Source organism: Pinus tabuliformis, chromosome 2_2 (assembly GCF_031772625.1).
Source record: "Pinus tabuliformis cultivar Carrire ecotype Pingquan chromosome 2_2, CPIR1, whole genome shotgun sequence".
Classification (NCBI taxonomy): Eukaryota; Viridiplantae; Streptophyta; class Pinopsida; order Pinales; family Pinaceae; genus Pinus; species Pinus tabuliformis.
This window is the reverse complement of record NC_142300.1, coordinates 817,178,934-817,443,234: the sequence shown is the minus strand read 5'-3', so window position 1 is coordinate 817,443,234 and position 264,301 is coordinate 817,178,934. Positions and strand designations below refer to the sequence as shown.

Below are 264,301 nucleotides of genomic sequence, written 5' to 3'. Positions count from 1 at the left end.
ATTTAGCATCCCAAGTAAGAAAAAATTTAAGTTTGGACCAAGTTTTCTTTAGCAAAGCATGGTTTTTCAAGTACGGGCATCAAATTTGGCATTTTTTTTGTATTTTTTTTCTTGTTTTTCTTTGGGTTTCTATTACCCATTTATTTTCAATGATTTTTGATTGGATTTGATTTTTTTTTTTTTTTTTTTGGTTGCATATAGTGGAGAGGGTTTATTTTGGTAAAAAATTCAAAAACTTGATTGTTAGATTTATTAATTTAATTTCTTCTTGTGCCATAGTTTTTTCCATCATTTTTGCTTGGGTTTGAATGTGTATTCTTTCCATTATTGTTGCATTGAGTTGAGGTTTTTGTTGTTGTTGTCCAAAATTCAATATTTTGTATGTAATTTTATTTATTTATTATTTATTTTTTAATTTAATTAATTAATTAATTAATTTATTCATTTTATTTTATTATTATTATTATTATTATTATTATTTTTCTCTAACTTGCAATTCTTCTTGTGCCTTAGGTTCAACTTTAAACTTCATCTTACATTAAAACTCAAGAGTTCAACAAAGTTACAAACATGCCCAGGGAATTGGACCCTCTGTGGGTATTTGGTGAACCTAATGGAGGGTTTCACAGATCAAACTTGACTTGCAAGTTATGTGGGCATCATATGACAATGGGGGTATATAGGTTGAAGTATCACCTTGCACAGATTCCTAGACATGAGGTAGGGCCTTGCACAAATACAAATCCAGAAATCATCCAGAGAGTCCTCAGATCATTGGAAGAAATAGAGCAAACCAAATTTTCCAAGTTAGCTCTAAAGAGTCAATTAGCAGGGACTGGGAGTAGAGTGTCAGGATTGAGAGATGAACATGAGAGTAGTACTGGTTCTACTTCAGCATCAGTATCTACAACCAACCCTATAGCTGCCTCATATTTTTTTGTCCCTAGAACCACACTTAGTTCACAACCATCTATCTCTTCAATTATTAAAAAAGGGAGAAAGAAGAAGCTGACAAGTTGTTGGGCAAGTTTCTTTGGAGTGATATTCCTTTCACCGTTGCAAGGAGCAATTCATTTTTCCAGCTCACGGTTGATGCTATTGTTGTTGTTGGCCCAGGGTACAAAGTCCTTATGATGACTTTAGAGGGCACATTCTTCGAAATGAGAAGGTTGACTGCACCAAGTGATTGGAGGAGTTTAGAGCATCATGGGCACACACAGGATGCGCTGTGATGACAGATGGTTGGACCGATCAAAATGGTAGAAGCCTTATAAACTGCTTGGTTAATTGTCCCAAGGGGACAATGTTTATGAAATCTGTTGATGCATCTGCACATATCAAAGATGCACAATTATTATATGATTTGTTGGATGTGTTCATTCTGGAGATGGGTCCAGAACATGTTGTCCAAGTCATAACAAACGATGTTGCAAATTATGCTGCTCTTGGAAAGATGCTTATGGAGAGGCATCCTACCTTATTTTGGACACCTTGTGGTGCACACTGCATTGATTTGATGTTGGAGGACATGAGATAAATTCCTTCTGTCAAGGATATTGTTGAGCCATCAAAAAGCATTACAAAATTTATACATAATCATGCATTTGTGCTTCATTTGATGAGAACATTCACCAACAACAAGGAGTTGGTGTGCCCTGCCATTATATGGTTTGCCACCAGTTTCGTATCTCTTCAATCCCTATTGAATTCTATGTGGGATGTAAAGAGAATGTTTCTTTCAGATGAGTGGCGTACTTTGGCATTTAACTGCAAACTAGAGGGAGGGGCCATATGCAGATTAGTTTCATACCAGGAAAGATTCTAGGCGGAATTGTAGGAGGTGTGCAACATTACTGAACCTTTGGTAAAGGTTTTTCGATTAGTTGATGGAGACAAGCCCGCAATGGGCTACTTGTATGAGGCCATGGATAGGGCCAAAGAATCCATTCAGACCTACTATGATGATAAGGGGGATGAGGGGTTTCAGAAACAACAACTCCTATGGGAAGTGATTGATGAGCGATGGAACAATACACTCCATCATCCCATTCATGTTGCAGGGATCTACTTGAACCCTGCATTTGCTTACTCCTATGGTTTCTTATTTGATGTTGAGGTCATGGATGGATTCTTCACTTGTGTTCAGAGGATGGTGCCATCTCTAGCAGAACGTGCAAAAATCTCCAAAGAAATGGAGATATACAGGATGGTAGGTGGCACATTTAGCTTTGACATGGCTGTGGTTGATAGGAAGACTAAAATGCCATGTATGTTTTAGTTTGTTTCAAATTTCATTGTCTCTTCAAGTTCATACTTTGCTTCAACTTTCAAATTTCATTTGTTTTCTTATGTTTATCTTATTTGTTGTAAATGCATGGTGGAGAAGCTATGGTGGCAGAGTACCCAATTTCTGAAGGCTTGCCATTCGAGTGCTCAGCGAAACATGTAGCTCTTTAGGATGTGAGTGCATCTGGAGTGTATTTGAAAAAATACACACCAAGAAGCGCAACATGTTAAAACTTAATATTCCAAATTTCCAATTAATTTTTTGAATTCATTAAATAATTTTTTTTATAATTATTATTTTATTATTTATAATTTATTAATTTATGACCCTTGTATAGGTTGGAGTCTCAACGACTTAATGACATGGTCTACGTCTACTACAATATTCGATTGTGCGTGAGGAAACTTGAGAGAACACTTGATGTGTAGGCCATCTCGTTGGATGGGATTGACACCAGTAATGCATGGAGGGTTGAGGCTGAGAGGCCTCTCATGGAGTCGACCGCTGATTGGTTAGAGCAGGAGGTAGAGGAGGAGGAGGAGGAGGTGACACCACCTACCTAGGCTACCCTTGTCACTAGTAGAGGATGTGGTCTACCTCTTATAACTCCTAGTTCTTCAACTTCTAGAGCACAACAGCCCACTGCCAACACCGCCATCTACATCTGGAGGGAAAGCTATTACATTTTTGTGCAGGAGGGGCAGAGGAAATCAATAGTCTTAGTGTTAAGTTTAGGTATGTTCTATGCTAGAGCAATTTATTTAAATTTTCACAGTTAGCAATCACATCAACATTACGATAAACTGCAGATAGAACATAAATATAATATGCAGAAGACAAGCCAAGACAAGAGGACACAAGATATGGCACAAGCCAGGGACAAACCCCACTATGTGTGGGGAAACCCTTTGATCAAATCTTCTTTTATCTTCAAAGTTCAGCAGAGAGAGAGATAGTACAAATACATAAATCTGATATTTATGACAGCAGTAGAAAACCCTTGACCAGAGAAGCTAATGCTGGTCAAACTAGACAAAATCTTCCATCTAGGTGGCATCAATAGGAAGCTCATCAAACTGAGTCGAACATAGTCAAACCTTGACTCAATATAATTTCCAGAACACTGTGATCTTCTTGCTGTACTAACTGACACTGCTTCAGCAGTTATCCTTCTCATCAATAATGAAGGCCTTCAAGTCTGCAGTAGGCCACGCAGTCCAAGACTGATAGAACAACCTATGCTGCTCGCTATGGCCTGCGGCCTAGCCCAGCAGCAAGATAGGCCTATGATCCTCAAACAGTCAGCAACTAATAACATATGCTGATTTGATGACAGTGACTTATCAACCTTGAAACAGTCCTAAGGAACAGCCCTTATCAATGTGCTGTCACCATGCTTCTTTTATCTATAGCAACCGAAACACTGTCCTTCCAGACCTCCTTATACTGTGAATGCGTATAGGGTCAACAGACTGCGGATTCAGGCCTTCTGAAGCTGCGGATTATGAGTCTCTTTCTTGAGCACTGCTGAGATCACCATCTTGCTGCTCCTCTAACATCATTGCATCACCAAGAACTTCATTGTTGTCGCAATATCATTTAGTGTATCATTGTTACGCTATGGTTGCCCTTAGGATCTCTGCACCATAAAGACCACGACAACACTTCACTGTACTGCTTCTTTCACTGTAATAATCATGTTACTACTTCTTGTGATCCTTGTCATTGTGACTGCTTCTGAGATCATATTCATGTCGAGATCACTAGATCCGAATACAATGGAGACTATTGATATGGTATATCTCCTTTTTCAGGGATGCCGAGAATCAATGTCATCACCGAAACATACTTCATTAATCTGGTTATGCTGAGACAGTAATATATATGAAATAGAGATAACATTCAACATGACCTTCGTTGATCCGAGAGAGTAGATCCATCACTGCTCCCTTTGAGTATACCGAGACTTTCAGTAATTCATTAATTCGAGTTCTCCTCACTGTGACTGCGTATGGAATGAGAGCACCGAGTTACATCTTTATATGCTGAGGCTGCTGTTCCTCAAGCACCTGAGCTGTGCAGTCAAACCCTTTACCATGCTGAGATGACTACAACTCCTTTTCATGACTGCGTTCTCCTGCGGCTATATGTCTTGTCATTGGTTCCTCGTTATACCTGCAGCTGGTGCGTATAAGAGTCGTCATGGCAGTGAGTGAGAGTCTCTATTGACTGCGTATAGACTGCGTCTTCATGACTGCGTGGAAAGTGTTTTCATGACAGCGAGTGAGGTGCTGTGCGTATATATATAATATATATATATATATATATATATATATATATATATGCGTATGTTTACAGCGTATCTCATTACAACGTATGAATGTCTGTGCGTATATATATTGCTGCATATGATTACAGCGTATCCCATTACATCGTATGAATTCCTTCTCTTACTGCGGCTAGGTGTCTCCATTACAGCGTATAAGCTAGAGCATCTGCGTATAAGCTAGGGCATCATCCACGTATAAGCTAGGGCATCATCCAACGTATCTTCTTGTGTGTCTCTCCTTCACCAAAAACCCAAGACGTGGTGAGGAGGAGACCACACATGAAGAGGATGTGTGTAAATGATATCAAATCCTCATCTATTTATACCACAACGAGGATGATGAATAGACACGTCGGCTGGGCTTCTAGAGCCTACATAAGAGCTGGTCGGCTTGACTATAATTACATAAACAAAATAAATTCATATCTCCATAAATACTTACCGGAATCGGATGATCTTTGGATCAATCCTACACCTCTCGACGAGAGGGATCCAATAAAAATATCAGCTGCCATAAATAAGCCGACCCACATGGAGTTTGGTCCTAGTTGCCAATTTAACACTCCCTCTCAACTAGGGAGAACTCCATCCGCTGATCCATATGTACGACTGTACTATCTCTGCCATTAGTGCCTTGCACTACTCTGCCTAGCTCTGCTGGCTTTGCTATGCTCTGCTCAGCGCTGCTGGCTCTGTTGTGCTCAGCTCAGCTCTGCTAGCTTTGCTCTGCTGTGCTCAGCTCAGCTCTGCTAGCTTTGCTCTGCTGGCTCTGCTCTGCTCTGCTCATCTTCGCTGAACTATGAAGAAGAAGAATTGATCGAGAATGTCTCATACCATTCTCCACTAACCCGAAGTCAGACTCAGAGTGCGTACCAGTGGTCCCAGACTAGTCTCAACTGACCCAAAGTCAGCGTCATAGTAGGTACCACTCCTATCACTGGTCCCAGACCAGTATTGCAGTCTCAGAGAGTGTACCACTGGTCCCAGACCAGTCTCAACCGACCCGAAGTCAGCGTCATAGTATGTACCACTCTCACTGGTCCCAGACCAGTACTGCACTAACACGAAGTCAGTCTCGGAGTATGTACCACTGGTCCCAGACCAGTCTCAGCCGACCTGAAGTCAGCGTCATAGCATGTACAACTCCTACCACTGGTCCCAGACCAGTATCATTGATCCCAGATCAATGGAGGACATCCTAGCGTAGGGAGTACGGTAGATACAACGATGCGTCCATCGGTACTACTATGGTCCCTAACTTCATTTCCCTGCTCATTGATCAGATGAGAGGTACTTCCCATGAGTCCCAGACTGCATGGGTAGGATGCCTCGACAGGAGAACTTAATCAATCCTGTCCTCACAGGAGAACACATCAATCCTGCTACAATCGCCATGGAGAACACATCAATCCAGGCTGCCATGGAGAACACATCAATCCAGGCCTCACAGGAGAACACATCAATCCTGCTACAATCGCCATGGAGAACACATCAATCCAGGCCTCACAGGAGAACACATCAATCCTGCTACAATTGCCATGGAGAACACATCAATCCAGGCCTCACAGGAGAACACATCAATCCTGCTACAATCGCCATGGAGAACACATCAATCTAGGCCTCACAGGAGAACACATCAATCCTGCTACAATCGCCATGGAGAACACATCAATCCAGGCCTCACAGGAGAACTAATCATCCTGCTACACAAGAGAGCGAATCATCTTGTCCCACAAGAGAGCGAATCATCTTGTTTCAGTGTGTACCACCAGGGGAGGGTGAGTCACCCTGTGGTCGTATGTTGCTCCAATAGAACTGCAAACCCCCCAAAGCTCCCAGAGCTCAATGTATGCAACCTGCAGGACGCTTTTACAAAGATCTCTCGATGACTCCAAGTCGTTCGGGAAAATCACAAATTTGATCTTTCCTCAGGGCTCTGTCCTGTACATCATCTCAGTGCGATGGAGCCTCCTTGATCATCGACTTACCATATCCCAGATAAGGCAGTATTTGATGTCTATCTGCTGGAGCAATACAGGATTCCTCGATAATCGAATCCCATCTCTGGTTGTCACAGAGATTCACAGTGGTATTCATCATGTGTACAAACAGCTCACTGAAGAGCTTCAACAACCAAACTGTCTCACAGAAGGCCATACTATCAGCAATGTATTCTGCCTTGGTGATGCTCAGAGTCACCAACTTCTGCTTCCTGCTCATCCAGGATATCAAGGCGGATTCCAAACAGCACTGAGAAGTGCTCTAGTGACCCTCCATACTTCCTGCCCACTCATCATTCGAATAATCATGTGGTTTCATATTTCCGGCAGTGTATCTCAATTCATGAGAGATTGTGCCCTGAAGATATCTTAGAAGATTCTTGGCACCAATCTAGTGAGGCTCAACCAAATATGAGCTCACCATGCTAACTGCAACATAGATGTCCGGACGGAGGTTCTCCAAGAACATCAACGCGAATGAGTTTATGAAACTCAGAGGCATTTCCCAAATCTGGTCCGACATCATTACCATATAACTTCTGAAAGTTAAGATCCTCGAGGCAGTCACAAGCTTGCAACTTATCTTCTCACATTCAGAATCCAACTCCCTCTGTCTTCTATAAATGAGAGGGTCTGCACCTGTCAGACATAGGTGCCGGTATGAGAGGTTTATCATCCACAACCTTCGAGTAATGGTTTGGATCGGTTTCACTCCTAGTGAATCTCAGCTGCATTAGACAGCTATCAATCCTCTCATACTATGCCCGAGGTGTTTTCCTTCAAGCCATAGAGGGCTTTCTTCCACCTGTATACATGAGATTCCCTTGATCATGATTCTCAAACTCCTCGGGTTGTTTCAAACCTGTGAACCTGCTGCATGAAGGGAATGGTCCCCTTATAATATTTTCCTTCAGTACTTTTCAGATATGTACCTTCATGCTTCTTTTTGAATTCAGGCATCCAAGTCACCATTTGACTCACAGACCCCCAGTGCTGAGTCAATGGACATGGTCCCCAGTGGACTTCCTGCAACTTGATACAACCCTGAAAAAAAACATCTTTAAAAGATCTATTTTCAAACACGTACCTTTCCATTGATAAGTGCCACCCTGCAACCTTTGACTTCCATTTCCGAGATAGACATCAGGTTCAATCAGGTACATAAAAGAGATTTTGGGGTTCCTTGCTTTCGTGGAAGAGTCGACCATTGTCTTTGATGACCCGCATCTCTGTCATTCGGGCACTCCTTCGCATAAGGGCCGAACTCATAACCAAGACATCTACCTTTCCTTCCTACCCTTAGATCTAAACTTCCCAATGAAGTGATGCCATCAGAAGTTTTGTTGCGCCATTCTAATAACATTCTCTGCTTCAACTTCACCCTAGGTGAATTATGAGGAACCCATTGATCCTTCTGTCTTGTCCCAACTGTCTTCGGTGATTGCTCTTTCACTCTTGCTTGGGCATTGTCTTCACCTCAACTTCGATACCATGTTAAGTTTAGGTATGTTCTATGCTAGAGCAATTTATTTAAATTTTCACAGTTAGCAATCACATCAGCATTACGATAAACTGCAGATAGAACATAAATATAATATGCAGAAGACAAGCCAAGACAAGAGGACACAAGATATGGCGCAAGCCAGGGACAAACCCCACAATGTGTGGGGAAACCCTTTGATCAAATCTTCTTTTATCTTCAAAGTTCAGCAGAGAGAGAGATAGTACAAATACATAAATCTGATATTTATGACAGCAGTAGAAAACCCTTGACCAGAGAAGCTAATGCTGGTCAAACTAGACAGAATCTTCCATCCAGGTGGCATCAATAGGAAGCTCATCAAACTGAGTCGAACATAGTCAAACCTTGACTCAATATAATTTCCAGAACACTGTGATCTTCTTGCTGTACTAACTGACACTGCTTCAACAATTATCCTTCTCATCAATAATGAAGGCCTTCAAGTCTGCAGTAGGCCACGCAGTCCAAGACTGATAGAACAACCTATGCTGCTCGCTATGGCCTGCGGCCTAGCCCAGCAGCAAGATAGGCTTATGATCCTCAAACAGTCAGCAACTAATAACATATGCTGATCTGATGACAGTGACTTATCAACCTTGAAACAGTCCTAAGGAACAGCCCTTATCAATGTGCTGTCACCATGCTTCTTTTATCTATAGCAACCGAAACACTGTCCTTCCAGACCTCCTTATACTATGAATGCGTATAGGGTCAACAGACTGCGGATTCAGGCCTTCTGAAGCTGCGGATTATGAGTCTCTTTCTTGAGCACTGCTGAGATCACCATCTTGCTGCTCCTCTAACATCATTGCATCACCAAGAACTTCATTGTTGTCGCAATATCATTTAGTGTATCATTGTTACGCTATGATTTCCCTTAGGATCTCTGCACCATAAAGACCACGACAACACTTCACTGTACTGCTTCTTTCATTGTAATAATTATGTTACTACTTCTAGTGATCCTTGTCATTGTGACTACTTCTGAGATCATATTCATGTCGAGATCACTAGATCCGAATACAATGGAGACTATTGATATGGTATATCTCCTTTTTCAGGGATGCCGAGAATCAATGTCATCATTGAAACATACTTCATTAATCTGGTTATGCTGAGACAGTAATATATATGAAATAGAGATAACATTCAACATGACCTTCGTTGATCCGAGAGAGTAGATCCATCACTGCTCCCTTTGAGTATACCGAGACTTTCAGTGATTTATGAATTCGAGTTCTCCTCACTGTGACTGCGTATGGAATGAGAGCACCGAGTTACATCTTTATATGCTGAGGCTGCTGTTCCTCAAGCACCTGAGCTGTGCAGTCAAACCCTTTACCATGCAGAGATGACTACGGCTCCTTTTCATGACTGCGTTCTCCTGCGGCTATATGTCTTGTCAGTGGTTCCTCGTTATACCTGCAGCTGGTGCGTATAAGAGTCGTCATGACAGTGAGTGAGAGTCTCTATTGACTGCGTATAGACTGCGTCTTCATGACTGCGTGGAAAGTGTTTTCATGACAGCGAGTGAGGTGCTGTGCTTATATATATATATATATGCGTATGTTTACAGCGTATCTCATTACAGCGTATGAATGTCTGTGCGTATATATATTGCTGCGTATGATTACAGCGTATCCCATTACATCGTATGAATTCCTTCTCTTACTGTGGCTAGGTGTCTCCATTACAGCGTATAAGCTAGAGCATCTGCGTATAAGCTAGGGCATCATCCACGTATAAGCTAGGGCATCATCCAACGTATCTTCTTGTGTGTCTCTCCTTCACCAAAAACCCAAGACGTGGTGAGGAGGAGACCACACATGAAGAGGATGTGTGTAAATGATATCAAATCCTCATCTATTTATACCATAACGAGGATGATGAATAGACACGTCGGCTGGGCTTCTAGAGCCTACATAAGAGCTGGTCGGCTTGACTATAATTACATAAACAAAATAAATTCATAGCTCCATAAATACTTATCGGAATCGGATGATCTTTGGATCAATCCTACACCTCTCGACGAGAGGGATCCAATAAAAATATCAGCTGCCATAAATAAGCCGACCCACATGGAGTTTGGCCCTAGTTGCCAATTTAACACTTAGTCAAAGGCAGAGGAAATCAATAGTATTAGTTAATTGGTTCATTTTATTGTAAATGACATTATGACTCATGATATGAGATACATTATTATATTTTTTGTTGATATTTTGAGGTTGAATTGGGACTCAGGTCTTAGTATTCAGGACATGATTGACTGTTATGTGTGATGTAGCACTAGAAATGATATTACACATCTATTATATTAGTTCTTTTATCATATTTATGTGTCAATGCATTTATTTTATGTTGTAGATGCTTTAGATATTAAAAAAATAGAAAAAAAATGAATATTTTTGTATTTGCCATTTTTTTTCTCGTTTTTTAATGATTTTTTTCCTAATTTTTCGAAATTTTTCTGATTTCGGACCCTCGCCGGTTTAATCCCGATCACAATGTTCGCAACATTGGTGGATAACCTCCCCTTCTAGAGTAGGGTGGTTCATTGCCCACCAGGGGTTGGGACAATCATGGGTTCCAATATGATGAAGGAGGTTCATAGAACCTGTGGGAACCAGGATGGTGGCCATGGCGTTAGAGTAGAGCTCATGTATTGGCTTTTTCCCACGTGCTAAATGTGCTTGTCTCGACCATATTTTGCATTTTATGGTACATTTTCCTATTGAATGTGGTCAATTATGCCTTTTCTTTTCTTTTTCGCTGCATCAACCTCCGGGGCATCATTCCAGCCCTGAGCCAAGGTGTGGGCAAGGGGAAAGTGAGAACTAGCCCTGTGTGGACCCAATGGAGGAATGTGGACCTAGGTGGGAGAAATGATGAATGGGGTGAAAATGAGCGGAAAGGGTGTAATATATGCTGATGGGGAAGTGGGACCACACAACCAAAATTAGGGTTTCCTGTGAAATACCATCCCTAAAGCCAAATGGTTAGTAAAAGAGGTCCCACGGGGCTAGAATCCAAGGTTAACATCCAAAAGGGGACTAGGGGACAAGAGCACAAACCTAGTTAATTCTTTCTGCCAAATAGCCATTAATCAATGCCCATAAGTGTTCATGATAAGCAAATTACAATACTCAATTACCAAATGACAAGGCATACCTTTAGGTTTGGGAGGCCCACCTTCAAACATACGATCATGACAGATGGGTGAGGGACCACACGGCTGGCTCCAATGTTGCATGACTCGTACTCGTATAAGACTCGTCAAAATACAAAAAAAACTTAAAATGTGGTAAATTTTAAGCACAAAAAATAAACTAATGACAATTCCAATCCTTATAAGTTATAAAAACCACAATATATGCAATAATTCATGACATCATCTCATATCTATAAAAGTACAACTTAACATATTCGATTTTTGTAAGCAAAACATTTAGATATTGAATAAGAAAAGGGCTCATGATTCCATAATTAATATAAAAAATATCAGCAAGTTCAAAATTCAAATACATGTCATAAATGATAAATGATTGTCTCATAACAATCTTGAGTCTCATCACTCATGGATGACCACACCTAAAATAAGATCTCTTGGAGCTAGTGTTAACATCGGAAGACTGAAGCAATTGAGGCAAGTGTATTTGGAGTCTCCATCTGAGATGGCAAACTAGATAGATCCTCAGTCTCTTCATCAAGCCAACTCAAATCAGGGACCTTCTCCTCTACAACCCAATCAGACTCTAAATCAATAGTGTCCAATAAAATTGGAGTTGTATCCTTTGGTTGCACTTGTTTTGTGAGCATTCAAAGGTTGTAGTGGATGAAAACCAACTTCTCCAACCTCTCATGCTCCAACCTGTTTCTCTTTTTGCTGTGGATGTGCTCAAACATTGACCAATTGCGCTCACAAGAAGAAGCACTGCAGGGTTGACTCAAAACTCTGATGGCGAATTCTTGTAATTGTGGTGCCTCAGTGCCACAATCTATCCACCAATGAGCTGTAAAAAAATAACAACAAAGATTATCAGTTTGCAATGCCAAACATATAAAAGAGAACTAGCAAAATTACAAGCTAAGTTCTAACAATTTGCACTTACAAGGCATTTTCTTGTCCTTGAGACGTTGGCTTGAGCTAAATCCAAACATGCCAGATGCTTCTTTGTACATATCTCGTTGTAAGTTGATTTTGTCCTGAATATCTAGATTTGGGAACATCTTCTCAATGCATATCATGACACCTCTCATTACCTCGGGATCTCTTTGAATGCTAGACCCCTCATTATAGAATAAGCTCGGATTGAGATATGCTCCCGCTGCATGCAATAGTGAATGTAGTTGCCTGTCCCACTTGGAATCAATAATTTACCTTATAGGGAGATATTTAGATTCATTTCCCTTATAGAAAGTCTTGATGGCCTCTTTGGCCCTGTCCATGCCCTCATAAATATATCCCATTGCAGGTTTCTCTCCATCCATCAATCTCAAGACTTTCACAAGGGGCTCAGTGAAGCTCACAATCTCAGTCATGTTGTCCCACAAACTATCAACAAAGATAGATGCTTTCACAGAGATTGCTTCTGATTTTGTGCTATCTTTTTGGAATACCCATTGTTGGCTACAAAACATTCTTCTCAAAGCTTGGTACTCATAGAAAAGGCTTTGGAGGAAAAAAAAGTTTGTAGCAAACCGTGTGACAGCTGGGCGACTAAGCTCACCCTGTGTGAATTCCCTCGTAAGGTTCAACACCCAAGCATGATTATAAATATACTTGGTAATATGCTTTAATTCTTGCACAACGTCTTGCACCCACTCAAACTTCCCAATGTCCTCTTGCATCAAGTCTATGCAATGGGTAGCGCATGGAGTCCAAAAAATGGTGGGATATTTGGCACAAAGCAACCTTCCAACTACCACATAATTTGTTGCATTGTCTGTGATTACTTGGACAACATTTGCAACCCCAACTTCCTCCACCACATCAGCGAACAATGAAAAGATCAAATGTGCATCTTTTACATTTGCAGATGCATCAATGGATTTTAGGAACATGGTTCCTTTAGGGCAAGCTACAACAAAATTTATTATTGTTCTACCCTTCTAATCTGTCCACCCATCAGACATAAGTGTACAACCTGTAAATTTCCATGAGCTTTTAATGTTCTCCAATTGTGCCTTGACACATTCAAGCTCCTCATCTAGCTCTTTCCCTCTAAGTGCATTATAAGATGGGGCTTTGTATCCAGGGCCAACACATGCAATGGCATCCACCATGGGCTGATAAAAATAAGACTTTGCATAGTTGAATGAAAGACTATTATGGTACCAAAACCTCCTCACTGCCATATCTACCTCCTTCCTCTCGTTATCATTGAAACTGTCCAAGGCTGGTTGAGATCCTGGAGTTGTACGAGGGCTGAAAAAAGAAGAGGTTATACTCCTGTTTGCCATAGCAGTTGAAGAGGAGTTACCAATACCTGGACTTTGAAATTGTGTTTCACTCTGAGACGAAGATCTACCTATCCCAACAATGCCATCCTTCCTTCTTGCCCTCTTAGAACTTGCTTCTTTAATGGATTCCAAAGCAGCTACCATTTCAGTAGTGACTTCATCAGGGAAACTTTGACAACATCCCACACCATGCCCAGGAATTTTGGCTAGGTGGTATTTCAGCCTATTTATGCCTGCATACATTGTGGCATTGCAATATTTGTACTTGATATTGTGGTCATTACCGGGAATGATTCGTTGACGACGTGCCCATGTTGGATCACGAGACTGTCTGAAACCCTTTGTTGGCATGGTGACAAAATCTGGAAGAAAAAGATTTTTTTTTTTTTTTTTTAATTTTAATTTTAATTTTTTATTTATTTTTGGTTGTGTGGCTGAGAATATCAGCCACCCGTGGCTGAGTTTCTTAGCCACACAACGACCATGTGTGGCTGAGAAACTCAGCCACAAACATTCCCAAACAAAAAAAATTTGCAAACATAAAAAAAAAAAATGAATACATGGAAAACATTCTAACTAGGTTCATGAAGCCTACCTGAAGCATAGTTTGATCCGATGAAGCCTCCTTTCGCCTCCTCCAACAACTCCTTCACGCTCCTTTAGCTTCACTCTCAAAGTTTCAACACTCACACAAATTAGCCAAACACTCAAATGACAAGTGAATGAGAAATGGAAGGGAGAGGGGTGCTTATAAAACCTTTTTTCCCTCCAATTTCCCTTTTCTTCCACCTCATTTCCAAAAAAGAAAAAAAATAAAAAAAAATTCGCTTTTTTGGACAAATTGTGGGTTTTGATACCCGGAGGGTCTTATAGGGGTCTAATGAGAGTTTAATGGGCTACCCGCAGGTTTGATGTGGGTAGTCGGGTCTTACAAAACCTGCAGGGTAAGGGTCTAGACCGCGGGTTCTATGCGGTTGACTTGTCTCGGCATGTGACCCGTTCTTACCCACGGGTTTCATAAGGGTCGTGCTTCACTGGCTGGCTTAGGTGGCGGAGAAGTGGCACAACGAGCTAGTTGGTGGCTGCAAGGGACTGCCGGCTGAGGACCATCTTGGAGATTTTTTATTTTTTTTAATCTTAGGGATATCTCCCACAAAAGGTGGGTAACATTTGGCTCCCACTGGGACATGATCTCTCAAAGAAGTGGGTGAAACTACTCGAATGGGAGGTCATGAGAACTCCAATAATATCTCGGTTACCGTAGCCCTGTTACCTGCACATATAGTAGATGAAAAAGACGAGGCAACATGATTTCGTGGCGTCTTATGATTGCACATTCTTAATGTTTGGACGTAAAATCAACAAAAAAGTAAAATATGAAAATTTTAATTTAGATGCACCTAATCTACCATGAGAAGGAAAATATGATGTTAGTTCTAATGAGAATGCATCCTACCCTAACATGCATATAGCAAGGCTAATACTAAGTGTAATCATAAAGCTAGTGCAACCAACAATATACATATGCCTGCTAGTATGATTACCCATGTAGCAACTCCCAAATCGAATGTGGACATAGTCACATGGCGAGTGAAGTGGGTGGGAGGCGGGAAAATATGATCTCCATTTGAGGTAGAGGGAAGTCCCATGAGAAAGAAAATAGGCCAATCTAGAGGTCTTAGGCTTTTCTTCTAGTTACACAATGGTGGAATGAATGATCACTCTCAAGAACTGTTTATCACAATCATTGTTTATAATATTATGCTTTGTAGATGCCACAAGGTTTTGATGAGAGGGAATGAAGGGTTAGGGAAAGAAGGAGTGCAACAAATGGGTTTCTCAAGGTGATGGTCACATTGGAGAGAGGAGTTCACGGAGTGATCAATACCCTGAGGGTATGTTCGAGGAGGTAAAGCATAATCAATGAGGGGCTCTTCCTTGACACTATACTTGGGCTCGTGGTTACTTGAGATCATAAGACAAGGGGTGAGGGGACCACTTGATGAAGACTCGAGATGATGAACAATAGAAAAGGACAAAGGGGAAGGTGAAGTCTCGATGGGATCCTTTTCTTGAAAATCCAAGCCTAGAGGCTCAAGTGATTTGAATATACTCCCATAATCATAAGGAAGGTAGGTATGAGCAAGGGCCTTATCAATCTTATCATTGCTGGTACCAAAGATAGGGTCTTCCCAAAAAGGAGAATCAATCATCCCCAATTGCTCCTTTTCATGCAAGGGAAAATGATAATTCTCCTTCCCAAAGGTATCGATGGATATGTCCTCATAAATAATGCCCAAGAGAAAGGGAGGATTGCTCTCAACCTCATCCTCCTTGTCGGTGTCATAAACGAGAGCACAATTGAATTGAGGACCAACAACTTCCCATTTCTATTTTTCAATATGGAAATAATCTTCAATTTCATCCTCTAAGGGGCTAATGGGACCACCTTCCTCATGATTCTCGAAAGGAGAATCATCGAGAGTACTATCCTTGAGAAGGGTAATGTTAGTCTCAACTTCACTTTCCATAGACTCATTTTTCTCAACACACATGTTCTCAAAGTCATTCGGTTCGTCATGTGGACTTGATGAAGATTGATCATCACCTAGATTACCAAAGCTTTCACCAACCCCCCTTTCCAAGGTCTTGTCACATGTAACGAGAGTAGGGTTCTCTTCAAGCATTAAAGGGGAACTTGAGGCATCTTCCACACCTTTACCAAGAATCTTTTCAATATTATTCCTTTCATCACGTAGCTTTGCCTCAGAGGGGTATCTACAAGCTATCCATTCTTCATGAGGCGTGCCACCCCATCTTTCTAAGAAGACATCTTCAAAATATTCATATTCAGTGGCAATCTCATGGGGGAGCCTATCATACCAATCTTTTGCTTGGCCTACAAATGATAAGGCCAACAATCTCATGATTGTGTCCTCATTTTCAATCCCTGTAAGGGCTAAAGCCCAAGAGAATTCGTCAATATGGACATTGGGATCTTGATTAGGACTTCCTTTGAATTTAAGCATCCAACCTCTCATCCATTTCTTGATTTCTGGCTGCTCTAGAGCTTCTTTAGGACTAAGGTCATCTTAGGGAAGAGGGAGCTTGAAATGGTCCATTTCTTAGTTTTTTACACATTAGAATTGAAAATGGAGTTGCCAGGGTGAATTTAAGTGCCTTCATAGATGCTTGCTTCACCCTACAAGCATTAACTTTGAAGTTGAATGAAGAACTAGGGCTTCGTTCTTCCAATGGAGTCGCCAATAATAATATGTCAATATGTTGTATGGGGAACAAAACACACGTTTCGTGTCCTTGACAACGGCGCCAAAATGTTACCGCTCAAACTAGTAGGTGTCATAAAAGGGATTCCTAAAGGGAAACTGCTAGATCAAAGGGAAACAATGGATGCTTAGCCCACTATCACCTCAGCTAGACGATGGATGCTTAGCCCACTGTCAACTCAACTAAGACTCCCTACTCTTTACAAACTTTCACCGATGGGAGGAAACTTGGTATATACAAAAGGCCACTTGACAAGGATAAATCGACCAATGGATATGAAGTGACCCGTATAACCCTTTTCTTAGAAGGGGTTTTAAGGATAGAGCTTTCTTGCTTGCCAAGCAAGGTACATAGATTTCTAGGAGGAGGTGAGGACCTGAGGGTTAGGTTTAGAGGAATATGCCTTACGAAGGAGTTTCCCAATCCAAAAATCCTTATTGAACTTGACTTCCCGAATGGTTCTTGAAAAATTGAGCTTTCAAAGGTATGGGACCACACGGGACCAAGTGGACCCAGCCTAGGTTAGGGGGGAAGAATCTAGCAACCAATGATGTTCTTAACCTAGACAAGGAAGGGGAAAGGATCAAAGCAAGAATTTTCACTTAAAGGTGTCAAATTGATCTTATGAGGCACTAGCCTTGGGAACACTAGGACAAAGTTTGGAGCTAGGGCTTAGGTTATCTCACAAATTCACTGTTGGAATGACTTCAAAATTGGAGGCATTGAGGATACACTAGCGCAATAGGGGCTAAGAGATTGAACTTTTTAGAGGGCTACTTCGTCGGGAAAGTGATGCCCTAGGTGACCCAACTTGGCTAGACCTAGAAGAAGGTGAAAAGGAATTGATTTTTGAGTGACCACCTCTTGGTAGATCAGTGCCTTAGTCTTGAGAGAATGGAGTCTAGGATAAATATGAATGAAGACCTTGTTTCTTTGTCAAGAAGGCCTTAAGACTACTTTGATTGTCTTTTAGGACAAGGGGAAGCAACCTTACAACTTTATACTGCGACTTGCAAAAGGTGATGGTTTATCAAGATGAATTCGTTGATAGAATTATCCCAAGGAAATTTCATTCAAAATTACATGGCCCATACATTGAGAGATGCTATATGGAGACAAAGTTCCAAAATTCAAGTAGTAAATGCATTCTACAATTAACCCTAAAAATAGCGAAATTCCCAATCCAATGTATATGACAAAGTAAAATAAGAATAGCATTAAAAGCATGTACTTACATGTAATAGAACATATCCAACCATCAACAATTTGAAATAGAGAAGCTCCAAGATAAGATAAACCAACTCCAAACATCAAAATTGATCCATAAAGCTCCAATTCATCCTCTAAGAAAGAGTGTGAAATTCTCAAGAAAGTGATGATGAGCAAATGAACTCATCTCATTTGTATTTATACACTAATGAGGAATTCGAATGAGTCTCCTAGGCCTACATAAGCCTCAAAAATAAAATAATGTGCTAATAACCTAACTTTTGGTGACAAGCCCACCAAACTAGATCACAAATGAAATAATTAGCCTCTTAAGATGTCAAATGATAAATAATACATGTCATAGGGCCTTCCAAGAGGCCTCATGAGGTCCATAGGTGCCATAATGAAGAATAGGACCCTCAAAAGTGATGGACAAGGGGTTGGCCCCTTGTTCTCCAGACAATAAACTTGTGGTGCTCTCAGTGGGTGTGGGGGCACAATAATAACCTCATGGGTTTCCAAATGAGTCGAAGATGCCTGTAGATCATCTGTAAGGGCTTTGATGATGGTGTAGGTGATGCCACATCATCCTACAAGTCCTGGGTCAGCTGCCAAGTGCATGGTTCATTTGTGGGGTTGGCTGGGCAAAGGTGAATTAGGTGCATCTTCCATGTCCAATAGGTGAATTGCGAGCAATCTTTGAACATCCTCGGGGATCCATGGAGTGTTGTCTATTGTTGTCGAGGCCCATGGCTCTCAACGCACACCCTACATCTGCCAATGTAGCCCTCTGGAGGGTTAGGACCCCGTATAGGGAGACCAAACCCAAGATGGAGACCATTTGCAATCTTGCATAAGATCCAATGTGTCCCCTAGCCTTCCATTACAACAAGTCATTAGAGAAATCGAGTAAAAGAGATTACCAACCATGGACCACAGGTGGGGACTTCATAATGGGCTTTGGCAGGTGCTAATGTCTTCAAGCTCCAAGTGGGGTTAGCAAGTATCCTATTAAGTGGTCTCTACTTCTAAAGGGGATAATACATTAAAGGTACATCTTTTAAAGGTGTTGGTGTGTGATAGAGAGGTGAATGACGTAGGGATGATAAGTGCATCCCTAGGCCACATGCTGTGGTACAAGGGTAGCTAATAAAAGGGAAGCCCATGCTTGGGTATATAATGTATAGGAGGGAGCAATCATGGTACATAAGGTGCCCCGACCTTGATTTTTCCACCCTTGTGGATATGCCTTTTGCCGTTTTATGACTTTTCTTTGATTAACTGCTCAGGGCTCAAGGGGTAAGAGCATGATGTGTGAGATATAACAATGGATACCCCCTTTTAAGTTAAGGCGGTTCATTGCCCACCAGGGGTTGGGACAATCATGGGTTGCTATATGATGAAGGAGGCTCATAGAACTTGTAGGAACCAGGGTGATGGCCATGATGATGGAGTAGAGCTCATGCATTGGATTTTGCCCACGTGCTAAATGTGTTTGTCCTGACCAACTTTTGCATTTTGTGGTATATTTTCTTGTTGAATGTGGCCAATTATGCTTTTTCTTTCTTTTTAGCTGCATCAACCTTCGGGGCATCATTCTAGGCCTGAGTTAAGGTGTGGGCAAGGGGAAGGGGAGAACTAGCCTTGTGTCAACCTAGGTGGGAGAAATGATGAATGGGGTAATAATGAGTGGAAAGGGGGTAATATATGCAGATGGGAAAACAGGACCACACAACCAAAATTGGGGTTTCCCGTGAAATATCATCGCTAAAGCCAAATGGTCAGTAAAAGAGATCCCAGAGGACTAGAATCCAAGGTTAACATCCAAAAGGGGACTAGGGGACAAGAGCACATACCTAGCCCATTCTTTTTGCCAAATTCCCCCATTAGTCCATGCCTAGAAGTGTTAATGATGTGTAAACTACAATACTCAATTACCAAATGACAAGGCACACCTTTAGGTTTGGGAGGCCCACCTTCAAACATATGATCATGACAGATGAGTGAGGGACCATATGGCTGGCTTAGGTGGCGGAGAGATGGCACAATGAGCTAGTTGTTGGGTGCAAGGGGCTTCTGGCTGCTGGCTGAGGACCATCTTGGAATTTTTTTTTTCCTAGGGATATCACCCACAAAATGGTGGGTAACAGGCACTTACTCCAAGTTGCATTGCTTAAACTTGCAAAAACAAGATTTGCAAGTTATTACCTCACCTTTAGGTGGCTAGTGAAGATGAGGCAAGATTTAACTAATATGGTGACCTTTGAATCATGGGATGACATTAACATTAATGGAGATGGTGCTAATGTAGCCAAGGACACTATTCTTGATAGTTACTTTTGGTTAGAGATTAAATATGTTTTGGAATTCACGAAGCCAATTTAATACATAATCAAGTTTGCAGATTCAGATTGGCCAATAATTGGGGAGGTGTATGAGCAAATGGATAGCATGTTGGGGCAGAGTAAATACATTGTTGAGCCTAGAGATATCACCTTGTACAATTATATTCGTGCAGATGTGGAAAAATGATGGGATATGCTAAACATTCCATTGCATGCCTTAGCATATGTTCTGACTCCTAAATACTATCATCCATCATGGATTTCAACACCAACACCTTGGGGGGGTGGGGGGAGTAGGAGAAAACCACACTTAGATCTAGAGGTTCTATTTGGTTATATGAAAGCATTAGATAAATTTGTCCCTGATGAGGATTCTTCCATGCTACGGAAACATTTGAGCAACTATACGCTTAGCATTGGTCCATTTGGGATCATGCATCCAATTAGAAATCGAGAGAATTTATCTTCTCTTGAGTGGTGGAACATGCATGGAAGTGCTACTCCACTTCTACAAACTTTGGCATTGCGGGTGCTATCACAGATGGTAAACACTTCTTCTACAGGGAGGTATTGGAGCTCTTATTCTTTCATTGATAGTGTTAAAAGGAACAATTTAAATTTAGACCGGGCAAAGAGCTTGGTTTATGTTCACTACAACTTGCGATTGTTGTCCCATTAGTGTGATGCAAAGACTAGTAAAGACCTTAAGGTTTGGGACAAAAATCTAGAGGAGCCCAATTTGGAGGATGGAGTGTTGCAATTAGAGAAACTGGAGGATGCTCTTATCCAAGATGATGATGATCAAGTTGAGATGCCACCCCCATTCGGTCCCTTGGTTCCCAAGTTCCATGCTTCAACACCAACAACAGGGGCTTCAATTTCATCAGTTCCACTGACACAACTTCCAGAGCCACCATCTTCTTCTTTGCCACCATGTAGAGGCTCACGTACTGTTCATGGTGGAAAGAGGAGAGATTAATAGATATATTCATAGTTTACTACTTTTGTCATAGATTAGACTTGTAGTCTTGTTGTGAATTTGAACTTTCTTGTCTTACGCTTCCTATTTCAATGTGTACTTGAGTCTTGGTGGTGGTCAAGTGACCTATTTTGTAAACATTATTATTTGAATTTTGGACATGACTCTTGTTGACAATTGCTCACTTGCTAGATAAGTTACTTGAATGTTTGATGATTTTATCTTCTCAACGTTTTATGTTTTATGATACGCTTAAAAATTTGATGTATGTTTGTAATTGCTAGAATCTAGATGGTTGATGCTCGAATAATTAATCATTGATGTACAATGGAATCATGGATGCCATATCTATCTTGATTTATGTAAAAATATGCATGTTTTCATGCTTTCTACAACTAATTTGGTATTTTGGATGTTTTTTTTGAATATAAATGCAAATATATATATATATATATATATATATATATATATATATATATATACACACTTCTAAGTCGCTTCGCTTCCTAGATTTTTGGGAAATGACACTTTCACGTCCCCGCTTCGTGCAACATTGTTTCTCACCAAATCTTGGTCGGTACTCTTGACACATGGTACATCATTAGCATCAACTTGTCACTATAATTCCAGTCTATTTAACACATGGTATACTGGCTAGTCTTGGTTCACCATCATTCTAGTCAATACCATTGACACATGGTGAATCTCCAAAGTTCACACTCTATATGAGTAATTTTGGGCTTGATGCTAAATGAGTTCACTCATCCTATGTGGAGTGTTTTGAGCTTGACGCTGGAAGGCACCCACTCAACTAAGTGATCTTGGGCCTCTTGGACTATTCATCATAATTCCGGTCAACCTACTTGACACAGGAATAATGATTGTCCTCTGTTGGACCATTCTCCCTAATTCCGATCAACACACTTGACACAGGGAGAATGTTTGTCCTTGATGTTATCAATACTCAGGACCATTTTCGCTAATCTTGGTCAACCTGACTTGGGGAGAATGGCTGTCCTTGATGCTGCAATTTCATCACTCTTGTTGAGAAAGAGATGCTCAATCACTCCAAGTTTATCCTCGAAGTATATAGAATTCATCTCGGGACAGAGGCTTTGTCATCAATCTGCTTGACTATATAATAGTACTAAATTCGCATTGCTTCCTTCTTTACCATGTCTCGGTACTAGATTTCACTATGCTTCAACCTGTCATCATGGTCGTCACCTGCATCTTATCAAGACAATCCTGCAAGTAGTCTCTGAAGAGGTACTGCTTCTCAACTTGCCAACCAAGCTACAATTTACTCGATCTCTGCAATACTGAGTGTGATAGATGTCTACTTTTGCTCATCCAAGAAATCGTAATAGAGCCTAAACTAAAGCAATATCCTGATGAACTCTTTCTGTGTTCTGCACTCTCTACCCAATTAGAATATGTGAATCTTTACAACTGTACTTCACTGTTTGAGACATATCTCAAACCATAAATGGTTGTGCCATGACCAATTGTACCATGCTGGTACTTCAACACATGTTCAACCACATGCCTTGGTTCAACCATAAACCAATCAACTTCCTTCATTGGGTTTATCATGGATACTTTATGGTTACCCCAATTGGGTGCTCTTTTTGAAACATATTCTACTGTGGCAATTGTGGCTACTCCCTTAGCTTGACAGTCCATCATTTTGAACTTAGAGGTCAACTCCCTCTGAAGCTAAAACAAGGCTCCCCGATTGCTCCCTTTGTTACGGAAGCAAATCTTTCTACCATAGCTGCTCCCTCTGACACATGAGTCCTTCAACTTCCATCAGAAACAAATCATATAATAACAAGATTAACCAAGACTCATCAGATATCCTTCAATCCAAGAATACCAAGCCCAACGTGTTTGCTTATGATTGTACAATGCCTTCTTCAATCATGAGACTGATTCTCATGTACCTCAGAGCCCTAAGGTTGCTCTATGTACTCTTCTTCCTCCTTAGTTACTTCATTGAGAAAAACGATCTTTGCATCCACTTGGTGCAATTTTCAAAGCAATGATAATAGTTATAATAGAAGTGTACCTCACAATTGGAGCAAATGTCTTGTCATGATCCTCTCCCTTTTTCTGGGAGAACCTTCTCAAATCTTGCTTCTATGCTGTCATCTGCTGCACACTAGATTTTGTAGATTTATTTGGAAGTCACCATAGACTTCTCTTCGGCATAATCAAGGTATACTTTAAACTTGTTGATTTGACCACTCCCTTTGAGCTTGGATCTCAGTATTACAATATCTCTCAATACACTGGGAGATTCCTCTTGTCCCATGCTTTGCTTTGTTCTTCTACTACTTCCATCCACTGACAGAGCCTTGGCAACCTTCACTATGTACTTGCAATCCTCACTAGGAGGTCATGGAAGAACAATTACTTCCTAGCAAAAGAAACAATGACAAGAGGCTAATAGTAAAACAGCAAAAATAATAATCAAAGAAGAGAGATATAAAGTACTTATCTTTTTGAGGATTATAGGGAAATGTTAGCTCCCTCTTGATCTTTGCCTTCTTGCATCCATCTTGTAAATTTATCAATGTCATTCTCATTATAAGTATAATGTCATTCCTTCCTTGCATGAGCTAGTGTTTCTTCTTTCAGTGGAAACATTATTATAGGTCCATCTCTAGGGTTTTATCCACAAACCCTAGGGCTTTCTTATCCAGGCCTTCTACTTGGTTAGGGTTTACAAACCCTAAGACTTCCAAATACCCTTTGTAACAAACTTTGTCATGTATTAAATTAATTTGTTGCTTTAAGGTGAAGAACCCTCTTTCCTCTGGCTCAATCATCAGGAACAAGCAATGGTACCCTAGTACCAGCAATATATCTCAGCCAATCATAACCTCAACAATACGATACTAGCAGTATGTGCAAGATATCTTCTGCATTCATGACAGGGTCCTCTGGCCAAGTAAATCATAAGGCTTTTGGCCACTGATTCTAGAAGGATAATCATCAATTCTGGAACTGACTTAGCCTTTCAAGTATCTTGTCGTCTTCAAAATTATTGCAACAACAGTAATACTTTGTCCTTGTCTTCAAGAAAATTTCGGTCTGCAAGACTGATGAAGAACTTGGCCTCCTTTGCACTGTGAATGTCCTTTTTCCCAAAACTGAATATTATCCCTTTCAATGTTTAATCTGACTTAACAAAGGATCTTCATGGCTGTGTTAAAAGGCAAACTTTTCAAGGTTGAATAATTTCTTTAAAAGATCATCATAGCAACAATTAGATTCAGACAGCTCTAAAATACTGCTTGCATATGTTCATTTTAATGTCCTTTCTATCTCCCTCTGGCTCAGAGAGGATCTTTCTCAGTGATAACCATATTTCTGCCATACAAGTAATGGCACCATAACTCTTACAGCATTAGAGATTGCAATTTCAAGGAAAAATTCTATTGAACATATGTCAAGGAAATGTACATCCCACATCAAAACTTCAGGAAGCCAAATATCCACAACATACTCGGTCCAATTCTCTTGTCATAATTGAAAGGCTTTCATTTCATTTTGACTGTCACATCTGAGGCTCAAAAACATATTTACACTGTGCTTGTATTGATAACTTGATATGCTACAAGGTCCTTTGAATACATCACAGAACTGTTGAATGTACTAATATCTATCTTTGCAGTATTACTTGAATAAATCTGTGATGAATTTGCTTACTGATTCTGAGAGGCATACTTTTGCAATTAGCTTTTGTTTGATTTCCACATTAAGAGCTTTCCAAAACATCCTCAAAACCTTCGACAGAAATCTCAACAAGGGGTCTTCCTTCAGAAACAAGAGTATCATCTCAGTAAACTCCATGTCCGTAAGAGAATTCGACAATCCTTATGATACTCATCATTATTCCTATAAGGTACAACCACGAATCTCACCACCATAGGATTCAAGCATATTTCCAAGTCAAATGCATCAATAACTTAGCATCATATCAACGATGATGTAGGTGATTAGTCTCTTCACAAATCTACAAGATCATATAAGTGATCAGTCTCTCCCCAAATTAAATCAATGCCGCTGGCTTTATTTGTAATATCGAAGTTCTTTGCCAAGCTAGCGAATTTGAATCGTTTTACATTCATGAATATTGAGACTCCAGTCTGTATTGTTTCCAAAGTCAAACTAAAATTTGCAGTCAAAAATACCCTAACCAATTGTCTCTTCATACAGTTCCAAGGAAAATTACCTTAGCATGGTTTGACCCCTTTTCAATGTTGACATAGTGACAGTATTGTTCAGGACTTCAAGAGTTTTACCATCTTGTTTCCTCAACTAGCATAACATCAAGGGTAGAAGTACAAGCAATAACAGACATATCTTTCTCTCAACTGTTTTGAGGACAAAGCATCTTCTAAGTGGGAGGGCATGTAATGTATATAAATCTACATTACATCATAGTAGTCATTATAATAATAAATAGTCAAAAAAGTTGCATCTCTCCAAAGCATAGACTAGTAAAATCCTTTATGGATTTTACTCTTTTTCCTATTTGGTTTGGTTATTTGAGTTCACTAAGTAATTAGATTGTAATGCATTATTTCTTTCATGTTGGGGAGTACAATATAAACAGTTCCCAGGTAGTAGCTTTGTAGAATATCCCTGTTTCAGGCACTCTAAATCTGTTTTTATCTGCCTTGGAATGTGAAAAGTCACTATATCACTGTGTTTCTTTGCATCAAAACCTGTGACAAATATTTTAGATATTTTGTGCTTTACTTGTAAAATGACTTGACAAAGGATAGAAGCATTTTATCCTTGAGACTAGAGAGACAAAGCAAGCATCACATTTTTGTAGCAGATAGGCTGGTATATAGCATAGCCCTGATATTGTTCTGATATATTATTCTCATTTTTTGTGGTCTGCAAACTTGAAACTTGCCTCAAGGGACTTTATAAATTTGTTGTCTGATGCTAATCTCCGTTCCAAATAATTTTAGTCCAGAAATTCCTTCCTAATAGCACAATGGAATTGGTAAAATGTTTCATTTATTGGGAAATAGAAATGCAATATAATTGTTTATTCATTTCTGGACAGTGGAATGGATTTAATGGTCTATTAGTACATAAAATTGCATTTCATAAAAACATTTTCCTAGATTTATTCAGCTTAGCATTTTAAAGAAGGCTTCACATTTGTTGATGCATGTTCTGTTTACCTCTAGATGTTATGAGACGCATAGCTACACTGAAAGAAGAGGTTTCCAGGGTGGCAGAGAACGTTACACTTACTCACAGTGAGAAAGTAAAGATAAATGCTGCTAAGTATTCTGCAATGATGGCACCAATTGCGGTGGCTTTGGAACGGCGTCTAGCTTCCACATCTCGGATGCCAGAAACTGCCCATGAGGCTTGGTTCCAGAAAGAATATGGTGAGCAACTGAAAGCAGCTATAACAAATTTCAGGACCCCTCCTTCAACTGCTGCTTCCCTTGCAGATATGTGGCGACCTTTTGATATAATTGCTGCATCTTTGGCAAACCATCAGAAGAAATCATCAGTCTACCTGAGTGACGTTGCTCCACGACTTGCACAGCTGGCTTCTTCTGATGCCCCAATGCCTGGCCTTGAGAAACAGATATCGATGTCTGAATCTGTAGGATTTTCTGCTAGTGATCTTCTAGGCCTAGTTACAATTTCTTCTTTTAGTGAACAGGTAACTATCCTTGCGACAAAGACAAAGCCAAAGAAGCTGGTTCTTTTGGGTTCAGATGGGCAAAGGTATACTTATCTTCTCAAGGGCCGGGAAGATTTGCGACTTGATGCAAGAATTATGCAGCTTTTGCAAGCTGTCAATGGAATGTTACATGCAAGCAAAAATACACAGGGTCGTTCACTAGCAGTTCGCTACTATTCTGTAACTCCTATAAGTGGGCGAGCAGGCCTGATCCAATGGGTGGACAATCTTATAAGCATGTATAGTATATTCAAAGCTTGGCAGCAGCGTGCACAGTATGCTCAGTTTACATCTACTACAAGTGGTACTGCAGCTGTAAACACTCCTATCCCACCTGTTCCACGTCCCAGTGATATGTTCTATGGGAAGATTATTCCAGCACTAAAAGAAAAAGGTTTGCGTAAAGTCATTTCACGACGCGATTGGCCACAAGAAGTAAAAAGAAAGGTTCTCTTGGACCTTATGAAAGAGACTCCTCGTCAACTACTTTATCGAGAAATTTGGTGTGCAAGTGAAGGATTCCAAACCTTTAGCTCAAAATTGCAGAGGTAGGATCATGATTTCTTTAGTTTTTGTTGATGTTTATTAAATTTTGCTATGTTTTATTTTACGAGTCATATATTTAGATTTATATGGACATGTCATTGAACTTATTGCATGCCACATTTATTAGAAAATGTTGTGTACACTTGGAAAGATTGTCAATTCTATATTAAACCAAGGCAAAACCAGTTCTGGATCTACCTTTTGCAGTGATCACAAGAGACAGAAAGGTGGTATGAAATGGTGGATGTTTTTGTGCCAGTTGACTGATCTAGCATTTGCTAATTTGAGGAAGGTACTCAAATAAACAGAGGTCTTATTTGTCATTTGTTAGTTTGCATCCAAACATGTACAGAATCAACATCATCTACTAACAAGAAGCACAAATTGCATAATCCACATTGCCATCTTAGAGCTTCCCAACTTCAATGTGTTCTCTTCGATCCTTCCTTGGCTGTGTTGAGGATTCAATCATCTCTTTGCCGCAAGATACGTTAGTGACCGAGTGGGTAAATCTCCATCGTGTAGAATACAAGATTTTTATGTAGTTACAAAACATCCAGAAAATATGTGCTGTTTCAAACTATTATCAAGGAAGTAATGGGTACCGTACCAGTGCTTGTGCCCCATGCTACACAACTACTTCAGGTCATTTCCCATGCAGCATGGACATGGTTTTCTATTTCAAATGTCTATAGCCTAATAGAGAGTTCCACCCATGGTTCAAGTACTTCACTTTTAGAAGAATTTCTGATCCCACTATTAGAAGATGTGTCACTCCACAACCAGACCTGAACTATATACTTTTTTGGAAAGGGAATGCCCATTAAGGGCAGTTTCCTCGAGGCATAAAGAAAATGATAAGACAGCCGCTTTTGGGGTTTTAGTCTTAAGCTTATCTATCATTATTATTTGCTGCCTATCATGAGTATATGTGACATTTATTATTCTCTCCAATTATATGTCTATTGTGGTGTTATTCATGCAGTCATATGGAATTCTAAAGGGCCTTATGGAACCTTCTTGACTGTCAGTTGAGGTTTTCCTCCACTTTTCACCCTTAAACTGATGTATAGATTGAGCTAGTCAATAGGAGCTTGACCATGCTCTTTACGTCTACCACATTAACCAAAAAAACAATGAGACAATTACTTGCATGTTTCGCAGCATAGCTATAACAAGGTGACTCATGTCTACACATAACACTCCTTTTGCAGTCTCTTATGGTTTTCATCCTTTTTCTCCTTATGAACTCTCAGTTGCACTTTCTTCTCCATACACATCCCACTAGAAAAGGGAGCAAGATTAGGCTTCTTCATTTCTGCATAACTTGGCCAAAGTCCATGCTAGAATCCATGATATACCCCAACAAACACAAGCCAAGCACAGGACACTCCATGGTCGATATCGAGTACCTCCACTTTCTTAGGCTGGTGGCAGAGTTTTGGCTTCTCTTGGACGGCCTTTTCGCAATCACAAGCTCAAACCAATCAGGAATAGGCCATATATCATCACACAAGTTGGTTCTTTCATGTTATTTCAGCATTCATGATGTGAATGCATGTCAGATCAACTTATATGAACCTTTCCAGTCAGAGGATGTTGAAATTTCTAAGTATTACCTGTTAGAAGTTTTATTTGTATTCTCTGATTTATTTTGCGTACTTGTTTAATTACTAACAAGCTATTTAACCATATAAACACTGAAATAAACATAGTACAATTTCAACCACCTACAGATCAGCAACTGAAAGAAATGAACAAACACAGAAGGGACACCGTTATTTTTGGACAAACGTCCCCGGAAAAACCCAACTTGAGAAAACCAGTGCAGTAGTTACGAGGGTTTTATTATTAAGCAACTCTTTTGTGAGTACATTGGGTGCCAAACTGACTCACCCGATAGAGATACAAAATCCGGCAGCAATACCTCTCTTTGGAAGCAGTTATTCTGAAAGTCTGCTCCACGAAATCCCTCTCCATTACAATCTGAAGCTCAGCGTTAGCCCTCCTGGCCTCAGCGTCAGCCCTCTTAGGTTCTCCGCAGCCTTTGTGGCTCTCTACGTTACTGCGTTACTCCTGCAGCCTCTGCGTGGATGACACAGGCCCTTCTGGTCTCTGCGCAGTCTCTGCTACCTCTGCATGGCTCCCTCTGGCTCTGCGTCTGCCTCTCTGCCTCTTGGTTGGTCTTCCGGCACTGTCTCTGCCTCTTTGCCTTGTATTCACTGCCCCTCGCTGCAAACTAATCACTGATTCGATTTCACTTAGCAAACCTTGCTCTAGAAAATCGAATGACTGATCACTGTGTTGTGTTCTCCAACTGACCCTCAAGCCTCCTCTTATACTTTTCCTGTTGGTCCTTCAACGACTGAGATTACATCTCTAATCAATGGCTAAGATTAGATTTGGCTTGATCCATGTCTTTAAATAATGAATCCATACAGGTGAGGATAGTTTTAGGTAGAAGAGGAATGACCTGTTGTAGAGTTTTATGAACCCAACGTTTCGGACTACCAAGTGAGTCCATCATCAGGGGAGAATGCGTCAATAGATATTCTTAAAATCATAATGATGTATCCAAGAGCAAAAATTAGGGTATATATATAAGTTATTAAACAAAAGAAATAAGAAAATAGGTCGGCTCTTATCTTTTTATTTAATCAATTAATTAAATTATTTATTATTATTATTATTATTATTATTATTTTTAATTAATTAATTAATTTATTCAAGGGGATAGCTTAATCGAATAATTTTATTATCTATAGAAATAATTATTATGTTTATTAATTCTATTTTAAATAATTGGTTCAATTGATTCATTAATTTGTTTAAATAATAAATTAATTTGTTTGATTAATCAAATTAATTAATTTAATTATGTATTCATTATTAATATGTTTATTCATTTATTTACATTATTAATTTGATTAATTAATTCATTAATTAATAAGTTTACAGGGATAGATTAATTACTTATTTTTCTATTTCTTGAATTAATTATTAGGTTTAATAAATTTATGAAAACCCATACAGAAAGAAAACCCATATAGAAAGAAAACCCATACAGAAAGATATCTTCATGCAAATTCCCATCACCACCCTAAACAGAAGATTGGCATCATTAGGACCTTAACTACTAGGGCAGCCAGAATATCTGATGCAGACCATCTAAATGATGAGCTTAACCATCTTCACAAGGTGTTTGAACTAAATGGCTACAATAGAAATACCATCAAGAAAGCTATGCACCTATCCCTAAACAAGATTAACAAAGATATTAAAAATCAAAATTTATCCACTCCTCAAGTCTCCCTTCCATACATAAAAGGCACCACTGATAAAATCTCTAAAATTCTTAATAAACATAACATTAATGTAGCATTCACCCCTGCTAATACTATCAGACAATTATTCAACTCTGTCAAGGATCCCATAAACCCTAAACATCAAAAAGGTGTTTATGTGATTCCTTGCTCATGCGGTAAAGAATACATAGGCGAAACGGGTAGGTCTCTTAATATTAGAATTAAAGAACACACTGCTAACCTAAGAAGAGAAAGGACCTCTAAATCAGCCTTAGCTGAACATGTTCACTCGTCCTCTCATTACATCTGCATAGAAGACGTTAAACTGGTTAGAAAAGAAGACCACTATCTCAAAAGGAAAATCAAGGAAGCCATTGAAATAGAAAAAAGGAAGAATAACCTAAACCGGGATGATGGATTAAAACTAAGCAACACCTGGAAACCGTTAATTGAAACCTTAAAAGCCAATAATTAACTATATTCCCTTAAAAAACTTTAAAAAGATAAAAATAAACAAATAATAAAATCATCAATTATGTAATATCCTCCTTAAACAATACATTTAATTAACAATCATAAACATAATTTAGTAATAGATTTCTTCACATATAATCATTTGATATCATAAAAAAAAAAACTAATAGAATGCATATAGGTGTAATTACTCAATTCTTAAAAAAAAAATAAAAAATAAAAATAAAAATAATAATAATAATAATAAATAAACTCTAGAAATTATAGATAAATAACTCACTAAAACCAAAAAAAAATAAAAAAAAAAATAAAAAAAATAAAAAAAATAAAAATAAAAATAAAAATAAAAATAAATAAATAAATAAATAAATAAATAAAGTAAGCAAATAAAACAAATTAATCAAATAAATAAATAATTAAACAAAGAAATAAGTACATTAAATTAAATTAATAAAATTATTAAATATATATATATATATATATATATATATATATATATATATATAATAATAATAAATAATAAAATTGTTAACTAATCTATTCGTTTAATTAACTATCAAAAATTAGTTAATTAGTAAAACATAGTAATAGAGTTTAGGCTTCTGTGATCCATATCAAGTTAGAGAGAGATTTCGGCGAAAACCACATGGAATCTCATTTGCCGATGCGTTTCTAACCAACTAGTGTGGTTCATCGTCAGGACAAGTTGAAGAAACAGATCTAGCTCATCATGCTAAATAGTTTGAGCGGAGCCTCCAACAGCTAACATCTCTAACGGCTAGTTTGACTTAAGGACAGGGGTCAAAATTATTATAATATTTTAATTCGTAAAAATAAATAAATTAAGGTAAATGGTACGAGACCTAATAATTAAAAACTATAAGTTAATTAATAATTAGTCAAAAAATGACCTTGAAAGGCCTAAAAATATAAATAATATTATTTAAAAGTATTAATAATTATAATTTAATTAATAATTAAAAGGAAAATTAGTTAATTAAATGACCTATATTCGGCATGAGACCTAAAAAATAATTTTTTTTATAAGTTAATTAATAATTTAAAAAGGAAAATGGTTAAATGAAGAAAATATAATCTTATTTAAAAGTATTATTAAAATTGTAAGTGAATAATAAAAGGTAATAAAGAGAATCAGGTTAATAAAAATTATAAGTTAGTTAATAATTTAAAAGGAAAATTATTAAATTAAATGACCTTGTAATAAAGGAAGGAGTAATATATAAATTGATTTTTATATAAAAGTATTATTAAAAATGTATGATAAATAATAAAATGTAATTAAGCTATAAAAAGGACCTTAAAAGGAAAATTAGTTAATCAAATGACCTTATAATAAAGGAAAAGTTAAATGTATAGAGTAATGTATAAACTAATTTTATTTAAAAATATTATAAAAATTGCGTGTTAATTAATAAAAGGTAATAAAGAAAATCAAAGGATGATATGATAGATTAGTTAAAAATATAAGCAGGAAAGAATTAGAAAGGAAAATTAGTTATATGGAGGCCCTTAAATAAAATAATCAATATAAAAATAATAGGAATTAAAATGGAAAAATAGGCATCAAGGACCTTGAAATATCAGAAGAAATAGGGTGCTATACACACGATTAAAAACTAATAAATAAATAACCAAAAAAATAAATAAAAATAAATAAATAAATAAATAAAAATAAAATAATAATAAAAATAATAAAATAAATAAATAAGTGAAAATAAAGATAAAAGACACCAAAAACCAAAGAGGACGAAAAAACGACTAGGAAGAGAGGGCTGGGACCCAACACCTACTGACTTTCCAACCATCCTCTCTATTGAGATTGCTTGGTCTCTTTTCGATCTCAAGCGCTTCCCTGAATTTTCGATGATGGAAATGCGAAACCTTAGCAATAACACTGGCTTAGCAATAAAACATAGTAATTAATCAATAAAAAATAAAATAAAAATAAAAAAATAAAATAAAATAAAAAATAAAAATTATTTTTTCATAAATTTATTAAACCTAATAATTAATTCAAGAAATAGAAAAATAAGTAATTAATCTATCCCTGTAAACTTATTAATTAATGAATTAATTAATCAAATTAATAATGTAAATAAATGAATAAACATATTAATAATGAATACATAATTAAATTAATTAATTTGATTAATCAAACAAATTAATTTATTATTTAAACAAATTAATGAATCAATTGAACCAATTATTTAAAATAGAATTAATAAACATAATAATTATTTCTATAGATAATAAAATTATTCGATTAAGCTATCCCCTTGAATAAATTAATTAATTAATTAAAAATAATAATAATAATAAATAATTTAATTAATTAATTAAATAAAAAGATAAGAGGCGACCTATTTTCTTATTTCTTTTGTTTAATAACTTATATATATACCCTAATTTTTGCTCTTGGATACATCATTATGATTTTAAGAATATCTATTGACGCATTCTCCCCTGATGATGGACTCACTTGGTAGTCCGAAACGTTGGGTTCATAAAACTCTACAATTGATCCATGTCCTTTAGAACCTTCTAACTCAGTTTTATATTAATACCCATTAATATTTTATTTTTCCTAAATTTAGTCTTAGGAACTCCATTAAAAATATTAATTATTTTAACATCTCCTAAACCGGGTAGAATCTACCCAAACCATTTTTGGTCTTGGAGATCTCATGTGCTTTAGCCTCTCCACCAATTTTCATGGCTAGAGCACATCTAATGCTACCCCAAATCAACAGAGGAGGTTCTAGTCATACATCCATAGGCCTCGATTCCATATTTTGTGTCTCCTTTGCTTGAAGATAGTGTCCATGCCAGATCTGCTAGAAATGCCAATTCATCACTTTTGTGGTTATTTGCAAAGGCACCTTACCTACACAAGCCAAGTGGCTGCCCCAGTGATTTGAGCAACAATTTTCTCCTCCATAACAAAAATTAGGGATGATTTCCCTAAGAAGGGAGGAAATGATGAGACTATGTCTAATGAACTTGGTCAAAATATGTGCCATATTTGTATTTTTATATTTCATGCCTCACCCATCTCATTGTAAAATATTAATGGTTGACTTGTTCAAAGATGATCACCCTCGATCAATTGTGTACTCATATATATCTAATGAACTATAGAGTGTACAACAGGTACACTTGTGGCAATCTACTTTGTACTTGCATTCTTCCTTTTGTTTATGTGATTATATGCATTGATGTCTAATTGTTTGCATATCAGAAGGGCGTAGCCTTCATTTAAAATTTATTGAGTGGAGAAAAAGATATTTTATAATACATTTTTGGATGATCTTACAATATTCCTTACACATAAAGAGGAACTGGAGCTTATTTAAAGGATTGCTTCTTCAATTCCAATCAATAGAAAACTTGAATGAATGAATTCATGAAGATTCATTCCAAACATGTATGGCGTAGGAACTCATTGCCACAGATTTCAATTATTTGATGGATTGATTCCATGGTGAGTTTTTATGCTACTTGATCATGATAGATGTTGACAGTCAAGCAGAAGCTCATTGCAGAAGTTATATTTGAGCTAGTGAGATTTTTTTGAGATTACTTTTGGTTCATACTTGATTTTGTTTTAGATAAATACATTATCGTCTCTGATGCTTTTGCTATTAAAATATTGATCAACATGATGGCAGGTTTTCTGGCAGTGTAGCAGTCATGAGCATGGTGGGGCATATTTTAGGTCTGGGTGATAGACATTTGGATAATATTCTTATGGATTTCAACACTGGGGATGTTGTCCATATAGATTACAATGTATGCTTTGACAAGGGACTGAGATTGAAGATCCCTGAGATAGTACCATTTCGTCTTACTCAGATTATGCAAGCAGCTTTAGGACTCATGGGAATAGAAGGCACATTCAGAGCAAACTGTGAATCTGTCATTGACACTTTACGGAAAAACAAAGACATAATCTTGATGCTTTTAGAAGTATTTGTATGGGATCCATTGATTGAATGGATGCGTGGAGATGGCCATGATGAAGCAACCATTGGTGGAGAGGAACGAAAAGGTATGGAGTTGGCAGTCAGTTTAAGCCTATTCGCTTCTAGAGTTCATGAAATACGAGTACCACTTCAGGTTATTACTTACCAGCTTCCCTTTTATTTATAATGTTGCTTATATAGATCATTTTGCACAAAGAAATCACATATAGGTGTACTAGAGTAGAAAATGATGCTTTGGGTTGGTTCCATCTCTGACTGAACCATTTCTTACTCCTTCAAACTGCCAATTCCATTGATCACTTTCAATTTATAATTCCTTCACAGAAGGGTAATTCTTCAATATGTGCTTCGTTAACATATCTCTAAGACTTAAATGTTGATTTATAAAACGTGTTTATGCACTCTTCTATATTGCTTTCTTTAAGAATTTATGCTGGGCATTGTATTGATCTTGTCATTATGGTTTTGTCATTTGCAAATGAAAGTAATGAATATTTCATATCGTTTTGTAATGCAGGAGCACCATGATCTGCTGTTAGTTACTCTTCCTGCAGCATCATCTGTACTTCAGGTAATGATCGTTTATGTTTTCCTGATTTTCAGTTTGATCTACAAAAGTTGTGTATTCTACTAAAGCATGTAAGATACTATCCAGAGTTTGGCAGATGCGCTTGATCGGTATGATAGAATATCCACTGCATTTGTCCATGCTGAGCAAGAAAAATCCAAGTCTGCTATTGCAGAGGCATCTGCAAAATCTATTGTGGCAGAGGCAGCAAACAATCTTGAAAATGTTCGGATAGCTTATGAAGTACAAGCTCGTGAATTTGCCCAGGCCAAGGCACTTGCCACTGAAGCTGCCCAGAAAGCTTCTGTGTGGGTTGAACAACACAGCAGGGTTATTGATGCATTACGCAGTGGTTCAGCTCCAGAGCTTCAGGCTATTGGGCAATTTCCTCGTACAACTGATGCTTTGTCTCTAACAACTGCTGTACTGGCCTCAGGAGTGCCCCTAACCATTGTCCCGGAGCCTACTCTGGCACATTGCCGAGATGTTGATAGGGAAGTTGCACACCTTACAAAAGAATGTCATGACGCTATTTTGCATGCAGCCAAGGCACTGCAGACTTACTCTATAGCCTTGCAACGGCTTCTTCCAGTAAATTACATTGGTACCAGTCAGGTGCATAATTGGGCCCAGGTTTTGCAATTGTCTGTGAGGAACCTCTCTTCAGATGCTCTTGCTATAGCTAGAAGACAAGCTTCTGATCTTGTTTCAAAAGGACAGGGTGAACATGCAGAGACTATACGCCAGAAGTATGAAGCATTGCGTGTGAAAATAGAGAGGCTTGTGAAAGAAATAAGAGAAGTTCAAGAAGACTGTTCTGAACTCGAAGCATCTATTGAATCAGAAAATGAGCAAAAAGCTAAGGATCGAGTGCTGGCCATTTTTACTAAACATCTGCAGCCTTCTAACTATCCTAGGAAGGATGAGGATGCTCTTAATAGGGATTCAGGTCAAAACAGACAGGATGAAACAAAGGAACATGATGTCGTTTCTTCAGACTATGTTGAGAGGAAGGTTAAGGTATTAACCGTTTTGTATCTTGCAGCAGCTGCTCTATATAGTGAGATCAAAGACAAGATATTTAATATCTGCAATTTTTTGACAGAGAGAATTACAGTAGGTCCAGGAGAAGATATAGGATACCAAAATTGGAAATGGTGTTTACCTGATTTGGAGGAGCAAGTTGCAAAATGTACACTTATTTCAGGAATTGTGAATGAAGTTCAGCAAATGAGTGGACAAAATTCATTCCAACGTGGATCCGGCTGGTGGGATACAATGGGTTCTGTTGATGAAGATTGGACTTTGAGCTTTCAAGGTTGTTTAACTGCAATTCGTAGACTAGTGGGTCACCTGGTTGGACGTGCAATTCCAGAATCAATAAGATCAGTTCTTTCCCACAGTCCTGCAATTATGGAGGCATTTGGTTCACTTTCACAAATAAGAGGAGCTGTTGATACGGCTTTGGAACAGTTGGCTGACATTGAAATGCAAAGGGCTTCTTTATTAGAACTTGAAAGAACCTACTATGCAAATGTTGAAGAAATCACTGAACGGAAAGTTTCGCTTGAAATGGCTATTGAAAAGGGTAGGGACCACCTTTCTTGGGAAGAAGCAGAAGAGCTTGCAAGTCAAGTGGAAGCCTGTCGAGCCCAGCTGGATAAACTGAACAATGCATGGGACCGGCGAGATGCTCAATCTTCTACACTTGTGAGGAAAGAGGCAAGTGCACGTGGTGCCTTAGTGGCAGCTGAACAACGGTTTGAGTCTCTTATAACTGTTGAACGAGATGGAGACATGCATCCTACAAGGGGAAAAGTTTTACTTGCAACATTTGCTAGGCCATTCTCTGAACTGGAATCCTATGATCGGAAGTTGCCTTTGTTTGGGTATGAATCCTCCTTGAGAAAGAGCTCAGTGGATCAGACAGAGATTGTCAATTCTGGCTTTTCTGGGTTCGAGTCAGTCTGGAGGGTCACTAATATTTTAAAGGACCATACATTCTTTGTGTGGAAAGTTGGTATTATTGATGCTTGTCTTGATTCATGTATCCGTAATGTTGCACCAGCTGTAGATCATACCTTAGGTTTTGACCAATCAATTAGCAGTCAGAAGAGGAAGCTTGAGATCCTAGTTGAGTATTCTTTGGATCAGTATCTCAAGGAACGACTTGATCCAGTTCTCCTTGAGTGCCTTGAGAAAGAGGGAGACTCACTGAAGCACGTTCTGGTGGAACATAGGGAATTGGAATCAAATCTGGCAAAGAAAGAGCTAGATGCTGTAAAGCGGGCTCAGGGTCTGCTTGTTGAATATAGTAATGCTCATGAAACTGCACGAGCTGCTAAATCAGCAGCTTCTGCAATGAAGATGCAAGTGGGAGAGCTCACACAGGATCTTCAAAAGGCAAACCTTGAAGCTGCTCAATTAGAGTGGCTACATGACTATATACTTTGTCATTTAGAGCAAAATACTATCCATGAACAGACCTGTGCAAATGAAGACAATTTTCCATCAAGCTTTATAAAGCTTAACAGAAGAAATTTGTTAGAAAACCTTCGATCTGCAATGTCTGCTATCACTAGAGCAACAGAAGGCTTACAAAATTGTGAGAGATCTGCTATTTCCACCGAAGAACAGCTTGAGAGGGCGATGGGTTGGGCTTGCGCAGGACCCAATACTGGTGGTGGCTCAAACTATTCGGGTAGAGGGATGGGAATTCCCCCAGAATTTCATGAGCATCTTCGTCATAGACGACAGTTGTTGTGGGCAGTCCAGGAACAGGCTGCTGGTATAGTGAAGCTTTGTGCTGCTGCTCTGGATTTTGAGGATTCTAGGGATGGTTTCCTAAGGTCTCCAGATGTATCTACTGGTGGAGCTCTAAGTGAGGGCAGAGCTTGGCAGCAAGCATACATGAATATCATTTCAAGATTGGACATTTCTTATCATTCATTTACTCGTGAGTTCATGAATTTGTGATATCAAAACCCTTTTATTTATGTTTCATTATGGCTATACATCATTTCAGATATTCATTAACCAAATCACTAAGCTCAGGAAAACATAAGGGTTGTCTTTCCATCTCGTTTTCTACTTTTTCTGTTTTCAAAAATAATTTAAAAAAGGTGTCCTTCAGCCTGTAGAAACCACAGATTCTTGTCGTACTACATTAGTTGGTACTCCTCTGACCTTTCTGACCTGTAGAAGTTTGTTGGAAAAACTGCTTTTCGAGTTTTAATTATGTGTCACCCTTTTAGAAGCTTGTGGACTGCCAAGAGAAAGTATTATGTTTTGTCAATCCCCTTTAGAAATGAAGAGTTTCTTTGAAGATAGTCTGTGTATCATGTTTGCTATGTCTCCTTTACCTGTAACTCTGCTGGTAAACCCTAGTGTGTGCTATTGACCCACCTTTATGAGTGGTTCCCATAATTTTTCTTGTTGACTGGAAGTGATCGATCAAGGGTCTTCTGGGTCTTTTTTGTGGTAGTTAAATGTTGATTGCCTCCTTTACCTGGAATTTTACTGGTTACAAATATCAAGATTTCTGACAGATTTTTTTATCCTGCTATTTTTTTGTTGAAGATGCTTTTTGCATTATTAGCTGAATTATCTGAGTCTCTTTTTGTCTGAAACATCTTAATCTTTGGTTGTACTTTTTGTAGTCTGTAATATCAGGAGCCTTTTGTTCATAATTCCAAATGCCGGATTGGTTAATGATAATGTGGAATAGAAGAGGGATTTATGCTGTAGAGACAAGTGATTACTTAGAGCTTAGGAGACGGCTTTACTTTCTGGTGTGGATAAACTGTTGAGACTACCAAAATTCATTTGGTTAACTTCTTGTTTTAAATTTGTACTTTTTAGGTGCGGACCATGAATGGCATTTAGCACAGAAAAACATGGAAGCAGCTGGTGCAAGTCTGTCTACTGCAACTAATGAGTTGTGCCTCGTATCCATGAAATCGAAATCCACGTCAGGTTATTGGCTTGCTTCTATTGAGGGTTGAGTTGGTTGTATAAAAGTACTTGATTGTTTGAAATTAGTATGTAGTTTTGGTGGTTCATTTGATCACGGGTATGGCTTTTTGCAAACACAGGTGAGCTTCAAGCTACACTGTCAAACATGAGGGATCTGACAGTTAAAGCGAACACTGATCTGTCTGCATTTTGCCGTGTGGCGAGGGGCAATTCTGCTTTAACAACTGAGAGTGGATCAATGCTTGAAGAGGTAAAAACTTCATTATTGTCTGTATTGGATTAGTTAAGCCCAATTTCTGGTTATAAGCTATATGTCAGGTTTTGCATCCAGCTAGCAGAACATTACCTGGATTGATATCTGACCAGATTGAATTATGCATATTAAAAGTCACTAGATGCTACATGTCCAAAACCATCTACTGATGGAAACTAATCCATAGAAATCAGATGAAGCTTATGAATGTTCTTGAACATCAACATATTCCTTTTTTTCATTTGACTGGTTTCTTTTGTTGTGGTCGTTCTCTTGCTATCTTTTCCATGAGATTGGGCAAGGCCCCATGCAATGTTGAAGTTGCTCTTAGTGAGATATATATGTGATGTAGAGGGTCAAACTTCAAATTTGGATGCTTTACTTGTTGACTTTGAGAAGGGTTTAGAATGGCAATAATGTTGAAATTGTGAGAAGAATAACAATGGTGGAGATCATTTGAGAAATGAAATAATGGATGATGGATCTTGAAATGAGTTTTGATCCTTGTATAGTCAAACAACACCAAGTAGGTGGAGAATGCACCTTATGTTAGCTTTTGGGTTTACTTTGAAAGTGTTTACACCTTGGGGGTGTTTCATAGGATTTGGGATGCATGGTATATGAATGACTCTTGGTTGTTCCTTCTTGGACATACACATGGGAGGTGGCTTGCTCTTTGATTGCTAGACCTTGTGGGTTTGCTTGTTTTTCATTCTTCCTTGGAGCATTGTATATGTTGGAGAGGTAAATCCCCTCTACGGATAGAGGCGATCCCTACTAGCCCAGCAAGGGTCTAGCAACAATCAAACAATGCTGCTATGCATGCTCCTAATTACAATTAAACAAGAGGTAAAGAGCACCTACTTGGATTCCAGCGCTGTTGTCTGACGAAGAGATGTTGCCTTCGCTCCTTCGCTTTGGCCGGTCACAATCCTCCGCGATCCCCGCAAATGGATACCTGCACACACGAAGAGGAAACAAACACAAGCGTGAAATCTAGTAAAAGCAACCATACATCGGTCAGAAAAGATGTAATTCACATTTAACCATTGCAAGTACAAATGGGAATGGAACAATAATAGCAGTCATCTATTATTAATCAGAATAGAGAAGAGTACAACCAAATGTTCTGACGTCGGTAACCTTCTCAGGAGGGGCCAGTCAGCATGTATCTCAAGCATTCACCTTTGAGGATGATTCTCCCAAGACAAACAACTCTCTCTCTCACACAAGCAACACAAAACAACCTTCCCTAAGCAATCAATCACTTCCACACCTAGCACACCAAATACCTATAGTAGCAGCAATCTGAGCACTATAAGCTCTATACAATCCAAGCTATGTCTAACTAGCTGCTCATGGTAATGGTGGAAGTATATGTAGGAGAAGGAGCCTCCTAAAAGGGTGGAAGGATGAGCTTATCTTTGAGGGAAACGGTTGCAAAGGGTCGAACAGTCATGCCATAGAAGGGAGTCGACATTCACAAAGCTAACAACCAAGCCTGGAGTCATCTGGAAGGCTGGTTGTTTGAACAAATTCGCCCAAACTGGATCAGCGCGGATTATGAGGATACTGCCGCGCTGTCGGCGCATCTCAATAACTGGGACAGTCATGTCAGCGCGGAAGCACACGGGAAAGGCGCGCTGTAGGCCATCGCGGAAAAGTGATGTTCTTCCGCGCTGGCAGCGCACAGCATACACTACAAGGCGCCTGTCATCGCGGTTATTTTAGGGACAGACGCGCTGATGAACAAAACTTTGGAAAAATGGGTTTTTAACCAGTTCAGGGAGCAAGAACTTAGTGATTGTGGAATCTGGGCACAGCAGGGTGACTGACAGGAAGGCAGTGAGAAATTACTGTGTAACAGATGCCCCCTAAAGCATGAAGACCGAGAGAGTGGGAGGGGTGAAATGCTTTACAACACACGCCGAACTGGAACACCACCAGGAAGGACCGAAATATCTCTGATAATCAAGTACATGCAGTCTAGGCATGGGCGCAGCCATCCACAAAGACATGCGAAAAGGTCTGTGGAATGGACGCAGCCACCCAGCTAAAGAGACCAGAGTAATGATAAGGTATGGTCGCAGCCATCCATGAAGACTCAGGTATGGGCGCAGCCATCCATCAATGAGTCATGTAATGATCATCCACAAAATCGCAACCTGGCCCTCAAAGATAGGGATCCAGGGTCTTGCGCTCCGTCCCGATCCGAACAAAGTACAAGTTCAAGCATGTGAATATATGAGTTGAAGTCGAACATGCATGAACATCGCCTGATTACCAGTCAATGATGAAAACTGTTAACAGACGCGAGAGGTACCACCAATAATGACAATGGTCCTCAAGGTACTATAGGTACAATCCGCGGCATGTGAATCAATGAGCTGGTGTCGAACACCCACGGAATCATTCGATCGGAGGCCAATGATGTAAACCTCGCGTCGAACACGAAGAACCTGCCATTGAGGCATGCAGGCTCTAAGGCACCTGAAGGGAGTCTCTAAGTCACCTTCCCGGATAATGAGCTGAAGTCGACAGGAAGGGACCTTGATCGAAGGTGGGCCATAATGTTTCCCACATCATCGACGCGAGACAGAGGAAAAATGATTTGTGTGAGATAGCAGACGAGGTTGTATTATTGCAGAGGTCAACTTCTCTTGAACATATCGGCGGCACTGCAGCGGGTTTGGCAGTATTTGACATCAAATGAGCAAAGGGTATAATGATGATGGCAATGGGTAGATGAGAGGTCGAACAGGATATCCCAAACCCACGGAGGCCAGTGAAAAACAAGATGCGATGATCCCACCCAGACACGAAGTAGAAGAGTGCCATGTTCAAGAGCGACATACTGCCGACACGACTATGATTACAGTTCCATTTCCCCACCATTTCTGGCAGGTACCCCGGTTATTTTTGGATGACAAGCTTGACGGGGATAGCATATGCTTGAAGAGTGTCATTTCGACAATGTCCGATGTCATCAAGTGTTTAACGAGCCTGACAAAGGAAAAACTCGGCGTCTTTTCTAGTTTAGAGAGTCTGAAAAGACAGCGGAAAAGGAGACTCCAGGGGGGTCCTTTTTCGTACAGTTGTGTCTCTCGAGCCCGAAAAAGTATAAAACTATGCTCGAAAGAACCGCCCGACCATTACGATCGAGGAGTACTTTTCGTAAATAGCGTTCTTGACCCGAAAAAGTAAAAAAGCGGTCGAAAACGCGTCGTTTTAGAACCAATAACGAGTACGAAACGACAAACACCCGGCAATCTTTTTAAGTTATACGGTCGGAAAAAGAGCTTAAAATGACCGCTTTTCCTTCCTTTTAACGAGCTAAAAAGAGGCTCGGCTATCTTCTCTTGTTTACCGTCGGAAAAGAGCTTAGAGACGACATATATGGGGATCGTGCGAACAGAGGATCATTACGACCAAGTTACTTCATCTGGACCTGCACAAGAGCACTACCCGCATAAATCCATTCGATATGTATAAAAACATATTAAAACATGCATTTAACAAATTCAGGGCTAAAGTTATGGTTAAAAATGGCAAAAACCCAAAAATATGGCAATTTATGAGTTTTTTACTATAAATAGGAGGGAGTAATAAGTCATTTTTACCATTTCACTATTTTGGAACGTGAAGGACGTGGAGGAGCCAGAAAGTTGACGGAGCGATTTCCAGCCCGTACAGACACCGTTTTCCGATCTGCTTCTTCCAGGTAGGTTCTCGTTCCCTTGCCCTGCATTTTGATTGTTTTCAGTAGGATTTTAACGGTTCATGCTGCCCAATTGGGCGATTTTTTAATGCATGGGTGCGCGCTCGGTCAGCGCGGATATCCCCCACGGGTCCGCGCTGACCGAATTGGAACACAACGCGGCCAACTTCGGGTCAGCGCGGAAAACCCGTGTTCTTCCGCGCTGACCTCGAAAAATATCGAAGGGCTGCCATGGTCAGCGCGTCTGTTTTTAAAACAGCCGCGCTGGCGCGGAAAAATTATTTTAGTTTAATTTGAACGTAAAAAATCCAACTCCAGCACGTCTAAATTCTTTTCATGGTTCCTGCAGGACATAATGGCTTTCCAATGGCAGGAAAGAGTGCACGATGTCGAAGATATTGCCGCTTGGGCAAATGTGGATTGCTGCAATGCCATGCGGGCTTGCGGGTTTATGAAATTTTTCCTCACACCTCGCCTACGAGCTCAGCATGATCTTCTCGAGCTACTGATCAGGGCATGGAACCCGGTGGATATGAAATTCACTATCCGGGGCCAGGATATCGAATTTGACCACATGGATATCTTCTTTTTGACCGGGCTGTCACGCCGAGGTGCGAGGCCCATCATAGGGGGGCAGCGACCTAGCGGCGGCACGCTAGATGATCTGATGGCTCGGGCATGTCCGGAGGCTGAGAAAGCGCGAAGTGGGAAAGTATCAATCCCCACAGTGGGAAACATAGTGCTTCGCACCATTCTATTCATGGTGACCCGGGCAGCGGGTAGTATGGCCAACCACGAGGCCTCAAAGACTCATCTCTTGTTGGCTCTCGAATGCCTTGAGCCTATAGTGTTTGATTGGTGCACAACAGTGACCAATAACATGAAGAGGCAGTTGAGCAACTGTCGTCGCGGGCAGACGAAACAGTTCGGCTACGGGTCCATCTTAGTCCCGCTCATTCTAGAGCGAGTGCCAGCCATGCGGCTGCAGACGATGGCCGTGGATGCTCCCAGGGATCCTCGAGAGACGAGGGCCTCACGATGGGCTCGAATCATGCCACGCGGAGGTGGCGGCCGGCCACATAGCTGGGGAGCATTTTTCCGAGACTGGCTGGATCAGCAGGAGATCTTTGTGGAGGACTGGCCATATGCGGGCATGGATTTCCGCAATGACCCTGATCTGGTACTGCCCCAAGGTGAACAGTGGGATGATGCAGGTATAACACTTTGACTTTTGAATTTTTTAAATGTTTTTTGGATTTATTCTATTTTTTTATGTACATGTCCTAACAAATGTCATGGTATGCAGATGTGGGGCCTACTAGACCGGTTGGCCTGGCTGCCACGGCACGGAGAGAAGGGCAGGGAGATGGGGTCCTGGCCTTAGCCCCTCCAGGGGTTGATACGTCAGAGGCTGTGGCTCGCAACCTTGAGGGGTTGCTGGAGGGGGTGCCTGACTACCAGGGGGTCGAGGAGGTCCCCATAGAGCATCAGATCCACACAGTGGGGGTGCAACCTAGGGTACACCGCCTTCTGAGGCGGGTGGCACGAGCAGCTGTGTACTACAGAGAGCATCATCCAGCCGAATAGTCGCCTAGGCTTTATTTCCACTGTTATTTTGAGACTCATGACTCAGACATACTGATTTTTGGACATATACACTTATTTTTGAGCGCCTTAGTGCGCCACACGATATATATATATATACATACCGGTTTTTGGATGGATCATTGTTACATGTGATGATGTTTTGTTTATGTTATACATTTATTCAATACAATTGTGATCTTATGTATGAATTTGCATGACACATGACCCATGGATTTTACATTTTTTGATGCAAGCTTAAAAGCATCTATATGCAAACTATGCTTGAAATGATTTATTTACATATGCTTGACTTTATTATGCTTTCTATGTCTTCTTGCATGATGTTTATCTGTTACGCAAATGTCTATCTAACACATGATTGGCCAATGCGTCAGTCAACGTATTTAATCGTCTCGGAATGTGTTGATAAGTAATGTAATCAAAGTTCCGTTCTAACAATCTTACACGTAGGTACAACCTTAATATGCGCTGGTCTCTGACGGAATATTGCCCGTTGAGTTGATGGACAACTAGCTGGGAGTCCAGGTTCACCACTAGTTCGCGGATGCCGAGGTCAACCGCTTCGGCAAGTAATTCAATTACAGCGCTGTATTCGGCAACGTTGTTAGTGGTACGACCTAGGCAGACCCCCTGAAGGTCTAACAATTCTCCGTGAGGATCGTAGATCACCCACGCCGCAGATGACAAATTGCAAGTACTACGGCAGGCGCCATCAGCGAAACCAACATAAGGTGCACTAGACATCTGCACAAGAAGAAGAAAACACAATAAGAGGAAAACACGCTTGCACACCAAGGCAAAATGAAAACATGCACAACACACAAAACACACGTATATACAAGGTGAGTGCGCGAAGTTATGCATAATATTTCTTCAGATACAGCCCGTTGCGGGGCTTGTCAAGAGGATTTCCTTCATAATCAATCAACTCATATGCGCCCTTTTGTAAAACTCTTTTCACAATGTAGGGACCTAACCACATAGATTCGAGTTTCCCTGCCCCCAGCTTATCCTTAGCTTGATCGTAGAGCAGTACTAAATCTCCCTCAACAAAGGAACGAGGATGAATATTCTGGTCGAAGTGAGCCTTGACTCTCTTTTTCTGTGCTTCGATAGCTAGAGAAGCCAAACGACGAGTCTCGTCTAACCGTTCTAGGTAAAGAAGCCGTTCCTCCACCGGAGTGGTGTTGGGGAGTAACTCGACAGCTAATTTTAATGAAGGAATCTCGCATTCGACGGGAAGGGTAGCCTCCAGTCCATAAACCAACTGGAAAGGAGTGAAACCGGTGGCATCCTTCACGGAAGTCCGGTAGGCCCACAAGGCTGGGAAAAGCATAAGGTGCCAGTTAGACTTGTGCGTATTGACGGTGCGCTGAAGCATGGTGATCAAAACTTTGTTCACGGCTTCAACTTGACCGTTAGATTGTGGATAGTACGGTGACGAACTATCTTGGCGCAAGCCTAGCTGGGACGTTAGCTCCGTCATCATATGATTTCGGAAATGCTTTCCATGATCTGTAACAATAGCCTGAGGGACTCCGAAACGAGTGATAATATGATTGAATAGAAACTGCGCCGCTGTGTGACCGTCTTCGTTCAATGTAGGCATCGCTTCGGCCCACTTGGTGAAATAATCCACAGCAACGATAATGTACCCATGCCCCCCGGCCGAACGAGGGTTACAGGATGTATAATCGATGCCCCATTTGGCAAATGGACCTACGGTTACAACAGGGTGCAGTGGTGCAATAGGTGCACGCATCTTCCGGTGGTCAACCTGGCATTCGTGACATGCACGTACAGCAAGGATGCAATCCTTGAAGATGGAAGGCCAGAAATAACCAGCCCGGAGGATCTTCTGAGCGGTAGCATATCCGGACATATGGCCGCCACAAGCGCCGGAGTGGCAGTCATTCAAGACTCGCTCAGCCTCCTCGAGAGTTAAGCATCGGCGAAGAACAGAATCGACGCCGAGGCGGTACAGGGTATCGCCCAAGATACGATATGGTTGAGCTTGGTGACGAATTCGTCGTCGAGCATCTTTCGATACGTTGGGACGGAACGAAGACGTCTGTAAATATACGATAATATCCCCGTACCACGGGTCGAGGGTGCTAATGAGAAACAAAGTTTCATCCGGAATGTGCTCCTCTGAGGGGGATGGTGCAGAGTTAGATGGTAAGGAACAGAGCAGTTCAGCAAAGACCAGAGATTTCTTAGACTTGGCTGCAGTGAATTCCAAGTCGAACTCTTGGAGGATTACAATCCACTTCGAGTATTTGCCCCCCAGCAGCTGACGTGACAAAATGTAGGTCATGGGGTTGCAATCAGAGATCACGGTCGTTGTGCGCAACAGGATATAATGCCGGAATCGTTGGACGGCACAGACAGCTGCCAATGCCAACTTTTCGACGTATGCGTAGCGAGTTTCTGTATCCAGAAGGTTGCGGCTGAGATAATAGATAACATGCTCGGTGCCAGCATCATCGTCCTGCACTAGAACCATACCGATGGTGGTGTCAGCGGCAGCCAAATAGAGAATATAGTCGCGGTGATAGTTCGGAGGTCTTAAGAGCGGAGCTGAGACGAGAAGGTCTTTAAGGCGCTCGAAAGACTCCTGGGCGATGGCATCCCAACGGAAGGGTGTGTCTCGCTTTAATAATCGCGTGAAGCCTTTAGCCACCTCGGCATAATTCGGGATAAATCGTCTGAGAAAATTAGCTTTCCCTTGCAAGCTCTGCAATTGCTGCAAAGAGGCAGGGGGAGGAAGATTCAGAATGGCCTCGACTTTCAGGGGATCCAGACGGATGCCTTCCCGGGAGACGATAAACCCGAGTAGTCGGCCAGCTTCCACGCAGAAGACACACTTGTGAGGATTAAGTCGAATACGGTAGTGTCGACAGCGGAGGAAGATTTCGCGTAAATGAGATGGATGGTCTTGACGTTTAGCTGAATGAGCTGGGAGGTCATCCAGGTAAGGCTGTACGATGTGTCGGATATCATGAAAAGCATACGACATCGCACGCTGGAAAGTGGCACCGGCATTTTTGAGACCGAAAGGGAGCTTTTTATAAGCAAAGGTACCCCAAGGACAGATGAAAGCTGTCTTGTGCTGGTCTGCGGGGGCTATGTTGATCTGGTTGTAACCAGAGAAGCCGTCCATAAAGGAATAAATCTCACTTCCTGCGCAGTCATCAATAAGCTGATCAATAAAAGGCGTAGGGAAGTTATCTTTTGGACAGGCGCGGTTGATATCGCGGTAGTCAACACAGACCCGAATAGTACCCTGCTTTTTATTCACAGGGACTATGTTAGATACCCATTCCGTGAGAGGAATGGCATAAATGAAACCAGCTCGAAGAAGCTTTTCAACCTCGGCCTTGATGGCTGCTGCCTTTCGAGGGTGCACAGGACGTAAACGCTGACGAACAGGTTTGGCGCCTGGATAAGTAGGAATTTCGTGCACCACAATACTAGGGTCGATGCCGGGCATTTCCTCGTAAGACCATGCAAAGACATCCCGGAATTCACGAAATAAAGCGGTATAAAGTTGAATTTCCTCTGGAGTACAGGTGACTCCAATATGAATATGCTCGACAATCCCTGGTTTGACAGAGATGTCGACTGGCTGGGTTTGCGTTATATTTCCCAAATTGCCCTCCGACGACACTTGATATAGCTGGATAGGTGTTTGGAGAGGCGGAGATGGGACACATGAAGCGAACCGCTCGAGACATGCGGCCATTTCCGGATGGGGAGGGAGAAACGAAGAGCGATGGTGGTGATCTGACCAAGGGAGCTCTTCTAGAGACATAGTCTCTATGATGGCCTCATCGGACGGGAAAATCTCTTTCAAAGGGTCCGAAGTAGGCTCATCTCCTAACCATGGGAAATGATCGTATGAATCGGGAACACTGCTTAGAGAAGCAGGTTCAGGGGGTGGAGCCGATGCAGCGACAATCTCGATGTAATTGAGCTCGGCGGGACTCAATGGCATCATATCGCCCCAAGAGTCTTCCTGATTCGGGGGAGGAAGAACCCATGGATCTGAGCGCACGGAGATCATATTGACAGAGGCGAAATTGGGAGGCGGGAGGGGAAAGACTCCCATCAAAGCAGGATCTTTGAAAAGTCCGGCTCCCACACTTTCTAAGGACTTGGAGGTATGCTCCACAAATGGCACATTACCTTCGGAGGAAGAGGCGAAGAAAGAGAGTTGGTCCACCGTGACAATCTTTCCTTGGTGAGGGAAACGAACGACACGGAATAAAGAGGACGCTACGGCCTGCATGGCATATGTCCAGCTGCGGCCGAGGAGGAGGTTGTACGTGAGATTTGCGTCAACGACCTCTACCTCTACTTCGACTGTCTTGCCTTCTAAGGAAATGGGTAAACGTTGGAGAATACCGTAAGGGCGAGATTCTCTTCCATCGAACGCTTCTAGGGTCGTAGGAGACTGACTCAGAGCGGGGGAACCAATAGCCTTCCAGCAAGCGACTGACATAATACAGGTTGAGGCACCTTCATCAATAACGGTACGATGAATCGTTTTGCTATTAATGATGACCTGGATAAGGAATGCTACTTGGTGAGGCAGTCTCTGGGAAAAACCCTCGAGATCAAAAGTAATCAAATCCGAATCTGCCGGGTCGATGCCACCAATGGCTGATAGCAGGGACTTCCTCTGTGAGGGGCAGCTCTGGAGGACTTCTAATGCGGACATAGCGGACGGAGCCTGAGCTAAGTCCTCGACAATGCTATAGTGCTGGGCGGCACGAGCATTGGGGTTATAGGATGACTTCCTGAGTACACCTTTAGGAGGGGGTCGGGGGATCGTCTCAGCGCTGGGCCGTTCGATGTGAAGGGGACCAGAACTGGACGGAGGAGCGCTGGAGGGAATCTCCGGCTCTTTCCCGGCTGAAGAAGGATAATCTTTTGCTCGAGTTGAAATATGGATGGGAATGGTGCCAGCCATGAACACTTGAGAACCGAACGAGGAAGAGGACTGAGAGGGGTCAGCCACCTGATGCGTCTGTTGGGAAGGGAAAGGTTCTTTCAACACGGCAGGAGGTCCAGGAGCGCCTTTCAATAACCGACTAACTTCGGACCGCCTAGGGCAGTCTTTGGTATAGTGATCCTCCTCACAGATGAGGCAAGGATACTTAGGTTTTCGCTTGGCTCCATCTTCAGATGAATTTTTAGAAGGTTCCTGCTTGGGTTGTTTATTCTCATTTTTCGGTTTGCCTTTCCCCTTCCCTTTCCCTTTCGAGGATTTGTCCGCCGCGGTGGACTGAACGGCGTTAACCTCTGAGGTACTAACAGGATTCGATGGGCCCTGAGAAGCATTTTCGTTGGAAGCATTTTGCTTTTGCTTTCCAGGGTTTGCGGAGGATTTCTTCGACGACGAATTGACAGAGCCAATGACTCCATCTACTGATGGTTTCGGCGGAGCCTTGGTCTGTCCAGGCCTCGGAGCATCTGGCAAATACTCATATAGAGTACCTGACTGAGAATAGACTAAGTCTAGGTACTGAGCTCGCGCGATCGCTTGCTCTTCAGTTACACACGCTCCCATGGCAATATCTTTTGCGATCTTGGGCACAAAGGAGGTTGTAAACCAGTCGGTTAGGAGTTGATCAGGAATCCAGAATTTGATCAAACGACGACGCCTTCTCCATTCATGTATATGATCAGAGATGTGCGTAGCCGTGTCCTGTTTCAAAGACGTGAGGAGATTAGTCCCAGTCTCGTACCGAATGGGCAACTGAAAATGGGTTAAAAATGCCATAGCTAACGAGTTGAAGTCTTGAAACATACCGCGATTCAGCTCAATATACCATTTCGCAGCTGCACCGGTGAGAGTCCTCTGAAAGAGGCGAAGCCGGATAGAGTCATCAAGCCATGAGTTGGATGAACACCAAAGATGATAAGTCATAACATGCGCTTGAGGGTCCTCTCCTGCTTTGCCGTCAAACTTTGGACAATCACCAGGTATTTTAGTTGGGACCGGCGGCCAATATGGATTATGCAAAATGGGATCATTTGTTAACTTAGACACGTCCGGAAGTTCCAACGTCGCTAGAAATGGCAGCTGAGGATTAAAGGACATCCGAGGCTGAGGGTTCGAAGCAGTATTAGGGTTCCAACCAGATTGCGGTTGCCCCCAGGGATCTTGTCCAGATGGACCTGGCCCGAAAGGGCCTGGAGCATAAGAACTCTGTCCCGACGAGCCTGGCCCAAAAGGGCCAGGCGCATAAGGACCTTGTCCCGACGGGCGAGGGGTTCTGTCCATACGGATTTTGTCCATACGCAGACGATTGACCCTGATACTGCCCCCCAGCACCCCATGTATTAGCAGCTTGGCCGACAGGTGCACCATATTGATAGTTTTGATAAGGAGTGGCCTGTGGTTGCTGATAATTTTGATAAGGAGCACACTGATTCTGCCCCTGGGGTTGCTGGTAGCCATATGGTTGCTGGGCCCCATACGGAGCCTGATAGGCAGGCTGTGTTTGGTAAGAAGGTTGATAACCTGTTTGAGTTTGAGGCCCAGGGTAATGTCCTTGAATCGGCTGAGGTTGAATCATCTGTCCCGAAGGTTGACTTGGTTGGATTTGAGATGGGCCTGGTTGGCCAGCAGGATAAACTTGCTGGGCGCCAGGCTGTCCATGCGCCACCAAGGGTGGTCTTTGCGGAACGGATGACTGAGCTGGCTGGATAGCTGGTTGACGCCGAGGTTGGCCAGCTTGTCCAGCTGGACGATTAGGGCGGACAGCGGGTTGGCCTTGCTGCATAGCAGGTTGGCCCGTTTGCCCCCCGGGGTGACCAAACTGAGCAGAGGGCTGGGCTTGCTGCATAGCAGGCTGCCCTCCTTGGTGCATAGGCTGAGCAGAGGGTTGGCCTTGCTGTATAGCAGGTTGCCCCCCTTGCCCAGAAGGATTCATGGATTGAGCAGTGGGTTGACCTTGTTGAACATAAGGTTGCCCACCTTGCCCAAGAGGGTATCCCTGCTGGATTGCTGGTTGATTTTGAGGATTATAAGCTGACCCAGTTTGTCCAGATGGGTACCCTTGCTGGAAACCGGGTGGGCCTTGCTGAACGTAAGGCTGCCCGGTTTGTCCAGTCGGGTAACCTTGCTGAGCACCAGGTTGCCCTGGATACCCAGTAGGTTGACCTTGATATGAATACGACGGACCTCCAATGGCTGAGGGTTGTCCCTGGTAGGGTTGTCCCTGTGGGCCCCCAGATTGCCCTGGGTCAGGCGGGCCATAAAGTGGTTGCCCCTGGGGGGTTTGCACGTAGAATGGCTGACCTTGATTGGGAGGTCCTATGGGCGGCCTGGAAGGATCCCGGTTCCCTTTGAACATATGAGTAGCGTAATCGTATGTGACATTCAAGGGTTCCTCGTTTTCTTCGAAAGGGCGATGAGGGAGGCCTGAGACGCTCTCAAGGAACTCACCGTTCTCATCATAGAAAAAGAAGGGACCTTCGTAATCCGGGTCCGTTATGGGTTCCCCATAAGCATCATACGGCCCTGATCCTGGAATTCCACCAACAAAGGAACCAGCTTGAGGGATTTCAGACGAGGAAACCGGTACAGCACTGACGACCGGAGTTGAACGTGCTACACAGACAGTAGGTTGAGTGGGAACTGAGGTGACGGGCGTGTTAAGCCCTGTCGTAAGGGGTGTACTAAGGGGCTGCGAAACAAAAGGCCCGGTGGAGGCAGCGAGACTCGGATCCCATATAGTTGTAGAAGTCGTTCTAGCGGCATACCTATCCCTCAGTGATTGATATCGAGGGGGGAGGGGAGAGGAAGCCGGGATCGGGGTCCCGATGTCTGTGACCACGGGTGTCTCACCGGTGCTGGAAGCTGTCTCATCCATAGGGGAAGTAGACATCGGAGACGACATACCGAGAGGAGTACGAGGGGTACGAGGGGTATAATCGGGCTCCCAGATAGGATTCCAATCTTCTATATAATCTTCGTCGCCTGGGGCACGTACGTTGATAGGCTGGATACTCGGAACAATGGGAAGAGTACCGCTTACAACTGGTACCTCTGGAGTAACAGAAGATGGAGAACCCTGATCAATTGGACCGGGAGTTGACGGGTCAGCCAGGATGACAAGACCCCTTAGAAAACCTAAAGCAAACTAACGATAAAAACCCTACTCAAAACTAACGCACACAAGATCTAACAGGAAATGTTATCGTAGCCGAAATTTTTTTTTAAGACATTGGAATTAGACTTGACCTTTTCATGTTTCAAGAGTCGAGAAAAGGACGAAAAGATGACTCCAGTCTCCTTCGAATATTTAATGAGCACGAAGTGACAAGACGCTCACTTACACCTTTTCATTTAGGGAGTCCGAAAAGGATCAAAAGTGACTGCTCTGGAGATTCTAGGTAAAAGGTGTGCCAGACTTTTCGCAAAACCACAGAATACTTTTTAGGGTACGGGTGGTCAATCTTCGTGAATGCTGTGTTCATTGCATTGCGAATCGTAAGGCGGCAGACTCGGCTTCCTATGGATCAAGGATAAAAGCCTAGTGGGGTCTCCCTATATACGCGACGGTACGTGGGAGCACAGTCCGTGTTAGACCACTATCGAGTCACAGAAGGAGGAATCACCCAACCGTAATGTGAAACAACAGTGACTATGTTTAAAGACGTCGGAACACGTCTCTAACCTAGACCTCTAGATATTTGCGTTTAGTTCCAATGCGTTTTTAGATTCATTCGGTTCATTTTATAGTTGATCTTGAGATTAAGTTTCGATTTCAGGTCCTATCGTATGTTCTCTCACAATTACCTAGATGCAAACTACATGTCAACGAGAATCATTTTGTTCGATGAATTCTAGCTATGGAAGGGTAAAGAGATTTCAATCAAACAAAACGAACACAATCAATCAAACAGCCTAATGCAGCTAAAAGCGAGGAAGGGAAACTTTTTCTTTTGAAAATGCAAATCAATGAAACATTCTTTTCCTTTTCAACCTTTTTTAAAAGCAAAGCTACTAGTTTGATTTTCTTTCAGTGACATAAAGCATCCAAAATAATTTGGAGGAACTAGAACACCAAGTAAACTACTTAATGAGAGCACACAAAGTTCCCGAAACACTCAACCAAAGTTTCCAAATCAAAAGAAACAAAGTAATGCACGAGCTATGTGATCTAAGCTCTGCAAAACAAGCAAAGATTGCAAGCAAGGAGGAAGCGAAAAGAGACCACTCGGAAACACAATCCAAAACACTCCAACAATCACTGGACAAATGCGAAAACAAGTCTAGAACCAGCTGGTCAAGCAAGCAAACAGAAATCCTACGGTAGGCTTGACACACACACGGCCTCTAGATGTCCTAGGGCTTAGAGTGCGAAATCAATAGAGAAAAGCAAACACCCGACGGACGAGAGTTACGACCAGTCAATTAGGGACTCAACACAATCCAGCAATTGCAAAAGTAAGGATGGCAACACGAACCAAGCAGCGAAAGCAAAAGAAGGGAAGGTATTTGCAAACTCAAGAACTGAGCAAAAACGAAACCCTATGAAGCCAGGCTCCGCAATCAAGCAGTTTAGAGTCCAGACAGTGAAAAGCAAGTCACAAAGCAGGTGGAGAGAAGAAGGGATAGTCAAAGCAAAAGGTTCAGGGGGCTAATTTGGTCAAAAATGAATTTTACAGGATCAGCGCGGGTAGCCTTCAGCAACTCGGCGCTGACAGGAGGAGCCCTTTAGCAACTTTGCGACGTCAGCGCGGAAGAACAGGAATAAAGCGCGCTGTCTCGGAAAAACGAGGTCAGCGCGGAAATAAAACAAACAGACGCGATGACGGGAAATACAAAGAAGCGGGGGCGCGATGTCAGCGCGGAAGGACACGAATAAAGCGCGCTGTCTCTGAAAACGAGGTCAGCGCGACTGTTAGACGTACAGGCGCGATGGAAAGAAAACCAAAGAACAGGGTCGCGATGTCAGCGCGACTGTTTGGAATTAAAACGCGCTGAAGATAAAAAACAAGCAAGGCCAAAGCAAAACTTCCCAAACCAAAAGCAAAAAGCCTTCTAACAATCAAGACACTTCCCAGATGTACCCAGAAAGTTTATAAGCAGAGAAACAATCCCGAAATCTCGGAAAAAAGACCAATCAAAGTCAAACACAAAAGTGGACTCAAGAGACAAAAAGGCTGTTCCCCAGCGGAGTCGCCAAATTGTTGGAGAGGTAAATCCCCTCTACGGATAGAGGCGATCCCTACTAGCCCAGCAAGGGTCTAGCAACAATCAAACAATGCTGCTATGCATGCTCCTAATTACAATTAAACAAGAGGTAAAGAGCACCTACTTGGATTCCAGCGCTGTTGTCTGACGAAGAGATGTTGCCTTCGCTCCTTCGCTTTGGCCGGTCACAATCCTCCGCGATCCCCGCAAATGGATACCTGCACACACGAAGAGGAAACAAACACAAGCGTGAAATCTAGTAAAAGCAACCATACATCGGTCAGAAAAGATGTAATTCACATTTAACCATTGCAAGTACAAATAGGAATGGAACAATAATAGCAGTCATCTATTATTAATCAGAATAGAGAAGAGTACAACCAAATGTTCTGACGTCGGTAACCTTCTCAGGAGGGGCCAGTCAGCATGTATCTCAAGCATTCACCTTTGAGGATGATTCTCCCAAGACAAACAACTCTCTCTCTCACACAAGCAACACAAAACAACCTTCCCTAAGCAATCAATCACTTCCACACCTAGCACACCAAATACCTATAGTAGCAGCAATCTGAGCACTATAAGCTCTATACAATCCAAGCTATGTCTAACTAGCTGCTCATGGTAATGGTGGAAGTATATGTAGGAGAAGGAGCCTCCTAAAAGGGTGGAAGGATGAGCTTATCTTTGAGGGAAACGGTTGCAAAGGGTCGAACAGTCATGCCATAGAAGGGAGTCGACATTCACAAAGCTAACAACCAAGCCTGGAGTCATCTGGAAGGCTGGTTGTTTGAACAAATTCGCCCAAACTAGATCAGCGCGGATTATGAGGATACTGCCGCGCTGTCGGCGCATCTCAATAACTGGGACAGTCATGTCAGCGCGGAAGCACACGGGAAAGGCGTGCTGTAGGCCATCGCGGAAAAGTGATGTTCTTCCGCGCTGGCAGCGCACAACATACACTACAAGGCGCCTGTCATCGCGGTTATTTTAGGGACAGACGCGCTGATGAACAAAACTTTGGAAAAATGGGTTTTGAACCAGTTCAGGGAGCAAGAACTTAGTGATTGTGGAATCTGGGCACAACAGGGTGACTGACAGGAAGGCAGTGAGAAATTACTGTGTAACAGTATACTTGGGCAATGTGATGACATTCTTCATGTTGTACACATGAAGAGTTGGTGGCTTGCTTGGAGGAATGTTGCCACCTGAATCCACACTTGGGATTATTGTGGAGAAAATCTTTAACGCTACTTGGTGTGGCCTTGGGAGAAAGTCTCGAGTTGAGTTGTTGTCACTCAAATCTCAGCTCCTCCGTCTAGCCTAACTGCTAGCGAAGCCAAGGGGGATGGACCCTATGGAAATAACTAAGGCTCAACAAATCTAAAGCTAGATAAGTTAAGTTTTAGGAGTTAAAATTAAATGATCAAAAATACATCCAAATTAAATCAATATATAAATTGCAGCAAATGAATTCAATGCATCATAATAGAAATAACCATCCAAATGTCAAAGTACTTGCAAAAGCAAATATTCCAAGTAAAGAGATGCCTTGATGAGACCCAGAGACCCAGGGCTGACGCAGTCAAGCAGAGGCTAACACAGAGGCTAACGCAGAGGGTTCGAGAGCCACGCAGAGGTCAGCTGGGCTGACGCTGGGATTGGGAGAAGTGCTGGAGAATTATTTCTCTCTGTGGGTAAGCCAGTTTGGCACCCTGTTGTACATTAGAATTGCTGAATAATAAAATCCTCCCTTGCTGCACCGGTTTTCCCACATTGGATTTTTCTGGGCACTGTTGTCCAAAATATCTGTGTCAATGCTTGTGCATATGTTTGTTTCTGTATTACGATGTGATATTTGCAGCAATATTTATTTTAATGTTTATTGAAGTAATTTCATAAATAACTTATTATGGAATAAGTAGGAAAAATAAATCAGTTGCTGCAGTGATAGAATTTTCATATGGTATCAGAGCAAGTAATCAAAGACAAAGGGAAAATCAGTTATGGGTCGAGACCACGATGCAGAGGCATCCACGTCAAGGGACTCACATAGATTTTCAGAAGATTGCACAAGAGAGAGATTTTGATTTCTCTATGTTGGTTTCCAGGTTGGAAGAAGAAGTGCCGTGTATGACTAGTGCTGCATCATCAGAGGTATGGTATATAGACAATGGAGCTTCGTGGCATATGGCGGGAATCAAGGAGTGTTTCTCAGAATATCAAGAAGAGAAGATGAACTTTTAGATCACCATGGGGAACAAGGCACAGTGTACTCCAGTAGGGAAGCGTACCATAGTTTTTCAAACAAAATCGGGAGAACGGTTCTATGCTACAAATGTACTGCATGTACCAGGATTGGGGATGAACTTACTTTCCGTGTCGCAACTACAAGGCAAGGGCTATGACATCTACTTCATCAAGGAGAATGTATACGTCAAACACTCGAGTTGGAAAAAGAAAGTGCAGATCGGGATCAAAAGTAATTGGTTGTATAGATTGCAACTAGAATCACCAATGGCACTAATAGGCAGTCATGGAGACAAGGACTTGAACAAACTATGGCACAGAAGAATGGGTCACACCATGGAGCTCTGAGAATTCTCAGGAGCACTATAACAGGACTTCCGAATGTGAGTATGGAACAAGATGATGTATGCAGGGGATGTGTTCTAGGAAAGTATGCCAAGGCAGTGTTTCCTAGGAGAAAACACAGGGCCAAGAGTGTACTAGGATTGATACACTCTGATATCTGCGGACCTATGTCTGTCAAAGCTCTCAGTGGTGCTGAGTATTTCCTTACCTTCATTGATGACCACTCAAGGAAAACTTGGATTTATTTTTTGAAAACCAAGGATGAGGTTTTCTGTCGATTCAAGGAGTTCAAGGCTTTAGTGGAGAATTTCACTGGGAAGAAAATAAAAGTTTTGCGCTTAGATAATGGTGGAGAATATGTCGATAAGGACTTCACTGATTTTTGCGCTAAGGAGGGCATCAAAAGAGAGTGGACAACTCCATATAATCCGGAGCAGAATGGGGTAGCAGAAAGAAAGAACAAGACTATTGTAGAAGCAGCTAGGGGCATGATGTATGATTAGGATATGCCAAAATTCCTGTGGGAAGAAACATACGACACAATAGTCTATGTTCAGAATAGTACTCCTCATCAGGCAGTGGGCAAGATTACTCCAGAGAAAGTCTTCACAAGGAAGACACTTGAAGTTAGTCATTTCAAGATAGTTGGGAGTCTAGCATATTGCCACATACTCGAAGAAAAGAGGAAGAAGCTAGATCAGACTGCAAAAAAGGGATATCTGGTAGGATATAGCGAGAACGCTAAGGCATACATAATCTATCTTCCAGGGAGTAGGAAGGTAGTAGTACGACGAGATGTAAAGTTCATGGAGGACAAGGCTTTCAGAAGATCTCGCGAGAAGCCTTCTGAGGAGCAGTGGAAAGAGGAGCTGTTGGTTAAGCCTCTTCAACCAACAGAGGTAAAGAATTCTTCCTCAGGACAGGAAGATTCTTAGGATGAGGAGGAGAGGCGAACAGAAGCACCTGTTGGCAGAGGAAGAACTAGCAGGGAACTTCGTCAGATTTTGTGAGATGCAGAGGACTTCATTAGTATGCCAAGAAACATAAGAGGGAGCGAAAACAACCATATAGATATCAGGCATTAGTAGCTTAGGATGGAGAGCCTGCTAGTTTCAAGGAGGCAACTCAACATCAGGTTTGGATAGACACGATGGTAGAGGAATACAACTCCATAATGGTAAATGATGTAGGGGAGGTGGTGCCAAGACCTTAAGACAGATCAGTTGTAGGTTCAAGATGGATCTACAAGATCAAATAAGTTGCAGACGACAGTGTTGAGAAATACAAGGCCAGGTTTGTGGCTAAGGGGTATGCTCAAAAGGAAGGGATTGACTATGAGGAGACCTTTGCCCCGGTAGCGAGGTATACATCTATTAGGACCGTGATATCTCTTGCAGCCCAGATGGGATGGGAGATCCATCAAATGGATGTCAAAACGACATTTTTGAACATGGTAATAGAAGAGGAGGTATACATTAAACAACTAGAGGGCTTTGAAACTCATGAGAAGAAGTCTCATGTATGCAGATTGAAGAAAGCCTTGTATGGGTTGAAACAGGCACCGAGAGCATGGTACGGTCGGGATAGATGCTTACTTGCAAAAAATGGGGTTTGTCAAGAGTGACATGGATCCGAATCTCTACTATCTGGTTGTAGAGAACGAGCCACTAATCTTAGTATTGTATGTTGATGATCTCTTTCTGACAGGATCATCCAGACTCATTGGGGATTGCAAGAAGAATCTAGACACAGAATTCGATATAAATGATTTGGGATGAATGCACTACTTCCTAGGGTTGGAAGTTTGGTAGCAGAAGGGAGAAATCTTCCTTGTGCAAGGGAGGTATGCTATAGAAAAGCTGAAAAGATTCGGGATGGAGGACTGTAGACCTATGGCTACGCCAATGATCACCAACTAGAAGAAGATTGATGCATCAGAAGGCAAGGATGTCGATCCCACATAACTTTTTGTGAAGCCTATTCTTTGCAGGTATGCATCCATTCTAGCATACCGTGCCCTTGGTGCATGCTTGAGGCCATATGATGCTTTCTTCAATCTGAAAACATATGCCTTCCTATCTTTAACTTTGAATCCCAAGGGTTGCTCTATATAGGGTTGTTTATCTATTGTGCCATTCAGAAAAGCAGTCTTGACATCCATTTGGTGGATGTTCCATCCCATCGATGCTGCCAGAGAGACTAATGAACGAATTGTTGTATATCTTGCTGTTGGAGCAAATGTCTCTTCGTAGTCGATGCCTTCTAGTTGAGAGAAGCCCCTAGCCACAAATCTTGCCTTATATTTATCTATACTTCCATCTTCCACATGTTTGATCTTATAGATCCACTTGGAAGTTACCACAGATTTGTCTTCAGGCCTAGGTACGATCTCCTAGACTCCATTCTTCATTATAGATTGATACTCTTCATTCATGGCATCTTTCCATTCCTGATTATTTACAGCCTCTTCAAAAGTGGATGGTTCTGCTTCTATTAGTTTTGTCATGTATGCAACATACCCAGAATAATTCTTGGGTTTCTTGCTTTCTCTAAATGAGCTTTTTGCTAGCCCATGACCTTCTGCATCAAGTAGTGTAGATTTCAACCAATTAGGTCCTTTTTGTTTCAGGGATGACCATAGATTGAACAGGCTCGCTAGGACCTTCTTCTTCATGGCGTGATTCTTCTTCTCGCTTGTCAACTTCTTCCTCAAATATTGGAAGTTCTTCATCGTCAGAGTCTATGGAAAGTTCATTTGATTTTTTGAATGCTATGCTTTCACCAAATATGACATCTCGATTGACTTCTATGTGATGTCCTTTTTTGTAGATCCTATAGGCTTTCAATGAGTTTCTGTACCCAACAAATGTTCCCTTCATGCCTGATGGATCCGACTTCTTTCTTTTGTCCTTTGGTATATGGATATATACAAAACACCCAAAGTACAGATGGCTTGTTTCTAGTGAACACTTCCTCCGGAGTTTTGTTATCTAGGGACCTGTGGGGACTTCGATTCTGAATGTAAACAACTGTCTTCGTGGTTTCTCCCCACAGAAACTTGGGTAGATCTTGATCTTGATCTTGATCTATTCTTCCGTTTTGCAACTCCATTTTGCTCGAGATTATATGGGACTATCCTCTCCCTCTTAATCCCAAACTCCATACAGAATGCTATAATCTCTTTGGATGTATATTCTCCTCCATTATCAGATCTTAGTATCTTTATTCTTCTTTCTATAAGGTTCTCCACTTCAACTTTGAATTCTTGAAATTTAGTAAATACTTCGTCCTTGGTTTTCGTTAAGTGAACCCGGGTCTTTCTTGAATGATCATCTATAAATGTGGCATAATATAGATGACCTCCAAGTGATTTAGGAGTCATAGGGCTACCTACATCGCAGTGAATGAGATCCAAGATTTCTTTTGATCGTGAAGCACTGCTTCCAAATGGTCTCTTGGTATTCTTACCCAAAGCACATCCCTTACATACTCCTTCATGATCTTCCTTTAGTTCAAGTATTCCATCTACTATGGAACTTAGATTTGGAAGGATCTTGAAATGTAGATGACCAAATCATCTATGCCAGAGTTCACATGGGCTAATTTCAATGTGAACTAGGGCTACGGCCAAAGGAGATATCAGTCTGTAAAGTCTTCCTTCTCGAATGTTATCTTCTTGATGAACTTCTTCACTGTAGAGGAGATCTTTATGATGCCCTTAGCTAACCTTAGCTCTGATACCATGTTGAGAAATTCAATAGGGCAATGAATATGTTAATTCTTTTTAACTTGATAACTGTTTGTGTTACTGTTACCTTTTTCCTGATTAGCTTTGTTCCGTGTGAGATACATCAAACAACTACCAAAACAATAAGAATAATGACATAGTATATAGGCTACAAGCCAGGGCCAAAACCCCTCCTCTTGAGGGGAAAACGCTTAAATCTCTTCTCTTGTTATAGATCCTTCAATTGACGAATACCAAGACCTTGTGACTTAGACAAATACCCTCCAAGATCAAGATCAACCACCAAATCGACCTCCTGCTACAAGAACTTAGACCTCCTACTCAAATCCAAATGTTTGTCTGCCTGACAACTGCTGCAATTGTTGCTGCCACACTTGAAGACTTCAATCTTCTTCTTAGAGTCGCTTCTTCGCTTCACTTTCCTTGTGTCTTAGTGCTAGATAGATACCCTAAGTGACCTTCACTTGCCTTCTATCCTCTCTTCCTTCCAAGATTGAACTAGAAGCAACCCTTATGTAGAAACCCTAGCTTCGCCTAGCACGTGGGAGAGAGAACTAGCCCAAACACTTCGACTTTCTTCGAACTCTTCTTTGTCCTCTTCTTCGTATAGAATGAGAGATGAGTGAGTGATCCTTTGGAGGACGAGTTTCTCTCTTTATATAGGCCTCTTCAAGGGCTAGACGTGGCTCTTCAATTAGTTCGACTTGATGGCTTCTAGGCTGACTTGATCTGGGAGGGCATTTCGACACTTTAAAGACAAAAGTATTTTTTCTTTACAAGATACAATGTGCCCATTGGGGTCTTCAATATATGACAATGACTCTTAGACCTAGGACAAACCACCCTAGAAGCACTCAATGGGTGCTTGACCTATAAAATAAAAGAACTTGAGCATGAAACCCATGGTCCAATAATAATAATTTCTTTTCATTTTATAATTTACAAGAATACATTTCATACTTATGAAGACCGAACCTAGTTACACTTTTTTCAACAGTATGAATGCATGAATATCGATTGAATTTTTGTTGGAAACCCTAGATGGAATAAGAAACCCTAGGAAGAAAATTACCCTAGGTCACTATAGAGGAGGGTGTGGATCCCGATATGGCATAGGGACACGTGGTTGCTTGCATGGAGGATTGTACTTGATGTTGTGATGAGGGAGTGATCATATAGGAGGGCTAGACCTAGAGTAGCATGTAGCTGAGCATTGGAGCCTTTGATGCTAATGGAGGTGGAGTGTTGAGCCTTCTTGAGGAGCATTCATGCTTTGGAGCCTTGGTTGTTGACGGTTGGATATCTTCACCTTGGCCCTTGATATGTGGGCCTATCTTGTGGATAGGTTTCTTGTAGTGGACTAGGTCGATTGTTGTATTGTTGACCTACCTTACTTCTCATATAAATAGAGGGCAGAGAGAATCATTTGTTCATACTTGATCTTGTGGATTCATTCATCACTCACTTGTATTAGGGATGTAATGTGTGTAGTGTACTAATGTCTCTCTCTCTCCTTGTACTTTTCGTTGTATTGCAATTTGTTTTGGAGAAGCTCAAGGGTAATTCTAGGGTTAAGGCTTCACACTATGGAGGCAAGGAAGTTAGGTTTTGTGAAAAACGCTAGAGGGTGAAAGAAGCATTGTTCTTGTAGCTCTTGCGAGAGAAGAAGACTAGGGCTTAGGAAATCATAGTGTTATATCTTATGCTTGTTGAAGAGGAGAAGATGAGACTTGCACACTTGTGGAATGCAATTGTATGAGCCAAAGGAGGGTCTTTGTTGAGGAAACTGGCTTTCTTTAGGAGAAATTACTTGTTAGGAGGAACTGGTGACTACGGTTTTGATGGTTTCCCTAGCCAAGGTTTGGAGAGTTAGAATTTTTAGTGATAAGCTGTGAGCATGTACATGTACTTCATCTCTTATATATTATTATGTACTTGCAGATTTGATTTTCAGCTTATGTTGTTTTCTTGATTGGATAATTTCAAGCACTTCTTGTTCCTGTTGATTTGGCATAACATAGGGCTGAAATTGTTAAAAGATTTAACATATATCTTGATGATAAAAGGGGCATATTTTTAAGTTTTGCAGTAATAAGGTTATTTTAGATCTGTTATATGCATGAAAAAGTGTGTTCCAAGGGCTGTAACTTGTGGACATTGAAGCACACTTGTTTGCTATAATTTCTCTTGAGCTGCCTAGTGATTGTTAATATTCTAAATACCAGATCTGGCTTATATCCCAAGTAATTTTTATAACCCAAAAATTTATTTAACCAAGTAATCTTTATTTTTTTGAAATTACTGAATAATGTACGTTGGTACTTTTAACAGCAAAATTTGACAGCAGAAGTACAAGTAGGAGACGCAGCAGAAAATATAAACTGTCCAATTTATCCTTTACTTTTATTTCTCAAAATAAATAATGTCAGGCCAGGGTAACTCCAGAATGAATGAGCGGAAGAAAAACTGATTGATTTATTCATTAGCTAACTATCAGTTATATACACAAATATGATGGATCAGTTCATCTTCTTGATGACTGTCCAGTTCACCCATCCGTTGAGGATTAGGTGTCAACATTCCCCCCCTTAATCTGAAGGGATGTTGGTGAGTCCAAGCATCGTTCTGAATCTTTCAAGCTTTTCTCTTCCAAGTGCTGTGGTGAAGATGTCTGCAATTTGCTTGTTTGTGGAACAATGACGGAGATGGATTGTTTTGGCCTCAACATGATGTCGGATCAGATGATATTTAGTATTGATGTGCTTAGTACGATCATGGAACTTTGGGTTCTTGGCCAACTTTATTGCAGAGGTGTTATCAATCATGAGTGGAGTTGATTGTATTTGTTTTACCTGCAAATCTTCAAGAATTTTCCTGAGCCACACAATTTCTTTCGTTGCTTCAGCTGCTGCCACATATTCTGCTTCTGTTGTGGAATCTGCTAGTACTGATTGTTTGCGTGATCTCCAGGAGACAGCTCCTGATCCAAGACTCATATCATATCCTGAAGTAGATACCCCAGTTTCTTTGTCTCCATCGAAGTCTGAATCAGAGTATCCAATCAAGTTGAAGTCGTCCACCTGTGTATACTTGATTCCAAGGTCTTGAGTTCCCTTCAAGTACCTTAGAACTCTTTTTGCAGCAGACCAATGTCCCTCACAAGGCTTTTGCATAAACCTGGAGAGGATTCCAACAGCAAATGAAATGTCTGGTCTGGTAGTAGTGAGGTAGATGAGACTTCCTACAAGCTGTCTATACTTTGTTGCATCCTCAAATTCCTTTCCTTCAATAGATGTGAGCTTCAAGTTTTGTTCCATTGGAGTAGAAAGAGGATTACACTCTGTCATGCCAAATCGATTTAACAAATCTCCAATGTATTTCTTTTGAGAAAGAAATATGGACTTTGGATGTTGGGTTACTTCAATGCCAAGATAGTAATGAACATAGCCCAAATCAGTCATTTCAAAATTTTTTCCTAATTCTTTCTTTATGGATGCAATATAGCTTTCATTGTTCCCTGTCATTAAAAGATCATCTACATATACCACAAGATATACAACTGTTTTGCCAACTTTCTTGACAAATAAAGTTGCATCATCAAGATCAAAATGATTGAAGTTGAGTTTCAGAAGATGCTCAGTTAGTTTTTCATACCAGGCTCGTGGTGCTTGTTTGAGGCCATACAAGGACTTCACAAGTTTGCATACTTTATGTTCATGTCCTTTCACAGCAAATCCTTCAGGCTGGGACATAAAAACATTCTCTTTTAGATCTCCATTCAAGAATGCAGTTTTTACATCCATTTGATGGACTTTCCAACCGTTCTGAGCAGCTAGTGCAAAGAGTGTCCGGATGGTGGCCCATTTTGCTGTGGGGGCAAAAGTTTCCTCATAATCGACCCCTTCCTTCTGTGCAAAACCTTTTGCCACAAGCCTAGCTTTGTGCTTGTCAAGTGAGCCATCAGCTTTGTACTTGTTCTTGTAGACCCACTTGCAGCCAATTGGTTTGGTTCCAAATGGAGGATCAACCAGCTTCCAAGTGCCATTCTTTATGAGGGCATCATACTCCTTCTGCATCGCTTCTTTCCATTCATCATGAGAAGCAACTTCTTTGAAGGAAGTTGGTTCAAAATCTGTAGACAAGTGCAATTCACAATCATAAGTAACATCCATATCAACAGGTGAATTAGAGTTATCTACATCACCTCCATCTTGTCGGTTTGTATTTCTGGTTCCTGTTTTTCCATTTTCATCAGGATGAACACTTTCAAGTGTCTTTGTCAGCCACTTTGGGGGACCTTTCTGAGATGGTCCAGGCTACTCTGTTGATTGAGTTGGGTCTGAATCAAGATTGAGTCTCCCAATTCTATCAATTACATCACTTAAAGCATCATCCGTTGTTGGAGTGTCATGCAGGGGAGATTGTTCTTCAGAAGAAGATTCCACATTTTGATCTAGTATAGGAATCCCCCCTTCAAGATGTGGAATCTGATTATCAAACTCTTGAAATGATTTCGGTTTTGTGAATCTATCCAAGCGATCAAGTTGCCGCTCAACAACACTGTCAGATTTGGATGATTCAAGAAAAATGACATCTCTAGATAAAACAAACTTTTTATTTACTTCATCATAGAGGCGGTATGCTTTAGATGTGTTTGAATACCCCAGGAAGATACACTTACGACTTCTAGCACCAAGTTTGTTTCTATGTACCTTTGGTATTAAAGCATAACAGGTGGAACCAAAAATCCTGAGATATTTTACCGAAGGAACATGTCCATACCACAATTCATAAGGAGTCTTGTTTCTTATAGCACTAGATGGACATCTATTCTTTATATATGCAGCACATAGAACAGCATCAGCCCAAAACATTGTCTTTACATTTTTGAAGAAAAGCATGGATCGTACCATATTCAAAATTGTTCTGTTCATTCTTTCAGCTACACCATTCTGTTGGGGATTATAAGGTACAGTTGTTTGATGTTTAATCCCATGTTGGCGAAGATAGTGTTCAAATTCATTTGATGTATATTCTTTTCCATTATCAGTGCGAATAGACCCAATATGAGATTGTGCATCATTTTCAATCCACTTATGAAAATTCTTGAATGTTTGAAAAGCATCAGATTTGTTCTTCAATAAATAAACCCAACACATTCTGGTGTAATCATCAATAAATGTCATGATATATTTATTTCCATTTGCAGAAGAAACAGGCATTGGACCACATAAATCTGAATGAATGAGTTCAAGCTTCCTATGTGCTCTTGAATATGAATCATGAAAACACTGTTTGCTATGCTTTCCTAGAATGCAAGCATCACATTGCTTATGTTTTAGGAATTGTAGGCAAACCAGCAACACCATTTTTCTTCAACAAGCGGAGACTATCATAGTTTAAATGTCCAAATCTAGCATGCCATAATAAACTTGACGGAAGTGTATTTTCTTCATGATGAGAAATATATGAGAAATGTTGTGCATGAGCAGAAGTTCCTTGCAGTTTAAGAAGTCTTTCTTCTTCTATACCCCTCATGACAAGTGAGTGGTCAGATGCCTTTCTTACCTTAAGCTTGCCATCAAACATATGAATGGAGTGACCTTGCTGGCGGATGTGGACCAGGGACAGCAAGTTTCTCTTGAGCTGTGGGAGATATAGAACATGATCCAGAAGAAAGTCTGGAAGACCAGGCAGTTTAAGCCTGATTGTGCCAAGCCCTGATGGCTTGATTTTTGACTAATCTGCAAAGTATACTGCTCCATCAACATTGTCAGTGAAATCTTCAAAAAAATCTTTCCTATGAGTCATATGACAGGTTGCTCCTGAATCAAGCAACCAGTCATTTTTCGAAGAAGCAAGTGAAGCATTAAACAAATCTTCATTTACTCCAATGTTACATTGTGCCTCAATATAGTGAGCGGATTCAGGTGCTTTACCTTTGTCTGTGTCATCAGTTTTACCTTTCTGCTGGTTTCTTCTCTGCTCAATTTTGTCCCATGGTAGCTTGCATGTAGAAGCATCATGTGATCCATTTCGTTTGCAGCGAATGCAATGCAGATCTGCCTTTTCTGCTTGAGAATGTCTGCCCCCCTGCCTCTGAAGTATCTTCCTCTTCCTCTTCGTCCACCTCTTCCTCTTGTAGAATCTTGAGCAGGATGCTTTTCTTTATGAGCAAGGCAAACAGTCTCTTCAGAAGATTCAGGGACTGTTTTCTTTCCAAAGGCTTTCTCTCTTTCAGCAAACTTTTTCACAAGAGACTCAAAGGTTATGTCTTTAAGATTTCCATTTGCTTGTAAAGACTCTAGATAATTGGAGTAGGTAGGATAGAGTGCTTTGAGAAAGGCAATAAGAGAGATATCCAGCTCAACTTTAGTGGATTTAATATCATGCATTATAGACTTTATTTCAGATGCAAGAGCAAGGGGATCATTATTTTTCAGTTCAAGAGTGAAGAGTTTAATCATGAGCTGAACAACTTCAAGTGCAGAATGTGTATCATAGAGTTCTTTCAGCTTTTGTAAAGCTTCAAAGGCAGTGGAATAGGATGAAATATGACGACTTACTTCTTCATTTACAGATGCTGCGATCAATGCATAGGCTTTGCTGTTCTTGTTTTCCCAAATGACAAGTTCTTTATCTGATGTAGGCTGCACAGGGTCTTTGTCTTCTTCTCCGACACACACTCCTTTCCACAACTCATTGTAGATGAGGGTGTGTTTTACCATCCGAGACCATTCAGAATAGTTCTCTTTGCCAGTGAGAACTATTCCGACTATAGAGATGATTGAATGCATTCTGTAAAAAAAAAACTTCTGCTGATAGAAAAAATACTTCTGCTAAAAAACTTCTGCTGATAAGAAATTTTTTGCTGATAAAAAAAAACTTCTACTGATGTACAGTGAAATTGTACTCAAAAGGGCAACAGATTCTTTATGCACTAAGTTTTCTTCAAATGTCTCCAAAATTTTATAAAATATCCTCCACAAAATATTCAAACAGTGTCCAAAAAACCATTCAAAACTTATTTAAATGGCGTCCATAACTCAAACCCTGGTCAATGTAACCACAGCGTTAGTGCACATATACATATTCAGCACCGCCCAGCGTATATGAAATCAATTCTCCATAATACTTTTCATACCAGGACCTACTACGATGTACTCACAGCTACCCCATCGTATTACACATTAAATGAATGGTATGGGATTTAAATGAATATATGCTGCTACATAAACACAACACTTCATCGTTTCGAGTCAAAACCGGAAATTTACGCCTATAAAAATAGCTCACACAGAACCTGGTATGGGATTTATGGCTGCATATCCCCAAACGGTAATTTCAAACTGGTGAACAGTTGGAGTTGAACACGGCAATGTCGTTGAACCAGTGTTATCAAATACTACCACCACCACTGTAATATGGAGTCAGTCAACAGGATTGAATTGGAAAACGAAATGGGGGAATGTTTTGTGTATGGGAAGTTTCAGCGGCGTATGGGAGCCGACAGAGAGGAGTTTAAAACTCATGAGCCAGAATGGGAGTGCAATACATAAGGGCGGTGCCAAGCCAACGTTCCACAAGTCGACAATTCGAACTCAGATTTCACAATAATGGTTGATGAATAGTCAATTTACCAACACAAACACTGTCACTCCAGCATACATGCCATTCAATCAACTATCAATCTTCTTCAATGCTATGAGCTTCTTAATGGATTCTGATCATTTAAATCACTTACCAAATGCCTTCAATATTCGAACACAATTGACGCAAAAGGCACACTGCATTATCACTGTTCAACACAGCACGTCCAAGTTTCGACCAAGCTCACTGCACATGTTCCATCAATTGAATATGGAAAGCAGCGCAAGCGGAATTGCAATCAATTCAAGTGCAGAATCATGGAGAGCGGTAAGTTTTGAAAACTATGTAGTAATGCCAAATCAGAAGGCTTATGCTAAATGAGCGGAAGCGGAATTGCAAAATCCGATTCAGTTTGGTGCATTCAGGCAAACGTTACATGCATCTCTAGGCAGCGACAGAGGCAGAGAACGTTTCAGGCAGATGCGTTGGCATAAATGAATGCGCAGAGAGACAGAGGACAACAGCAGAAATGAAGGAGTTACGGCTATTTTAAGAACCTGGGACCTGTGCTCTGATACCATGTTAGGCCAGGGTAACTCCAGAATGAATGAGCGGAAGAAAAAACTGATTGATTTATTCATTGGCTAACTATCAGTTATATACACAAATATGATGGATCAGTTCATCTTCTTGATGACTGTCTAGTTCACCCATCCGTTGAGGATTAGGTGTCAACAAATAAGAGGGAAAATAGCCCATAAAGAAATAGGAATTGAGCTTGAGAATTTAGCTCCCTGGAAATTCTGATAAGCACCTCGAGACTGTTGTACAACCACTCTAGTAACTGTCTGGTATTCGATACTCTTCGAGGATGAGGTAGGGCATCCAAGATAAGAGTAGTTGTGGACTGATATTCTTTGAGGACTAGCGATCCAAGACAAGAATAGTCCAAAGAAGGTCATACTTGGTGAACACTTGGGTGGAGTATGCACCTTGAGAGACAATGATGATGGTGTCTATAAATCATTGGTCTTGCCAGCATTGTGCTCTGATCTTGTGGAGAGATAGAGCTGTTAGTCAAGGCCTTGCTATGTGACAATGCTGGTTGATATGATGCTAGACAGATGGGTTACCAATCCGACTCTTCTTATGAGATCTCTTTAGATTAAGAATGTCCATGTACCATGTATGAATATCTCCCTAGTTAAGAGGGAGTGTTGAAAAATGTGTAACTAGGTTCAATCTTCATATGGATGAAATGTACTTTTGATTCTTGTAAAGTGTAAAAAGATTATTATTATTTGAGCATGGGTTTCATGCTCAAGGTCTTTTATTTTATAGGTCAAGCACCCATTGAGTGCTTCTAGGGTTTTTCCTAGGTCAAGAAGTTAAAAGAGTCATTGTCATAAGTTGAAGACCCCATTAGACACATTGTAATTTGTAAAGAATTTTTTTTTGTCTTATTGTATTAACCTTACTACATGGATTTTTAACCAGTGCAGTGACCGTATATGCTTGAATCTCCTCGAGAGGATCCATGGAAGGCTAACCCAATCGTCAAAGATTATCTTTGTTGGATTCCAAAGGATAGGCAGACCTCCCGCGCTTCCTCTAGAATCTAAGGTCATAACCTCATAATGAGGCTTTATTCCTCGAACAATTGGTTTCAACCGATCCTCAAATACGTTAGTTTCCTTAAGCATCATAATGCTTTGTCTTTCTTGTTTTATTCTTTCCTTAAGATATCTTTTCTTGCCTCGACTATTGAGGTCTCTCACATTCCAGGAAATGATTACCATTGTGGAAATTTATTAATTTGGTGGAATACCATCGAGAGCGGTACCACCCTTTTTGAATTTACCAACATATCCCCAACCATCTGGATCGATTCCTACAAATTCTTCCGACCTCGTTTCTTTCCCCCTTTCCCTTGTGTGCCTTGATTTGGGCCATTACCTGGTTGGGATCCAAGGTGCTTTGGTTGATCCATGGAAATATGGCTTTGCTTGTCTTGATATTACTGAAAAGTGTCTCTATAATTTTTTTTTTGATCTTCTGGAATAAATCTTTCGTCCATATTTTGCCATTCATTCAAAAGCCTCTTAAGAACTGGTTCTTCTGTGTTTAACTCCTCTCTCGTTCCATCGATCTCCATGCTTTCCTAGTCGTTGGGTCTTTCATTGTCCTCCTGATCCAAGGGCTCTTCCTGAGCTTTCCTTTTAGGTAACTAGGTTCAGTCTTCATAATTACATGTGTAATTGTGATTTTATGTAATTGATGCAAAGATGAAAATAAAATTATTTTTGTAATACTTGGATCATGGGTTTCATGAACAAGGAATTTTATTTAATTAAGGTTCCCATTGTGAGCCTTTAGGTTTTGTCATCAAGTCATAAAAGTCAAATTGAGTCAATGTCATGTATGAAGGACCCTTCTTGGGCATGTTACATTTGTATATGAGTCATTGAAAGAGTCAAAGAGACCCTCCAAGACCAAGCTCAAGCACCTCCATCAAGTCGGCCTTAAATGAAATAATGAAGCTACACCAAATGGCATGTCGGCCTATGGGCAAGGAGAAGTCGACTTATTTACATGAGGAAACCACTATAAATAGGGCAGCTCGACCTCCATTTGATATCAAGCAATTCAGCAAGCAAGTTTGCAATAAGAAGTGCGAAAACATCAAGGAAGAAGGCTAATCATCAAGCGAAGGAGGAAGGAAGATAACTGAGTTCTTTTGGATATGTTTTTGGGCTAAACTCTTCCACACTTGCGAGATTTCAGACCTGTCCATTGTAGAAAAAAGGCTGAGGTACTATAGTCATAGTAAGGAGGAAGTTTTGGGAGAAAAACAAAGTGTTTTTCAAGCTGAGTTGAAGGAGAGAAGGACTCCATCTAAAAGCGAAGGGAAACAATGTGTGTCTCTCTCTCACATACCTTAGCTAGGGTTTTTGAATTAGGGTTGAAAGTTGCAGACCTGAATCAAGGGGCCGAAACTCTGAAGGATAGCTGAAAAGGAGGAAGAAGCAAGGGGTTTGACTATCATTGACTCTGTTAGGGTCCTATAATATAGGAATCCCAGTCACTTTTGTCTTACTATTTCATTTGAGGTCATTTTTGTAAATATTAGTCCTAGTTTCATGAGTGTCATGGTCTAAAGGGGTTTTTGTTCAAAGAGGTCAAATTTGTCGAAGTGTCATTGTAAATATTTTGAGTAAAAAAAAGAGTCTTTTTGCCATAATTTGAATTGTAAGGAATCATGAGAGAATTGGTCAATCATAAGTTTGTTATGTTGATGTCATGTTAGACATGAAAGTTAGTTTGAGAGTTAGTTATTGGTTAAGTGTGTCATGTCAAGCTCTTCATTGCAAAAGATGCCCCTCTCATCACATCTTTCACATCATCAAGTGGCCCATTATCATTCCAAAAGGAGGTTTCGGTGGCATGGAGTGTTTGAATTTGTTTGAAAGTCTCTCATTCTCCCTCATTTGAAGCTAGCATTGATTTGAGAGCAGTTCGAAGGTCGAAGAAGAAGGTTGCAGGCTCAAAGGAGGATTTGCTGGGAAAGTTGCACACCTACTATGAAATTAAACTAGTTGCTGTGCAAATGAGAAAATGCTCTCACATCTCCGAGTAAGGACCTTTTTCACCTCTTGTTGGATTTTGTATGATGTAGGGGACCTGTGTTGCATATCCCAACTAGTTTGAAAGCTTGGGGAAACCCCGAGTTATACAAACCCACGATTGCACAAGCAGTTGCTACGCATTTGCTGCGAAAGTCAGTTTGTCATGCCCTTTGAGCTTGCCTCCACCATATCTCTTAAGCCTTGTACCCATTGCCTTGAAATTTTTTTACAGTAGATGCATGGGGGTGAGATGAATAAGCCCAGTTAATTTCAACTCAAAATGCTTCACGGTTTTCGAGAAACAAGCTACCGTCACCTATAACCATTTTTGGATTTTCTCGAGATCCATGAGTCAAATTTGGCTCAAATTTTTTTGGAGAAGCGTCATGATGATAGTAACTTGCTGTTAAAATTTCAGCTCAATAGGATTCACCGTTTGGGAGATATTCACAAAATACACGCTGTTGCTCAACTTGCTACAAAAGTGACAATTTTGCTACGAAAGTGGGGGTTACTCAATGAGGAGGTCTGCAAGCACAATGAAGCCTATCTCAGAAGTTCAGTACCATCACAAACATATTTCAAGAATACCCATTTGCTCCATTTTGTCAGAGGAGGGCTGAAACCATATAGAAGATGAAGGGCTACTTCGACTCGCTGCGAAACTGGACAGTCAACACCATTTCACTTGATATTTTGAATTTTTGGTTTCTAGAAGTAGTTTGGATCATGTGAATAGGTGGCGTATAGTCTTAGGAGGTGTAGTTAATGATTATTTGCAAATATTCCAAGTTGGTGATGTTTTAGGCATAGATTGGTAGTAAGTAAAACCACCCCTATTTTTAAGCATATGGACTAAAATTCGATGTATCTAGTTATAATTTTGTTTCTTTCAATAATTTTGACCACCTAGAGTGGGAAATCAAACCTCATGATGTATATAAAGATGTAAAACATAGTAAATGGGTTCTATTGGTTAGATTGGAGAGAGAGACACCTTGAGTGCATTGTATTTTCTAAATATTTTTGCCAGTGAATGAAAGACAAAAGGTGATTTGCAGGGATTCATGTGTCAGATCTTGATGGTGTTGTGCTTCTTTCTAATTGTAAGTTTGTCTTATGTTTCTACATCTCTTGAATGTATGTCTTCATGCTTGGAAGAACCAGATGTTTAATTTAGAATTCATCTTAATGGTGCTTTGATTTAGTTTTCCCAAGTAATCTGTGTTTTCCTCTTAAAGCAATATTTAGAATTCATCTACAGTTTTGATGCTTTAAGTGTTGTTTTCACCTTTCTTACACTCACCCTCCTACAACGATTTAACTTGATTTCATCACCAAGACTGCCTACCTTGCCCTTGTGGAAAAACCCTTTCTCTCTTCATCAGATCACTGGACAAATAATAACTTTGACATGACTCCATGCCCAATGGATCTGTCTCCTTTCTTACTAGCAACCCTTTGAAAAAGCAGACCTTATTGAGCTCTATACCTAGCCTAATATCAGACTAGTTGAACACCTTAAGTGAGAGAGTCCTCTCCAAGGCTAGAAGGGCTAGATTCTAGCCTAAAAGTGGTTTGTGGTTACCTATGGAATTTCTCTCTTGAGCCTAGGGAAATTTACGGAGTGCTAACAAACTCTAGGAAGAAAAATCTCATCAAGGAAGCCTTGTGAGTTGGTCTTGGAGAGGAAAATGGGTAAGGGGTCTTGGTCTTGGTATTCGTTAATTGAAGTCTCCATAAGAAGAAGAATTCGTTTGGGTTTTTTTCTCAAGTGGGAGAGTTTTTGGGCCTGGATAATAGTCTACATTTTGTGTCTCTTGTCTCTTTATTGTTTATGCTTTGATAGCTGTTTGAAGAAGAAGAACACTATAATAATCTAACTAAAGAGAAGATCCTAATCTATTGAAGTAAAAAGCATTCACAAGCAGTTATCATTAATAGAGAAACCACCTAATTGCTATGCCCTAGATTTCTCATCAAATACTAGATCTGTCTTATATGGCAAGTAATTTTTATAACCCAAAAATTTATTTAACCAAGTAATCTTTATTTTTCTAAAAAAGCTTAATAAAATACATTGGTATTTTTAATAGCAAAATTTGACAGCAGAAGCACAAGTAGGAGACAACACAAAATATAAACTGTCCAATTTATCATTTAATTTTATTTCTGAGAATAAATAAGAGGGAAAATAGCCCATAAAGAAATAGGAATTGAGCTTGAGTATTTGTCTCCTTGGAAATTTTGATAAGAACCTTGAGACTGTTGTACAACCACTCTAGTGCAGCCCTACCATATGTGCGAATGTGTTGAAGCTCTCCTCCATGTAGCACATGTGGCCCAACGCCAATTTGCACAACACGTGCAAATTTTGGCCTCTTCTTTTGTGGCATGTTCTAGCTGCTTCTTGCTCTAAGTGGCATGTGTGGGTTCTAAAACACAACTCGTCACACATGTGTGTCGTATGTGCTCTTCTGAAGCTTTTCGACATCCAAGCGAAAGAGAAGAAGGATGAAGAAGAACAAGGACAAATTCATCATTAGCATCTATCTCTCTCTCTTGACCTCACACGTGATTTTCTGTGCAACATTTTTTGCGTAGGCTGAAATTTTGGGTAGTTTCTGGGTACGCCGAAATTCTAGGCAAGACAAAATTTTGGGCAATTTCTGGGCTGCATATTCTATGCAGCACAAAATTCTGGGCATATTCTGGGAGGCTGAAATTGGCCTAGGCAAATCAGAGAGGAGCGAAGTTGCAGAGCAGCAAGTTTGACTTGAATTGACTTGACAAGAGGGTTGCTTGACTAGGTTTGACCATAGCTTGTTGGTGTGAAAATTCTATCACTGCAACAATTGATTTATTTTACCTACTTATTTCCCAATAAGTTATTTATGAAAATCCTTCAGTAAATATTAAAATAAATTCTGCTATCGTTATCACACAATAATACAGAAACAAACACACGCACAAGAATCAACACATCGACATAGATATTTTGGACAACAGTCCCCAAAAAAACCCAATGTGGGAAACTAGTGCAGCAAGGGAGGATTTTATTATTCAGCAATTCTTCAGTACAACTAGGTGTTAATCTGGCTTACCCAATAGAGAGAAAATTCTCCATCACTTCTCCTAGTCTTAGCGTCAGGCTATCTGACCTCTGCGTAGCTCCCAAACCCTCTGCGTCAGCTCCAGCCTCTCTGCGTCAGCACTGGGCCTCTCTGCGTCACCCACGCAGGCCCTCCAGTGATTGCGTAGTCTGTTGCCTTTGCGTTTGCCTCTCCATCCTCTGTGCTAGTCTTCTGGTGCTGTTCCCGACTCTCTGTTCCGTACATGATGCCTCTTGTTGCTCTCCGGACCATTGGTTCGAATTTCTTAGCTAACCCCTCTCTAGAAATCGAATTGACTGGTCTCCCTTAGTGTGTTCTCCAACTGACCCTCAACCCTCTTCTTATACTTTTCCTGTTGGTCCTTCAACGACCGAGATTAAATCTCTAATCAACGGCTAAGATTAGATTTGGCTTGATCCATGTCTTTTGGAACCTTCTAACCCAATTTTATATTAATACCCATTAATATTTTATTTTTCCTAAGTTTAGACATAGGAACTCCATTAAAAATATTAATTATTTTAATATCTCCCAAACTGGGTACAATTTGTCCAAACCATTTTTGGGTCTTGGAGATCTCATGTGCTTTAGCCTCTCCACCAATTTTCATGAATAGAGCACATTCGATGCTACCCCAAACCAACGGTTGGTCATAGTTGACTAGTCGCATTAGATGTATCTAATGTTGAATTGAAGAATTTCTGTAAGGAAAAGGTTGCTAGGTTTTTCCCTCAAGTGGGTTTTCCCAAGGTAAATCTTGTGTTCTCTTCGTGCATTGTGATCTCTACTGTCCTTATGCTTTTATGGTTGAATTTCTGAAGTCTAATTGCGTAATGATAAACTAGAATTGTTAAAAGAAGATCTATATCATTAAAAGTAATTATCAGTATTTCAGAAATTTGTGCTTGTATCTAGATTCTATTGTACTTGAAAAATCAACAGACTGTTGGTATTGTTGTTGCCCAAATTGTGCACTTAAAATGAGAACGCTTAGGACAGGGGCTGTCACTCTGATCCTTGTCCACTCTGTTCTAGCTATCTCCTAAATGCAAGCTAAGGGGGGTAGTCGCTATGGATGAGATGATGAACCAATTGCTGGGAGCCAACAAGTTAAGGAGACACAACTGAATGGCCTAACAACATGGTTGAAATTAAGAGGCAAATATGGTTATTTAGCATGATTAGATTTATTAAGATCACAATTTAGAGACCAATGCCTTAGGAGACTAATTATTTGCACAATATGAATTAGAATTCCGAGTTACCGAATGAACAATTGTTGCAATATGCAAGTTCTTTCCTATATGAAGTGCAAGACCTAGGGCTATGTGAGATGCAAATTCTTGGTTACTTTTAATTATATGCTTGATCTAAGTGATTCTTTCTCCTCATTTTTTCAGAACTAGTCTCGAATGCAAGTTGTAGAGAGAAGCCCAAAGGAAGGAGGCTACGACCTCATTAACGATACGTCCCGTGGGGTTCTAACCACCTAGATGTTGTTGAGAAATCAAGGGAAACTAGATGAGGGTGATTTAATTTGATAACTGCTTGTGATGTTCTTTTACTTAACTTGATGTACTTGTAATTAACTGCTTCTTTCCGCTTGATTATTATTGTGTTCTTATCATCAAACAACTACCAAACTATGAAGATCAATGAGACAAGAGGACACAAAATATATGTAGATCAATGACACAAGAGGACAATCCTCTAAAACTTTGGTCTTATCTTCTCTTCCTTGTCCTCTTCTTTGCTTTTCTTCTTGGTCTCTTTCTTGTTCTTCGACGAGCTTCTTGGATGAGATTCAAATGGGGTCAACTGCCTCTAATATATAGGCTTCTAGGGAGCCCTAAATAGGTCGAGTTGATACCTCTTGTAGGCTGACTTGTTGACTGCAGGGCGACTTGGTCTTGGAGGGAGTATTTTGACTCTTTTGACATGTAATAAATTTCTTTGACTTGATACGTGATGCCCAATAGGGTCTTTACATATGACAATGACTTCTTTGACTACTAGAATTTATGAAAAAGCCCTAGAAGCACACAATGGGTGCTTGACCTATAGATAAAATGACCATGAGCATGAAACCCTTGCTACAAAATAACAATAATAAATTTCTTTTTCTCTTTATATCAAATACATAAAATCATGATTACATGAGACAATATGAAGACTGAACCTAGTTACATTTTCCAACAGATGCCTTCGTTCCTACAAGGGATTGCCCACAAGAGAACTGCAAGGTCACCTATGTTAACTGCAATGAGGGTCTAGAGTCCTCAAATTGTTTGAAGAAGGTGGTCCTTGTTGAAATTTCTAAGTATTACCTGTTAGAAATTTTATTTGTATTCTCTGGTTTATTTCTCCTACTTGTTAATTACGAACAAGTTATTTAAACATAAAATATCGAAATAAACACAATGCAGTCTTAACCATCTATAGATCAACAACTGAAAGAAATAGCAAACACACAAGTGACACCGTTATTTTTGGACAATTCGTCCCCGGAAAAACCCAACTTGGGAAAACCGGTGCAACAATTATGAGGGTTTATTTATTATGCAGTCTATCCTTGAGTACAACTGGGTGCCAAACTGGCTCACTCGATAGAGAAAAATAATCGACAGTAATACCTCTCTATTCAGAAGCAGATATTCAGAATATCTGCCCCACAAAACCCTCTCCAGCACAACTAGAGCACCGCGTCAGCCCTCCAGGCCACTGCATCAGCCTCAATACACTCTGTGTCAGCCCTCTGAGGCACTTCATAGCCTCTATGACCTTTTGCGTCACTCCTGCTGCCCTCTGCGTGGATGGAGCAGGCCCTTTGGCCTCTACGCTGTCTCAGCTAACCTCTGCGTGGCTTGCTCTGGCTTCTGCATTTGCCTCTCTGCCTCTGTGTTGGTCTCTCAGCACTATCTCTACCTCTCTGTCTAGTACTCACTGCTCCTCGTTGTAAACTGATCACTGATTCAACTTTTCTTAGCAAACGCCGCTCTAGAAAATCAAATGACTAATCACTCTCGTGCATTCTCCAACTGACCCTCAAGCCTCCTCTTATACTTTTCCTGTTGGTCCTTCAACGATTGAGATTAAATCTCTAATCAACGACTAAGATTAGATTTAGCTCGATCCATGACTTTTGGAACCTTCTAATCCAGTTTTATATTAATACCCATTAATATTTTATTTTTCCTAAGTTTATACTTAGGAACTCCATTAAAAATATTAATTATTTTACTATCTCCCAAACCGGTTAGAATCTGCCCAAACCATTTATGGGTCTTGGAGATCTCATGTGCTTTAGCCACTCCACCAATTTTCATGGCTAGAGCACACCCGATGCTACCCCAAATCAACACTCCCTCTTAGCGAGGACTGTGCTCTAGTAATACTCCACACTGAGCATCACCTTGATTATCCGACACCGGTACCTGTGCTGATGCTAGGCCTCCCCGCCCAACATCCTTTGCACTGTTGCATCCTGTGCTGCTGCATGGCCCTGCCACTGCCACTGTTGATCCATACGACATCTCCCTCTGCATCTGTGTTGCTGCTGGTCCATCCTCCTAGCATTGCATCTGCACTGCAACCCCCTCTCATCAAGCTGCATCTTGCTACTGCATACTGCTACTGTACTGCAACTAAGTTACTAAGAAGTAAGTAACTTATCCACCCAACTTCTGACATCCCTGTCAGGCTAGAAACACTCCCGATGCTGAAGCTCCCTCTACTGACCTCTGCGTTGCTGCAAGAACTCCCTGCATCTCGCACTGTTGCAAACCTCTTTGTTCCATCATGCACCGTTGCAACACTCTCCGTGCCTCTCGCACTATTGCAACTTGCTAGCCTCGCGCTGGCTGGGGACTCTTGCACTGTAGCACTCTCCGTTGCTTCATCCGCATCCGTCTCTACTGACATCCGCTAGTCGTGTTACTTCTCTCTTCGGGGCTCTCGTGGCAAGGTATAATTCAAGAGGTTGGGTACCTCAAGGATCTTGCCCCTCATTGCGTGTAGTCCTCCTGACTATAGCTCGATGTCTCCCCACCTCTTCTCTAGAGGTACATGAGCACTCATGGCACAATTGTCATCCTCCTCCACTTCCTTCTCCGCCTTCATTGGTGCTGCCTTAGAGTCAGATGCCTCTCCCTTGTTCTTCTTCCTTGGACACTGGTTCGCATATTGACCACTGTTTTAAAAACCGGCCGTTTCGACTTCGATTCGGCCGAGCGGGTCCGAGTCATAGCCCAACTAGGTCGACTCGGCCTTTGAACCGGACCGGCCGGCTCGGTAACAACCCCGCCGGCTCGACCGAGTCCGATCCAACTCGGCCGACTCGGTAACAGTGGCCGGTCAAGTCACTTCAGCGGCATTTTTTTTTGAAATTTCATTTTTGGGGACTCCATGGGCTTCCATGTCTAACTTTGATCCCTAGTATTGATATGCTATTCATGGTAATGTTAAATTCTTAAAGTAAAAGTGACATTCTCCTTAATATTCATTTTCATCCTTTTACTTAAACTTTTAACATTACCATGAAATGACTCAGGATGTTTGAGAGTGGTTCCGGCCTCATTGGATTTCATATGGAGAAAGTAGAATTTTAGATTTCATTCAAAATCCAGCAGGCTTATTAGTTTTTCAGGATTTCAAGATCGGGGGATTGCAATGTTTCCATTGAATTTTGTCATGTATTAGGGTATGGAACTCGTATTTAATCAAGAGCACCAATCCCTCTATGTACCTTGATGTTAGTGACATTGGTTGTCGAACTCCTCCGGGATTCACTCCCAAACCGAGAGCTTCTGAAAATGTCGCTCCCGCTCCCCAATTTTGCTCTCGCTCCCAAGTAACACTGAGCCAGATGATGTTGGCAACTCTAGCAGTAGCCAGTAGTACTGGTCACAGACTTTTGTTGTAGAGGCCATTTCTAGCCTCCTTGGTTATGTGTTTTTGTTTTGATCTCTATATCATCATCGTGTATGTATTGGACAGTGCACTGGGTGCCATTTTGATATAATGGATATATTCACGAGCCTACTTTGATCATATGTTGTCTTCTATCTATATTCTAATTCTGTGTGTTTGGAAACATGAATGAAAATCTTTAAAATCATGTGTTTTTATAAAAAATAAATATTTAATGTATTTTTTACAACAACCGAGTCATTGAAATCGAGCCGGCCGAGTCGATACTGAGTCGGAGTCGCAGTTGTAGTCGACCCTCGGCCAAGTCGGAGTCGGAGTCGGAGTTTTAAAACATTGATATTGACCCAGCTCCCCACAGTGGAAGCACTTGACCTTGGAGTGGTCCTTCTTCTTCCTCTTCTCTTGCTTTCCTGCAGATGCCAAAGCTACATCCTCTTCCTCTTCCTTCTTGATTCAGACTCCTTTGCTGCTACATCTTGCCTTGCCCAACCGCCTGATCTCCTCTTGGCGAAGAGCCGCCGACAATTCTTCCCAATCTGCAAGATCCGCCCTGCCTAGTATGCTCTAGACAAATGTCTCCCACTCCTCAAAAACTGCGTTAAGTGCGGTCCTCACCATCAACTCTTCATCTGGCGTGGCTCCTTTGGAAGTCAGTTGGTCTCGGATCGCCTTCAACCGACTGAGGAAGTGCTATATATGCTCCCCCTTCTGCATCTGGTATGATCGCAACTGATTCTCAAGTAACATCTTCCTCTGCACGGAAGTATGCTGGTACAACGTCTTCAAGGTGTCCCACATTTCCTTTGCTATCTCGTTCTCGGAAATATGCTGGACCACATGATCCTTGACCCCATCAAGGATGATGCATTTTGCCTTGGCCATTGTCTCCTCATACTTCTCATTAGCTGCTGGGTCAATTGGGATAGCCATTGTTCTCAAGGCGAAGCCCTTGATGCGATGTCTATCTAGAATGGACAAGATCTTGGCCTTCTAGACCACAAAGTTGGATGCCCCGTCCAGCTTGTCTTGATCCCTCAGTCCATTCACGACCATCTCTCTGCTCTTTTTTCACTCATCTGAGTCTCTCTACATCCCTCTGGAAGTTCTCTCTTCGACTTCTGCTGAGTCTCTCTACTTCCTGCTTGGAAGTTCTCTGCTAGACTCCCTCTGAGTCCCGATTTCCCTCCTGTAAATCCTTCTGCCAATCATCAAGTCGCCCCTCTTCGATCGTCTGTGCACCTGCAACACTGATCCGGATTCCTTGGCTAGAAATCCGGCTCGGTAGCAACTCCCTCTACCTTGGTTTTTCCCTGTTAGGTACTGTTTTGCCAATAGTACCCCACCAGCTTCGCTCCCGCAAACTGCCCACAGCTTCCTATGCCCCAACAATTGAAGGACTGAGCCTCTAGATTCTGCGCAATTTCGGCACTGGCAAAACAACTCCCTCAGCCAACTGCGTCAACCCTCCTGGTCTCTTCCTGAGCTTCTTTCTGCCCTGTTCAACATTTACGCTGGCCTCTCTTTGGCCGACACTGATGACGCAATCTCTCTGCGACAACCCTTCTTCTGTCGCTTCTGCAAGGATCAACTTCTATCACTCAAGATAGTTGATTCTGCTGTAAATGCTCTGCTTAGCTGATGCCTTCAACTCTCCTGTGATCTGCAACCACGCTCTGATACCATGTTGAAATTTCTAAGTATTACCCATTAGAAATTTTATTTGTATTCTTTGGTTTATTTCTCCTAATTTTTAATTACAAACAAGTTATTTAAACATATAAATATCGAAATAAATACAATATAGTCTCAATCATCTATAGATCAATAGCTGAAAGAAATAGCAAACACATAAGTGACATCATTATTTTTGGACAACTCATCCCCGGAAAAACCCAACTTAGGAAAACTGGTGCAACAATTATGAGGGTTTATTTATTATTTAGTCTATCCTTGAGTACAACTAGGTGCCAAACTGGCTCACTCGACAAAGAAAAATAACCGGTAGTAATAACTCTCTATTCGGAAGCAGATATTCAGAAAATTTGCCCCACGAAACCCTCTCCAACACCACTGAAGCACTGCGTCAGCCTCAAAACCCTCTGTGTCAGCCCTCTGAGGCACTGCGTAGCCTCTACGACCTTTTGCGTCACTCATGCAACCCTCTCTGTGGATGACACAGGCCCTTTGGCCTCTGCGCTGTCTCAGCTAGCCTCTGTGTGTCCTGCTCTGGCTTCTGCGATTGACTCTCTGTCTCTACGCTGGTCTCTCAACACTATCTCTACCTTTCTGTCCAGTACTCATTGCGCCTCGCTGCAAACTGATCACTGATTCAACTTTTCTTAACAAACCCGCTCTAGAAAATCGAATGACTAATCACTCTGTTGTGTTCTCCAACTGATCCTCAAGCCTCCTGTTATATTTTTCCTCCTGGTCCTTCAACAACCGAGATTAAATCTCTAATCAATGACTAAGATTAGATTTGGCTTGATCCATGACTTTTGGAACCTTCTATCCCAGTTTTATATTAATACCCATTAATGTTTTATTTTCCCTAAGTTTAGACTTAGGAACTCCATTAAAAATATTTATTATTTTAATATCTCCCAAACCGGTTAGAATCTGCCCAAACCATTTATGGGTTTTGGGGATCTCATGTGTTTTAGCTTCTCCACCAATTTTCATGTCTAGAGCACATCCGATGCTACCCCAAATCAACAATTCTATCTTCTAACTTAGAATGAAAATGCAAGATGTGAGTGATAGCTTCAATAAGATTATTAAATGAATTAAGTACTTCAACAAGATGAATTACTTGAGATCCAAACGCTTATAATCATTTTTAATATAATAGGAATTAGATAAAACACTTAAAGAGTAATTGAAAGACTATCTCAATGAAACAATAGATACAATTTCAAGTGAAACACAATTAGCAATTCTAATTACTTGAAGAGCTTATTAGATCTTTCGTATGCCAATATCACATGTTACTTAAGCGTGGCTAAATCAGAAATCAACGAAATTTATCTTGCAAATAAATAGTGTGCTGCCAAATCAGGAATCAATGAAGTAAAATTTCTTTCAGAGATTGCTAAGAGTGAAAGCAATTACCCAAATGAAATGCAAAAAATTTAATGATGCAAAATGCAATTAACGATATAACAATGAGAAAGACACTCTAATGCAATGCTTGACAAGAAATGAAAGAGATGCGAATGCAAGTCAATGAAAATAGCTATGATATGCTTTGCAAAGATGCACTTACAACTTTAACACAATGAGAGAAAGAGAGCTATTCTAATGCAATGATGCAATATCAATGTAGAGATGCAATAGACAAGCCAATGCAAGACTTATATGATTAATTTACCAATGAATTCCTCACAATGCTATCACTTGAAAATCAGACCAGCCACTTCTATTGTTAGATCATTCCCAAAACCTTTCTTGTAGATCAAACAAATCAATGCTTATTCAGCCCTTTAGTCAATATGATAATTCTTTTAGTATATTAGGCTTACTTAGATGAGTTCTTTAGAGCAAGATGTCAACGATTATACTGCTGTAAGAATCGTATCTTGTTGAAATGTGTAACTAGGTTTGGTCTTCATAATGTCTATTGTAATCATGATTTTATGTGTTTGTTATTAAAGAGAAGATATTTATTATTTTCATTCTTGATGCATGGTTTTCATGCTCGAGGTAAATTTATTTGTAGGTCAAGCACCCATTGAGTGCTTTTAGGTTTGTCATAGAATTATGAAGTCAAAAGAGTCATTGTCATACATGTAAGACCCATTTGGGCATCTTGTATTATGTAAAAGAAATTTATTTTTGTCATAAAAGACCCTCCAAGACCTTGTCGCCTACCTGAAAGATCAAGTTGCCCTCATGGAAAGCCTATATATAATAGGCATTTGACGTCATTTGGAGACATCAATCCAACAATTACGAACAAGCAAGAAAAAGTGTTCGATCTTAAGGAAAAAGTCCTAAGGCAAGCGAAGGAAGCAAGAGTCGAAGTTTTTGGGTCTCTCTCTCTCTCTCTTGAGTGCATCGAAATTCTGAAGCTGCTATGTAGGAGTTGTTGGAAGTCGAAGTCGTTGGAGGACGAAGTTGCTAAGTTGCAAGAAAGTTGCTGGCAAGTTGTTGGAAGTCGAAGTTGCTGGAGGTTGAAATTGCTAGAAAAGTTAATGGGGTTGAAATTGCTGGAAAAGGTGCCGGGGTCGAAGTTGTTGGAGAAGTTGCTGGGGTCGAACTTGTTGCTGGAAGGTCTAAGTTTGTTGTTGTAAGCTGTGTAAGGAAAGCTCATCAAGAAGGAAGGTTGACTTAGTCTTGGAGGGGTCTTTGTCAAGAGTCTTAGGTCCTGGAATTCGACATTTGAAGATTTTATAAGAAAATAATTCTTGTGGGTTTTCCTCTCAAGAGGAGAGGTTTTGGCCTTGACTAGCAACCCAAATTTGTGTCCTCTTGTCTCTTTGATCTTCATTGTTTGATAAATTGATAGTTGTTTGATGATAGAAAACACAACGATAATCAAGTTAAAGAAGAAGCTAATCAATTTAAGTAAAAAGAAATCACAAGTAGTCATCAAAGTAAGAGAAATCACCTAATCTAGCTGCCCCTAGATTTCTCAACATGGTATTAGAGCTAAGGTGACATTAACGAGGAAAGGAAACTTGAAGGTCATCCAATTGATGAAGGACACATAAGGGCCAAGCACAAGATCAACAAGGAGGAGTACTCATCTCAAGGAGAAGAAGACCTCAAGGACCCTGCCTTAGTCCTCAAGGAGAAGAAGATGTCAAGGAGAAGAAGACATTAGTCCGTCCAAAAATAACGATGTATTATTGTGTGTGTGCATCTATTCTTCCAGTATTTTTATTTCTTCCGCAATATTGTATTTGTGAAGGCTGCAGTGTATATGTTTCGATATTTGACGTAGGAAACTGCAAGTAATTTGTTTGATTAAGTTAACAAATAGAAGAAACATTATCAGTTGCTGCAGTAGGATTCAGAATCACTGAATTTTCACATGGTATCAGAGCGCAGTTCGTAAGCTGGAGAGCTTAGAACAGAAAGGGAGGAGGGTTGAATTTTTTGCATAGGCAACAATTTGAAACCCTAGGGGCAACATATTTCCTTGGTTAGAAGGGTCATTTTTTCGTGGAAATTTTACTTCTTTGAGTGAGTCGACAGAGAACAAAATTTTCCAGATTTAGGAGCACCAGAAGCAGAGGGAGTAGCAGTGGTTTCCTTGCAGAATAGATCTTTAGCTGGGACGCAAATTTTGCAGCAGTTTGCTAGTGCAAATAACATCAGGAGGAAGGAAGAGCACACACTGAGGGAATCCTTTCCTCGAGGGACTTCTAGCCAAGAAGTTCGGATTTTCCTAGTAGAGTAGCAGTAGTTGTGTGCGGAGTTTCTCTCTACAGAAGGGAGTGCGAATAGCTGGGAAGTAGCTACACAAAGAAGAAGAGGATGAGTTTGACATTTTCAGAGAGATAGCATCAGCTGGGTTGAGAGATCAAGATCGGTTGGACGGAGCCTCCAACTATGTGGTCTGGAAGGCTACAATTTCCTTCCTTCTAGATGAGCATGATCTCAAAACTTATATCAATAGTGTGGTAGCTATACCTGCAAATGCAGATCCGCTTAAGAAATACAAGAAGGAGATGGCGAAAGTGAAGAGGTTGATTCTCGATGGGGTTCGAGATCACGTCGTATCTCACATAACTGGCAAAGATATGATCAACAGATGTGAGAAGCGCTAGCTATGCTGTATGAAGGGTCTTCCGAGCAGTGAAGATGTATTTTGAGGAGAAGTTGAGGTGCACGAGGATGCAAAAAGGGGAGCATATAGACCCCTTCCTTTCTAGGCTTTAGGATGTCTAGGTTCAACTGGCTTCAGTAGGGTCAGTGCGCCAGCGTACAGAGTTTGTACGTTTAGCTTTGAATAACATTTCCGAAGAATGTCAAGTTTTTGTCCAGAGTATCTTGGGCAGAGAAAAACTGCCAGATTGGGAACAAACGTGGGCTGATCTGTAGCACAAGGAGATGAGGCGAGAACTGGTGAAGAGCACCATCAGTGGTGGTAGCAACAGTAGTAGGACGAAGCAGGTAAAGGAGGAGGAAGATGCAGCCCTCGCATCTAAGGGGCAACAAGAGTAGCGCAGGAGGAAGAAGGACATTTTAAAGTTCAAGTGCTTCAGATGTGGTGAACTTGGTCACTACAACACTCAATGTCCTCTCAGAAAGAAGGACAAGGAGGAGAAGTAGGATCAGCAGGCTACATCCACAAAGATCAACAGGCTGTCCTCCGGATTGGAGGAAGAGTTTTCCATGATCACCGAGATACCTCTAGGGGTGAGGTGGGATAATTTGGTTTTGTAGCCCCTGAGAGCTACAAGATGGGCAGGATTCTTGAGGAGGTCCACTCATGAATCAATACCTTGCTATGGTAGCCCAAGACATGTAGTAGCAGGATGGATTAGTGGCAGTTGGTGCAATTAGGTGCCAGAGTGACAGATGCAGTAGCTAGTAGTAGGTCAGATACTGGGTAGCGCAGTGCAGAGTTGGCAGCAGTGCGGGTGGCACAGAGCAGAGTCAGCATCAATGTAGAGGCTTCAGTGACAGCGCAGACTCTAGCAACAGTCAGGACTCAGGTGACAAATGCATCATACTGATCACAGTTGATTCTGTATTTTGGATGCTTTTCCATTGCAGTTGTTGCAGTTGCAACAACAATAGACAAAGAAGGGAATTGCAGTGGAGATGAATTGTTGGCAGCAGTTCAGCAGGGCTAGCAGCAACACGGATGCAGCGTTTATCAGAGTTGCACAGTAGTTGGTGGGCAACAACAACCAGACATCAATAACGTAATAGGAGGTGATGTTGAGACAGGGTGTTGCTTTAGTGGGTTGTAGCGCTAGAACACATTCCTCACTGAGAGGGAGTGTTGATTTTTGTAGCATCGATTGTGTTCTAGCCATGAAATTTGGTGGAGAGGCTAGAATACATGTATTCTCCAAAACCCAGAAATTGTTTCTAGAAATTCCACCTAGAGACGACTTAATTAAAATAATTAATTTATTTAATGGTGCCTAAGTCTAAACTTAGGAAAACTGATTAATTAAAGGGTATTAATTAAGTGATGATGAGAATCTTCTAGAAGATGACATGGATCAACTTCTAGTTAATCTTAGCCATCGATTATGTTTTAATTTCGGCCGTTGATGTCTCAACGAGAGTGTTATTACTAAATATATAGGAAATAATGTAAATGATAATAATCATAAATAATGATTAGTTAATTAGTAATTAGGTTGAAGAGTCATGTCTAAATGAGACATGACTCTCCATGAAGAGGCACCTGCTTAGTATATAAGCAAGCCTCTCACTCTCATTGTATCATCATTCTTATTCACACATTTAATATATAATATTTGTATCCTCATGGATATCTTTATATTCCAAGTCTTTTGGAGTAATGAATCTGTGGAAGGGACTTTGTTCGCTTCATTTGGTATCAGAGCTACCGGTGTTACTTGGGAGCGGGAGCGGGAGCGACCATTTTCAGAAGCTCTCGGTTTGGGAGCGAATCCGGGAGCGATTTTTTAAAAATATATATATTTTTTATATTTTTTAATTTTTGATACATATATGTCAACAAAAACATGTAGAATGATGAATTAGATATAAAAAACATAAAAAGCCATAGATTGATCATTGAACCATATCACATCAACCATCTAGATTCTAGAAATTATAATCTTCATCAACCATGTCCACAAGTTAGTAAAATACATATTACAACTGCAACATAATGAGTCTCGTGAATCATGATTCATCAAATTCAATCTTAAAGTTTCAACTTCAAGCTTTCAAAATTGAAAATTCAATATATAACATTTATCATCATTGATCACCAAAGTTGTACTTGTAAGCCAAGTTTAACGGTTAACCATTACAAGAAGTAATATCTTAGATATTTCTAAGTCCTAACTTCTAACTGTTAACATGAAATGAAATGTTATAAAATGAAACATGAATAATGAAATGAAATGAAACAACTTTAGTCTTTCATGAAGCATCATATTCATAATTCACAATCATTACCAATGAGTTATAATTGCCAACTTCAAACTTCAAATTTTCATTGTCACAGTCATATATTGTTTACAAAAAATATCATTATGATATGAAAGACTCAAGAGTCAAGAGTTAAGGAGTCAAGAATCAACAGTTATGAAAACTAATAGAAACTAGAAAAGACAAGTAAACTGTAAATCTACATGTGGCCCTTGCCACGAGAGTCTCCATGAGTATAAGCAGGTCGTGGTGGTCTTCTAGGAGTCTCCCGCACAGACCGAAGACTAGAACTAGAAGGCACATGCCCTCCACGTGAGGGTGTAGATGGAGGTGGCGACAGCAAAGGAACGAGACTCGAACCTCGAGCACTGCTAATGGATGGTGGAGGTGGAGGTGGCATGGCTGCTGCAGTTGCAGCTGCTTCATCTTCATCCCTTATAAGTTCCTCTTCTAGTTCTTCAAGATGCACTATACCATCCTCCAAATTGTCATCCTCTGGGTGATTGTCCCAAATTCTATATGTGGGATCCTCATAAGCCCAATCACAGTAATGACTCAACAACCTCAAGTTGTAGTGCACATAAACCAAGCTTTCTGCTTGGTTTTCATTGAGTTTGTTTCTTTTCACATTGTGTATGAAGCTGTAGGTGCTCCAACACCTCTCTGCAGAAGAAGTATTCACAACCTGTGATAGAACTTTTTTGCCAATTTTGGCAAAAATCCATGGCCGCCATATGTTTCCCACCATGTGAGAGCATCAAATCTGTCTCTGTCTTCCATTGCATGGAAGGTACCAAACAAACCAGTGCCACTGAAGTATTTGCCTATTTCAAGGCGCACAACTGCACATTCCTCCCTGTCAGGTATCAACTTTTCCAATGCTTGCAAATATCCACTAGTTACCTCTGCATCTAAATGGGGTTTGGTCCTAATCCCACCCCCTGGTGCAGGTTGGCCCAACCAAGATGTAGAGTAGTATTTTGGTGTAAGGATATACGCCAAGCAATGTAGTGGAAGATTAAGTTTATTCCACCGTACACACACAAAATTGTGAATCATTTTGTACAAGTCGGGATCTCTATTATGAACAATATATCTTTTATTTGCCCCAACATGGTATCCATTTGCTCATACACCTCGCAAATCACTAGTTTGTCTGTATCTGCAAACCAAATCATGTGATAAATGGGCTTGGTGAAATCCAACACTTGCCTCACACTTGTCCAAAATTGACCATCAAGAGCAGCCTCCTCCACCAGTTCAAAACCTTGCCTGTCAGCTGCATTTGTAGCCCTTTCCTTTAATACCTGCCAATGTGGACTTGATACCATGCTAGCCAATGACTCTCTTACCTTCAAAAGGTGCCTGAAGGTGAGGTAATAACTACCAAATTTGGTCTTCGCAATCTTCAACAACTCCAATCTCGAGTGATTGCGGAAAAGGCCATGTGTATTGCTATGATTTGTAATAAATTTTATCATTTGTTTGCCTTTCTTGTACAAATCACCAATCCATTGGTATTGTGCATTTTTGTTCTTGACAACATCATGCATTAGAAGGTTCAATGTGTGAACCAAACATCCAAACCAAAATATGTTGGGGTATTTATCCTCAATAATTGCTCCCGCTGCCTTACTATTAGGAGCATTATCAGTGATGACTTGGATGACATTGTATGGCCCAATACGGTCAATTGTTTCAAGTAATGCTTCTGCAATGTTGATGCAGGTCCTGAACTTGTCCGAGTAATCATGTGCAGTTAGAAAGATGGCACCACTAACAGACACAACAAGAACACTTATCAATGGCTTGCCTTTTACATTTGTCCATCCATCAGATACAATGGACACCCCATTCAGTCCAAGAACTTGTCATTCTATTCAAAGAATGTGATATTTTTGCTTTTCATGATCAAGTCCAACGGTTCTTGCCTTGTCATACCCAGGGCTCTTGTATCCTTTAGGGGCATCATTTATGGCAGAAACCATTTCGTGCCAATAAGGTGAGCGAAGAACATTGAATGGTATCGCACATGCATAGAGAAACTTGTAAACCTTTGAATCCACATCATTCCTACACCCCTCATCAAGGAAATCTGATATGGTTCTATGCCTTAAACCTGATGACCCTATGCCTCCATATCCATTGCCTTGGGAGGACGCTGAAGGAGTTCTTTGTGCTTGTGATTGTGAGCTTGGTTCAAAGAAACCCCTTGATTTTTTTGATTTGTATTGGGCTTCCTCCTCTTCCCTTATGTATTTGGCTCTATCCACTGCTGACACCGCTGGACAAGTTTTGATTCCTATTTGTTTGTCTCCATCCCATGGCCTTTTCCCGCAGAGGTGTTTTCTGGCACGGGTGTATGAACCTGTGTAATCATTGTTGCAATGGGGGCAATGAAATTTAGTGGTTCCACCCCCTCTCCCTGTTTCAGCCCTGTTAACATATTTCCACAATGGGGTTTGGTCTTGTTTAGTTTTTTGAGAGTCATGTTCACCCTCCTCCAGCTCCTCCTCACCGGGGTTTTCATCAATTCGACTTTCTCCAGCTTCTTCATCCCCCTCTTCATTTTGGCCCCTCCGTTTCCTACTCTCCAGCACCATAATAACCATAAAAGGGACCAAGAAGAGGAAAATGCCAAGAAATATAGCCAGGTCCATGGTGTTTGATATTTGTAGGCTTTTGAATCTGCAAATTAATTTAATTTATTTAGATTAATTAATTTAATTTAGATTCATGATTTTTAAACTAAATAAAATTAATAAACTAAATAAACTAGATTAAACTAACTAAATTACTACCTAACTAAATTAAACTAACTAAACTAACTAAATAACTAAATTACTTACCTCTTTGCAGGCTTGCTCCTCGCTCTCCTCGCTCCTTTGCTCTTGCTCTCCAGCTCTAACTCAACTCATTCAAGTGATAATGAAATATTTTTAGCCCCATTGGGCTTTTAAAACAATTTTTTATTTATTTATTTATTTTTATTTTTTTTTAATTTGATTTTTTTCGGGTCCGCGGATTTTTTTTCGTTGGGTCACTCCCGGTGGTGTTCGATTTGCTCCTGGAGCGAAAATTTATAGTTCGGGAGCGATCGCTCCTGGGCTGTAATTTTCGCGACGGGAGCGACGCTCCTGACAGCGCTTCCTAAATTGGGAGGGAGCGAATTTTTTTTTTTTTCGGGAGCGCGGATTGGGAGCGGGTTCGAAAGCGGGGGGTGCGCTCCCCCGCAACATAGAGAGCCACGTTGGTTGATCACCATGCCTTTGGCCATCAATTTCCCGACAATTTTGTTGTGGTCAATCAAGCATTCACTACGAAGGAGCTTCTTCATTCTGCAGTTGCTACTAGGCCTTTGGCCATAGTGCAAAAAAGAAGAAGTATCTATATATATATATATATATATACACACACACACACCTGCGCTCACGACTGCTCCTTTTTCCGTCACCCGTCCCCTGTCTCGGCTCCTGGCGTTGCGTGCCTCGCACTCTCTGCTGACTGTCTTCCCCTCGAGCCGCCCTCTCTAATCACTTTACAACCCAACCACTTCGAATTTTAATAACTTTTTGACAATTCGTTGATCCCTCTCATCTTCCTGTACATCCGCTGCATCCCATCGAGCTGCCAATTTATCACATTATTTTATAGTATATATTTGTGGTTTTTTAGTGCAAGCAACCGGTGATTAGAAGTTGGGACAGAGATTCTGCAAGTAGCCATCTATTCGACCATACCATGCTTTCGGTGCCTGCTTCAGCCCATACAAGGCTTTGTTCAATCTGCATACATGAGACTTCTTCTCATGAGTTTCAAAACCCTCTGGTTGTTCAATGTATACCTCCTCTTCTATTACTCCGTTCAGAAATGCCGTTTTGACATCCATCTGATGGATCTCCCATCCCATCTGGGCTGCAAGAGATATCACGGTTCTAATAGATGTATACCTGGCTACCGGGGCGAAGGTCTTCTCATAGTCAATCCCTTCCTTTTGAGCATACCCCTTAGCCACAAACCTGGCCTTGTATTTCTCAACACTGTCGTCTACAATGTATTTGATCTTGTCGATCCATCTTGAACCTTCCACTGATTTGTCTTGAGGTCTTGGCACCACCTCCTAGACATCGTTTACCATTATGGAGTTGTATTCCTCCACCATTGCATCAAGCCAAACCTGATGTTGAGTTGCCTCCTTGAAACTGACAGGCTCTCCATCCTGAGCTACTAATGCCTGATATCTATCTGGTTGTTTTCGCTCCCTCTTATTGTTTCTTGGCGCACCGATGAAGTCCTCTGCATCTCGCAAAATCTGACGAAGTTCCTTGCTAGTTCTTCCTCTGCTAGCAGGTGCTTCTGTTCGCTCCTCCTCCTCATCCTGAGAATCTTCCTGTCCTAAGGAAGAATTCTTTACTTCTGTTGGTTGAAGAGGCTTAACCAACGGCTCCTCTTTTCACTGCTCCTCGAAAGGCATCTCGCGAGATCTTCTGAAAGCCCTGTCCTCCATGAACTTTACATCTCGTTGTACTACTACCTTCCCGCTTCCTGGAAGATAGATTCTGTATGCCTTAGCGTTCTCGCTATATCCCATCAGATATCCCTTTTGCGCAGTCTGATCCAGCTTCTTACTCTTTTCTTCGGGTATGCGGCAATATGCTAAACTTCCAAATATCCTGAAATGACTGACTTCAGGTGTCTTCCCTATGAAGACTTTCTCTGGAGTAATCTTGCCCAATGCTCGATGAGGAGTCCTGTTTTGAACATAGACTGCTGCGTTGCATGCTTCCGCCCACAGGAATTTGGGCATATCCTGATCATACATCATGGCCCTAGCTGCTTCTACAATAGTCCTGTTCTTTCTTTCTGCTACTCTATTCTGCTCTGGATTGTAGGGAGCTGTCCACTCTCTTCTGATGCTCTCCTTAGCACAAAAATTAGTGAAGTCTTTATCGACATATTCTCCACCATTATTTGAGTGCAAAACTTTTATTTTCTTCCCAGCCATATTCTCCACCAGAGCTTTGAACTCCTTGAGTCGATAGAAAACCTCATCCTTCGGTTTCAGAAAATAAATCCAAGTTTTCCTTGAGTGGTCATCAATGAAGGTAAGGAAATACTCGACACTATTGAGAGCTTTAACGGACATAGGTTTGCAGATATCTGAGTGTATCAATCCTAGTACACTCTTGGCCCTGTGTTTGCTCCTAGGAAATGCTGCCTTGGCATACTTTCTTAGAGAACATCCCCTACATACATCATCTCATTCCATACTCAGATCCAGAACTCCTGTTACAATGCTCTTGAGAATTCTCAGAGCTCCATGGTGCAAGTGATTCATTCTTCTGTGCCATAGTTCGTTCAAGTCCTTGTCTCCATGATTGCCTATTAGTGCCATTGGTGATTCTAATTGTAATCTATACAACCGATTACTTTTGATCTCGATCTGCACTTTCTTTTTTCAGCTCGGGTGTTTGACGTATACCTTCTCCTTGGTGAAGTAGACGTCATAGCCCTTGCCTTGTAGTTGTGATATGGAAAGTAAGTTCATCCCCAATCCTCGTACATGCAGCACATTTGTAGCACGAAACCGTTCTCCCGATTCTGTTTGAAAGACTATGGTACCCTTCCCTACTGGAGTACACTTTGCCTTGTTCCCCATGGTGATCTGAAAGTTCATCTTCTCTTCTCGATATTCTGAGAAACACTCCCTGATTCCCGTCATATGCCACGAGGCTCCACTGTATATATAACATACTTTTGTGTTAGCCTCTCTCACAAAACAATAATAAATCCAAAAATAAATTAATTAATTAAAAATTACAAGTTAGGAATTTGTGCGTAACTCTTGGGTCGTTCCTCTAAAATAGGAGTTAGTTTAGGTAACTTCTATATTGGTGTCCAAGATAGCACACACTATCTTGAGAACACTGTCTCTCATCGATTTATTTGTAACACTATATTCAATTTTTTTAAATGAAAATGAGAGCGAGAATACCTGAGGAAGCATGAGGCTTCAGCCTTTTTCCGCCAATATTTTGTGTCTGGTTTTTATGTGCGCTTTATCTATTTGTCTGGTTTTTCCCCCCTTAAATGATAAATCCAAAATAAGAACGAGGAACCATCTTCCAAGTTCTCATGTTGATTCTCAAAAACATTGCCTGAAAAATTGCCAAATCTGGATGCTGAAGAAACTGCAATATGAAGACACTGAGTCAGCTGCATGACTGATTCATCTCGGAAGGACGCTTGACAACTCCATCATGTGCCAAGCCGCAAAAGGATCCAACTGTCCTTTGCCTGAAAATAGCATCCGGTGCCCACTGACACAATTTGATGAATGCCCACTGGCGTATTTATTGATGATGATCGCCCACTGGCTGATGATGTCGAAAAACAATTCGATGTTGCTTTTGTTATGATGAAAGTTGCTCACTGCTGCTTTGGCTGTTGATCGCCCACTGGCAAATTTGCTAATGCTCACTGCTGATGAAAAATGCCCATTGGCTGATGAAGATGCCCACTGGCTGCTTCGTTGATGTTGTCAAGACTTTCAGTTTGACAACCACTTGTCAATTTCATTAACATTTTCCCCCCTTTATCAACTGAAAGGAGAGACAATCTTCTCCAAAATATATCTGAACTCTGAACTCCCCCCTTCAGGTGTAGGAGAGTTTCACTGTTGTACTCCCTCGTTCAACGACATGAGAGTACCATCATCGTTTCATTGCTGGCTGCACTATGTGTGATTGTAGTTGATTGTAGAACTGAGACAATCTTTTGACTGTGGATGACCATTCCCAAGGATCGATCCATTCATAATGTATCTTCAATCTGGCTGATTTTTGTTGGTTGCGACATTTTTTTGAGGAATGATTGGGCTTGCCACAATGGCAACAAGGATGGAGAGCAAAACACTGATCTTCCATATGACCGGTTCTTTGACAATGAGAACATTTCGATTGGACTTCAACTTCAGGTTGCGTGCAATTCTGTTTGTCTGCAACTTTCTCAGAACCTGCTGAGGTGAGTTGTGCAAGAAATCCTGCACTGATGAACTTAATTGGCTTGGAATAATCTGGGATAGGTAAGTTGGTGTCATTAGTGACATATCCTAATCCTCGTCGATTCTTGTTATTTTGAATATCTTCCTAGGGCTTAATGATGGGTTTGGAAGAAATTTGAACTGGAACAACTTCGACACTTGAAGCTGTTGGGATGAATGACTTATCATCTGGATGGTTCAAAGACTTGAAAGTATCACTCTTTTCTTGCAATTCATTCCTTTGAAGTTGCGACTTGAGTTGAAGAAACTCAATGGTTTCATGTGTTTGTCGTAGATGTCGTGAAAGATCAACAAGAGTTTCTTTGTTGATGTGCACCATGTCTTCATCACTGGAGATGATCAAACTGTGAAGAATGTTTAACAACTGAATATGTTGCGCCATCTGAACTTGCTCACTTGAAATCAGGCTCTCTTGTCGTAGATGTCGTGCTTTGAACTGTTTCACTTGATTTTGTTACTTGCATGACACGCTCGCTTGCTATGGGACTTGAATGGCACGCTTGCTTGATTTGTTGCTTATTGTACTTGCTGGAAATACTTGCTAGAGTTGTAGAACTTTCTTGCTTAAACTCTGGAATTCACGCTCACTTGATGACGATCGTGTTTGCGTGAATGCTCACTTGCCTTACTTGATGACTTCACTCTCACTTGAAGGAATAGGTACGCTCGCTTGATGTCGATCTCAACTTGCTTGATTGGTGTTAGAGTTGAACTTGCTTGGTTGCTTTGATGGTTGTTTCAATGAACTTCACTCTGGCTCGCTTGAAGGTTTGAACTTTGTACTGTTTTGACACAAATTGCTTGATACTTACGCTCACTTGCAAGAGATGTGAACTTGTTGTTTGTTTCATTTAGAGTTAAAACTCGTGGACTCACTCGATTGTGCTTTAAAGGAAGGGTGTCGAACACTGTCGAAAATGCACCCAAAAAGCTTACAATGATTTTAATGACTCACATAAAACAAGGAGTTCACTTGTCTTAATTTCACTATGTTGAAGAGAATTGACGCGCTTGACTTCTGATCAAATCAAAACGTGGGTGTCGGTTTCAATCGAGAATGCACCCTTACAATTCAATGCAATTGGAATTTGACTTACAAGTTCTTAAATTTGTTTGCAAGAATGTTGATGTAGACTTTGCGTTGAAATGCTTTAACTTGATTAAGTGAATTTGCTTGTTGAGGTAGAATGTTGATGTTGACAATCTTTGATTATGAGTTGTAGTTGTGCAGATGCATGTGTTGAGCTTAATTATCTTTCCTTGCAGCTATTTTGTTACATGTGTTGTGCTTGCTTGTATTGAACTTTATGTGTGTTAAATGAGATCATTTATGTGTCAAAACTAGACACAAATCAAAAAGCAACAACATGAAGCATGCACCATCATCAACACTCTTCGTGTACCTAAGATCCCCTTATTCAATTTTGGGTGGATCTAGGACACAATCACCACAAAATGATATCTTTATTAAACTTTGGAGTACATAATCACTCAGCTTCACAACATCTTCATGGAATTAGAGCTAGAACTTTTGAAAGAAAAATGTCTTCAAAAAACTAACTCAACCTTCTAGAAATAAAATATTCACTTATATCTCCAAATACAAAATACTTATAACTCTAAAAATTACAAAATATACTCCTTATTTCTTCACTCCTTATCTCTCCTAAAAATCACTCATTTAAAAAATATACCTTTATTATTCCACTCACTTATCACTCAAAATAAAAACACACCTTATCACTCCAATAATTTCTTTTAAACTCCCATTAAATAGAATTTTATGAAATCCTTTTAAAAAGGTGAATTAAAATGTGAATGGAGTCACTTTAAAAATGAGCGTATCTCCTTTAAAATTTCAAAGCAAACTTAATAAAAAAAAATGTATTTTGAGAAGTCACGTAAGACAGCATATGATGAAGACCAGCTTGCATCGTACCTTGCGAAAAAAGATCGAGCTACAAGCCACGCATAGTTTGCCCGTAAAATTTTTTGAACGTTCCACAGCTTCATTGCTCCAGATCAGAAATTTTTAATTCTCCATTCCTTTACTCCACGAATACTCATTACAATACTATGATATCATCCTTGCGCAGGCGCACAAGACTTCTCCAACCTATAATTTCCACGCACAAATCTCAATGTTGCTTCAACTTGTTCATCATAGTTCCACGCTGCAATAACATCACTGAATAACATTCCCACACAGGTGACTCCAGACAGGTTGATATACGATCAAACTTCACATAATGGCAACAGGTATTAAAAAAAAAAAATCCTCTCTTTTACATCTCTCGATGGACATCTTTGTGCTTTTTCCAATGCAAAAAGAAGCTTTTGGTGAGGCCGAACTGTTTCTTGAGCAATGTCCTCTTCTAAACAAACTTTGTATAGGCGGCAATATGCTTCTCTGATTCGAAGAATTTCATGCACAAGCTGGTGTGCGTGAGCAGAGTATATCTGTCAGAGCCCTCAAATCTGGGTATTGGCTCACCAATTCAGTTTTGGCAATAATGGCATCCCTCTCTGTTGGATCATGCATCCAGAGAACCACTCAGATTAGTGTAGATGCCAAAATGCTGAACAGAGAAGCCAGAAAAGAGGTTGACCGAAAACGGGCATTGGCTGCAATACTCTCTCAGTCAAGGCAGTAGGAGCACGAGGATGCCGAGGTCTTAACTGACACATCCATCCCATCTAAACATCAGAACAAAACCAAATCTCTTTCCCTTTCGATTCCTGCACAGAAACCCCGGTTATCTAATCTCACATTCCTCACAGGTCAAGGGTTCGATTCACGGTGTCCACCTCCACGATGTGGGAAAGTGTGGATCTGTTCTCAGGATCCACAAATTTTCTCTAGTTTGCTGTGGACAATCTATCTGTAGAGAAAATTGTATTTATATTTCTTAAATACGTTTTTATGACACAAAGCTCTGCCTCTTCTGGGTTTCTTCAACCATAAATGACCAATGTAGCTCCATAGCTCCAACACTTTCAACGCAACGATTCAAAAGAAAACTCATCTTCTCCTTATATAGATAGGTTTCCTACACACAAGAATGTTAACACTGGCATTGATCACAAAATTCATAATTCATCGCCAGGAAAGAGTCCACGCGTCTGCTTTATAGCTCCAAGCTCCACGCTATTTCTTTGCCCAATTTTGGCTTCGCAGAGCTAATATTGGAATTGAGAAAACAATAAAGGCTACTCTCTAACATGCATCCTCTATGCGGATGGTAAGTCTAATAAACTTAGATAATCTCTTCAATCATTAAGCTTACGAATTCCGTAGGCTCTTTCAATCCGTGCACAAGCTCTGTCGAACACTTTTACACAGGCTCTGATACCACATATTGAAAATTGAAATTAACTCAGACAAATAGATAAAGCACACATAGAAACCAAACACAAAATATTTTGATGATGCAGCACTAGTCATACATGCCACTTCTTCTTCCAGCCTGGAAGCTAACATAGAGAAATCAACATCTCTTTCTCTTGTGCAATCTTCTGAAAATTTGTGTGAGTCCCTTGACGTGGATGCCTTTGCATCGTGGTCTCGACCCATAACTGATTTTCCCTTCCTGTCTCTGATTACTCCCTCTGATACCATGTGAAAATCTATCACTGCAGCAACTAATTTACTTTCCTACTTATTCCACAATAAGTTATTCATGAAATTACTTCAATAAACATTAAAATAAATACTATTGTAGATATCACTCGTAATACAGAAACAAACATATGCACAAGAATCATCACATTGACACAGTTATTTTGGGCAATAGTCCCTGGAAAACCCCAATGCGGGAAAACTATACAGCAAGGGAGGTTTTTATTATTCAATAATTCTTCAGTACAACAAGGTGCCAAATTGGCTTACCCACAGAGAGAAATAATTCTCCAGCACTTTTCCCAATCCTAGCGTCAGCCTGGCTGATCTCTGCGTGGCTCTCCAACCCTTTGCGTCAGCCCTGCGTGACTGCGTCAACCCTGGGCCTCTCTGCGTCACCCACACAGGCCTAGCTAGTGACTGCGCAGTCTTCTGCTGCCTCTGCATCTGCCTGAAAAGCCCTGCGTCTGCCTCTCCTGACTTGGTGCTGATCTTCAGTGGTTGATCCTGCCTCTCTGCTCCGTACTTGCTGCCTCCTGATTGCTCACCAGACCATTGGTTCAATTTCTCAGCGAACCCCGCTCCAGAAATTGAACTGACTGGTCTCCCTCTGTCTGTTCTCCAAGTGACCCTCAGGCCTCCTCTTATACTTTTCTCATTGACACATCAACGACCGAGATTAAGTCCGTAATCAACGGCTAAGATTAGATCTGACTTGATCCATGACTTTTGGATCATTCTAACACAGTTTTATATTAATTCACATTAATATTTTATTTTCCGTAAGTTTAGACCTAGGGACTCCATTAAAAATATTAATTATTTTAATATCTCCCAAACTGTTTAGAATTTGCCCAAACTCTTTCTGGGTATTGGAGATCTCATGTGCCTTAGCCTCTCCACCAATTTTCGTGGCAAGAGCACATCCGATGCTACCCCAAATCAACACGACTCTCCATGAAGAGGCACATGCTCAGTATATAAGCAAGCCTCTCACTGTCATTGTATCATAATTCTTATTCACACATTTAATACATACTATTTGTATCCTCATGGATATCTTTATATTCCAAGTCTTTTGGAGTAATTAATCTGTAGAAGGAACTTTGTTCGCTTCAGAGAGATTATAAGAAGAAATTCAATGGGGGTTGGAGAACACACTTGGATCCACTAGGAATTCTATATTGCTGGGAAATCGAACTCCAAAGTAGCAGTCATGTGTTGCCGAAGTTGATTCAGTAGTTTCGAAGCAGTGAGAGAGTGGAAGGGATAGTAAGGCCGGAAGGAAGTTTTTCCAGTCCGGTGAGTGCATAGCAGAGAGATAGCATACTCCACAGAGAGGCTTACGCAGTGCAGAGAGGTAGCACAGAGCTTTAGAGGGAGATTCTTATTTTGGTGAGGAGAAGTCGAGATTCAGTGATAGGAGCCTAAGTGGGAGCCTGGAGGCCAGAAGATCGAGTTTGCATAGTAGCAGCTGATCAACAGAGTGAGAGAGACGCTGGTCCAAGCAAGGCTGATGCAGATCTGCGTAGGGTGAAGCAGAGGCAGCAAGGAGCAACTCATCTTAAGCTACAGTCAGTGTCGGATCACCGTGGAAGTGATATTTTTCTCACTAGACTTCTGCCAGTGATTTTCTCGATATGGAAAGCTAGATTTGAGCTTCCATAGATTTGTAGTCAGATTTATTATTGCATAATAATAAAACCTTCAGCTGCTGCACCAGTTTTCCCAAGATGGGTTTTTTCCGGGGACATTAGTCCAAAAATAATAGTGTATTATTGTGTGTGCATCAATTCTTCCAGTGTTTTTATTTCTTCCGCAATATTGTATTTGTGAAGGCTGCAATGTATATGTTTCGATATTTGCGGTAGGAAACTGCATTTAATTTGTTTGATTAATTTAACAAATAGAAGAAACATTATCAGTGGTTGTAGTAGGATTCAGGATCACCGAATTTTCACATGTTACATCCATGCAGACTTCTTCTTCATCTCTCCTTTTCAAGCTACTATAATGAGCTGTTGCTTCAATCTTATGCTTCTACCATGATGCCATCTCCTAATATGATGCATCCTTACAATGCTTCCTACCATCATAGCTATTATTTACAAAACTAAAAAGAAGTTAGTGGAGGAGATTATTTCAGTCATAGTAGAGATCTCTTACTTTCTCCTCCTTTGATTTCTTCTTCTCAAGTTCTTCCACTTCTTTAGTGACATGGGCTTCTTCTCTTCCTCTTTTGTCGTTGTGCTTCTTGAGTTTAGGACAATCTCTCTTGTAGTGCCCATATTCATGACAACCATAACATTGGATTTTCGACATATTCTTCTTGTTCTTTTTTTGAGGACCAAACTTTCCAAACTTTCCTTTCTTCCTAGCCATGGCAACAAATGCTTGGACTTGCTCATTTGATCCTACATTGCTTTTTGCCTTCAATCTGGTTTTTTCAAATTTACACAATGACCAAAGTTCACTGAATGGGGTGGCTTCTTTCTTTCAAAAGATGCTAGATGTGAAGTTGCCCCATTCCTCTGGAAGTACATTGAGTACTATGGTGGTCATTTCTTTATCAAACATTATTTCTCCCAACTCTTGTAGTTGGTCTCTTATTTCAAATACTTTCATAAAATATGGGGCTATTCCATCTTCGTTTGAGATCTTCATTTTGTACAACTCGTTCCTCAAGGATATCACTTCTTCTGCGGTACTTACGGAGAACAATTCTATGAACTTGTTATATAGTTCTTTTGATGTCTCCAACTTTGATACATAAGGTATGAGGCGATCCTTGATGGATTCAATGAGAATTCTTTGAGCCCTTACCTTTCCTTTCATATGCTTTGCTAGAGCTTAAGCTTCTTCCTTTGGAGGCTTAGTGATTGATCCCTTAATAGGTTCAACGAATTCATTTTCTATGAGGATCAAGCTTGTCCTCTTCTTCCATGCAAGAAACTTTGATGTCCTAACCAATTTGTTGCTTTCCTTGCAGAATGAAGTCATTTTGATAGTAGATTCAGTCATAAATATTAAGGTATTTACTTGTCAAGTGAAGATTCTCCTTGATGACAATATCTTCAACTTGATGCCTTTTTGATTTTGATGATGATTTTGATAATAGAATATGAACATGCCTCGCTTAAGAAGTGATCCTTCAAAGAGAGGGAGATCACCTTGATGATGATGACAACACCTCTTCTTGCTTCCCTTGGTTGTAGAGAGTTCAAGATGCTTCAGTTAGTCCTTCAAGTGGAGGAAGGGTCCTGTAGACCTTATCTTTATGATGATGATGTGAGATTCTCAAGAATGCTTCTTTCGATGAGCTGGGGTTTTGAGGTCTTCTTTCTTTGGGATGTGACGATCCTTGAGATTAATGGCCCTTCTTGATGATTGATGCTCTTGATGATCTTCTAGTGCTTCGAACCTCGAGTGCCCTTCTTTAAGCTGCCTTTCCTTGATGTAGTCACCTTAGCTTTGATACCATGTTGAGAAATCTAGGGAAGCGAGTTTAGGTGATTTCTCTTACTTTGATAACTGCTTGTGATATATTTTTACTGAACTTGATTAACTTCTTCTTTCACTTGATTATTCTTAGTGTTTTATATCATAAAAAAACTACCAAACAATAAAATCAATGAGACAATAGGACACAAGATGTAGGCGACCAACCAGGGCTAAAACCACTCCAACTGAGAAGAAAACCCACAATAATTCTTCTCTTCTTATAGACCTTCAATTGACAAATTCCAAGACCTATGACCCTTGACCAAGAACCTCCAAGACCAAGTCAAACCTTGCTTCCAGCAACTCCTACAATTTCCAACAACTTCTGCAATTTCGACTTACAACAACTTCTTCTGCAATTTCGACCTTCCCAACAGATCCTTTTGGAACTTCAACTTGCCCAGCAAATTCTTCTACAAGAACCCTAGCCTTTACAAGTGAGGAGAAATAATGATATATTTTTCCTCCTTTCTTCTTCGCTTGGGTTGATTCTCTCTCCTAGAGAACTCATCTTGGAAAATGCTCTTCTAGACTTCTGCAACTCGGCCTTTGCTGCTGCAATAAGAGCCCTAATTTCTTTGCATGTGTGGAGAGTAATAGCCCAAAAACGATCCCAGAAACTTGATTTTCTCCTTCTTGTCCACTTCTTCCTCACACTTTTCCTCTTCCTTCATCGAACTTGTGCGAGTGATGAGTGTGTCCTCCAAGTGAGGTTGAAGTCTTCTTTATATAGTACTTCCACTAGGTCGAATTGCGCCTTTTAGGCCTACTTGTCCATGTCTGTAGGCCGACTTGACCATTGCATCATGACGATGCCTTGTAGGGTCTTTTGACTCAAATAAAAATTCTTTTACAATATGTAACATGCCCAAATGGGTCTTCAATACGTGGCATTGACTCAATTGACTTGTAGACAAAATAACAAGCCCTTGAAGCACTCAATGGGTGCTTGACCTAAAAATAAATTTCTCTCCAGCATGGAACCCATGCCTCAAGAAGAATAATAATAATTTTTTTTTTCTCTTTTCATTGAATACACAAAATCATGATTATATATGTCATTATGAAGACTGAACCTAGTTACATATTTTAATAGATTTGAGTTATTGTCAAGAAGTAGGATTGGATAGACTCCACTTTATCTATCTTGATATCCTTCAACTTGTTCTTGAGTTTTAGAAATGACCGAGCCGACTCCAACTTGACCGAGCCAGACCGAGCCAAGGCTTGGCCGGGTCAGCTCTGTCGATGAAACGAAACAACTGGCTGGTTTGTTACGACTCGACAACAAACCGGCCAACTCGGCCGAGCCCGAGATAACTCGTCCGACTCGGTCACCCATGCACATGCACGTCCAACAAGGTCTTTTGGGGGGAAAATTGGACCCTACAACCAATTATGATTTGCTTTAGGGTGATTTTTAGGTCTATTTACCTCTCCCAACCCTATAAAAGCTACCCAACCCCTCTCATTTCCTCATAGCTATATCATTGCAATTGTGTGATAATTTGTGAGGAGTTTGTGAAGAGTTGTGGAGTTTGTTTTTTTAATAGCAATGAGGAGTCTTGGGCAAGCATTGGAGCAACAATGACGATATATTCATGAGCCTTCTTGGATCATATGTTGTCTTCTCTTTATATTCTAAAGCTTTGTGTTTGGAAACATGAATGAAACTCTTTAAAATTAAGTTTTTTTTATAAAAAAATAAATATTTAATGTTTTTTTTATAACGACAGAGCCATTGAAATCAAACCAGCCGAGTCGATACCGAGTCGGAGTTGGAGTCGGAGCCAACCCAACGCTGTATCTGAATGGAGTCGGAGTTTTAAAACATTGCTTTGAACATCACAACCAACTTATCATATATTTCCTTAGAAGTTCCCAAATTAGAAATATAGGCAACCAAATGCTTTTGAATGAAGTCAATTGAAATTTTCTTTGCTTTGACCTCACCCTTTCTGTATTTCGTTTTTGCAGCAGCATGTGCATTTGAAGGAGGCTCCACCACTTTTCCCTGCGCATAGTCCAATGCTTCATGCTCCTACAAAGTTAGGTCCAAAGTCATCTTCCATGCATGATAGTCAGATTTGTCATTGAGCTTGTCCTCAAACTTGAAGTAAGATGTAGAGGCCATGCAGACTTGTCCAATAATCTTTGTCCAACAAATCTCCTAGTAATTGCTTTTCTTTCTCTTGCTTGGGCTTTGTGTTCACTTGGGCTTTGATACGATGTTAATTTTAGATAACGATGGTATGTTCTATACTTGCAACAATTACTTCAATGTCTTTTATTAGCCCATCGATAATTTCCACTTATTTTCCAATAGCAATCACATAAATCGTTAATCACATTGACAATAACTGTAGATAAAACATAAACAATAAATGCAGAAGACAAGAGAACACCAATATAAGACTAATGCCAGGGAAAAACCACAAGATGGGGAAAACCCTTGATCAATTCTTCTTATTATAAATATCAAATGTGCAGTAGAGAGAGAGTATAATAATACAAAGTCAAAGTCAAAATTGACTTGCGAATAGATGATGAATACCACTATCCAAAAGCAATGTTTTTAAAATCAGCTGATCGAGCCATACCCCTGGCCGGTCCGGCTCAGCCAAAAAAAAGGTTTGGTGGCTGGTTTGTTACTGAACTGGCTGAGCCTGTCACCGACTTGGTTGGTTCGGTAACAAACCAGCTGACTCGACCGAGTCCGTATTAAACTGGTCAAACCGTCAAAGACGCCTAAATACGCTCAACGATTTTTTTAGAGGGAAATTCGGACCCCAAACAAAATTATATTTTGGTTTTAGGTTTTCTTGAAATGGGGGAAAAGAAAAGAGTGACTACATTCATTCTTCATGAGCAGATTGGAGAAAGGAGGCTGAGAGCTAGAGAAAAGTTCTGAAGGAGAAATTTGTTGTAGCAAGCTGAAGGAGTGATTTCTAGGCAAAGATGGGCATGGAAATCAAAGTTTAGAAGACAATAGAAGGTACAGTACGAACAACATTGAATGCTATGAGCTGCATGTTGTTCGAGAGAAGTTTTTTAGTTTTTTTTGAAAAGAAATCCCTACAGTCCATTAGCGGTACAAAAATCCGTACGGTCCGTACAGTTGTATTTGTACAAATATTTTCAGCTTCAAGTGGGCACAAAAATCGAGGCAAAGTGGGCACAATTTTCAATGAGTTTTGGGCTGAAGAGATAAATTGTATTTAGCTGTTTTGTTTTGTTTGCAAATGTATTTTTCCCGAACTTGAAAGATAAATAAAATTGAAGAGCTTTGTAACAAGTTTTCCCCAGAGAAGATTGAAGGGGTTTTTCTTGGGTGTGACCTTTGGTTATGTCCATATTTATTTTCAGCATGTGTTGACAGTCCCATGTGTTTTAATCTGAAAATTTCATTTCCAGAATTCTATATGTTGAATGTATGTTTATGGTAAAGGACATTTAACTGAATTGGAGTGATAAGGTGAAATTGAAACCGGGTTGGGATTGTTGGAATTATTTTTTTCTAGTCATCAAATTTCAACACGGTATCAGAGGTACATGCTAAAAATTGTAATTTGAACAATAGACAGTAGTTTGGGACAACAAACAGTGGTTTGGACAACAAACTGAATTTTTGGACAACAAACTGATATTTTGGGACAACATGGTGAAATTTCACATAAATTGAACTTTTGGAACATCAAGGTGTGCTGGAAAGTTCATTTCTCCATTTTCTTGGTTTTGTAAATTTTGGACAACAGTCATGGCCATGTTCTTAAGGATAGAGGATAGACTGGATGGGATATCCAACTATGCTGTTTGGAAGGTGTTAAATTGGCAACTAGGGCCAAACTCCATGTGGGTCAGCTTATTTATGGTAGCTGATATTTTTATTGGATCCCTCTCGTTGAGAGGTGTAGGATTGATCCAAAGATCATTCGATTCCAATATGTATTTATGGAGATATGAATTTATTTAGATTATGGTTCTATTATCTAGCCGACCAGTTCTTGAGTAGGCTCAGAAGCCCAATAGTCACGCCTATTCATCACTTACATTTTAGTATAAATTGGCAAGGACTTGAAGTCATTTCACACACAAAAATTCTTGAGTGATCTCCTCCTCTCCACGTCTTGGGTTTTTGGAGAAGGAGGGAGACACCAAGAATAATACGCTGGCCTTATGATGATGCCCTACCAACGCAGTCATGAAGATCTATCACGCTGATCATGGAGATGCATAAGCGCAGCTAATGAAAGAAGTTTCAACGCTGTAGAGTCTTACCCTCATCGCAGTAAATGGAACAACAATGGAGACACTTGCATATAAGAAGCAAGGCACATACGTTGTCATTCATAGAAGACATATACGCACAGCAAATACATCTATACGCTGTCCAGTTCAAGCACGTATGAACGCAGTCATGGACCACACAATTAATATGCTGTTCATTGAGACCTAGCCGCAGATCTAAGGACCTACACACAACAAATATTACACGGTCTTAATGTTACCCTAACACGCAGCAAATATTACACGATGTATGCAGCAAATATACGCCGGTCATACGCAGAGATGGAATGCGTTGCAATTCGCAGCAATACAGTGAACACTCCGTCGCTGGTCAATAAGACATATGTATATACGCTGGAGGCATATAATATACGCAACAATGATACGCTCTTCATAATAAAAGAGATACGCTGAACAGATCTTGCCCTAATTATACAGAGATCCTTACACGCAGTTAGATTATGGAAGACATTACGCTGTAATGAACATTATGCTGTAATGGGAGAAAATTCATACGCCGTAATGAATTCATCTAGCCGCTGTTATGGGAGACAATTCATATGCTGAAATGGGTACATCTAGCCGCAGATCATGGAGACTGTAATACGCATTTCATGAATGTAATACGATGTTCTAATGAAAGTGATACGCTGTTCTAAGTGAATGTGATGCACTGCTCTACGTGGATGTTATACGCTAACTATAGCCTAGCTGCTTTGCTAGGCTGCAAGCCATAGCAAGCAGCTAAGGCTGATATGTATATGACCTCCATTATGAAGCAACAAAAGGGTATTATGAGCAGCATGATGAGCTGCATAATGGGCAGTATTATGAGCAGCATGATGAGCTGCATAATGGGCAGTATTATGAGCAGCATGATGAGCTGCATAATGGGCAGCATGATGCATGAGCAAGCAGCTTAGGCTGATATCAACAGAGGCAAATTGTCGCAACATGATGAAGCAACGAGAAGGCAGAGGTAGCAGCATGGTGAGCAACACTATGAGATCATCTGCAAGGGTACATTAGCAGGGGCAACAGCATGATGATGATGCTCATTAGTTTGAGCAGCATTATGATGGATAAGATCATGGACATGGACAGCAGCATGGTGCAGTATGTAGTGGTGCAACTAGAGGACCAGATGCAACACGATGATGGGTATCAGTTGAAGCAGAATGTCTTCAACTGATCTCATCGTTATAGGAGATGATCTATGCTTAGATCTAGACAAGTCAAAATGTTGAGTTCTGTTGTAAATGTACTATCTCTCTCTCTTTCTCTGCTAAACTTTGAACATAAAAGAAGAATTGATCAAGGGTTTCCCCACACATTGTGGGGTTTGTCTCTGGCTCGCGCCACATCTTGTGTCCTCTTGTCTTGGTTTGTCTTCTGCGATTTATATTTATGTTCTATCTGCAATTTACTTTATGCTGATGTGATTGCTAATGCGGAAAAGAAATTGAAATAAATTGCTCTAGCATAGAACATACCTAAAATTAACAAAAGGAAAAAATTCAGATAGTGTTTGAGGAGGTAGTAGCTTGGGACATAATGCGACAAGTGGTTGTACCTCCTACTGCTGCAGATGAACTTGCTGAATTCACAAAAAAATAATGCAAAGGCAAAAAGGATTTTGATGGACAGTCTGAAGGATCATGTGGTTCCTCAGGTGAAAGGAAACACACATGCATATCAGATGTGGACAGCTCTAACCACTCTCTATTAGAGTACCAATGAGAGCAAAAATATGGTACTCAAAGAACAATTGAAGAACATCACGATGGCAAAGGTTGAAAGTGTAGTTGATTATCTTGGCAGGGTCAAACAGGTATGTGATGATTTGACTGCTATTGGTGAGACAGTTGCATCCACAGAGTTAGTCAGGATAGCTGTAGCGGGACCTCCTAAGTCTTGGGAGGTCTTTGGAGATGCTGTTACCTCTAGGGAGAATCTTCCCAATTGGGACAAATGTTGGGATGATTGTGTGCAACATGAGATACGAAACACTGGTAGTGGTGGGGTGAAGATAACAGATGAGGAGGATGTAGCCTTGACAGCTAGGGGGAAGAACAAAGGGAAGGCTAAGAAAGGGGCCTGATCAGATGGGGCTAAGGGAAAGGAGCAGAAGAAGAAGAAGAAGAAGGATACGGATATGTCCAAAGTCAAACGCTGGGCATGTCAGAAGATGGGACACTATGCTGCTACGTGTCCTGAGAGGAAGAACAAGGGGAAGAAGGGTGTTGTAGCTTCAGCAGAGGTGGAGCAGTTTGCTTTACAGTTTGACCAGGACTTTGCATTTATTACTTCTACATCTAGTAGGGGTACATCATTTGATGTGTGGTACATAAACGACGAGGCTTCCCGCCATATGAAAGGTGCACAAGAGTTCTTTTCAAAGCTTACAGAGAGGGCACTTGATATTGAGATTTTACTAGGAGATGATTGCACTGTGAGAGCTGTTGGTGTGGGGACTGTGACCTTTGAGAGGGAGTCTTTGCCTCCTTTGAAGGTCATGGATGTTTCGTATGTTTTGGGGATGAAGAAGAACTTTATTTCAGTGTCTGCTATAGAGGAGAAGGGGTTTGACATCACTTTCTTAGGAGGGAAGGTATTGATGCATCCCAGGGGAGCTTCCATCACTTTGGCCAAAGTGATTGGAGTCCGCTTTGGGAAACTATATAGGTTTAGTTTTCAATCGGTAGGAGCATTGGTGAGTAGCACATCTGGTAGCATTCACACTAGTACCACCAGCAGTAGAGATTTGTGCGAGTTATGGCACCGGAGGATGGCGCATATGCATCATGGAGCTTTGAGAGTACTGAGGGAGATCACCACTAGAGTTCGTGATTTCAGTGTCAAGCGTTATGAGGTCTGCAGAGGGTTGTGCTTTGGGCAAGTACACCAAGTTACCATTCCTAGTGAGCGACAACAAATACATACTGATGTTAGTGGCCGTATGTCTCATGTGTCTTTGGGTGGTTATGAGTATTATGTTATATTCATTGATGACTACTCTAGGAGGACTTAGATATATTTCCTGAAGACCAAGGGTGAGGTTTTCAGTGGCTTTAAAGAGTTCAAAGCTCTTGTGGAAAAGCAGACAAGTTGGAAGATTCGGGTCTTGAGGTCAGACAATGGTGGTGAGTAGACCGAAGGTGGGTTTTCTGACTTATGTGCACAGGAGGGCATTAGGAGAGAGTTCACGGTTCCTTACAACCCCGAACAGAATGGGATGTCTGAAAGGAAGAACAAAGCTATTGTTCGGGCTGCTAGAGTGATGATTCATGATCAGGGGTTGCCTTTGTTTTTGTGGGTTGAGGTCTGCAATACTGCTGTTTATCTTCAGAACAGGAATCCTCACAAAGTATTGGGGAATATGACTCCGGAGGAGGCTTTCACTGGAGAGAAGCCTGATGTGGCACATCTTCGTATCATTGGATGTCTCGCATATTCTTATATCCCCAAGGAGCAGAGGACGATGCTGAAACCCATGGCAGAGAAGGGTATCCTTATGGGTTACAACGAGACATCAAACGCCTATCGGATCTTCATTCCTTCTAAAGAGAGAGTGGTGATTAGGAGGGATGTGAAGTTCGAGGAGGAGAGGGCCTATCGAAGATCACGAGAGTATGATGAGAGAGAGTCACATACTTCTCCTTAGCAGGGAGGTCCTCAGGGTTTTGGATCGACTGGTACAGGAGGTACTTCAATGTCAGTGACATCAGGGGCACCAGTGATGAGTTCACCGAGCACTTCCATAGGGAGTCCACTAGTATAGAGTTCACATGGCACTTCAGCTGACACAAGAACATGTGCTAGTACAGGTTCTTCGAGGACAGGTGTTGGTACAACCACAATAGGGTTAGTTGGCAGACCTTCAAGTTCACTAGACTGGGGGGCAGAGAATGAGGTTGCTATGGGGAAGCTTCTTCAGGGAAGAGGAGGACCAAGTGGCTTCAAGGCACCTTGAAGGAAGCGGAGTTCGTTGGTCCTTCGAAGAGGGTGAACAGGCAGAGTGTGCCACCTGAGCGGTTTTGTAGTTATGTAGCTAAGGCTACCAGCATTGTTGACTTTGACCCTACTAGCTATGAGGAGGTTGCCAGCCAGGAGGTATGGAGAGAGGCCATGGTGGAGGAGTATGCCTCTATCATTAAGAACAATGCCTGGGAAGTGGTGGCTAGGCTTGAGGGAAAGTCAGTTTTGACTTCCAGGTGGCTCTATAAGATCAAGCATGTTGTGGATGGAAGCATTGAGAAGTTCAAGGTGAGGTTTGTGGCTAGAGGGTTCTCACAGATAGAGGGAGTTGACTATGATGAGACCTTCTCTCCCGTAGCTCGGTACACTTCTATCTGGTCCCTTATTTCTATTGCTACAGAAATGGGTTGGCAGATCCATCAGATGGATGTGAAGACCACATTTCTGAACGAAGTTATAGAGGAGGAGGTGTATGTTGAGAAACCACAGGGCTTTGAGGTACTTGGGTGGGAGACCCATGTATGCCGGTTGAGGCAAGCACTCTACAGACTAAAGCAAGCTCTGAGAGCTTGGTATTCAATGATTGATACTTGTAGCAGATGGGTTTCACGAAGAGTGATGCAGATCCGAACCTATACTACATTTTTGTAGGCAATGTTTTAAAACTCTGACTCGGACTCTGACTCCGCCGAGGGTCGACTCCGACTCTGACTCCGACTCGGTATCGACTCGGTCGGCTCGATTTCAATGACTTTGTCGTTGTAAAAAATACATTAAATATTTATTTTTTTTATAAAAAAACATAATTTTAAAGATTTTCATTCATGTTTCCAAACACACAGCATTATAATATAGATGGAAGACAACATATGATCAAAGTAGGCTCATGAATATATCCATTATATCAAAATGGCACCCAGTGCACTATCCAATACATACATGATCAAAGATTCAAAACAAAAACACATAACCAAGGAGGCTAGAAATGGCCTCTACAACAAAAGTAAACTGTGACTAGTACTACTAGGCCACTGGCTAGTAGCTACTGCCAGAGGAGCCAAGATCATGTGGATCAATCTCTGGATCATCATCAGAGTCAGATAGGGGGCCCCATGGCTCCTCCTCATCATCATCTCCAACTGCAACTGTAGAAGTGGTAGCACTAGCAGGCTGTGCAGTAGATGCAAGCTGAGATAGAGAAGATATGTGGCTGCACTTCTATTGTGGCTGAGCAGAGGAAGCGCCTGCAACTGGAGTCCTTGCTGGCTGTGAGGTTGAGGCTGGTAGTACAAGTGGATCGGGATCTGCATTCAACTGAACATCATGTTCGAGTGATGCCTCCCTATCTAAATCAAAATCAAGATCCTCATCAGGATCAAACTCTGCTGGATGACTCTCCACTACCCAATCTGATGTTGCATCAATGTCTTCCTACACAATGGGATCTGAATCAGGGCTTTTGTTCAGCAATTGGTTGCGTTTGAGCCGGAGGTTGTATTGGACACAGACTAGATCATTTAACTGTTTTTGATCCAAATGGTTTCTCTTCTTTGTGTGAATCCTCTTAAAGACAGACTAATTGCGCTCACACCCAGTAGCACTGCAAGTTTGACTCAAAATACGAATTGCAAACTTTTGTAATTCAGGACAATGCCCACCAAAAGCCTCCCACCATTGTGCTGCAAAAAACATAGGAGCGTAATGAGTTAGCTCAACAAAATTACAAATTATATCCAACATTCAAATTATAAATGATTTAACAAAATTTTAAAAAACTATTAAGAATTTGAAAATTGAAATTTTTGTTTACCTGGCTCATCTGCTTCTCTTGCAATCTTTGCTCGGTTCTTCCCAAAGGTATCCGAGGCATTGCTGAAGGTCGTGACTTGTCAGTGTATCTCCAGCTGATTAGGCTCCAATGGGATCATGCGATCAATGTAGTCAATCAGTCCATCTCTAACCTCCCCCCTCAAAGCTCCTGACTCTTTAGCTTTATAATGATACCTTGGGTTCAAAAAATACCCAGCTGCATGTATAGGGTGATGGAGTTGATTGTTCCATCTTTCATCAATGATTGCCCAAACGGGCCCAGACTTAGCCACTTTATCCTTGTATGCCCTCTTTATTTGCTCCTTTGCTTGATCCATAGCCTCATAAATGAAGCCCATAGCCAATCTTTCCCCATCCACCAACCGCAACACCTTAACCAGTGGCTCAGCAAGCTTCACAATCTCTGCTGCCTTTCTCCAAAAAGTTTCTTCATTAACTTTCTTTTTCAATTCTTTGCCTTCCAGTTTGTGAGACCAATTGCTTTGATTCCATTCATCATTGGAAAACATCTTTTGCAAGTTTCTATTTTGGGAAAGCATAGATTGCAATGTCAAAAAATGAGTAGCAAATCTAGTGATGGCAGGCCTAATAATATCCCTGCCCCCAGTGTGTTTCCTCATGAGGCTCAAAATCCATGAATGATTGTAGATAAATTTTGTTATGCTTTTGGCATGATCTACAATGTTTTTGACCCATTCTAATTTTCCAATATCCTCAAGCATGAGGTCTATGCAATGTGCAGCACATGGGGTCCAAAAGATGGTCTTGTGTTTTTCCTCTAACAGTTTACCAGCAAGAACATAGTTAGAGGCATTATCTGTGATGACTTGAACAACATTAGCCACCCCCACCTCCTCAACAACCTGATCCAATAGCTGAAACAACAATTGCCCATCTTTTACCTTATCAGATGCATCAACTGATTTTAAAAACATGGTTCCCTGTGGGCAGAAGATAAGAAAGTTTATGATGGTATGGTTTCTTTGATCAGTCCATCCATCTGACATGATGGTACATCCTGTTCTTGCCCATGAGTCCTTGAAATCTTTCAAATACTCATTAATGGATGAAATTTCTTTCTGCAAACGATACCCCCTTAGCTCATGCATAGTAGGGCCTTTGAAGCCTTTTCCAGCAGCATGTATGGCATCAAACATAGGCTCATAATATGGTGAATGGGAAGCATTGAAGGGGATATCAGCATCATACCACCATCTAGCTATGTAATCACAAGCAGTCTCCCTCAATTCTTTCTTCCAATGGTCATCTAAAGTGGGCTGCATTTGACTTTTACTAGCTTGAGGACCATGTGCATCTGACAGAGAGGAGGGAGTTAAATAGCTTTTGATAGTCATATCACCCTTTTTCATTCTACCCTTTCCCTTTTCTTGAATAGAATCAAAAGAGGGAGGAACATATCGGAAAGGGTTGGATGCATCAGTACAAGGGATAGAGGAAGAACCCTCAAAATCATAATGGGGGTTGGTAGCCATCATTTTTTGTATCTCCCTCTTCCTCCCAATTTCAGCCTCTAACTCTTTTTGCTTAGCCTTATCTTCTTTAAACTTCTCAATGCTGGCTAACAATTCCTTTCTAATCTCCCCAATTTCTGGTGAGGTACATGGAGTAATTTGGCCTCTAATCCCCGCCAAGTGTTGTTTCAGCCTATTAATGCCCCCAAGACCTTCCTTAATTTTCCTATGGCAAAATTTGCAATGCATTTGACTATCAACCATTTCAACATATGCCCAAGCAACATCTTTCACTCTAGGTGCCATTTTTTGACTTGGAAATGAAAGCAAACAATTTGAAAATGAAAAAAAAAACATTGATTCAATGTTCATTTCTTTCACAAAAAACACTCTTTAGGATTTCTAGATATGCACCTAAAATTTAATAAGCAAAAACAAATTTGTACAAGTGAAAAAGAATACCGCTAGGCACAAACTGCTTCCTCAAGCTTGCTCCAAGAAATCAACTCCTCAATGCTGCTCTAAATGGCTGCCCAAGAAGCGCCTCACTCCAGCTACAATGCTTGCCCAAGACTCCTCACTGCTGCTCCAAAAACAAACTCAACAACTCCTCACAAACTCTCACTGAAGTTCTCACTCAAATGCATGAGATGGCTGTGAGAGAATGAGAGGAGTTGAGTGGGTTAAATAGGGTTTGGGAGAGGGGAATGGACCCCAAAGACCAACTAACCAATTAATAAAACCATTTGGAGTCCCCCACACTCAGCAAAATCATAAAAAAATAAAAAAAAAAAAAAGCGGTTTTTTGGGTTTACTGGCCTTTGTCCGTGACCCGACCGGGTTGATACGGACTCGGCTGAGCCGACTGAACCGGTTCAGAGGTTGGGTTGCAATTTTTTTTTTTTTTCCGGTTCGGACCAACTCGGCCGAGTCGGTTCCGAGCCGGCCGGCTTTTAAAACAATTGTTGTAGGGGATGATCCGCTCATTCTTGTGTTGTATGTTGATGACTTGTTCATTATTGAGGCAAAGAGACTGATTAGTGGTTGCAAGGAGGATCTTGATATGGAGTTCGAGATGAAGGACATTGGGCCGATGCATTACTTTTTGGGGCTTGAGGTGTTGCAGGAGGAGGGGCATATCTTTTTGGGGCAGGGGCAGTATGTTGTGGATTTGTTGTGCAGATTTCACATGGCAGACTGTAGATCCATGTCTACACCTATGATCACCAACTAGAAGAAGCTTCATGCTTCAGATTCTAGTTTGGTGGATCCCACATTGTATAGGCAATTTATCGGGTCCTTGATGTATCTGGTCAACACTAGGCCAGATATATGCTTTGCAGTGAACCCACTTAGCCAGTTCATGGTTGAGCCGAGGAAGGTGCACTGGGTAGCTGCAAAGCACATTCTTCACTACGTGCAGGGGACTGTTGATTATGGTCTGGACTATAGGCGCGAAGATGGAGTGAGGTTGGCAGGTTACACAGATTTAGATTGTGCAGGCTGTGCTTTTGATAGGAAAAGCACTTCAGGGTGTTGCTTCGGATTGGGTTCGACAGTTGTGTCGTTGTTCAGTGGAAAGCAAAAGTCAGCGGCTTTGAGCTTTTCTGAGGCTAAATATATGGCTGCTAGCCAGGCTAGTTGTGAGGCCATTTGGCTTCGCAAGTTGTTGTATGGCCTATTTGATCATGAGTTGAGACCAACAATTATTCACTGTGATGATCAGAGTTGCATTAAACTCATGGAGAATCTAGTGTTTCATGACAGGTCAAAACACGTTGACATTAGATATCATTTCATCAGGGACTATGTTCAGAAGGGGGCAGTGGAGTTGGAGTATATATCAACAGATGAGCAGGTGGCCAATGTTCTCACGAAGTCCTTGACAAGAGGCAAGCATGTCCATTTCAGGGACAAACTGGGTGTGGTGAAATTTTTTTTCCTCTGGAAGAGGGAGTGTTGATTTTTAATGCACCTTGGACAAGTGGTTTCCCATGGGTTAGTCTCTACCTAGGGAAAAGTGTCCAAAATAATTCTTTTCCTAGGTGTGACTTTATAAAGTGAAAGTGACTTTATAAGTGGTAAAGTCAATGTTAAATTATAAAGTGAAAAGTGATCTTAGACAAAGTATAATGTGGGTACTTTATTTAATGGGTGAGTTAAAAATAGAAAGGGAGAATTAAATGCGCATTTATTCTCATCCCTTGATCTAAATGAATATGAGCCATTAGATCTTAGGGTTGCCCAAAAGTCATTTAGGGAAACAAAAGGGGGAAAAGAAAAGAGAGACTACATTCATTCTTCATGAGCAGATTGGAGAAAGGAGGTTGAGAGCTAGAGAAAAGTTCTGAAGGAGAAATTTGTTGTAGCAAGCTGAAGGAGTGATTTTTGGGCATGGAAATCAAGATTTAGAAGGCAACAGAAGGTATAGTACGAACAACATTGAATGCTGTGAGCTGCACGTCGTTTGAAAGAAGCTTTTGATTTTTTTATTTTGATAAAAAAATCCATACAGTGCATATAGTCATATCCATACAGTACATATTTTCAGCTTCAAGTGGGCACGAAAATCGAGGCAAAGTGGGCACGGTTTTCAAGGAGTTTTGCGCTGAAGAGATAAGTTGTATTTTGCTATTTTGTTTTTTTTGCAAATGTATTTTTCCTGGACTTGAAAGATAAATAAATTTGAAGAGCTTTCTAACAAGTTTTCCCCAGAGAAGATTGAAGGGGTTTTGCCTGAGCCTAAGTTGAACAAATATCTGTGTGTATTTTTATGTGTGTTGCTGGTCTGGTTATGTCCATATTTATTTTCAGCATGTGTTGACAGTCCCATGTGTTTTAATCTGGAAATTTCATTTCCAGATTCTATATGTTGAATGTATGTTTATGGGAAAGGGCATTTAACTGAACAGGAGCGATAAGGTGAAATTAAAACTGGGTTGGGATTGTTAGGATTTTTTTTTTTAGTCAACAAATTTCAACAACTTCTGTGTAATTTTTAGGGCTGTCGAGCGGGATTTTTGGGGACAAAAATCAAGGATATTGTACATCATTTAATGCTGTTACAGATCATTGATTTTTGGGCAGTGGCATGCAGATTGGGACTGTTAAGGCATAGATTTTGAGGTAGTGGCAACATAGAAAATAAGGACAGTTACAACACTGTTTTCAGGGTAGTGTGGGGCACATTTGAGATAATTCTGTGTTGTGTTGATTGTATTGATGTACCAAAAATTCTTACATCTGAAATAAAATCTCTCTTCTTCATTGGTTTTCCCTTTTGGGTTTTTACAGGTTCAGATTTTTTGTTGTCCAAATTTCATGCATGCATGTGTAATACTAATTTCTCAGCAAATGGAATAGTAGAGTAGATCTATTGTGTTTCATTTTGAGATTTAAATTCAAATTTATATCATCTTCTAATTATGATGGGAAGGGCATTAAAATTCATGTGAAAAACAAACTTGAAACCAGGGAGGGATTTTCAGGTACAAAATTTCTATACCTTGTGGTCAAATACCACTAAGGATCAAGAGAAAGTTTGCTGAGGTGATAATGACAACCCTTGACACCAGGCCTGCTATATTTTGCGGCAACAAGCCTCAATAGGTGATCTGGACCTCGTGTAAACAAGAGATCAATCACCACTGTCACCTCAACAACCTTTCTCCAGCTATTTAGTGGTATGTTGAACCACAAGTGAGACTTCCCTATATATGGATTAAGGATATTCAACAAGGAAGGTTTCAGATGATGGAAAGGTCTAATAATTGGGATAGGACATTGACAGAGCCAAGAGGGCTAAGACACTCTTTACCAAAGTTCAAGCACTCTACCCTTGTACATATTAGAGAGTTGTTATAAGTTAGGGTTTTACGGATTTTCAATGATATGGCATGCAATGCCATATAATAGCTAGAAGAAATAGTTTTGGAATGATAAATCAGCGAAACATCAAGAGTATCATTTAGATAGGTAAGGTTTAGGGTTTGCAATGAGTTTTTATGGTTGAAACATGTATAAAACAACAATTTAATGATGACATTCTTAGCACTTTGTAATTCCTCAGGCTAAGGAGAAGAATCCAAAGGTAACCACAAACCACCTAGAAGCTGGAATCTAGCCCTTCTAGCTTTAGAGAGGGTTCTCTTTGTCCAAATGTTCAGTCACTTAGATCTTAGGCTAGGTATGATGCTCAGAGGGAAATAGGTTTCAAAAGTTTGCTGGCAGGGGAGAAGACAGATCCATTGGGCATGGAGTCATGTTAAGTTGATGATTTTCTAGTGAGAAGATGAAGAGATGAGGAATCTTCTACAGGGGCAAGGTAGGCAGTCCTTCTAGAGTTTTCAGTTAAATTTGTTGTAGAAGGGTGAGTAGAAGAAAGGTGGAAATGACATATAGAGCATCAAACTGTGGGATGAATTCTAAATGCCATTTAAGAAGAAAACATAAATTGTTTAGCAAACTATATCAGAGCACTTTTAAAGCGAATTATGAGATAAATCTTTGTTTAGCTAAACAAGAAGACACACATTCAAAGCATGATTGATAATAAAAGATAACTTACAATACAAAGAAGCACATCTCCATAGAAACTGACATAGGAATCCCTGTAAAATCAAACCTCTGTCTTTTCATTCACTGGAAAAATATATCAGAAATATGCAATACACAATGTCTCTTCTTCTAAACCTTGACCAACCCTTTTCTTCATCACAATTACAACATAAATAGATCAAAACAAATCAGTTCCCACCTCTAGGAACCGAATTCCCTAAAAGGATTTTTGTTTCTACCTAATGCAACGAATATAGAACTGTTTTTTCTGAAAACTAGGAACTGTTTGACCAAGGTTTTTTCAAGCAAATTTACATTAAATACAAAGTCTAAATTGAGCTTCAAAGTCTTTAGATGCCTCAAAACATTAACCATGAGCATAAAAATAAATTACATGAAGTTTTGACATAGATTCCACAGTCAAAAAGCTGATTGTGTGGAAGCGCAGCGCTGGTGCTATGCAACCTCATAGTTCAACAAAAACACAATAGAGAAGCATAACGAATAGATGGTTGATATAGCTCCAGTCACTCCCTAGATTGCTTAATGACTGAGGCACGTGTGAAATGACTTGACATCATCAACTTCCACTCTAGAAGCCTCCTTTCATTATGCAAAGCTTCCAACTCTCAACACTCCATCTACAATAATAGTGCAACGCCTGTATGAAAGCGTAGTGAAACTTGTTCTTCATGATTTTGATCAACGCTGACGTCTCTGAAGAAGATACACAACCTGCTGATTATGATGACAATGCTGAAAGCCCCTTTCAAGTCCCTATTCACCAAAAGATGACAAAACTCCACCCTTACATCAAAACCCTAATGCCTTGTCAAAAAGTGAAAAATTGTTGTGTGAGCTACTTCTTTTGAAAAAGTTACTTAAGAACTCTGACTAACTGTGCTTCTAGAAGGACTTCATGCAAAATATGACCTCTCAACCTCCTTATCCAACCCCATTCAACTAGCATACTTGGGCAAAACAACAAAAAACCAAAACTGCTTTGTTTTACCTATTGCAATACTCAGACTTTGGCTGCTTTAGCCAACAAATCAAGCTTACCTCTGTCCTTCTCTTGAATTTCATGCAACTGTTGCTTGGCAACCCTTAGCTCCTTCCTCAAAGTGAGGTTCTGTCTGCAGATGTTTTTTTAGCTACCTATGCAAAGGAAGAGTCCTTTTCAGCATATACTTGGCATTTTCCATTGCTGGCTCACACATGTTCAAATGATCATAAATCTTTTTCCTAGCCCTTTCATCATGCTTCTTAATTTCAGCAATTTCACTGTGGGCTTTCTTCAACTACATCCTTAACTTGTTAAAAATATGTTGCGCCTCATTTACCTCAGTTTTCTCCTCTTCCTGTATTGATTGTTCCTCATGTATCTGCAATTTTCTTGCCAAAGACTTGGTGACTCTAGCTTTTGGAGCTTCTATCTCTTGAATGTCTTTTGTCACTATCTTCTTCTTACCTTTAGACTTGGTGATAGATGGAGCTGCCTTTTTTAGTGGTTCAGTTTAACTGGTCTTAGGTGCCCTTTCTAAAACAATCTTCTTCAATTCCTTATTGTCATGTTGTAATTGGGTAATGACAAAGTGTGCCTTCTTTAGTTGCTCTTGTAGTTTTGAAATCTCATTGTCTTTATCATCGAGAACATCATTGTCTGGTATGGTTTCGAAAGCTTCAAATGGCTGCGCAAGTGTTTGTTCCAAGGGAAGTTTCCTTACAGTGATGGGTCTAGTGAGTGGTTTCTTGGAAACCTCCACTACTTCAGGAGAAAATTGCAACTTTTTACCTTTCTTCTTTTCTGATGGATCTACTGCAACTGATGGCCTTTTCACAGAACTTCCAATTGGTGATTGTATATCTCTTGCCACAGATGATGGTGTGTCCTTCTTGCAAGAGCTAGTTGGTAAGTCAACTATCAACTTTGATGAGTCTAAAAATGCTTGCCATGTTTGATTCCTCTTATTCAGTTCTTCTACCACCAACAACTTGGTCAAAGAGAAGTGGAAAATATTGGGTTCCACTTGGCTTTGCTTACCTTGCACCTTGTTTGCCATCTTGCTAAGACTTCTGAACAAATAGAAGGGCAAATTCAAAGGGCTCTTTCCTATGAAGTGCATCAAAAGCTTGAAATGGTATTGATAGATCCTCCCAAACCTTCCCTCACAAGTAAAGTATCTCTGGATTACCTTCAAAAGTTTGTTATAGGGTTCAAGCAGGTATTCTCTTGGTACAATGGCTCCATACCCCTTGTTCTTGTACTTTGGTTTCAAGAAATCTTTTTAATTGGCTATGTTAAGAGGCATGCCCTTGAACCACTGCTCTCCTTGAAGAGGAATCTCTGTTGCGGCTGAGATGGTGACATCTGACACCAAGAAAGTAAGCTCTCCATTCTTAACATCCAACCCAGTGAAATTCAAAGCAAATTCCTTGGTAAGTTGTGCACTATATCCTTGGATCTTCTCACAAAATCTAATGTTGCCAACTTGTTCAAATGCAACTCTGATTGCTGGGTCTGAGTTGATCAAGGAGAGTTCTTAGGGTTCAAACCTATCAATGCCTCCTCCCTTGTGTTTCTTCCTATCGGGAGTTGTCATGATTTTCACAGCAGAGATGTACTCTAGGGTTTCTGAGTGCAATTTCAGTGTATACAAATTGAGTGCAGCAGTAGGGTGGCAGTGATGAAATGGAGCTTTAGATTAGGGTTTTATGACAATTCAAAATGTAACAGACTTGGACAACAAAACTCACTTCTCAAAACCCAAAACAACTAATTCACAGTAGGAAAAATAAAAACACAGGCGTAACGCTTGAAAGAAAGAGCATTTCTTGATCTTTGAGGTCGGCAACAGCAAGATACAAGGCTTCAGATCACTTGAAAGGAATGTCAACCTTCAATATATAGGTGGCGAACAAAGCTTTGGGCGTTTGAAGGGAGGGACAACATAAAAACGCAATATTGAGGTAAAACACAACGTATTTTACAGGAAACGCAATGAGCTTAAAAATTCGAGTTTTACAGGGTCTTTCATGCATTTTTCTCAACAGATAGAAACATATTTGACAAGAAGCAAGATTGATGATTCAAGGAAATATGGAATTGGAACCTGGAATAAGCGATTAACTATGTTGCAGGAAACGTGGGGCAGAAGGGAGTTTCCATATGGAAACGGATACGAAACGCTGAAACGCGTTTGGTACGGCCCTGAAACGCATTTCAGGCCGTACTGCCACGTTTCACGAAACTGAAACGTGGCCAGTACGGCCTGAAACGCGTTTCAGGGCCGTACGACCCACGTTTCAGCATTTACTTGTGTGTTTTTTTTTTAATTTGTTTTCTAATCTATTCTTACGTTAGCCTAGTGACTTCTAGGTGCTTCCAGATGCCTGTCTAAAGTTATAAAAGTTAACTTTTTCCCTAGTGTTGATATGCAGTTCATGGTAATGTTAAATTCTTAAAGTAAAAGTGATATTCTCCTTTATTTTTCATTTTCATCCTTTTACTTCAATTTTTAACATTACCATGAAATGACTCAGGATGTTTGAGAGTGGTTTCGCGTTTCCCTATTTCCAAAATTTGGGGAGGTTGCGTTTCGTATCGCTTCCCGTTTCGGAAACTCGTACCCGTTTCCCCGTTTCTTGCAACCTTGGCGATTAACCACTGGCTTAAAAAACACAACACCTGTCTGTGAGCGCAACACCTCGCCTGCAACCTTTGCGCAATGTGTTGATTTGGGGTAGCATTAGATGTGCTCTAGGCCTCAAATTTTGCAGGGAGGCTGGGCATATGTATTCCAAAGAACGCAGAAAGCATTTTGGGAAATTCCACCCAAAAATAATTTCATTAAAATAATTAATATTTTTTAATGGCCCCCCAGGTCCAAACTTAGGAAATTAAAATTATTAATGGGTATTAATCTAGTTTGGGGTGTAACTTCTAGAAGAAGACAAGGATCAAGCTCAAGTGATCTTAGACATTGATTAGTTTTTAATCTAGGCGGTTGAATGTCAATGGGAAGATTATTTAAGGAAGCTTGAGGGTCATTTGGAAAACACACCGGGAGATCAAGAGATCGAATTTTTGAAGTGAGAAGTTCTCAGGAGGAAGTTCTGATCGAGGAGATTTCTTGTAGTTGAGGGGTAGGGATAGCATCCGGAGAGAGAGAGATTTTCTCAGCCAGAGAATCATTGAGAAAGAGAGGCAGAGAGTGATTCAACAGCTCTCACGCAGAGGCTAACGTAGGACCACGAAGGGCCACATAGAGGCAACACAGAGGGTGAGAGAGAGTCTGAAATTTTGCCGTAGAGTCAATTTCAGAAGCCAGGAGCCAGGGTGTAAGACCGGGAGCCTGAGAGTAGTGACTTCGGGCAGCAAATCGATCAGCTGGCTGGGTGACACAGTGCCTAGAGGGATTGACACAGGGATTGCGTGAGGACTGCATAGACGCAACATAGGGCCTCCTAGAGGCACCTCATCCATTGTCTGGATCAATCAAGATTTTTTCTCTGTGATTGTGTGAGGTAATCTCACAAATATTTCTGCCAGTATTTCTCTCTCTGTAACTGAATAACCCGAGACGTATTCAAAGATGTATTCAGAATTTGCTACTGCTTAATAATAATAAACCCTTAGAACTGCTGCATCAGTTTCCCTGCATTGGGTTTTTCCGGGGACATCTGTCCAAAAACAACAGTGTCATTTGTGTTGTATTTTCTTTCTTGCGCAGTCTCCTGTTTCCATATAATATTTAATTAAGTGAAGGCTGCAGTGTATATGTTTCGATATTTGCCATAGGAAACTGCAAATAATTTGGTTGATTAATTTAACAAATAGAGGAAACATTATTAGTTGTTGCAGTAGGGATTCCGGTTGAGGAATTTTCACATGGTATTAGAGCTGCAGGTAGAACAAGAAGAGTAGTGCCAGAAAACCCAACGCTGAACAAAAAGAGGGAGATCGAACTAGCAGGCAGGAGGCAGCAGTTCGAAACCCTAGAGGGTTATCCACTTTTGAAGGGTAACAGTACCCTAAAATGGTTATGGTAATTGGTACATGTTATTAACATTGTCATATTAACATCAACATTGGTGATCACTGTTTTGTTTTCTAATAAGGAAAAGTATAATAATCTTGTACTGCTGCCACAAATATTCCCTGTAGCTTTATATTCGTGTGTTGCATATAATGTGTTTCCGGGAAAATGAAATTCATTCTGAGCTGCGAAGACTTATGATTGTAACTTGACACTTGATAGGCACACACATTCACTTTGTGCTGTAAACATTTGTTTTAGATTGAGGCTTTCTAATCATGTTTGTTTTATATTGATGTGCTATCGGTTGTGGGTTTTTTTTGTAAGTCTAACATGTTTGGTGTTTTTTGTCTCTATTTGATAAAAACAGGAAACTTCTTTCTAAAGGAGAACTTATATTATGTCTTGTTCTTTTTGAAATTGGTTTCTTTGAATTGTTAGAGAATGAAATGCATATTTAGGTACACAGTGTAAATGCAGTTTATAAATCTATTATTTTATCATCTGCAGGTTTTGGCAATAACTGAAGGAGCAGAAGGTGCACATGATGTTTATAGATTGGCAAAAGAAGCCGCAGCACAACATAGTAATTTAATGTCTGAACTTAACAAAGTGAGTTTTTGACTACCAGCTATTTTATTTTCCATTAGGTATTGAACACATCATGTTTTCGTAATTTTATTTAGATAAATTAAAATTACATTCTTCAGATGCTTTTCAGCATTGCACAAATCCTACATAGAGATGCATATCAAAACCATATAAACATAAAAACATTTCAACTTGAAAGTAAATATATTAGCAAAAAAAAAAAATCTGGTCTCACAAACTATCATTGGATATTAACCTCTGTCTGACCCTTTTTGGACTATTATCCTCAATCTGACCTTTTTTTCTCTTTCTCACGTTTGATCTGTCTGGCCTCTTGAGGCAGAGGCTGCAACAACAACTTGCATATTCATTTGTGAGCATATCCATCGCCTTATTGGATTCTGAACTTTCAGACTCTTGAGATCTTTTTCTAACTCTTACTGTAGTTGCATTTTCCTGAGCGGAGTGGTTTCCAGAATTCATTACTTCGTTCTTTGAACTTTGGTAACCAATTTATTTCTGCAGTTTTTTCCACTGTTTCTCTTTTGTTCTTGGTTTTACCTCTTGAGAAGGCACATTCTCTGTACTTGGATTATCTTCAGCGTCCAAAAGTGGTGGCCCATATGTCTGCCAAATTCCAGATTATGAAGGACGACTCCTTCTCCTTCTTGGATGTGCCATAGCTTGAGGGGAAGATTCCTGTAGTTGACCTGTTTGATGGCAAATCTGACACCTAATGTTATGTTTTCATAATCAAACGTAGAAAAATTGCACCTTAGATCCCTCCTTAGTTTCAAGTTTGTTTTTTACATCAAGTTTAATGCTGATCTGAACTTGAATTTAAAATCCCAAAATGAAACACACAGATCTATTCTACTTTCACATTTTTTGAGAAATCAGTATCACAGATGCATGCATAAAATTTAGACACAATATTGTAGGTGTCAAGCATGCAAAAGATGTCCAAAAGCCTCTCTAGGCACTTTCTTATGTTGAGTAAGTGACTTTTATGATTTCTTTCCCAAGTTTAACTTAGGAAAAGCACATTAATTATGTAATTAATTAATCATTGTTGACTATTAAGCTAATGTTTCTAATGAATAATGAATTTAATTCATTTTAGTGAATTATATCTAATCTCTACTATTGATCTAAGTGGGTTAGGATTTAATCTTTGCCATCCATCACTTTGGAGATTGAGGGTTAGGAATTTGGCTTAAGGAGAACTTATAAAAGAAGCTTAAGGGAGAGGTGAAGATACATCCATTCTTGGGAGAGCGATTTTCTCAAGTGAGAGAGATTCAAGGCTGAAGAGAGGTGAAAATTGTGCAACTACGGGATTCAGACCTAAAATTTCGACCTTGAAATTTTTGATCCTGAGGTTTCAGCCCTTCAAGGCAAGCTACTATGGTTAGGGTTTGAAGCCTAATTCAGTGAGGTCATGAGCGTTGAGCTTGTTGGAGGACGTTGTACCTGGATGATGTTGATTTTTGTGTAGCATCAAGAGGTATTCCTGCATGCCAAGAGGTCTCCTAAGTCGACCTAGAAAATTTGTGGAAATTAAGATAAAATAAATTTTATTTTTTAGTTTCATGTAGGCTCAAAAGGGACAAATCTGCCCCACTATGAAAGGGTGTGGTCCTTGGGGTAAATGCATCCATTCGACTTGTATATATACACATAATGTGGCACTTCATTTGATTACTCACTCGTTATCATATCACTTCTATGTTAGCCACACATGGGAGTGAAAAAAAAGATGAAGTGATTGAAGTTTTGACTTGGATTTTTGGCACAAATTTTAGACAATTTGGATTTGTAAACCTTGTTGAAGAAAATTTCTCCTAGAAGAAGAGTTGCTGGGTTTTTCTCCCATGTTTGGGTTTGCAGAGGAAAATTTGTTGTCTCTATTGTACATGAATGTTTTTTTATGATTTTTATTGTTTCTACTGTTTTTGCTGCATTACTGTTGAGATTTTGTGTATAATTGCTTGATGATATCAGTGGCATAAGAAGAATTAATTGAAGATCATTAGAAGTAATTATCAGATCATAAAATTAATTTTCTACTATGCATCTTGTTGAGAAATCTAGGGCGGAGAGATAGTACTAATCCTCCTCGCACGTGTGAGAGATATTTGCCCAATAATTAACCCAAAACACTTCGGTTCCTTCTTCTAACTTCTTCGCTTGATTAGAGGCTCCTATGCTTGTGTATTTCACACTTCTTCTTTTCAGATGTTGGATTGTTGCTCAACAAGTGAGGCCGAGTCCCCCTTTATATAGTAGTCTGTCCATGCAAAATAAGTCGACTTGTGCTTGTGTCTAGGCCGACATTTCCTTCTAGAATAATCTCTAGCTCCTTTGGAAGGCCGACTTGAATGAGTGCTTGTGATGAGGTCTTGGAGGGTTTATGACTCAAATAAATTCTCTTTTACAATATGTAACATGCCCAAATGGGTCTTCAATACATGACATTGACTCAATTGACTTTATGACTTAATGACCAAACCTAATAGCTCACAATGGGAGCTTCATCTATAAGAAATTCCTTGAGCATGAAACCCATGACTCAAGCATATAATTTTATTTTTTTTATTCTTTACATCAATTGCATAAAATCATGATTACACATGACATTATGAAGACCAAACCTATTTACATATTTCAACACTCCCTCTTAACTAGGGAGGTATTCATAATCCATACAAGGTACTTGGACATTCTCAATTTGAAGAATTCTCATAAGAAGAGTCGGATTAGTAACCCATCTGTTTAGCATCATATCATCCAACATTGTCACATAGCAAGGCCTTGACTAACCGCTCTATCTCTCCACAAGATTAGAGCACAATGCTAGCAAGATCAATGATTTATAGAGACCCTCATCATTGTCTCTCTCGAAACATACCCCACTCGGGTTCTCTCAGAGTATATTCCATTAGGACTATTCTTATCTTGGATTCCCAGTCCTCAAAGAATATCGATCCTCTACGACTACTCTTATCTTAGATGCCCTAACACATCCTCAAAGAGTATCAGATGCCAGATGCTTACCCAATCCTCCATTCTATCTTCCCAAGTGAAGACAAGAATGATGTGTCTATCTCTTCCTCTCAACTAGGGAGGATATACCCATTCCATTGATGGAGTGCACCCATTCCTATAAAAGGAATGTACCCAAGCTCCCTCTTAATCAGGGACTTGACGAAGCTCCTTCTTGACTAGGGACTTGCTTCCAACAATTCTTTATGTGGAGATCATGGGACAAACAACTTCCTGTAGGACTCTCTTCTTTGATGTCATGAATTTTGTCTTTGTTATGGAGCCCACATCCTTTTGGGACTTCTTGTTAGGCATAGACCATCCATCACTTTCATCTATGAATCATGTCAGTATGTCATCCTTTTTCATCTGAAAGTGATCTATTAGTCCATATCTGGCCTTCCTTCCTTCCTTGCTACCTTCTTCGTGTCATGTTTTCTTTAGGATCTTTCATCCTACGACATGAACATCAATTGTAGATGACATCTACAACTCTTCCCTTGGCAGCCCTGCATTAGCCCATCCAGATTTTGTTTCAAAAATAGAAAATGAATCATTAAATCAAGATTACCTTTGTGATGGTCTTTCATCATGACATCTTCTTGTTTGCATCAACATCCTGCATATATATTGACACATCTCCAAAAGATATACAATGTCAAGGGTCTCTTTGTTTTTCCAGACTTTCAGAATCTTCATATCTTTCTCATGGAGATATCATAGTCAAATCTTTTAGTCCTTGGATGTCGATTGCCCTCTCCATAGTTGCATTTTCATGATCTCTTCCTTTCTTTATTCACACATTTCTTCCCAGGAACTTCCAATCATAGTTCCTTCAATTTTTTCAACCACCTCATATTTCATATGAGGACATATTATGTTGATTTCATCTAGTTAATGTGTGAACCATGCCTTCATGCATTCTTCCAAAGGAGGAGATCCTTTCTTTTGATCATGCTCACAAGGTAGAGCATTTATCCCTGCAACCATATGACATGACTCAATTTTATCTAAATATATGCATACATACCTCATTTCTTTCTTTTGGTCATCTAGACTTCCTTCGGCAACTTCCTTGATTGAATGTACATCAATCATCCTGACCTGCTTCACTTTGTCATCACACCATCATTCCATGAATTCCCTACAAGTTGAAATCCTTGATGAAACACTTGCTTCTTCCAATTGGTGAATCTTCTAATTAAGATTCCAGTAGAGGATCATGATCATCCTCATCTTGCAAATGCTCCTCCTTAATGTTGTATGATGAGCTTCATACAAGATGACTTTCTTCTTCCATAAGTGCTAATTATGCTTCTAATGAGGTTTCCAAGAGCTACATCCTTCTATATGTGACAGCCATAGACTTCTATTTCAACTATCTTTCATGCTTCATTATGATAATGTCACGAGCTCTTGCTTTCAATCGTATGCTTTTATGATGCCATCTCCTAATATGATGCATCCTATCATGCGTCTAATGATTCCTACCTTGATAGTTATACTTTACAATAGAAAACTTGAAACACAAACTTGAAAAGAACTAGGTGAGAAAGAATATCTCAATCATAGTAGAGATCTTTTACTTCCTCCTTGGATTTCTTCTTTTCAACTTCTTCCACTTCTGCAATGATATGAGCTTCTTCCCTTCCTCTTTTGTTGTTGTCCTTCTTGAGCTTAGGACAATCTCTCTTGTTGGGCCCATATTCTTGGCATCCATACCATTGAACCTTTGCCATATTTTTCTTTCTTTTCCGAGGACCAAGTTTCCCAAACTTCCCTTTTCTTTTTGTCATGGCAGCATATGCTTGAGTTTGTTCATTTGATCCTACATCAAATTTTGCCTTCAACTTGGTTTCTTCAATTTTTCATAGTGACCATAGATCATTGAATGGAGTGTGTTCCTTCTTCCCATAAATGCTCAATGTAAAGTTACCCCATTCTTCTGGTAGTGCATTTAGTACTATGGTAGTCATCTCCTTGTCAGACATTATCTCTTTCGAATCTTGTAGTTGATCTCTTATTTCAAATAGCCTCATAAAGTATGAGGCTATTCCTTCTTCTTTTGATAGCTTCATCTTGTAGAGTTTTTGTTTTAATGAGATTACTTCTCCTGTAGTGCTTACGGAAAACAAGTCTACAAGTTTGTCATATATTTCTTTTGATTTTTCAAGTTTAGATACATAGGGAATGAGGGGATCCTTGATGGATTCTATGAGAATCCTTTGAGCCCTTACTTCCCCTTTCGTATACCTTGCAAGTGCTTGAGCATCTTCTTTTGGAGGTTTAGTGATTGAGCCTTTAACATGTTCCATGACCTCATTTTCTATGAGGTTCAGATTTGCCCTTTCTTCCATGCAAGAAAATGTGAAGCACCAACCAACTTGTTGCTTTCCTTGCAAAAATACATTTTGACAGATTCAGATGTAGACATAAATATACTTGTGAGGATTGCTCCTTCAACTTGCTACCTTCTTGAATTTGAGGATGATATAGATAATAAAAAACTTCTTCCATGATGAAGATGGTTTTATTCAAAAGTGATTCTTGACTCCAAAGAGAGGGAGATCACCTTGAATTCTTTGATAACGCCATCAACTCCTTTCTTCTTGCTTCTCTTGTATGAGAATGCTTCAAGATGCTTTTCTTTGATGATTTCTTCAATTAGGGTCTTTTGAGGTCTCCTTCCTTGTGATGATGATTTGAGCGAAGATCCTAAGAATACTTTAACCGTGTACTTCCTCTTTGTTTGATCTAGGGTTTTGACACTTCTTTAAGATAATGATGTAGCATTTGTCTTCAAAATGCTTTGGAGATGAGAGGATCTTCTTGTTTCTTGATGCCCTTGATGCCTTAGAACTTCGGTCTTCGAGTGCTTGAGTGTCCTTTGTTGAGCTGCGCTTCCTTGACTTGTCACCTTAGCTCTGATACCATGTTGAGAAATCTAGGGCAGAGCTTGATTATTATAGTGTTCTCTTCATCAGACAACTATCAAAATACAAACAACAATGAGACAAGGGACACAAGATGTAGGCGACCAGCCAGGGCCAAAACCTCTCTGACTTGAGAGGAGCACCCAAATGAATTCTTATTCTTAAGTGATGAGTTCCAAGACTAAGACCCTTGACCTGCTAACCTCTCCAAGACCAAGTCACAAGGCTTCCTTGAAATAATTCTTCTTGCTTGAGTCATCGCTAGTTAAACTGATTGTTTCACCATGGATCTCGACTTCTCTTCATATTTCGACGTATTATCACAAGCCTGCAATTCTCAGCCTTTTCAGAAACCCTAGTTGCAACACGTGTGAGGGACAAACAATGATTTTATCCCTCGATCCATTCTTGCTTGGATAGTGTCCTTTTCTTCTGTAATTCGACTTGATTGGAGACTTGATTTCTTCCTTGATTCAACCTCTTTAATTGACTATAAAAACTCGACTTCTTCTACAGTAGATAGTACTAATCCTCCTCGCACGTCTGAGATATATTTGCCCAACAACTAACTTGAAACACTTCAGCTACTTATTCTTCCTTCTTCGCTTGATGATAGGCTCCTATGCTTGTGTATTTCACACTTCTTCTATTTCAGATGCTAGATTGTTACTCAACAAGTGAGGCTGAGTCCTCCTTTATATAGTAGTCTGTCCATGCAAAATGAGCCGACTTGTGTTTGTATCTAGGCCGACATTTCCTTCTAGAATAAACTCTAGCTCCTTTGGAAGGCCAACTTGAATAAGTGCTTGAATGGGTCTTCAATACATGACATTGACTCAATTGACTTTATGACTTAATGGGCAAGCCTAATAGCTCACAATGGGAGCACCATCTATAAGAAATTCCTTGAGCATGAAACCCATGACTCAAGCATACCATAAATAATTTTATTTTTTTCTTCTTTACATCAATTACATAAAATCATGATTACACGTCATTATGAAGACTGAACCTAGTTACATATTTCAATACATCCTTGCAGAAAATTCAACATGGTATTAGAGCCTATTAAAAGAGAAACCATTCATTTGTGGAAAGAGGAAACTAAAGGATCTAGCTGCAGGGAGCCCTAGAAAGAGAAGCCAAGTTTGGAAGACTATTTGTTGCAGAAAAGGCAAGCTCTATCTATTTGAGGAAAGATGAGTGTCCTTATGTCTGTGTAAAGGGTGAACGATCAACAAGAAAAGGAGACCAAGGTTTCAGAACATGCATTCTGCTGTTTGTAGAAGTAATAAAGGTAATTTTGTTTGGTATTAGCGAGACAAAGGAAAGTGTTTGAGCTCACATGCAATTGCTTCTTCCGATGTTTCATGCAACCACATAAAACTGCCTTTCTTTAAGCTTCTCTTTGAGCTCAAGATCAAGTTAATACTAGCAGGGAAAGGTTTCAGTATTCTAGCTTGCGACCGGGAATACTTGGAGCGATGATTATTGCAGAGAACTGAGCGGTTTACTAATGCTGATATTGTGAACGAGGTCGGTTTAATAAACCATCGTTTTGAGGGTTGTTCCTTGCTCTGTAATTAGTTCAAGGCTGATTATAATATGAAGTCAGTTGTTAACAACTGGCTAATCTAGTGCCCTTTAACTTAACTTTATTCAAACATTACAATCTAAGGTTTCATTGCATTGCACTACATTGTATTGTTTCTCAATTTTGAGACAAATCAAGTTTTTGGGGAAGGGTGTTTTTGTTTAGTTGTTTTATAAAGGTGTCGAGTTCAATCCCCATAGAGTTACTACAATACCTACTTAAGGAAAAATGCCATATCCATTAGCCCAATTGAGACTTGATTCAAATCATATTTTCGCTGAGTGAAACATGTGAAAATTTCTAAACTGAAATTCTATTGCAACAACTGATTTATTTCACCTACTTATTATTCACAATAAGTTATTTAGGAAATCCCTTCAACAAATATTAAAATAAATCCTACTGTTGTTATCACATAATTACCTAGAGAAAAATACATGCCCAAGAACCAATCACATCAACACAGTTGTTTTTGGACAATTGTCCCTGGAAAAACCCAATGCGGGAAAACCGATGCAACAGATTGTTGATTTGGGGTAGCATCGGATGTGCACTAGCCATGAAAATTGGTGAAGAGGCTAAAGCACATGAGATATCCAAGACCCAGAAATGGTTTGGGCAGATACTAACTGGTTTGGGAGATATTAAAATAATTAATATTTTAATGGGGTTCCTAAGTCTAAACTTAGGGAAAATAAAATATCAATGGGTATTAATATAAAACTGCATTAGAAGGTTCCAAAAGTCATGGATCAAGCCAAATCTAATCTTAGCCATTGATTAGAGATTTAATTTCGGCTGTTGAAGGACCAGCAGGAAAAGTATAAGAAGAGGCTTGAGGGTCAGTTGGAGAACACACTGAGGGAGACCAGTCAGTTCGATTTCTGGAGCGGGGTTAGCTGAGAAATTCGAACTAGTGGTCTGGAGAGCAGCCGAGATTAAGTCCCTAATCAATGACTAAGATTAAAATAGACTTTATCCTTATCTCTTAGAAGCTTCTCATCCTTACCTTTATTAATACCCATTAATATTTTTATTCTCCTAAGTTTAGACATAGGAACTCATTAAAAATATTAATTATTTTAATAACTCCTCATCTTGATGGAATTTTCCAAAATGATTTATGGGTCTTGGAGATCTCATGTGCTTTAGCCTCTCCACCAATTTTCATGGCTAGAGAACATTTGATGCTACCCCAAATCAACACTCCCTCTTAGCGAGGAATGTGCTCTAGTAATACTCCACCACTGAGCATCACCTTGATCATCCGACACCAGTTCCTATGCTAATGCTTGGCCTTGCTGCCCAACATCCTCTGCACTGCTGCCTCCTGTACTGCTGCCTATGGCTCTACAACTGCCATTGCTACATCTGTACTGCAGCTCCCTTTGCATCTGTGCTACTGTTGGTTCTTCTTCCCAACACTGCAACTGCACTGCGACTCTTTCTCAACTGCTGCATCATGTTGCTCATAGCATTGCAACACCCGACTTATCCATTTCTGCTACTGAAATGGATTCTTTACCATCCCCATCTTCTCCCTGAAATAAGCGAACTTGGTTCTTCCAAGGGCCTTGGTAAGGATGTTCGCCACCTGTTCTTTTGTAGGAATGTAGCTCAACTGCACAACTCCTCGTTGGACATAGTCTCTGACAAAGTGACACCGAATATCAATGTGCTTTGACCGATCATGAAACACTGGATTCTCAGAGAGCTTGATGCAACTTTGATTATCACACATGATCCTGGTTGCCTCCATCCTTCTTTTGAATAGGTTTACAAGCAATTTTCTAAGCCATATGGCTTCACATGAAGCTATGCTATCTGCCATATATTCTGCTTTGACTGAGCTTAGAGCTATAGATTTCTGTTTCCTATTGCACTAGGAGGTCATCCCTGATCCAATGTTGAAACAGTACCCAGAGCTACTTTTCCAATCCACTGAACTTCCAGCCCAATATGCATCAGTAAACCCACTTCTGGTGTACAAGAGTCCATAATCGACTGTTCCTTGTATATATTTGAGAACATGTTTGGCTGCTGCCCAATGAGCCCTCTTTGGTTCCACCATGAACTGACTGAGGGTGTTGACAACGTAACAAATATCTGGTCTGGTATTGACCAGATACATCAAGGACCCTATGAGCTACCTGTATAAGGTGGGATCAACATCTTTGTCTTCTGATGTATCAATTTTCTTTCAGTTGGTGATCATTGGAGTAGCCATCGGCCTACAATCCTGCATCCTGAATCTCTTCTGGATCTCTGTAGCATATCTCCCTTATCTAAGGAAGATTTCACCTTTCTGCTGCCAAACTTCCAACCCCAGGAAATAATGCATCTGTTCCAAATGCTTCATGTCAAACTCTGTGGCTAGGTTCTTCTCACAGTCCTCGATGAGCATGGATGATCCTGTCAGGAAGAGATCATCCACATATAATACTAGGACTAGAGGTTCATTCTCTACAACCAGATAGTAGAGATTGGGATCTGCATCACTCTTGACGAACCCCATCTCCTCAAAGTAGCCATCAATTCGACCATACATGCTCTAGGTGCTTGTTTGAGCCCATACAAGGCTTTCTTTAATTTGCATACATGAGACTTCTTCTCATGTGTCTCAAAGCCTTCTATCTATTCAATGTATACTTCCTCTTTTATCACACCGTTCAGAAATGTCGTTTTGACATCCATCTGATGAATCTCCCATCCCATCTGTGTTGCAAGAGATATCACTGTTCTAATAGATGTATACCTGGCTGTTGGGGCGAAGGTCTTTTTGTAGTCTATTCCTTCCTTCTGAGCATACCCCTTAGCCACAAACCTGACTTTGTATTTTTCCACATTGTCGTCTGCAACGTATTTAATCTTGTAGATCCATCTCGAACCTGCCATTGATCTGTCATGAGGTCTAGGCACTACTTCCCAGACATCGTTCACCATTATAGATCTGTACTCCTCTACCATCGCATCCATCCAAACTTGATGTTGAGCAACCTCCTGAAAGCTGGAAGGCTCCCCATCCTGAGCTACTAAGGCCTGATATCTATCTGGCTGTCTTCGCTCCCTTTTATTGTTTCTCGGTGCATCGATGAAATCTTCTGCATCCCGCAGAATCTGTCAGAGTTCACGACTCATTCTTCCTCTGGTGGCAGGTGCATTTGTTAGGTCCTCCTCTTCCTGTTCTGAAGGAGAATTCTTGCCTTTCGTTGGTTGAAGTGGTTTGACCAACAACTCATCTTTTGACTGCTCCTTGAAAGACATTTCTCGAGATTTTCTAAAGGCCCTATCTTCTATGAACTTCACATCTCATCGAACTACTACCTTCCTGCTCCCTGGAAAATAGATTCTATATGCCTTAACATATACCCCACTAGATATCCTTTCTCTACAGTTTGATCCAACTTCTTCCTCTTGTCCTCGGGTATATGGCAATATGCTAAACTCCCAAATATCCTGAAATGATTGACTTCAAGTGTCTTCTGGGTGAAGACTTTCTCTAGAGTGATCTTGCCCAATGCCCTATGAGGAGTTCTGTTCTGGACATAGACTCTCGTGCTACATGCTTCTGCCCACAAGAATTTTGGCATATCTTGATCATACATCATGGCCCTAGCTGCTTCGACGATAGTCTTGTTCTTCCTTTCTGCTACTCCATTTTGCTTCGGATTGTAAGGAGCTATCCGCTCTCTTCTGATGCCCTTCCTAGCACAAAAATCGATGAAGTCCTTATTGACATATTCCCCACCATTGTCTGAGTGCAAAACTTTTATTTTCTTTCTTGTCAGATTCTCCACCAGAGCCTTGAACTCTTTGAATCGACAAAAAACCTCGTCTTTGGCTTTCAGAAATAAATCCAAGTTTTCCTGGAGTCATCGATGAAGGTGACGAAGTATTCAACACTAGTAAGAGCTTTAGTGGACATTGGTCTGTAGATATCTGAGTGTATCAATCCTAGTACACTCTTGGCCCTGTTTTTACTTATAGGAAATGCTACTTTGGCATACTTGCCTAGAGCACATCCTCTGCATACATCATCTCATTCTGTACTAATATCTGGAACTCTTGTTACAGTTTTCTTGAGAATTCTCAGAGCGCTATGGTGCAAATGTCCCATTCTTCTGTGCCATAGTTCATTCAAATCCTTGTCTCCATGACTGCCTATCAGTGCCATTGGTGATTCTAGCTATAACTTGTACAACCTGTTACTTCTGATTTTGATCTGCACTTTCTTTTTCCAACTCGGGTGTTTGACGTATACTTTCTCCTTAATGAAGAAAACGTCATAGCCCTTGCTTTGAAGTTGTGATATGGAAAGTAAGTTCATCCCTAGTCCTGGTACATGCAGCACATTGGTAGCTCGAAACTGCTCTCCCATTTTTGTTTGAAAAACTATGGTACCCTTCCCTACTGGAGTACACTTTGCCTTATTCCCCCTGGTGATCTGAAAATTCATCCTTTCCTCCTGATATTCTGAGAAACATTCCCAGATTCCTGTCATATGCTAGGAGGCTCCATTGTCTATATACCATACCTCTGATGATGCAGAGCTTGTTACACAAGCAACTTCTTCCAATCTAGAAGCTAACATAGAGAAATCAAAATTTCTATATCTTGTGCAATTTTTTGAAAATCTGCATGAGTCTCCTGATGTAGATGCCTCTGCATCATGATCTTGACCCATAATTGATTTCCCTTCCTGTCTCTGATTCTTTGCTCTGATACCATGTGAAAATTCTGTTACTGCAGCAACTGATTTATTTTACCTACTTATTTTCCAATAAGTTATTTACGAAATCCCTTTAGTAAATATTAAAATAAATTCTACTACAGATATCACACCATTATACAGAAACAAATACACGCACAAAACACATCAACACAGTTATTTTTGGATAATTGTGCTCGGAAAAACCTAATGTGGGGAAACCGTTGCAGCAGAGGAGGATTTTATTAATCAGCTTTTCTTGAGTACAACTAGGGTGGCAAACTGTCTCACCAAACAGAGATAACCACACAACAGTAATACCATAAAATTCTTTGGCACTTCCCTTAAGCTCAGCGTCAGTCCAACTGGCCTCTGTGCAACTCCCAGACCCTCTGCGTTAGCACTCTGCCTCACTGCGTCAGTACTTGGCCTCTTTGTGTCACCCACGTAGGCCCTGTAGTCACCGCGCAATCCAGTTGCCTATGCGTCTTCCTGATCGGATCTGCATTTGCCTCTTTGATCTCTGCGCTAGTCCTCTGGTACTATCCCTGCCTCTTTGTTATGTACTCACTACCTCTCACTGCAATCCAGACCTCTAGTTCGAATTTCTCAGCGAAACCCGCTCCAGAAATTGAACTGACTGGTCTCCCTCAGGTGTGTCTCCAACTGATCCTCAAGTCTTCTCTTATACTTTTCTTGTTGATGAATCAATGACCGAGATTAAGTCCCTAATCATCGGCTAAGATTAAAATAGACTTGATCCTTATCTCTTAGAAGCTTCTCATCCTTATCTTTATTAATACCCATTAATATTTTTATTTTCTTAAGTTTAGACTTAGGAATTCATTAAAAATATTAATTATTTTAATAACTCCTCATTCGGATGGAATTTTCCAAAATGATTTCTGGGTCTTGGAGATCACATGTGCTTTAACATCTCCACCAATTTTCATGGCTAGAACACATTCGATGCTACCCCAAATCAACAACAATCACCAAAACCACATGTAGATATTTGTTCTCCTTGGCCATATTGGTGAAGATATTCCAAGATCCCGTCATGCGACGAAATGCTTCACTGTCCACAAACCACACCCCTCTTGTAATGGTGCTAGAAAGACAAGATACTAGAGAAAATTCCTTCTCGATCTTTTGTTAGCCAACTCTTTCATCTGTGAAGATGTGATTGTTGTTGTCTTCCCCTTGCCTTTCTTCTTTTTTGGACATTGTTCGTCGTAATGATCGAACTTATGACATGCAATGCAATTGACTTGCTCATCTCTTTCTTCCCTTTTAGATGCTCCTCCACTCTTGTTTTTCTTGGCTTTACCCTTGTCCTTCTTTGCTTGCCCAACAAGAGCAAGGTTCTCCTCATCTCCACCCTTGTTGTCTACTAGTTATAAATTCCTCCCAAATCTCCTTTTGGGTGAAATCATCCCATAATTTGGGCCAATCAAGAAGTTTATCCTTGGCTAGGATACCTGTCACAAATGTAGCCCACTACATGGTACACCCTTCCATTGGATCTTTGATAAGATCCACCTCAATCGACTCTTCCCCAATAGTTGAAAGTTCATCACAAACTTGCTTTATCCTTGTGAAGTATGAGGCCACAGTCTCAAATCTATTCATCTTGATGCTATTCAGCTTCTCCCTCAGCATCATCTTTCCATTCTAGTTGTCACTATAGGACAACTTATTCAAAGCCGACCACATCTGATCGGTTGAATATTTCTTTGTTATGTGAGGGATTATGTGATCTTTCACACCATCCAAAATGATGCTCCTAGCTCTTATATCTTTCAAATGTCCAGTCGGTTGGGTAACATCTTAAGGAACTTAAATTGTCTGGCTTGCAATTTCTCACGGATCATTTGCCATTAAGACAAGGGTGATTTGCTCCTTCCGTGGAATGAAGTTTACAACTCCCTCCAACTTGTCTTCATATCTTAGATTTGATGATGGCATATATCAAATCGACTTCAACCACAAAACCCTCATTGCGATTTTTTTTCTATTGTCGTGAAACCCTTGTGATATCTAATCTCTCCCACAAAGTTTCTAGAGCTCAGATACCATGTTAATTTTTCTCATACTAGGTTTGATTTATTTTACTTCACAATTTTTGTTGTTGTTGTTGGTTGATGCGTGGGGAGGTTTTGAACTTGTGAATCTCAAGGAACATAACACTTCATTATCAAGGCGATCACCAATTGAGCTACCCCCATGGGCTATTTTACTTCAACAATTTAGTAAAAGCCTAGAAAATATTTAGCTTAAATATTTCTGAATTTGCCGAAAAATAAATTACTGGTATATTAACTGAAAAATGCAGCAGAAATAAAGTGAAGAGATCAATCACACCGCAACAACAAGTCTTAAAGACTTTGGTCCTCTTCTTCAGCAACTCGACCTCCATCTTTCCTGAAGTCGACCTCCTTGAATTTCTCTTGGAATTCCTTGCTGCACTTCTCCTCGTTTATCTTTAGTCTAGTTGAGTCTCTCGCTCTAGAGAAATTCACTTCCTCCACACTTATGTGTCTTCACCTCTCCCTTTGCTTATTTAATATTTTCATTAAGCTAGAATCCGTAACCCTAATCTCCTAGGTGATCAATGGCTAGGATTAAATCCTAACAGTCACTTGAGATCAACCGTTGAGATTATATCCAAGTCATTTAAAAACTTGGATATAATTTCAACTTTTGAAGCCTTGTCTTGGTTCCCACAAGCAAAAAGAAAACTCATTTTTTCCTTATGCATCGAATTTCTCAAGGAGCATTTTTTGAGCTCTTGGATGCATCTCGCAAGTGATTAGGGAACAACACTTTGAAAATTCCAGAACTAGATTCCCTATTGCAACAACTGATGATATTACTCCTATTTGTTAAATTCCTTTAAGCAAATTACTTGCAGTTTCCTATGACAAATATCGTAATACATACATTGCAGCCTTCACTTAATTAAATTATATGTGGAAACAAGAGACTAAGCAAGAAAGAAAATACAACACAATTGACACCATTATTTTTGGACAAATGTCCCCAAAAAAACCAAATGTGGGAAAACCGGTGCAACAACTTTGATGGTTTTATATTATTAAGTAGTAGTTTCTGAATGCAACTCTGGATTCCCTCCCGACAAACCAGTGACAGGGAAATACAACCGGCAGAGAAGAATTGTGAGATTACCTCACTTTATCCAACAAATCCCAGTTGTTCTGACAACTAAATCAATCGTCCCCGGCTACAACTACGCTGCCCCTGTGCAGTAACTGTGTGGGAATGTGTGGAGCTCTTTGAGGCTCTGCGTCAACTCCACTGGGAAACGTCTTGCCTTCTGGAGCAGTTTTCAGCCCTCTTGGCTTAGAAATGCCAGCTTGTCTGCAAAACTCGGACTTTTGCGTGGGTGACTGAGCTGCCTCTGCGTGAGCCCTTCTGGCTCAGTGTAAAGCTCTACATAGGCCCTTCTGGGTCAATGTCAACCCCTTTGGTGTCTCTCTGCTGCGTATCTTGGGCTCTGGAGAAGATACTCCAACCTAACAATCCCTGCCCCTCCACTGCAAGAAATCTACTCGATCAAAATTTCCTCTTGAGAACTTCACACTTCAAAAATTCGATCTCTTGATCTCTCGGCGTGTTTTCCAAATGACCCTCAAGCTTCCTTAAATAATCTTCTCGTTGACATTCAATGACCCAGGTTAAAGCTAATCAATGGCTAAGATCATTTTAGCTTGATCCTCGATTTCTTCTAGAAGTTACAACCACAATTAGATTAATATCCATTAATATTTTTAATTTCCTATGTTTAGACTTAGGGTCCCATTAAAAAATATTAATTATTTTAATAAAATTGTTTCTGGGTGGAATTTCCCAAAACGTTTTCTGGGCAAGTCTCCCCGCAAAATTTGAGGCCTAGAGCACATCCGATGCTACCCAAAATCAACAAACACTCCTTGAATGCTCCCTATTTGGGTAGGGTGTGAGTGTATTTGAGAGGCAACATGCTTCCAAAATTTGTTCCTACGAGGAGTATACTCCCAACCTAAGTCACCGGATTCGTCCTAAGCCCCCTACGAATCCCGAATCCAGCGAATCCGACACGATTCGGTCCAGATTCGTGTCCAAATCACATGACACGTCGTGTCCGTTTCCGACACATCGAATCCGAGGTCGTGTCACGATTTTCAAAAGCGTGTCGCGATTTTGGGACACGTGTCCGGTTTCCAGGACTCGCTAAGCTCAGCGCGGGAATGAAAAGGGCGTGTTTGCTCATTAATATTTTCATTTGGCAAGTGATTTGTGCTGTTGCAGCAAGGAGTAAAGCATTCAGCAAGGAGAATTGACCAGGTAAGTTCTAATCTCACTGTTCAAACTTCAGTGTTTATAGTTTACGTTGAGCAGCTCCATTACCAGTCAAGCCCTTTGACAATCCTCGGTCTCCATCTACAAGGGCCTCAACTTACTTGGATAACGAAACCACTCCAATCACACTATTATTCAACGGTCAACCACTCCAATCGCAGCAAAGAAGGGTTATAAACTTATAACTTATAACTTATAACGAAACTTCCTTGGATTTGTGTATTCAGAACAGAGTTTTCTGATCTTAAGATAGTGGGAAAATCTTATTTATTGGCATAGCCGCATATCACAATTGCTTTTCTAACACTGAGGCATTGCTGTTTGCCATTTGGTATATCCTCTGTGGTATGATTGCTGTTGGATTGATGGAAACCTTGGCATTGTAAACATTTTGATCACAGAGAATCGATGTTTCAAATCTTGAATGCTGTGAGCCTGTGACACTTAAAATTGATTAATGCACAGTCAGTGACCAGATTAACATTGTGTTAGGTGGTGTAATGTCCTGAGGGGATTTTTTTCCCTTAGGGTTTAAGAAAATAAGAGAATATTGCACCAAAATTCCAACACTTTTTCAACTATCTTTAATGACCATAAAGATACAGTAATAGGCAGATAAATAACATCAACAGAATCCCTTAATTTATATTTCTCACAGTTTTACTTCCTAATGCAGTTATAGCATTTGGCAATTAGGAGTAGTAGTACACAAGGAAATTGCATTTCTATTCATATTTGGTAAACATGAAACCAGGTCCTTATATATGGATTTAACCCAAAGTCTGTCAATAATTCATACTATAGTCTACAACTAAATTACTAGTCACTGTACTAGTCAGTCACACTCATCCTCGGGCTCTCCTTCCACCGGATCAAATGACAATCTTGGAGAAAACTTGGCTGCCCAAATACACTGAAATCCTGTACGAGCTTGGCATGTCTTTTGCAACCTTGAATTTCCAAAAGACATGCTAAAACTGTCTCTGTTCTAAGACTGGCATTTCACCTCCATTTTTTTGCATTTTTTACAGCAGTTTGTATATGATTTTCATTTTTTATTTACAAATTTGTGCATGCTTTGTAAGTTTGTTCATTTTTTTTACAGGTAACAGTGTTCATGGCTCAATCAAAGGCAGCAGTTAGGGGGCAAAGGAAGGGCAAGAATGTCATGGGTAGAGATGCCCTTCCTCCCCCAATATCATCAGAGTCTGCTGCAAGTAATGTTGAGGGAAGAGAACTTAAAGACAATGATAAATATCCATTGTGGAAATATGTCACAAGAGAGGATGGGCCAGACAACAAGGGAAAGGGAGGAGGCAATGTGCAATGGAAATGCAATTTTTGTAACATTTCTTTCAAAAGCACATATTACCGTGTGAAATCACATTTGTTGGCTTTACCTAGTTGTGGGATTGGATCTTGTAGAGCTATTACTTCACAAAAGAGAAAAGAATTGCAAAAGGAGGCCAATGTTGGTATGGAACATGTGGCACTGGCTTCAAAATCAAAAATACCCAAGAATGAAGACCCCCTTCCATTTTTGAGGAAAGCCAACACCAAATTTCCATTTGAGAGTTCTACTTCTACTGGGGGACAAGCATCAAAAAGAAGAGCACTTGGTCCAATGGACAAGATTTTCCAAAAAGAGAGACGGGAAGAGCTTGATCTCACCATTGCCTTCTTCTTCTATCAAAACTTCATATCATTTAATGTTGCATGTTCACCTTTATTTGTTGAGATGTGCCGAGCTCTAACTCAAGGGGCTCCAGCAGGGTATGTGCCTCCTGGGTCAGAGAAGCTGATAACCACATTGTTGACGAAGGCAAAAAAAGAGGTGCAAAATATGCTTGAGCCTATTGTGACAACATGGCCAACATCTGGGGTTAGCATTGTTTCTGATGGATGGATAGATCCAGCACGACACCCAATCATCAACTTCATGGTGTCTTCCTTGAATGGTCCAGTTTTCATGAAAGCAGTGGATACACTTGGCGAATACAAGGATGCACAATTTATGGGTGAGTTATTTATTAAAGTTGTTGAAGATGTAGGTGTTGATTCTTGTGTGCAAATCATTACAGATAATGCACCTGTTTGCAAGGCTGCTGGCATGATTGTGGAAGCTAAATATCCACAAGTGTTTTGGACACCTTGCATTGTCCATTCATTGAACTTAGCACTGAAATCCATTGCTTCTGATGTGCTTTGGATTGGAAGCATTATTGAGGATGCAAGACATATCCGTAACTTTGTGCAAAATCATACAAATGCCCTCACTATCTACAAGGAGTACAACAATCTATCATTGTTGAAGATTGCTGATACATGGTTTGCATCTTCATTCATGATGTTGAAGAGGTTGAGTGGGGTCAAGACCACTCTTGGGTCCATGGTTATTTCTGAGTTTTGGTCTTTTTGGAGAAAGACAGATCAGGCAGCCTCTAAAAGAGTGAAGGACACAGTGCTAGATGATGCTTGGTGGGAGAGGGTAGATCTAATTATTTGGATCATGGACCCTATCATTTCTTTGCTTCGAGTTGCAGATACAGACAAACCCATCCTAGGAGAGGTTTATGAGGGATGGGATTCCATGATTGAGTCTGTGAGGAGCATTATTCTATAGAGTGAGTGCCCCGAGTATGAGACATCAGCCTCTGCCTTCTGTGATACCATACATGATATTCTTGTCAGCAGATGGGACAAGAATTTTACACCTTTACATCGTTTGGCTCACTCATTGAACCCCAAATACTACAACCATGAGTGGCTGAATGGTGGACCTTCCCGCAGATTCCCTCCTCACATGGATGGTGAAATCTCACAGGGGAGGAAAGGGGCATTTAGGCAGATTTATCAGGATAGTGCATTGCTTGCTGAGGTGGAGGATGCCTTTGCAAAGTTTTCCACTGGCAGTGGTCGATTTGGAGGTTATGATGTGATTAGAGACAAGGGGGTTAAGAAGCCCTATTCTTGGTGGGCAAATCATGGGGCAACAAGCCCTCCTCTTCAGCAGTTAGCCATGAGGCTCCTCTCTCAGGTGACTTCATCCTCTTGTTGCAAGAGGAATTGGAGCACATATGGGAATTTGTGTAGTGTGAAGAAGAGCAGGCTTGAGCAGTCCAGGGCAGAGACAATGGTGTATGTGCACACCAACCTTCGTCTTAATTACAGGTAGAGGGAAGAGTGGTTGAGGGGAAAGACAAAGATGTGGGATGTCTTTCCTGATGATATGGGTCTGGACACCACTGTTGAGTTGGCATTGGCCAACATGGATCTCAGTGATCCAGTGCTAGAGCCTGATAGATTTGATGACTTAGAGGGGTCAACCTCCATACCAGCAGATGCAGAGGCGACTATGGATACAGGGGAGGAGGAGGATGCAGAGGAGAGCAGTGGGGACCATGATGATGGGGACAATGATGCTGATTCTGATGTTGATTGATGCCTTGAGGCTTGTATACCTGTAGTTGTTTTATATTTTCTATTTCTATTTGCCATTGGCATTGCACCGACACTACCTATGTAACACATTTTGATTTGATGACTTAATGAGAAAACTACAGTTGTCAGTGTGTTTATCTTACTATCTTGTAGTTGTAAGTTGTCTTTCAGTTATGAATTATGAATCATGGTTTAAATTTTTAATAGATTTATCATTTATGTGACCAGTACCACTGACATTTATTTGAATTTTGTATGTACTATGCATGCTAATAGCTATAGATGAAGATCTATGTTTGAAATCAATAAATTTGTATCATTAATTAAAATTTGTGTAAGAAATATGATAATATCTAATTTTTAATATATATATATATATATTTTTAATAAAATAATATATAACGTGTCCTGTTCCGGGGGGTCAGTGTGTTCGAATCCGACACCACGAATCTCGAATCCTACGTGTCCCGAATCCCCGTGTCAGGTGACTTAGCTCCCAACGCTGGTTCGTGAATGCTTCCTTTGGGAGTGCACTTCAAGAGTGAAGCATTGGGTGAAGATGTGGGATGTCTTTCCTGATGATATGGGTCTGGACACCACTGTTGAGTTGGCATTGGCCAACATGGATCTCAGTGATCCAGTGCTAGAGCCTGATAGATTTGATGACTTAGAGGGGTCAACCTCCATACCAGCAGATGCAGAGGCGACTATGGATACAGGGGAGGAGGAGGATGCAGAGGAGAGCAGTGGGGACCATGATGATGGGGACAGTGATGCTGATTCTGATGTTGATTGATGCCTTTAGGCTTGTATACCTGTAGTTGTTTTATATTTTCTATTTCTATTTGCCATTGGCATTGCACCAACACTACCTATGTAACACATTTTGATTTGATGACTTAATGAGAAAACTACAGTTGTCAGTGTGTTTATCTTACTATCTTGTAGTTGTAAGTTGTCTTTCAGTTATGAATTATGAATCATGGTTTAAATTTTTAATAGATTTATCATTTATGTGACCAGTACCACTGACATTTATTTGAATTTTGTATGTACTATGCATGCTAATAGCTATAGATGAAGATCTATGTTTGAAATCAATAAATTTGTATCATTAATTAAAATTTGTGTAAGAAATATGATAATATCTAATTTTTAATATATATATATATATATATATATATTTTTTTTTAATAAAATAATATATAACGTGTCCTGTTCCGGGGGGTCAGTGTGTCCGAATCCGACACCACGAATCTCGAATCCTACGTGTCCCGAATCCCCGTGTCAGGTGACTTAGCTCCCAACGCTGGTTCGTGAATGCTTCCTTTGGGAGTGCACTTCAAGAGTGAAGCATTGGGTTTGTGAGGGGGGGTAGGGGGTATGTTTGCTCTCCCTTGTAGGTCATGGCACACTTTGTTAAAACATGTGAAATTTAAAATAGTGCAAGTACTAGTCCCTATTAAATAGAAAAAAAGGTGTTCATCAATAAAGGGACAAAATACTGCATCCTAGATAGCCAATGGGAAGAAGGGATTACACTAGGATATTTGCTTTTATACTAAAAGTGAGTAGAAAAATCCTTTCTATCGTATTTTTTGATATTTAAAGTTAGAGATAAATATTTAGGGCATGTTCAATCTAAGTAATTTCATCAAAATAACAATGATCCTTGAGAAGGCAGGGGTTATGCTTTACAAGCAATATTTTCTCTAGTCTCATTCTATTTATATTTGTAATGATATCACGTGACTATATAAATGATTTTTTTTTCTTTTTTTCTTTTTGTAAATTAAAAACCTTAAATGGATTCTAATAATTTCCAATTCTTTGATGCAGTCACATTCCGCTGAATGGGGCTATTTCATTTTGAGGGTTTTTATAGGGAGGGGAGTGAGGTTTCTAGAATTTTGCACGATGTGGCTATGCCTGAAAGCCTAAATGAGTTTTAATTTTGAAGATCCCTTGGGTACAAAAATAGCCTTACATTTGGCCAACAGAACTACGATTTGGAAATTAGTATATTTATGATTGAAGCTTCTCTTTTGACAACCCATGCGAGGGAGAATAAATCTGGATAATCAGATTTCCAACGCTAGCATGTCAGAATTGCAAAGCCTTAATCCTATTTGATAGGATTTGGCTATTTATCTGAATGCCATAACTTGCATAGGTGCTTATGTTGACTAGAGGCTTTCATTCCCAATGATTGCACAACTATGAATTAATAGTTTTTATAGTTTCCACAAGACATTTCTCCACCATTTCTTGTCTCTGTGAATTTGTAAACTACACCGCTGATATTGTTCTGATTTGTTGGAATTTCTAAGTCTAACTGTTAGAAACCCTTCATGTACTTTTTTGATTTATTTCTTCCTACTTGTTCTGATTAATTAACAAGTTATTTACCGTGTAAATACTGAAAAAGAATACAAGTACATGCTCAACACATTACAGATCATCAACTGAAGGAAACAAAACAAGCACACAAGTGACATCGTTGTTTTTGGACCAATGTCTCTGGAAAAACCCAATGTGGGAAAACCGTTGCAACTATCTGAGGGTTTTAATTATTAAGCAGTTTTTGAATACAATTTGGGTGCCAAAACCGGCTCACCCAACAGAGAATAATCTTGGCAGTAGTATCTCTCTACTCGGAAGCAGATATTTCGACTGAAACCCCAGATAAACACTTTGACAGCTCCCATCTCCAATCTGCCCCACGAAAACCCCAATGTCAGCCTCTAGGGATTGCGTCAGCCCTTAGAGCCTATGCGTCGCCCTAGCTCTCCCTGCGTCAGCCATTGGAGGCACTGCGTTAGCCCTTAGAGCCTTTGCGTCACCCACGCTGGCTCTCTGGGGCACTTTGCTGATCCTCCTCGTATTATCCTATGTTGCCAGGAAACGTGGGTGTGGGGACGGGGACTGGGACGGAGACGGGGACGGGGATGGCATTTTTGGAAACAGGGTGCGTGGGTTCGTCGGGTAATATAATAATATTAAATTTTAATAATTAAATTTTATAAATTATAAATTTATAATTAATAATATATATGAAATTTGAATTTGTATATTTTTTCAACTTTAAACAAGAAAACTTTAATGATAATCATTTAAATGGGACAGATTTTGTCACACACAGCTGACTGAGATACACTAGCCAAGTTTCCTACAAACTCAGGAGTACGCTAAAAAATCCTAAAGTATTCTGAGTTCTCAAAGACTCAACATTTTAAACTTTATTTTATTGGGCTGCCTTGTGTGTTTGGTGGGACAGCAGTGAAATATATGCTGCCAGCAGCCATAATTTATACTTTAATGTAGCCACAAGCCTAAAAAAAACCACATAATTTATATGTTAATGACAAATGTAATGATTCAATTTTTCAAAAATTAAAATATATATACTATGAACTGTTTTTCCTGAACAAATTCTGAACCATTTAATTGGATTTTGTTGATCCATGGTGAAATTACATTGCAAGGGCAAGCAACACCATTGTTAGAGGGTAGATAATGAACTGGCTTGAATGTTGTGTAGATGATTGAGTTGAAAATTTGAAATACATTCTCACTAAACGGTTTATATTGTAAAGAATAGCACAGAGCTATATTCAGTGTATGAATGCAATTATGTAATGCCATTCATTAATGCAAAAAATGATGAAGATTTTATGCGCTTTATTAATCTAATTGCAACTATTTCAGGTTAAAAGAATTGAAACATATACTTCTCATATTATAGTATATAGTATAAAAAATTAAAAATTTAACAAGTCTGGGCTGAGTAGAGGTAAGTTTGTGGCATTGTCATCTCTGTTTAGGGCTTCGGTTGGGTACAGGAGTCTGCATAGGGAGGCCGAGGTCTGTTCCTTAGTGAACAGTGAGCTGTTTTGTGTAAACAGTGGCATGAATCAAGCCCTACAACTCAGCGTTTGACAACAACAAGGAGGAGGGACTATGCCGCAGCTGTAGGAGGCAAATTGAGTGTATAAAAGTGGACTGACAGTTGTGGCTCATGTTGCAGACAGTCCGAAACAGCAAGAAATTGTGACATTCATTCCGGCAATTCTGCTTAATGTAGTTGAGCCCCTGTGGGTGTTCACTGTTCAAATGTGTAATATAATGCACCTATATTTTTCACACGCGGGTCTTGTGAAACTTTTTCATGGAATAATAAAATTGAAAACGAAAACTTGTAAATACCACTGCCGCTGAAGCTGCTCTATCCACTGCTGCTGAAGCTGCCCACTGCCGCTGGAAATGGTAAACGGGGACGGCTCAAGCCTCAACCAAATGGAAAAAACTTAAAAGTTAAATGAAATCAGTAATCACGTATCAGATATTTGCTTGTGTGCATTCATAAAGAGTTAAAGTCTTAAAGATTTAGGGTTTTTAAAGTTTTTTACCTTTGTTATAAGTTATTTTTTAAATTTCAATAAAAAAAATTATTTGAAAATTAAATTTTTAATATAGTTTTTTTTATGAAGAACCCAAAGAACCCGAAGAACCCAAAGAACCCAACCCGAAGAACCCAAGAACCCGTTAAAGGAAAAGAACCCAAATTTTTTTTTGAAGAACCCGGTTCTTCTGGGTTCGTCTGGGAAGAACCCGTACCTGAATCCGGTACTTGGGTGCGGGAACACGGGATGGGTTCGAGAACCCCACCCTTGGGTGCGGGTACCCGTGCAACAATACTATTATCTCTGCCTCTCTGCTTCTGTATTCACTACCGCTCAGTGGCAACTCTGATCACTCTTTCGACTTCCTCAGCAAACCCTGCCCCAGAAAATCAAAATCTTGATCAACTTGGTGTGTTCTCCAAGCAACTCTCAAGCCTCCTCTTATACTTTTCTCATTGACAAATCAACGGCCGAGATTAAGTCCCTAATCAACGGCTAAGATTAACTCTGGCTTGATCCAAGACTTTTGGACCCTTCTAACATAGTTTTATATTAATGAACATTAATATTTTATTTTCCCTAATTTATACTTAGGGACTCCATTAAAAATATTAATTATTTTTAATAACTCTCAAACTGTCTAGAATCTGCCCAAACCATTTCTGGGTATTGGAGATCTCATGTGCTTTAGCCTCTCCACCAATTCTCATGGCTAGAGCACATCTGATGCTACCCAAAATCAACATGATTCCTTGGCATTTTGGTATTAGACTATTTCCAATAATAGCAGAGACTATAATTTTTTTCATGATATCACAACGGGAATAAAATCTTCAGAATTAATTTTTACCTGTATGTTCCTCTCAATGTACTGTTAAGATGAAAAGGACGAGCTGACCAGTCATGTCGAAATTTGTAACAACTCATCCAAACTGAATTACTAACCTTAGATAATTAATATAGCTTTGGGAATGTAGCCAGGACTCTACTTCCAAGTTCCTTGTATTCATCTTCTATAAATGAATGAAAGGTTAAATTTGAAAATAAATGATGGTTTTTTGTTCAGACATCACCTTGGAATATGTTGTAACATCATATCTGGACTTTGGCAGGTTAACATGCTACTTCTTCCCCTGGAGTCCATGCTGGCTTCTGCATCAAATGCAGTAATTGGTCTTATCAACAGGGAAGGTGAACAGAAGATGGAAATCTCTGTGGGTCAGGGTCAAGCGTTGATCCAATCACTTAATTTAAAGCTTGGAGAGGTTTGTCCTGTTTTGACAACCACAGTTCCAGTTCTCCTGAACACTGTAAAGGAGCTGCATATAGCTTTAACCAGACTTGCACGCACTGCAAGCTTTGATGCTGGTGTTCTCCATAAAGTAAATGCAAATTTTAAAACTTTACTCTTTTAATTTTATGCTGCTACTTATTATGTGTAACGTCTGAGCTAGTCTAAGAATGGTTGACACCAAATTTTTTAAACCTATTATTACAGGCTCTTGAAGGTGTTGGAGAAAGTCAGGAAGCACGGTCTCAAGAATTAGATTTAGTCAGGACAGAACTTGAGGCAGATGAAGTGTTGTCTGCAGACCAAAGTAGTAATATTCTGGAAGCAGTTGTAGACAATGATGAAAATAATGGGGAGTCGGTAACAGATGAAGAACTTCTGCTACAAGGTGATGAAGACTCATGGATCTCGCCTCCTGATAGTTTATATACTAATGATTCTGAGTCAAATTTGACTTCTTCAGACTCACAACATCACGATGACTCTTTGACCATCTCCAATGACTGGGAATCTCATATAACTGGAACTGACAAGGCTAAGTTTAATGAGGGAGTGGTGACAGATGCTTCAGGGTTTACAATGAATGAAGATACTGCTTATACTTCTCCATCCTTTTTTGCCCACAGCCAGGAAGATCCTTTGCTAGTTGGGCATATTCAAACACACATGAAATTTGAAGGTACAGAGGATAGCGATAATGGGATTATTTCTACAGGAAACAGTCAAATTCATTCTGCTAAGGACACAAATCAGAGGCCAGAAGGCTCACAGGCATCAATAAGTTCAAATAAGGTGAGTTCTGACAGTCAGAATGCTTCACACCTGAACTTGTCAGACATGGGACTGGGCTCTTTGAATGCCTCTGAAAGACATCAGACAGGGGAGATACGAATGAGGATTAAGGAAAAGGAACCTCACACATCTCGAGCTAAAGGAAGGGTTGAAAGTTATAATGAATTATGCACACTGTTTTCTTCTATGAACACAGAGCAAAGAAGTCATGGTATTAGAGGTAGGTGAATGAATTTGTGCTGATTTCATTTGATGAGAGTTGGAGCTTGGAATGCTGACAAATTTTTTGTAATGCTGATCCGTTAGCAGGGAAAAATGCCTATGCAGTATCAGTGCTGAAACGAGTCGAAGCAAAGCTAGATGGCAGAGACATTGATGGGAAAAGGTTTTCTATCAACAATTCTGGATATTTGTGTAATATAGACAGGATTTACTTGTTGGTTCCTCTAGTCAGTATTTAATAAAATGCCTTTTATTCTTCTTTTCCCTTTTGGCAGACAATTTACTGTTCCAGAACAGGTGGATCATCTTCTTCGTCAGGCTACAAGCATTGACAATTTATGTAATATGTATGAAGGCTGGACACCTTGGATATGATTCCGTTCAAAAAGCTCCTTCAGGTTTCTGATACTGCTCCTGGAAAGGTGGTGTTTTGTTTGAGCTGGCTGGTATTCCCACTGTGTCACTTATGAGTATCTCAGTCATTGCAGACCAGTTTAAAGTGCACCTTCAATCATTGCAGACCAGTTTAAAGTGCGCCTTTTGTCTATCTGGGTTAGACTCTTCATGAATTATTAGGATAGAAGAGATCCATTTTGATCAGCGGTGATAGTAGAAGAATCACGAGGAATACTCATCCATCATGGAAAATGTTGTTTGAATTTTTTTTGCTTCAGCTGCAAGGCAACATTACCAATTCACCACCTTTAAGAAAGGTAAAACGTCTTCCATTTCTTACATAGTACTATAAAAGTGCATGTTAAATTGATAGCATTTTTCTGGAAGGTTTAAGCTGGTATAGCTTTCAGTAGCTGTTAAATTTGGGTGCATACACAGTCTTGATCAAAGAAATTTCATTCTTAAGTTTTCCAATCCTGCATTGCATTATTTAGTGGTCTAATATATCCATGCAGTACACGAATTTTCTTTTGAGGATTAGTCTTCTCCTTTGATGGTCACATTGGCTTTATTACTATACATTATGAGTTGTGTGAAGATGTAGTTAGATTTGGATTTATATTAATTCCTTTCTGTTTTTTTGGTAGATTAGTGTTTGCTTTGATGTTTTATGTCAGTGATTTGCTTTTGTGATTGGCTTTCATAGAGTAGTTCATTTTCATGCTTTCATTTAATTGATAGTTTGTTCTATGCTGTCTTAGATTAGTTTGTTGATTTCTTGTTTTAGTTTGCTTTCTTGGAATTCAATGTCTTTTTGAAATATGTAACTAGGTTCGGTCTTCATAATGTATTATGTACTATTAATTTTATGTATTTGATGTAAAAAGAAGGAAAAATTATCATTATTATTTTATAGCATGGGTTTCATGCTCAAGGTCAATTTGTTTTAGGTCAAAGCACCCATTGTGTGCTTCTAGGTTTTTGTCATAGAGTCTAGAAGTCAAAAAGTCATTGTCATATGTAAAAGACCCTATTGGGCATTTTGTATCATGTAAAAAGAATTTATTGTAAGTTAAAAAGAGTCAAAAGCCTCCGTTCAAGACCAAGTTGGCTGACAAGAGACAAGTCAGCCTCATTATGGAGAAGTCATACTCCTAGAAAGAGTATATATAAAGAGCATTCGACCTCATTTGAAGACGACATCCAGAAAGTTTGATCACAAGGACCAAAAAGAGATTAAAAGGGTTAGTGAAGAAGAGGAGAGCTAAAGGAGGTAAAAGGCGAAGTTTTGAAGACTCTTTTTTGGGCTACATCTTCTCGCACGTGCGAAAGAAATTGGGGCAAATTTTGTTGCAGCAAGACCAAATTGCATCCATCTCAAGAAGCCAAAGTTTGGTGTCAAGAAGATCAACTTTGGAAGTTGAATACCTAAGGAGAAAGAAGCACCCTAAGCAAAGGAGAGAGGATGTCGATTTTACCATCTTTTCCTCACATGTGCAAGCTAGGGCTTTTGCAGTAAGGTCGAAAAATTGCAGTCAAAAGATGTAGGTCCGAACTTGAGATCAGAAGTGAAGTTGAAGCAGTTTTCAAGCAGTTTGACTTGGGTTGACTTTGTGAAGAACAAGCTCATCAAAGGAAGTTGACTTGGCCTTGGAGGGGTCTTGGTCTAGAGTCTAAAAGGTCTTGGAATTCATCATTTGAAGATTCTATAAGAAGAGAAGAATTCTCGTGGGTTTTCCTCTCTAAGAGAGGTTTTGGCCCTGACTAGCAACCTATATCTTGTGTCCTCTTGTTTTATTGATCTTCATGTTTTGGTAGCTGTTTGATAATAAGAACACTATAATAATCAAGAGAAGAAGAAGCTAATTACAAGTAAATCAAGTTTAAGTAAAAGAACATCACAAGCAGTTATCAAAGAAAGAGAAATCACCCTAATCTAGCTGCCCTAGATTTCTCAACATGTCTTTCCCTAGAAAAGATTCAAGATGGCTTGCTATTGATTATGAGCTTGAGGTGAAATAAATTTGATTGTTGATCATAGGTGTCGTAGGAATTTTATATCTAATGGAAGAACCCAAGCTTTCCAAGTTACTAGTCTGTTGACCATTCCTGCATCTCAGATTGATTAACAAGACAACTTACCAAAGGAATCTGTTTACACACACTAAATAAACAGATCATGCAAAAGGTGAAAATCTAAAGTTTGAGGTTGAAAATCTAAAGAGGATATTTAGAATACCTAGGCATGTTAATTTTAAAAAAGTTTTGATAGAAGGTGATTAACCCCATCAAACCTTTCAAGGTCCACTTCAAGGTGTGGAGTTTGGACCCCTCAAGGGCAAGTACTTCTGGAACACATTGTTAGGGGCACATTGATGTTGTTTGATGACCTCTCTTGCTCATATTTACCAATTTAGAGTCGTTCTCCTAGTTCTTCCATTACATATATAATCATCTAGCCTTACTTCTTACCTTGGAAGTAGGACATGGAGGACACATTATATATATAACAAATTAGTGAATTACACACACAAAAATGAAATACAAACAAAGATTTAGTTTTTTGAGAATTTAGAAACTAAAGCATTTACACGATGAGGATACAAATGCAATCACACGACTAGTACTTCATCAATGATGATAAAATCACAAACACAAGAAGCCAAAACTTTAAACTGCAGTTTTCTCATTATGTCATCAAAAGCAAAATGTATTACATAGATATTGAGTCATTGCTACTATGTTAGTTTTTGGTAGCATCAGATGTGCTCTAGCCATGAAAATTGGTGGAGAGGCTAATGCACATGAGTTTTAAAGAACCCATAAATCGTTTGGTGAAATTCCACCCGGATTGTATTTTATTAAAATAATTAATATTTTTAATGGGGTTTCTAAGTCTAACTTAGGAAAATTAAAGTATTGATGGGTATTAATGAAAATATGGGTGAGAATGTTCTAGAAAACGGATCAAGTCAAGTTTTTAATCTTAGCCATTGATTAGAGACTTAATCTCGGTCGTTGGAGTCTCAACGAGAAAAGTATAAGGAGGCGGCTTGGGGTTCATTTAGAAACACACACTGAGAGAAAAAATTGATCTAGAGTTCGAAATTTCTGGGGCTTGGAAGCTGAGAAATTCGAACTAAGTGATCATTCTGTAGCAGAGGGGCAGGGATAGTTCGGGAATACTGGGAAGAGAGGCGGAGAGCCACTAGTGGAGGCAGCGCAACACCTAGAGGGATTGACGCTGGGCCAATCGCGGTCCACGTAGGTCTGACGCTGAACCAGGGAGAGCTAGTGCAAAGGAGAAGCTGCCCTCACGCAGAAATCTAGAATTTTGCCGGGGAGTTGTCGGAACAGCTGGGGAAGGTTGACGTAGAAGCTTCAGGAGGCAGAAGAGCCAACGCAGAGCTGACACAGAGCTTGTAAAGTTGATGCAGAGCCTATAAGGTTGACGCAGTGCCAACGTAGAGATAGTTGGGGTTTGCCAGTTCTGATACCGGATCAGCCGGAATTTGCCTTGTGAAGTGAGGTAATCTCACTTAGTTTTCCACCAGTATATTTTTCTCTGTAATTGGATAGTCAAAAGGGCATCCAACATTGTATTCATAAAAACTTCTTAATAATATAAAACCCTCGGAGCTTTTGCACTGGTTCCCGCATTGGGTTTTTCTGGGATTTATTTTGTTAAAAAATAACGGTGTCCTATGTATCTTGTTCTTTGCTCAGTTTCTTGTTTCATGTAATCAAATTAAATTGGTGTAGGCTACAGAAGTAATTTACTTCAGTATTTTTCAAAAAATAACTTGATAATGTATATTAAAATCAAGTAGGAGAAGTAAATTCAGTTTTGCTGTAGTAGGGGTCCCTTGGAAGTACAGGAATTTTCACATTGTATCATAGCATTGATTTTGAAATAGGAAGAGCAGATCCACCGCTGAGCAGAGAGGCCAATGGCTGCATTTGGCAGCAATTCGAATCCCCTTGAAGGGATTGCGCAGTCCTTGCTGGAAAAGCAGAGATTCGGAGGAAATATTTCTTTGAGAGAGTCGACAAAGAGGTACGATTTCTGGTTTGTGAGCTTGCAGAGGCAGAGGGAGTGACGCAGAGCCTCAACACAGTGCTTGAAGGGTGCAGTTTTTGCCGGGGCAGAAATCTGTCAGAAAAGAGCGAAGACACATAGAAGGGGAATTTTCTTCTCAGAGGACTTTTCTCGCCAAAAGTTCGAATTTTTCACTTGCCGGGCAACAGACCAGTGCTGCGCAGTGATTAGAGGAGTCAATTCGACAGTTTGGATGAGATGGCATCACATGGGCTCAGAGATCATGACAAGTTGGAAGGAGCTTCCAACTATGTCATATGGAAGACTAGAATCTTAGCTGTTCTGGAGGAGTACGATCTTGAAGCTTACATCAAGAGTGTTGTGGCTATTCCTGTGGACAATGATCAAAAGAAGAAGTACAAGGCCGAGCAGGGAAAGGCGAAGAGGTTCATACTCGATGGAGTTCGCGATCATGTGGTCTCACAGTTGCAGGGCAAAGATACAACCCGAGAAATGTGGGAAGCTTTATCTTCACTGTATGAAGGTTCTTCTGAACAACGGAAGATGTACTTAGATCAAAAGTTGCAGCGAACATTGATGCAAAAGGGAGAAGGGGTTAACTCCTATCTTCAATGTCTTTAGGACACCAGAGACCAACTTGATGCAGTGGGGTCTACTCAGTCTACCGCGATGGTAAGGACAACCCTGAATGGAGTCTCGGATAAATGGTAAGTCTTCGTCCAAAGTATATTGGGCAGGGAAAGACTACCTTCATGAGAGGAGATGTGGGCAATTGTTCAACAATAAGAATTAAGGAGGGATTTGGTTAAGGTCAACCTGAATGGCAACAGTGGGAGTGGCACGAAGACCAAGGAGGAGGAGGAAAATGCAGCTCTAGCATCAAAGGGACAACAAAAGCAAACGTGGAAGAAGGACATTTCAAAGGTGAAATGTTTCAGATGTGGCGAGATGGGCCATTTTGCATCCCAGTGTCCTTTGAAACAAAAGGATAAGGATGAGAAACATGATCCTAAGGCTACTCCAGCAAAAATTGACGAAGATGAGTTTGCCATGAGTGCCCACGCATCTCCAGGAGGGAAATGAGGCGATATAGAACTGTAGTCAAGAGGACTACATGTGGGTAGGACCCTTGAGGAACACACCTCTTGGATCAATTCCATGTTACGGGAACCAGAGATTCAACAGTAGCGAGATGGACTTAGTGTCAGATGATGCAGTGGGTTGATGGGAGAGACAGATGCAATAGCCTGAGACTAGAGATTGATCAACGCAGAGCAAGGTTGGCAGCAGTGCAGATGGCACAGTGCAGAAGTCAGCAGCAACACAAAAGATTTAGAGGGTCAGAGACTAGTAGTAGTCAGATTCCAACATTCACATGGTATTATGCTGAACATAGTTAGTTAAGAAATTTGGGATGCTTTTCCATTGCTGAGCAACAACAATTGGAAAATGATGTAGTGAAGAGCTAGCAGTGGAAGTGTTAGCAGTAGATGTAGAGGGAGCTGTAGTACAAATGCAATAGTGGCAATGGCGGTGTCATGGGCAGCAGTACAATAGCAACAACAACATAGTATTGACAACAGTGTGGAAAGGAGGTGCTTCAGAGACAGAGCAACTTGCAGTTGGACATTGTTACTCGAGCACATTTTTCGCTAAGATGCTCTAGCCATGGAAATTGGTGGAGAGGCTAAGGCACATGAATTCTAAAGAACCCACGAATTGTTTGGTGAAATTCCAACCGGATTGTATTTTATTAAAATAATTAACATTTTTAATGGGGTCCCTAAGTCTAAACTTAGGAAAATTAAAGTATTAATGGGTATTAATCAAAATATGGGTGAGAATATTCTAGAAAGTGGATCAAGTCTAGTTTTTAATATTATCCATTGATTAGAGACTTAATCTCGTCTACTGAAGTCTCAACGAGAAAAGTATAAGAAGAAGGCTTGGGGTTCATTTAGAAACACACACTGAGAGAACAAATTGATCTAGAGTTTGAAATTTCTCGGGCGTGGAAACTGAGAAATTCGAACTAAGTGATCATTCTGCAACAGAGTGGCATGGATAGTTCAAGAATATTGGGCAAAGAGGCGGAGAGCCATTAGTGGAGGTAGTGCAGCACCTAGAGGGATTGACGCTGGGCTAGTCTGGGCCCACGTAGGTCTGACGCTGAACTAGGGAGAGCCAGCGCGAAGGAGAAGCTGCCCTCACGCAGAAATCCAGAATTTTGCCGGGGAGCTATTGGAACACCTAGGGAAGGTTGACGCAAAAGCTCTAGGAGGAAGAAGAGACAACGCAGAGTTGACATAGAGCCTGTAAGGTTGACATAGGGCCTATGTAGGGCCAGTGTAGAGATAGTCAGGGTTTGCTAGTTTTACTACCGGATCAGCCGAAATCTGTCGGGTGAAGTGAGGTAATCTCACTCAGTTTTCCCCTAGTATATTTTTCTCTATAACTGGATTGCCAGGAGGCCATCTAGCATTGTATTCACAACTACTGTTGAATAATATAAAACCCTCATAGCTGTTGCACCGGTTTTCCCGCATTGGGTTTTTCCGAGGACTATTTTGTCCAAAAATAACGGTGTCCTATGTATCTTGTTCTTTGCTCAGTTTCTTGTTTCATGTAATCAAATTAAATTGGTGTAGGCTACAGAAGTAATTTACTTTAGTATTTTTTAGAAAATAACTTGATAATGTATATTAAAATTAAGTAGGTGAAGTAAATTCAATTTTGCTGTAGTAGGGTTTCCTTGGAAGTATAGGAATTTTCACATACTAGAGGTGGGAATGCCAATGGAAAAGAAAAAAGAAGTATAGATACTAGAACCGTAGATGGAAAAATCTCATAGCTTGTGACTGTAAGTAGCCTCCTTATCATCATCAAAAACAACATCACTTGCCTTGCTCTCTTTGTTGATTTGGGGTCGCATCGGATGTGCTCTAGCTAAGAAATTTGGTGGATAGGTTCGGTCACATGAGATCTCCAATACCTAGAAAGGGTTTGGACAGATTCTAAACGAATAAGGAGATATTAAAATAATTAATATTTTTAATGGAGTCCCTAGGTCTAATCTTGGGGAAAATAAAATATTAATGTGTATTAATATGAATCTGTGTTAGAGTGGTCCAAAGGACATGGCTCAAGCCAGATCTAATCTTAGCCGTTGATTAGGGACTTAATCTCGGCCGTTGAGATGTCAATAGGAAAAGTATAAGAGGGGGCTTGAGGGTCACTTGGAGGGTACACCAAATGATCAGTCATTCTATTTTCTAGAGCGGGGTTTGCTAAGAGAGATAGAATCAGTGATCGGGAGAGCAGTTGAGAGGCATTGAGTACAGAGAAACAGAGAAGGCAGAGATTGTGCCGGGAGAGCAACGCAGCAGCCAAGGAGGGTAACACAGAGCCAACAAGGGCTCATGCAGGGCCACGCAGAGGAAGCCAAGTGCTGTGCAGAGCACCAGAGGGGCCAACATAGTTGACGTAGAGGCTCCCAGATTTGACGCTGGGGCTGATGCAGGCCTAGAAAGGCTGACGCAGGGTGAACGTGAGACAGAGAGGGGCTGTCACAATCCAGTTTGGGCAGACGCTGGGGTTGCAGAGCAGTTTTGTGCTGAGGAGCTGCCGGAAGGATTTTTCAGGGTTTCAACCTAGAGATTTCTCTCAAACTGTGAGGTATAGCTGCTAAGGAAATTCTCTGTTGGGTAGGCTAGGTTTGGCACCCAAATTGTACTCTGATATTGCTTAATAAGAAAATCCTTGGATAGCTGCACTAGTTTTCTTGCATTGTGTTTTTCCGGGGACATTGGTCCAAAAATAATGGTGTCAGGTGGTGTGTTTGTTCTTGTTTCTTTTAGTTGCTGATCTGTAATATGTTGAGCATGCACTGGTGTTTATTTTCAATATTTACTTTGTAAATAACTTGTTAAAGAAAAATAACTAGTAGGTAGGAATAAATCAGAAAAAGTGCATGAAGGGTTTCTAAACTAAGTAAACTTAGAAACTTTAACACTCTTCTCCATCTTCATCCTCTATATCGAATTCAATTTCTACATATGTTGTTGTGAAGGATGACTTCTTAAGAGGATCACGATCATCAAAAGTGACCAACTCTAGCATTGGTTCATTAAGATCCATGTTGGCCAATGTTGACTCAACACTGTCTTACAAACCCATATCATCACGAAACACATCCCATATTTCTATCTTTGCCTTCAGGCACTCGTCCCTCTTCCTATAAATAAGATGGAAGTTGTTGTGCACATACACCATTGTCTTTTCTCTGGATCGCTCAATCTCGCTCTTCTTTAAATTGTAGGAATTGCTTTGTAGTAAAACTTCAAAGATATAAGGGATAATTCACCATAAAACTTCTAGGATAAACCCTTCAACACCAAAGATATTCAAGATATTGATCATGAACAATAAAAATAAAAAGAAGAACCCTTGATGTAGGGCAACATTGTCAAATACTCCTCATGGAAGGAATCACTCCATAAGCCATTCTTGGTACAAGACAATACAAATTCAATACATCCAATACAATGATACTGGTGTATTTATACTTTGTCATGAGTATTCCTAGGGCTTTTTTCCAAATATGCCTTATTGTTTTATTATTTCATTTTAATTACAAAGTGGGTCTATTCCACTATTTTGGTCATGTTACCCACCCACATGTATGGGTAACCTTAAGAATTTTTTTTCTCTAGTATTGTAGTTTACCAACTAACAACCCTACCATGATTGAAAAATAGCTAGTCTCAGATGCCTCTCATCCAATTTTCTGTCAGTGCATTTATTCATCTAGCTTGCTCAGCTGATGAATGTGGGCCATCTATTGTGAGTTATATTAATTGTTTTTGGATTCAAGTGCTTTCACTTAATGTTTAAAGGCATTCTAGTATGGATGATAGGTTGAATTGAAAGAAAGACTGCTATTGGCTATACACTTATTCCATTGCTTCACCTTGGTGGTTGTAGCTTGCGCCTACTCTAGTTTGACCTTCCTTATGGTCTTCCTTTCATTGTCTAGGAAGGCCACGAATAAGAGGCTATGGTGATGGTAGCGTTCCATGTCATTCATACTTTAACATTTTTCCTCATTCTCTTGCTTTGTTGTACCATGGTCTGTTTAGTTGTTGTTATTCACTCACGCTGGTTCACTGTTGACCTTGTCCTATGAGAAGAAGTGATTGTATATACCCAAGGTTGTTGCACTTGTAAGAAAGGAAAGAGTGTAAGAAAGGAAATAGCATGGACCATGTTGACAAAAAATCTAGTAGGCCTTGGAATGGGATACCCTACAAGGCTGAAACTAGACCAAGTGACAACGATGGGGTTATGGCCCACTGTCACAACAGTCAAAACCCCTTGCTCTTCATGGATTTTTATCGATGGTTGGAGTCCTAGTATGTGGGAAGGTCACCTAATGGGTATATAAAGGTTAGGGTACAAGGTAACACAATGAGGCTTTCTACAAGAAAGTCACAATTTAGGTTCAAGGCTCCAATAGGAGGCAATTCACTTTCTTAATAGAGGCTTATTTGATGAAGAAAAAGACTTAGGGCTTGTGTGATTTACTGAGCGTTGGAGTAACCAAAGGTCAAGGTTGGGAGAAAAGGTTGCCAACAATGTATATTAGCAAGACCAAGGCTCAAGAAACCTTCAAAGAAGCTCCTAAGTTGAAGCAAGACTAAACTAGGGTTTTGCTTATGTCAAACAAGTAGGGAAAGGAAATTTTTGGACAAGATTGAAGTTGATGCCCTTCAAAAGAATATATTTTGTGGCAAGTGTAGTCCCTTTGATGTTTAGGCTCTCCAATCCCACAAACTCACTTTGCCTAGCGATTCACACCAAGCCCTAGTTAGCAAGCTTGGCCTTGAAGGGGCTGAATTGGAGGAAGAGTTTTTATGGATAAAAGAGAAGTATGATTACCAACAAAATGGACCAGTCCCTTGTCCTTTAGGAGTATGGAGTCTATTATGTGATAAATCAGCTAAAAAGTTTCCAAGAAGGCTGAAAATTTGATGCCTTAGCAACAAATCTCAAGCATTTACTTATGCAATGGATACTGGACTTTTAATGGGAGAGCTACCAAGAGTTGATCAATTGGAAATTCATTCACATGTTATGTATGAGTAATGCATGCAATAGATCATCTAGACAACATTAAATATATCTTCAACAAAGTAGGGCACAATTTGCATAATCTAGAATCAACATTATTCCATACATTAGACATGTAAAAAAATAGATATTTAACAATTAGGTACACTTACAAGATAACATGCAAAGATGCCATTCATAGATCCAAAGAATAGCTCCAAAGATAAGCCAATCAACTCCAAATATCAAAATGCATTCATAGATTCCAAATCCTCCACAAGAAAGAATTTTAGGGTCCAACCCTAACCCCTTTATTTATGTAATACGGTCGAGTCATAGTTATGGTTAGTTAAAGAGTCAATAAAGCCTGTATTAATAATTGTAAGTGGTTGACTCGCATTTAGGAAAGGGACCACAGTTAGTTGCAAACGGGCCATGGTATTAGAGGGATGGTATTGAGGGAACCATGGTATTGTATGTATGAATCCTATATAAAGGATAAAGACTCCCCATTGAGAGATATCGAGTCTTATTTTGTAATCGATCTCTGCTCTACGGGAGGTTTCCCCCTCGAAGAGACAAGTGAACGTTGCTTTCATCTCTGAATAATAAAATACTCACTATTTTTCTCATTTTGTTCTGTGTACTGGGTTGTAATTCTTCGCATATTTGGTATTTTGGAATTTCTCGCAGGTCAAGAGCATAACAAAGAAGGCTGAATTTAGCTAAGGAGTCCGAAAATCCCAAGTATGTGATGATGAGTGATACAATGAGTGATTCCTTTATTTAGATGTGGAATTCTAATTATAATTTTAGCATAATAGCCCCTGAAATAATAATATAATGTGCAAGAAACAAGCTAGTTCACAAACTGACTTGGTAGCCTATGAAGTGAACTCAAATTTGCCCACATTTGTGAGTCGTAGGAGTGATAATGCTGACATCAACCATTCGTAGGCTTAATTAGGGCAAGCGTTGAGGGTTCAAGGTGCCATGGTGTGAGTAGAGGCCCTCCAAAATAACGTGCAAGAAACAAGCTAGGTCACAAACCGACTTGGTAGCCTATGAAATAAAGTCAAACTTGCCCACATTTGTGAGTCTTAGGAGTGATAATGTTGACATCAACCATGCGTAGGCTTGATTAGGGCAAGTTGAGGGCTCAGGGTGCCATGATGTGAGTAGAGGCCCTCCAAAATTGTCTCCTAGCGGTTAGCCCCTAGGTGTCTGTCAATCTCCCTCTATGGACCCCAATTTTCACTTTGGGGCACAAAAGTGTTCTCATGGGTCTTTAGGTGGTCAAATGCCTATCTCTGCTCCAATGCTAAGTGCTCTCAAGGTGCTGCTAGCCCTGCCATGTCTCAAGGTGCAAGGACATCCTCCTCTGGGCCTTGGATTCAACTTCCAATCCCTCATGAAATGCTAAGCTATTTGAGGGCATGCATGGTCCAGGTGCATCATCCATTAAGTCATCAAGGTAGGGCAAACTGTGGGTGCTGGAGGTGCCCATGGTGATGTGTGATGCTTTGCTACAACTTGGAAATGCATGGCTCTCTATACCTTATTTGTGGGCGTCAATATGCTCCCCTGAAGGACTTGAGCCCCAATCAAGTTGCCCAAGCCGTGGACGTGGAACACCTGAAAATTACAATATTCTCTACTAGCATCTACACCATCATGTACATTTAATCATGTTTGCATCTAAGTGAACCGATTTTGCAAGTAATGGGCAATTTGACACTTAAAACAAATCTTTCCTTCCAAAATTAAGGCTTTGAACTCGTTATGGTGTTACCTCCCTAGGTAGGAGTGGCTAATAGACCACTCTGTTAGTTGTTTCTAGCCCATAAGGGGAAATGGCATGTCCTTGGTTCACCCTTCAATTGTTAGGTTTCATGTGAATAATGATGGAACAAAGGTGAGAAGACTTCATGGCCAAGTGCCATGGTCAAAGGGACTAGCTATGGTGGGCTCCTCATCCTAAGCGTATAGATGTGGGGAGAGAGCAATCGTGGATGTACAAGTTACCCAACTCAGCCTTTGTTTTTCTACCCCTCTTGTGCCCCTTTTACTTTTTCTTGATTTTTCTTTGTATCACAACTCATAGCTCAAAGGGTTAGAGCTTGCATTGTATGATGTATAACAACTATTACCCTCTTAATGGTAAGGCAGTTCTTTGCCCACCAGGGGTTGAGACATGCAAGCGTTCATTCTCATAATATGAAGAGCAACATGTGCTTAGGAATTGGGTGATGGCCATAATATATGAGGTAGAGCTCATGCTAGGCTTTTTCCCACATGCTACTGTGTATGTCTTGACCATCTTTTGCATTTTGATCTTCTTTTGTTTTTGCTTGTGGCCTTCATATGTTTTTTCTTATTCTTTTAGTTCCATCCTAGGGTCAAGTTCTGAGCCCTACCCAGGTATGAGGATGTATGGTGCCAAATCCTAGAGAACCAATGGTTAGTTGACCTTATGAAGGGAGGTGGAGTTTAGGACTTGTAATGTAATATGGAAAGTGGTAAGTATGAAATAAGGAGAGATGGGACTATGCTATCTCAATCAGGGTTTCCCAAGTAGTACCTCTCCTATACCCATTGGTCCATTAGGGGAAGTTCCACTGGACTAGGATAAAATATTAACCCCCATTTAAGGTGAGGGAACAAGATCACGGTCAAAACCACTCTTCCTTCCATGTTACCCCATAATCCATGTTAAGTGCCCAAAATACAAACAAGTAGAAGCACCTTATTGCAAAATGAATAAAGCACCTTTTGATCAGAAGCCAACCTTCCAACATGTGCTCTTACCAAATGGGTGAGAAAACATATGACTGATGTAGGTGGTGGAGATCTGAACGGCACATCGTCGTCGACTACTAGTGTCTATCAAGCGTTGTTGGTTGGCCGACTAGAAGAGATTATAGAAGAAATTTTTTCGTATGGGGTCACCCACTTTGGGTGGGTAACAAACAAAATGTCAATAATGAAAAGAATGGCAAGCGATGTAAAGCAAGAAAAAATTAAATTGTAGCTTGCGCTCTACCCCCTCTCGTAAAGCCACACGTCCTTGAGAGTATGCATGCATATCACGCTAATCAAAGTAAAAGGAGCTCTCTATGAACATCTTGACCTTGATGAAGTGATAAATTGCTCATCACAGAAGGGGGGTTCTCTCATTATCTCATGATAATTAACGAAGCTTGTTAAACAAGCTACCTAAAGAAAAGAAAATGACAAATATGGGGTCTTGGAAAAAAAAGGTGAGGAAGGTAGCAACGGTAATGCTAAGCACTCCCTCTACAAAGGCGCTCATGGAGAATGGTTTGATATAATCTAGTCTAAGCCTATGACTCCATTGATGAACCAAATCCCAATCCATAACACCATTGCCTATGCTTATCTTTTGAGAGGGTCATGCTAGGAACTATTCCTTTGCTTAGGGTTAGGAGACGTAATAAGGCCATGAAATAACCTTCCCATACCTAAGCATGGTAACCTCTGTATAATTCATAAGCTAGGAATATATTTGAAGATGATGCTGGTGTGAAATATTTTGATGTCTTTAACATTAAATATGGCCCACTCTGATATTCTTATGGTTCTTATACCCATAGTGTTGATCTCGCTTGATATCATGAGTATGTGTTAGATATTTGCTCCCAAGTACAACAACAATCCCTTCATGGATTGTATGATACTTTTCTGACACTTCAGAGAGGATGTCCAACCCCACTTGATGATTATATATGGCACTTTGATAAGAAGACTTTGGACACTTATTGAGGAGCGTTGAATTTTGATGACTTGACATAGTCGATGACACCCTGTTAGGCCCCTATACTACTAGTGTAAGCCCTTATTGTTATTAGTATAACCCACTTATTATATTGTTGTACCCATGTAGTGCCCATATTGTTACTATTGTGCCCCATAGAAGCCCACTATTGTTATTATTGTGCCCTTACATTATTATTGTTATGTCGGCTCTGATTATGTTATGACCCCTTAGACTCCTATATATAGAAAGGAGGTCTTTTCATTTGTATCATCCAAGAATTGTTCATTTATGTAATGTAAAGGAGGTTGCCCCCTCGAAGAGGCTGAATTCTAAGGCGTTGATCTATCTTTTCTTGAGCTGGTTTCATAACATTTGGTATCAGAGCTTTGGATTCTAGGGTTTCGCTGGTCCAAACAGGTCATCGTGGAATTTTCGCTATAACTTTTTTTTCTGTGACGTTTCAGAAGTCGCAAAAAAACCCATTTGAGAAGAAATCGCGCTGAACCTTGGGTCTGAATTTCAGAGCTTTTCGCGCGATATTTGCGGAGATATGATCTGAGGAAGTTGGTCTTTTTGCAGACTCCTAAATTACATTCAAAACAGGTGACCTGGGGAAAATCGTCATAACTTTCTCTCTGGGAATCGGATTGAAATTTCGTAAGAAGGTACAGAAAGAGGACGAACTATAGTTTTTTGTATATCTTTTTCAGATCCATAGGTCAAAACAGTGACACGTGGCACTTCATACAAGTTCGCTCTTCTGGAAAGGTCTATAATCAGGTCATCTTGGGAGATTGTGCATAACTCTTTCTTAGAGAATCCAATTTGGATCAGACTGGTGGCATTGGAAAGAGGACACAGAGGGCTACTACAGGTCCCAATTTTAGAACTTAAAGATTTGAAAGTACAGAGTTATAGTCGTTTCAAGGTCGAGCTCCTAAAATCAAGAAAAAGCAAGATGAGGAAGTTTGATGGCAAGGATCCGGTAAATTGGATACTTCAGATGGAACAATATTTTGATCTACATGGTGTACAACTGTTACAAAAGGTATGTTTTGCATCTTCATATTTAGAACTAGATCAATTTTTATGGTACGAAGGGCTTTGTTATCGTAAACAACTTGTTACGTGGTCAATTTTCACGGAGGAAATGATAGCACATTATGAGGATACAAAGAGCAACACCTTCTTTAGAGCAACACCACAACAATTGGAAAGAGTAAAAGGGCTTTGTGACGTAGTGGAAAGAAAAATTATGGAAACCAGGAAGCGTACCCCTCACAACTATAAAGATGGAAGTGTTGTTTCTCCTAGCCTTCCACAACCTACAAGGGTTACACCACAACGATTGGAAGAAAAAAGAGAAAAAGGGCTTTGTTACAATTGTGATAGAAAATGCACTAAAGGTCATAAGTGTGTTGAGAAGAAATTATTTTACATAGAATATGAAGAGGAAGAAGAAAAGGATCAAGAAACATCAAAAGAAGAAGATATACGCCAGGACCCCACCCCAGAGAAAGAAGAAATGAATCAGACCATATCTTGTAAAGCATTGGCAAGAATTACCACTCCTCAAACTCTTAAGATAGAAGGACATATCAAGAAGAAAAATGTGCAAGAAGTGAAAGATCACATCGAGAAAAAAGCAATGAATCCAACCATATCTTGTAATTCATTGTTCGAAATTACCACTCCTCAAACTATCAAGATAGAAGGACATATCAAGAAGAAAAATGTTCAAGAACTGAAAGATCACATCGAGCATCAAGAAATGAATCCGACCATATCTTGTAAAGGATTGGAAGAAATTACCACTCCTCAAACTCTAGAGATAGAAGGACATATCAAGAAGAAAAAGGTTCAAGTAGTGAAAGATCACATCGAGCATCAACAACAAGTTCTCCAACTTTTAAAGGATAACGCCACTTCGGTGCAAAAGCAAACGAAACAACAGGTAGATAAACATTGTAGTGAAAAATGTTTTGATGTAGGTGATTGGGTATTTTCCTGCTACATCTCAAGCAAGCTGTTTATGAGAAGGAAATGTTGGCAATACTACATGCACTTAAAAAATGGCGACCTTACCGAATGGGAAGACTCTTCAAGGATGAAGATGTGGAAGCATTGTTTTTTGCTATTTATATTATCCAACCAGATTGGATAAACGAAGCAAGGGATGAATGGAAGAAGGACGAAGAAGTATGGCTACTTATTCAAAAGTTGCAAAAGATCCCAATTCAAACAATATTGCCAGAAATTGAAGAGGAAGGAAAAATCATATTGGAACCTGGAGCAATCACAGAAACAAGAACCCGACAGCTATGAAATCGATCAATTTCAGAGTATCTCATCAAGTGGAAGAACTTACCCGTTGAAGATTCCACATGGGAGGAGAAGAATTTTATACAAAAGCATCAAGAACTACTCAAGCGTTGAGGACAACGCTTTTTGAAGGAGAGGGGCATGTTAGGCCCCTATACTACTAGTGTAACCCCTTATTGTTATTAGTATAACCCACTTATTATATTGTTGTACCCATGTAGTTCCCATATTGTTACTATTGTGCCCCATAGAAGCCCACTATTGTTATTATTGTGCCCTTACATTATTATTGTTATGTCGGCTCTGATTATGTTATGACCCCTTAGACTCCTATATATAGAAAGGATGTCTTTTCATTTGTATCATCCAAGAATTGTTCATTTATGTAATGTAAAGGAGGTTGCCCCCTCGAAGAGGCTGAATTCTAAGGCGTTGATCTATCTTTTCTATCTTTTTTGAGCTGGTTTCATAACACACCCTCACTTATCTCTAGGACCTTGAATGCTGTCATTTAGAGCCAAGATGTTACCTTAAGAGTAAATGTACACTAAGATTGTAGGACATCCCTAGGCTGGCATTTCACCTACTTGATCAATGTTGTCTTGTTTTTGAGGATATTTGCTAATGATGATGACATAGGACCCCTTTGTAGGTGATAGTACATTATTCACCATAATGACGCCATGTCGTAGCCTTGTGACATTTGCTTCTTGATGTTAGGAGTGATGACATGGGAATTTTTTATGGATGACATTGGGCTAAAGATGTCCTTGCTTGATGATTATGCATCCATTTGATAAGGACATATGACTCTTGGGATGAGATACACCCCTTGGAGCCATTTATTGCACCTTTCAGGGAAAGGCACACCTTTTAGAGGGTGACGTTAGCTTTGCAAGACATTTTGCTCACACACGTGGCATAATTTCATACTATAATGTAATTTTGGCTATTGTTAGGATTGGTTTGGTGACTTAGTCACTTGTTGAAAAATGTAACTAGGTTTGGTCTTCATAATGACATTTGTAATTATTATTTTATGTAATTGATGTAAAGAAGAAAATAAAATTATTTTTGTAATTTTTGAATCATGGTTTCATGATCAAGGAATTTTATTTTTAGTTGAAGCTCCCATTGTGAGCTATTAGGTTGGTGATCAAGTCATAAAGTCTAGTAAAGTCAATGTCAAGGGTTGAAGACCCATTTGGGCATGTACTTCATTAGAAAATAAATTTTGTTAACCCTCCAAGATCATGTCACAAGCTATCCTTGAAGTCGGCCTAAGGATGATTCTAGAAAAGGCATGCCGACCTTGTCACAAGGAGAAGTTGAATTAATTTGATGAACAAACCTCTATATATAGGGAAACTCTGCCTCACCTAGGATAGAATTTGGTAAAGTATCCAAGACATGATAAGAAGCATGAAAATCACAAGAAGAACAACCTCCGAACTAATGAGAAGGAAGAGAAGAAAAGAAGATCTTTTGCACTGTTTTTGGGTTAGTCTCCTTGCACGTGTGCCAAAAACTAGGGTTTATGCAGTGGTAACATATCGATTCTTAAGAAATTCATCAAAAGGGTCTTGATTCCAACAACCTTGCTAGCCGAAATCACCAAGCGAAGTCTTCAAGTAAAGCGAAGGAGGAAAGCATCCCCAAACTCTCTCCCTCACCTCCCACGTGTGAAATTGCAGAGGTACAGATTGCAGGTCTGTGGAAAGGAACCAAAATTTTAGGGTAGTTGAGAATTGCAGTGCATGAAGGCAGTTTGACTTGTGTTGACTTGGGCAAGAAGAAGAAGCAGAGAAGAAGGATCTTGTGACTTGGTCTTGGAGAGGTTGTTGTGTCAAGGGTTTTGGACTTGGTATTCGTCAATTGAAGTCTCTATAAGAAGAAGAATTCATTTTGGGTTTTCCTCTCAAGTTGGAGAGGTTTTGGCGCTGGTTGATCGCCTACATTCTGTGTCTCTTGTCTCTTTATTGTTTATGCTTTGGTAGTTGTTTGATGAAGAAGAATACTATAATAATATAACTAAAGAAAAGATTCTAATCTAAAGAAGTAAAAAGCATTCACAAGCAGTTATCATCAAAGAGAAATCTCCTAATCCTAATGCCCTAGATTTCTCAACATGGTATCAGAGGTAAGGTAACAAATCAAGGAAGGGCATCTCAACAAGGGACACTCAAGCATTCAAGGACCGAAACTTTAGAAGGGCATCATAACAGATCTAGAAGATCATCTCATCCAAAAAGTGTTTTCAAGTCAAGATCTACAAGGAAGTGTCAAAACCCTAGATCAAAGAAGAAGTCTTCACTAGAAGAAGTCTTGGGATCCTCGCTCAAGTCATCATCAAAGAAAAGGACCTCAAAGACCCTATCTCTACTTAAGAAAGGAAGGACTTGGATTTGAAGCATCTTGAAGACTACTTATCCAAAGGTAGCTAGATCAAGGGTGTTGTCATCATCAAAGATATCAAGGCAAATTTCCTCTCTTTGAAGCAAAGGATTTCATCTCAAAAGAAAATCCTTATCCTTGAAGAAGATCATCTAAGAAGTATCGAGACATCATCAAGAAGTGAAGAGTTCATCCTCACTAGACAAGTAAGTATAATGAAATCTAGTAAAATGACTTCATTTTGCAAGGAGAACAACAAGTTGGTTGGATCATCGAAATTTCTTCCATGGAAAAGGAGGATAGACTTAGTCCTCAAGGAAAATGAAGTTATTGATCATGTCAATGCCAAAGTCTCCGAACCATCTGAAGGGAAAGCACTATCTAAATATATGAAAAGGATCTAAGGGCTCAAAGGATTCTTATAAATTCCATTAAGGATTCCCTCATCCCCTATATAGTAGAGTTAGGGACATCAAAAGGGCTATATGATAAGCTAGTAAAACTATTCTTTGAAAGCGCGATGGGAAAAATCATATCACTAAGGTCTGATCTATGCAAATTGAAAGCATCAAAGGATGAAGGGATATCTCTATGTCTCACAAAAGCATCTCTAATAAGGAATCAACTTCAAGATTTAGGAGAGATGATATCCGATAAGGAAATGATTACCATTGTTCTAAATACTCTAACTGATGAACAAGGAAACCTTGTATCAAAGGCCTATGAAGAGGAGAAAGCTATCCCATTCAATAATTTGTGGTCACTATACAAGATTGAAGAAAGTAATTTGAAGGAAAAAAGTGATACAAGATCAAATGAGTAGGGTCAAACATTTGTTGTCATGTCAAGAAGCAAAGGGATATTTGGCAAGGTTGGTCCTCAGAAAAAAAGAAGAAGATCAATATGTCACAGATCCAATGCTGTGGATGTCAAGGATATGGGAACTTCAAGTGAGAGTGTCCTAAGCTCAAGAAGAAAAGCAACAAATGAAGAAGGGAAGAAGCCCACATCACTGAAGAAGTGGAAGAAGCTGAAAAGACGAAATTCAAGATGAAGTATAAGATCTTTACTATTGTTAGGATAGGTCTTCCTCACCTAAGTTCTTTTCAAGCTTATGTTGTAAAATTTAACTATCATGGTGGGAATCATCAGAAGCATGATAGGATGCTTCGTGTTAAGAGATGGCATCATAGAAGCATATGATTGAAAGCAAGAGCTCGTGACATCATCATAAAGAAGCATGAAAGATAGCTGAAATAGAAGTCTATGGTTGTCATCTATAGAAAGATGTAGCTCTTGGTAACCTCATAGTACTTATGGGAAAAAGAAAGTCATCTAGCATAGAGCTCATCATACATCATTCAAAAGGAGCATTTCAAGATCCTCCATTGGAATCTTCATTGGAAGGTTCACCTACTAGAAGAAGTAAGTGTCTCGCCGGGGATTCCAACTTGTATGGGATTCATGGAATGATGGTATGATGTCGAAAGAAGTGAACCAAATCAAGGAATTGAAGTTCTTTCAATCAAGGAAGCTGCTGAAAGAAGTATAGATGACCTAAAAGGATAATGAGGTATGTATGCTTGTATTTGATAAAATAGAGTCATGTCATATGGTTGCAGGTAACATGGATAAATGCTCTATCTCAAGAGCATGATCAAAAGATAGGATCTCCTCTTTTGAAAGGATGCAGGAAGGCATGGGTCACATATTGACTAGATGAAATCAACATAATATGTCCTCATATGAAATATGAGGTGGTTGACTAAAATTGGAGGAACTCTGATTGGAAGTTCCTGGAAAAGAAATGTGTGAAGAAAGAAAGGAAGAGATCATGAAATATGCAACTATGGAAGAGGCAATCAACATCCAAGGACTGAAATATTTGACTATGATATCTCCATGAAAGATATGAAGACCCTGATGAAGTCTGAAAAAGAAAGAGACCCTTGACAACATATATCTTTTGGAGATGTGTCAATATGTATGCAGGATGCTGATGCTCATAGGAAGATGTCATGATGAAAGACCATCACAAAGGTAACTTTTATTTAATGTTCATTTCTTATTTTAAATAATATCTAGATGGGCTTATGCAGGGCTGCCAAGGAAAGAGTTGTGGATGTCTTCCGCAATTGATGCCCATATAGCAGGATGAAAGATCCTTAAGGAAACATGGCATGAAGAAGGCAACATGGCATGAAGGAAGACCAGATATGGACTAATGGATCACTTTCCAATGAAAGGAATAATGACATGACTGATTGATGGATGAAAGTGATGGATGGTCTATTGCCCTACGAAGAAGTTGTGAAAGATGTAGACTCTATGACAAAGAAGAAATTCATGACATCGAAGGTAGGAGTTCTACAAGTAGTTGGTTGTCCCATGATCCCCACCTAAAGAGCTTCTAGAAGTAAGTCCCTGGTTGAGAGGGAGCTTGGACAAGTCCCTGATTAAGAGAGAGCTTGGTACATTCCTTTTATGGAATGGGTTGGTCATCCCTGGTTAAGAGGGAGTGACAGATATGGTTCTCTACTTCATGTGTCATGCACTAGACTAGGACTAACAACCATAAGTCTTAGTGAAGGCCATGAGGAGATATAAACACATCATTCTTGTCTTCACTTGAGAAGATAGAATGGAGGATTGGGTAAACATCTAAAATTCAATACTCTTTGAGGATGTGGTGGGGCATCCAAGATAAGAGTACGTTGTGGAGGACCAATATTCTTTGAGGATCGGGAATCCAAGATAAGAATAGTCCTGGTGGAACATACTTTGAGAGAACTCGAGTAGGGTATGTTTCGAGAGAGACAATGATGAGGGCGTCTATAAATCATTGGTATCGCTAGCATTGTGCTCTGATCTTGTGGAGGGATAGAGCTGTTAGTCAAGCCCTTGCTATGTGACAATGTTGGATGATATGATGCTATACAAATGGGTTACCAATCCGACTCTTTTTATAAGAATTCTTCAAATTGAGAATGTCAAAGTACCTTGTATGGATTATGAATACCTCCCTAGTTAAGAGGGAGTGTTGAAAAATGTAACAAGGTTCGGTCTTCATAATGACTTTTGTAATTATGATTTTATGTAATTGATGTAAAGAAGAAAATAAAATTATTTTTGTAATGCTTGAATCATGGGTTTCATGATCAAGGAATTTTATTTTTAGTTGAAGCTCCCATTGTGAGCTATTAGATTGGTCATCAAGTCATAAAGTCTAGTAAAGTCAATGTCAAGGATTGAAGACCCATTTGGGCATGTAATTCATTGTAAAAGAAAATTTGTTAACCCTCCAAGACCATGTCACAAGTTATCCTTGAATTTGGCCTAAGGAAGATTCTAGAAAAGGCATGTCGGCCTTGTCACAAGGAGAAGTCAGCGTATTTTGATGAACAAACCACTATATATATGACAACTCGGCCTCACCTAGGATATAATTTGGTAAAGTATCCATGACAAGATAAGAAGCACGAAAATAACAAGAAGAACAACCTCCTAACCAGCGAGAAGGAAGAGAAGAGGAGAAAAGATCTTTGGCACTGTTTTTGTGTTAGTCTCCTTGCACGTGTGCCAAAAACTAGGGTTTATGCAGTGGTAACATATCGATTCTTAAGAAAGTCATCAAAAGGGTCTTGATTCCAACATCCTTGCTAGCCGAGATCACCAAGAGAAGTCTTCAAGTAAAGCGAAGGAGGAATGCAGCCCTAGCCTCTCCCTCACCTCCCACGTGAGAAATTGCAGAGGTACAAATTGCAGGTCTATGGAAAGGAATCAAAATTTTAGGGTAGCCGAGAATTGTAGTGCATGAAGGCAATTTGACTTTTGTTGACTTGGGCAAGAAGAAGAAGCAGAGAAGAAGGATCTTGTGACTTGGTCTTGGAGAGTTTGTTGTGTCAAGGGTCTTGGTCTTGGTATTCGTCAATTGAAGTCTCTATAAGAAGAAGAATTCGTTTTAGGCTTTCCTCTCAAGTTGGGGAGGTTTTGGCCTTGGTTGATCAACTACATTTTGTGTCTCGTGTCTTTATTGTTTATGCTTTGGTAGTTGTTTGATGAAGAAGAATACTATAATAATCTAACTAAAGAAAAGATTCTAATCTAAAGAAGTAAAAAACATTCACAACAGTTATCATCAAAGAGAAATCTGCTAATCCTAATGCCCTATATTTCTGAACACTTGTATGATAGATTAGTTGTATTTTATGTTAATTTTTAATGCCAGGTTTGATTTATTTTTCTCAACAATCATTTTTATACCCATAATTTATTTCACCCTATAAACTTTTTTTTTGTTGTTGAATACAAATACACTGGTATTTTAACTTCACAAATAAAATTTGCAGTGGAAATAAAAACAAAACTAGCCACAAAAACAATAGAAATTTTTTCCCAGCAATTCCTCCTTCACTTTTAATTAACTAAGGAAAATTAGGGCTCCCCTAATAAAGAAAATGACCCTTAGAGAATTCATGGAAAATACAACACAATAGAACTTGGTTTTTCATTCCCTTGGAAAATTTGGCCTCCTAAAGATTTTAACCCGTTGGAAATTCTCAACCCTAAAAGTTTTTGGCTTCTCTACTTGTAAATTGGTTTTCCCTTCCTTGTTTTGTATGGCCCCTTGTGCATTGAATCTCTCTTTTAACCGTGCACAAACCTAGTTGGAAAATCTTGGCCCCTCACGGATTTGGCCTCCTCCAAATGTCAACCCCCTCTCTCTTTCCCCAAACTCAGCCTCATCTTCCTTCTCTCAAAATCACCTCGTTGTACACCTTTTTGCTCTCTTTAGTCTCGAGTCTCACTCTTGAGAAAAATCACACTCTCAAATGATTTGATGTGTCTTCATCCTCTCTCTTAGGGTTCTTTTATAATTTCATATTGAGCTCAATCCTTAACCCCCATTCTCCCAAGTGATAAACGGCTAGGGATAATTTCTATCCCACTTGGATCAATGATAGAGGTTGATTTAATCTATTCTAAATAATTAAATTATTTATCCTTAGAAACTTAGCCCAATAGCCAATGTTAATCAATTAAATTAATCAGTGTACTCTTCCTAAGACTTAAGAAAGAAATCATATTAATCACTTACTCATGAGCAAGTACCTAAAGAGAATTTTGGACATCTAAAGCATGCTTGACACCTAGGCTATGTAGAAGCACCTTCCCAAGCTATAAATATCCAAATTTTAGGGCTTCCTAAACTCTAATTAATGGAAATCTACCTACCTAGGATTTTATAAATATGAGGTTGATTCCTTTCTTTGATTCATTGTCACACTTGGAGATAACTTGCACTAGCTAATTGGTCTCTCCTTTTTTGTGTGCTATGGATCATTGGTGTAACAAACTTTTTATGGGGGATTTTTCATGGATGGTTCTCTCTCTTGGATGACTATTGGTGGTTCTTTGATGATATGTGCTATTGTAATGTTAGTTATATTTTTACATCTTGTTCTTGTTGATGAGAAAGGGTTTAATGAACATTTTGCCAAGGTTTTGTGATGTTTTATGGCTCTAAAATATCCTTGCATAAGATTTTCACTAAGTTTCTGTTAATTTTAGATAATAATGGCATTTTATATGCTTGCAACAATTACTTCAATGTCCTTTTATTTTTTTGGTTTGTCAAGTTGTCTGTGATCCTCTAGGCTTGACTTGTGGCTTGAGAAACCACGATGCAGGGGCATCTAATCCGTCAAAGTCACCCGAGGATCACACCCGGCCTGGGCCACACCAACCGTAAGTGGATTGGATTTTTTAGCATGTCTCCTCCCCCTAGCATAGGCACAACCACCCCCGTGAGGTTTGATCCTGTGTTGCCTTGCTAACAAACCCATCCTCAACCGGTTATGCTAGTGGGACTTGACACTTCATTGCCCTTTTATTAACCCAATGATAATTTCTAATTAATTTCCAATAGAAATCACATGAATCATTAATTCACATTGACAGTAACTGTAGATAGAACATAAACAATAAACCATAGAAGACAAGCCAAAAGAAGAGAACATAAGAATTTGGCTCAAGCCAGGAAAAAACCCCAAGATGGGGAAAACCCTTGATCAATCCTTCTTATTATCAAATATCAAATGTTCAGAAGAGAGATTACAATAAAGCAAAGTCAAAGACAAAATTGACTTGCCTATTTGAGGATCCAATACCAATGTCCAACCAAACAAAGAGCGCAGTCAAATCTGTAATTTCTGCACTTTGTCAACAACAGTCAAGCTGCCCTAATCAATGGTCAATGGTGGTCAACGCAACAACAAAACAATCCCTCTTGAGCTTGGTCAAAGTCAAAGTAGCTCAGCGTTCTTTGGAGGTCAAACAATGGTGAAACAATCAACTTTGGAGCAATCAAGGCCAATTAAACAAAAGTTCAACTCTACGGTCAAATAGTCACTTTATGCCTGCAATCAACGCAGTTCAACCTGCCCAGAATTCCTCGTAAATTGTGCCAAAAAAATGTGTCCTGGTTAAACAAAATTAATCTTCCAAAAATCACAGCGAAAATAGGTCAAAGTAGCCTTGGTCAATGCTGGTCAAATTTGGCTGAAACAAAAAGTCAATGCCCAGTCAAATTGCCCTCCAAAAGCTTGGACGTGTGAGATGAAACAGGCTACCTATGATTTGTACGACCCAATCAAATGAGGAGAGAGAAGAATGATGTGTTGTGTATGTGCCAAATGAGTTTGGAGGTCTCTTCTATTTATACATGATGGAAGAGGGTCAATTTGTCCAAATGGACCCCATGTTGACCTTGACAAATTGCACATGTATGGGCTTGACTTCAAAAACATGTTTCTCCTTGTCCAAATTTAGGTCAATTTTGGTCCTCACAAAAGGAGGAATTCAATCCAATAATCAACTTCCTCAAATGAGTTGCCCAAAGTGGAATTTGTACCTAGTTGCACATTTTAAGACTTCCTCTCAACTACTGAGAATCCCACCTGCCAATATCCATCCACCATCATGCCATCCGGATCATCATGTACTATCTCTTCATCTCGTCTCGTCTCTGCTGAAGATTGATACAGATATTAAGAAGGAACAATCGAGAGTGTCACAAGACCTTACCACTCTCCACTGACAAAATTCAGTCCAGATAACCAGGGGTAGAACCCCAATCAAACTTGATTGAGCAATCAACTTATTGAACATCATGCATCCTAGACATATGGAGTACGACAATACATGATGCATCCATCTGTAGTGCTATGGTCCTTAACCACTTTTCCACTCATTGGCCAAATGAGAGGCATTTCCCAAGAGTCCCAGATTGCAAGGGTAGGATGTATGTTGGGGAATCCGCAGGAGAAGGTGAACCCTTCATCTTGCTCATATGCCATAGGAAAAGGTGAACCACTCATTCTATGCATCTATCATCAGACTTAGGGGAAGGTGAACCATTCACCCTATGCTCACATATATCATCATGGGTATCACAGGGGAAGGTGAACCTTTCACCCTATGGTCGCACATAGCTCTAAGAAGTAACTCAGGCCCCTAGGATCTCCTAGAGCTCAATGTCCAACACCCTCATGGGAGGGTCCTTCCACGACTCCAAGGTTGTCTCGGATGTTAGTTTTTGGTAGCATTGGATGTGCTCTAGTTAATGGTATCAGAGCGAGTAATTAGAGACAGGAAGGGAAAATCAATTATGGGTCGAGACCATGATGCGGAGGCATCCACGTCAGGTGACTCGCACAGATTTTCAGAAAATTGCAAAAGAGAGTGATTTTAATTTCTCTATGTTGGCTTCCAAGCTGGAAGAAGAAGTGGCTTGTATGACTAGTTCTGCATCATCATAGGTATGGTATATAGACAATGGAGCCTCTTGGCATATGACGAGAATAAGGGAATGTTTCTCAGATTATCGAGAGGAGAAGATGAACTTTCAGATCACCATGGGGAACAAAGCAAAGTGTACTCTAGTAGGGAGGGGTACCATAGTTTTTCAAACAGAATTGGGAGAACAGTTCTGTGCCTCCAATGTATTACATGTACCAGGATTGGTGATGAACTTACTTTCCACGTCGCACTTTCAAGACAAGGGCTATGACGTCTTCTTCATCAAGGAGAAAGTATACGTCAAACACCTGCGCTGGAAAAAGAAAGTGCAGATTGGGATCAAAAGTAACAGGTTGTATAGATTACAGCTAGAATCACCAATGGCACTAATAGGCAGTCATGGAGACAAGGACTTGAACGAACTATGGCACAAAAGAATGGGACACTTGCACCATGGGGCTCTGAGAATACTCAGGAGCACTGTAACAGGAGTTTCTGATCTTAGTAGGGAACGAGATTGTTAGGATATTCCGACATATAGGAAATAGTTAAGTATAACTTGGTCTAGTGTAGAGTTAGGTAAAGTGTGTTTCTTTACTATGTACTTTTGTAACTTACAATTTGACGGTCATGATATGTAGTGATCCAACGGTTCATTCTCTCCTTAGTATTACCGACACTTGATCCGTGGCTTAACACCCGATTGGTCCATGATCTCTATTTAAAGAGCATGGAGGGTCATTTGTAGGGTAACCGTTCATGAGAGAAGCTTATGTAAATTTTCATTCTTTTATTAATAAATTGCCTGAAGTGTTTGCGTTGGCTCACGCTGTGCACTGTTTCCCTCTTTGAGGGTTTTAACCACGTCAAGAATACTGGTGTATTGATTTGTGATCTATTTGTGAGCGGTGTCCTTTGGTGTTTTGTCTGAGGAACTTACCCTGTAAATTCCTACAAAGATGATGTATACAGAGGATGTGCTCTAGGAAAGTATGCCAAGGTAGCATTTCCTAGAAGTAAAAACAGGGCCAAGAGTGTACCAGGATTGATACACTCAGATATCTGCAGACCTATGTCCACCAAAGTTCTTAGTGGTGCCATGTACTTCCTTACCTTCATTGATGACCACTCAAGGAAAACTTGGATTTATTTTTTGAAAGCCAAGGACGAGGTTTTTTGTCAATTCAAAGAGTTCAAGGCTCTGGTGGAGAATCTAACTGGGAAGAAAATAAAATTTTTGCACTTAGATAATGGTGGAGAGTATGTCGATAAGGACCTCACTGATTTTTACGCTAAGGAGGTAATCAGAAGAGAGTGGACAACTCCCTATAATCTGGAGCAGAATGGAGTAGCAGAAAGGAAGAACAGGGCTATTGTAAGCAGCTAGGGCCATGATGTATGATCAGGATATGCCAAAATTCCTGTGGGCGGAAGCATGCAACACAACAATCTATGTTCAGAACAGGACTCCTCATCGAGCATTGGGCAAGATTACTCCAAAGAAAGTTTTCACAGGGAAGACGCCTGAAGTCAGTGATTTCAAGATATTTGGGAGTTTAGCATATTGCCACGTACCTGAGGAAAAGAGGAAAAAGCTGGATCAAACTGCGGAAAAGGGATATCTGGTGGGATATAGCGAGAACACTAAGGCATACAGAATCTATCTTCTAGGGAGCAGGAAGGTAGTGGTTCGATGCGATGTGAAGTTCATTGAGGACAGGTCCTTTAGAAAATCTCGTGAGATGCCTTCTGAGGAGCAGTCAAAAGAGGAGTTGTTGGTTAAACCTCTTCAACCAACAGAAGTAAAGAATTCTTCCTTGAGTCAGGAAGATTCACAAGATGAGGAGGAGTTAACAAAAGCACCTGCTGGGAGAGGAAGAACTAGCAGGGAGCTTTGTCAGATTTTGCGAGATGCAGAGGCCATCATTGTTTTGCCAAGAAACAATAAGAGGGAGTGAAAACAGCTAGATAGATATCAGGAATTAGTAGCTCAGGATGGGGAGCCTGCTAGTTTCCAGGAGGCAACTCAACATTAGGTTTGGCTAGACGCGATGGTAGAGTACAACTCCATAATGGTGAACGATGTCTGGGAGGTAGTACCAAGGCCTCAAGACAGTTTAGTGGTAGGTTCGAGATGGATCTACAAGATCAAATACGATGCAGACGGCAGTGTTGAGAAATATAAGGCCAGGTTTGTGGCTAAGGGGTATGCTAAGAAGGAAGGAATTGACTATGAGGAGACCTTTGCCCTGGTAGCCAGGTATACATCTATTAGGACTGTGATATCTCTTGTAGCACAGATGGGGTGGAAGATTCATCAGATGGATGTGAAAACGACGTTTCTGAATGGGGTAATAGAAGAAGAGGTATACATTGAACAACCAGAGGGATTTGAAACACATGAGAAGAAGTCTCATGTATGCAGGTTGAAGAAAGCCTTGTATGGGCTAAAATAGGCACCTAGTGCATGGTATGGTCGAATCGATGGCTACTTGCAGAAGATGGGATTTGTCAAGAGTGGTGCGGATCCAAATCTCTACTATTTGGTTGTAGAGAATGGGCTGCTAATCTTAGTATTATATGTGGATGATCTCTTTCTGACAGGATCATCTAGGCTCATTGGGGACTACAAGAAAAATCTAGCCATAGAATTCGATATGAAGGATTTGGGACGAATGCATTATTTCCTAGGGTTGGAAGTTTGGCAGCAGAAGGGAGAGATCTTTCTTGGGCAAGAGAGGTATGCTACAGAAATTTTGAAAAGATTCAGGATAGAGGACTGCAGACCCATGGCTACTCCAATGATTACCAACTGGAAGAAGGTTGATGCATTAGAAGACAAGGATGTTGATCCCACCTTATACAGGCAGCTCATAGGGTCCCTGATGTATCTAGTCAATACCAGGCCAAACATTTGCTATGCTGTCAACACCTTCAGTCCGTTCATGGTGAACCAAAGAGGGCGCATTGGGCAACAACTAAACATGTTCTCAGGTATTTACAAGGAACAACCGATTATGGACTCTTATACACGAGGAGTAAGGATATCAGATTGAGTGGATTTGTTGATGCAGATTGGGCAGGAAGTTCAATGGATTGGAAAAGTACCTCTCGGTACTGTTTCAACATTGGATCAAGAATGACTTCCTGGTGCAGTAGGAAACAGAAGTCCGTGGCTCTGAGCTCATCTGAGGCAAAATATATGGCGACAAGCACAGCTTTGTGTGAGGCCATATGGCTTAGAAAACTGCTTGTGAACCTATTTAGAGGAAAAATGGAGGCGACCAGAATCACGTGCGATAATCAGAGTTCCATCAAACTCTCTGAGAATCTAGTATTTCATGATTGGTCAAAGCGTATTGATATTCGATGTCACTTTGTCAGAGACTGTGTCCAATAAGGTGTTGTACAGTTGAGCTACACTCCTACAGGAGAACAGGTGGCAGACATCCTTACCAAGGCTCTTGGAAGAACAAAGTTTGATTATTTCAGGGAGAAGATGGGGATGATAAAGAATCCATTTCAGTAGCAGAAATGGGTATGATGTTGCAGTGCAGATGCAGTGTTGGGAAGAAGGACCACCAGTAGCGCGGATGCAGAGGGAGCTGCAGTACAGATGTAGCAATGGCAGTGATAGAGCCATGGGCAACAGTACAGGATGTAACAGTGCAGAGGATGTTGGGCAGGAGGCTTAGCATCAACACAGGTACCGATGCTATATGATCAGAGTAATGCTCAGTGTGGAGTATTACTAGAGCACAGTTCTCGCTAAGAGGGAGTGTTGATTTGGGGTAGAATCGGATGTGCTCTAGCCATGAAAATTGGTAGAAAGACAAAAGCACATGAGATCTCCAAGACCCAGAATTGGTTTGGGTAGATTCTAACTGGTTTGGAAGATATTAAATAATTAATATTTTTAATGGAGTTCCTAAGTCTAAACTTAGGAAAAATAAAATATTAATGGGTATTAATATAAAATTGGGTTAGAAGATTCCAAAAGTCATGGATCAAGCAAAATCTAATCTTAGCCGTTGATTAGAGATTTAATCTCGGCCGTTGAAGGACCAACAAGAAAAGTATAAGAAGACGCTTGAGGGTCAGTTGGAGAACACACTGAGGGAGACCTGTTAGTTCGATTTCTGGAGCAGGGTTAGTTGAGAAATTCGAACTAGTGGTCTGGAGAGCATCAGGAGGTAGCAAGTACGAACCAGAGAGTCGTGATCAGCACCAGGAGACCAGCACAGAGGCAGGAGAGGCAGACGCAGAGGCAGCAGCAGACTGCGCAGTAGAGGGCATGCGTGGGTGACGCAGAGAGGCCGAGGGTTGACGCAGAGAAGCAGGGGTTGATGCAGTGTCTGGGAGCTGCGCAGAGGTCAGTCAGGCTGACGCTGGGACTGGGAGAAGTGTTGGAGAATTTTTCTCTCTGTTGGGTAAGCTAGTTTGGCACCCTGTTGTATTGAAGAATTGCTTAATAATAAAAATCCTCCCTTGCTGCACCGGTTTTCCCACATTGGGTTTTTCCAGGGACTGTTGTCCAAAATATCTGTATTGATGTGTTGATTCTTGTGCATGTGTTTGTTTCTGTATTATGGTGTGATATCTGCAACATAATTTATTTTAATGTTTATTGAAGGAATTTCATAAATAACTTATTGGAAAATAAGTAGGCAAAGTAAATTAGATGCTGCAGTGATAGAATTTTCAGAAGGTAGAAGCCGGAATTGCCGGAACAACTAGGAGAGTTGACACAGAGGCAATGCAGTAGTCGGGAGAGTTGACGCGGAGGGCAGAAGTCGGAACTGTCGGGAACAACTAGAACTTTCGAGAATTGTTGGAACAACTGGGAAAGATGATGCAGAGGGAAAAAGATCGAACTGACGAGAATAACCGGAACAACTAGGAATTGCCAGAACAGTCGGGAAAGTTGACGCAGAGGGCAGAAGTCGGAATTGCCGGGAACAACAGGAACTGTTGGGAACTGTCGTAACTGCCTCGAAAGCTGACGCAAAAATAGCCAGGGTTAGCCAGTCTTGTGTCGGATCAGCTGAAATTTCGCCGGGTGAAGTGAGGTAAAACTCACTCAGATTTTCCACCAATATTTTATGTGTAAAGGATTGCTAGATGAGCATCCTAGAGTTGTATTCAGATATTTCTCCTGCATAATAATAAACCCTTAGAGTTGTTGCACTAGTTTTCCCACATTGGGTTTGTTTGGGGACTATTGTGTCCAAAAATAAGTGTGTCCTATGTATCTTGTTCTTTGCTTTGTTTTTCGTTTCATGAGATCAGACATTTATTTAGTGTATGCTACAGAAGTAGTTTGCTTCAGTATTCAAAAGAATAACTTGGTTAACGTATGTTAAAAATCAAGTAGGTGAAGTATATTCAGATTTGATGCAGTAGGGGTTCCTTTGAGTCTAGGCATGTTCACATGGTATCGAAGCGTTGATTTTGAAACAAGAAGAGAAGATCCAGTGTTGAACAGTGAGGCCGAAAGCTGCACTTGGCAGCAGTTTGAATCCCCTTGGAGGGATTGCGCAGCCCTTGCCGGGAAGCTAATCCGAGGAAATCTCTGTCTGAGAGTCGAGAGAGGTACGATTTCCGAATCATGAGCTTGCAAAGGCAAAGGGAGTGACGCAGAGCCTCAGCACAGTGGTAGAAGGGCGCAGTTTCTGCCGGGGCAGAAATCCGCTAGAAAAGAAGACACATAGTAGGGGAATTTTCTCCTCAGAGATATTTCCGCCAGAAAGTTCGAATTTCTCACTTGCTGTGCAGCTGTGCTAAGCAGTGACTAGAGGATTCCATTCAAAAGTTGGGTGAGATGGCATCGCATGGGCTCAGAGATTAGGATAGGTTGGACGAAGCCTCCAACTATGTTATATGGAAGACCAAAATCTTAGCAGTCTTGGAGGAATATGATCTCGAGGCCTACGTCAAAAGTGTTGTAGTTGTTTCTGCTGACAATGATCAGAAGAAGAAATACAAGGCCGAGCAGGGGAAGGAAAAGAGGCTGATTCTCGATGGAGTTGGAGATCATGTGGTCTCACACTTGCAGGGAAAGGATACAACCCAAGAAATGTGGGAAGCCTTGTCTTCTTTGTATGAAGGCTCTTCTGAACAACAAAAGATGTATTTGGAGAAGAAGTTGTAGCGGACTTTGATGCAGAAGGGAGAAGGGGTGAACCTCTATCTTCAACGTGTTTAGGACACTAGAGACCAACTTGTTGCAGTGGTGTCCACTCCTCAGCCAACCGTGATGGTGAGGATAGCCCTGAATGGAGTCTCGGATGAATGGCTAGTTTTTGTCAAAAGCATATTGGGTAGAGAAAAACGACCTTGATGGGAGGAGATGTGGGCAACTCTTCAACACGAGGAGTTAAGGAGGGACCTAGTGAGGGTCAACCTCAGTGGCAGCAGTGGGAGTGGCTCAAAGACGAAGGAGGAGGAAAAAGTAGCTTTAGCATCGAAGGGACAACAGAAGCGGAAGAAGGACATTTCGAAGGTGATGTTTCAGATGTGGTGAGTTGGGTCACTTTGTCTCTCAGTGTCTTTTGAAGCAAAAGGATAAGGACGAGAAGCATGATCCTAAGGTTACAACTGCGAAGGTTGATGACGAAGAGTATGCCATGAGTGCCCACACATCTCTAGGAGGGAGATGGGGCGATATTGAGCTGTAGTTGGGAGGACTGGGCAGGTTCCTTGAGGAGTCCACCTCTTGGATCTTCCTTGCTACGGGAGCCCAATATTAGGAAGTAGTGAGATGGACTTAGTGTCAGATGAAGCAGTGGATTGTTTGGAGGACAAATGTAGTAGCTTGGGACTAGAGACCGATCAACACAGTGCAAGGTTGGCAGCAGTGCAGTTGGCATAGTGCAAGAGTCAGTGGTAGTGTAGAAGATTGAGAGGGTCAGAATCAGTAGCAGTTAGATTCCAACATTCATTGTATTATGTTGAACATAGTTAAGTTCAACTAATTTTGGATGTTTTTTAGTTGCTTCTCTCAGTAACTGAGTTGTAGTATGAATGCAGTGTTAGCAATGGCAGTGCTAGCAGCATAGCAGATGTAGCGTTTGAGAGGGAGTTGTAGTATAGATGTGGCAGTGGCAGTATCATGGGAAGTTGTACAATAACAATAGCAACACAGTGTTGGTGGCAACAACGGTGCATAAATGAGGTTCTTCAGAAACAGAGTAGCATGCAGGGGGACATTGTTGCTAGAGCAATTTCCTCGCTAAGAGGGAATGTTAGTTTTTGGTAGCATCGGATGTGCTCTAGCCTTGAAAATTGGTGGAGAGGCTAAGGCACATGAGTTCTAAAGAACCTAGAAACCGTTTGGAAATTCCACCTAGATTGTATTTTATTAAAATAATTAATATTTTAACAGGGTTCCTAAGTGTAAACTTAATGAAATTAAAATATTAATGGGTATTAATCAAAATATGGGTAAGAATGATCTAAAAGGCAAATCAAGTCATGTCTTAATCTTAGCTATTGATTAGAGACTTAATCCCGACTGTTGAAGACTCAATAGGAAAAGTATAAAATGGAGGCTTGGGGTTCATTTGGAAACACACACACAGAGAGAATTGATCTAAAGTTCGATTTCTGGGGCTAGGAAGCTGAGAAATTCGAACGAAGTGGTCATTTTGCAGCAGAGTGGTAGTGAGAATCTGGGAGGACTTTCCGGAGAATACAGATAGAGAGGCAGAGAGAGCCAGTAGAGCAGAAAAGATGCCTGTCACGCAGAAGTCGGAACTGTCGGGAACAACCAAAACAACCGAAAATGTTGACGTAGAGGGCAGAAATCGGAACTGCCGAGGAAGCTGACGCAGTGGATAGAAGCTGGAACTGCCGGGAATTGCTGGAATAGCCAGGAGAGCTGACGCAGAGGCATTGCAGTAGCCGAGAGAGTTGAGGCATATGGCAGAAGCCAGAATTGCCGGGAACAGCTAGGAAAGTTGATGCAGAGGGCAGAAGCCGGAACTGCCGAGAACAACCTGAACTATCGGGAAAGTTGATGCAGAGGGCAGAAGTCAAAATTGCCGGAACTGTCGAGAATTACTGGGAACTACCGGAACAACTGGGAAAGCTGACGCAGAGGGCATAAGATGTTGATTTGGGGTAGCATCGGATGTGCTTTAGCCATGAAAATTGGTGGAGAGGCCAACGCACATGAGATCTCCAAGACCCATAAATGGTTTGGGCAGATTCTTCCTGGTTTAGGAGATATTAAAATAATTAATAATTTTGATGGAGTTCCTAAGTCTAAACTTAGGAAAAATAAAATATTAATGGGTATCAATATAAAACTGGGTTAGAAGGTTCCAAATGACATGGATCAAGCCAAATCTAATCTTAGCCGTTGATTAGAGATGTAATCTCGACCGTTGAGGGTCCAACAAGAAAAGTATAAGAGGAGGCTTGAGGGTTAGTTGGAGGATACACCAAAGTGATCAATTATTCGATTTTCTAGAGTGGGGTTTGCTAAGAAAAGTTGAATCAATGATCAATTTGCAGTGAGGGGTAGTGAGTACGAGACAAAGAGGCAAAGATAGTTCCAGAAGACCAACGCAAAGGCTGAGAGACAGATGCAGAAGCTAGAGGGAGCCATGTAGAGGCTAGCAGAGATAGCCCAAAGGCCAAGAGGGCCTGCGTCATCCACGCGGACGCTACTAGAGTGGCACAGAGAGCCAAAGAGGTTGCGCAAAGCCTCAAAGAGCTGATGAAGGGGGTTTTCAGGCTGACGCAGTGCTTCAGTTGTGTTGGAGAGGGTTTTGTGGGGCAAATGTTTTGAATATCTGCTTCCGAGTAGAGAGGTATCACTGCCAGATTATTTTCTCTATCGGGTGAGCCAATTTGGCACCCAGTTGTACTCAGATAGACTGCATAATAAAATAACGCTCAGAATTGCTACACCAGTTTTCCCAAGTTGGGGTTTTCCGGGGACAAGTTGTCCAAAAATAACGGTGTCACTTGTGTGTTTGCTATTTCTTTCAGCTATTGATTTGTAAATGGTTGGGACTGTATTGTGTTTATTTCGATATTTATATGTTTAAATAACTTGTTCATAATTAACAAATAGGATAAATAAACCAGAGAATACAGATAAAATTTCTAATGGGTAATACTTAGAAATTTCAATAGAAGAGGTGACGCAAAAATAACCGGGGTTAGCCAGTCTTGTGTTGGATCAACCGAAATTATGCCAGGTGAAGTGAGGTAAAACAAACTCAAATTTTCCACCAGTATTTTCTATGTAAAGGATTGTTAGATGAGTATCCTAGAGTTGTATTCAGATATTTCTTCTGCATAATAATAAACCCTCAGAGCTGCTGCACTAGTTTTCTCGCATTGGGTTTTTCTAGGGACTATTGGGTCCAAAAGTAAGTGTGTCCTATGTATCTTGTTCTTTTCTCTGTTTTCTGTTTCATGAGATCAAACATTTAATTAGTGTAGGCTGCAGAAGTAATTTGCTTTAGTATTTAGAAGAATAAATTGGTTAATGTATGTTAAAAATCAAGTCGGTGAAGTAGATTCAGATTTGCTGCAGCAGGGGTTCCTTCGAGTCTAGGATTTTTCACATCGAAAGGCTAAGAACTTGACCTTCCCCAAGGGCTTTGTGAGGATGTCCGCAACCTGTTCATTTGACTTGATGTGTTGGAGCCTTACTGCTCCCTGTTGTATCATATCTCGGATAAAGTGGCATCTGATTATTGATATCAATATGCTTGGAGCGATCGTGGAACACAAGATTCTTTGAAAAGCGAATCCCGCTTTGATTTTGGTAGTAGATAACAGTGGTATCTAACACATGCTCAAATAGCTCATTGAAGAGCTTCCTCAACCAAATAGCTTCACAATAGGCCATACTAGCTGCAATATATTCGGCCTTGGCGGTGCTTAGAGCAATCGATTTCTACTTCTTTCTCATCCAAGAAATTGAAGTAGATCCCAAAGAGAAGCAACATCCTGATGTGCTCTTTCTATCCACCACACTGCCAACCCAGTCAACATCAGAATATCCATGTAGCCTCAAATTCTCGGCAATGTTTCTTAGTCCATAGTTGATAGTGCCACGAAGATATCTTAAGAGATTCTTTGCAACAACCATAATTGAAGTGAAGAGTGATAATTCCTATCCCTTTCACAAGGTAGGTGGCATTATCTCCAAGTATAATATTTAGATTAGTTTACTTCTCAACTAAATTTGAGAGGGCGTCCTTGTATCCAGTGAAATGCCTTGAGGCTCCACTATTAATTAACCAATGATCCCAGTATCTGGAGGAGGGGCAGTGGATATAGCTGAAATAAGATAGAACTCATCTTGTTTTTCTACAACATTACTTTGATCATACTTGACAGCTCTTGTCCTCTTGGGAGGTTGACTATTTCCTTATTGAGCAATGGGAGCTTACCTCTTTCCTTTGTTGTTATACCTATTGTTCCTTTGATTTCCATTGTCTTTGAAATTGTTGTTGTTGTTATTGTCATTCCTTGGAGGGTTTTTCTTGTGAGGACACTCTCTAGCATAGTGACCAAACCTTGCAATAGTGGCATCTTCCTTTGCCTCTTCCTTTGAATCGCTTCTTAGATCCTTGACCCTATCTCCTTGGACTAGCATCTTTCTCTCCGTCATTCTTGTTTCCTCTTGAGTGCATCTAGCCAATAAGTCATCAAAACGAGGTATCCAGTCATTGTTGAGAATGGTGGTGACAAATATATCCCATGGTCTTGAAAGAGCTCCAAAAACAATGAGAGTGAGTTCCCAGTCAACAATAACCTCTCTAATAGATAGTAGGTCATTCTTGATTTGAGTTATTCTCATAAATTAGGATTGGATAGACTCCCCTTTATCCATCTTGATATCCTTCAACTTGTTCTTGAGAAAGAGAATTTGACTAGCATTCTTCACTTTGAACATCCCAACCAACTTATCATACATTTCCTTACATGTTCCCAAATCAGAAATATAGGCAACCAAATGCTTTTGAATGGAGTCAATTATAATTTTCTTTGCTTTGACCTCACCATTTCTATACTTTGTTTTCGCAACAGCAGGTGCATTGAAGGAGGCTCCACCACTTTTCCTTGCACATAGACAAATACTTCATGCTCCTCCATAGTCAAGTCTAAAGTCATCTTCCATACATGATAGTTAGATTTGTCATTGATCTTGTACTCAGTCTTGAGGTAAGATGTAGAGGCCATAGAGACTTGTCCAATAATCTCTGTCCAACAGATATCTTAGTGATTGCTTTTCTCTCTTTCTTGGGCTTGTCCTCACCTGGGCTCTGATTCCGTGTTAATTTTAGATAACAATGGTATGTTCTATGCTTGCAACAATTACTTCAATGTCCTTTTATTAGCCCAATGATAATATCCAATAGCAATCACATAAACCATTAATTTAAATTGATAGTAACTATAGATAGAGCATAACCAATAAACTGCAGAAGACAAGCCAAGACAAGAGAACACAAGAATTTGGCTCAAGCCAGGGAAAAACCCCAAGATGGGGAAAACCCTTGATCAATCCATCTTATTATCAAATATCAAATGTTCAACAGAGAGAGAGTACAATAATGCAAAGTCAAAGACAAAATTGACTTGCCTGTTTGATGATCCAATACTATTTTCCAAATGCCAAACACAAAATATCTTCATGAGTGCGACTAGGGTTCTAAGCTAGGGTTTGACAGTTGACCGCAGTTGATTGCAAATGTCTGAACGTTGGAAGGTTTCTCTCTGCTGTATAGTAATTCTGGAAGTCTGCTTTTGATTTGTATTGTGTATTGGGCTCATTGTACTCTCTGCTGATACATTTTATGGCAATCTAATAAGAAGATTTGAAAGGGTTTTCCCCCATAGTGGGGTTTTTCCGTGGTATTTGACCAATCTGGTGTCTCTTGTGGTTGTGTTAATGTCTCCTTTATCATTGCATATATTGTTTTATCTTCAATCATTGTTTATGATTGGAAATATTGTTAATAATTGGATGCATTAATAAATGAAGAATTGATTTGGGCTAAAGTAATTGAAACAACATAGAACAATCTGAAAAACTAACATTGAATGGAACAAACATAAAATTAAATCAAAATAATCACCTTGAATGATAAAAATAGGAATGACCAAACTATCTTTCTTCGCTTCCTTTCAAGGTACCCCTTTCTATCAACAAGATAGACTTAGTCCCAAAGAATTCAAAAGGGATGAATGGAAGAATAAAGTAATCTTTCTAGTTGTAGTGTAACTTTATTCCAATAGAAATTAATTCATCTGTTGAACTTCCTCTAATAGATTTTATCTATTAATTTATGAAAGTATTTTAAGAAAAGGGATCACAAAACCTTGTGCCTCCCAAAAATATATATAATAATATCCATGCTATCAAAATTATGTCAATAAGTATCATTGTGTCCAAAATAATGTGCTTCAAATATGTCTAAAAGTAAGAACAAATAAAAGCCACGATGTCTCTAGATGCAAATCCCTAAACATCATCTCTCTTTTTCCTTCGATGGACCCTACTACATGAAAAAACATGATTGCAATCACATTTTTTCATGTATTTCACATTTTTCATGTAGTAGGGTCCATCGAAAGTATGCAACATGGGTACTCCTTGGATGCAAAATTAAATTATGCATCCAACGAGTGCTCCCGCTTGAAATTTGAGTAAAATCGTATGGAGATAAGTTGGAAAAATAGTTTTTTCTTTTTTTCCCTCCAAAACTTGATGAGGTAATCTAATTTTATTTTATTATTTTCACTATTATTTTATAATATTTCTTAGGAGGCCCATTTTAGACCTCAAAATTTCTCTAATGAACTGAAACTTCAGTGCATGTCGACTTTAATACACACAAGTTGTCTCTTCAAAGGCGCTATTACTTATGCAAAACCATTGAATATCACCAAGGTAAATAAGGTGTTTTATTTCTGACAATCTGCTCTGCAAAATCTCTGTTATGAAACCCAGAATGTCATGATCATGAACTAATGTGGAAAAATTGCTTTGCAGTCAACATCATGGTTAAACACCCTGATCAAGTGTCTCTTCTAGTTGATTCATATTTGCCAAACAACTCAACTAGGCCTCCTTGAAGGATCCAAAATGATGTTTTGAAGTCCCTTCTTAAAGGTGAAACAAAAATGTGATGGCCATACCAGTTAAGCAGGGTCTACATTATCCAGTGCCTCAAACCCAGCACTTAGGCTCTGAAACCTAACTAACCGTTGGACTTTCATGTAGTAGTTATTCTGACAGGGATGCCCAATCGTGACTTTAGAGATGATATTCCTGATCTATCTTTCTGCCCATGAAGTGAAAATCTTAACTCAGGTTTTGAAACTACTCAACCCTTTTGATGATTTCGTAGTGAATAATGAACAAACCTGTGACTGTCTGAAGTATATGACTGAAAACATAAACAAAAAAATTCTGATTTTTGAAACCCAAAACTCTGCAATGTAATTAGAACCCTTCGAAACTGAAATCTGACACTCTGGAAAAGGATCATGGCCATGTAACCCACTGTGAATGTGTCCACAAACTGTCACTGCTAAATGATCAAGAGGGAGTAAGGAGAAGCTTGATCCTGAATGTGCTTCATGACAAATACGAATGCTTCAGTTGTAAGTGCTAAATATTCCTTTCACCAGAATCACATCTTTTTTTCCTCAGGAAAACTTTGTGATTCTACAGCCTAGTGAATTCAATTTTTGTTGACAGGAGACAACTTGCCAGGTTCTCCCAAATTCTTCTCGAAACTACAGAGACTTCAACTTTAAAATCAGAAGGATTGCAAAGAACCCTTGGAAATGAAAAGGAACCTTTGATGCCGAAATTCTTCTGAGCTGATGGTCCTTGATGCCTAATTAGTGGCTGCCAAACTGAATTATTAGTAAGAGCCCTAATAATCCACTTAATTTCCAATACCATTACTTGAGTCCTCACATCAACCCAAGACCACCTCTTTTGTTGTCCAGACACTGGAATTACATATTTCCCAAGAAACTAGTGGTAATCCTTTATTTCTCGCTGTTTTGAACAAAGGGAATTGCAATGGATAATTTAGGATTCAAGCTTATATCGATCATAGTTGCTATAGAAGAGCATGGAGGATATAGTACACATGGTAGCTGCTAATATTTGTGAACCACCATTAGCTTATCCTCTACTGAGATTTTATGTTTCCTATTTTTTCCTTGTAAAATAGGAGTTGCCAGCAACTTTAAAATATGATTAGGTGCATATTCTTATTTCTAAGGTTTACTCCCCTCAAAATTATAGTGACATTTTTTTGGGTATATGAGTCTCATGGGGTTGATGAATGTGGTCACGAAAGAGTTTTGTAGTGACTGCTGCATTCTCAGCAACACTTGCTCACATGCTTTTAATGTGTTGGTTATAGGTCACTTGCGCTTTGTAATGGAAGTGCAGGATAAGTCTCGAAACTGTGCTTTGCCATTGCTTGGGCAGGACTCTGTCCAGTCCACCATGTACAGGTGCTCCTGGTAGTGTATTGCAGTGAGTCCAATTTCTCAGCCTAACATATCCAAGTGACTTGTATTAGAATTTTGGTATGCAAATCTAGAAAGCAGATATGGTGGTTATGTCTTCTAATTTTTCTTTCTTACAGCTTTTGTCATTCTGATTGCAGGGAATTATCTGGCTGAGGCTACTACTTTGATATCAGAGCAAATGAATTCACTTCTTACTCAAATTGCCGGTATTTTGCTTTTTAATGGTATGAAAATGGTGATCATGAAGTATCTGTTTTAATATTTAGAGCATCCAGCAAAGTATTGCTAAGTGAGTAGAGGAGATTTGGTGGAAGGAAAGGAAAAAGAACATCCAAAGCAGGTTTGAATTGCTTGTTATTTTCATCTTAGACACAGACATCCGTCATGATATGAACACTTAAATAAAATGCAGTCTCATTATTTCTTGGAGAGATAAAAAGTGTAATCAATATTTGGCAAAGTTATGGCTTTTTCAAAATACCGAATAGTTTCACATTGATGTTTTAGCTCAATGGCTGGCTATTTTATTAGTCTAAATATGAAATTGATTTCGGATATGCATTTCAGCTGGTATTATGGTGAAATCATAGCATCGATGATTGCACCATTCTCATTATTGGGATGCAATTGAGCTTTGCCAGTACCTAAAAAACAAATGCTATAAATCAAACTGCATGAGATTATATCTTGAAGCAACTGTCTTGAAAATGATGGTTGAATTGAGAAGGTTCCCCGTAGAAGATCTTCATCTCGAGTCTTCAGCAACAGATTATTTTAGCATTGCGGTTTGTCATTATGGAGCATTTTCTTGTGGCAGTGAATCATTTATCATTTCAGCGGGTAGGTATGGTGAATTGATAGCCAGCTCAAAATCAAATTCTATAGGTTAAACCGTGTGAGACTGTACATCGAAGCAAAAGTCTTGAAAAAGATGTTTGAATTGAGAGGGTTCCCAAAAGAAGTGTGCCAGAAGTGGTGCATCGTCACTTGGTACTTCAGCAAGAAATTATATTTGCACGGTGATCAGAAGGCTAAGTGTTTAGGAAAGTGGAGGGTATAGGTTTCCCACATACCTTTATTTTTTTGCTCTTATCAAGCATTATTCTTCATTAATATAATTGATTAGATTTTTTTTCACAGGTTCTTCTGATGCTTTCTTTATGAGATATGATTACATGTTTTCTTGCTTCTAGTTTTGCAAATAGATACCTGATTATTTTTATTCAGCATTTTAAATACAAGTCATTGCTTTTGGTTATAGTTACTTCGTTTGAAATGAGTTCAGTGTTGCCTGGAGTAATAAAAGTGGGTTTGGGGTTGGTTGGCTGCGGGACACTCTTGCTTCTTGACATCTATTAACTGCCTGCAAATGATTGTCACAATGCTGAGAACACGTGAAATTGTCAGAAACTTCCAGGTGGCTTTTTGTGGTCGAGATATTCTCCCCAAAGGTAATGAAGGATACATAAAGTCATTGGAGCCCCACATTTCCTGCATATTATATCTATGTTACAAAGATTAAAATCAGATTTAACTTTTGAATATACCATGAAGCTGTGTAGTCGTAGCCAACAAGGATATGCGCGACAAATCAGCTGAAAGATATATAGTTTGATTTTCTTTGGAAGACCTATCATAAGGCTGACGTTTAGGACTGACGCAAGGGTCACTTTCATACCTACATTTGGGTTCTAATTGGTCAGTCAATCTTTTTAGTTTTAGGAAATTGCAAGCGGCTGTTTATAATTTGTTGTTTTTTGCCTCCATTTCTACTACACAATAGGATCATACTTAATTGTAATGTGTTGCTATTCCATTTTGTTCTCTATAAATGCTGAACAAGTTCTATTGTTGGATGGATTTCCTGAATGTGCTATAGTATATGATCTTCCAGCACAATACAGCTTGAAGCAAATACTTATGTTGGCTTTTAAGGAAGTAATAATAAGATGTAGATCTTCTTCTGTTGGATTGTTGTTGGTTAGTAATTTTTATGTTGTACCATATGTTTGTTTTTCTCATCATGTGTACATTATTGTTGGAACTTGCATCAGATGTTAGTTTTATACTTCATATTATGCTAACACTTAGTGTAAGATTACTTGTGTGACAGACTTGCACACATCATTTGAATCTCTTAAGGTGACACAAAATTCCCTTTTATTTCCATGAGGTGTTGACAAAGAAAACCAAAAGCTCCAATATTAAATGTTAACATGTTAATATTTGTACTATATGACTATATTATGTAGTGGAATTTAGAGTCAGCCAGAGTGACATGATAGGTGACTGATGTAAGCTTTTGGAGTTATTCCAAAGGTATTTTCACCTTGCTAGGAGAGCACTATATCTTCTAGCCCCTTGGTGATGCTTCATGGACATATAGATGGTCTAGTTTGGGTGGATGTTTGACATTGGTTAGCATGTTTGCATGATGTTTTTACCAAGGAAGTTGTTACTCTATTCAACATGTTGATTAATTCATTAGGTGCACACAATGTGAGAGTTGGTTACTTGATTAGAAGAGGTACCTACCTTGGAGGAAGAGTGTTGGGCACTAAATGATGGCACTTGGCCTTGGAGCTTGCGACTATTACCCAACAAAAGTGAATTTAACCCATAGGAGAAAATTATTCTCCCTTTTGGTCATCCAACTAGCCAACAAATTTGCAATGATCCACAGGGAGCTTTACTTCAGAGCTCTCCACCTATGCTTTGTTGTTAAATTGTGCAAGTAGGGCCAAATTCCACTTTGGATAGCTCATTTGATAGAGATAATTATTGCATTGAATTCTTCTTTTCGAGAGGACCAAAATTGACCTAAGGTTCACTGAAATCAGATAAGTAGAAATATGTTTTTGAAGTCAAGCCCACGTGCAATTTGTTAAGGTTGACTTGAGGTCAAGTTGGACAAATTGACCCTCCTCCAACGCATATAAATAAGAGTGACCTCAAACGTCATTTGGCATCATCACAACTCATCAAATCTTCTCGCTCCTCATCTGATTGGGTCATACAAATTGCAGGCAACCTATTTTTCTCACATGTGCAGATTTCAGGGGGCAGTTTGACTGGGCATTGACTTTCTGTTTCGGCTAAGTTTGACAGGCATTGATTGAGGCTCCTTGACTTGTTTTGACTATAATTTTTGGAGTAATAATTTTGTTTGGGTGGGCCTCATTGATTGGCACAAAAAATGAGGAATTTTGGGTTTGACCAGCATTGACTGCAGGGTTCTTTGACCACAGGGTTGACTTCAGGTTGATCGAGTTTGACTGCTAATTTGTTGATTGTTTTGGAAGAGTTTGACTAGACTTTGATTGTTGACTTTTTGACTATGGTAGAATTTGACTGTTGTTGATTGAGGGCAAAATTGCAGATTTGATTGGGCTGTTTTGGATAGTGGTATTGGATCATCTAATTGGAAAGTCAATTTTGAATTTGACTTTGTATTATTGTACTTTCTCTCTCTTTGTTGAACATTTGATATTTATAATAAGAAGAATTGATCAAGGTTTCTCTCCATATTGGGGATTTTCCCTGGCTTGAGAAATATTTTTGTGTTCTCTTGCCTTGGCTTGTATTCTGTAGTTTATTGTTTATGTTCTATCTATAATTATTGCCAATGTGAATTAATGGTTTATGTGATTGCTATTGAAAATTAAGTGGAAATTATCATTGGACTAATAAAAGGACATTGAAGTCGGGGAGGCTGGAGCGGGAGGGGTAACTATTAACCTCGAAGAAAAAGTAGAAATAAAGTATGCATGGGGACTTGACATCACGACAAATAATCAAGCGGAAGCCCTTTCTCTTTGGCAAGGTCTCGATATCAGTTTGGCTAATGGTATCAAAATATTGTCTATAGTTGGCGACTCCATGATGATTATACAAAAATGTATGAAGCTCCTCAAGAACGTCAATCTTCTTTAAGATGAATCCTCCTCAATCATGGTCAGGATTATTTATTTATTAAAAAAATTTGAAAAGGTAAATTTGTTCTATGTTGCGAGCCAATAACCACTTCGCAAATGGTCAGGCCAACACGGGGGTGGTGCTGGAACAAGGTAGTTTATGTATCAATGTAGTGCCCCGCTCTAGTCGACTAACAGTGATATGACATTAACATTTATTTAGCCCTAAGGCCCACACTTTATTCTTTGAGGACCTTAGGTTGAGGATCCTGACACATGACTCTGTTATTAGTGGTTGTGATGTTTATGTATGTTCTCCATTGATATTATGATGAAGATAGCATTAATGGTTATATATGTTATCTATTGGTATTATGATGATTGTAGCATTAATGGTTATGCATGTTCTCTATTGATATTATGATGATTGTGGCAGAAATGGTTATGTTTGTTCTCTATTGAATTTATGATGATGATAGCAGTAAAGGAAGGATATGTATGCTCTCTATTGATATCATGATGATGGTAGCTTTGATGGAAAGATATGTTTTCTATTGATATTACGCTGTTGATAGCTTTGATGGATATGTATGTTTCCATTTATGTTATGATGATGATAGACATGATGGATGTGGCCCCTATGCTACCTACTTTCATTAGTTCTGGTTCACAATGAACAATAACTAGGTGATGGTGATGATGCTATTATGACAATGACTAACACTCAGAAACCTTGTTACTAATGATTATTGAGTATGGCAAGAAACCACTAGAGGCACTCGCATATGACGAGTTGACCACTGGTTTGATGAAAATTTACATTATTTTATATTTGAAATTCTAAGTCAATTTTGAAACTTGCTATATATGTTTATATATATTTTGATGATATGTTAGTGGCTGCAGACACAGATTAATTGCTTGGCTGAATGGCTCATGTTATCACCCCAAGAAACTCACCTAGGTCGTATATCAGTGATGCTCAGGAACATTAAAAATTCAACAGTTTTGTTGGATAAAATGATGGATAAATGGAAGATGTGCAGCACCTTTAAGCCAGATAACCACTCCTACTATGATTTACCCCAGACATGGGTGAAGACCCCCAAACTACAAGGCTTTCAACCACCAACTACTCACGGTTTAGGGTAAAAGTGATGATGGAGAAGACTGATTGCACTAGCAGATGCACAGAGCTCTGTGATGGCCAGCTGCAATCAGTTAGAGGATCTGTATGACTATTATTCAATAGACAGTGAGGATGACAGCTCTCTGCTATTTGAACAACAGCAACCTGCAAACAATTTCAATGAGCCACTAAATTATAATACAGAGGTGGGATGACAGCCCCTCTGATATCAAACATTCACAACACATCAAATAAATGCAAGCAGGCACATCCTAGAACAAGAAGCAGAAGTGAAAAGTGAGCAGGTGACAGCAAAAGAAGCTTGTATTAATGGAAATCAAGACCAGAAGCTGCAGGTCTCATAGTATTAACAGTCTCCAGAAGTTAAAAGGCTACAATAAGCTCTCATTCATCCAACACTCATCAATCGACTACATCTGTTTTTTCAGTATATATAGTGTTACTATACAAAGTATCTCTGCTAAACAACGCGAGGAGGAGCTCATAAATGGCCACCAACCATATTCATACATAGGAATGGGCCTCTGGTACAACTCTGGCCATGCTTTGAATAAATTTGTCCCTCTCTGGTGCTCTGTGGTCCTTCTTGGGCAGGTGGGACGAAATATGGGCGAAGCCCATAACCATTGAATGCTTTGACTGGATCTGTGGCGTCCTATCTTCTCCTCGGCCATACTGCTGATTAAATGCTGCTGCTGAATCCTTGAACGACTATAATATGACTGCTTGGCTTTGAAATAGTGAAATGCTGCTACACTGTTCATTCCCGCCCACAATACTTCACCTGGACTTCAAAGGTTCAACCACGGCTCAATCATAACTGTCAAATGTTAATCTGTCTGAGGCACCTCTTTTTCTTCCTGTTAGGCCATACTGTCAATTGAAGGCAGCTGCCTACTGCGCTGTACTGCTGCATGCTTGCATTAATCATCCCCGCGCCACCGAGAAATACCGCTTACCTTACTATTTTTAAATATCAAAGGCCCTCACACAAATATCTTTACTACCGTCGGCGATCGGCGCTTGCCATAAGCTTCCCTTTGTATTTTCTTTATATAAAGAAAATACACACAACATATTGAAAACACTATGGGCGCGGACTTTACAAAATATGAAATGGAGTGTTGTGGTCATCGGGTCCGACCCGTCGGATCGGAACACAACCCATGTGAGAACCTTGTCCACTATGACAGCCCCGACAGCGAAATGCCGATGCGATATTGGCGAACACTCCGGACCCGAAATATTATAGAGCACAACGCAGCACGGCCGTCGGGTCCGGCCCATCGGGTCGCATGCATTTTGTATGTGAAGGCCCTGCCCCCTTTGGCTATCCCGATAGCGATATTGCGATACAATCTATGCCGTTAATCCGGATGCGCGATGGACGGTCCTCATGGAGTCGCCGATAACGCCGATGCTTTGCTGCTCTGACCCGCCAATACTCCGATATGATATGACCTGCCAATGCGATATTGGCGATCGCTGATCGGCGAAGTCCTCTGCCGCTGCCGCTGCCTCCCCGACTTGCGATATGCCGACGCGATCTGGACCGTTGATCGGTCAGATCCAACGACTGATATGGATTGGGACTGCTAAGCCTGCTATTTGGGTTTTCGCATGATTTTAGTGCATTTGTGCCTCCCGATAGAGTATTTCTGCCTTCTCAAGGGCTTTTCCTCTTGCGCTAACCTGATCGGAGAAAGCTATTGACCCAACATTGAAGATTTCAATCATCACTCACGGATCTCTTGGCATGAATTTCAGTGAGTTTGCAGACTTTGAGGGCGTTTAGCATCCATTTTTGATCCGTTTTTATAGCAGTGCTAACAGCTCACATATGGGTGATGGGGTTGTACAATTAGATGAAACTGCATGGGCGGGGTGGGACAGTGTCCCTGGTCTCACCCACTAGCACTCCTGCCGTGACTTGGTTGGCAAGGTTGAAACACCTTCGCCTTGAAGATCACGATGTCATGAGGGCAGGTCCCAAAGTTGGGTCACTCATGAGGATTTTACCCGGGGCCGCGCATCAAGGCAGATTCCTTGATCCCCGACACCATTAGTTTCACTATAGCTGGCAACATAAGAGATGATAGTGGTCTCTGTCGTTGCACCTATACTTTCCCTTCGTAGCCACTGAATGTTTGAAGGGTAAGTGGCGTGGCACCCTTAGAACTTCAAGGGAATTTCTTGAAGGGTACGACCAACTTGGCACCCTTGGCATCACAAATAAATTGTTAGGCATGGCATCCTTGGAAATTCAAGGGAATTTCTTGAAGGACACGACCAACTTGGCACCCTTGGCATCATAAATAAACTGTTAGGTGTGACACCCTTAGAACTTCAAGGGAAGTTCTTGAAAGGCACAACCAAACTTGACACCCTTGGAATCATTAAAAATAAATAAATTAATAAATATAATTAAGATATGAAAACCAGGTAAATTCACATCAAGGGTAAATTATGTTAGAACCCGAGGTAATTAAATCAAGAATAAAACTTGGGTTAAGAGGATCATAGGAAGAAATAAAATATTTTACTTTAAAAACTCTACTTTTCTCATGTTGGAAAATATTAGGTAGATAATGTAATTTAATTAGGTAAAAAGGGGAAAGATGGACATAAATGTAAGAATAAATATTAATCCTAAAATAATTAAACCTAATTAAGAGGAGGATGGTGAATTAAAATAAGATTAATAAATTAAATTTTAGAGAAATTTAGAGAACTTCCATGTGGCAACAACCAACATTAGAATATCCATCAAGAGATAATTAGAAGAAAAGAAAGGAATCTTGTTGAGGTGAGGAAAAATAATAGTTTTAAATTAAAATTTAAGTAAATAATTTTGGAAACCCTTGATGAAAGAGTGACACATGGGTATAGAAAACTTGAGTTAAATTAGGAAGTAGATGGAGGATCAAATCTTGACTTATCAAATGATTTTAGTAATGAACACAAATTAAGGAGTAAAAAGGGGGATCAAGAGACAACTAGAAGAAATAGGAATCTTGTTGAGGTGAGGAAAAATATTATTTTAAATTAAAATTTAAGTAAATAATTTTGAAGACCCTTGATGAGAGAGTGATATATGGGTGGGTGAATAATCAAATTATTGAATTATCAAAATTAATTAATTATGCATGAAATGCCAAGTGTCACTTATGAAGACTCCTATAAAAGAAGGGGTAATCTATGAGAGAAGGGGCTTTTCTTTACCCTATTGTTGGATGGATGAGACTATTGGAGAGTAGTGACTACAAGCTATAGTGAGTTTGGTGAGGTAGAGGACTTTAGAGAGGGGAGTCTTGAGCCAAGGAGTGCTCTCTTTTACCAGCTAATACATTTTTCCATTGTACAACCCCATTGCAGCTCAGGGGTCCGAGGGGAAGGAAAGTACCCACGGAGTAGGTTGGGAGGTCAACCGGTGGGTCGTTACAATCGGATTAAGCACGCCGACATTCACACTTGGAGGCGATCGACAACAAATTATGACAAACAACGGCAAGTCAAGTTTGAATCTCGTTTCCTGGTGAACAATACCTATGTTGTTATAATATTCTTTTGTATGACTTCATTATGGTTTTAGTTAATAACATGTAATTAGATGATATGTTCAATAAAGTGAAATTCAAGGAAGTTTTATATAATGCTTAATAATTTTTGAGTTCCAAATCCTATTGTTCTTATGGTTGTATTTTTAGTATTTAAAAAGAAAAAATTATCAAAGTGATCAAGTAGAAGTATTTAAGCTCTAATACATCTTCTTCAACCATCATCAAAGTGATCAAGTAGAAGAGTTCATCTTCACTTATCAAGTAAGTATCTTTCATTCTATAATGAAGTTTGGTTAAATGACTTCGTGTTTGCACGTAGATCTATAGGTTGGATAGGTCATCAAAGGTCCTTGCATGGAATAAGGAGGATTGTCATAATCCTCATAGATAAGAGAAGTTAGTGAACATATCAAGGATAAAGGTCTCCTTTGAATTTATGGGAGGAAACTCTTAAGGTCCTCTCATCCCTATGTAGCAAGAAAGGAGACATAAAAGAGATATATGAAATGATAGAAGATATACTCTTTGAAATGAAGTGAAGAAGGTCATATCACTTAGACCTGATTGAAGGTATCAAAGAATGAAGGAATATCTTCATGAGATCTAATTGAGAGTTTCGAGAGAGACGATAAGAAGATAATCATCATTGATCTAACTAATAAAGCAAGGTAACAAATGGAAAGGAAGTTACCTCATACGACAACTTGTGGTCTCTATGCTAGATAGAAAAAGACAAGTTGAGGGCAAAAGTATTGAAGGTTAAAGGAGTCAAACATTTGCAGAAAGGAAAGGGAAGTTTGGTCCTCAAACAAGACAGATCAGTGCTATGGAAAGAAATATCATATCACCGAAAAGATGGAAGAAGCTAAAAAGGACCAAGGAAAGAGGGAGTAACAAATCTCTACTATGTTTGAGATGGTCTCTTTCACAAAAGGGTCTCATCATAAGCTCCTAAATTCTTTATGGATATGACCATGATAAATAATAAGATGCATTACTACATTATGGAAGCATTGGAAGCAAGAGCTCATGACATCACCACAGGAATAATGAAGGACAAAAGGAACAAGATCCATGGAGGATATAGCTCTTGGGAACCTCATTGGACATTGAAGGAAAGAAGTCATCCAGTACAAGGCTCATCATACATCAAGTCAAAAAGGAAACATCTGCCAGATCCTCAAGATTCTATGAAGGAATCCTCATCAAAGGGATCACTAATCTAGAGATGAAGTAAGTGTTTCATCAAGAACTCCAACTTATGAAATTCATAGGATTATGGTATGATGAAGCAGATCAAGGGGTTGAAGATCTTTTCAATCAAGGAAGCTACTGGAAGAAGCCTAGATGACCTAAAGGTAAAATGAGGTATGTATGGTTGTGTTTAATATTATAATGTCATGTCATATGGTTGCAGGTAACATGGATCATACTTTTATCTTGAAAAACATGATCAAGAGAAAAATGACCTCCTCCTCTGAAAGGATGTAGGTAGACATAAGTCACACTAGATGAAACCAACATAATATGTCCTCATATGAAGTATGAGGTGGTTGACTATAATGAAGAAACTCTGATTGAAAGCTCCTAGGGATGGAATGTGTGAGGAAGGAAGAGATCGTGAGATATGAAACCATGATAAAGGCAATCAACATCCAAAAGACCAAGAAGATTTGACTAGGAAATCTCCTGGAAAGATATGAAGGCTCTGATGGAAGTCTGGAAATGTTGGAGACCCTTGACAATGGATATCTTTGGGAGATGTGTCAACATGTATGCAGGATGTTGATACCCCCAAGATGTCATAATGAAGAGCATGTTTTGATTTCTTGAGTAATATCTGGATGAGTTCATGCAGGGCTACTGGCACAACATCTGTAAGTACAAGTATAGCTAGTATTCATGTGGTGGATGCTAATTCTTGAAAGAAACATGTTATGAAACCAACTCACAAAAAGATATAAAAGATAGATCAACACTTCAGAAATAATCCTTTTCGAGGGGGCAATCTCCTTTACATTACACAAATGAACAATTCTTGGATGATACAAATGACAAGACCTCCTTTATATATATAGGAGTCTAAGGGGTCATAATATAATCAGAGCCGACATAATAATAATAATGTAAGGGCATAATAATAAAAATAGCGGGCTTCTATGGGGCACAATAATAACAATATGGGGACTACATGGGCACAACAATATAATGAGGTTGCACTAATAACAATAAGGGGTTACGCTAGTGGTATAGGGACCTAAATTGCCCCTCTCCTTCAAAAAGTGTTATCCTCAACGCTTGAGTAGTTCTTGATGCTTCTATATAAATTCTTGTCCTCCCATGTGGAATCTTCAGCGGGAAAGTTTTTACACTTGATGAGATACTTTGAAATTGATCTATTTCGTAGCCGTCGATTTCCCGGTTCTGTGACCGCTTCAAGTTCTAATATGATTTTCCCTTCCTTATCAAGTTCTCGCAATATTGTTTGAATTGGGATCTTCTGCAACTTTTGAATGAGTGGCCACACTTCTTCGTCCTTCTTCCATTCATCCCTTCCTTCGATTATCCAATCTGGTTGGATAATAGAAATAACACAAAACAATGCTTCCACATCCTCATCCTTTCTTGAGAGCATCTCCAACAACATTTTGCTTCCCTTTTTTGTAGATGATTTCAAAGTCATAACCTAACATATTTGGGACCCATTTTTTTTGTTCTTCTAAAGATAATCTTTGTTCTAAAAAATATTTAACACTATCATGATCCATTTTTACCTTGAAGTGTCTTCCGATTAGGTAAGGTTGCCATTTCTTAAGTGCATGTAGTATCGCCAACATTTCCTTCTCATAAATATCTTGCTTGAGATGTAGTTGTAAAAATACTCAATCGCCTACATCAAAAATTCTTTCACTGCGATGTTGATCTTCCTATTGTTTCATTCGATTCTGCACCAAAGTGGCATTATCCTTTAAAAGTTGGAGAACTTGTTGTTGATGATCAACGTGATCTTTCATTGCTTGAACCTTTTCCTTCTTAATATGTCCTTCTATATTTAAAGTTTGAGTGGTAATTTCTTCCAGTGCATTACAAGATATGGTGGATTCAGTTCTTGATGCTCTATGTGATCTTTCACTTCTTGAACATTTTTCTTCTTGATTTGTCCTTCTATCTTGATAGTTTGAGGAGTGGTAATTCTGACCATTGCATTACAAGATATGGTTGGATTCATTTATTCTTTCTTGATGTGGTCTTTCACTTCTTGAACTTTTTTCTTCTTGATATGTCCTTCTATCTTAAGAGTTTGAGGAGTAGTAATTATTTCCAATGCTTTACAAGATTTGGTCGGATTCATTTCTTCTTTCTCTGGGGTTGGTTCCTGGTGCATATACTCTTCTTTTGATGTTTCTTGATCATTTTCTTCCTTCTCTCCACAATCAATGTAAAATAATTTCTTCTCAGCACACTTATGACCTTTAATGTATTTTTTATCACAATTGTAACAAAGCCCTTTTTCTCTTTTTTCTTTCAATTATTGTGGTGTAACCCTTATAGGTTGAGGAAGGCTATGAGAAACAACACTTTCATCTTTATAGTTGTGAGGGGTAGACTTCTTTATTGCCATAATTTTTCTTTCCACTTTGTAACAAAGCCCTTCTTCTCTTTTTTCTTCCAATTTTTGTGGTGTTGCTCTTTGTATCCTCATAATGTGCTATAATTTCCTCCGTGAAAATTGACCACGTAACAAATGGTTTACGAGAACAAAGCCCTTTATACCATAAAAATTGATCTTTTTCTAAATATGAAGATGCAATACATACCTTTTGTAATAGTGGTACGCCATGTAGATCAAAATATTTCTCCATCTGTATTATCCAATTTACTGGATCCTTGCCATCAAACTTCCTCATCTCGATTTTTCTTGATTTTAGGAGCTCGATTTTGAAACGATTGTAACTCTGTAATTTTAGATCTCCAAGTTCTGAAATTTCTTCTTGCGGTAGCTCTCTGAGTTCTCTTTCTAACCCCACAAGTCTGATCAAAATTTGATTATCCAAGAAAGAGTTATGCCAAATCTCCCACAGTGACCTGATTATAGACTAGTTTAGTAGAGCAAACTTGTACGACGTGCCATGTCTCACTGTTTCGACCTTAGTACCTGAAATTGATATACAGAAAACTATAGGAAGTCCTCTTTCTGAAACTTCTTACGAAATTTCAATCTGATGCTCAGAACAAAAGTTATGACGATTTTCCCAAGGTGACCTGTTTGGAATGTAATTCGGGGGTCTCCAAAAACCCTAACTTCCTCATATTATATCTCCAAAAATATATCGAGATAGGATCTAAAATTCGGAGCCATGGTTTAGACCAATTTCTTCTCAAATGGGTTTATTTTTAGCTTCTGAAATTTTGTAGCGAAAGAGTTATAGCGCACATTCTACGATGACCTGTTTTAGATGAAATTCTGGAGCTTGCAAAAGTCCTAAATTCTTTAGATCATATCTCCGAATATATAGCGAGACAAGATATGAAATTTGGACTCGAGGTTCAGTGCGATTTCTTCTCAAATGGGTTTTGTTTTTAGCTTCTGAAACATCACAGAAAAAAGTTATAGTGAAAATGCCATGATAGCCTGTTTGGAGCAGCGAAACCCTAGAATCCAAAGCTTTGATACCAAATTTTATGAAACCAGCTCACAAAAAGATAGAAAAGATAGATCAACACCTTAGAAATAAGCCTCTTTGAGGGGGCAACCTCCTTTATATTACACAAATGAACAATTCTTGGATGATACAAATGACAAGACATCCTTTATATATATAAGAGTTAAGGGGTCATAATATAATCAGAGCCGACATAACAATAATAATGTAAGGGCATAATAATAACAATAGTGGGCTTCTATGGGGCACAATAATAACAATATGGAGACTACATGGGCACAACAATATAATAAGAGGGTTGTACTAATAACAATAAGGGGTTACATTAGTAGTGTAGGGACCTAAGAAAACATGATGAGGAAGAAGTAGCCATATGACAATGGTTCCATATATATATATCAAGATGGCCACTTTCCATGAAGAAAGGAATGACATGACGAACCGAAAAGGAATGTGATGGATGGCTAATGTCCTACAAGGAAGAAGCTCGACTGAATTTCATGACATCAAGGGAATAAATTGATCAAGCAGCTGAAGGAACCAGGAATAAGAAGTTGCTGATGAAAATGAGAGTCCCTTGTTAAGAGGGAGCTCTAACATGTTCTCGATCAAGAGGAAGCTTGGATTGGGTCACCCCTGATTAAGGAGAGACAGTTGTGTATTTCTATTTCATGTATCATGCACTAGACCAGGACTAATAGTCGTAAGTCTTAGTGAAGGCCACGAAGAGAAATGTAGACACATGATGGATGTATCCTCCCTAATTGGGAGGGAGAGATAGACACAACATTTTTCTCTTCATTTGGGAAGAAAAAATGGAGGATTGGGTAATAATCTAGCATCATATGTTCTATGAGGATGTGTAGGGCATGCAAGAGAAGAGTAGGCAAGAGGATCAATATTCTTTGAGGGTTGAGAACCCAAGATAAGAATAGTCCTAGAAAGTCATACTCAGTGAACACCTGGGTGGGTATCTACCTTGAGAGAAAATGACGAAGGTGTCTATAATCATTGGTCTCACCAACATTGTGCTCTGATCTAATGAGAGATAGCGCTGTTAGTCAAGGCCTTGTTGTGGAAACAATGTTGGTTACTATGATGCTATACATATGAGATTATCAATCCGATTCTTCTTATGAGAAATTCTTCAGATCGAGAATGACCAAGTACCATTATGTATACCTCCGTAGTTAAGAGGGAGTTTTGAAGAAAGGGTAACTAGGTTCGGTCTTCATAATGACATGATCTTTGTAAATGATTAAATAAAAGAAATAAAATTATTTTTGTATGCCTTATTGCATGGGTTTCATGAGCAAGAGATTTATGTATTAGTGGCTCCCATTGAGAGCCTTAGGATTTATTATTGAGTCAAAGTATCAATGTCATGAAGAACCCTCCTTGGGCAACCCTTATTGGGCATGTATCAAATGTATTTGAGTCATAAGAAATGTCAAGAAGCCCTCCAAATGATAAGCACAATCCTCTTCGTCATGTCGAGCTGTAAAATTGAATTAAAAGCAGTCATAAGGAGACACGTCGGTTCACTCTGTCATCTCAGCTCAAATATGGAGGACAAACTACTATATATACCTAGCTAGGGTCCGCGCAAAAAAAGGAGTAGAACTAAGATTTATTTATTTATTTATTTTATTTTATTTTATTTATTTATTTATTATTTATTATTTATTATTTATTATTTATTATTATTTTTATTGATTGATTGATTTATTATTATTTTTATTTATTTATTTATTATTATTATTATTTTATTTTTTATTTATTTTTTATTTTTTATTTTTTATTTTTATTTTTATTTTTATTTTTATTTTTTATTTTTTTTGGATGGGTACATGTTTGAGATCTTCACATATACACCTTTGAAATTTCGGATGGCAAAAACAGCGAGACACTTTCGGATGGGTACCATAGAGAGACAGTCTAGGCATAGTTGTGACAAGGAAGATCTCGGTGCAAGGAGAACACAGTCACAGTCTCGGTGAAGTTCTCAATGTAGGAAGAAAACAAAGTCATAGTCTTAGTGATGAAGATGATATGGGAGATCCCACATTAGCGCACACAGTCTCGACATAATTATGATGAAAAGATCTCATAGTGACACGCTCTGTCTCAACATACTTCAAGATGCAATCATGAACCTAGCATAGTTATGGTCTCGATCTTGATGGAGATATAGTCACAAGGTTATGATCTTGGTGAAGGTACAACTATTGTGAGACAGTCATGATCTCAGTGGATCTAGGTGCAACTCTCATTCATATATATACATATCTCAATATGGAGATCTCGGTGAAGGTGTAGTAATGGTGTTGCAGTGGTAATGGAGATATTGGTGGTGCAGTAGTGATGGCCTCATTGGTGCAACAAAGATGATGATCTCAACAGTGACAAAGAAGAGGATTGGTGTCTTGGTCTTAGAGTGGCTAAATAGGTCAAGGGTCATGGTCTTGGTATTCGTCAATTGGAATATCTATAAGAAGAATTTTGTGTGATTTTTCCTCTCAAAGAGTGAGAGCTTTTGGCCCTGGAAGAAAGCCAACATCTTGTGTCCTTGTCGCTTATGTTTTGGCAAATATTTGATGAATTGAGAAGACACACTCTAACAATAACAAGCAAAGATTGTGCTAAGAAGAAAAAGTTAAAATACCTCACAAATAGTTATCATGGCAAGAAGAATCTCATTAACTTAATTTGCCCTAGATTCTTTAACACACTCAAGAAGTCCAATGGATGTGTCTCAACACCCACAACGAATTGTATAAATACAAGAGACTACACACCTCATTTGGCACATCCATCACTCACACATTTCTTCTCTCTCTTCATCAGATTAGTTCGTACAGCGTAGACAACCCCTCTCTCTTCATCAGATTGGTTCATACAGCTTGGGCAACCCCCCTTTCTCTCTCACATGTGCGACTAGGAGAACAAAATTTATGGGCTAAATCATAGAACCGAAATTGCAGAATTTTAGATAGTTTGACTAGTGTTGACTGAGGTCATTTTGACCAGTTTTGACTATGGTTTTGAGGGCAGAATTTCAATTTCCTTGGGTCGCATTGATTGGCACAAAAATTGAGGTTTTCTGGGTTGTTTGACCTGCGTTGACCGCATGCCTATTTTATTGTCGAGTTGACCAAGTTTGACCAGAGTTTTTGTGACTGTTTTGGGTTGACTTTTACAATTGATGGAGGTTGAATTTGACTACCTTTGACCAAGCTTTAAAGAAGGTATTTGACTGTTGTTTTGACCAGTGTTGACTTTCTGGTTAGGGTTGAAGTTTGACTGCAGAGTTTGATAGGGTTGATTTGACTTTCTATTGGGCTAATCAATTTTCCTTTTGTACTCTCTCAAAATAGGAGCCTGCATTAAGCTTTGGATTTCAAGACACCTGAGCAAGTCTTCATTGGTAAGAAACATGATGTTTCTCATTTTAGAATCTTTGGTTGTCTGATATACTTTCATGTGCCTAAAGAGAAAAGGAATAAGTTTGAAGCTTTTGGGAAGAAAGGTATATTCGTTGGCTATAATGAAAATTCAAAGGCATATAAAATCTATGTACCTGGTCAAAGAGATGTGGAAGTAAGTTGAGATCTTTCCTTTGATGAAGACATTGCCCTTGGGATAGCCAGAGATCTCCCCATCCCAAGGAAGGATGATGATGATACTACTAAATCACAAGAAGAGCCTTTGTTGGATGATTCTAGGTCTGATGTTGATGGCCTGATGGATCTTATTGATCCACCTCCTGGTGATCCCTCTACCTCAAGGAAAAGACCATTACGGCTCAACGATACTCTCGAGGATGCTGAAAGATATACTGCTCCAAGAGGGATATTTCGTGAAAGTAAGAATCCTAACAGGTATCAAGGGTACTTGGTTGCCATGAGTACTATTGTTTAAGTTGAACCTTGCACATTCGAAGAAGCTGTAAAGCACCAAGTATGGAAAAATGCGATGAGTGAGGAATGTGAATCGATCATGAAGAATGGTGTCTGAGACATGGTTCCTAGACCTAAGGACAAGTCAGTGGTGCTAGGGTCCTATAATATAGGGATCAAAGTGTGTTTGTCTGACTATTCATTTTGGGTGTTTGTTTGCAAGATTTAGTTTATGAATTCAATAGTGATTATAGTCTAAAAGGTCTTTGTACAAAGGATTCAATTTGGTCAAGTCATTGTAAATATGTGTGTCAAAGGAGGTTTATTTGTTTTGAATTGAATTGTAAGGTCCATGAGGGGTCATCATTTGAAATTAGTAATCACAGGGGAAAAATGTCATTTTGGGAATAAATTAGGTGCCATTGTCATATGAGTCAGATTAGATTCATGTTAGTTAGGTTTAAAGAATAGTTAATGGCGAGTGACATCAACAACTGTACAACAATCATCATCAAATCTGGCATAATTCTATTTTTGTTGCGCTCAACCTTTTGATCTTCTTAAAGTACCGTTATTGCCAAAGGAGGAATGGATTTCTCTTCAACGCTATCAAATTGTATCCTAGTTCATCTTCAACCTTCAGAGATTGCAGACATTTCACCTATAGGGGCTTGAAAAATATCAATGTTGTTGCGATGCATAGGCTGCAGGGGAATGCTGCACACAACTCAAAGGTTCAGTTCTCTTCATCAAACACAGTTTCTAGGTGTGTGTGTGTGTGCTAATTTAGGGGTTTTATTCTGGCAAAATCTAAAGTAATTTACCAATTGTCAACTGAAAAACCAAGTTCGAAACCCAGAATTTATTACTTACACAATGTTATGCACACTGTTGCTGCACTTGGGCGCTGTGCATGCACACAGTGACCCCATATTTATCCTTTTTGATTGACTGGATAACCTCTAAACCCCAATTTTTCTACATAAGGGAGCTTGTGTAAAATTATGAGAATTTCTCGTGTTTATTAGAAGGTGAGTTGATCATCTTTCTGCACCCTTTTCCTTTCATTTCATGAACGTTGCACATAGTAGGTGTTGAGCACAAAAACAATGCTTTTTTCCACCTATTCGTCTATCTTGAAAACTTGCAATTTTTAGTGTGTTGGCGTCATTTGAATTAATTTGAAATTATAAGGGGTCCAGAAGAGTTTAAAAGTGCCTTGAGCTTGTCTTTCGATCAATTAAAGTGTCTTTCTTTCTATCACTACGTTTGGGGCAGTACGCATGGGCGAAAATAGAGCATCCTCATCTCGTTCATTACCAATCAGAAATTGTGGTCTCTCTTTATTGTTTTAGTCATTTAGGGTTTGAAAAGAATTTTCAACCCTGTCTTGAAGTCCCAACCTTGATAAACCATCAAGCTCTAGCCCAAGTTTTGTATCTTGAGAGTCTTATTTTTAGCAATGGCAACTCCAAAGAAGAAGAGGAAGACAAAGGGAGGAGAGATTGTGAGGTTTGAACCACAAAATATTTCAACTTATCAACGCAGACCCTGCCATCAGGGAAAGCTTTGAGCAAATAGGTCGTGTCAGATTCTGTGAAAGGATACAAGGGCATAATGTGGAGGTGACCAAAGAATTTGCCCTAAATTTTGATGGAGATGAAGTAAAAGTTGGTAAATTGAAATTCATTATGTTAGAATCCACTATAGTATCAATCATAGAAATACCTTTGGAGGGGGAGAAATGGTTCAAAAGGATGCCTCTGGAGTTGGAGCATTATAAGGATTTTATGAAAGCAAAGTATAAAAACCAGTAGTTTGGTGATGTAGTGCCTAGTGACTATTTATTGGAACATTATAGTAGGCTTCTCAAGGTAATTCAGAGGTACTTCACATGTGAAGGAAAATTCACCAGGGTCTATCAATATCACTTTAGGCTCCTCATGCATTTAACAGGTAAAAAGACCCTAAATCTACCCTTTTTCCTTTTAAGGAGTTTAGGAAAGATCGCTGAGAGAGTAAGAATGAAGAAGGGCATGGTTGACTCCGGATTATTTCATTTTTCACTAATAAAATTGTTGGTATTAGAAGAGCTACAGAAAAAGAGACAAGTGTGGTAGGATTTTCTAACCTCATCCAAGTTTACAGTGCAATATGGTGGAAGTCCATCAGGCCAAAGGGATACTCCTTCATTCACCATTGAGATTATTTCTTCACCCCTAAAGAGTTTTATCAATAAAACATATCCATCAACAGTTGAGAAATCACCGAAGTAAAAGGCCAAAAAACTACAGCTCTCACCAGAGGTGGTGGAGATCCCAGTGCCAAGAAATCCACTCACAAAGGCAGCTGCCAAAAGGTTACCATTAGAGAACCCAGTGGAAGAACTAGTCGAGCCTAAGGAAATTCAAGAACAAACAATTATAAAGGAATACCACCATAGCATCAGCCACAAAAATACCTTTGGAGGGGGAGAAATGGTTCAAAGGAATGCCTCTGGAGTTGGAGCATTATAAGGATTTCTTGAAACCAGAGTATAAAAACCAGAAGTTTGGTGTTGTAGTGCCTAGTGACTATTTATTATAGCAGGCTTCTCAAGGTAATTCAGAGGTACTTCACATGTGAAGGAAAATTCACCAGGGTCTATCAATATCACTTCAGGCTCATGCATTTCGTTGGTAAAAAGACCCTAAATCTACCCTTGTTCCTTTTCAAGAGTTTAGGCAATATGGTTGAGAGAGTAAGAATGAAGAAGGTCATTGTTGACTCAGGAGTATTTCATTTTTCACTAATAAAATTGTTGGTATTAGAAGAGTTGCAGAAAAGGAGACAAGTATGGCAGGATTTTCTAACCTCGTCTAAGTTTACAGTGCAATCTGCTGGAAGTCCATCAAGCAACAGGGATACTCCTAAATCCACCACTGGGACTACTTCTTCACCCCTAAAGAGTTCTATCAAGAAAAGATATCCATCAACAGTTGAGCAATCACCGAAGAAAAAGGGAAAAAAACTACAGTTCTCACCAGAGGTGGTGGAGATTCCAGTGCCAAGAAAGCCACTCACAAAGGTGCTTCCAAAAGGTTACCATTGGAGAAGCCAGCTGAAGAACTGGTTGAGCCTAAGGAAATTAAAGCACAAACAAGTTCTATGGATGAGAAAGATAAGAAAGTTAAGGAGTTAGAGAAACAGTTAAGAGAATTTCACTTGGTTATAGCCCAGCTGCAACAAGAAAATAGGCAACTAAAGAAGACCATCCTAGGAAAAACAACTCAATCTAGTGAAGACCTGGCTATGGTTAAAGCCACACCAGTTGCTGTCAAATCTAAGGGAAAAAGAAAGGTAATCAAGGAAGAGGTTAAGAAGGAAGAAATACCAGTAGCCAGGGTTACAAGATCCTCATCTAAAAAGCTACAAATCCAAGAAGAGAAGACAATGCAAGAGGAGAAGGAGGATGAAGGGAAGTTCACCTTCATGAGAATGAAGAAGAAATTAAAGGAGGTCGGAGATGAAATTGATGAGCTGAAGCTGAAATATGAAGAAGCCAAGAAGAAAGGGAGTGATCTTATGGACATCTATCATCCAGCCATGGATGATGCCAAATACACGTTGAGCATATCCCTTCCACTACACAAGCAACTAAAGAACATCTACAGACAACATTGGACATTGAAGAAGAAATAGAGAGAAATTAAGGAATATCTTCAATAGGCACAACAAAGACTTCAAGAGGAAGATAGAGGAAGTCTAGATTTGCTGGTTGAGGCAGTTGAAGGAAAGAAATCAAGTGAAAAAACGAGTTGACAACTGGTACCCATAAATGTTGCACACAAGGTGAGCAACAATATTATGGTTTCTTGAAAAGGGGCATTTTTGGAAAAAACCTTGCATTTATAGGTCCGGGACATCTTCATCACAATCAATAATTCATCCACCAACATGTTTTGACAACTGTATAGGCATCCATGCAGTCAGATAAAGAACATAATTTTGCAATGCACTGATGTTGCACATAGATACAATTAGCCATATTTTGTCTTAAAATTTTAATTTCTGACTTGTAGTAATAGTTTTGAGCATGTAAATAGATGGAAAATTATCCTAGGGATTGTGTTTAATGTTTATTGGTTAGTATTCTAAGCTAGTGATGTTTTAAACTTGGATTGGCTACAAGGAAAACAGTTCCTATTTTTAAGTATATGCACCAAATTTTGAATTTATTTAGTTAAAATTAGTTTTGGTCAATGAATTTGACCACCTAGGATAGGATATCGAATCTTTGATGATGTATAAGGATAGCAAAATAATTGTAAAGGTTCTGTTGGTTGAGTTGAGAAATAAGACTTTTTGAGCACTGTAATTTTGAAGACTTTTTGCTAGTGAATGGAATAGCATGTGATTTGCAGGGATTCTAGGGTTAGAATTTTGGTGGCTTGTGCTCCTTTGACTTGTGAGTTATCTTATATGTTTTTCATCCCTTTAATGTGTATCTTTTTTGCTTGGAAAAAACTAGATGATTAATTCAGAATTCATCCTTAATGGTGCTCTAATTAGTTTGCCAAGTTATTAATGTTTTCAGCTTCAAGAACAACATTTTAGAATTCATCTATTGTTTGATGCTCTAATGTGTTTTTCCTTCACTTTTTCTTCCTTCACCTTCCACAACAGTTTAATTTAAAACCACCACCAAAGCTACCTACCTCACCCCTGTGGAGAAAACACTCAATTTTCCCATCATCTCCATTAGAGGAAATTTCATCCTAAAAGTGGCCTCCTAAGGAAAACTAATAAAAGAATAGTTAAAAGAATAAAATAAGGGTTATGAGTTTTGGAGGGAAAAGAACAAAACTACTTTTTTACTTGTATTTTTGGCTTATTTCCTTATCGATTTACCCAAATTTCAAGTGTAGACACTGGTTGGATGCAAAATCAAATTCTGCATCGAACGAGTATCCATTATGCATACTTTTGAGAAGACCCACATTGATAAAAATTTAAGATACATTAAAAAGTCATGTTGAACACACTTTTTTAATGTATCTTCATTTTTTGTCATGTGGGTCTTCTCAAAAGTATTCACAATGGCTACTCGTTGGATGTAGAATTTAATTCTGCATCCAATGAGTATTTACACTTGAAATTTGGATAAGCCTATAAGGAGATAAGCTAAAGGTACAAGTAAAAAAAAGTAGTTTTTCTTCTTTTGCCTCCAAAATATTTACATGTACCTGCTTTTAAATTTAAAGGATTTTGATTGGCTTACATATTATGACATGGAAATTACATGAAAATTTCATGGGCACTTTTAGGATGAAATTTCCTCTAATGCATTGGAAAAAAATCGGATTTTGATCATGACTCCATGCCCAATGGTTTCCCTCCTTTTATCATCAATGAATCTCTAAAATCAAAACCTTTTGAGCTTATTACCTAGCCTAGTATCCTATTTATTGAGTAAACTAAGTGAGAGAGCCCTCTCTAAGCTAGAAGGGCTAGATTCTAGCATAAAGTGGTTTGTGGTTACCTCTGCAATTTTTCTCATCAACCTAGGAAAACTACGGAGTGTTAAATTTTTGGCCTCGTTGTCGGGGATTTCAAAAGCTAAATCTTCCCTGGTAAAAATCTGATTTGAACAGTTCAAACCTAGCTCTTGTTGGTGGCAGTGAATTAGGAACTAGTAGGCTGAAATTTTCACCTAAAGATTGTGTTTAAGCTTAGTTGTCATTAGTTTTCTTGCAAATCTGGCTTCTAGAAAGATCCATACAAGATCACATCCATGTCCTGATCCCCCTGAAGTTGTAAGTGATCCTAAGAAGTTGGTTAGGAAAAATAAGTTTGAAGAGGGTCAAGTGAGTAACAGTCCTTTACCAATATCTCAGAACATTCCAGAAAGCATTATAACAATTGTGGATATTGAATTTTATTTACCATTTGAGCATAGAGTTTTTAGATCTAGATCTGAAACCTTTGTTTCTAAGACATTCATTGATGAAACTAAATTAATACCACTTATTCCTGCACAAAACTTGGTATTTCAAACTCTGACAGAGATATTTTAAAGCAGTTCCATAAACTTGAGGCCTTAGTTCATATGTTGCATAAGGCTATAGAAAAATCATCCACCTTTTAGCAGATCGCTACTCCATCTTATGTTCCCTTAGTCACTGTTCCTTTATGATATTCTCATTGTTATGCTCCTATTACTTATGTTGTCTATACTCCTCCCTTTACAACAACTCAACATATCATAGTTTCCTCACCTCTGCCACCCTCATCATCACACACTACAATGAGTACATCCAGCTCTTAGACCATAATCATGGCAGCTCATTATGCTACATTGGTTTTGCAAGCACTATTGAATGCCATGCCAAAAAATTATGGACAATGCATAGCTCAATTTGCTGGCATTGGGACAATTACAATGCAACAACACATATACAAAATGAATGATTTTACAAACCTTGAATGATCAGGGGAAGTTATAAAATGGTATAGAGGTTTGGCAACATGCAGTATTGCAAATCTTAAACATTTTTATCAACTTTTCCTTTCTCATTAGGGGGTCAAAAAGAACCCTCTTCAAATTTTAGCAGAATATGAAAGCTTGAAGAGAGCTTCGGGAGAGTCAATCCAAGATTATTCAAACATATTCAAACATATTCAATAATGTTTATAACTCTATACCTACAGAAATAAAGCCTCCATCGGGTTTGGCCTTGCTTTGTTATCCAGATGGATTCGATGTTGACATGGCCTACCAACTAAGAGAAAGAAGTCCAGCTACTTTGGAAGACATGCAGAAAATTGCAGTAAATGTAGAAGAAAACTTACTAGCCAAGAAAGCTAAGTTAAAGTCCGAGAAGAGGGTAACTATCAAGGAGGAAACTTCAACATCATCAGACATTAATTGGACAGTTTGGTGAAAACTATGGAGAAGATGATGGAAAAAATGACTTTGTCAGAAAGGGTAGCTGCAAGAGAGCCTCAAGGAGGTCCTCAAATCAGAAATATGAACTTTAGAAGACAACATATCCAAATCAAGCAGAGGGACCAAAGAAATCTAGCAGACCAACAACAAATCAAACCTCCTTTCCAGCAGAATTATGCAAAAGAAGAACAAGAAGCAGCAGAAGAACAAGAAGAAGATCAGATTAATCTCTTTGGTGAGGGATAAGTGGATAATATTTTCTTAACAAAGGAGGAACAAGAGTTGTTCTTACAATCACAAAAGGATGACATGCCTGCAGAATCCGAAGACTATAAAAAGGGCTATCAGAATTCCATTATGGAGGTTCATAAGAAATACAATTTGCGGAATATAAAGGATGCAACAAATCCTCCTTGTTGGATGGTGTTGTCATTGATGTCAACCCATGGAGTTGATTGGGCTTGACTTTGACCAAAAACACCAGGCATTGATGTCAAATGGTTAATGAATGGTTCTTAGTAATTGTTGGATTACATCAAGATGGCAGTGATATTATTGGATGGCTAAAAACCCAAGTCCTATGGTTTGGGTTCCCTAGACTGAGGATGTGCCCCGAATTTGTCGAAGGTTTTTGGTAGGTAAGATCATCGAGTTTGGGTTGGAGATCTATGGCATTAGATCCTCCTCGAAAATATGTTTCTGTTGATGTGTGGTACGCCCCGAGAGGCCTCCTGGTTTGAGAGATATTCACAATTGAAGTTAGTAACCCTAGTTTCTGGGCTAAAACCCCAATGGGTAGTGACATGACACCTCTTCCTACAATTCTCAACATATGACATTGTTTATCATTGTAATCTCACCCCATATAAGTTACATGACTTCAAAACCAAAGACAATAAATCAATCATTAACTTAATACAGTCGTGTGTCACCTATAAAGCACACCAAAGAGGGTTAGTGTACAAATTTCTTAGGGCATAAACAAACAAATTTATAGAAAATATAAAATAAATTAACCATACCTTAAGGAATCTTAGGAAGAGTATTAAATTATTTTATTTGATAAAAGGTATCCTTCATATTGTAAAGGCTATTATTGTTTACTCATAAAACTCATAGCCTTTCTCACTCATAAGGTTCATGGATTTCCTTAATTAACACACAACACATGAAATAATTAATTTCTAATAATTTAATTCCTTATGGAACCTTGCCCAGTAACCAACGTTCATTCCAATGAAGCCCTTCTTAGCCTGCACCTACATCTATAAAAAGGAGACATTATACCTTACCTCACATATCATAGTTCAACACATCTTATGCCTTTATGCTCTGAAATAGTTCGGATTTCTGAGGTAGAATAACAAATTTCAGAAGATGGTTAGGGCTTGTTTCTCTTGTCTTCTACTTCATTTAGGTTTTCAGGGCAAGGTGTTTCACAGGTACGCTCTCCCTTTTAAGCTTTAAATCACTCCTCCAAAAGCAATAAATTAAATGCATGATATTTAGACCCCTAAGGAAACCAACAAAGAAATCTTAGTTTGTTCTTGTTAAAGGGTATTGCAAAAAGAGTGAAGGTTGAAGAGTGAAATATCTCCAAAACAACGACGAAATATTTTAATGATTAAGTGCAGTCTTGTTACAGGTTACTGAAATGCATATTCTTTTGTTTTGGATTAACTTGAGTTAGTTTTTTATTACAGCTGGAAGTGCAGTCCTTAAATGGCATAACCATGACACAAATAGCACTAGAATTATGGAATTTAAGGTCAAAATTGCAGACCAACGAAGGTTGATTTAGAGTAGGGTTTTGCATTGCAAAATTTTTGTATCTTGTGATGGTTTCACTTATCCTTGAAGGAGTATCCATATCATTTCTGTTTTTGAAATTTAGTGATTTTAATGGGCATTAAGAGTAGGTCTCATTAGGGAAAAAAATTGTTTTAATGCATTCATCACAGGTTTTCCTTTTGGATTTTTGGATTTGCTAGGGTAAACTGGTTTAGCAAGTGGATGATGACCCTTACATGACACAACTGTGACATGATTATGCACTGGAATTACAAACCAATGAAATGTCATAGATATGTAGTAAAAGACGTGAAGTTTGGAATAGGTTTTCATTTGCACATCAGCCAATCTCCCTTTCTTTTTGGACCTTTGGATGTATGTTAGTATTGCATTGGCACCTACTTCATTGTTGACGAAAATAAAAATGTAAAGACACCTTAATCAGATGTCCTCTTGTTAATATATGACATTGAATTTCACCTTAAGACAGTGGCGGTAATCTCTTTGTATATCAATGAGTAACCTCAAGAATCAAATGCACTAAGCCAATGATTGATTTAACATCTTGTTGACAAACCTCTCATTGCAATTTTGAAAAGCAGTAAAGTAACAAATAATCATTATGCCATAACACTTACCTCATGTGACCTTGCGACAATACAAAATAGTGAGACTGTAAAGATGATAATGACTTTTGATGACTAGACTTTGTTGACATGCAGACATCTCTATGACAATCCTAGTGTAATAGTGAAAACAGTGACATGACTTGACATAACTCTTTGACTTGACTTGATGTGATGGCAGTAGTGCTATTGTTCATATGATTTAGTAGTGGAACTATGCCATTCATTATGATGAATTAAGGATTGTAACAATAATACAGTAACCTGATTGTATTGTTTGTGATAATGTGTACTTACAACAACCTTAGTGATTTAATTGGCTATCCAAGATATATGTATAGTTAACTGTTGCTTGCCATAAATACATGACATGTTGACTTGACATATAAATATACAAGACTTGACAATGAGCTGACACATAGATTTGGCATTGATACCTTGCAAATGACATTGTGATAATAGGAGTACATATATATTGTCTCACTTTTAGTTCACATCAGCTAGATAAAAACCACTAACATGACAATTCCTATGTGGTAGTGATATACTTGATATGATAGCAATAAATGATGATCGCAGATTGATTATCTGAGTAGCGGAAATAAGACATATGCTGGTAGCCCCCCTTGGGCAAAGTTTGAGAGCATTGCGAGCAGTTCATAGGGATGACCTGAGGCACCTTGGTTTGAGACATCATCACACTTTAGTGGCTAGTACAGGCAAGTTGGTATAGTGATGTGCATTGTCTGCATCTGAGCTTTGATGCGTACTCATTCGTAGGAAGTGTCGTGCAGTTGGTAGCCAGTTTGTGAGCTCGTGAATGCTCATCTATTCATGTGTAGTTGAGTAGTGGCAATGATGTGCAGTTGAGCAGTGGCAATGATCAATGATGATAGGTTGTATAGGGTTCAACTTGTGCAGTGGTTAGTTGACTTGGAAGCATTACGAATGAGGCCTTGATGTGTAGTATTGTGTAGTGGTCATCTTGAGCAAGATTTTACAGTAGTCAGTGGCTACCAGGATTTGACAGGATACACATTATCTTCATTAGAACATTCTTATATTGATTCAGAGCACAAGGGGATCTAGTGTGAAAATTATGAAATGTGATCTTGTGTCTCGTTAGGTTGGAAGGGCGGTGCAAGGAAGGTGACTGGAGTCACCTTCAGGTTGTGGCCTGAGAACACTTCAGGGTGACAGGGTGGTGCTAGGGAAAGTTTTGGCTTACACAAGGCATTATGGCGTCCATTCGGTTGTGAATGATAAGCTAACAAGGCAACGAAGCATCCTTTCCAACAGTCGCTGGTAAATAGAGTGTTGGGGCACTCAAGAGGTTGTGGCTTGACCTACAGAGTGTTGTGGTGTCCTTCTGGTTGCAACAGGATATTAGGGTCTAGTAGCGTCCTACAAGTTGTAGCCTATAAATTAAGGGGTTGATGCCTCCCTCAATTGTAGCTGAAATCTTGATGTAATCAATTTTATTTTAACAGGGAGAAGACAATTCTTAAATAAGCGTTTGGTGGTTTTTGACCCCGAGGGGTTTTTCCACCTAAAAATATTTCCTCTATTTTATTTTTCTACATTGTTCTATGGTGTTGTCTACTGTTGATTATTGTTTATGATCATCTGAAGAAGAAGAAGAAGAATAACTGAAGATTAACTAATGCTCTAAAAAAAGATTAAAAAGTGTTAATTGCTATGAAACATTGATTCACCCCCCTCTCAGTATTTCCAACACTCCTAAGAAGCTCTAGGCTTATACACCTTCTTCAAGTCAAACAAATTTTGATCCTCCTAAACAAGTTCCTTAAAAGCAAGACACAACTGTTAAGGAGATAGAGAGGAGTTCATCATCTTTTAGTCTTGAGAATGAAATATCAAAGATTAATTTTTTTATCCCATTAGTTGAATTGATGAAAAAGGATGCATATAAAGGCCAAATTCTGAAGGCATTGAAGGTAGGGGAAGTGTCAGATATTGTCAATCTAAATGATGATCAACTGGAATTGCGTTTTGGTCTAGAAGTTGAAGGAGTTTCATAAGAAGGTAATGTGCCACTGTTTTATGTCAGTCTTAATATTCATGATTTGATATTGCATAATGCCATGTTGGATTCAGGTGCCTCACATAATTTAATGCCAAAAGTAATCATGGACAAGCTTAGCTTGGATATAACCAGAGCATACAAAGATTTGTTTTATTTTGACTCTAGTAAGGTAAAGTGTCTTGGTTTGATTAAATATTTATGTGTCACTCTTACGCAAATTCTGTCCAAAAAGGTGGTTATGAATGTGGTTTTTGATAACCCTCCAAAATATGGTATGTTGTTATCAAGGTCTTGGGGTGCCAAATTGAAGGGTTATCTGTAGCTAGACATGTCATATGCAACTATCCTAGCGTTTGGACAACCAATAAATTTGTATAGGGAAACTCTCATGAAGTACATGGTAAGCAGTCAAGACAAACCAATCAATTATCATGTATATTCCATGCATTCAAATATGGATTCTTTCATCCTCTACAATGATATATGCTTTGAAGAAGAAGTGAAAAACAGGGACAACAAATCAGAAAAAGGAGGTGTGATGCTAGAGGCTAAAATAGAAAATGATGATGATGAAGAAGGCTTATGGAATATGGATTTTTATGGGGTAGTTAGCAAGGAAGGATCTGGGGCTGGTGTATGGATCTTAGAATCAATACCAGGCAAAGATTTATCCTACAAACTTTCCTTCGAATGTACCAACAATGTTGCCGAATATGAGGCACTGATTTTGGGGTTGCAACTTCTTAGGATATTCCAACACATAGGAAATAGTTAAGTATAACTTGGTCTAGTGTAGAGTTAGGTAAAGTGTGTTTCTTTACTATGTACTTTTGTAACTTACAATCCGACGGTTCATTCTCTCCTCGGTATTACTGACACTTGATTCGTGGCTTAACACCCAATTGGTCCATGATCTCTATTTAAAGAGAATGGGGGGTCACTTGTAGGGTAACTGTTCATGAGAGAAGCTTATGTAAATTTTCATTCTTTTATTAATAAATTGCCTGAAGTGGCCGCGTTGGCTCAGGTCATGGAATATTTTTCTCTTTGAGAGTTTTAACCACGTTAAGAATACTGGTGTATTGATCTATGATCTGTTTGTGAGCAGTGTCCTTTGATGTTCTGTCTCAAGAACTTACCCTGTAAATTCCTACATGGTATCAAAGCTATTTGAGGGCCACATTTGTTGGTGATCCAAATCTGAAGCCAGTAGAACTGCATCCGACTATCATTTCCTAGATCTACTATTACTGACTACTTTCGGGCCGAGAGGACTGCTCTATTGTGTTAGGAGAATCTGTTCCAGTGAGGAACCCCCTTCGTTTGATGCGAAAAGGTTTCCAGTAGCCCTAGCTATGTCATTTTTAAGATCTGGAGGTATACATTGTTTGTTTGCAGTTTTTAGTTATTTTTTCGCTATTTATTTCGGTTTATTTAGCTCTCTGTTTTTTATTACTAGATCTATACCTTTCATTTCTGCATATGCTCTTTGCCCCGCGACTCTGTGTGATTTGGGCAAATCAGAAATAGAAATGAAGGATTTTTCTCATGGGTATGCTCTTTTCCGCCGCGCCTTAGTGTGATCTTGGAAAATCAGAAACATTGAGGAAAATTGTTAGTTTCCGGGCAAAGCTAACTTCAAACCATAAGGTTCGTTTTTTTTTGTATGTCCATTTTGGGTTTTGTGGTTTTTGTTTTGTAGGAAAAAAAAGAGCTTTCTCAAGTAAGCACGCACCCCAAAGCTTTGGTGACTTTAAACTAACCTTCCTCTTTCCCAAAAATTACTAACCTTTTAAACTAGCTCACTTGGTCCAAAGTTACTTTATGAGAATAGAGGTCTTGAGTTCAAGTCTTTCTTTTTGTTGATCTAATTAGATTAAGTTTGGAAAGGGGGCGGATTTTTTTTTAAATATAACATTATCATTCATTTTTGCACATTCCCACACCTCGTCGGCATCTTCAACAACTTTTCTTCAAAAAGCCATAACTTATTAATCCAGAAGCCGTTTTCAGAGTTGTTTTTTTTTAATCAGCCTAATATTTTGAGATCTTTCCATTGGAACACTTAGTTTCAGCATATATAGCTTCAGTTTCGGTTAAAATGGAAAGTCCATGCCAAGTTATTTTTGACAGCACCAACTACTTCCAATGGTGGTCCTACATTGTGGATTTACTCAGAAGTAAAGGTCTTTACAAAATAGCCTTAGGCCAAGAAACCAAACGGAAGGATGAAGATAAGGTAGCCAAACGGGAAAATAGGCAAGATCAAGCACGTGGGTTGATAGGGATGTCTATTTCTCCATACCTTAGATTCCATATCGCAGAACTTGATACTCCTAATGAAGCAATGAAACAGATCACTAAAGTTTTTGGAATTGAAAATGAACTTAGAGCCCATCAACTTGAAAATGAGTTGCTTACATTGGACCCCAATAATTTTTCTTCCATTGAAGATTTTTTGTCCAAGTTCAAGACCCTTAGACTTCTCTTGGAAGGTGTTATGGTTAAGAAAGAAGATGGTAACCTTATCTATTCCATTCTTACTAAGTTGGGACCATCCTACTTTGTGTTTGTTTCCACCTTCCATTCTACAAGAGAAACCTTCATTTCTCAAGGAAAAGACTACAAGTCCCCTTCCTTTGATGCCTTTTGTGATTCTTTAATAAGAGAACAAGAAAACCTCTTACACCTTGGTCTTCTTAATCTTGGAAACTCTTCTAAGAAATCTTTAGCGGCCCAGCAGCAACCAAATTCAAAGAATCCTAAGAAGTTGTATCCTAAAAAGAATGGTCCTAAACCAAACAAGGGTCCTAAGCAATTTTAGTCTCAAAATGAAAATTCATTTCAACAAAATGATAAGGAAAGTAAAAACAAAGGGAAGAAGACTGATAGACATTGCCACTTTTGTAATCGAGATGGCCACTTAGAATCCAAATGCTTTAAGAAGATGGAAGCCTTGGAACCAACAATGAAGAAGCATAACATCCATTTGGAGCACGCTTCAAATTCAACTTCATCTTCAGGAATAACACTTTCTGCATGTGGTTGTCAAACATCTCGGTCTGGATATGCACTAAATGTATCTTCTTCTTCTAATTCTCATGACTGGCTCATTGATTCTGGAGCTTCTTATCACATGGCCAAAAACAAAGGCATGTTTTCTTCTTTAAATGATTGTAACACCAAAAATATATATGTTGGTGATTATAGATCTCTTAGTGTTGTAGGGACTAGAATTGTTCATATAGACAATGGTCAATGTAATGATGTATTATGTGTTCCAACCTTATCCTGCAACCTTCTATTTGTATATCAGATAACTCATTCAGGTGAAGGTAAAATCGTTGAATTTTCACCTCACGATGTTGTAATTAACGACCTAAGAGATCCTAGGCAGATTTTAGCTACTGGCATTGCTGATGATTCTACAAGGTTGTATAAGTTTAACAACTTTGGGTCATCAAATCTTCCCTCGGTATTTGTTGGTCATAATGATGAAGTGAGCAAACTTTGGCATGAGCGATTTGGTCACTTAAACTATCGCTCCCTTTAGAATCTATGTAAATAAAATATGGTGATATGTCTTCCAATGGTATCTTGTAGAGATGGTGTTTGTTCTGGATGTGTACTCAGAAAACATCATCGGGATAGTTTTGAAAAACGTGCATCTTGGCACACCTCAGCCCCTTTACAGCTTGTGCATAGTGATTTATGTGGTCCACTTCCCATTGTTTCATTCTCTGGCTACAAGTATTTCTTAACTTTCATTGATGATTTCTCTAGACGCACTTGGGTATACTTCTTAAAACTAAAGAGTGAAGTATTTAACATGTTCTTGGCCTTTAAGGCCTTTGTTGAAAAACAATCTGGACATCAAATTCTTAAGCTAATATCTGATAATGGCGGAGAATATGTTAACAACAAATTCATCAAATTTTGCACTAAGAATGGAATTCAAATGCAACATACCGTTCCATATACTCCACAACAAAATGGTGTAGTTGAAAGGAAGAATCGTACCTTAAAGGAAATGGCTAATTGTATGCTTCAATCTAAAGGACTTAGTCTTAATTTTTGGGCAGAAGTAATTAACTGTGCAAATTACATAATAAATCACACTCCTACTAAGTTTTTAAAGAATATCACTCCAGAAGAAGCATGGAGCTCAATTAAACTAGATGTAAGTCACTTTCGTGTTTTTGGAAGTGAAGCATGGGCTCATTTTCTAGATGAGAAACATAAAGCTTTAGAACCTAAGAGTGCAAAATGTATTTTTGTTGGATATTTAGAAGATGTCAAAGGATACAGACTTATTCCACTTAAGTCCAAAAATGCTATCATTAGATGGAGCAGAAAACTTAAGATATATGCAGAAATTTATATATATTTATTTATTAAAAAGATGAATTACAGATGATGCTATTACAATTGCGGGTGCCTGGCTTATATATCACCATGGACACCCTTTAGGGAAAGGGCATGATCTTATGATCGTGCCCTTTCATCTAATTTAACTGAAAATTAAATAATAACCTAATTTAACTAATTTTTTACATAACATTGCCTTCCTCCCGAAAGAATGCTTTGTCCTCAAAGCATACGCAACGACGGATGTTGTTGACAAAATGCTTCATTCTCCCAAGAAGCATCTTCTTCGGTAAGTCCTTCCACTTGATTATATATTCCAAGATGATCAAGGTCCCACACTTTAAAAGGTCTTGGATCAATCTCTCAATTTCCGTTTTTTGGTGATGTGAATATCGGTATGGCTTGATGTTGACGGAGTCTGATCTTACCTTGACTTCTATTGTATGCTCAATTTCCCTATTAGGTGGCATCTTCATAGGCAGGTCTTGAAATACTTTTTCATGCTTCCGAATCAGATCTTGTATCTCTGGTGACTCTTCTCTGGTCATATTTGCAGATAACATTTCTAATTGGTGACATTGTATTGCATAAGCAGGTGCTCTTCTTCGACTCAGCTTCATCATCTGAGATGATGATACAACTTGATTTTCTGGTGCTTGGAATCCGTGTAGCTTGTACTTCTGACCTCCCCATTTGAATTTTATAAATTGTACTTGATGGTTGGCGGCATAAGTACCTAAAGTTCGTAACCATTAGATACCTAAGACTACATCTACTCCTCCTAACGGTACTGTGAAAAATGGAGACTCTAGATTAAAGTCTTGAATCTGCAAATTGACCTTATGGCATTTCCCTACCTTTTCAATCTTCTTACCATTAGCTACCATCACTTTCATGTTTGGTAAGGGAAATGAAAAGATATTGAGTCTCTTTGCCACGGTTGCATCTAAAAAATTGTGTGTGCTTCCAGAGTCGACGAGAACCACTACGTTGTTCTTCTTTATGTGTCCTTTTAACTTTAAAGTCTGAGGTTGTGATATACCTGTCATAGCTGATAATGACACTTGTGGAATACTTCCATCATCTAATTCTGGCGAGAATTCTGGGGCGTCTTCTGTGTCTTCTATGTCATAATCTTCACTGTTTGAATCATTGGTTGCTTCACAATTATATAGGTTCTTTGGTTCTTTTCCTTTAGCACATCTATGTTTGGGGTCCCACTTCTCACCACAACGTTTACATTTACCCTCTTTTATCCTTTGCATTTCCCCATTAGATTTTTCATTTTCATGACGATGTGGTGGAACATATCTTGTATTATTTGAGTCCACATATTGGGGTATCCTTCGTCTTGCATAAGCTTTTTCCGCTGTTGACCAAAATATTGGTTCGGATTTCTTTTCCGCTGTTTTTGCTTTTCGTCTTGCTACTTCTATAGATGTAATGTCATGCATCTCAAGTTCTGCTTGTAAATGGGTTTTGAGTCCTGAGATGTATGACTGAATTAGACGAGCTTTTGATAACCCAGGTACTCATGTTACTAAGGTCTCCCATTCTTGAGTGTATTCGTCCACACTTCCTTTTTGTCGTAACTTGATGAGTTTTGAAAAGAACTCTTCTTCTCTTACACCTTGGAATCTTTTGAAGAATGCATCTTTAAATTTTCTCCGGCTAATGACGTGTGTTGTCTTTTTCCACCACATATACCAGTTATATGCTTCTCCTTCCATTTTCATGGATGCATGCCTGAGTTTTTCGTCATCGTCATTGATGTCATATATCTCAAAGTATTCTTCTGCTTTATTTATCCATGCAACATTGTTTTTTTTGTTTCCATCGAATTTAGGCATCTCGACTTTTGCCCTTCGCTGGTATGTTGCTACTGGTTGAGCGAAAAAAGGGTGTTGATTGGTAAAGTTATCCCAAAGTTGCTTGTTTGTAAAGGCTGTGTTACTTGCTTCTTGGTGGGGTGTCGCTGATTTTTTTGGGGATTCAACTTTGTCATGAGAGTTTGTGGACTTAGTTGAATCTGACGAGATGTGTTCTTGATTCTCTTCACCTTCTTTTAGTAGTTGTTCGGGTGTACAATTTGACCTTTTACACAGACTTTTTAGCATTGTTAAGACCTCTCTGATCCCTGCTTTTGTCTGGACATGGTAATTTTCCATATTTATTTCTATTCGATTCGTCGTATCTTGAAGATTTTTTATTTTGTCTGCTTGCTCCCCAAGCTTGCTCTCGACTTCATTTAATCTTTTACTTACCTCGTCGTGGTTGTTATTTATCTTATGCTCTGCATCAACCAATTTTTTCTGGAAATCCGCCATTGTCATTGTCGACATTGAGCGGGTTTGCGGGGGCGTGTATTTATTTGCCAGCGAAAATATTTTCCCTCTTTTTCTTTTTTCTTTTTTTAGCTAAAATAAATTTTATACATATAAATTTTAATTAATTAAATTATATATATATATATATATATATATATATATATATATATATATAACTTATAACTAAATTAAATTATGTATTATATATATAACATAAAATATAATATATATATATATATATATATATGTTATATATAATATATATAAATTAATGTTATATAAATGTTTATATATAAAATATAATTATATATATATATATATGTTATATAATATATATATAAATTAACGTTATAATAAATGTTTCACGTTATATATATACAAATATATGTTATACGTTGTGTATATATTCGACCGCTGACCGTCACGTTTGCTGGTTGGGGTCACCTCCGTTGACCGTTCCAAAAAAAAACCTTAAGCGAATATCACCGGAGTGCTGGGGCTGGACGGAGGCAAAAGGGACGCAGTGTGCAGGCTGACCGGGATTTTATACTCAGAAGATTATATGGACGCGGTGTGCCACTGGAGTTGGCATTCAACAAATGGGGCAGCGGCAAATCTGACGTTCAGCGAAGGGCTGATGCAGTGGTAGCGGACTGTATGAATTAAAAGGCGGCTAGATGGAAGGGTGGATGATTTGGATACATTCGCAGACCAGCAGAAAAAGGACAGCGGATACGAGGAACAGGCGTAGGGAGGCTGGTTTGTGAGTAGTCGTGCAGCCTGCGGATGAATCGACGACCGTGTGGCGGCTGAAGTGGCTGGCAATGGTGTTACAACAGGGAAGAGGCTGCGGTGGAGACTGCGATAAGTAGGATGGCTGCGGCTCAGTTAATGCATCGCTCAGCGGAGCGGATATGCCTGAGGCTCCTATCAGTGGTTGGTGTAGACAGGGAGGTGGAGTCAGCGAATGGAAAGGGATGTGTGTATGGGCAGCGGACAGGAGCAGCGGAGCAATACGGTCTATACAGCGGACAACAGAGTCAGCGGATGTACAGCCGGAGAATCGACCTGCTCTGATACCAATGGAGCAGAAAACTTAAGATATATGCAGAAATTTATATATAATTATTTATTAAAAAGATGAATTACAGATGATGCTATTACAATTGCGGGTGCCTGGCTTATATATCGCCATGGACACCCTTTAGGGAAAGGGCATGATCTTATGATCGTGCCCTTTCATCTAATTTAACTGAAAATTAAATAATAACCTAATTTAACTAATTTTTTACATAACATTAGAAGAGATGTAAAGTTTGCTGAAAATATATCGGCGTACGAGCCTAGTTCGGTGGATGTGCCACCTCTCTCTATCCCTTCTACTTCTGAAAATATTTATTCTTCAGATGATGACAACGAGGATGACAATCCTGCCCCACCTTCTCAGGATCTGTTAGCTCCACTATAGCTATGGTTCTTTGAAGGCTGACTATAAGCTTGGTCAGGTTGACTATGCCCAAAAGAAAGTCCACAACGAGCATCTTCATTCTTCTCCTTCGCCCCACTCACTCTCTTTCACCCCTTGCTGCCTCCGTTTCTCCCTTAATACCCAGTGTAACCCTTGTTTCTCCAAGCCCCAAGGACAAGGTTTAAAACCCCATAGCACCACATCCACATGACCTCACGCCTCTGCAACCCCTCATCGCCTTTTATTTATGGCCGTCGATTGCCGCACCCCGATCCAATGGTTCCCCGTCACATCCGATGAAAAACTAGCTCGATTGATTCCCCACCATCCGATCAATTGCATCCCAATCGGACGATGTCCGCTCTCGCCGCGACTACAAAGTGTTGGGGCATTAACGCGTGATGGAAGGGTGGTTTTCACACTCCTCCGCCACCACGCATCACGCGCCGAGTGGGATCGCACACCAATGTACATTTACCGCCCAACCCCCAATGCCGGTGCGAGCAATACCGCTTACCACCCGGTCCCACGTTCTCGCCCGATAACTGCCACGCACCTTCGCCGCCCGATCACCGTTGGATCTGTCCGCCTGAGATCCAATAGCCCACGATCACTCCGCTCTCATCTCTTCCCATACCCTCCACTAAGCCGTCCTCTCCGTCCATCCTCTCGATCCGATGGCTGATCTTCCTCCTTCGTCCAGTCCGACCATTCGCCATTCACTCCACGCCACCTGACCATTCCGTGCACCTGAAGGACAAAGGCGATCGGCTCACCAGTACTAGTAACAATTGCTCCGCGACAACCGCATTTAACAGGCAGTATGGCTATGAAAGAAAAGGACCAAGTATGAGTATGTAGCTGCATTTAGCAGTTATGGAACCTAATGGATAAGGACACTCTAGCCACCCAAGAGGACAGCAAAGCACCCGAGGAGATCAAACTCGCTCACAGAGACAAGCAATCACACCAGAGACTTCATCAGTCAGTTAAAGCGGTTGTGGTCAATTATGACCCTTCCATACTTAGAATGGTCGAGTGCCTTTGTAATGAAACTCTATATACCTAGAAACAAGATGTAATGGGGGTTGATGGTTGTTGTTTTGATGTAAAGTTCAACTTCTGGAGACTGTAACTACTTTGATACTTGTAGCGTCTCGTCTTCATTTTCAGCTAATACAAGATTCTTTTGCTGTTAATTGCTCACTTTCCATTTCTATTATGTTCTAGGCTGTGCTTGATATGCAGTTTTCCTGAACTCTTGACATTTAGCATTAGAGGAGCTGTCATCCTACCTCTGTGTTAAAATTTTGCATGTATCAGCGAATGTGTTATTCCAGTTTCTTTTCACCTAGTGACAGAGAGCTGTCATCCTGTCTGTACATTAGGGAATTAGATTTGTAGACCTCTTTACTGGTTGCAGCCGACCATCACATGGTCTTGTGCATCTGCTGGTGTGGTTAGTATTCTCCACATTCACCCAATCCTTAAATTGTGAGTAATTGGTGGTCTAAAGCCTTATAGTCTGGGGGTGTTCACGCATGTCTGGAGTTAAGCATAGTAGAAGTGGTTATCTGGCTTCAACAAGCATCATTCCTTCCATTCATCCATTTGCAACAATAAGTTGAATTTGTAATGTTCCCAAGCATCTCTGAGCTACAACCTAGGAGAGTTTCTTGGGGTGATAACATTAATTGGCGCCGTTGCCGGGGAGAGGAGATTGAAGCTCAGCTTCCCTGGGAGAACGACACAGTTCCAGCTTTGATGATAGACAAAGTTTGGACACATTTCTGGTTGTAATCATCTATCTGGTGACTCTACTAGAGGACCAACCTTTGGCGACTCCACTTTGCAGTTCTGGCTCAGTGTGTGAGGCATACTCGAAGAAATCCTCAGAAATCACCAGCTGACCCAGTGCCTGACCCTGAGAAGATTGTTAAGCAAAGGAAAACATCGCAGAAAGGAGCATCAGGATCAGGTAAGCCTAAAAAATCTTATGTATCTCTGCAAGAGGGTCCTATAGCTGAGAATATACCGTTTGAAGATATAGAGCCTAGCATTGTTAGTGAAGAAATACCTTCAGAGATTCATAAAGCTCCTTGTTCATTTAGTTCCCCTTTGGATCTCAGTCCAAAGAAAGTCTCCCATACAGTCCATCATATTCCTTTTTCCCTGTCATCTATTTCATTGCCTCCTACCATTTAGTCTGCCAGTATCCTTTCATCTATCCCAGTCATGGCAGGCCAACAAGCTCCCACAAAGATGGAAAGAATCATAGCTACTAGGTATGGACCCCTGGTCTTGCTTGTTCCTTTGAATTCCATGCCTATAGGAGAATATCATAAATATATTCGTAAATTCACTGGAACAGAGGGAGTAACTGCTGAAGAACACCTTGAGTCTTTCTACAGTTATGCTGATAATCTAGATATCAGTGAGGATGATGTGTGGATGAGAGTATTTGTTCAGAGCCTTGATGGAGAGGCTAGGAAGTGGTTCAGAGAACTGGCACCTAGGTCTATAACATACATTGAAGCATTAGATGATGTATTTCTGAAACATTGGGGAGATAAAAAAGACTTGCTATATTACCACACTGAGTTTGGAAACCTGAAGAGGGAAAATGGGGAATCATTGCCTGATTTTAATAAAAGATTCAATCGTATGTATAGTAAGATACCAGCTGAAGTAAAGCCAACCCCCACCTCTGCCAAACTCACCTATGCCAATGCTTTTGACTCTGACTTCTGCCTGTTGTTGAGAGAAAGAAGATGTGCCACTCTAGCTGAAATGCAAGATGCAACCCTAGAGGTGGAGTCTAACATTATGGTTGCAGAAAAGCTCAGGAGTCATGCTGATAGAAGGAGGCAAAGAGGTGAGGCTTCTTCTTCCTCTGCTTCATCTTCAGAACCTAAACTAGACAAAATGACTAAAATGATAGAGTCATTGGCTGCTAAGATATCTAAGCTGAAGGTTGAGCAGAATTCAGGGAAGGCAAGGTTTCAAAACACATTTGCTCCAAGAAATCCAAATCCATTCAGAAGAGAAAATGAGCAATTGCAGATCATTCAGAGGGGTAAAGAGACAAATGAAGAACAAAATGTTAAAGCTCCTTTCCAAAACGTAGTCATGGAGGAGGAGCAATTTGAAGATGAGGATGAAATTCATTGTATGGAAGACAAAGGAAGTGCTGCCTTTTTTACATTGGCCGCATATGAAGAATCATTACTACAAGACCAAACCAGTCAAGAATGGGATATAGAGGCTGTTCTGCAGACTAGAGAATAGCAGAGATACAATCTGAGGTCAAAAGCAAACAATGTCAAGGAGAACCCTGCCCAAAGAGCTGTTGTCCAAACAGAGCAATAGAATATCATACAGAAGAAGCTAGCAGCTGATCCAGTCATCCTCAAAGCACCAGCTCAAGAAGTAAGAGGTCCTGATAAGTCTCCTCCCCCTTTCAGCTTTGAGTCAGAAGTCCAGAAGTTAAAAATATCTGTACCTCTGATAGAGCTAGTAAAGAGTGAAGTTTTTAGAAAGCCTATCCTTGATGCTCTTGAGCTGAAAGCCTCACAAAACCCCACTGACTACGTCAATTTGCAAGATGATAAGCCTCCAGTTGTGCTTAGCCCAATGATCGAAACTGCTGGTAATTCTCCATCATTTTATGTCTCCTTGACCATTCATGATAAAATCCTCCACAATTTCCTGCTAGACACAGGGGCCAGCCACAATTTGATGCCAAAGGCTGTCATGGAAGAGTTAGGCCTTGATATCACCAGATCATATCATGATCTATTCTCATTTGACTCAAGAAAGGTAAAATTCCTAGGATTAATCAAAGACCTAGCCATTACCCTAACTCAGCTGCCCATGAAGAGCATGGTGATGGACATTGTGGTAGCAGATGTCCCTCCCAAGTTTGGCATGCTGCTATCCAGAGAGCGGATTAAGAGACTAGGTGGGACACTACAGAATGATTTATTCTATGCTATTGTCCCAGTTTTTGGAGGGGAAAGCAGGAGATTGTATAGAGAAGCACAGCTGGCCTACATCATCAGTGATGAGAAGAACCCTTCTAATCATCCCATATATGCTGTGGACACTGATTTTGGAGCTTGTATTCTCCAAATTGAAGAATCCCAGAAGGCCTCAATGCAGATCAAGAAACCAGTAGTCCAGGTCGAGGGAGAGCAAGGAAGTCTGGTTTGGGAGATGTTCTTTGATGGAGCATGTTCGAGGGAGACTACAGGAGCAGGGGTGGTGCTGATATCTCCAGAACAAGAAAGCACACATCTGTCTTTTAAGTTGGATTTCCAAGTCACGAACAATATAGCAGAGTATGAAGCTCTGATATTGGGTTTCAATGCAGCTAAAGATAGAGGAATCAGGAACATAAAGCTGTTTGGAGATGCTGATCTTATCATTTAGCAAGTGAATAAAACATTCCAAGCAAAGCACCCAAGGCTGAAAGCATACAGAGATGAGGTATGGAGACTTAAAGATTCTTTTGATAATCTTTGTATCTCATATATCCCTAGAGTAAAAAATCAGCTTGTCTGCTAGCATGTTTATTCCTCCCATGCATCCCATACTAGTTTATGAAGTTCAGATGAAATACAGACCATCCTTGCCTGATAATGTCCAACATTGGAAAGTTTTTGAAGATGATGATGAAGTGAATAGGTTTCTGCAAGTCATTGATGAATTTTCCGAAATGAAAATTGACCAAGAGAATGAAGCCTTGGAAGAAAACCCCTAGTCCCAGCTTAGAAACAGAATTGGTAAAGATAGCATTGTCCAACTGCCCAGCAATCATATACCTAAGGGTCTAGTTCCATTAGAAAATTTGTTTGACCAAAATGATGTGCCTTATAAGGTTGCCCAAAAAGAAGACCAATCTGCAGTCTGTAAGCATAATATAGGGAGTCCAGGACAACCAAGATATATAAATCTGTCCACCCATTTGTCTGCTGCCCAGAGTTCTGAGTACTGCAGTTTAATGAAACAATTTGCTGATGTTTTTTCCTGAGAGTATAGTGACCTAAAAACATATGACAAAAATATCATCCAGCATAAAATCCCTTTAGAGAAAGACACCATTCCTTTCAAGCAAAAGCTGAGACCAATAAATACTTTGCTCCTTCCAGGCTTTGCGTTGATTTCAGAAACTTAAACAAATGTTCTAAGAAAGACAATTATCCTCTACCCAAGATGGAGCATTTGCTGCATAAGGTCTCAGGGGCAAAAGTAATGTCTTTCCTGGATGTATTTTTAGGGTATAATCAGGTTGTTGTACAACCAGATGACCAAGAAAAGACTGCATTCACCACTCCTTGGGGCACTTTTATGTATTCCAAGATGCCTTTTGGGTTGATGAATGCTGGAGCCACCTTTCAGAGAGCTATGGATATAGCATTTGTGGGAGAGAAGGATAAGTTTGTCCTTATCTACCTAGACGATATAACAGTGTACTCCAGCAGCCATCATGACCATTTGCAGCATTTGAAGAAAGTGTTCCTGAAGTGTAGAAGGTTTGGGATTTCAGTCAATCCTAAAAAGTCACAATTTGCTTTAAAGGAAGGCAAGTTGTTAGGACATGTTGTTTCTACTGCGGGTGTCAAAATTGACCCAGAAAGAGTAAGAGAAATACAGACTTTGTCTGTCCCAAGGTCAAAGAAGGATATCCAGTCCTTTCTGGGCAAGATAAATTTTGTAAGGAGGTTTATCCCAAATTTTGCAGAACTTGTAAAGCATATTACCTCCATGTTGAGAAAGGGGTCGGAGATCAAATGGACTGATGCAACAAGAAGATCCTTTGAGTCCATTAAGAAAGCTATTATGGAAGCTCCCACTTTAAGAAGTCTAGATTACAACAAGGAGTTCCATATATTTTCATTTGCCTCTGATGACACCCTTGCAGTAGTTTTATTGCAAGCAGATGAAGAAGGCTCAAAGCATCTAGTGGCATTTTTCAGCAAAACATTAAGGGATGCTAAGCTGAAGTATGATATCATTGAAAAACAAGCATATGCTCCTATCAAGTCTTTGAAAGCTTTCAGAATTTACATTTTTCATTCCAAGATAATTGCATATGTACCCTCTGCTTCAATAAAAGATGTTCTAACGCCTGATGTTGATGGAAGAAGGGCTAAATGGATTGTAAAGCTTATTGAATTTAACATAGAATTGAAGCCCACCAAACTGGTCAGAGGTCAGGGCCTTGCCAGACTGATGGCAGAAGAAAATTGCAGAACGCTGGACATAAATCTCATGAGCACGATTTCAGAGAATGGTCAGACAGAAGAAGAAACAGCTGAACCAGGGAAAAATCAGTCATTGGCAGAAAATTTAGCTTCTTGTGATTGGTACTCTGCAATAGCTCAATTTTTGCTGAAGCTAGAAATTCCTCCAAGCCTTAGTTCAAGCCAAGCCAGAACTGTTAAACTTAGGGCAGCCAAATATTGCATTCATGAAAATATGCTTTACTGGAGGGATCCCTCTGGAATTCTACTAAGGTGTCTGGACAAAGAACAATCCATTGAAGTCATGCAGCAGTTTCATTCCAGCATGTGTGGAGGGCATCATTATTGGAAAACTACAGCCCACAAAATCCTCAGAGCTGGGTACTATTGGCCCACCTTGTTTGTTGATGTCTTTTCATTTGTTAAATCATGTGACAGGTGCCAAAGATTTGAAGGGAAACAACAATTGAAGTCCCTGCCCTTAAAACCTATACATGCTAGTGGCCCTTTCCGGCATTGGGTCTTGGATTTCATTGGAGAAATCAATCCACATTCCAGTGGCCAGCACAAATGGATCTTAGTTGCCACTGATTATTTCACTAAATGGATTGAAGCAATCCCTACCAGAAAGGCTGATCACCATGTGGTCATGAGGTTCTTGACAGAGAATATCTTCACCAGATTTGGTTGTCCACATAAATTGATCACAAAAAATGCAGTAGCCTTTAGGGCAAAAGAATTGGTGGGCATGTGTGACTCAATGGGCATTAAGCTAGTTCATTCCACCTCATATTACCCTCAAGGCAATGGTCTAGCAGAATCTTCCAACAAGAGCCTGATAAAGATAATTTAAAAGCTGTTGGAAGACAACAAAAAGAATTGGGACTCTAAGCTCAAGTATGCATTATGCGCTGACAGAGTAACCACCAAGAAATCCATAGGGAATTCTCCATTCAAGCTGGTATATGGCACTGAGGTTGTATTCCCAATTCAGTTAACCCTCTCTGTGGCAAAGCTCTTGCAAGAAGAGCAAAGCGAAGAAGAAGACATGGCAAAAAGAATCACTGACTTAGCAGAAGTACATCAAATCAGAGAACAACTGGTTGAAAATTCTGCAACACATCAGAAGAAGATCAAGGAAGCTTTTGATAGAAGAGCCAAGACAGATAATTTTCAGGTTGGAGATTTGGTTCTGAGGTGGGATGCACTGAAAGAGAAGAAAGAAAACCATGGGAAGTTTGATGCTTTATGGACAGGACCTTTTATCATTTCTCAGATCCAAGGGAACAATACTTTCATGCTACAGAGTATGGGAGGGGAGACAGTTTTTGATGGCCCAGTTAATGGGCGTTTTCTGAAAGTTTATGTTCTTTAAGGTTTTCGGGCCTTAAGGTTGTAAATATGTTATTTCATCAGTTTTAGTGTAGACTCAGTTAGACTCCATGCCCAATGGAACATTAGGAAATTTTTCTAATATTGGTTTTCACAAGAAAGGCAATGATCTGCAGTTCTTGAGACCTCACAAGGAGGATCTCATCCCCAGAAGGAGCCAGTGTTAGCTCCGCTATAGCTATGGTCCTTTGAAGGCTAACTATAAGCTTGGTCAGGTTGACTATGCCCAAAAGAAAGTCCACAACGAGCATCCTCATTCTTTTCCTTCGCCCCACTCACTCTCTTTCACCCCCCGCTGCCTCTGTTTCTCCCTTAGTACCCAGCGTAACCCTTGTTTCTCCAAGCCCCAAGCACAAGGTTTAAAACCCCATAGCACCGCATCCACATGACCTCATGCCTTCGCAACCCCTCGTCACCTTTTATTTATGGCCGTCGATCGCCACACCCCGATCCAACGGTTCCCCGTCACATCTGACGAAAAACTAGCTCGATTGATTCCCCACCGTCCGATCACCCGCATCCCGATCGGATGGCGTCCACTCTCCCCGTGACCACAAAGTGTTGGGGTGTTAATGCGCGATGGAACGGTGGTTTTCCTGCTCCTCCACCACCATGCGTCACACGCCGAGTGAGATCGCACGCCAATGTACGTTTACCGCCCAACCCCCAATGCCGGTGAGAGCAATACCGCTTACCGCCCGATCCCACATTCCCGCTCAATAACCGCCACGTGCCTTCGCCACCCAATCACCATTGGATCTATCGGCCCAAGATCTAACGGCCCATGATCACTCTGCTCTCATCTCTCCCCATACCCTCCGCTAAGTCATCCTAGCCGTCCATCCTCTCGATCCGACGACTGATCTTTCTCCTTCGTCCAGTCCAACCATTCGCCACTCAGTCCATGCCACTTGACCATTCCATGCACCTGAAGGACAAAGGCGACCGGCTCACCAGTACCAGTAACAATTGCTCCACAACAACCGCATTTAATAGGCAGTATGGCTATGAAAGAAAAGGACCAAGTATGAGTATGTAGCTGCATTTAGCAGTTATGGAACTTAATGGATAAGGACACTCCATCCGCCTGAGAGGACAACAGAGCACCCGAGGAGATCAAATTCACTCACAGAGACAAGCAATCGCACCAGAGACTTCATCAGTCAGTTAAAGCAGTTGGTGGTCAATTATGACCCCTCCATACTTAGAATGGCCGAGTGCCTTTGTAATGAAACTCTATATATACCTAGAAACAAGATGTAATGGGGGTTGATGGTTGTTGTTTTGATGTAAGGTTCAACTTCTGGAGACTGTAACTACTTTGATACTTGCAGCGTCTCGTCTTCATTTTCAGTTAATACAAGATTCTTTTACTGTTAATTTCTCACTTTCCATTTCTATTATGTTCTAGGCTGTGCCTGATATGCAATTTTCCTGAAATCTTGACGTTTAGCATTAGAGGAGCTATCATCCTACCTTTGTGTTAAAATTTTGCATGTATCAGCGAATGTGTTATTCCAGTTTCTTTTCACCTAGTGACAGAGAGTTGTCATCCTATCTGTACATTAGGGAATTAGATTTGCAGACCTCTTTACTGGTTGCAGCCGGCCATCACATGGTCTTGTGCATCTACTGGTGTGGTCAGTATTCTCCACATTCACCCAATCCTTAAATTGTGAGTAATTGGTGGTCTAAAGCCTTGTAGTTTGGGGGTGTTCACGCATGTCTGGAGTTAAGCATAGTAGAAGTGGTTATCTGGCTTGAACAAGCATCATTCCTTCCATTCATCCATTTGCAACAATAAGTTGAATTTGTAATGTTCCCGAGCGTCTCCGAGCTACAACCTATGAGAGTTTCTTGGGGTGATAACAGGATCCTCCTTCAGCTCCTCAGCTTCCAAAATGGGTCCATGCTACTGGGGATGCAGTAGGTTCTCTTTCCAATGATCCTACAGATCAGCGACGTACACATTCTTAATTCGATAGAGCCTCTTCTTTACTGGCTCAAGCTTCAACTAATTATGATCCTGACACCTTTGCAGAAGCTTCAAGCCATCCAGATTGGGATGCAACTATGAATGAAGAATATCATTCATTATTGGCAAATGATACATGGGATCTTGTTCCCCTTCCAAAGGGACGAAAACTTGTTAGATGCAAATGGGTTTACAGAACCAAGTATGAACCAGATGGAAAAGTTGATAAACATAAAGCTCTCCTTGTTGCTAAGGGTTTTTCACAAGTTGAAGGCATTGACTATACTGAAACCTTCTCCCCTGTTGCCAAAATGAACTCTATCCCCCTTGTTCTTTCCCTTACTGCCTCTTTCAAATGGGAAGTCCATCAGATGGATGTTAAATCTGCCTTCTTGCATGGGGACTTGCATGAATAAATCTATATGGAACAACCCACTGGCTTTATACAAACAGACTCTAGCCTTGTGTGTCAGCTTAAGAAATCCCTTTATGGTCTCAAGCAAGCCCCTCAAGCTTGGTATGCCAAAATGGATAGCTTTATTTTAGGAACTGGATTTTCTAGGTGTCATTCTGACAATACTGTCTACACCAAGAAAGTGGGCAAGTCTCTTATCATTCTTGTTCTTTATGTTGATGATATTATCCTTACTGGTAGTGATCTCAACCTTATAAACCATGTGAAGTCCAACCTTAAAAAGAATTTTGAAATGACAGACTTAGGACACTTGCAGTATTTTCTTGGTCTTCAAGTCTTGCAATCCAAGGAAGGTATTTCCCTTTCCCAGTCCAAGTATGCATGTGATCTTCTACGCCATTTTCACATGGAAGACCATAAGCCAACCCCTTCTTCCTTTCAGTCTGGAGCCAAACTTTTAGTCACTTGTACATCCCCTGAAGTTGACGCTACCTTATACCGTCAACTTGTAGGAAAACTTTTGTATCTAACCCATACTCATCCTGACCTTTCCTTTGATGTTTGCCTTATTGCTCGATTTATGAAAAACCCACATGAAAGTCATTGGAAATCAGCTAAAAGAATACTTCGTTGTGTTCGAGGTATAGTTTAGTTTGGGATTCATTACAGTGCAAAAGCATTTCCTCTATTCGTTGGTTTCATTGATTCTTATTGGGCTGGTGACACTAATGATCGAAAGTCTATTGCAAGTTATGTGTTCACTCTTGGTTCAGGACCTAATACATGGGCTTGCAAGAAACAAAGTGCCATTTCTCTTTCTTTAGCAGAAGCAGAGTATCGTGGTGCTGTAGAAGCTAGTAAGGAAGCCCTGTGGCTTCGTTAGATCCTGTCAGAGTTTGGCTTTCAGCAGCAACATCCAACTACACTTTAGTGTGATAATCAAAGTATCCAACTACACTTTGGTGTGATAATCAAAGTGCCATTCAACTATGCAAAGATCCAGTCCAACATCAGCGCAGAAAACACATTGAATTGCACGTGCACTTCATCAGAAAGCTCATTCACGACCTTGTTCTTGAAGTGTAATATTGTTCAACAGATGATCAACTTGCAGACATCTTTACAAAGGCTCTCACAAAGGCGAAGTTTACTAAACTTCGATTTATGGTTGGAGTTCAAGAAGCTGTCACTAAGGGGGGATAGGCTCTAATGCCTCCTTCCTTCTCCTATTGTGTCATATTTGTACATATTTCAATCCTACCCCAAGTTTCTCTTAAGGGGGAATGTTAGGATATTCTGACACATAGGAAATAGTTAAGTGGTCTACTGTAGAGTTAGGTAAAGTGTGTTTCTTTAATTCAACAGTCACGATATGTAGTGATCTGACAGAAAAGAGCATACGCGCGAGAAGGCTTATGGAATAATGATTTTCATGGGGCAGTTAGCAAGGAAGGATCTGGGGCTGGTATATGGATCTTAGACTCAAAAGCAGGCAAAGATTTATCCTACAAACTTTCCTTCGAATGTACCAACAATGTTGTCGAATATGAGGCACTGATTTTGGGGCTGCAACTATTGAAAAGGTCAGGAGCCAAAAGAATTTGATTCCATGGAGAATCAGAACTAATTATCAAGCAAATTAAAGGTGAGTATTCAGCCAAACACCCTAGGATGAGGGCATATAGAAATGTTGTCCTAGATTTTCTACAATATCTTCCAGAATACCATTTGTCTAGAGGTCAAAATGTGTTTGCTAATGCATTGGACACCTCGGCAAGTACATGTAAGATACATTTCCATCCAAATAAGAAGTACAAAATTGAGGTAAAACATAGGCTTTTTGTCCTAGACAATGTGAGATATTGGTAATTTTTTTACAGTGAAAAGCAACTAGATAATTTTCTGCAATTGAAGAATTTGAAAATTTGCATATTGATGGGGGAAGTAGTGTTGATAATGATGAAGAGGAAGCTAATTTGAATCAGATCAGGGATAGTTATGATAAGCATGAATCAGACCTTGAAATTTTGCAGCTAAAGGATAATGTGATCCCAAGAGGTTTAGTCCCATTGGAGGAATTGTTTGACTTCAATGATGTGGCTCATAAACCCAAAATACAACCTACTGAATCTGAAGTGGAGGACTGTAACATAGGGACCAAAGACAAACCAAAAATTGTAAAACTTTCTAAGTCTTTACCTCTAGAAGAGAAGAAAAAATACATTGATCTGATGAGGGAGTATTATGATGTATTTGCATGGGGATACGAGGATTTGAAGGCCTATGACAAAAGTATCATTCAACACACTATTCCTATCAAAGAAGATCAGAAACCTTTCAAGCAAAAGCTAAGAAGGACTAACCCTGTTTTGTTGCCCTTAATTGAGAAAGAGGTAATAAATCTTTTTGATGCAAAGATTATTGTCCCTTTGAGATTTTCTAAGTGGTTTTCAAATCTTGTACCAGTGAGGAAGAAAACCAAAGAGATAAGGTTATGTGTGGACTTTCAGAACCTCAATAATTTTTATCGCAAAGATAATTAGCCCCTTTCCAAAGATGGATCACATATTGCAGTGGGTAGTTGGTTCTAGCAGAATTTCATTGCTTGATGGCTTCTTTAGGTACAACCAGATTTTAGTGCATCAAGATGATCAGGACAGAGCAATCTTCACAACACTGTAGGGGCCATTTATGTATGTGAAAATGCCTTTCAGACTTATGAATGCAGGGGCAACATTTCTCAGAGCTATGGACATTGCCTTTGCAGATGAGAAGGATAGATTTATTGCTATTTACCTTGATGATATTACTGTGTTTTCTAAATTTGTTGAAGATCATTTGCGGCATTTAAGAATTGTCTTTGGTAAGTAAGGAAGTATGGAATATCGTTGAACCCAAAAAAGTCTCTTTTTGGAATGGAGGAGGGTAAGTTTCTCGGTCACATAATTTCAAAATATGGCATCAGAATTGACCCTAATAGGATTGACGCAATTTAGGAGATTGTTACCGCAGTAAATAAGGAGGTGCAATATTGTCTTGGGAGAATTAACTTTTTGAGGCAGTTTATTCCAAATTTGGTTGAAATTTTAAGAGCTATCACCAATATGTTGAGGAAAGACAGTGAGATCAAGTGGACTGCTGAAGCAAAAAGGTCATTCAATGAGGTAAAGTCAACCTTAACTCATGCTCCTGTTTTGGCTAGTCTTGACTACACAAAAGATTTCATTATTTTCTCCTTTGCTTCACAGCACACTATTGCAACAGTATTAATGCAGAAAAAACAGGAGGATCATGAGCATCCCATAGCATTTTCCAATCGCGTAGTCTAATGAGGCAGAGGAGTTGCCTGTAAAGTTATGGAAATTTCAGTTATATTTAGAGAAAATCCGGCAAGGATTTTTGTAAATCCAAGTTATAGTTGTGAAACTTCAAAATTTTAGGTGTCCTATGCGTTTTTGATGGTTCTAAATCCATTTCCACCATCAAAAACATGATTCAAACACTGCATCTACAAGATTTTTTGAAATTTTTTTGCACGGATTCCGGCCACTTTTGGCCATCCGGGCAATTCCTCTGCCTTGTTAGAAGACTCCTTTTTCAATAGGGGTTTAATAGATGCTTCTTTTAAATATAACATCATGGAAAAACAGGATTTTTCCTTGGTGAAGGCTTTAAAATATTTTAGAGTGTACATTTTACATTCTCACATCATTGCTTTTGTTTCTAGTGTTGTGGTAAAGGACATCCTCACTTAGACTGGCCCAGAAGGAAAGCGAGGTAAGTGGGTAAATATTATTTTGGAGTACGATATTGAAATTAAGCCCACTAAACTTATAAAGGGACAATGGTTAGCTAAATTGATGGTTGAATCAAATTTGCATGCATTAGACATCGATTTCATTATTGCTCAAGAAAATGAAGAAGTAGTCCAACAGGTATCAGAAAGGTTCATTTCTTCCCCATGGTATACAAATATCATTTATGTTTTGCAACATTTACAAGCTCCACCTAGTTTGACTAAGGCAAAGGAAAGGTTTCTTAAATTAAAGGTTGTTCAATTCTGCATTCTAGATCAATGTTTCTATTGGAAAGATGCAAGAGGAATATTGTTGAATTGTTTGTTAGAAGATGACACAGATAGGATAATGGAAGAGTTTCATAAAGGTGACTGTGGAGGGCATCTTTTTTGGAAGACCACAACAAACAAAATCTTGAGAGCTAGTTTCCACTAGCCTACATTGTTTGTTGATGTGCATAAAAGGGTCTCTAGTTATCATCGGTGTCAGATTTTTTAAGGGAAGAAGAAACTTTTACCTTTTCCTTTGAAGCCTATTTCAGTAGAGGTACATTTTCAACAGTGGAGATTGGACTTCATCGACGAGATTCATCCAAGTTCTTCAGCTCAACACAAGTGGATTTTAACAACCACAGATTACATCACTAAATGGATAGAAGCAATTCTGACTAGGAAAGCCACAAGCTCAGTAATTATCCAATTCATGGAAGACAATATTGTATCTAGGTTTGGTTGTCCTCATAAGATCATTACTTATAATGTCACTGGATTTAAATCTAAAAAGATGATTGATTTCTGTAATAAATATCACAGAGTGCTTGGACATTCTATTTCCTATTATCCACAAGGAAATGGCTTGGTAGAGTCTTCTAACAAGAGTTTAGTCAATATCATAAAAAAGTTGTTACAGGAGAAAAAGAAGTCTTGGCATAAGAAGTTAATCAATGCTTTGTGGGAAGACAGGGTAAGTACCAAAAAATCCATTGGAATGTCACCTTTCCAATTGGTTTATGGAGTTGATGTTGTTTTTCCTACTTCCCTAGGAGTTCCAGTGTTGAAATTATTGCAGGAAACAAAAGTAGAACCAAATGATGTGCAGAGAAGGATAAATCAAATGATACAATTGCAACAGACTAGAGAAGAAGTCTACAACAACACTCAGCTAATCCAGGACAACATCAAAAGGATTCATGATAGGAGGGTAAAAGCTGATGACTTTCAAATTGATGACCTTGTATTGAAATGGGATGCCAGGAATGAAGAAATGGGAAAACATGGAAAATTTGACAGTTTGTGGAAGGGGCCTTACAAAATTGAAGCTTTCCATGGAACTAATGCATATATGTTGAAAGATCTAACAGGGGAATTACTTGATGGAGGACCTGTTAATGGCAGACTACTCAAGCATTACTTCACCTAAGTCTAGCTGGTTTAAACATGCCATTATATATATGTCATCTTTATTTTTAGTATTGTAGGTGTGGGTGGCTGCCATCAGAGATTGAAGCCCAGAGTGAAGGCCTTGAGTTTCTAATGAGTTCCTACCATATGTAATAAAGTTTTAGTTAGTCAGGTCAGTTTTAGTTATTAAGAGTCAAATAAAGCGCCCAATGGTTAAGACTACTAGTCTACAGTGTTCTTGGCACCTCGTTGGGAGGTTTCCATCCCCATTGGAGCCAATGTTAGGGTACTATATTATAGGGATCAAAGTGTGTTTTCCTGACTATTCATTTTGGGTGTGTGTTTGCAAGATTTAGTTAATGAATTCACTAAGTATTCTAGTCTATGACGTCTTTGTAGAAAGGATTCAAATTGGTCAAGTCATTCTAAATATGTGTGTCAAAGGAGGTCTATTTTTTATTTGTGGTAGCATCATATGTGCAATAACCATGAAAATTGGTGGAAAGGTTAAGGCACATAAGATCTCCAAGACCCATAAATCGTTTGGGGAAATTCCACCTGGATGAAGAGATATTAAAATAATTAATATTTTTAATGGGGTTCCCAAGTCTAAACTTAGGAAAATTAAAATATTAATGTGTATTAATATAATGTAGGTGAGAATGTTCTAAATAACGAGGATCAAGACAAATCTAATATTAGCTGTTAATTAGGGACTTGATCTCGACCGTTGAATCGTCAACAAAAAAGTATAAGAGGAGGCTTGAGGGTCAGTTGAAGAAACACCAAGTTGATCAAGAATTCGATTTTCTGGGGCAGGGTTTGCTAAGAAATCAAGTTAGTGATCTGTTGCAGCGAGGGGAAGTTCGGAAGAAGGCTGAGAATATATTGCAGAGAGGTAGAGAGAGTGCTAGAGAGACAGCGCAGAACCTTGGAAGGATGATGCAGAGGCAGCTAGGACTGATGCATAGGCTGAGGAGGCTAGCGCAGGTGACGCAGAGGGCCAAGAGGCTGACGCAAAACCAGTAGAGGCTACACAGGAGCTAGAAGAGTTGACGCTTGGCTATAGAGGCATCGCTGAGGAATTTTCAGGGGGTAGACTGGGAAATGAGAGGTAGATGCAGAGGAGAAGAGGGTGATGCAGTTCTAGAGAGAAGCTTGGAGCAGCTTTCGCTGTCCAGCTAAGGAACTGTCAAAGTTGCTATGGGATCAATCATCCGGTTGCTCATCAGCTAGAATATTTATCTCCGAGGAGAGGTACTTCTGCCAAGGAAATTCTCTGAAGGGTGAGCCATTTATGGAACCCTAGTTGTATTCAGAAAATTGCAAAATAATAAAACCCTCATATTTGTTACACCGGTTTTCCCGCATTGGATTTTTTCGGGGACAATTGTTCAAAAATAACAGTGTCCCTTATGTGATTGTCTCAGTTATTTCAGTTGCTGATCTGTATATGTGTTGAGGCTGCATTTGCGTTTATTTCCGTATTTATATTTATAAATAACTTGTTAATGGAAAGAACAGGTAGGAGATAACAAAACCAGATAATGCAGTAGGGATTTCTGATGTGTGAGACTTAGAAATTTCAACATGGTATCAGAGCATTGCAGATCATAGGAGGACTGAAGGCACCAGCAAAAATCTAAAATTTGCAGCAGTAGTAGTTGTCCCGAGAGACAACGTTGTTCCAGAGAAGAAGCAACGAGAGAAGAAGTGACACAGAGCCTGCGTCATCATTTTGAGTGAGGAGGAGGGCCTGTGCAGAGGCAGAGAGGGGATGATTAGACCTACGCAGTTCCTGGTCATATTTTTCAGCCAAGAAGGATTGACACTGTGGACAAGAGGAGCAGATTTAGCCTTTGCCGAGATTGCGTAGAGCCTGAAAGGCTCAGTTTCTTCAGTTGCCAGGGCTTGGGGAGATATGGACAAATTGTGATTTGAGGAGCTGGTGGGACATCATTTCTGTCAAAGCAGAACAATGTCTAAGGAGACGGAACTAAGGTAGAGGGAAACACTACCTCGATGGATCTTTAGCCAAGAGATCTAGATTCGAGCTGCAGCAGAAAAGGAGGATTGGAGAGGAGTGATTCGACATTTGGTGGGAGGATTTCCGTAAAGGAAATTAGGACTTAGATGGAGTCTAGAGGAGCTTGTTCCTTAGAGAGTTTCTTATGCCAAAGAAATCTAGATCCGAGTTTTGTTGGGGCAGTAGCGAAAGAGGGAGAAGGGAACCAGTTCAACATTTATTTCGCAGAGATGGAAGCCACATCTCCAGGAAGGAGGTGGGGTGATTTAGAGTTGTAGTTCGAAAGAACTACAAAGGGGCAGGATCCTTGAGGTGCCCAAACTCTTGGATCACATCCGACTATGGGAACCTTTAACGACAGTAGCATGATGACAGGTGTTGGGTGGAGCAAAGTGTAGTGGAGTAGCAAGGCAGTGCTTGGGTGAAAAATTCTGAGGCAACGCAGTGGATGTTGCAACAGTGCGAGAGGCACAGAGGTGTATGCAGCAGCACAGTGGTAGCAAAGGGAGCACATGATAGTAGTAGAGGCAGCTTTAGCATCACGAGGCTTCCATACTGACTGGGATGTTAGTATCTGTGAGAATTTAGTTACCTACTTCTCAGTAACTGAGTTGTAGTGCAACAGTTAGCAGTGGCAGTGCTAGGGGCAACATGGGCAACATGTTGAGAGGGAGTTGCAGTCCAAATGTAGCAGTGGCAGTGGCCGTGTGATGGGAAACAATACAAGGAGCAGTAGTGTAGAGGATGTGAGGCAGCAGGCCAAGCATCAACATAGGTACCTATGCGAAGGATCAGTGTGATTTTTTAATGGTGGAGCATTACTAGAGCACATTCCTCGTTAAGAGGGAGTGTTGATTTTTGGTAGCATCAAAAGCTCTCTAGCCATGAAAATTGGTGGAGAGGCTAAGGCACATAATATCTCCAAGACCCAGAAATATTTTGGGCAAATTCCACCTAGATAAAGAGATTTTAAAATAATTAATATTTTAATGGGGTTCCTAAGTCTAAACTTAGGAAAATTAAAATATTAATGTGTATTAATCTAATATGGGTGAGGATGTTCTAAATAAAGAGGATAAAGCTAAATATAATCTTAGCCATTGATTAGGGACTTAATATTAGTCGTTGAATCATCAATAGGAAAAGTATAAGAGGCTTGAGGGTCAGTTGGAGACGCACCAAGTTGATCAAGAATTCGATTTTATGGGGCAAGGTTTGCTGAGAAATCGAGTTAGTGATCTATTGCAGTGAGGGCCAGTTTAGCAGAAGGCCAAGGATACATATCAGAGAGGCAGAGAAAGTGCTGGAGAGACAGTGCAGAGCCTTGGAAGGCTGAGGAGGCCAGCACAGGTGACGTAGAAGCAACAGAGGCCGTGAGAATTGATGCTGGGTTGTAGAGGTAGCACTGAGGAATTTTCGTGGGGCAGAATGGGAGCTGATAAGCAGACGCGGAGCAAAAGAGGGTGATGCAGTCTCTGGAGGGTGACGCAGTTCCAGAAAGGAGCTTGGAGCAGCTTTCGTTTTCTAGCTAAGGAAATGTCGAAGTTGTTGTGGGATCAATCATTCGATTGTTGATCAGCCGAAATATCATTCTCCGAGGAGAGGTACTTCTTCCAAGGAAATTCTTTGAAGAGTGAGCCATTTCTGGCACCCTAGTTGTATTCAGAAAACTTCATAATAATAAAACCTTCATATCTACTGCACCATTTTTCCCGAATTGGGTTTTTCCGCGGACGATTGTCCAAAAATAACGGTGTCCCTTGTGTGATTGTCTCAGTTATTTCACTTGTTGATGTATATATGTGTTGAGGCTGAATTTGTGGTTATTTCAGTATTTATATTTATAAATAGCTTGTTAATGGAAAGAACAAGTAGGAGATAATAAACCAGATAATGCAGTAGGGATTTATGATGTGTCAAACTTAGAAATTTCAACATCTATTAGTTTTGATTTGAATTGTAAGGTCCATGAGGGGTCATCATTTGAAATTAGTAATCATGGGGAAACAAATTTCATTATGGGAATAAATTGGGGTTATTGTCATAAGAGTCATATTAGAGTCATGTCAGTTAGGTTTAAATAACAATTAGTGGTGAGTCACATCAACAAATGTACATTAATCACCATTAAATCTGGCATAATCATGTTTTTGTTGCGCTCAACCTTTTCATCTTCGTAAAGTACCATTATTGCCAAAGGAGGAGCGGATTTCTCTTCAAAGCTATCAAATTGCATGCAAGTTCATCCTTCAAACTTCAAAGGTTGTAGACATTTCACCTCCGGGGGCTTGAAAAAGATTAGTTTTTTCACTACGCACACGCTGCAGGGGAACACTGCACACAACTTAAAAGGATCAGTTCTTTTCATCAAAACATGGTTTCTAGGTGTGTGTGTTGATTTGGGGGTTTTATTCTGTCAAAATCTGAACTAATTTACCAATTGTCAACTAAAAAACCAAGTTTGAAACCCCAAATATCTTACTTACACAGTGTTGCACACGTTGTTGTTGCACATGCATATAGTCACCCCATCTTTATCCTTTTTTATCGACTGAATAACCTCAAAACCCCAGTTTTTCTACATAAGGGAGCTTGTGTGAAATTATCGGAATTTCTTGTGTTTATTAGAAGGTGAGTTGATCATCTTTCCATGCCCTTTTCCTTTCATTTCCTCAGTGTTGCACATAATAGGTGTTGTGCACAAAAACAATGCTCTTTTCCACCTATTCCCCTATCTTGAAAACTTGCAATTTTTAGTGTGTCAGCCTCATTTGAATTAATTTGAAATTATAAGGGGTCTAGAAGAGTTTAGAAGCATCTTGAGCTTATCTTTCGATCAATTAAAGTGTCTTTCTCTCTATTACTACATTTGGGGCACTATGCATGGGCCAAAACAAATCATCTTCATCTCTTTCATTACCAGTCAGAAATTGTGGTCTCTTTGTATTATTTTAGTCATTTAGGGTTTGAAAAGAATTTTCAACCTTGTCTTGAAGTCCCAACCTTTATAAACCATCAAACCCTGGCCCAAGTTTTGTATCTTCAAAGTCTTGTTTTAAGAAATTGCAACTCCAGAGAAGAAGAGGAAGACAAAGGGAGGAGAGATTGTGAGGTTTGAACCACAAGATCTCTCACTTATCAACTTAGACCCTGCCATCAGGGAATCCTTTGAGAAAACATGTTGTGTCGGATTCTTTGAAAGGATACAGAGGTATAAAGTGGAGGTGACCAAAGAATTTTCCCTAAATTTTGATGGAGATGAAGTAAAAGTTGGTAAATTGAAATTCGTTGTGTTAGAAGCCACCATAGCATCAACCACATAAATACCTTTGGAGGGGGAGAAATGGTTCAAAGGAATGCATATGGAGTTGGAGCATTATAAGGATTTCATGAAACCATAGTATAAAAACCAGAAGTTTGGTGTTGTAGTGCCTAGTGACTATTTATTATAGCAGGATTCTCAAGGTAATTTAGAGGTACTACACGCGTGAAGGAAAATTCACCAAGGTCTATCAATATCACTTCAGGCTCCTCATGCATTTCATTGGTAAAAAGATCCTAAATATACCCTTATTCCTTTTCAAGAGTTTAGGCAAGATGGTTGAGAGAGTAAGAATGAAGAAGGTCATGGTTGACTTAGGATTATTTCATTTTTCACTGATAAAATTGTTGGTATTAGAAGAGTTGCAGAAAAAGAGACAGGTATGGGAGGATTTTCTAACCTCATCCTAGTTTACAGTGCAATCTACTGGAAGTCCATCAAGCCATAACGATACTCCTTCATCCACCACTGAGACTATTTCTTCACCCCTAAAGAGTTCTATCAAGAAAAGATATACATCAACAGTTGAGCAATCACCGAAGAAAAGGGGAAAAAAATACAGTTCTCACCAAAGGTGGTGGAGATTCCAGTGCCAAGAAAGCCACTCACAAAGGAAGCTTCCAAAAGGTTACCATTGGAGAAGCCAACTGAATAATTGGGTGAGCCTAACGAAACTAAAGCACAAACAAGTTCTATGGAGTTTTATAGAAACAATTAAGAGAACTTCACTTGGTTATAGCCCAATTGCAACAAGAAAATAGGCAACTAAAGAAGACCATCCTAGGAAAAACAACTCAATCTAGTGAAGACCTGCTTATGGTTAGAGCCACACCAAATGCTGTTAAATCTAAGGGAAAAAGAAAGGTAATCAAGGAAGAGGTTAAGAAGGGATAAATACCATTAGCCATGGTTACAAGATCCTCATCTAAAAGGCTACAAATATGAGAAGAGAATATAGTGCAAGAGGAGAAGGAGGATGAAGGGAAGTTCACCTTCATGAAAATGAAGAAGAAATTAAAGGAGGCCTGAGATGAAATTGTTGAGCTAAAGCAGAAAGATGAAGAGGCCAGGCAGAAATGGAGTGATCTTATGGACATCTATCATCCAGCCATGGATGATGCCAAATACATGTTGAGCATATCCCTTCCTCTACACAAGCAACTAAAGAACATCTACAGATAACATTGGACATTGAAGAAGAAATATAGAGAAATGAAGGAAGATATTCAACAAGCACAATAGAGACTTCAAGAGGAAGATAGAGGAAAGCTAGATTTGTTGGTTGATGCAGTTGAAGCAAAGAAATCAAGTGAAAAGATGAGTTGGCAGTTTCTACCCATAGATGTTGCGCACAGGGCGAGCAACGATATTATGTTTTCTTGAAAAGGGGCATTTTTGGAAAAAAATGGCATTTTTAGGTCAGGGACATCTTCATCAAGTCAGCAGTTCATCCAACAGCGGGTTTTGATAAATGTGCATCCATCCATGTAGTCAGAGGAAGAACAATTTTTTGCTGCACACAGACACAGTTAGCCATATTTTGTCTTAAAATTCAAATTTTTTACTTCTAGTAATAGTTTTGAGCATGTAAATAGATGGAAAATTATCCTAGGGATTGTGTTTAATGTTTACTGGTCAGTATTCTAAGCTAGTGATGTTTTAAACTTGGATTCACTACAAGGAAAACATTTCCTATTTTTAATTTTATGCACTAGATTTTGAATGTATCTAGTTAAAATTATTTTTGGTCAATGATTTCGACCCCTAGGATAGGATATCGAATCTTTGATGATGTTTAAGGATAGATATATTATTGTAAAGGTTGGGTTGGTTGATTTGAGAGAGAAGACTTTTTTAGCACTATAATTTTGAAGACTTTTTGCCAGTGAATGAATGGAATAGCAGGTGATTTGCAGGGATTCTTGTGTTAGAATTTTGGTGGCTTGTGCTCCTTTGACTTGCAAGTTATCTTTTGTGTTTTTCATCCCTTTAATGTGCATATTTATTGCTTGGAAAAAACTAGATGATTCATTTATAATTCATCCTTAATGATGCTTTGATTAGTTTGCCAAGTTATTAATTTTTTCAGCTTCAAGAACAACATTTTAGAATTCATCTATTATGTGATGCTCTAGTGTGTTTGTCCTTCACTTTTTCTTACTTCACCTTCCACAAAAAATTAATCTAAAACCACCACCAAAGATGCCTACCTTGTCCCTGTGGAGGAAACCCTCAATTTTCCCATCATCTCACTGGATAGAAATCAGATTTTGATCATGACTCCATGCCCAATGGTTTCCCTCCTTTTCTCATCAACAGGTCTCTAAAATCAAAAACTTTTGAGCTTGTTACCTAGCCTAATATCCTATTTGTTTATTAAACTAACTGAGAGAACCCTCTCCAAGCTAGAAGGGCTAGATTTTGGACTAAAGCGGTTTGTTTTTTCCTCTGCAATTTTCCTCATCAGCCTAGGAAAACTATGGAGTGCTAACACGCGGTCACCTCAAAATAGATTTAAAAATTTAAACATGGAGCTGATGGAAGTTTTGTAAAATATAAGGCCATGTTCGTAGCCCGCGACTTCTCTCAGAAGAAGGAGTGGACTGTGAGGAAATATTTTCACCGATTGCTCAATATACCATTATTTGATCTATTATTACTCTCACTGCCAATTAAGGATGGAGCCTACATCAAATGGACGTTAAGTCTGCATTCTTGCATGGCTCACTTAAGGAGGGAGTATACTTGGAACAAGATAGGACACATATATGTCGGCTGAAAAAAGCCCTCTATGGGTTGAAGCACCCCTAGGGCTTGGTACACAAGGATTGATAGATTTCTTATGAAGGTGATATTTACAAGGAGATATGTTGATCCAAACCTATACTTCAAGGTTGAAAAGGACATGCCTCTTATTTTGGTCCTTTATGTTGATTATCTCTTTCTAACAGGTGCAGACCCTCTAATTTATCAATTCAAGAGGGAGTTGACTTACGAATTCAAGATGAAGGACTTATGACTTATGCTCTACTTCCTAAGCCTTGAGGTATGGCAAAGGCTAGGCAAAATTTTTGTTTCTCAAGGAAAATACATTGTGATGCTGTTAGAAATATTTGGGATGGTGGAATGCAAGTTTGTGACTACTCCGATGGAACTAAACTTCAAGAAGCTATGTGGAATTGTTGCTCGGCCCAAATTGGAAAATTATTCTAAATATAATTAACTTGTTAGGGCCCTAATGTTCTTGTTAAACTCTTGACTAGACATATGCTTCGCTATAAATACTTTGATTCAATATATGGTTGAGCCTCATTATGTACATTAGGTTGCTGCAAAGAATCTCTTAAGTTATCTTCGTGGCACTATCAACTATGGATTGAGATACACTGTCGAGAATTTGAGGCTACATGAATATTCTGGTGTTGAATGGGTTGATAGTGTGTTGGATAGGAAGATCATGTTAGGATTTTGCTTCTCTTTGGGATCTACTTCAATTTCTTGGATGAGCAAGAAGCATAAATCAATTGCTCTAAACACCGCAAAGGTAGAATATTTTGCATCTAGTATGGTCTGTTGTGAAGTTGTTTGGTTGAGAAAGCTCTTTAGTGAGCTATTTGGGCATGTGTTGGATGCCACCATTATTTATTGTGAAAATCAGAGTGGGATTTGGCTTTCATAGAATCCCGCGTTCCACAACCGCTTCAAGCATATTTATATCATGTACCACTTTATTCATGATATGGTACAACAAGGAGTAATTGTTAAAAATATGCATCTGCAGTCAAATTCCACTTTGGAAATATTACTTTATGGATATAATGATTTCATTGAATTTTTTATTTTCGAGAGGACCAAAATAGACCTAAAGGTGACTCAAATCAGATAAGGGAAAGTGTACTTATGAAGAAAATCCCACATGTGCATATTTGATAAGGTCGACCCTAAAGAAAAGTGGATCACCTTGAAAGGCTATAAATACAAGTGCCCTTTACCTGATTTAGACATAATGATGAGACACTCTTCTATCTTGGTTTTGGCTTGCACAGGTCTGAGGCTCATCCGCGGAGGATTAGATTCACTCTGAGGTGAAATTGCAGGGTTTGAAGCTCACATATCTAATTTAGGGTTTTGGGCTTGAGTCGCAGACACATAAAAAGAAGGGTTTGACTGTAGTCACATGCACAAAAGCTCATCCATGCAACTAGAACTCTCCATCCATAAGATTGGGGGTTTAGGGTTTCCACAATCCAGATTTGACTCCATTTGCTTGCATGCCATGCTTAAGGGAGAGTCTAGGAATCTATAGTCGCTCGCATGTCACCTCCTCTATGCGATTGCAACCCAAAAGATGAAATATCAGTATTCTAAAGATTTCGCTAAGTGACCGTAGGGTTTGGTTGTTGAATGCAAATAGTGACAGTTCATTACAAACTTTAGAATTAGGTTTTTGAGTATATACATTGTTGGGTTCATTTCATGGATGTTGTAGTTGTTTTGTTGATTAGTTGCATAGATGAATATATGGATCATCGTACTCTCTTTTGCTGAATCATTTGATGATGATCTATTAAGAAGAAGAATTTGAAAGGGTTTTCCCCATAGTGGGTTTTTCCCTAGCCTCCGACCAATCCTAATGTCTCTATGTGTGAATTATTTTCTTCTATTGTTTCTTTATGTTCTGCTACATTGATGATGATGATGTTGTTCTTTCTACATAGTTGCATATGATGATGAATAATGATGTAAATTTGAATAATGTTATGATATTATGTGGTGAACTTAATGTGTTAATAAAGAAATGCAATTATCAAAGCAAAGAACAATATAGCCCTATGAAAAATTAACAATAATAAGGCTCCAATACATTAGGACGGATGAACAAGTTGCGGACATCCTCACGAAGTCCTTGGGGAAGGTCAAGTTCTTAGCCTCCTGAGAGAGACTTGGAGTCATGCAGGGACCCTCCCATGGGGGTCTCACTTGGGTTTTCCATTGAGCTTTGGGAGCTCTTGGGGGCCTAGTGTACTTCTTGGAGTTATGTGTGACCATAGGGTGAGTGGTTCACCTTCCCCTATCGATACATTGTGTATAGGGTGAGTGGTTCACCTTACCCTATCAGTACGTTGTGTATAGGGTGAGTGGTTCACCTTCCCCTGTGAGTATATACCCTAGTATGATATATACATATATAGTGGCAGATGAAACAAAGGGTGACTAGGTTTGACTATTTATTTGTTGACTATTTTGGGCTGACTTTGATCAACAAGAGAGGTCAAGTTCCTCTCTCCTTTAATCGAGCTATTTTGGAAGAGTTTGACCAAACTTTGACTGTTGTTGACTTTTTGGTTAGGGCATAATTTGACTATTTTTTATTCATGGAGAATTGCATATTTGACTAGGCTATTTTGGACAATGGTATTGGATCATCTAATTCGAAAGTCAATTTTGACTTTGACTTTGTATTATTGTACTCTCTCTCTATTGAACACTTGATATTTATTAATAAGAAGAATTGATCAATGGTTTTCCCCATGTTAGGGGTTTTCCCTAGCTTGAGCCAGATTCATGTGTTCTCTTATCTTGGCTTTTTTTTGCAATTTATTGTTTATGTACATCTCTACTTGTTGCCCCTAGATTTCTCAACAAGAAATTGATGAATTTTCATGCTAATTATAAATAAAAATTCACGGAATATTTTTTAGAAGATTTTTTTCATAAATTTAACAAAAATATCGAAAAGGGATATTACACACGTGTAGTTGTATCCAATTAATGATTTCCATGTGGAAGGTTCCACGTGAATGACAGGGCCTAGGTATGAATTGACATGCAAACAAAAGAAGGTTGTATGTATGCCAAGTGTTTAAGGAAGGTCATGTAGACTAGTTCATGTCCAATGGGAACTAAAAAGAAAGAATATGTTGATTTTTCTAGGGCAAACAAGCTAGAATAGTTTTCTTCAATTGATAACTACTTTCAATAATTAGTTAGCATTAATTCCACATAGAATTCATCCAATATCATTGAGCGGTTATATAGAAGAAAATTTCAGCTGATAAACATGAAAGAGAAGTAGAAGATAACCATGAGACAATGAGACAAGAGACACAGAAACTAGGCCTGAGGTCAGGGGAAAATCCACAAGGGGAAAACCTAGAAATATTTACTTATAAGAGAGAGAGTTCATAATTCATCAATACATCCAGAAAAAAGACATCAAATATAACAACTGATTAGTACAAGATCTTTCCTTAGGTGCCAAGAATTTCCTTTTGAAATTCATCCTCCTCTTCCTTCGTTCACTAGAACAAAGATAAACAAATAGATCATGGATGTTGATTTTTGGTATCATCAGATGTGCTCAAGCCATGAAATTTGGTGGAGAGGCTAAGGCACATGAGATCTCCAAGACTCAGAAATCATTTGGACAAATTCCACCTGGATGAAGAGATATTAAAATAACTATTATTTTTAATGAGTTCCTAAGTCTAAACTTAGGAAAATTAAAATATTAATGTATATTAATATAAAATGGGTGAGAAAGTTCTAAGTGACAAGGATCAAGCCTGATCAAATCTTAGCCATAGATTAGGGACTTAATCTCGACCGTTGAATCGTCAACAGAAAAAGTATAAGAGGAGGCTTGAGGGTCAGTTGGAGACACACGAAAAGAGATCAAGAATTTGATTTTCTGGGGATGGGTTTGCTGAAGAAATCAAGTTAGAGATTAGTTGTAGTGAGGGGAAATCAGCAAGGGATTTGGATCCAAGGCTAAATAATACATATCAAGAGGCAACGAAGTCTTGGAAGAGGCAATTCAGAGCTTAGGAGGGCTAATGTAGAGGCTAAGGAGGCCAGCACATAGGACGCAGAACCCGAAAAGGCAGACATAGAGGACGTAGAGGCTGACGCAAACAGCACATAGGGCTATAGAGGTTGACACTAGGCTAAAGAGGCTATGCTAAGGAGGTTTTGTGGGGTAGACTGAGAGCATATCAGCCAGGAGAGGGTGATGCAGTTCTAGAGGAGTGCTTGAAGCAGCTTTCACTGTCCAACCTAAGGAACAGTCAAAGTCACTGCGGGGTTGATCATCTGATTGCTGATTTGTCAGAATATCTGTCTCCAGATAGAGGTACTACTGCTGAGGATATTCTTTGAAGGGTGAGCCATTTCTCGCAACCTAGTTGTATTCAAAAATCTGCTTAATAATAAAACCCTCATATATGCTACATTATTTTTGCTGCATTGGGTTTTTCTAGGGACACTTGTCCAAAAATAATGGTGTCCCTTGTGTTGTCTTAGTTTATTTCAGTTGTTGATTTGTATATTTATGAAGGTTGCAAGTGTGTTTACTTCGATGTTTATGTTATTAAATAACATTTTAATGTAAAGAACAAGTAGGAGACAATAAACCAGATATTGTAGTAGGGGTTTATGATGTGTTAGATTGAGAAATTTTCACAGTTCACATATTTATTAGATTCCAAAGGGGGTTGAATGGGTGCCTCTAAGGGGCCCAACCAACTTAAAAAATATGAGGCCAACTTTATCAATTTAGGAAGCAAAATTTGAATTTAAATTTGTCTATTTATTCATATGATGAAAATATTGACCATGGCTACCATATTTCCAACACTCCTTCTTAGATAAGGATTTACTTTTCATTCTCCCTCAAGATCAATCTCCCTAACCAATCCATAGGTCTCTTGCCCCATAGCCTAAGGAAGAGATCACAAATACAAGTTTATCTCTCTTTGTCAAGATCAATCTCCCCGATCAATCCATAAGTCTCTTGACCCATGACCTATGAGAAATATCATTAGTATCATCATAAGAAAATATACATAACAGACAACACATACCAAAATACACAACCCTATGACATCTAGGTAAGTTCCCTATAGATCAGTGGGATCAATCAACGAGGCCAAACCAAGCATATGCACATGGTACATTTTCCTGACCACAAACTAGGTCTCTCCATCCACGATGTTGAATGGTGTTGTCATTGATGCCAATGTCAATTATTGAACACTCTTAATCTTTGTTTGGATTATAGTGGTTGAAGCTTCAAATCTCTAGAAACCCTGGAAAACCCTAGATGCCTTGCAACTAATGAAGAATTTGGGTACGAACATCAATATTTTTTTTCACAAGACCATTTTCATTGGATCCTCTGCATCATTTAATTTACAACAATATACAACATGTCATGAGATTCATCACATTTTGGGAGATATGCCCAATCAAAGTTAAAAGCCCCCATTATGTGGCCAAAAGCCCAAAATGAGGTTACATGGCAACTTGTCATTAATTCATGGGCTTAGAAGAAATTCACTATGGTTGAGAGGATAATTAAATTGACCCAAATATCCAAATGAAGTGACATGGTAGCTTTCCATTGTTCAATTAATTTGGTTCCAAAAATATGAAAGTTGAAATTTAATTTTCCCTCCCATTAGATTGGCTTCATAACTATACCTTCATTCTTATATATAAATGATGGATCAATCTCCTCTCGAAGATATGAATTAAACACTTATCTTCTGAAATTATCTTTGAGATTTCGGCCTTGCATATGCAAGAATATTTGTAGCTTTGAGGTCGATAATTGAGGGTTTGTCAAGGGTTTTGATGTACATCTCTATGGAACATTGTCTTCTCAAAAATATGGATTTAACGTTGATATAAACAAAGTTGTTTTCAACTATTGCTAGAGTTATTTTGTTTCTTTTAGGGTTATGGTTCATCGTTGGGCATTGAGGAATGTTTGAGGCAAATCAACCTTTTTTTAGGCAGATTTGGCTCTAAAGAAATGTGTGGGAGTTGTTGTGAGATGTGTCAATCCGATTAGCATTTTTTTTTTGTTGTGCATTGTATTAGACCAATTATTGTTTTCATGCCAATTATTGTGTGAATTCACTATAGTGCGCATCAAATGATGGACTCAAAAACCTATGCGATGCAAGGTGAATGTTATTATTACTAGAGTAAGTAGGATTGTTGGAATTGTCGCATCAGATTTACATATGAACAACATACTTAGACAATATGCAAGGTTGTTGGAGCTAATTAGCCATGATAATGGCACATCAAATTGATTAATGAAAATATGGAGTTAATATTAAAGTTGTAAATGAAGGATTGACCTCTCACCTGCATATTCTGAGTGTAATGATGATAATTTTGACTATATATGAACCCAGGTCAATCAAACTTTGACTTCATTCATGTGTGATTGCAAAGTTTCCATTCTTATGTGATTACAAAGTTTTCCATGCACTGCATGAATCCTATAAAAGTGCTAAAGTTGGGTCATAGTGTTGGTTGTATGTAGGGTACTAGTTGAATTTCTAAGCCTATACATGTCGCTTCAGCCTACTTATGGAATTCATAATATGGTCAGCTTGTTATGAGCATAATTTGGATGCTTGTGTGAATATTTGTAGTAAATTTTGATTACAATCAAGCAATCTATGACTGTCATGTAAAATATTTAAAGGAACATAATTGAAAACGAAAAAGGATTGATGTGGAATCCATTGGATGTTTGGTTGCAAGAACAATTGTGAGCACTAAGGGATGTCACAAAGAACCACTGAGAAATAATGTAGTATGTGATAGATCCAACTACATGTTGTTTTTGGTTGAGACCAAATACAATGAAGTGAAGCAAGAATGAATGTGCAAAACAGAGTGTGCAATTTGAGGGCCAACATACACTTACAACACAATCACATATATATCTATATGTGTGTGTGTGTGTCGCTAATATTGAATGCATTTCAAACAAATATGTGTTGACAAATTTGGAATACGATTAATGGTTTGGATGTGTAAATTGTGCCTAGAAACTCAGCAAGGGTGTATACTAATAAGTGGGAGCATGAAGGACGCAACAAGCCATTTACTTAGAACTAGATGTTGTGAAACGACACACTCCTACAATGCAACAAGCTGGTATCATTGTGTCAAGTAATGATTGGGTTGGTGTGTTGGAAAAATACTAAGAATTTTATGCATTGGAAAGACTTTGTGAATCCTGTGATTTAAGGTTGGATCAAAGATTATGCTTGCAGGGGACATCATTTTATGAGGTTGAAGAGAACTTGCATATCCATCAGTGTTGTATTGTTGTATATGTCTTGGACTTCCATAATTATATATGATGTTCTAGTTTTCTTATATGGTAATTATCTTGTTATTGTTGTAACATTATGCTCAAGCGGAGAAGGTGTTGATCATGAATAGGGTTGTCCTTACAAGTTTACAATTATCATTAGTTACAATTGAAGCATATTTTCTTGTGCATGTTGTGATCACCTAAGGTTTGGCAGTTTCATATTAGGGTAGTTAGGGCTTGATTGAAATTATTGAGCAGCTAAAAGTTTGGTCATATTGTTGTGAAATGTGCTTGGGATTGGACAGGTTTTTGGAAGAATTACTTATGCAAGGTTTACCAGAGAAATGAGCAGTGAAGTTTCTAGGGTTTTATATTGATATGCATATTGAGTAGAGGCAGTAAATATTGGCTTGCAGTTATTTTTATTGATAGTGAGCACAAGTGGATCCAGTTTGAAAATTTTGAAACATGGTTCATCGGATGATTAGGATGGTAGGTTAGTGCAAGGGTAGTTTGGAGCCTGAAAATGCATTAGGGTGTCCTTCTAGTTGTAGTTGGTAAACAGGGTGTTGGAGAATCCTTCAGATTGGAGCCTGTAAACTAGGGTGTTGGAGCATATTTTCAGTTGGAGCTAGTAAACCAGGGCATTGGAGCATCCTTCATTTTGGAGTCTTCTTCACTTGGAGCTGAAAATCTTGATGTAAATTATCGAAGACAATTATTAAGAAGAATTCAATGTCATTTCTCCCATAAGGGTTTCCACCTAAAATATTGATGTACTATCTTCATTTCATGCATTATTGAATGGTGTTGTTTACTGAAGTGATGTTGATTTATGTTTGAATTAATGCTAATATTAATGTGAAGGCTTTGAAGATTAAAATTAACTAATTGAAGAGAAATATTGATTCACCCCCCTCTCAGTATTTCCAACAATTGGTATCAAAGCAAGTTCTTTCAGTTGCAACTTAACAAATTGAAGGAAGATCTCAAAGTTCAGATGGGAAAGTGGAAGAAGCAAGCCGTCAAACATCCAAAAGAATCAAAGGAATGCTCCAGTATTTCAAATAATCAACTTGGTTATCCAACCCTTGAGTTTAATGAAGCCAAATATGAAATATGGGAATCTAGAATGGAAGTCTATTTGAAATCTCTAGGATATTATGTGTGGAACTTTGTTTCTCTCGAAAAACATATACCAATGAATATAGAAGGTACAATACAAAAAACATTAACGTTATTCTTAGTTCTCTACCAAATCCAGTAAAAATCAAAGTTGATCGATTTTCATCAATTAGAAGTCTTCGGAAGAAGCTTCATGATATCTACTCAAAGAAGCATTCAGGTCAAGATGAAAATAATGATGATGATCATGATTCAAATAAAGAGGATTCTCAAGTCGAAGAATCTGATAATGATGAAGAAGAAAAAGGACTAGTTGACATGAAGGCATAATTGATTTTGCACCTTATGTGAACTTAGCAAATCAAGGAAGAAAAATCAGATAATTGAAGAAGAAATTTCCCTTCTAAGGCTTCAAGTGTAAGAAGAAAAGAAGAACGGGAAACTATTGACAAACAAATTAGAGGATTCAATTCATAGGTATGAGGCATAAATCAGTCAAAATAAAAAATAACTTGGTGCAACTCTAACTGAAATCGATAGGCTCAAGGAATGGCAAAAGGAACATTTACAGGATACTGAAAGGAATGATCATGTTATTGATGAGATGGAACAAGAAATTTCTCGTTTAAAGATGATATAAAAAGAAGCAGAAAGAAGAGAAGCTCTGTTGACGAATCATCGGGTGAGAGAACCAAGGCTACTTGGGAGCAGGAGTGGGGAGTGACATTTTCAAAAGCTCTCAGTCGACAACGAATTTTTATATATTTTGATGCATATATGTCTAGAAAAACATGTAGAATGATGAATTAGATATAAAAAGCATAAAAACATGAATTAAACCATATAACATCAATCATCTAGAAGTTATAATCTTCATCAACCACGTCCATAAGTTACAAGTTCTCATTTATATAGCATGTAAGGGTGCACATAACCAAAATAACATCAAGTGCAATCCATCTCTGAATTGAAAATACATCAACAAATAGGCTCTATATGGCCTCTAGCATCCAAAAAAATCATGCTATAACAAATAGCTACATATCATCAAAATCATTGCGTATCTTGGGATCTTTGTCATTAATATCACCCATTAAGCAATTAACATAAGATAGAAAGAATGTAGCATTTCAAGTCAAGATTTTTTTTGATTGATCATCCTATTATCGATGACACTCTATACTGTCACGGTGTTGACACTGTGTTATTTCGATGCCTTACTCATGAAGAAGCTTAACATGCCTTGAATGATTTCCATGTTGGGGCATGTGGTGGTCATCTTTCCGGGCTTATCGCCGCTCATAAAATTTTGCACGCAGGGTACTTTTGACATTCACTTTTTAAAGATTATATTGTTTAATTTCCACGACCTTGGGTCTAAGTTAGTCTTAAAATCACTAATGCTACCAAACCAATAATCTCAACCATAAACTACTTTGCACAACAGAAATATAAAGCAGTAAATCATATATGCACAATATACATAGTTTTAAATAAAATTGTACAATAATGTACAATCACCAATCTTCGTTATATTAATCCAAATCTGATAAATACAATAGCCTATGGTTATAAGATACAATGACAAACTTGGTTGCAGCACTTCTATGTCGTATCTTATCCTGTTGGTCCATCACACCTGTACTGCTCACTAGTAGTGCCTTAGTCCATCAAGGCATCTACACATCGAGACTCCAAGAGGGTTGCCTCCTATCTCAGCTGCAAGTCACGTCTACTACAATGAACGTGGGCTCATCAATTGCTCTCTGGGTAGGCCAAATTCCTAAGCTCCAATCTGCCAGGCTAGCAACAACTTTCGTCCATCAAAGTGTTTCACTTCGGCATTATCCTTCACCCAACCTTACACTCCTCTTCGTCCTTCAAGGTAGATCGTTTAGCACTATGAAACCCAATCTCTTCATTGTCGATTCTACTCCTAAGATGACACTTCACCACCAAGGAATTTCATCTACATGGCACCAATAGGATGCACAAACATCTTATCCAAACTGGTCAACAATCTTTGACCCAACACATCTCCAAAACACTATTGTTACCCACTGCTTGCTTGATGCTCCTGCAATTTTGGTTAGGGCACAATATGCAGCCCTTAACCTC

At 39.7% G+C, this 264,301-nt stretch overlaps 1 protein-coding gene across 4 annotated transcripts; it reads left to right on the top strand.

Annotated features, from left to right (window-relative positions):
- Positions 1 to 26,642: 26,642 nt before the first annotated feature.
- Positions 26,643 to 194,527, top strand: LOC149195477 (uncharacterized). Of its 4 annotated transcripts, XM_089405329.1 has the most exons (14): positions 26,643 to 27,698; positions 35,165 to 35,612; positions 35,997 to 36,050; positions 36,135 to 39,003; positions 39,909 to 40,022; positions 40,142 to 40,272; positions 125,363 to 125,464; positions 151,042 to 151,311; positions 151,428 to 152,232; positions 152,319 to 152,397; positions 152,510 to 152,947; positions 193,510 to 193,625; positions 193,759 to 193,961; positions 194,189 to 194,527. In XM_089405329.1, exons 1-11 carry the CDS (start codon positions 26,644 to 26,646, stop codon positions 152,607 to 152,609), a joined length of 6,027 nt encoding a protein of 2,008 aa, XP_089261455.1. In that variant the 5' UTR covers position 26,643; the 3' UTR covers positions 152,610 to 152,947; positions 193,510 to 193,625; positions 193,759 to 193,961; positions 194,189 to 194,527. The 4 variants fall into 4 exon arrangements, with proteins under 4 accessions (XP_089261455.1, XP_089261457.1, XP_089261454.1 ...); XM_089405331.1 differs by having other exon boundaries at positions 152,322 to 152,397; positions 193,759 to 194,527; XM_089405328.1 differs by having other exon boundaries at positions 193,759 to 194,527.
- The last annotated feature ends 69,774 nt before the right edge of the window (positions 194,528 to 264,301 follow it).

Coding starts and splice junctions, on each gene's coding strand:
- LOC149195477 (XM_089405330.1), top strand. CDS start 26,644: ATGAGACGCATAGCTACACTGAAAGAAGAGGTTTCCAGGGTGGCAGAG. Junction 39,004..39,908: donor TTCTTATCATTCATTTACTC/GTGAGTTCATGA, acceptor TGTACTTTTTAG/GTGCGGACCATGAATGGCAT. Junction 151,312..151,427: donor ATGCTGGTGTTCTCCATAAA/GTAAATGCAAAT, acceptor CTATTATTACAG/GCTCTTGAAGGTGTTGGAGA.